The 247,782-nt window shown below is 46.5% G+C and overlaps 1 protein-coding gene across 7 annotated transcripts; it reads right to left on the bottom strand.

The window, feature by feature from the left end:
• Positions 1 to 78,684: 78,684 nt before the first annotated feature.
• On the bottom strand, positions 78,685 to 246,583 carry RXRA (retinoid X receptor alpha). Of its 7 annotated transcripts, none has more exons than XM_061603644.1 (12): positions 246,519 to 246,583; positions 234,836 to 234,867; positions 113,300 to 113,565; positions 105,296 to 105,446; positions 103,628 to 103,807; positions 99,558 to 99,614; positions 94,122 to 94,291; positions 90,619 to 90,748; positions 90,158 to 90,290; positions 89,804 to 89,895; positions 88,118 to 88,223; positions 78,685 to 83,791 (listed from the first exon to the last, which is right to left on the bottom strand). In XM_061603644.1, the coding sequence occupies exons 3-12, from the start codon at positions 113,507 to 113,509 to the stop codon at positions 83,644 to 83,646; spliced, it is 1,377 nt and encodes a 458-aa protein (XP_061459628.1). In that variant the 5' UTR covers positions 113,510 to 113,565; positions 234,836 to 234,867; positions 246,519 to 246,583; the 3' UTR covers positions 78,685 to 83,643. The 7 variants fall into 7 exon arrangements, with proteins under 7 accessions (XP_061459628.1, XP_061459627.1, XP_061459629.1 ...); XM_061603643.1 differs by lacking the exon at positions 246,519 to 246,583 and adding an exon at positions 237,105 to 237,239; XM_061603645.1 differs by lacking the exon at positions 246,519 to 246,583 and adding an exon at positions 236,751 to 236,813.
• Positions 246,584 to 247,782: the final 1,199 nt, after the last annotated feature.

Here is a 247,782-nt window from a genome sequence, read left to right as displayed (position 1 = left end):
AGAGCACAACCGTTCACAAAGGGTGCTCCTGTTTACAGCTATTTCCGCTATGTCAATCTCTGAGATGTTAGACGGCCTGCAAATAGGGTGGGTTTGCACATTGCTATGTAACTGGGACGGCTTCTCAGAAGGTCAGTGACCCTTCTGGCTTGAGTGCTCCTCTCTAGTGGAAAGATTTCACATTTTATCACAACAAGCCATACTTTGACCTGCTTGTGAAAATGACAGGAGAGCTGGCAGTGGTACATTTGTGGCCTGTAAAATGACAGGTACCCTTTGGACGTGGTGATTCACTGTATATATTTGCGATGCTTCATATTTTCTCATCTCCAGATGTGAGCCGTCTTTTTTCTTTCTTTTCTGGTCGACACAAATACCTCATTGTTTGGAAGCATGACCTTTTTGGTGCTGGGGGTGGCGGCGGCAAAGCATCAGCTTCTGCGAAGGGAAATCTCACAGATACCTTGATAGGCTCCTTCAAAATTGTGCTGGAAAATCCCTTCACTTACGGCTAGGGATGGGTGAGAAATTCAATTCAGTTTGCATTTCAAGCCAAATCTATCTCCTAAGACAATATGAGAACCAAAACACAGCCGTGCTTCCAAAGTCACATTTATCCGAATTTTGCAATGCAGTTCGCCAACCAAGCAATGTTTACAAAAATGCATCTATTAGGGGAAAGTGTGCATAAAAAACAATACCTTATTTATTTGTTTGTTTGTTTGTTTATTTATTTATTATTTTATTTATATCCCACCCTTCCTCCCAGAAGGAGTGCCCGGGCGGCACTAAAACTTTAGTGAAAATATACAATAATGCAATATATGAGGAGAAATTACTTGTAGAAAAGTGTACATTAGTCGAAACTGCATACAAAAATGTATTTGTTAGGAGAAATTCACACTAAAATGCTGAAGAATTTTTATGAGGATTAAAAAAAAAATGCCAAAATGGGGAGAAGTGAATTTAAGACTGGAAAAATGAGAAACCGAGAGAAGCGAAATGGACAAACCCATCTCTCCCGAGCCCTCTCTCAGAGAACTAAAAAGCCAACAACTGCCAGGTTTATTTGGAAGAAGCCACTGACAAGTTCGACTGATGTTTGCAGGGTGGAGATTGCTCCCAAGAAGCGGATTATAAATCCATTAAACAAAAACAAAAATAGACTCCATGTGCCAACTGGAGCCTTCTTTGGGTGCAGAACTGCTGACTGAGTGGTATTTAAAATGGTTGGCTGGAGTTGTTCCAGATCACAAATTGCTTAGCAGAGCAGAAATAGAAGAGGCGAGGCAATGAGGAGTTGGGATCCTTGGAGAGGCTAAGTGAACCTCAGAGAAAAAAGAAGCCTCTGAATGGCCACCCCATGCTATTTGCCCCAATCAGGGGTAGACTTCCCCTGAACAAGGAATGTCCATTTAACCCAAATTGCTACAATGTGCCAGTCTTCTCCTGAATTTGTCGAATCCTAAGAAGCCATCTGAACTAAGCCCGATGGTGTTCAAGGGCCAGATTTTGACAAAGGAGTTAGTGGAATGAAAAATGCCTTGCAAGTTTAGAGGTGGCAGTGTCTCTGAATGAGGATCAAGAACAGTGATCCAAGTTGTGGTGGATAGCTCGATGGAAATGGTGACCCATGATGAGCGGCAGCCGTGGAAAGCTGCAGTTCCATTCTAGGAAGCATTAGGAAAAGGGTTGAAAGTAAAACTACCAATATCATAGGGCCGTCTGTGGTGTGACTGCACTTGGAAGACCATGCGTCCAAAAGGAGATTTGTAGAGCAGGAAAAAGTTCAGCAAAGGGGGACCAAAATTGTCATGGGGCTGGAACAACGCTCCTCTGAGGAATGTTTACAAGGTTTTGAGCTTTTTAGTTTAGGAGAACAGCAAGAAAGCATGAGGGAGCTGCATAAAATCATGCATGGTGAGGAGAAAGTGGACAGAGAGGAGCTTTGCTCCCTTTCATACAACACTAGAACAGGGCAGAGGAAAGGAAGTAGTTCTTCACACAACACGTAGGTTAACTGTGGAACTCACTGCCAGAAGATGTAAGAACAGCAGCCATCTTGGCTATGGACACATTCATGGAGGATAAGGCTAGCAATGATGGCTCTGTTTTACCTCCACTATTAGAGGCTACTATCAATGGCTACTCGTCATCCTCTGAGGCCATCCAATGAAGCTGAATGTTGAAGGAAGAAGGAAGGTCGTGTTCACACAGCACATAGTTAAGCTCTGGAATTTGCTCCTACGAGATGCAGTAATGGCCACCAACTTGGATGGCTTTAAAAAGAGGATTAGACAAAAGAGTGGCTGAGCACCGCCTTCCCTGTCAGAGGTGGTAGAACCTCTGAATGCTGGTTGTTAGGAATCTCAAGTGGGGGAGAGTTGATCTTGCACTCAGGTCCTGCTTGTGGGCTTCCCATAATGGGCATCTGGTTGGCCATTGTGAGATCAGGAGGCTGGACTGGATGGGCCACTGGCCTGATCCAACTGTAGGGCTTTCCTTATGTTCTTAAGGGCTTGAAGGCAATGCAAGATTTCTTCCTGTGAAGGACAAGAACATCTGGAGATGATTTAATGCAAAAGTAACTGCCTGATCCTGAAGTGTCCAGCGTTGGTACAATCTTGTGGCTTCTCTTTGCCTCCTTTACTAGAGCTGTGTCCTGAAACAAGTCCTAGAGGCATTCTCTAGAAGTGAAGTCACCCTTCAGGATTATGACCTTGCAGCTCCTTTCTTTCCACAGAAATAATTGAAGCCTTCATTGCAAGCCTGTGTCAGAAAGGAAGAATATATATATTTTTGAAAGGGTTGTGAATTTGTTGATGCTGCAAATCACTCCCTCGTTCTCCACCTCCCACTGGCCTCCCCATGATGGACCATTCAGAAACAGACCCTTACCCCTAGGAAGGCCATAGCTCTGTGGTATCAGCCTTACATGCAGAAGGTCCCAGGTTCCGTCCCCAACAGCATTCCCTGGTAGGGCTGGGAATGTCCCTTGCCTGAAACCCTGGAAAACAGCAGCCAGTCAGTGTAGACCATTCTGAGCTAGATGGGCCATTGGTCTGACTTGGCACACAAAGCACCTTCCTATGACACAGAAAGGGTTTTCCATCTTTAAATCATTGCTGCTCAGCAACAGCAGGAAACAATGGAAGGACGGGGAACCTGTACTGCCAGGGTCTCTCTTATGCTCAGGCTTCCCAGAGGCATCAGGTTGGTCACTGTGAGAACAGGATGCTGGACTAGGTGGGCCACTGGCCTGGTCCAACAGGACTATTCTTGTGTTCTTAAAGGGCAGTCCCAAAGACCCACCAGCCACCTCAAAGTAAAGATAAGTGTGGCAAATGTGCTGCACACCAACCATGAGTATTTCACCAACATCTTTATCTCCTCTTTAATAATTAGCAAATACAATCTCTCTATTCCCCCCCCTTCCATTAATTGATGGGAAATGGTCAGGGGGGAAAGTGGGAGGCAATTTTGGCACAGACTACTTGAAACAAAACAATCCAAATAGTTGTTTGGATTCTATTTGCTCCTGTCGGAGTCTGAAGGCTGTGCTGTGATCTGGTTTCCAAGTATTTGTGTCCAACTCTGTGGGCTAAAGATGTTTTTGAAACAATGGCGAAAGAACAAGTGAGAAAGGAAGGCAATACTATTGGGATAAGATGGAAATCTCAACGTAACAATTCCTAATCTAGCCAAGAGCTTTTGGTTCTGATGCTGCTGCAAGCTTTGCCCCTCCTCCAACTCTGTAGGATTCACTAGCAGAGTCCTTTGCTCATTCAACATGCTGCAAGTGCTGCTGCCTTAAAGTCTTTGCGGGCGTGGCTTGCGAATCACCAAAAGATGAAATCAGAAGCTGTCCTAGACACCAACTGATGGTAACAAGTTAAACGTTCTTGGGACCTTTCCTAGAATTTCCCCTCTACCTGCACTGAAAGATTGGTGGAGGTTTAAGTGTTTCTTTTTAAATGAGTGTGCTCCCAAAATATTGGAGTGAAATCTGGTGGTGGTGGGGACTGCCTGTAATACAGCCTTCACCGATGAGGTGACCTTTGGATGTTTTGGACGACAACTCGAATCAGCCCCAGCCAGCACGTTCACGTAGCTGATGCCTTGTTGTGTTCCTGGTCCAGAGTGGCACAGGCCAAGGGCTGTGGGAAAGTTTTAAGTAGGGCGGCCACCAAAAGTTGCCTCTAGCCAAAACTGAGCTGGCTTCAGTGGTGAGGAAACTGACACCACAATCATGCCGTATCATCATGCATTTTATTTGAAATATGTATGAATCACCTATAATCATAGATCTCTGACTGACTTTCAACAGACTAAAACTTGCAGCTTTGAATGATGTACACATCTTGGCAAGTAATTTATCCTAATATAATGCATTTTTGTGTGTTATCTTCATGGATATATTTATTTATGTTTGCACTTTCCCCTAATACATGCATTTTGGTAATCACTGATTGGAAAACTGCATTGCAAAATTTGGATAAGTGCAAATTTCGAAGGATGGCTGTGTTTCTGGTCTCATAATAGTTTGGGAAAGTGTGAGTTTGATAAATTTGATAAAAATGTGAACTGAATACCCCTCAGCCACTTTGAAAGTAGGAACAAATGCCCAGCATCCCAAATATGAGAATTTCATCTGAGTTTTACCTCCCCTTTGGATGATTTTCTAATGCTATTTCTTTTTATCTTTAATTGGTGGAGAAAAATCTTGGAGAAGAAACGTGGGAGACATTTTCAGCCCAGCACGAGTTTTGAGCCTCTCTCCTAATGTGTTTCACGGCAGCGGTTGACCAGTACCGAGGCATCCCCAAAGCTATGTTGGCAGCTTCCCCTCGGCCAAAAGAACGATGTGAGCTTGGCAAGCAGAGCTCGCAGCAAAGCAAGGTAGTCGTGGAACAAAAACATTGCTGGTTCCAGCTCCATTGAAAACAAAAAGGGGATTGGGAGGAAGGAAAACAGTCTATCCACATCTGTCAAATATTAAAAATGGCCCAAAATCAGCTGGAAAAGTCATTTGCAGTGTCACTTCCAAGATCATCTTACAAATAGGAGAGATGAATGAACATGACAACACCGGGGGAAAGACAAGCTGGCTTGGTGGTGGCTGAAAGAGGCCCCGAAACCCATTGCAGGGATGCTGTTTTCTCTCCCGCATTTCAGAACAGACCTGCGACTGGATCAGGCCAAAGGGGGCCCATCTAGTCCAGCTGCCTGTTCTCTTAGTGGGAAGCTGGCAAGAAAGACCTGGATGCAACAGCAACTACCCCACTCGCAATTAGAACTGTGAACCAGATCCAGCAAAATCACAGATCCTGAACTGCGCCAGTTCAGCTCAACCTGAGATTCAACCAGGCTGGCTAAAGGCAGCCCCGGGTTGCCCCGGTTAGATTGGGTCCACCCAGAGTGATATAGGGGTGTCAGAAAGGGAGGGTCTGGTAACAAGGAGGAGGAGATATTCAGGCACCCTCCTTCTCTTCCCCCCTCCTGACTGCATGTTTAATCAGGTTTTAAAACCCTAAGTAAACACTGTGCAAATAGGTTTATAGCCTGGATCCAGGTCAGGTCAGCCCTGGAGCATCTGGGTCAGATTGGGGCCAATCTGAAGCACCAGATCAGGCCCCAAATTAGATCGGGGAGGGGTGTCTGTGCACAGCCTCCTGCCTGTGATTTCCAGCAACTGGTATCCAGAGACATTGTGCCTCTGTCAGTGGAGGTAGAACACAGTCATTGTGGCTAGTAGCCATTGACAGACTTACCTTCCATGGAATTTGTCTAATCCTCTTCTAAAGCCATCCAAGTTGGTGGCCATCACTACCGATCTCAGGTGCTCAGTAGCCAGAATCCCCAGCTGTCTGAGCTTCAATTAAACACAAACAAATTCAGAAATGTGACGGACAGAACATAAAGTTGGAAAAATAAGAAAATGCGAGAAGCCAAAATGGACAGATTTTGTCCAAATTACACCCTGGTGCAAACTCTTCTGCACGTATCCACTGAAAGAGGCCTGTGACCACCAAAGCATCTTCTCCTCTCTCAGCTAGAAATGAGCAAAACCCTCCTGAGAAATGTTGCTTGTCATCAACATCCTTTTAGCTCCGCTTGAAATTCCTGTTTTGCCTGGGGAAGGCTTCTCCAAATTGGCCAGGTCACGTTCAGCTTTACTGCTCAGCCAGTTGGCCATGACGGCACACAATAATTAGATCACAAGTGCTCAAACACAATCATCAAACACTCTCAGGCATCATTGGCAGATCCAAGTTGTTGCCACCTGCCTTTTTATCACTGACTACACATTTACAGAGGTAACGTGTTCTACCTCCTCTGTCGGAGGCAGTATGTCTCTGAATGCCAGTTGCTGGGAATTACAAGTGCTCTTGCACTCAGGTCTTACTTATGGGCTTCCCATTTAGGCCACTGTGAGAATAGGATGTTGGATTAGATGGGCCATTGGCCTGATCCACCTGCAGGGCTCTTATGTTTTACCTCCAGGATCTGGGGCAAGATTCCTCTGAATGCCAGTTGCTGGCAATTACACATGGGGAGAGTGGCTGTTGCACCCAGGTTCTTCCTGCAGGCTTCCCACTGTGGTTGGCCACTGTGAGAAAAGTTCTCCAACCAAGCAATGATTGCCCGCATTGAGCAGGGAGTTGGACTTGATGGCCTTATAGGCTCCTTCCAAACTCTACTATGTTATGATTCTGTTATTACAAAAATGCATATATTAGGGGAACGTGTGCACAAAAATGAATATATTGGTGAAAGTAACATACAAAAATGCATTATATTTGGAGAAACTGCTTGCACAAAAGTATTTATTAGGAGAAATTTGCACTAAAATGCTGAATAATTTTTCATGAGGATATTTTTTTAAAATTCACAAATTCCTGTAAGAATGTGGAGAACTGGAAAAATGAGAAAAGGTTAGAAAAGAAACTGACAGATCTTTCCATCCCTACTCCCAGGTAAGAAGACATGTAGAACTGCAGATTGCTTCTGACCCGGCTGACACAAGGTTGTCTTGTAAACTGCCTTTTAAAAATATTCAGACCATACAAAGAGCCCTCTGCTGCAGGCCAAAGTTCAGAGGCATTAACTTTGCCCCTGAGCTTCACAGTCCACAGCCCTGCCCAAAGCACATCCTCATTTCTGGACATGTCAGCTCTTCCACTTTGAAAATTTGGTTGTACTAGAGTAAGTCCCAAGGGAATCTGCATGCTGGAGCTTTGATGTTCCAAGATTACAGTTTTCACTCCTCCAAGAGCTTTGTAAGGCTCCCCAAGCCCTCATTTTCATGGCTTTCCAATTTTATTTAACATGCTGCCCTGGTTGGCACTGGTGGTTTGCAAATCGCAATGTGAGGAAGGCAGCACAGCCAAACCTTCTATTTAGAGGAGATTTGGTCACAAAGGCAGCAAATGTGGCTTTTTCAAGGAGAGACAAAAACGTTAAGCAAAGTGGTGGCTTGTTTGGGTGAGTCACTCCGAGAAACCGATCCAGCTTCCAAGTGGTCTAAACCATGACTAACTTTGACTTCTGTCTGTTCAGTGTTTCCAAGAAGCCACCTTTACAAAGAGGGGAGGGGGAGGGAAAGGTGAAGCAATGCTTCATTTGACTTCCTGCTGGGATTATTTCCCACTGATGAATGATCCAGACCATGACTTGTCTGTCTAGGCCAGGGAGGGTCAACCTGTGCTCCCCCCAGATGCTGTTGGGCTCCAAGCTCTCATCAGCCGCAGCCGGCATGGCCAGCGGCCCAGGATGATAGGAGCCGGGCTACATGAAGAAGTCCCTTCCTGAGACCCAAAACTGACAGACCCTTGCCTCCGCAATGGCCCATCTAGCTCAGTGTTGTCTACACTGACTGGCAGCACCTCTCCAGGATTTCAAGCAGAGGTCCTTCCCAGCTCTAGCTGAAGATGCCTGGCATTGAACCTGCCACTTCCGCATGCAAAGCAGATGTCCTACCACTGAGCTCTGACCCTTCCCAGGTGCTGCTTTGCACTCATTCAGACCATTTGCCTATCTAGCTTAGAATTCTCAACACTGACTGGCAGTGCCTGTCCAAGGTTTCATACTGGAGACATTCCCAGCTCTACCCGGATGCTCTGCCACTGAACTGGGACTCTTCCCAGTTAATAATTGTGTCACAGGGTTGACAACCCAGGAGCCTAGGCAGTGACCATACACAGAGTCAGTCTGTTGATCCAATCTAACTCAGTACTGTCTACACTGACTGGCAGTGGCTCTCTGTGGTTTTAGGCAAGGAGTCATTCCCAGAGCTACTGGGAGAAGCCAGGAATTAAATCTGGGACCTTCTGAATTTACTTGACCATTGAGCTACAACCCTTCCTCACTGAGCTTGAAGACTGCCCTCTTTTAAGACAAAGTTTGCAGATGATTTCCCACTTTATCTGATCATCCTATAAAGGAAACCGTCTTGTTGCTGTCTTGTTCCTTCCTTGTCTCTTGTGCCTTAAACCCTAATGGGATACTCCAGAAAAAGAAAAGGCCTCTCCTCCTCCTCTCTGTGAACAATCTTCATCTCATCGCACAGTAGCACTTATGATAAGGTGTGTGACTTACCCTTGGACAATTAGTGGCTTATTTGACTTAGCCACAATGATGAAAGCATGTTGCTTTATTCTATGTGGGAACAATTGCCGGGTTTTCCATTTGTCCCCTGGGAGAGCGATGAAAGACACTCTTGCAATTGTGAAGAAAAGGGGGTCCCTTTCGGCAGAGCCACAAGGCCTGTTTTGTATGCATGGTAAATATAGATCAAGCTTTTATTTTTTAGTTTTCAGATCTTGCCCTCATCATGGGGACGCCGAGGACTGAAGAGACACAGAGCTCTAAAACATTTGGATTCCAACCAGAACTGCACTGGATAATCTTCAGAAGTAGTTAATCTGATGCCCCGTGAATACATCACTGGAAAAACATCTTGCAAACATAGCCAGTCTTTGAAATTCACACTTATACAAATGTTGCAGTGCAGCTCTCCAACCAATGTTTACACAAATGCATCTGTTAGGAGGAATTGTGCATCAAAATGAATATATTAGTGAAAATAACATGCGCAAACACATTACAGTGAGAGACATTGCTTGCAAATATGTTTGCATTAGTCAAAACTGCAGACAAACATGTTTAGAAGGAGAAATTCGCACCAAAATGCTGAAGAATTTTCATGAGTTTTTTTTTAAAAAAACAACACGCAAATTGCTGCAAAAATGTAGAGAGCTGAATTTAAAGATTAGAAAATGAACAGACAGAACCAAACTTGGCAGATCCTTCTGTCTCTACTAAAAGTCTCCCTTTTCATGCCCTGGAGATCATTACCCACACAGCTATTGAATCCTATTGACTGCCAACGTCCCTGCCCACAACATTATTTTTTGTTTCAGAGCATCATAAGCCAAGTTGGGGGGAAGCATAATAGAGGTGTATAAAATTATGCACCACGTGCAAAGTGGATGGAGACCCCAATGGGTTCATCCACTCACTAATACATCCGACATTGGAAGCAGAACAGGTCCATCAGGGTTACTCGCCACTGAAGCCACCATGAATGTGTCTAATCCTCTTTTAAAGCCATCCGAGTCAGTGGCCATCACTGCCTCTTGAGGGAGCGCATTCCACAGCTTAACTCTGCACTATGTGCAGAACTCCTTCCTTTTGTCTGCCCTGAATCTTCCAACATTCAGCTACACTGGATGTCCTACAAGTGATGAGAGAGGAAGACAAGTCTCTCCACTTTCTTCAATGCCATGCCTAATTTAATACATCTCTATCACGTCAACTCTTACTCGCCTTTTCTCTAAACTAAAAAGCCCCAACGCTGCAATCTTTCCTCGTGGAGAGTGGCTCCATCTCCTTTATCGTTTTGGTTGCATGCTATACATTAAATGTAACATGTAGTTTGACCTGCAGCCAGCTTCAGTCTGAGTGCCCCACTTCTAATGGGTCATGGGCCTGAATGCTAGCTTCTCATTTTCCTAATCCAATCTGATGAAAAAATAGGCATCAGAAAGAGTCTTGGTCTTTTCTACTTTTTAAAAACACATAAACACACAAACTGTTTAAAACCTGTGGTATATTTTAGCAGATTTAATAACTGGTATCCTGGAGTTTGCCAAGCCAAAGTTACTCCTCAGACAGAAAACAGACTTCTCAGAAATGTGAGGATGCTTAATTAATCCCAGGGGAGACCAGAGTGACTTCAGCTACTGGAAATAGATTTCTTCATTATTGTAGAGCAATTTGGGGTGAGGGGGGTGGGCTAAGAAAAGGTGGAGCAAAAGACTGGAAAGTGTAAATAACGGTCTTCAATTATTTTGTGGACTATTCCACAGAGGAACATTAACCCAGCGACAAAGGTGGAGGGAAGATTAATTCTTCCACTGACTACTTCATCTTCCTATAATATTCAGAAGCATTTCACTTAAAAAAAAAACTTACCTAACTTAACCATGGAGTTTATTCGGAAATATGTCCCAATATGTCTCGAGGGACAGCAACCCAACGGAGCGAGCAGCAAGCACCCAGATGCTCAGATACTCACTTCCAGAGCAGGTCTTCTTCAGTCCCCTAACGGACATGACTTGGTAACATCCATGCATTGGTAACTTCAAGACTGGATTACTGCAGTGCACTCTATGTGGGGCTGCCCTTGGGCCTGGTCCGGAAGCTCCAACTGGATCAGGATGCAGCAGCTACACTGTTGGTGGCAGCAGTCAGCCAAAAGCATGCAGCATCTCTGCTAAAACCTCCCCACCGGCTGCTCATACTTGACTGGGCCAGATTCAAGACTCTGGTGGTGATATACAAAGCCCTGAACAACTTGGCTCCCAAATGCGTTAAGGACCACCTGAGCCCTTACATCCCAGTTCACTCACTGGGATCATCCGGAGGAGTGCTGTTAGCTGTCCCCCATGTTTACAGAAGCCAGACCGGCCTCAACCCAAAGCCGGGTGTTTAGTGTCACCGGTCCCACGCGGTGGAACACTCTTCCAGCAGAGATTCGGCAGGCATCCATGCTTTTGACTTTCAGGCATCGCTGGGAGACTTTTTGTGTGCAGACAGGTCTAAGCAGTTATTTAAAATGTCTCTGGAGCAGCCAGTCATTTTAATGATTGTTTTGTATTGCTTTTAAATGTTTTTATGTTGCTGTTCACTGCCCTATACAGAGAGGGTGGTTAAAAAAAAGCATTCGTTTCCATGGGTCTACTCTTGAGTAAAACATAGTTAGGCATAGATACCCATTATGACCAGAGATGATTTTTTTTTTTTTGCAAATGTTTTCACTTGGGGCTTACATTTTCCAAGTACGAAAACCCTTTTTGGATTCAAGACAAACAGGACTGAGACATTCCCCATGGAAACTTCAAGCTGTATCTCAGTGTTGCATCCTGTTCCCCAGAAGCTTTCTCTGGAGTTTGGGTTCCAGAAAAAATAGTGGCCAGGGAGAGACTTGGATGCTCATCAGTTGTCAACATGATTGCCAGAATAACAGAACCAGCTCCAGTAGACACATGCAGAGCAGATTGTCACAAAGCAAACCCATAAACAAACAAACAAAAAGTTTTCCTGCTGTGTGAGGGCTTGGTCCTATAAGGGGTTGATGAATAAAGGTGGCTGCCATTTTTATCTACTGGTGGCGAATGTGAAAAATGCAGGATGATCCAGAGTCAGGGAGTTGGCAGGTCCTCTTGGTTATTCAGATCCAACTCCTAAGACAGAATAGCCCATGCTGTGCTGGGCTCTGGGACGGGGGAGAATTCTGTATGGTTCATATTTTTAAGTGAATTGACCTAATTTGCACTCCATGGACTAATATAGGATTGGGGGAGAAATTCAAATCAGTTCACATCTAATCCACACTTTCCAAAACAACACAAGAACCAAAATTCAGCCGTCCTTTAAAACTGGCACTTCTCCGAATTTTGCAATGCAGTTTGCCAGCCAAGTCATGTGTCCAAAAATGCATTCGCCTCCGTAAAGTGTGCTTTACATGAGTGAAAATAACATCTAAAGGTGCATTGCATTATGGAAAATGGCTGTGCAAAAATGAATACATTAGGCAAAATTGAATACAAACATGTATTTTCGGAGAAAAGGCTGATGAATTTTCATGAGGACTTTTAAAAAATAAATAAATCTAAAACTGATGTTGAAATGTAGATAACTGAACTTAAGACTGAAAAAATGAGAAACTGAAACTGACATGTTCATCTATTAGTAGTAGTAGTAGTCATATCCAACAGTCTCCAGGCAACTTACAATAGATTTAATAACGTGCAATATGAAACAGATTTTAAAACCTACAATATATAAACTTAAAACCCAAACAAAAAGGAATAACCAAAATAGCTCACGTCAAGGCCCTGAGTAAACAAGAATGTCTTTGCCTGGAGCCTAAAGATGGATAAAGAAGGCACCAGATGTGCCTCCCTGGGGAGAGCATTCCATAGCTGGGGGCCCACCACTGAAAAGGCCCATTCCCATGTTGCCACCCTTCCAGGCTGTCATGGAGGGACACACGTCACTCTGATGATGAACCCAGGGTCCAACAGGAGGTCCTTGAGATATTGAGGCCCTGAGCCTCATAAGGCTTTATAGGCTTCAAACCAGCACTTTGAATTGAGCTTGGAAACTAATTGGTAGCCAATACATCTATGCCACATTTGGTGTTGCATGTGTGGACTGATTTATCCTGGCCAACAATCTGGCCACCAAATTCTGCACTAGCTGCAGTTTCCAGACCATCTTCAAAGACCGGAGGGTAATAATTATCCTGCAGATCCTAAGCTCAAATAATGTACCAAAATACATAAAAATATGTGTATTTAGGACAAAATACATTCAAAAATGCATACATTAAAATACACATTTAAAATCCATTTTGTAATAAAATATGTATTTAAGTACATAATTAAAATACACACATATATCTAAAGGATTTAAATACAAAATTTTGCGCAGTTCTTTTTTTAAAAAAATTCAGGAATGGGATGGAGCAGAGTTCTGAATAAAGACATGCATAACTGACATGGGCTAGAATGAGAATGACTTGTCCACTCCCTAGCTGTGCCTCATAAATTATCTTTTTTATTATTTATTTATTTTATTATACTCGTATACCGCCCCATAGCCGAAGCTCTCTGGGCGGTTTACAGTAACTAAAAACATTAAAACAAATACAATTTAAAACAGATCTTATAAAAACAATTTAAAACACAATTTAAAAATTTAAACAGTATAAAACACATGCTAAAATGCCTGGGAGAAGAGGAAAGTCTTGACCTGGCGCCGAAAAGATGACAGTGTTGGCGCCAGGCGCACCTCGTCGACAAGATCATTCCATATTTGGGTGCCACCACTGAGAAGGCCCTCTCCCTTGTTGCCATCCTCCAAGCTTCCCTTGGAGTAGGCACCCTGAGGAGGCCCTTTGATATGGAGCCTAGTGTACGGGTGGGTTCGTATCGGGAGAGGCGTTCCATCAAGTATTGCGGTCCCAAGCCGTGTAAGCCTTTATAGGTCAAAACCAGCACCTTGAATCGAGCTCGGAAACGTACAGGCAGCCAGTGCAAGCAGGCCAGAATCGGTTTTATATGTTTGGACCGTCTTTTCCCTGTTACCAATCTGGCCGCTGCATTTTGCACAAGCTGCAGTTTCTGAACCGTCTTCAAAAGCAGCCCCACGTAGAGTGCACTGCAGCAATCTAATTTGGCGGTTACCAGAGCATGGACAACTGAAGCCAGGTTATCCCTGTCCAGATAGGGACGTAGTTGGGCCACCAACCAAAGTTGGTAGAAGGCACTCCGTGCCATCGAGGCTACCTGAGCCTCAAGTGACAGAGATGGTTCTAGGAGAACCCCCAAGCTACGAACCTGCTCCTTCAGGGGGAGTGCAACCCCACCACATATAAAAGTGTTTATATGTCACTTTTCATCAAGTGACCTCAAAGCAATTTACATAATAATAAATAAATAATATCACTAGAAATCACAGAACACAATTGAAATAACTATAAAGTGATAATAAAACCGGGGGGGGGGGGGGAATCAGTACTATAATACAAAACAGACGCGCAGCTCAAAACTATCCAAAAGCTAAAGACAACAAATTAAAAAAAATAAAAATCACAGACAACATACCAAATGAGCAATAATAAATATTCAAACAACGTATTGAGAGGAAAAATATTTGTAATGTCAATAAACATAAAAATACAAATCCACACAACATTATATAAAACAGGACCAATAAGTTAACCATATGTTTCAATCATGAAAAGAAATGAAATAAATAAATAAATAAAATTTAGCAGCTTGAAACTGATCAGGGAAAGTTTTACGATTTAATCCTATGGAATGAACATAATAACATACGAAGAGCCAGGGGCCATCTAGTCCACTATCCTATTCTCAGAGTGGCGAACCAGATGACCCAGGTAGAAGCTCACAAACAGGACCTGAGTGCAAGAGCATTACTCTCCTCACTTGTAACTCCCAGCAACCGGCATTCAGAGACATACTGCCTCCAACTGCAGAGACAGAAGATAGTCATTGTGGCTAGTAGGCGTTGCATAACCCAGTCCACAAAGTTTATTGCACAGAAACACTTAGGAAGGGTTGGGACGGCAGATCACTCTTAGCAGAGTTCAACAAGACATCACTAACTATTATTTCATTCCTCTGCCTTGTTGGTGATATCAAGAATATATGCAGATGTGAATATAAGTTGCCATAAAATATCTTTGAGTAGGTCTAGTTAAAGAATCCCACAGGATGCCTGAAAACATATTTGCTTGGAAGCAAAGCAGCCTGCAGAACAGCCATGTACCTACAACAAGAAGTCCCAATAAATTTGATGACCCATGCAACACACCACATTGTGTTGGCACATTCACACATGAATGCACATCACTTGATCATCCAACGCTCGGCGGCTCACAGATGAACGTGGAAACTGACTTCATTGAGATGCTTTGTGTCTGGGGAGATATGAACGAGCTATCTGTGATGTCTGATTGTCTATTAAGTGTAAGAAGAGGGGAGAAATCAGCTCATGTTTTAATGTAAACCATGGAGCATGCAAATCACTGCTCAGTGCTGCAGAGGTTCGAAGGGTGGTGTTTGGGAGAGGGCCTTCTCTGTGGTGGCTCCTAGGTTGTGGAATTCTCTCCCAGAGAGATGTGTCTGGCACTGTCATCATATAGTTTCCATCATACGCTGAAGAGCACATCTTTCCCTGGCCTTTGATACCTGAGGTATGTGGACCCACCCTATTCCAGTGACTGTTTGTTTCAATTGTATTTAATATTGATTTTTAAATGGTTGTAAACCACATAACAACAACAACAACAAAAGCAACATACTTGTCTGAACCATCCTTACTGGTCCATTATTTGTGATAACCAGGAGAATTCATAATGGAATACTTATCTCATCCAGGTTAGAACTGTTTCCACACAAATATATTGCTACTGATTATCCTCCTAGCGGGCAATGCCAGAGTTAAAATTTATCAATTATATAAATAAAATCAGCAGTTAAAAAAATTATGAAAGAAAATTACATATTAAAATGCATGTCAGTTTTACATACCTGGGGTGGATGTGCCCAGCCGTCTGGACTTCTTGGAAGAAAGTGTTCCATGAAATTGGCCTCATCACGAAACAGCAAACAACACCCAACCCCCTCGCAGCTCTTCTCTCACTATTCCAGGGAGGCAGTGAGGCTTTGCCCTTCAAAGAGTTACTGGTCTCCTTTTCCCTAGCACATTGCATCGTCGTGGTGCGCCGCTGGAAACAGGTTGGCCTTGACTTAACGAGAGAGTGGTACCAACAAATCTGGGCAATAGCCCTTATGGGGAAACTCAGCCAACAACAAAGAAGACGACATAACCCCTCAAAGAAAGATACATTTCACACCAAACGGGACATGCTGACACCCCCTCCACCCATGACTCTCTGTGGAGAGATGTCCTTGGTTGAATAACCCTGGAATCCTATCAATCACCACTCCTCTGTGCCTCACCCTAACATTCCTTATACCTCTTGCGATTTATTTGTATGTAAACCACCTTGAGGCCACTTGCGACAAAAGCAGTATATAAATGTAATATTGTTGTTGTTATGTGCCTCCAAGTCGACTACGACTTATGGCGACCCCATGAATCAGCGACCTCCAAGAGCATCTGTCATGAACCACACTGTTCAGATCTTGTAAGTTCAGGTCTGTGCCTTCCTTTATGGAATTAATCCATCTCTTGTTTGGCCTTCCTCTTTTTCTACTTCCTTCTGTTTTTCCAAGCATTATTATCTTTTCTAATGAATCATGTCTTCTCATGATGTGTCCAAAGTATGATAAATGTAATAACAACAACAATATCTCATGTCAGTGCAAACCAGAGTTGGGGAATCTGTGGTTCTCCAGATGGTGTTGGACTACAACTCCCATCATCTGTAACAAACGTGGCCAAAGGTCAGGGCTGATGGGAGTTGTAGTTGAGTAACACCTGAAGGGTTCCCAACCCCATGTTTAGACAATATCTGAGGTAGCTGGACCAGTGGTTCCCACATGGTTACTCAAAGTAAACGCCACTGAATCCTGTTGGCTCATCTAGCTAAATATTTTCAACACCGACAATACCTCTCCAGCGTTTCAGGCAGGGAGCCTTTCCCACCTCTACCTGGAGACAGTTGAACCTGGGACATTCCACATGCAAAACAGGCCCTCTTACCACTGAGCTATGCTCTCTTCCCTCAGCTCCCCATTTTCCACCATACTGGCTGCCCAATGTGTTATTTCTCATTCATCTGGTGAGTTTCCTAGCTCCTGAGCACACAAGGTTGCAGAGCAGCTGTTAAGTCTTATCAGAATACATATTTTTGCCTTTTAATTTGGGGGGTTACATACTACAAAAAATTGTTTAATTGGCTTTGTTTGGCCTCTGCTAGCTGGCAGACCTTCTCCCTGAAGTGTGTGCTGATTCTGATCAGATGTTTAACATTTTCCACAAAAGATGCCAAGCTGAGCAACATTTCCTCCCCTCCTCTTTGGAAAGTTGCAGAGACAACCATATAACACCAGTTATGAGGAGACTCAGAAAATGCAAGAAATAAATGCACAGGAAAGGAAGCAGGCAGACAGAGGAAGGAAAAAGATGCCAAAAAACCCGGGATATGTTCTTTCTTTTTATTTTATTTTTTAAAACCTTTGTGTACATGTCCTGAAAACAACTCCTTTTGTGGGAAGGAGGTGTAGGGTTGGATCCAGTCTTAGTCCTACTCAGAGTACACCCACTGAAACTGGTGAACGCAACTATCTTGGGGTCATTAATTTTAATGGAACTACTCTGGGTAGGTCTAACATTGAACACAACCCATATAAATTAAAGTCTAAACTGTTCAAGGTGTTGGTGCTATCCCATCAGGCCCTGTACAGCTCAGGACCAGACTATTTGAGAGATTGCTTTATTTACATACCCAATAGTTTCTCCTGCAAGTTCCAAAGCGATCAGAAATCCACTGAACAGTAACTCAGAGCAGGGTGTTCAGTGTGGCTGCCTCGGTTCTGTGGAACAGCATCCCTGCCAAGATATTTTATGTATTACATTTATATCCCACCTTTCCTCCAAGGAGTTCAAGGTAGCATACATGATTCTCTTCCCTCTCCATTTTATCCTCACAACAAACCTGTGAGGTCAGTTAGGCTGAGCGGTTGTGATTGGCCCAAGGTCATCCAGCGAGCTTCATGGCTGAGTGAGGATTTGAACCCTGGTCTCCCAGGTCATAATCCAACACTCACAGGACACATTCCAACACCTCTCTGCACAGCTCAGCATCTCACCCTGGAATCTGCCACCTGAGGTGACTGCCTCACTCTGCCCAATGGTAGGGCCAGCCCTGCCTTGCTTTGCACCTGCCAAGAAGGATTCAGGAAGGAATGAGAAGCACAATGGTCCCATGTTTGTGGAGACACTTACAAAGATCCAGTGAAGTGGAATGCTGGGAGGCTCAGGCCAGACAAGAAGAAAGTCCTCCTTCACACAGCCCATAGCAGATACCAACTTATCAGGAGGTCCATTCTGCACAACATAGGAACAGGAAACTGGGAGGTCATTTAACCCAACTGTTTTCTGGCTATAAGATGCAGGATGTAAAGATCTGCCTGTTTCGGTTCTCTCAGTTCCTCATTTTTCCAGTGTTAAATCCAGTTCTCTACATTTCTACAGCAATCTGCGATTTTTTTTAACCCACCATTTTAGTGCACATTTTTCAAATAAACACATTTTCGTAGGCAGTTTTGACAAAGGGCCACATTTTTGCAAGCCAGTTCTCATCACATCATGCCTGTTTGCCTGTTATTTTCACTCATGTCTTCATTTTATGCCCACTTTCCCCTAATAGATGTATTTTTATAAATACTGTTTAGTTGGCGAACTGCATCCCAAAATTCTAATAAATGCAAATTTCAAAGGATGGCTGTGTTTGAGTTCTCATATTGATTTGGAAATTGTGACTTTGATTAATTCTGCTTGCAACGCGAACTGAATCGAAATTCTCACCCATCCCTAGCTACAGGTCACATTCCCAGTCCTAGGAGATATAAACCTCTTACCAAGACACTCACCGACAAAGGCAGGGGTGCCGCATAGTCCAAACAAAGCATGGTGAGTCTGTTTAAATCCCAAATGTGTTCCAGAGGCAAGATCAGGCAACCATCCAAGAGAGCTATCACAAGGAGTTCAGGAAAGGTGCAGCAAAGGTGCTCTAGAATTTGAAACCAGAGACCTGTGTTATTTCCAGCAACTGGAAGTCTCAAGAAGAAGACCTTATATACTCTGAGCTCCTAGATTGCACCCTAACCACAGCTTCTGGTTGTGAAGGAGCTTTGGGGATTGCTTACTCACAAGGAGATCTCCCTCAGTCAAGAGACACATGCTATGTTTTCACTCTACGGCCCAGACCTGGACCTTTTGGTGCTGGTGTTCTTGAGGGCTGGGAGGGGCAGCTCCACCTCCTCCTCTGACAACTCCAAGGGTTCTTCAGCAGGTCTCAACCCAGAAGGCCTCTCAAGGGAATCCAGGGGAACTTGCCCGCTCCTCAAAGTTCTCCATCTGGTTCATCCGCTGAGGACTCCATGTCAGGGCTAGGCATCACAACAGTCAACATGAGCCCCTGTGATTGGCTGGCAGCACAAAATCTCTTCATTGGCCAGGCTTGGTATCAACAACCAGAACCTAGGCTTAGATCAGGAGTGGCTGAGATGTGGCCCTTCAGATGTTGATGGTTCGAACTCCTGTCAACCCCAGCCAGCATGGCCAATGATCGGGGATGATGAGAGTTGGGAGTCATAGGCATGTAGAAAGCTGCCAGTCAGTGTAGACAGTACTGAGCTGGATGGACCAGTGGCCTCACTTGGTATAAGACAGCCTCGTAGGTCCTATTTCATTCAGAACTATGAGGAGTAGAATCTTACTTTATTTTTAGAGGAAGTGCTGGTGCTCAGTGGGTAGAGCACCGCTTTGCAGGCAGAAGGTCCCAGGTTCAGACCCCAGCAGCATCTCCAGGTTGGGCTGGGACAGACTCCCTGCCTGAAACCTTGGAGAGCTGCTGCCGGTCAGTGCACCCAACGCTGGGTTACATGAGTCCATGGATCTGACTCAGTATAAGGCAGCGTCCTCTGTTCCTGAAGAGAGACAATCCCAGCAATCCTCCTGCAGTCTTTTGAGGCAGAGAACAACCTTAAGATGGGACCAGCTGTGAAAAGAAAAGATGCAGTCTTTAATTCCACCTGAGTTAATGGCAGTGAACATAAAGGAGAACATGCTCGGTATGCTGGAACAGATGTTCTGTGGGCAGACATGCCAGGACAGTTCTAAAAACGGCATTGTGTAGCTCTGCACGTCTTGGGTTATTCTGATTCACTTTGACAGAATGCTCTGGTTGCAAAGTGGCGGGCGGGCCAGCGGCAGGAGAAAGTGGAGTGAAATCTCCCATGCTGAGATACTTTCTCTCTCTCTCTCTCTCTCTCCCTCCAGGTGTCAGGAGTCACTTCCCAGTTTTCACAACTAGAAGGCAGTGACTACAAGGCTCAGCATTTCCCTTCTAGGTATCAGAGGCGGAAGCGTGTGAGACGGCACCCCAGTTCTTTAGTGCCAAAGGCTGGGTGGAAAAACTAGTCCTGGTTTTGGAAAAGTTTTCCTCACCTGTGTGAAAGAGGCTTCCATTTTACAGCCACTTTTTGCAAGGCGCTTTGGAATTTCTTTAGACTTTCAGAGGGTGCATAATTGAGTTTATCATTATAAAGTGGATGTGAGAGAGATGTGTGTGTGCATGCGCGTGCATGCAAGTTTCTATCTATTAAACATTTATTCACCCCTTTGCAGACTCCCGGCCTGTCTGAGCTGCCTGGTCTTAAAAAAAGAAAAGCCCTATGGGAGAGGTTTTTAATTGAAGTGTGGATTTTTTTTTTTTTTTAAACAGCATCTAGACACACCGGAAGTAGAATCTCTGCCTTCTGCATTTGCAGGAAAGCCCAAGCAATGACCTCATGGGGTTTTCAGAAGCACGGACATCCGGGAAGGCTGCAGGGTGCAGACCACCAACAAAAAGACACTCACAAACTAAGCACAACATGAACTCTGCACCCCACCCATGAGAATTTATCTGATTCTTATCTTCCCTCTTTTCAAATGTGATTTCTTTCCTCATTGATTAATGGGATTTTTTTAAAAAAAAAATGCAGGTGAAATTTTCAGCACAGCACTATTTGCATCCCCCTTGGGGCAGAGGCCTCTGACATGCCACTCTGCAAAGTGCCCTGAACATCGAGGATCCCTGATGTGTAGCATGTCCTTGTCCTGCAACTGTCCTTCTCAATGTAAATAAACACTAAAAAACAGGCAGCTGTTTCACGCTCAGCTTCTAATTGATTGCAGATAGGTAAGTTATTAAACTAATGTTATGGACATATTAATGCATATCTGAATCCTTCTTACTCACCATTTCTCTAAATGAAAAAGCCCCAAATGTTATAATCCACTCTTTCTCCCTGATCAGACCTGGCCTAGCAGTAAATGCTTCCAGGTCAGGGAGTAGTTTGTTTTATTTGCCACCCTGGGCTCCTACTGGGGGGAAAGGTGGGATATAAACCAACCAACAAACAAATAAGATCGGGCTAAATTGGAAGAGATCTGGGCATTGTCCAAGTTGGACTGAGACAGCCCCGGATTGGGTTGGATGGCCCAGGGCTGTCAGAGGGTGGGGCCAATGGCCAGGGACATTCTGCAACATCTGGAGGGCCAAGGGTTCACCCTACCTGATCTGAGCGATTAATCGGCTCTGCACTGGTGCCCTTGCAGAAGCTGCATGCCGGCTCTCACATGGGAAAAGAAACAGGCTGGGCCACCTGCTGTCAGACGTTTCAGGTAAAAGGGCCACAAACATCCACACTTAAATGTTTCCACTAGCAAAATCAACCAGCTCTAAGATCCTAGAAGGAAGAGGGGAAAAACAGATGCATCAAAAACTCTCTCACATACCCGATGGCCTCAACTTGGCAGATCAGGCAGGGCCTGTGCCGTGTCGCTTGAATTCTCCGGGAAACCTTTCTTGTGGGCTGAAATCCCAGAGGTCACCATCCTGAGAGTTCTCTCCATTGTCAGCTTTCTAGGAAGCAGCATCTTGGCTCCCAGAGTATGTTTTGAAATCAAATCACAGTTGTGCTACAGGAGGAAGGTGAATGCCAAAACATTCAGGGGGGAGGGAAATTCTACGTTGGTTGCTGTGCTGTCAGTCCCTTCTAGCCAAACCAAAGGGTGGAAGATCACAGGTTCCCCATGTTGCTGTTGATTTAACTAAAAGCAGCCGTGAGGTGGGGGCGATTCCAATCAGCAGAGCAGTGCAAGGGGAGAACCTTTTTAACCATTTCGCCATGCACCATTCTCCTAATTTATATGATGACCCTAAAGCCATTATTTGCCTCATTGGGGTGTGCACACATGGCTACTTGATCAGGCTATCAATGGCTACTGGCTATGCTCTGCCTCCACAGTCAGAGGCTTCTGAATACCAGTTGATGGAAACCGCAGGAGGGGAGAGTGCTCTTTGCACTTGGGTCCTGCTTGGGGGCTTCCCATAGTGGGAGTCTGGTTGGCCACCGTGAGAACTGGAGGCTGGACTGGATGGGCCCCCTTGGGCCTGATCCACCAGCCAGGCTTCTCCTTATGTTCATACATTCTTAATGCTCTCCTCCAATATTACTATGTTTACAATATTTAAACATGTCACCCCACTGCTGAAAGAATTGCACTGGCTGCCCATCTGCTACTGGGCGAAGTTCAAGGTTCTAGTTTTGGTGTACAAAGCCCTACACAGCTTGGGACCAGGAAACCCGAAAGACCGTCTTACCCCTTATATACCCAGTCGATCACTGCGCTCTGCAGGTGAGGGCTTCCTGCAGATACCTTCTTATCAGGAGTTCCGTTCTGCACAACAGAGGAAATGGACCTTTAGTGTGGTGGCACCGACCCTTTGAAATTCCCTCCCCTTGAATATGAGGCAGGCACCATCTCTGTTATCTTTTAGGCTCCTGCTGAAGACCTTCCTCTTTCAACAAGCCTTTTAAGTAGAGACCTTATCCTAGCCTGCGTCTGTGTTGGAATTGCTTTTTAATGTTTTTTAAACCTTTTTTTAAAAAAAACCAATTTCTTTTAGATGTCTTCAAAGCTTTTTTAAAAAAAATGTTTTTAAATATGTTTTGTTTTGATGTATTTTAAAGTCTGTTTTTATGATGTTTTAGAGTGTTTTTAATGCTTTTATTTGCCGTCCTGGGCTCCTGCTGGGAGGAAGGGCAGGATATAAATCAAATAATAAATAAATAAATAAAATATTTGTTATTGTTAAGAGTTCATTTCTGTGCTGTTTATTTAGATGCTGTTATGTTTTATGCTCTTAAAATGGTGTAAGTCACTGGGAGACTTCTGATGTGGCAAACGGCTAATACATTGAAATAATACTTATAACAATGTTGGTTCAACCCACCCTGCACCCCTATGGGAGAAAAATAACAGTGTATGAAATTTAAATCAGGAAAACAGAATGGTTAAAAAAAAACTAGCCCCGGAACCACAGCCCTGATCTAAACTGACCCCCCCCATGATGAAATGTACATTACATTACATCATCTTGGGGACCCTTGAGGTCAAGCCATAGTCCTCATCTGAATTGGACCCCCCGCCTCCATGACTACTTTTGTAAGACGTTACATCATTTTGGGGACCTTTGTGGTCAGACCAGAGGCCTGCCCTACACTGAACCCTCCATGTCTATTTTTAGATTACATTAGATGGCCTTGGAGGGAGGGCGCAGTTGTGGGCAGAAAGGCGGTTCCTAAATATGTTTAAGTAATTAATTAGTTTAACCCATCTCCCACACTGTGTCTGTTTGGTCCCTCAATTATTTACCATACATCAATATTTTAAGACGTTTTCTTTTAGTGTGTTTTGAAGTCTTTTGTTTTTAAGATGTTTTGGGGTGTTTTTGTTTGGTGCCCTGGACTCCTTCCGGGAGGAAGGGCGGGATATAAATTTGATAAGCAAACAAACAAACAGGCTATCCTGGTGGACTTGTGCTGTGCCTGCTCCAGGCAGGGGACGGGAAAATGGGACTTGCCTTGTGCCTTCCTTTGATCTTACTCTGCCAGGGAGAAGGGCTCTGCACGATGCCAGCTGTTCAAAACCTTTCCCTTGCTGTATAAGAGACAACAGCCCTCCAGCACCGCTTCTCTTTGTTCCGTTCCACTTGGCACTGGCATCCAAGCTTTAGCTGCCCCCCTCCGCATCCCACCCGGCCTGGCCCCACCTTGCATCATCAGTCACTCCCAAAACAATTTCCTTTTCCTGCTCAGCTAGGCCAGTCCTCCAGATGTGCCCAGGACTTTGGATTTGTGTGTCTGTGTTGTTTTGTTTTACTCAGGATGTGGTGTTTGGAGGAAGATTCAGCTTCTCCCCTCCCCCCCCCAAAAAAGTCCTTAAAGAAACTCTTCCACAGAGCTGGAAATGCATTTGTCACATGTGGAATCATGGGATTCATTGTTGCAGAATTCATCTTTCAAAACAAGTGTCTAGCCCCTGCTGTTGCTGTGAGGAGATAAACATTTTGCTATGAAGTAGAGGAGCAAGGCAGCACATTAAAAGAGCAAAGCTGTTCCTTTCTCTTATGGCGTGTGGTGGGGAGGGTTCTGAGGGCCAGGTAGAAAGATCTAGAGGGCCACGTTTTGCTCCCAGGCCTGATGTTGAAAAGACACCTCTTGACCCTGGCCTTTGACCCCTGAGATGTATAAGATTCACCCGATTTTTGCTTTTGTTGTGATTGGAAGCTGTTTTAGATTGTTTTTAAGGATGTATTTTAGAGTGTTGTAACCCGCCGTGGGACCTCAGGGTGAAGGGTGGCCAACAAATTAAAACCACCCCCACCCTCATTACCTGCACTGCTGGTCCAGTCAATCTGGGGCTAAACAAATTGGTCCTGGCTCTAAAAACTGCCAAAGTGACCCCACTCCTCAACTTACTTGTCTGCAAATGGAGAGATGGGAAATTTGGAGGGTCTGAATCTGAAATCGTATCAATGTGAAATAGGGCTGTGCTAGAATTCCACCAAGTTTGGATTTGGTGCTGAACTTTCAATTAATTTGCTTATTCTCTATCATTGGAGATTGGATTTTTATGTAACTATTTTCCATGACTATATTTCGCCTCTAAAATATCGATGGAACAATAATTTTGCCCATATTCCCTTTCAAAATATCAATATTTTCCTTTCAAAATATCAATATTAATATTGATGTTTTGGGGGTGGGGAAAAATGGATTGGTAAAAGCACCAGACAAAGAACAAACTCGAATCAATACCGGCCTGCTAGGTCGACAGAATGCTTTTGAACCAGCACTGGCCAACGGATCTCATCCCTAGTGTGAAATAGGGCTGTATGGAAGCTTCATATGTATCAAGTATGTTTAAATTAAAGTTCATTAGGTTTAATACATTATTTAATTATTTTAATAAAGAGTTGAGTCTGCTTTATATTTGTATACACGGTGTTTGCAAAGCAATTCTCCAAAACAGAATCCATTTTTGTATGTTACTTTCCCGAATCTATGCATTTTTGTGTTCAGTTTACCTAAGTCTGTGCATTTTTTTACATGTTGCTGTCTGGAGAATTGCACTGCAAAACTGGGGAAGTGTAAATTTGAAAGGATGCCTGTACTTGGTTTCGCCTATTGTTTTATAAAGCGAGAATTAGGTGGCTTTGGATGCAAAAGGAATCAAATTGCCTCCCCATCAATATCTGTCTGTCGTTCCACAGGTTGAATGGCTCTGTAGTCAATCTATCCTATTGACAGGGGAGATCTTAACAGGAAGCCCCTCTTCCAAGGTCCTAGGAGCAAACACTCCTGTTCAGTCACCGAGACTTCATCTGCACCAGCATTTGTTGCAGTGCTTCATCCACTGGCGGCTGGTGCCCACTGGGACTGGAGATGGAAAGATCTGTCAATTTCTGTTCGCTCAGCTTATCATTTTTTCCAATCTAAAATTCTTCTCCTCTGCAGCAATTTGTGAATTTTTAAAAAACAAAAATCCTCATGAAAGTTCTCCAGCAAGTTAGTGCAAATTTCTCCTAATAAACATATTTATGTAGGCAGTTTTGACTCATGCCAGCCATTTCTCACCACATAATGCAATTCTGCATGTTATTTTCACCCATATATTTGTTCCCATGCACACTTTCCCCTAATATATGCTTTTCTGTAAACACTGTTTGGTTGACAAACTGCACTGCAGCATTCAAATAAGTGTGAGTTTTGAAGGACGACTGTGTTGCGGTTCTCTTACTGCCTCAGACAGCGTGCATTTGACAGATTTGCCTCAAAATGCAGACTGAATCAAAATTCTTGCCCATCCCTTATTGGGAAAGGCAGGGCAGAAAGCAGGCAGCCCAACAGTAGGCGGAGCCACAGCCAATGGCAGGCAGAGGCAAAGAGCCAATGAGAGGTAGAGCCAACTAATTCTGATTTTGTTTCCATCCTCCTCCCCCCTGCTGAGTTCTACAAGGGGCACCACTGAGGCTAAGGAGCTGGGCTAGCTGTAAGCAAGAAGACAGGCAAGTGGGGGCTGGCCGAGGGTAGAGGGAGGCTCACAGGGCAGTGCTCCACTTGCCCTAGTGGAGCAGCCCTCACCAGCTTCAGCTGAAAATAAAGACACTGATAAGCTGGAAACAATTCGGGAGAAAGCTATTAAGATGATAAAAGCTTAGAGTAATGTATGCAAATTTGATATGTCACCAAACTGGAAATGTTTCTTAATTTTAAACTCCTTGGTTTTAAAAATTATTGTTTGTAACCTATAGATCCAAACTATGTTTGTCAGTTTTTAAAATGTTTATTTTTATGGTGCAACGGCCTATGGCCATATGCAAATAAATATTGATTGATTGATAAAAGTGGATTAGAAGTACATCTGGGAAAGGCTGAAGGGAAAGGTGGTTTAGTGTGTGTTTGATGCTACTCAGAGGAAGAGAAGAAGGGAAATAATACCTATCAATAGGAAGTTACATCACAGTAAACAAGCATAGAGATGTCCCCAAATTCTGGCTAGAAGGGACATCTCCCTATTAAAACACGCAAGCTTGCTTTTCCCAACAAGTGCTGCCATTGCACTTAGGTTTTTCTTGTGGGCTTCCAAAACAAGCATCTTTTTGGCCACTGTGAAAACAGGAAGCTGGACTAGATTGGCCACTAGCCTGATCCAGCAGCCAGGCTCTTCTGATGTTCTTATAGTCTATACTCTACCTCCAATATTGCCTCTGAATACCAAGTGGGGAAACTAACGCTGTTGCGCTCTGGTCCTGCTTGTGGGCTTCCCATTGGGACATCAGTTTGGCCACTGTGAGAACAGGATGCTGGACTAGATGGGCCTCCTTTGGCCTGATCCAGCAGCCAGGCTCTTCTGATAATGATAATTTTTTGGCACAGCACTAGTTTGTACCTGTGGCAGTATATGAACCCACTGCACTCTTATGACCCAGGACTGACAGAGGAACGCCAGCATCCTGGCTATGACACATCCAACATGTATTTCTTTTTCAGATGCAGAGTACTAGTTTTTATCAGGAATGGTAGGAGTCCACAGAAAGAAGGTGACCACTGCAGAGTTTCTGGCCAGATGTTCATTTTTTAAAATTTAAATTAATTTACTTGGGTGTAGGAATCCTGAAGCCAACTTCCTGAAGAGCATCTTCGTCGTGTGGCCACATCTCATCCAGCAAGCACATTTTTGGAGTGTGAGTCACGTTTAATGGAGGATTGTTAATCAGACCACAAGCATCCTTGATTTATGTGAGCTTTCCACCAGAAGACGTTGTTTAGCAATGTGGGAAAGGGCACACATAGACTGTTAATAAGCACTTCAAGCAAAGGATCTTTCTACAAAGGGATCAGTAGCAAAGAAAAGTCATTTAACAGGCTTTTCCCAAGCTGGATTGCCTCCCGTTCTTTTTACAGTGGAGGTATTGGTGGTGGTGGAGGTGGTGTCCCATTTCGTGCTAGCTGCAAATGGCAAACATTTCGCAATTAGATGCATGTCAAAGATTCTTAAGTTCCTTCATCTTGGAGTGTTGTTATGAGTGACATGGAAAGAAGACATGCGCTGGATTTCAGGAGTTAGATTTCAGGTGAGAGGAAGAGGAGGAAGAATCTGGTTTTTAAACTGCTTCACAGTCCATAACCTCTCCTTTCTTCCTGAAAGTCCTGAGAATGAGGAGTAATGGTCAAAGAAGAAAAGGGCATTATAGAAAGATGCAAGGGAGGAAAGAAAGAGGGGCACATCTTGGAAGGAAAAATAAATAACATGTGGAGTTTTGTCTGGGGGGAAAGAATGATGTGCAGGCAGTGAAAAGCCTGGACCACAAACAGATTCCTTTCTAGAAAGGGTGATGCAAATGCCCCAGTTTAGCAGATGAAAATAAAAAATATTGTGCACTTGACATGCAAATATTTTTGCAGAGAGGAGCCTGTAAATGTCACAGATTCACAAATAAGAGACTGGCTGCTGAATCAGTCCAGCATCTGATTTCCAACAGAGGCCAAGGAGATGCCTGTGGGATACCCACAACTCTCCCAGTCCTATTTCCCAGCATCAGAGGCAGGCGTATGATTCCCATCGAGATTGTTCAGAGGCATTCTTCCTCTGATACCGGAGGTAACATACAGAATGTAAGAAGAGCCTGGCTGCTGGATCAGGCCAAAGGGGGCCCATCTAGTCCAGCCTCTGGTTCTCACAGTGGCCAGCCAGATGCCCATTATGGGAACCCCAGAAGCAGGACCTGAGCGCAAGAGCACTCTCCCCTCCTGCAGTTCCCAGCAGCTGGTATTCAGAAGCACGCTGCCTCCGACAGTGGAGGAAGGCCATTGATATGCGTGTTGCTCTGGTGATACGATCCAGTCCTGGAGCTTGTTTGTTGTGCCAAGACTCTGTCCTGAGAGGGACGGGTTGATGTTAGTGATGGATGAATCTGTCAGTTTTGGCCTCTCTCCGTTCCTCATTTTTCCAGACTTCAGGTCCTCACATAACAAATGACACTTCCCAGGATTCCTTGGGGGAAGAAGCCATGATGGTTTAAAGTCAGATATTATTGGAATAAATGTGTGGTGTGAGTGAGACCTTGTTGCAGCAGCAGCAAAGAGTGGGCGTCGGAGGAGTCTCCAGTCCCAATCTAGGCCCTGCCAGGAATTCAGTTGGGCCCCCTAAAGCAAGCTGCCGCCTCTCCAACTCAACCCCACGCCTGCAAACAGCTGCTCAATGGTGTGAACAGGGCCTCGGCCCTTGCTTAAGAAAACCCCAAAGTCAGGCTGGAAGAGGGGAAAGTCAGGAAGGGGAAAGAAGAGGAAGGAGCCACAGTGTTCAGGGAAGCATCGCTTGGCCTGGCCCCGTTCCACCGCATGACTTGGCCAGATGGAATGTACCAAAGGGCTCCCTTTCAAAAAACGTACAATGTCAATGCACAGCTCCATATGTCCTGTGTCATCGGCTGCATGATAAACGGTAGTGCAGAGGCCCCAGGAATGCGTTGGAGTAGCGCTTCCACTTGTGCATCAGGAAGGGCCGAAAATCAGCCTCTGGGTTCAGTGTGGGGCTCCAGAATAGTACGGAGAATCTGCTAACTTTCACGGGAAGCAGGCTTGGCTTGGTGCAGCCTCTGGGCTGTTTGTGCTAAAACCAGCCCCTTCCCCCCAACCCCCTAAACGCTAAGGGTGGCATTCAGTGCAAGGCCTTGACCACATCCACACCATGCATACATTCCACTATCACTCCACTTTAAACAGTCATGGCTGCTTCCCCCAAAGATTCCTGGGAAGTGTAGTTTGAGAAGGGTGCCGGGAGTTCTTAGGAGATTCCTTTTCATCTCCTGGAGCTACAATGCCCTGAGTGGTTTAACAGTCAGTCACTCTTCCCAAAGAACTCCGGGAATTGTAGCTCTGGGAGGGGAACAGGAATCTCCTGAGAACTCTAGTTTTGAGAAAAGGCAAGTAAGATGTAATATGATAGAAGTGTATGAAATTATGCAATTAAGCGGACAGAGAAAAGTCCCTCCCCCCTCTCATAACACTAGAACTTGTGGACGTCCGATGAATCCAAACGTTTGAAGATTTAGGGCAGACAAAAGAAAGTCCTTCACACAGTACAGAGTGGAACCATGGAATTGGCTCCCGCAAGAGGCACTGATAGCCACCAGCTTGGACTGAAAGAGGATTAGGCAAATTCATGAAGGAGGAGAAGGCCCTCAATGGCCACTAGCCACAATGGCTATGTCCGCCGTCAGAGGCAGCATGCATGCCAATCCATGAACTGAAATGTGAACTGTTTATAAAAGTTGCACTTCTTTGAATTTTGTGGCACAGTTCTCCAGCCCCCTCACCTAAAACAATGTACAAAGATGTGCATATTAGTGGAAAGTGTGCATAAAATGAAACAAACCAAAATGCATTATATTAGGGGAAATCACGTGCAAAAAAATGTGTAAGGAGCAAAAAATGCACACCAAAATCCTGGGAAATTTTTGCAAGGACTTAAAAAGAAAACTGTTGTGGAAATGTGGAGATGTGAACTTCAGATTGGAAAAATGAAAAAAAAATGGAGACAGACAAACTTGGACATTCCCAGAAGAAGCCAAAGGGCCTTCTTTTGCCATTACAGAATGATTTGCAGAAGCCACGTTTTAGCTGACTCACATAGCGTCTCCCCCCCCCCCCCGCTGCTCTCGCCCCCGGCTAAAACGAAGACTGGCCGAATGTGTGAGCCTTTCCTTTGAGGGAAGAGGACTGACCACAGGGTACACAAGTGGGTTCTCTCTGCCGGGCAACTTCACTGGGAAAAAATGCAGAGTCCACCAAGAACTGCTCAAGGTTTCCCTCACCCACTCCATTTACATGGTCAACTAGATCTCCACCCCCCACCCCTGGACACATGCTGGTCACTAGAATATTCCTGATGTGGCATTTTACAGCTTCTTGCTTCATCACCAACAGGGAGTCATACTTCAGATTCTAGTTCCCTATGATCTAAGCATGAATGTCTAGTGTGGGGCTCCTCGGGCATTTCAAGGGGGGGCAGGAGGAGGAAAGATATTACCCACTGTCCCAGCAATACAGACGGACACTTTTCCCGTATGGCATAGGGATGGGGGGGGCATAACCACATGATTCCAGACTATCACTTTCCCATTGTGAAGCAACCAGGGTTGCTTTGCAATCCCGCCCAAGCTTGTTGCAATACATGAGCTCAATTAAAAACCATCGTCTCAGGGCTGATAGATAATACATTTCATACTCAAGCCACATAAAACACACACACACACTTCTTTGAGGGATTCGCAGGGAGGAGACAGAAATATGAAGCATTATTGGATCCTTCTGGGTTTGGTGCTTAGTAATACCCCCCTTTTTTAATCCTACCTCTCCTCCAAAAGCCTGTAACAATTCAGGGGCCAACTAGTGCTAAAGGGAAACACACTGAGTGGTGGTAGAATTTCAATTAATATATATCTATGACTCCCTAGCATAGAATGAATGAATGAATGTTTATTGTTACAGTCATAGACCAGCCAAACCCTAGCATAGAGAACAGGCAAGTAAGAAGTGATAAGACAGAAGTGTATAAAATCATGCATAGCCTGGAGAAAATGGACAGAGAAGAGGTTTTCTTGCTCTCTTGTAACACCAGAACCTGTGGACATCCAATGAAGCTGAATGTTGGAAGATTCAGGACAGAGAAAAGGAAGGACTGCTTCATGCAGCGCAGAGTTAACCAGTGGGATTTGCTCCCATAGGAGGCAGTTGTGGCCAACGACTTGGATGGCTTTTAAAGAATAGATAGATTCATGGAGGAGGAGACTGTCAATGGCTACTGGCCACGATGGCTACGCTCTGCCTCCGTAGCCAGAGGAGGTAAGTCCTGAATACCACTTGCTGGAAACCGCAGGAGGGGAGAGTGCCCTTGCGCTCAGGTCCTGCATGCGGGTTTCCCATTGGGGCATCTGATAGTACACTGTGAGAACCAGAGGCTGGACTAGATGGGCCACTGGCCTCATCCAGCTGCCAGGCTCTTCTTATGTTCTTAACGTGCAGATTAGAATTTTCAAATGGTGAAAATATGATTTCAGCACCCAAGGCAGGATGTGAGCAATTGCTAAGTTGATTGGAGTCATGATGATTCCAGAACCCGCCTCCTCACTCAGAGCTTGGAAAAGTTATTTTTTTGAATGACAACTCCCATCAGCCCAATCCAGTGGCCATGCTGGCTGGGGCTGATGGGAGTTGTAGTTCAAAAAAAGTAACTTTTCCAAGCTCTGTCCTCACTCTACCCTCAGGAAGCTCCCCATGAATCCTGAGGACAGAGCTCTCCCACCTCCTTCCTCACACTTTGAGGAGAAGCCCCCAGTAATATCCCCATCCCTCCATAGCACCAGCACCTGAACAATCAAAGGACCTTTAAGTCAACAGCGCTGGCTCCTCCAGGAGGAAGGGCCAACGGCGTTATAGGCCTTGCCAGTCTACATAAGACTGCAGATAGGTCCAGCTCTTGGCTGAGGCAGCATCTTCCAAATCTCAGCCACCAGGACCCACTTGCTGCTGCTCAAGGACCTGACCTGTTTTGAGAGACTTGCCTGGGCCTGACTTAACTTTTTTTTATACAGCCACGAGAGTGGCTGTGTGGATTCTTCTCTCCATGGATGGAGTGCTAGTATGGATGTTTTGCATTCCGCAATGTTAAATTAAAAATACCCCCAAGCCCTCCTCCCCCCTCCCCTTCTGCCTGCTCCCCTCCCCCTCCTCCCCTCCCCCTGCATAAACCAAAATGTAGCACTTTTCCCTCCCAAAATTGACACTTATCCAAATTTTGTGATGCAGTTCTCTAACCCAAACATGTTTACAGAAATGTGTGTATTAGTAAAAGGAGTGCAAAAATGCCTTATTCTTTGCAAAAATCCCTAATTGCTTGTGAAAAAGTGTGTATATCGGCCCAAATTGAGTACAAATTTGTATATAAGGAGAAGTACACAAAATGCATATTATTTTCCAGGCAGATATATGTAAAACTGATTCAGAAATGTGTTGAACTAAGAGAAGCCAACATTGATAGATTCCTTCGTCTATTTCTGATTGACTTCTTTCAGCTTTTAGTTTCAACATCCCAACATTATTATTTTTCTTATCTGATATACACGACAGGAACTTTAAAACAGGTCTGAACATTTTCCTGCTAAATATCTGCATTCGCTTTTAAAACAACTTTCTATTTATATCTTTAAATCCTTGATTCTCATGAATCAATTAAACATGCAGATCAGCTGGAAGTGCAGAGATATTCCAATCACAGAACCAATCAATGGAGACCTCAATCTAATTGATCGGAAGAGTATTGGTATATAACAAGAGTTCATTTAGGGAGCTCCCAGCCAGCAATCATCTGAAAACAGGGGATTTAATTAAGTCCCTGGAAATCTCCATAATCAATAACAATAGTCAATGATTGCCTAAAGTTCAAAAGTTTATACATGATATAACTAGATGGGTAGATAGAACCATTAAAGAGAAATTTAAAAATCATTCCTCTGCTTATGTAGAAAAGAATTGCGAAGAAATCCTATATTTGCATTCACACCAGCAGACATCACAGCTATGCTGGCATAAAATCCACTGTGTCCATTTCTCATTCATCTTAAGGTGGGAGGGGGAGAGGAAATACAAGAAATGGAAATTTAAAAAATGGTGAACAAATGGCACACCCCCTCAATGTTCCTGGAAACTATGCCACTGCCCCCAGTTCCAGGATGTGGCCGAGCTGATGGCCCTGCACTGCCCAGACACAGAGGGAACCAACTCATGGCTGCCAGTCTGAGACATCATGTCTCCATCACCACACTGGGCAGGCCCAGAACATGCCTCACCAAGGAGGCAATTGTGTGTACTGAGGCTGAGAGGCCACTGGGGCCCTCATTGGGACAGTAAATAGAATCCCTGATTGGCCACTCTGATGGCAGTAGATAGGATCCCTGATTGGCCACTCTGGTGGGAGTTCAATAGCATGCAATGTCCAAACTTGGGAGCAGCTGCTGGTCAGAAGCTGTGGTGGTGGTTGAAAAATCAGCCTTCCACTGGGAGCATGCCCACTGAGAGTGACAAGGGGCTCCCAGGGCTGATCTGCCCATCTCGTATGGCTCTATGTTCTTGGAGCCAATGGGGAGGCCAGTCTTTAGGGACAGGTGAAGTCGAAACATCATTTGCCTTTTAAGCCAGTGGACCTGTTTTCCCCACCTGCCTGTGCTGGTGCATGTAATATAAGGAAGCAGATGGTAAAGGCACTATGTTCTTAGTTAAATAGGATTAAAAGTTTCTTTTTCTCTTCGTATAAGTCTTATGCTGTATTTTGCATATGAGATTTCAAATTCATGTTTTTAATCTCAATGTATTTGTATGTATGTGTATGATTGGTCAATGACCGTAAATAAAACTGAACTAAACTGAACTGTTTTGCCGCTGAGCTTTACAGTTGCCTAGAACAAGGAGGCTTCAAAAACACATACCAAGAGGCAATTGCACCCTGCCCTTACTGTCCTCAGAAGACCGGTAGTTTTAAAATGCACCATACGCATGTATACACAGACAGCTCTGGGGCAAGGATCCTCGTCATCCAGATAGGATCAAAGGATGCCCCTTGTTTATAGAGGCAAAAGAGAAAATGGAGGTGACTATGTACAACCTTTCGTCACCGTTCTGAACTGTTAAGTGCTCTAAGCTGTTGAGAGAGGAGGAAGCAGGAGTGGGGTGGGGGGATGGATGCTGGATCGTATGTCCCCCTGGTCATATTTACACTTCAGCAAACCGATGGTGACGCCTTCATTCAAATCGCAAACTCTGCTCTTGCGAAAGAATGAATCTTTGCTCAGCTCTGGCCTTCCCTAGAAAGCTTCTCTCTCCCCCCCCCCATCTACCTTCTCCTTGCCAGATCCAAATTCCAGGTGGAAGTAGGGGGCAGAGGTGTAGGAAGAATGTATGGAAATAATTCTTGAACGAAAGGAACCACCACAACCGAGGGAGTGCTGGGCTGTCCAGGACCAGGGATAGCAGCGTTCAAATCCCTACACAGTCAGAGAGCTCACTTGCTGGGTGACCTTGGGCCAGTCACTAATTCCCAGGGCAACCTACCTCGCAGGGTTACTGTGAGGATAAAGTGAGTGGGTGGGAGAAAGAACCTCCTTGAGTCCTTGGTGGAAGGGAGGGATAGAATGCAACTCACAAACAAACAGTCCTGGCTCTCCACTTCTTCCCTCTTCCTGCAGAGTTCAGAAATCCTCGCCGTTTCTGCGGTGCTTGAAACAGAGAAAAACTCTGGAAGGATGAACCTTCAGCAAAGGGATTAGAGTTAAGAGGATTGGGGTAAAGAGCAAAAGAGCCGTGGCTCTGTGGCCAAGCCCCTGCTTTGCACGCAGAAGGCCCCGAGTTCAATCCCCAGCAGCACCTGCAGGTAGAGCTGGAGGAGTCCTGTCTGAAATCCTCAAGAGCCACTGCTGCCAGTCAGTGTAGACAACATTGAGCTAGAGGGACCAGTGGCCTGACTGGATCTAAGGCAGCTTCCTGTGGCATGTTGGCATAAAAAAGTCTGCAAGAGATGCCTGAAAGTCAAAAGCAATCTCTTCTGGAAGAGAGGGAGGAAGGGAGGGAGGGAGGGAGGAAGGGAGAGAGAGAGAGAGAATATATAAACACTTCCTCAAGTGTTTGTGTGAAAGAGTGTACGCTTGCTGGTGTGTACAGCTCAACTATTGTGTACACAAGCACACAAGACTATGCATTTGTTACATGTAATGTGTGGACACCCCTAATGTCAGTAGCCCTGGGGAAAACTACATTCCTGAAGGGCTACTTAAGAACATAACGTAAGAAGCACCTGCTGGATCAGGCCAGTGGCCCATCTACTCCAGCATCCTGGCCTCACAGTGACTACCCATATTTCCCAATGGGAAGCCCCCAAGCAGGACCGGAGGGCACCACAGTAACTCTCCCTTGTGATTTCCAGCAACTGATATTCAGAAGCACGCTGCCTCTGACCGTGGAGGCAGAGCTAGCCACCGTGGCTAGTAGCCATTGATAGCATCCTCCATATATTTGTCTACTTGGACCTTCCTTCCAGATACCAGAGAATGAATGAGGGGCAGGTGAGATCTCCTTCTTCCCTCTAGCCAGAGAAGTGCAGGTGAAAGGGGAGAGAGCAAGGGGTCAGGGCAAGTGGGAGGGGGACGAGGGGCAAATATAGGCTTAAGCGTGAGATTGACACCAGCACTGGAGACAGAATCGGAATGCCACCATTGGGAGGAAGGGCAGGATGTAAACGGAATAAATATTAATCATTAACCAAGATTGTTTATTTAAGGCATATTTTGTACTTTAGTAGGAGAGGGCTGAAGAGGGATTCTTCTCTGGCTGGGATTTTCCTCTAAGCCACAGAAGAATTTGGCTTGTACTAGAGGAGAACATTACAAGGCTCCCGAGACTCATATTTTGGATACTGGAGGAAGGACTTCAGGAACATGTGTAATAACAAACCACATTCTGAAACTCTTTTTTCAGCTCTAGGGTGCAATTCAGCAGCACGACTGCATGTGGTGGCTTCAGGGCTGTGTCTCCAGCAGCACTGCAAGGAGTTCTGGGATTTTGGTAATGCAGTTACTTGCTTGGGAACCGGTCCCACAGTTACCCACATGAAACAACTCTATAAAATCGGCTGTTTTATGGGCACTTAAACACAGAAGTATGACAACTCTTCAGACAGAGGAAAAGCTGAAGTGAGCCCAGACTTGTTTGCAGGCACTGGTCTGGAGCCTATGAGCAATTGAGCATGCGCCCGACAGATGTAGAGAACAGTCTTAGCTAACAGGGAATCGACCAAAGGCTGCACATGCTCCGATAAAGTACCCTCTTTTGAGACTGCCTTGCTGGCTCTCCCATTGCATCAGCTGAGCCAAGCCCTGAGTGGAACCATCTGATAAAAGTTGGAAGCGTATCAAAGTTGAGCTTGGAGCAGAGTCATTTTCAGTCCCATCTGCTCTCCGACACTGCCCCCAGATCCCTGTAAAAACTTTTTGCAAAGCACTAAAAAAAGAAGATCTCCATCTTTGCAAGCTGTTGCCTCTGAAATCAGGCAGCACAGAAGGGCACGGTGTGTCTTTCAAGTTGGCTTTTGGTGAGGGTGTGGGTTACCAGAGGCCCCTTATTTATTCTGGAGGCTTGTTCCTTAGTCCAGCATGTTACCATCTCATATCATTATGTCAAAACTATTTGTAAATGACAAGATCCCTGCATATTCCCAAGCCCAATTCAAAGTGCTGATTAAGTCCTGTATGGCTGAAGATCTCTGGAGTGTCTTTTCTGATATGCTCTTAACATTTTCTAAAGTCCCTAATATGGCACACAAGTAATAAACTGAAATAATAACATTAATGATAATGTTGGTCCCCCACCCCTATGGGGAATATAGCTGCAATGTGGGGTGCATTTTCAATCAGGAAAACAGCACAGAGGAAAGATTAAAAAGAACTTGCCCCAGGACCATAGCCCTGATCTGAATGAGCACACACAGCCGTTGATGAAATTTACATTACATTATATCTTCTTGAAGACCTTTGTGGTCATATTATCGCCCTGGTCTAAACTGACCCCCCCATGACTACTCTTATATATTGCATTATATTGTCTTGGGGACCCTTGTAGGGATCATAGCATTGTATCATCTTGGAGACAGCAGTGGTCAGACCATAGCCCTGATCTAAACTGAACTCTGCATTGATGAAATTTATGTTACATTGTATCATCTTGGGGACCCTTAAGATCAGGCCATAACCCTGATCTAAAGGGGGATGTTGATCAGACATTTCCCCTGATAAAATTTACATTGCATTATATTGTTTTGAGGACTCTTGTGGTCAGACCATAGCCCTGGTCTAAACTGAGCCCCTCTCCCCCCTACTCTTAAAGTATGTTATATTGCTCCACCCCCTCTGAGGCAAGCAAACAACAACAACAACGACAATAATAAAAATGTCATCATCACCACCATGCAACCTGACCCAGTGTGTGTCAGGTGTGTTTATATATCTGAGCGTTCCAAACGGTGAGGGCAAGGGAGTCTGCACTTTAAAATCAAACCAACCCAATTTACTCCCCCTGGATTACTACATGGATCAGAGCCCAGTTACCCTTAAAAGCAACACTTGCCAAAGTGTGAAAAACAGAATTCTGCACTCAAAAAAGTGCTAAAAAGCCCACTACCAGCATGTGGCCCCTGAAAAGTTTCCCAATGAGGGAATGTGGCCCTCGGGCTGGGGAAAAAGTGTCCTCCATCTCTGGTCTACATGACCGCAGAATGGTGCTGTTTGCCATCGATGTACATCTCTGCTTTGACTCAGCAACACTCAAGGAAAGTTTATCCCCCAAAGGGATTTTCTTTTCCCTGCTCCTTAGGGGCAAATTGTTATCAGAGAGAGGCAGAAGGAATATACTGGCAACTTTGGCTTGCCTCCCCACAGAGCAAACATTGGCTTTGCTCTACCCCTGCAGAGAATGGATCCAGTTGAGAGGGGTGGGAATGGAGAGGAACCCCAGTGATAAATGAAAGAGATGCATTAGCAGAGACCTAAACATTTGATTCCATCAACAGAAGGAAAGTGAAGAGCTGGCTCAGATACGTAGGAAACTTGGGGTGGTTTATTTATATGGAAAAATCTACAGTTTCCTGAACAAGGGTTGTCTGGAGGAAAGGCATAAACTAAAATGGCTACATTGAACACCTGATTTAACTGTCTCCCTCCACACACGAACAAAGACTTGGAACAAAAATAGCAGTGATATTCCAAACTGGAACAGAGAAAGGCCACATTCACACCATACACTTAAAGCACTATCATGCCACTTTAAACAGTCCTGGCTTCCTCCAAAGAATTCTGGGAAGTGTAGTTTGACAAGGGTGCAGAGAGTAGTTAGGAGAACCCCCCCATTCCCTTTGCAGAGCTACAATTCCCCAAGTGGTTTAACAATCAATCTCTCTTTCCCAGAGAACTCTGGGAATTGTAGCTCTTTGAGGGGAATGGCGGGGGCTGTCTCCTAACAACTTTCTGCACCCTTCACAAACAAAACTTCCCAAGATTCTTTGGGGGAAGCCAGGACTGTTTCGAGTGAAATAATAGTGCTTTAAATGTACTCAAGGAGCAGTCTTCTGCCTTCCCCCCCTCCAGCAAAAATGCTCATGTTGCATACTCTTTTAATTGTCTAGTTTGCATCTGGATCTCTTTATGATGTCATAGAGTTAAAGGCAGATATGAGGAAGAAATTCCATTCAGTTTGCATTTAAAGGGGAACTTACCTAAATCACACTCTCTGAAACAACGTGTGAAGCGAAATGCAGCCATCTTTCTAGATTCAGATTCTTCTCCTCATTGTGCCATTTTGCAGTTTGCCAGGTACAAAAATGCACCTACGAGGGTAGTGAAGTCAGCACACGAATGCATATATTAGTCATATACAAAAATGCACATTATGTTAGGGGAAAATGGCGTTGCCAAAATGTGCATGATTAGGGGAAATTGCATATAAAATGGGGTACAGAAATGCAGATGAATTTCCAGGAAGACTTTTCTTATTATTATTGTAAAATTCTCAAACTACTTTTTCATGGCTTCCCACAAAGAATCCTGGGAACTATCATTTCCCCCTCAAAGTGCTAAAGCCCCACCACCCTTAACTAGTCACGGCTCCCAGGATTCTTCAGGGGAAGCCATGTGCTTTCCGTGTATGGTGTGGATGTGACCATAGAGTTGGAGGGGCCCTCATAAGGCCATCTGCTCCAGCCCCTTTGCTTGATGCAGGAAGTCAAAAGATGGTTTTGAGACCCAAACCATGCCATTTCTTTTCTCATTCATTGAGGGAGTATGATCAAGGGGGAAATGTTTGGCACGGCACTCCTTCCAGAGATAAAAAATCACCAACCTGACTTTACATTAAGAAGAAACATACTTTGCATTAAGAGCAAGGGTGCGCTGCATCTCCTTTTATTCAAAACAACTTCTTCATTGAAAAGCCTGCAGAGCACCTGCCCTGTTCTTTCAGGCAAAGAAAGGGGGGTCTTTCTTGGGTTTTTTCCAGAGCTGGGCAGCCCATCTTACCACTTTACAACATCTTACCACTTTACAACAGAGCTAGGGAACTTTTTTCCCCCAAGTTAAGGGCTGCATTTCCTTGGGACTAACCTATCAGGGACCACATGATGGTAGCTGGCAGGTCCATAGCCGATGATGGGTGGGGCCAGAGCCAAAAGTATTCTGGGTTAACTATTCCAGATTAAAGGCTGCCCTGCTTCAGTTTTTCACCATGGCTATCACACATTTCCAATCCTCCGTTTTATGAACCCTACACAATCAGGGTTTTTAAATTGTGCAGAGAACTTCCATGAGTAGAAAAGGCTCCCCACTTCAGACCTTCACCCTCATGGAGGGTTCTAGACTGACAGGGGAACATTTTTTCAGACCAAGGACAACATATTGATGTGGGCAACTTTCTGGGGGCTGCATGCCAGTGGTGGATGAGGCTAAAAGCCAAAGTGGGCAGACACGACTCTTACCTTTATACAGCAGACACACAAAATCCAGAGTTTTCTATGCACACAAACTCATCTCCAGGCAAGCAAGAGGCACTCTCACAGTTTGAGGAGCCGGGCAAAAGCACTCAAGGAGGGTGTGGAGCAGGGCCAATAAAATGTCTGGCATAGTAAAAAGGGTGTGGCCTAGAGAGAGGCCTGGAGAGAATCCCAACAGCTGGACAAAGAGGTCAGGAGGACCACATTTGGCACCAGTCCTGAGGTTCCTCTCCCCTGCCCTAGAACCGTGCAGCCTAATTAAATTGGCTATGCTACTTTGTGTTCCCTGATTGAGTAGGATTACCTGTATGAATGGTCCAGCTGAGAGAAAGAAGCCACTGCCAGAAGGGAAAAAAGTGGCTGAGCTGGCTAGGGAAAAAAAAGTCAATCTCCGCACAATTATTTTCAGGGGAAATTTTAAACCCACTCAAATTGCAATCTCCAACATCCAAAGTGAACCGTGAGAATATCTGGATACAATCACAAGGGCAAGTCATGCAAACACCAGAAGTCCGCTATGGTCACCCTGCCATTTGTCACCTAAATTTGCTTGAGAATGGAGTAGTTCACTCCTTAACAATCATCCCAGGGGCTCTTGCTTTAGAGCCAATCCACACATGCTGCATTCCCACACAACACACATTGTGCCTGAAGGGTGCCATTGCAGGCTGTTGTCATGTGATACTGATGAGGAATTTTTATTTTCAAACAATAAGCAAAACATATTCTTTTAGAAAGCTATAAACATTTATAATATTTTAATAAGTTTAGTAACCAGCCAGAATCCTTTTCTTCTAGAAACTGTCTTCCGTGAGTGTGTTGGTTTGTATGGAACAGCTAGAACTCTACAAGATAATGCTGAACACATACTGAACATCTCTGTACCCTCCAAAATGTAGGAAGGATTGCATTAACTAAAATGCTTAGCTCATTAGCTGGAGTACTCAGCTCATGGTGAAAATGTACTGGGATATGAAGTTTTAAACATTGCCAAATTGACTGGAACATAATGTAGGGTATGCAATGCATATTGCAATGACTATGCAATGACTATGTAATACTGTAATGCCTATGTAATACTGATGTGTAAACTCCTGATTCGTTAATGCTAATTTCTTTGTCCTGAAGTGTATAAAACTCCAGGCAAGCAGTACCATGCTGCAGTTCTCCACTCTCTCAGAGGGAAACTGACCAAGCGTATGCTTGTCATCCAATAAAGGCTTACCTTTTTGCTGCAAGCCTGTGTCTTCAATTCCCTCAAGAACCCACAGTCCAAGAACTACAAAATTTCCCATCAATATCGTGTTCAAGTGCTTCTCTGTGGCAAGCAGGAGTGTCACAAGTGAGCTAGCTGAAAGGAACAGGTATCTAGCCTGTAACAAATTTTGCAAAACAGAATGGAAATCTTAGCATGTCAAAAATGGTATTGTAAAACTACAAATCTGTAAGAAAACATGAACAGGTTGAATTCAATGAACAGATGCCTTGCCATCATTTTTACATTCCAAAAATGGTTGTGTGAGGTTGCCCTCAGTTTCCCTGAGTACTCGTTGGGTTCAAGGGAAGAAGTGTTTGGCCCCACTCTGCTCAGAGAATGTCACTAAGTTGATCAAAATTTGTCAAACTTCCTTCAACCTCCTTATCAATGGTTGACTTAGTGCTGTGCCAAAAATTTCTCCTGTGTCTTGCCTCCAACTTTTCTCCATCACTTAATGAGAAAATAAATTGAATTCAAAAAATGTCAAAGGGGAGAGAAAAGTTCAGTGAAACTCTGACAGATGGGGTGCAGAGTTTTTGGTTTTTTTAAATCACATTTACTTTACTTTCATGGCAGTTAAGCAGTGTTTGTGAATGCCCTTTCTTGCCTTCTTGCAAATCATCTCACTGCAGCCTCCCTATCTTCCTGCACTTCAGTGGAAGCCTAGGGGAAGATATCAGGAGGCAACTCCTCCAAATAAGGCTTTTCCAGATCAGGAAGTGTGGGCAGCTGGGGAGGCTGCAACGTGTCCTTTCATTCAGCCTACAAATCATCTCATCAGTGATCCACACTATGCAGCCTTCCCAGGTGCTTTAACTAAACCAGTGTGCCTGTGCTTTCACCAAGGTAAAACATCATGAGTTCTCTTCCACTGGGGCTTTATCAGATCAGGAAGTGCGGGCAGCCGGAGAGGCTGCAGAGGGCTGGAGAAACATTTATTGGCTAAACAGAAAAAACACCACGCTCGGCCACCTCACAATGATATGGTTAGCTCAAACCCCTGCACCCACAAAAATTCTGAAGAAATCCCAAAATTCCTTGAGAATGAGATAGGAAAAAATGAAGCCTCTTTTGTAGGGAGTTTTTTTCAAGAAACTGGAAGACAGATTTTGGCACAGCCCTATTTTGAACTGTGCAGGACGTCCCATATTTACCCTGAATTTTGATATTCACAAGAAGCTAGACCTGTGCAACCGTGTTCACCCACCCCTGGAGAAATTTCACTAATTCATTTGACCCCCTCCCAGTCCTTGCAGATGTTTTGCCTGACCAGGACTCTCACTTTGGTTATTATTATTTTTGCCTTGAATTGTGCAGCTTGGAAGGAGCAAAAAAATATTTTGGCTTTCCCCTGGGTTCTAGGTTGAATTTGTCCTCAATGGAGAAAAGTTCACATTCCTCCAGAAATCAAGCTGCCCACCCACCCACCGTCCCCTTCCTTCCAACAGGCATGCTTGCTCCACAGCTTCCCTTTTAGGAAGGAGGTCTACTTGAATGCAAGTCAGAAGAACAAACAACATCTGCTTTTTGCAGAGTTCCCATATACAGCCCATGGACATCCACATCAAATTGGGAGAGGGGCAGTGGGGGGGGGGAGAGATGGAAGTACAGTGAGGAAATGAGAAGGAAGGGGGGGAAGGGAGAGATAAACAATTTCCTACCAAGGATTGCAGCCCAGAATTGTCTTACAAGAAACACATGCTCCCTGACAGGCTATGTAATGCTGCTGTTAACATGGTCCACTTGGAGGTTGGTGACTGCGTGGAGAGAGAACTGTCGTAAAACATTCTTGACTGAACAAAAAAAAAGGCAAAAAGAAAAAGCCATAATGAATTTAACTCCATGAGAGCTGGTGGTGCACACTATCCACAGCAGATATCATAAATGGAGATCATTTTTGGGTGGTGGTGGGGAGGGTACTTCTGGAGCGGGTTAGGAAAATGGCCCTCCTCCCCTCCACCCAGACCCTTTCCCTCCCCACCCCACACCGCTGCCCCATGGCAGGCATCACATTCCCAGCTGCACACTCATTAACGCTAATCTGGGCATGCTCCGCCTTGGGGCGTGACATGGTGTGAAATGGGCCGAGGCAGGAGGAGGAGGAGGAGGATCTTGAGGTGAACGGCTGGCCCCATCCGGAGAAGGAAACTGTCAGTTCTCCCTGCTTATTAGCAGAAAGGAACTTACAGCCGGAGTTGTCAGGAGCTTGGGCACGCTAGGAGATCGCTGGGGTTACTGAGCGTTACATCACTCGGCCTCCAAGGACGGGCCTGAGTGGAAACAGATGGGGTGTGCTCACATTGCTTTAACCTTTAGTTAGCCTGCTTTCTTCACCCCTCCCCACTGGCTCCCCTCCCAGCCCTTCCCTCCCGCTACACACACACACACACACACACCATTTTCTCTCTCCCCCTCCTAGGGATGGTGCAAAGCATGAAGCTGCTTTTGGAATCCAGCCCATGCATGTTGGCATGGATGGGCGTATGCTCTCCACGCCCCCCACCCCAACCCAAAGCACCCTGAGTTGCCTCCCAAAAAGGATTCTCTGTTTCTTCTCTCAGAATCGCACCCCGCCATCGCTTGGCTGCAGAGCATCTGCCTTGCATGCAGAAGGCCCCTGGGAGGGATGGAAGGTTCTGTCTGTTTTGGTGCTCTCAGTTTCTCTCCCCCCCCCCAGTCTTAATTTCAGTTCTCCTCATTTCTGCAGGAATTTGTGAATTTTATCCAAAAATATCCTCGTGAAAATTCATCAGCATTTTAATGAGCATTTCTCCTCACGCATACATTTTTGCATACAGTTGATCAATGTGCACATTTTTGCAAGCTCTTGTCCCTAACACAGTGCATTTTGGTGTGTGTTTTTCACTAATATATTCACTTTTATGCACACCTTCTCCTCGTATATGCATTTTTGTAAATATTGCTCAATTCCGCGAATTGCATCACAAAATTCGGGTAAGTGCAAATTTTGAACGACGGTGGCTCTCATCTTGTTTTGGAAGGTCCAAATTTGATAGATTTGGCTTGAAATACAAACTGAATCGAAATTCTCACACATCCCTAGTTCCAGGTTTAATTCCCAACGACATCTCCAGGCAGGGCTGGGAGAGACTCCTGCCTCAAACCCTGGAGAGCCACTGCCAGTCAGTGTAGACAGTACTGAGCTAGAAGGGCCCCAATGATCTGTCTCAGAGTAAGTCTGAGCGGGAAAAGAGCCAGGCCGAAAGGGAGCGAGAGAGGCAAGACTGGGTGAGAGAAAGGACAACAGATTCCTGATCCAGATTTCATCCAGGGCTCCGCTCCACACCTTGATGCTATCAACGCTTGGACTCAGTCTGGGGACAAGCAAAAGAAATGTTATGACATAATATGATATGATATTGTATTCTTCTTCTTATGGAAGCCGGTTTGAGATCCCCTGGTGATGAAGTGTGGCATACAAATACACTACAGAAATAATAACTGATAACAGATTGTATTATGCAGGGTAAAGCACCTGTTTTACATGCAGAAGTTCCCGCATTTAATCCATGTCGGCATCTCCATGTAGGGCTGGGAACAGGGCCGGTGCCAGAGGGCAGCCAGATTGGGCCCTGGCCAAGGACCCCTGCAGCCCAGAGGGGCCCCTCCTTAGAACAGGAGGATGGTGCTCTCATTCTACGATCTGCAGCAGTGTTGGGTCCTGCAACCCATCTCTGCCACGGATCACAAAGAGGGAGCTCCAAGGCACACACCCACCCCAATACAGACAGTGCATGCTTCAATAAGCCCACCTGCACACCCCACCTACCCTCTCCCATCAGTGTGACTGTCGTGCATACTGTGCGTGCATGCCTGCCATCACCCAAAATGGTGCTGGGGGCTTCCCTAAGGGGCTGATGACCCCATCGCCACATTGGTTGATGGCAAGCATGCATGCTATCCACACATGTCATTCACACAACATGAGAGGTAGGTGGGGCACGTGGGCGGGCTTATTAGCCCTGCACCACCTTTATCGGGGGGGGATGTTGGGACCGGGGCAGGCTGGTGCCCAAGGGCTCAGTCACGCCTGGTGCTGGCCCTAGCTAGGAATGTCCCCTGGTGGAAACTCTGGAGAGCCACTGCCAGTCAGTGTTGACAGCACTGAGCTTGCTATGTCAGACTGATGTCATGCTTTGTGGCTGCCCCCCATCAAGGCCTGGGATCAAACAAACCTGTGGCTCCTCCCAGCCTCTGCTTTCAGTGAAGTCGTCTCTGCACTGTCCTCTGGGTGAGAGGCGTTGCCTCTCTTCCCATTTGGAAGCCATTGCCTGTGTCGCCAAAGCTCCACCCACCCCCCTCCCAGATTGAATTTATGCAGGAAACTAATCCCTCCCTCCTCCAGCCGGGACATGCTGTTCCCAGAGGCCTCATGTGTTTTTTGTTAAATGTATAATCAACATAAAGACAACCGGAGAGCTTAATTTTATCCCAAGTATTTTTTAATTTAATGTTTAATTATTTTTTAAGAAAAAAATGTTTCTTTCCTTCCATCTTAAAAGGCACTTTACACCATTTCCTAAGGAGATGCAAGAACTTGTGTTAGTCTGAAACTGTTGGGATCTATTCCTGATTCCCTGTTCCCCCTCTCTCTCTCCCTCTTACTGAAGCCTTTCATTTCCTCGTTATCCTGAAATGGAGCGTGATCACAGAATTTGAAATAGAAAACTTTGGTCTCTAATTCAGGGGAGAGAAGACTCTCCAAAGCCAGTGCTTGGAAAGTTCAGTCCAAGAAGAAATTAGTTCCAGTTCGCTCCCTCCAGAAAAGAATGAATTCTGTTCCAGTTCAACTCCAGTTCAACTCACCATTCAATCACATGGCCTACTAAAGTCTAAAATATGCTCAAGAAGAATAAGCAAACATCAAAACACACATGCAATGTAATGTGAACAATTATTTAGTTTCCCCAACAATTAGGACTGTTAAGCTTAAACAGCAGTATCACATTTTAGAGATGAATATAAATGGTTAATGCAATAGCCACAAACACAGATTAAAGCATATAAATAATATGAAGCATATTATTATTATTATTATTATTATTATTATTATTATAACTAGATTAATATCCTGCTCTTCCTCCCAGTAGGAGCCCAAGGTGGCAAACAAAAGCACTAAAAACACTCTAAAATCTCATAAAAACAGACTTTAAAATATATTACAACAAAAATCTTTAAAAACATCTTTTTTTAAAAAAAGCTTTAAAAACATGTTAAAAAGCTATTTCAACACAGACGCAGACTATATATATATGGATTCATCCCTGCTCGCTTTGCTCACCAACCCCACCTATCCCCCTACCTACCTCCAACCAGGTTCCCTCACTGAAGCCCTCCCTCTTTATACCTGCCTGCCTTCCTCTGTCTCCCAGCAGCACTCAGAAGTCTGTTGTCACACTGTAGTCCATAGCACTACCTGTTGGCAGCCAAGAAAATTGTTGTGTGATGACATCCTTAGGCAAATATATTATAAGAGAGAAAGTGTGTGGGTGTGTATTCGCACCACACTCTTTAGCCATAAAGACTCCCAGGTTAATCAATTAAAACAAGACAGTCGTTGCCTGCAGGCTTCCAATCTACAAAGACATAACACACAAGGGAAAAGAGATAGGGAGTGAAGAGGGGGGCAAGCAAACTCAGGCAACCTGATGGAACATGCAATTCCGGATTGAATTTAAAAATTGTCCAAAGTTCCACTGCAAAGGGATTTAATTCAGGTTTGTTTCACCCAGAAATGATAGGAATTCAGAGGGTTTTTAAAAATCAATTCAGTGAATTAGTTGATTAGTTGAGGCCCTGAAGCCAAATGCAACCTCCTGGCCTGGCTGGATGTCCCCTTGAACTCTGAGCATGCCTCTTGCTTGCCGGGATGGAGGATAGAGAGAAGGTGTGGGTAGGTCAAGCCTACTGTACAGAGGTAAATTTTACATTTGTTGCTCTGCCCAGTTTTGCATGTGGCCCCGGGGAGGTTGCCCCGAAGCGAATGTGGCCCCCAGGCTGAAAATGTTCATCACCACCGCTGACCTGCGGAGTAGCAGAGGGCGAGCCATGGATTTGTTCTCTTTAAAATGTTAAGAACACTGAGGGGGAAATCCCTCTTGTGCTTTAAATAAAAATAAATGGGAAAAGTGTCAGATACAGTATTGAGGAAAACCACATAGGCACTTCCGATTATGTAGATACAGATACATCACACACACACACACACACACACACACACACACTTTTATGTAGCTCATCTTTGGGCTGGGTGGAAGGAGGATCCAGGAAACAATGAGAAGGAATGGTTTCTCCACGTTGTTGGGTACGAGGGCTTTGTCACCAGGTCTGTAAAAAACAGCTACATTTGTGGGATATGATTTAAGCTGTGAATACTTGGGGCTGTGCTACTTTCCTTGGACTTCCCAAACATTCTTTCCTGCAGCAGCTAAGGTCTCGACATCCTCTCGGTGAGGATGACTACCCTGTCTGAGAATGATCCTCGGAGAAATAGGCTGATGTGAATGGCAAAGAGGTAGGAAACTCTGTCAGCAGCCCCTATATCTGGAGGTGGAGATTCCTTCCACTACTACTGGATCAAGGCCACAAGAAGAGACATTCTGACCATGTGTCAAACATGCTGCTTGCATTTACAAAAAGACCCTAACCTCTTCATTTCCTGCTGGAGGCTTCGCACCTTCTGGAAATAAAACGTCATTCGGTCCCAGAGGAGGCTGTTCTGTTGGGGAGACTAAGGAAGAGCCCCATGAGTCTGTCCTCAGCCTGACCCCATCTGCCTGTCTTCTTACTTATCATTCTAGAGGAAAAATTTATTATTATTATTATTATTATTATTATTATTATTATTAACCTCATACCCAATAGCCTCTAGGTGACTTACAAAAGATTTTAAAACATACAATATAAAACAGATTTTAGAACATACAATATGAAAACTGAACACCCCCCTCCCCACAAAAACCACTAAGACATCAAACATCAAAGGCCAAAGGCCTGAGTGCAAAGGAAGATCTTTGCCTGACTCCAAAAGATGGATAAAGAAGGTGCCAGGTGTGCCTCCCCGTGGAGAGTATTCCACAGCCAGCGGGGCCACCACTGAAAAGGCCTATTATTGTGTTGCCTGACAGCTTACTCCTCAGCAGCCAGTTTTGCCCTTGCAGAACGCAGCTGGGAGGAGGGGAGGGGAGGCAAAATTCGAGTTAGCTGGCTCTGCCTGTCGTCAGCTCTGGCTGTACCTACTATTGGCCTTCCTGCCTCCCGCACTACCATTCCCAATGGGCACCAGCACCCCTGCTCAGTCCTGCCCTCTGGTTCAAGGAAGGAATATCCAGAGGACCCTCAGACCTTAAGGACCAGGACCAGCCTGAACATTAGTCAGAGCAAGGCAGCTGCCTCACATGACAGATGTTGAGCAGGCGGCATCAAGGTGATGCCGGATGCATGGCTACTTCCAAAGACAGGTGATCAGGGGGGGTAGATACACCCCCGCGATCAGGAAAGAATTCTCCACCTGCAATGGGGCCACCATTTCCACATCCCCAGTCCAAATTAATGCTGTTTTGTTTTAATGTATTTTAAGATCTGTTTTTATGATGGGAGGAAAGGCGGGATACAAATTAAATCAATACATAAATAAATAATAAATTACCTGGAGTTCTCAGGGATTGAACCTGGGACCTTCTGCATGCAAAGCAAGTACTCTACCACTGAGCTATCGACCTTCCCCACATTCGCCTCTGGCCCTTTCCACCACTGCCATGTGGCCCCCAGAAGGCTGCTCAGGAAGGAATGTGGCCCTCGGGCTGAAAATGACTCCCTACCACTGTTGAACAGCCTACATCTATTGATGGAGTGGTGGGTCTCCCAACACCCTCCCCCGAGATCCTTTTAACTGGAGACAACACTAATTGCACATCTTGCCTTTTCAACACAAAAGGAAGCCCTTCTGTCACTGAGCTGCTGCATCACCCTTTGCAGGAACAAAGAATGTGCGGGATAACATCGAAGGGAACAGTCCACACTAGCTAAAGGTCAACCTGACTTATGAGCCACTCAGTTCCTTGGGAAGTTGTTGGGAGTTGATTAGTCGACGCTCAACTTTCCCCTCTATCTCTCTCTCCCACTCTGGCTCAGCTACAGAAGTCGGATTGAGGGTGAAGGAGAGGAGAAGGCAGGAAAGCCATCTAGCTCCTCCTGCGAGCATGAGGGATGCCATAGCTGCTTCCTCAAGGCCTGCCGGTAAGAGAAACATAGTGAAGAGGGCCCAATGGCTCTAGAGCTGAAATGAAATGTCACAGAAATGTCAAAAATTCTCAGGAAACATCTACCCGCAGATTTCAAAGCCTCCCTCTAAGCCTTGAGTAAGGATGTGTTTCTCTCAAGTTTCTCATTTTTTCCAAGTTCAGTACTCCACATTTCCACATCAGTTATTTTTATACATTAGGTGGTATAGAAACAGTATAAACTAAATCAGTTTAATTTTTTTTAAAAAAAAAATAGTCCTCATGAAAATTCATCAGCATTTCGGTGTGAATTCCTCCTGATATACATATTTTGTATGCCATTTTGTCTAATATACACATTTTTATGAAACAGTTTTCCTAGTGTAATGCATTTTCCCACCAAAACAATTTCCCTTAATATGACACATTCTCATGTACATTTTACCATAGTATATGCAGTTTGGTAAACTTTGCTTGGCTGAAGATCTGCAGTGTAAAAATCAGAGAAGTGCGACTTTCAAAGGATGGCTGCGCTCTGCTGTGCGTTTCAGAAAGCACAAATTGGGTAGGTTCGCCTCAAAATGCGAACTGAATAGAACTGCTCCCCCATTCCTAGCCTTGTCAAGGTGAAGCTCAACTTTCGTGATTGGGGTGCCATCTCCGTTTCTAGAACTTGGGACCTTTGCTTTGTCACCTGCCTGAAAGGAAGGGGGTGAGCAAATCTAATTCCCCCCTCTCTATTTCCTTCCCGTTCCTCTGTTGACTCCCCTGTCTTGATCTCAGACATGCTCCCTCCTTGTCAAGCTTTCGCCGAGCCTTAAAGACCTGGCTATTCAGGCAGGCCTACAAGATTGGGACAGATTAATTGTATGTTATATGAACTGAAGGATGGTCTTTTAGCTTAAATTTGGTTGTGTTGATATATATATGTATTGTTTTTACTTTTGTTGTTCGTCGCTTAGAGTGTCCCTAACCCCGACAGATAGGCGACTGAAAAATAAAATTTATTATTATTATCATTATTATTATTATTGATGTCTACATTGAGAACTTGCCCTCTTGTAATGAGTCTTGTATACAGACGGCACATAATGAGGGCAATAAAGCAAATAAATAAATATCTATTGATGCTGTTAGTCAAAAGCAAGGAACCTGTGGCTCTTCCGGTGGTGTTGGGGCCGATGGCAGTCAGAGTCATAGAATCACAGAATCGTAGAGTTGGAAGGGGCCTATAAGGCCATCAAGTCCGACCCCCTGTGCAATGCAGGAATCTAACTTCAAGCATACACAACAGGTGGCTGTCCAGCTGCCTCTTGAAGGCCTTCAGTGGTGGAGAGCCCACCACCTCCCTAGGGCATTGGTTCCATTGTCGTACCGCTCTAACAGTTAGGAAGTTCTTCCAGATGTTCAGCCAAAATCTGTCTTCTTTCAACTTGAGCCCATTGTTCTGTGTCCTGAACTCTGGGACAATCGAGATCCTTCCTGTAAGTGACCAATCAAAGGCCCTCCCATGTAGGAACACAGGACACTGCCTTGCACCGAGTCAGACCATTGGTCCATCTAGCTCAGAATTGAACCTGGCACCTTTTGTATGCAAAGCAGATGTTTCGTTGCTGAGGTGTGGCCCTTCCCCTCAAAAGAAAGTCCTAGTCATCGCAGTTCAGAATAGAGGGCTGCGTTAAATAGAAATCTTCTGCCAAGTCAAGACCATCGGTCTGTCTAGGTCAGTACTGCTGACACTGACTGACAGTGGCTCCCCCAGACTTTCAGGCAGAGGTCCCTCCCAGCCCTGCCTGGAGACGCCACTGGGGATTGAACCCGGGACCTTCTGCATGCAAGGCAAACGCGCCACCACTGAGCTACTGCCCTTCCCCAAATTACAGTAATGCTGGGTTGCTCTCCCTCATGCTCTACCTATGCAGCATCAGACCATTGGTCTATCCACCCACCTCTAATTCGCAACGGCTCTGCAGGGCTCCAAGCCTTTCTCCTCACGTGTTACCCAGTCATTTTAACTGGCCATGCCAGGGGCTTCTGCATGCTCTGCCCTGGCCTTTGCCCCCTTCCTCACACCTTTCCAGAGGGTCCTCCAGTTCCACCAATTTGGGCTCAAAACTCCAACTCGAAAGCCAGACTTATGTGCTGCCTCCTCCCCAAGTCTGCTTTCTCTCTGCTGGTTTTTATTCTCTTTTAATTTTCATTCCCTTACATGGTGAAATGTGGGCAAGGATTCTGCTGATCTAGACGAAGGAAGACCACAACTGGTTTTCTAAAAGCCTAGCTAGTTATCCTTAACCGCACATTTGCTACCAGCGCACTGGAAAAATCAGCTCAAATGGCAACTTTTCCTGCCAGTTGAGATTGTTTTGTTTTGTTAAAAAGAAAAAAAAAGCTATGGAGAATATTCCTCGGATCCCAATAAGAAGCAAAAAAGAAATAATAACGCTCCCCCCCCCCAGAATGTCTTAAATTCAGAAGCTACTGCTGGCTGCGTCGTGAAGTGACCTCAGCAGGCACCCGCGGCCTTCACGAAACGACAGCTGGACTCTTCTCTCCTTAAACGGTGCAGTTCTTCCATTTCTGTACTCTTTTTTTTTTGGCAAATGAGTCATAAAAGTCTTCTGGCAGCCACGATCATGTTTATCTAATTGGGATCAGGTTAGGGCCACAGCGGAGAGAAGAGAATGGAAATTCCGTGTCAGATAGCACTGTTCTGTCCTGCTGTTAATGCACTACGCTTGGGAAAGCTCTGTGAGGAGCTGTGAAGCACCAGCCAGCAACTCCCCTTCCTCCAGAACCTAGAGACAGCTCCAGATTTGTCCAGAGCTCTTGTTGCCTGCCACAGGAATCTTTGCTGTTCTTCTGAACGTTCTGCATTTCACTTCCCCCAAGGAATGCACCAGAGTCCCAACCCAGCCCCTCATTACGGCAAGCCCCCCACTCCCAGTTCTTACTCTGTCCACATGCCCCCTTCCTTCATTCCTCTCCAAGACCAAGATCTCCACCCGTGGCTTTGAAAACATCAGAAGAGCCTTCTGAATCAAGCCAGTGGCCCATCTAGTCCAGCATCCTGTTCTCACAGTGGCCAACCAGATGCCCTAAAGGGAAGCCCAGAAGCAAGACCTGAGCCCGAGATAGCTCTCCCCTCCTGTGGCTTCCGGCAACTGGTATTCAGTCAGGCCATTGGTCCATTTAGCTCAGTATTGCCTACACTGACTGGCAGTGGCTCTCCAGGGTTTCAGTAGGGAGTCTTTTCCCAGTCCAAACACGAGACCTTCTGCATGCAAATGAGATGCTACGGCCATTCCCCATTTTCCAATCCCACCAGTATTCTGAGAAGAGTTAAATTGGGAGCTGCCTGCACTTTGAGGCATTTCTTCTTCTTGAATATGCAGTCAGTCACTTCCATCTTGACCTGTTCAGTCTCAGCTCTGCTTGACACACATCTGGCTGGCCCTCCTCCTTAAAGGGAAAAGGGGGGGCAGCAGAATGCATCCGTAGAAACTCAACTCACAGATGGTCTGAAAGGCAGCTGTGGCTTCACAGGCCTCCTGATCTCTGGGACCAGCCGGAGCAGCCAGTGACTCTTGCCAGGTTTTTGCAGTGCCTTTCTGCAACCCTGGGAAGCGGTCCAAAGGCTCCTCCCTCCAAGCAACGTGGCAGCCAATCCGATGAGATCATCTGCAGAATGTATATAAAGTTTCTAAAGTTTGTCTTGCAAGCCCCATCAGCATATTGCGCAACGTGCGAGGCCTGGATTACAAAACAAAGAAACAGAAGGTCTCCAAGATCTCATTTTCTCCTTGACTGCTGTTCATGTTCATGGTGGGTTGTTTTATTTTTTTAATCTATACACAATTCTGTAAATCATCATTTTTTATTTAGAAGACACACAGCCCTCCCCAAAGTGTCTTCCTAGCAGAGGTGCAGTCATCTGCATCTCTGGGGTCTTAGACCCCTTACTTTTTGGGGAGCTAGGTCCCAGCAAGGTCCCTATGTCTCCAGTGCCTTATGGGCAAATCAGCTTGAAAGTGGAATGTGTTGGCCACTAAGAAGAGTCTTCTAAAACAGTATTCAAGCCTACCCAGATTATTCTATAATTTTAGAAGGGTACATGATTTTAGAAGGAGGCATGACTGTGATTATTATGTAGGGACCCTGCACTTCTGAATTTGCCACTATGCCACTGCCTCATGTCAGTTATGGATGTGGAAGAAATCTGATTCAGTATCAGAGGCATAGTCGTCCAGGGTCTCAGGAGATCTTAGTCCCCTACTGTTTTGGGAGCAGGGTCCCAGCTGGGTCCCTATGTCTCCAGCATCCTACAAGACAATCGGCATGAAAAGGCAGTGTGTTAGCCACTGAGAAGCGTCTTCCAACATACTTCCTTGTCCTTTTCCTGCCGAATGGAGCCAATCAGACTGAAAGGAGGTAAATCAACCATTGAGAAGACTCTTCAGGATGACTGGAGGAGGGCTAAAGTTGTCCCTATCTTCAAAAAGGGCAAAAAGGAGGAACCAGGGAACTACAGACCAATTAGACTGACATCAATCCCTGGGAATATTCTGGAGCAGATTATAAAGTGGTCAATCTGTGAACAGGTTGAAAACAATGCAGTAATTACTAGAAGCCAACATGGATTTATCAAGAACAAATCCTGCCAGACTAATTTTATCTCATTTTTTGCTTGGGTAATCTCCCTTGTAGACTGTGGGAATGTTGTGGGCATAATATATCTCAACTTCAGCAAAGCTTTTGACAAAGTGTCCCATGATATTCTGATTAGCAAGCTAGCTAAATGTGGGCTGGATGGAACAACTATGAGGTGGATCCACAGTTGGCTACAGAATTGTACTAAAAGAGTGCTTATCAATGGTTCCTTCTCAAACTGGGGGGAGGTAACAAGTGGCGTACTGCAGGGTTCAGCCCTGAGCCCAGTGCTCTTCAACATTTTTATTAATGACTTGGATGAGGGGGTGCAGGGAATGCTTATCATATTTGCAGATGATACAAAGTTAGGAGGGATGGCTAATACCTTGGAAGAGAAAAACAAAATTTATTGGGATCTTGATAGGCTGGAGCATTGGGCTGAAAACAACAGAATGAAATTTAACAGAGATAAATGCAACGTTCTACACCTAGGAAAAAATAAACCAAATGCAGTTATAAGATGGGCAATACTTGGTTCAGCAATACTACATGCAAGAAGAATCCTGGGATTGTTGTTGATCACAAGCTGAATATGAGCCAACAGTAAGATGTGGCTGCAAAAAAGGCAAATACTATTTTAGGCTGCATTAACAGAAGTATAGTTTTCCAATCACATGAAGTACTAGTTCCCTTCCATTCGGCACTGGATAGGCCTCCTCTTGAGTACCGCATCAGTTCTGGACATTGCACTTTAAGAAGGATGCAGACAAGCAGTAACAGGTTCAGAGGAGGGCAACGAGGATGATCAGGGGACTGGAAACAAAGCCCTCTGAGGAGAGACTGAAAGAACTGAGCATGTTTAGCCTTGAGAAGAGAAGACTGAGGGGAGATACAAGAGCACTGTTCAAGTACTTGAAAGACTGCCACACAGAGGAGGGCCGGGATCTCTTCTCGATCATTCCACAGTGCAGGACATGGAATAATGGGCTCAAGTTACAGGAAGCCAGATTTTAACTGAACATTCACACTTCTTGAAACAATGTGTGAATTGAAACACAGCTCTCATTGGAAATGTGCATGTCTCCAACGTTTGTGATGCAGTTCTCTAACTAAAAGCGTGCAAAAAAATTATGTGCGTGGACGGCCGACGCTGTTTTCAATATGAGATTAATAATGAAGTCATACGGAATTGCATCCTTGGAGCATCTGAGTCTAATTCGGAGCATGACATTTTTCACTTCTGTGCTCCACACAGTTTGCTCACAGCAGCCTACAGATATTGCGTTGAGCAGGCAGGGCTCAAGAGGGATCTCCCTAGACCTGCTTTCCATCCTGCCTGAGTGCTTTTGCCTGACTGGAGTCCAGAGACTGAACCCGTGGCCTTCTGCACTCGAAGCAAATGCTCTGCCACCAAGTTACAGCCCTTTCCCAGAGCAGTCTCTGCTAAACGGTGAAAAGTTTTATTTAGAAATGGAACCCTGCCGTTGCTAACAAGTATCCTCTTGCAAAGGTAGCATTTCAGTCTGTTAAAAGCCCGGAATGCAAAGAAAGGAATCAAGGGGGACACCTCCACACAAGTGTGTGCAGTGAAGATGGATTGTTCCAGTCTGCCTTGATACATCTGGAAAATCTCTTAAGTCAGGTTAAGCGGAAGCAGGACAGTCAAGCCTCATATTTCCTCTCCTCAGATTCATGGATCTGGAGGGCAAAGGGGGCCGTGATGGGCATCACTTGAGCTGATCTTCATTGCAGGCAGCCAATCAATCAGCAGTTTCAAGGCAAGAGTCAGCCCTTGCGAACACTAAAGATTGTGCCTAACTTTGTAAGATTTTAAATATATATATACATATATATATATATATACACACATATATATATCTCCAGGGATTTAAGCATGACTGGAAATTATGTCATATGCAGGAGGAAACAATCTGAGGACAGCCTTGAGGTTTGGGGTCAGGAATCCAGTCACCAGCAGATCCTCCTGAGTCTGAATCCTGTGAAATGTCAGGCATAAAAGTAGCCTGTGCTAAACCATCTATCTATTTATTTATTAAATGTATATCCCGCCCCTCCTCCTAGAAGCAGCCCAGGGTGGCAAACAAAAACATCTTAAAAAGCAATTCCAGCACAGACACAGACTGGGATAAGGTCTCTACTTAAAAGGCTTGTTGAAAGAGGAAGGTCTTCAGTAGGCACTGAGAAGGTAACAGAGATGGCAGCCCATCGTATGACTGTGCAAGGTTCCTGAATTAATTTAGGGCTCAGGTTTAGGGTGACTCAGCCCTGAATCATCCCGGGCCAGTTCAGGACCGCTCTAAAGCACCGGATCAGGCCCCACATAGGATTGGAGGGCCTGTGCACAGCCCTGCATTGTAAGGTCAACCTCATTTTGCTCAGTTCTGCCCAGAACACTATAGAAATTGAAGTCAGTGAAGGATGCTTTGGTATCAAGTTTGGAGCTGTTACAACCACAGTTCAGCCTCGTTTTGTCCCATCACACTCAAAGAATCTGTACCTGTTAATGCTCAGATGAGACCTCCCCCATACTGCAATTCTCTCTGCATTTTCCGAGAGGGTTTACTCATTGTTTCTGTCCCATGGGGCATCCTCAATAAATTGTTGAAGTCTCTGTAATTCTTCCCTTATGTTTTTTCGAGGATGGGGGGACATCTGTAAATAGGAATAAATGCCTGAATTTGGCTTTGAAGAAGCTTTAATGAGTAGGAAAAACCCAGTCTCTAGACATCCCCTTTTAATGCTCATGGAATACTAATCTCGCCAGGAAAGAGCAGTTCTGCGAAGTGGCAAAGCGATGAGTCTCCATCTGCAGAAGAAATCTAGGTCAGCTCTTGTAGTTTTGGGGGACTTGGGGTCTCAAGAGGTCAAGAGGTCAAGGAGCATTGAGAATGCCAGTCTGTGCTGGCCGTAGACTCACTGGTGAGCTGTGGCCAGTCATGGTAGGCAATACTCGTCTAGATTGACCAATGGCCTGGCTCGATATTAGGCAGCCTCCTATGTCCCTCTAACCCTGGGGTCTGCTTTACCTCCTCTTGGTAAATTGTTGGGTGTATTTATAACAGTCCAGATGAGGAGCACCAAATAATGATGATGATGATGATACAACGGAGCAGACAATCAGCTGACAAAAGCTTATTGTGACACTCGGGAGTCCAGCAGTGACTAGGCCATTGAAGCAGAGGCTACTCCACCCTTCCCCAACCTGTTGCCCTCTGGATGTTGTTGGAATGCAACTCCTATCAGCCCCAGAGAGCATGGCCAATGATCAGGGATGATGGGAGTTGTAGTCCAAAACACATGGAGGGCACTAGATTGTGGAAGCCTGGGCTACAGGGCCAGTGGCTGAGGAGTCAGACTGGGCATTTGGCTCTGAGCCTGATGCTGGTGATCAGGGGCCCACTGAACCTAAGGGTGGGGGGCAGGATCCCGCTGAATCACATCCTACACCACCAATAGAACTGGACCTAGGATCCTCACAGGCAGTGTGGAACTCAGTGCCTCTCACAGAACCTCGCCAGTCCAGTGGCGCAAGGATCGCACCAAGTGGGAGATCACACCATGCAAGATGAGTATCCATCTGCAGGCCCAATGGCTGGCCCTTGAAGAGACTCAAGTTCTCCAAAAGGTGGTGGTGAAGAGGAGAGGCAGACTGGAGGCAGAGGCTCAAAAGGCCAAACCTGCTTCCAGCCCTTCCCAGAGCAAGTTGCTCACTTGGAACTCTCCGTGGTGCTGAAGGGCCTCACCTGCCTTGCTCCCTGGCTTGCCTTGTCCCATGGGCTCCTCTGTGGAACCATGAGAGGACCAAGCCCTCATCAGCCATTCTGATGAGTTCAGGATTGTCATCACGTAAGGAACAGTAGAGGTCCATTCTGTCTGATGTAAAGCCATTCCCTGCTTGCCATCGCTCAGTGAGTCGGAGGGCGTAGTTCTGAAGCAAGAGGAACCGCTCTGCGCACGGAGCCTCCTTGCACAATTTGAAACCCAGACTATTAATTTATTTATCAAAGCATTTCTACACCGCCCTTTCATAAAATATCAAGGTGGTATACAGAAATAGGGAAGCTTTTTTTTTTTTACCCATTAAAAGCAATACAGAACAATCATTGAAAGGATTGTCTCCTTGGGAAATTTTGAAACTGTTGTAAAGACCTGTCAGCATGAAAAGGTCTTCAAGAGATGCTTGAAAGCCGAAAGTGAGAAGGGGGCCTGCTGAACCTCTGCTGGAAGAGCGTTCCATAGCAATGGACCAGCAATGCTAAATGCCCAATGTCTGATTGAGGCCAGTTGGGCCTTTGTAACTGGGCCACTGGTATTGAAACCCAGGAAACTGCCTTGTACAGAGTCAGACCAGTGGTCCATCTCACTCAGTGTTGCCTACACTGACTGGCAGTGGTTCTCCAGGGTTTCAGATAGGGGACATTCCCAGCCCTATCAGGGCTTGCTGGGGTTTGAACCTGGGCCTTCTGTGTGCAAAGCAGATGCTCTGTAGCTGAGCTACCTTCCCCAGGGGCTCCTCTGGCTTGGTAGGTTGTGAAATCTTGCAGAGGCCTCCACGAAAGGTGGAGCCTGCCCTCTTCAGAGCTTTGACTTTCAAATGCAGGAGAGGAGCTGACCCTCATCACATAAGGAAACCCAACATCTGAAGAGAGCTCAAGGGTTTCCTTGGATGACGTGGTCAGCCGCCCCTCCATAAATGGCCACCTGCACTTCTGCTAATACAGGCTGGTCTTCTACACACGCTCTCCAATAGAATGTAAGGAAAAAAAGTATTAAAAATGGAAAGAAATGTCTCTAATACAGGACAGAGCGTGCATGAATGTTGCCACTCTTCCAATCAGGAAAGGCTGCAACATTTGGAGAGGGTTAGTTTAGAGAAAAGGCGAGTAAGAGGATACATGGTAGAAGTGTATAAAATGATGCACCGTGTGGAGAAAGTGGATACAGACTTTTTTTTCTGTTTCATATCTCTAGAATTTGTGGACATCATATGAAACTGAATGTTGGAGGATTCAGAAGAGGCAAGAGAAAAGGCCTCTTCTTTGCACAGCGCATAGCTGAACGATGGGATTTGCTCCCGCAAGAGACAGTGATAGCCTTCAACTTGGACGGCTTTCAGGCTATCGATGGCCACTAGCCAGAAGGGCAATGTTCTACCTCCAATGTAAGAGGCAGCAACCCTCTGAATGCCCTTGCTGGGGATCACATTGTGCTCAGGTCCTGTTTGCAGGCTTCGCATTGGGGTATGTGGTTGGCCCTTGTGAGAACAGGCTGCTAGACTAGGTGGGCCATCCAGTAAGGCTCTTTGGATATTCTTACTCTCTAAAATCTTTATGGGCATTTTGTTGAGTGCTCTTGGGTCCAGCCATGAGAATGCTCACACCCACATCCTTGGAAAGCAAGAGATACCAGATGCTTCCTGATGCAGTCACTTTGTTTGCGATGCTTGCATTGCCATTGTTCTGGTGTTTGGGTGCCGCTCCATCTCCACTTTGCCACCTCCGTGCTTTTTGAGAAGTGGTGCACTTTCCCCATGAAATGAGGAAAGCCAGCCCCAAGGCTCTTGGTAAAATGCTGCCCGCTGTGGCACCACTCAGGCAGCTGTGCTATACGATGGCCAGGCTTCTGCATCTCATCCAAGAAAACCCTAAAAGCATTTTTACAAACTGAGTTTTATACTCTGCCGCCAACCATGACCTCAGCTCGACTTCCTAGACTGCTAGTGAGTTGCGGCGAAGCGGGTTTTATCTGGCTTTTTTAATCTCAAGCAGCAGTCACCTACAATCCAATGCAATCGTTCTGGCTCCAAAGCATCCCAGATTCTGTATTTAAAAAATGAATTACAATATTAAAAGCACAAATTAACCTGGAAGGCTTCCTGTACAAAGTCCCAGTGAACACAAGAACAGCCCTGCTGCAGGGAGCCAAAGGGGTGTAGCCATCTAAGTTATACTCAGAGTAGACCCATTAAAATTAATGGACCTAAGTTAGTTAGATAATGTCAATGGTGCATCCACAGAGGACAGCATCCACAGAGGACAGCAAGATATCTCTAGGAAGGCAACACACAGAACATGAAGGCAATAATATTTTCTCATTCTTGCTGCCCAGCAGCTAGTATTCAATGGTATAGTGCCTCTGAATCTGGAGGTTCCATTTATTGCCACTGATAGGTCTGTCCTCCATGAATTTGTCTAATAGGCATGTTGGACGGCAATGAAGGAGATGAGAAAAGGACCACAGCTCATTGGCAGAGCACCTGCTTGGCATGGAGAAGGTCCCCGGGTTTGATCCCCAATGGCATCTCCATGTAGGACTGCGAATGTCCTCTGTCTGGAAGCCAGTCAGTGTAGATCAGTTGCCTCCAGCCTTTTTAATACCAGGACCCACCTTCAGCCCAAACTTGCATTTGGGGGCCCATTTGGGGGGCTATTTCCTTCACTTAATAATAATAATAATAATTTTATTTATTGGTCGCCTATCTGTCCAGGTCAATGGACATTCTAGGCGACTTACAATAAAAAACAATACATCATATACAATATACAAAATAAAACACAGTCATAGTCAATTTAAAATCAGTTTCCAATTAAAACATCATAAAACTAACCCTCCCCAATCCCATAGGCCTGCCTGAATAGCCAGGTTTTTAAGGCTCGGCAAAAACCTGTCAGGGAGGGAGTATGTCGAAGATCAAGAGGAAGGGAGTTCCAGAGGGTGGGGGCCACAATCGAGAAAGCCCTCTCTCTGGTCCGCACCAGCCTAGCTATTTTAACCGGTGGGACCAAGAGAAGGTCTTGTGAGGCTGATCTTGTCAGGCGGCATAATTGGTGACTCTGGAGGCGCTCCTTCAGATAAAACTGGGCCGAAACCGTTTAGGGTTTTAAAGGTCAATACCAACACCTTGAATTGGGCCCAGTAGACAACTGGTAGCCAGTGAAGATCCATTAACACTGGAGTGATGTGATCATGGCGACAGCTGTGCTTGATCAAGCGCGGCGCCGCATTCTGTACCAGCTGTAACTTCCGGACCGTTTTCAAGGGTAACCCCACGTAGAGCACATTACAGTAGTCCAAGCGAGAGGAGACCAGGGCATGTATCGCTTGTGGGAGCAGATGAACAGGAAGGTAGGGACGCAGCCTTTGTATCAGACGTAATTGATACCAAGCTGCCCGACTCACTGCTGACACCTGAGCCTCCATGGACAGCTGGGAGTCAAGAATGACCCCAAGGCTGCGGACCTGGTCTTTCAGGGGTAATCTCACCCCATTAAGCATCAGGTCTGTAATACCCAATACTCCCTTTGTCTCCCACAAGCAACACCTCAGTCTTGTCAGGATTCAGCTTCAGCCTGTTCTCTCCCATCCATCCACTTACGGATTCCAGGCACTTGGACATGGTATCTACAGCCAACTCTGGTGAGGACTTAAATGAGAGATAGAGCTGAGTGTCATCCGCATATTGGTGACACTTCAGCCCAAAACTCCTGATGATGGCCCCCAGCGGTTTCACATAGATGTTAAACAGCATGGGAGAGAGGATAGAGCCCTGTGGTACTCCACAATTAAGAGACCAAGGGTCTGAAACCTCATCTCCCAAAGCTACCCTCTGGTGCCTATTTGAGAGATAGGAATGGAACCACTGTAAAACAGTGCCCCCCATTCCCAATCCCTCAAGGCGATCCAAAAGGATACTGTGGTCAATGGTATCGAAAGCCGCTGAGAGATCTAGGAGGACGAGGAAGGTATACTCCCCCCTATCCAGCGCCCTCCTCATATCATCCACCAGAGCGACCAAGGCTGTTTCAGTTCCATGCCCAGTCCTGAAACCCGATTGGAATGGATCTAAATAATCCGTTTCCTCCAAGTGTGTCTGTAACTGTTTGGCCACCACTCGCTCAATCACCTTGCCCAAGAATGGTAAGTTAGATACTGGGCGGAAGTTATTCAGTTCTCGGGGATCCAAGGAGGGTTTTTTTAAGATGGGCTTTATCACTGCTTCCTTGAGGGCTAATGGCATTGCATCCTCTTTCAAGGATGCATTTACCATTGCCTTGATCCCTTCGCTCAGTCTCTCCTTGCAGCTCATAACAAGCCACGAAGGGCAAGGATCAAACAGACAGGTGGTTGGCTTCACGGTACCGAGCACCTTGTCCACTTCCTCAGAGAGAAGAGGCTGAAAACGATCCCACCGGACCAGAATGCAACTGGCCGACCCTGGCCCACTACCTGTATCCACGGCGAGCGGAATCGTGCTGTTCAGGCGCTCGACTTTATCAGCAAAGTGTTTAGCAAAATTATCACTTCCATTAAAGCCCAAGGAAATACACTGTGAACTTAACTCCTCCCCTTGGAGCTTTTTCAGATCAGAGGCAGCTGGGGAGGCTGCAAGGAGATGGAGAAATGTTTACTGAAAAGCAAACTACACACAGCACACACACAACAAAACTCTAAAGAAATTCTTAAAGTGCCCTGAGAAGAGCAGAAAAACAGATGTCTTGCACAGAAAGAAAAATGGAGGAGAATCCTAGAGCGGAACAAGTGAGGCTCCTTGACTCCTCTAAAGCTTCCTGGCTGATCCTGCAATATTCTGAGCATCTAGGAGAGCTCCTTTTGCCAGGCAGGGCTTGCTTTCGCCCTCCTCTCTCACCCCCTTTCCCTCACCTTAACAGGGGTGGAGGCTGCCACTCCGCCAAGCAAACTAAGCACCTGGAGCAGAGGAACATGCCTTCCGCCAAGGCAGACTGTTGGTCCATCCAGATCAGCCTTGTCTACATGGACAGGCAGCAAGCACCCAAGGCCTCAGACAAGGAATCTTGCCCCTCTCGACCTGGAGAGGTTGGGGAACTGCACCTGGGCCTTTTGCTATGCAGAGCAGGTTCTCTGCCCCTGAGCTATAGCCCTGCCCCTAAACCAGAGACAGGAGGAATTGAACCCAGGGCCTCCTATAAAGCAGGTGCTCAGCCAGAGAGTACCATCTGGGGAACTGTCCCAAAGGCGAAGCTGGCCAGAATGGAGGTAAAGTCAGTGTACTGCAGGGCAGAATTATTATTATTAGTAGTAGTAGTAGTATTTAGATGCCCGGCTTTCTTCCATTCAAACTAGAAGGACTAGCACCCCTGCTAAATGCATTTTAACAGTGTAGACATCCCAGGCTTGAGGTCCTCCGCCTATTGCTGTGGTTTCCTTCGATGCAAAACAAAGGCACGCCAAGAAGCCTTGCAGCTACACCCAGCACACCCTGCTTCAGGCAAGTCTGAAAAAATGCGGGTGGGGGGTAGGGAAGGTTCACGATGGCTGGAGGGAGATGAGTCCCTGGATGACCTCATCACGGCCACATCTGGAAGTGTTTAGCAACTCTGGAGCTGGGATTACATAGGCTGCATCTCGGCAGCCCCTGAAGCCGCACACACAAAAAGGCCCTTTTCCTTCCAGGCCTGTGCTCTTGTTTCTTAGGGACTGGTGTCTCAGGAGTCAGCTGGAAGAGAGAGGGGAGAGGAGGGCCTGAGCCACTGAGCCAAGGGGGTGATTCCAAATTTTGCTAGGAGATGGAATGCTCCTGTTGCTGTGCATTGGGGGCATGTTCACCTGCCTCGCCCAACTTCGCCAAAAGCAATGACCAAAGTTTAAGAACCCAAGAAGCGCCCTTCAGCAGTTGGATCAGGCCAAAGGGCCCCCCATCTAGCCTAGCATCCTGTTCTCACGGGGGGCAACCAGATGCCCTTAAGGGCAGAAGCCCACAGGCAGGACAGTACCAGCCCTCCTCACTTGTGAATCCCAGCATCTGATATTCAGAGGCACAGCGCTTCCGACAGTGGAAGGAGAACATAGCCACTGTGGCTAGTAGCCACTGGGAGCCTTCTCCTCCTCCAAGAACGTGTCTAATCTCCTTTTAAAGCCATCCAAGTTGGTGGCCCTCACGGCCTCCTGTGGGAGCGAATCCCAGCATTTGACTCTGCGCTGAGTGAAGGACTTCCTTTTGTCTGCCCTGAATCTTCAACTTCATTGGCTTCATTGTCCCTGAGTTCTAGTGTTACGAGAGAGGGAGAAAAACGTCTCTCTGTCCACTTTCTCCAGGCCATGCATCATTTATTTTTATGCACCCCTGTCATTTTGTACACCTCCTGTACACTAAAAAGCCCCAAATGCCCTGACCTTTCCTCATAGGGGAGTTCTTTCATTGAGTTCCCCTTCCCTCCCCGAGCAAAACATCTGAGGGATTTCTGGAGGCAGCCCAATGCATTTCAGGAAGAGGCGAGAAGCATCTGGGGGTGTGCCTGGATGTGTTCATAGGCTACTGGGTTTTGCACAGAGTGAAATCAGAGGTTCTCCTGTGGCAAAACATCCCGTCATTTAATGAAGTTGTTTCGCTTCAGCCACAAGCAGTTTCTTGGTGCCAGGCAAGCAACTGCCCCAATATGCAGCTTGAGAGTTACAGATCCAACAGCCCTGCCTTCAAATCAGGCACAGGGGCTGCCCAAACAGACTTGCTATGCTGCCACCTAGTGAGCAGCAGAGTAACAACAGCAGAGCTGCAACTGCCAGAAAAACAGCGGCTCAGTTTCTTCCACCATTATCCTTGTCGCCCCAGTCCTGCTTTTCCTTTGTGGCTTGGCTTACATGCATGATTTAGACTGTAAGCTCCTCAAGGGCAGGGGCCTACTTCATCTTTTGCCTGTGCTGCTCTGCAACGCACCACATGCAACATTTGCCTCCTGTCTTCATTCAGACGGTTAGTTTTGACAGCAATAAACATCTGCTTTGCATGCAGAAGAAACCAGGTTCAATCCCCAATGGCATCTCCGGGTAAGATCGTGGGGTGACTGCTGAGGAGCCACTGCCAGTCAGTGTAGGCAATACTGAGCTGCATGGACCGATGGATTGACGGTGTAAGGCAGCTTCCTATTTAATTCAGTGCTTTCTTCAGAAGCATGAGGACTAGAACCTTACTTATTTTTTTAGGGGAGGGCCCTAGCTCTGTGGTATTGCATCTGCTTTGCCAGCAGATGGTCCCAGGTTCAATTCTCAGTATCTCCACATGGGGTGGGAACACCCCCTGCTTGAAACCCTGGACAGCTGCTGCCAATCAGTGTAGACAATATTGAGCTGGATGGCCCAGTGATCTGACTCAGCATGAAGCATCTACCTAAAGCCATATGACTAATCATCATAATGAATGCCTTTCATCCCTGGGTTCAATTGTGGCAAAGAAAAGATGTTAACAAGAAAATCTTCCCCTGCCACCCACACCCCCTTCCCCCTCCTGGTAAGAGTCCAGCAAAGGTGTGTGGGGAATACCCTGATCTCCTCTTCTGCAGGCCTGACATCATTGCCCGAGGCAATGCCCATACACTCAGGAGGAATCCCCTTCTAGACAGAGGCCAGGATTTTCAAGTTCTCCTTTGAAATACCTCTTTCTCACAGGCTGCTGCCTGCGGCATTCTCCGGACCCTTTCTTCCTGCATATAGCAATTTTGTTCCATGGGTTAGGTATAATTTTGCAGCGATTATATCTGCCAAGAAGCAAGCTGCCCTTCTCCAACCTCCTGTGCAACCTCCTAAAACCACAGGAGGGATTGATAGCAGACTAACAATAAAGCAGTCTATCAAAGACCTGGGGGGAAAGGTAAGTCTTTACCTGGAGCTGAAAAGCGAAGGTGCCAGGAGGATTTCACTATGGAGAGCATATGGACAGCATTCCGCATTCAGCCACAACTGAAAAGACCCTGTTATGATGAGGTTTTTTTAACAGATGACAGAGAGCAGTCCCATGATCTAAGAACATAGAGAGCCCTGAAGCTGGATCTGGCTAAAGAGGGCCCATCTAACCCAGCCTCCTGTTCCCACAGTGACCGACCAGATGCTCATTATGGGAAGCCCCCAAACAGGACCTGAGCACAACAGCAACTCTTCAGCTGTTGTTCCTCACCACCTGGCATTCAGAGGTAGGCTTCCCCTGGGCATGGAGGTTCTGCTGTCACAATAGGCCTCCATAAGAAGAGGCCTGTTGGATCAAGCCAAAGGGGCCCCATCTTGTCCAGCCTCCTGTTCTCCCAGTGGCCAACCAGGTGCCCCAAAGGGAAGCCAGAGAGCTGTAGCACCCCTCCTCACTTGCACTCCCTAGCCAGTTGCGTTCAGAGTAGGGATGGAGGGAAAAAATGGTTTCATTCACATTTAAAGGCAAATCTAACCAATTCACACATTCTGAAACAATATGAGTACCAAAAAACAGCCATCCTTCGAAAGTCAAACTTCTCCGAATTTTGCAGCACAGTTCTCCATCCAAGTAATGCCTACATTGGGGTAAAGCATGCATAAAAATGAGTATAGTAGTGAAAAATAATATACAAAATGCATTATACTAGGGAAAAACTGCTTTGCAAAAATGTGTACATTGCTGTACAAACCTATGTATTTTAGGAGAAAGTCGGTGACGATGATGGTGGTGATTATTGTTGTCCAAAGGTCTCCAAGTGACTTGCAACATTGTTAAAAACACACCATAACATCACACCGTAACAACAACAATCCTTGTAACAGCCGCTGGAAGCTTTGGCAGCACACTAATAGCAAAGAGTATCATCTTAGTCTATCAAAAGCCTGGAAAAAAAGGTAAGTCATTACCTGGTGCTGATATCAACGAAGGCGCCAGACAGACTTCACTGGGGAGCCCATTTCACAGATGGGGAGATGGGGATCCACTGATGAGTGCTGATGAATGTTCTGGAGGACTTTGAAAGACAGCCACCCAGGTTCATCTAATTCAGCATCCTATTTCCAGGATGCCCAGGCAGATGATCCCGTCATGGAAGTAGTCCACAGCCACCATGGCTAGTAGCCATTGAGAGCCTTATACCCTATGAAATAGCTTTATCCTCCATGACCTCTGCTTGCAAAGCATGTGTGGTCTGTCGTAGCTGCGGCCTTTGCCAAACTGTGCCCATATCCTACAAGGCTCTTGTGTTGATATACAAAGCCCTGAAAAACTTGGACTCAGGATACCTTAAGGACCGCCTGAGCCCTTATAACCTGGCCCAATCACTGAGATCATCTGGAAGAGCACTGTTAGTTGCCCCCATGTTACAGAGACCCAATTCACCTCAACCAGTAGTCGGGCATTTAGTCTCACTGGTGCCATGCTGTGGAACACTCTTCCGGCAGAAATGCTGCAGGCACCTTCCTCGCATTTGACTTTTGGGCATCTCTTGATGACTTCTTTATGCCAACAGGGCTATGCAGCCGTCGTTTTCAATGAATGTTTTGCATTGCTTTTAAATATGTTTATGTCATGGTACACCATCCTGATGTTTTACAAGAGGACGGTATAAAAGTATTAAAGACTTTTATAAATGAAGCATATAAGTAAAAAAAAAATTAAGCATTTACATAATTTTACATGCCTAATTAAGTTGCATGGTTTGGAGATATCTCTTCTTCATCCACATCAGGTTACAAACGGTTCCAAAACAATGACCACAACAGAGCAAACAGAAATGAATAAACTGATTTTCTTGGGAGCAAAGAACTGGCTAGCACACACTGAAGCTCATGCCATATAAAATCCCGCTAAGTACCTCTCATTTGTCACAGAGAAGACAAAAGCACCCGTTTCCTTGGTCCAATAATCACTTTCCTGATTAATAAAAATAAGTACTAGCACTCCCTTCCCCGTGCTTATAAGTCGTTCCGCAAGATTTACTCCTAGTGCTGGTCATAATTCCCACGCACCTCCAAATGCCATCTGTCATTCCACACACATACCAGCCTCCCAAAATGCGCTTTTTACGACTCCTTATAACAGAAGGGAAAATGACACCATTTATTTCAGCGTGTGCCAAAATGAGCAAAAACAATGGCGGCTCTGTAATGGGCCTCTTATCGCCTTAACGGGAGGACGGAGGGTTGTGTTATGAAGACAGTCCGCTTGCCTTTCAAGCTGCAGCCTCCACAATATGCCGCTTTATTTCAAGATGTTTCAGTGACTAAGATGCTCCCCAGAAGTCTCAATTTTCATGTCATATTCTCTCCAAGTGCTTTCTGAATCAGCAAATCTTGGGCAAATTTTTATCAAAGCAATATGTGGAAACAGCTGTGTCCCTCCAGATGCTGTGAGACAGTGTGGTGTAGTGGTTAGAGTGTCAGACTAAGACCTGCGAGACCAGGGTTCCAATCCCCACATGGGCATGAAGTTCACTAGGTGTCCTTGGGCCCGTCACAGCCTCTCAGCCTAACCTACCGCACCGGGTTGCAGTGAGGATAAAATTGGGAGTTGGAGAACCATGTACACCACCTTGAGCTCTTAGAGGAAAGGTGGCATGTAAACATCATAATAAATAAATGTCATTGCTGTTGTTATTATTATTGAGTTGTCTCCAATGCTACTCAGAATAGACCCACTGAAATTAATGAACACTTATTTCGGGCCTGGGCTCATCACTTAGTGGTAGAGCATCTGCTATGAATGCAGAAGGTCCCTAGTTCCATCCCCAGCGGCATCTTCAGGTAGGGCAGGGAACATCCCCTACCTGAAACTCTGGACAGCAGCTGCCAGTCAGTGTGGGCAATACTGAGTTAGATGGAGCAATGGTCTGATTTGGCATTAGGGCGCTTCCTACGTTTTGCAACATGACTAACTTAGGTCAGTTCATTCCAATGGGTCTACTGCTCTGAGTAAAACTAAGTTAGCTACAACCCTAGAAAAGTACTCAATTTTAAAGCAGCGGAATAGTTTATCCAGTCCTAAACCCTTGATGATGGAGATCCAAGCCTGAGCTCTGGACTCGCCAAGTGAAAGTTGCAGGCTGACCCAATAGGGATGATCAGTGTGCTCGTGGATGTGCCAAGTGGCTTCTGGCCACGCAACATGTTCTGAAGAGTTTCCCACCCACCCCCTCCTCAGCTGTGGAACATTCAATGGAAGCGATGAACGCTGCAATGATATGGGAACCACTTGGAGAGCTAGATATTGAGGATGAAATGTACAACAGCTGTTCCCTGTGCATTGGCCTTTTTTGGAAAAAAAGATTTTTAATTGTAATTTTTTTAAAGAAAGGGGAAAAACATTAAAAAGAAATTAAGAAAGTGGGGAGGAAGAAGAAAAATAGAAAACCACCGTGGCCTGTACCTGCTGAGGCCTCGCCATCTATGAATTTGTCTAATCAACCCTCTTTCAAAGCCCTCCAAGTTGGTGGCCATCTCTGCCTCCAGTGGGAGCGAATTCGACAGTTTGACTCTGTGCTACGTGAAGCAGTCCTTTCCTTTGCCTGTCCTGAATCTTCCAACATTCAGCCTCACTGGATGTCTCTCGCATGCAGTACAGAATGCTGCCTCCTAGCTCAGGGCTGGGGGGGGGGCGAAAACACATAAGCACAGCCTTGCTGGATCAGGCCAAAGAGGCCCCATCTGGCCCAGTATATACTGTTCCCACAGTGGCCAGCCAGATGCCCCAACTGGAAAGCCAAGAAGCAGGACCTGAGTGCAAGTGCTCTCTCCTCTCCTGCGGTTTCCAGCAACTGGTATTCAGAAGCATGCCACCTCCGACTATGGAGACTGAGCACAGCCATTGTGGGTACTAACCACCAAGAGCCTTATCCCTTCTGTGTATTTGTCTAACCCTCCTTTAAAGCCATCACTGCCTCCCTGTGGGAGCGAATTCCGCAGCATAACTCTGCGCTGCGTGAAGCAGTCCTTCCCTTTGCCTGTCCTGAATCTTCCAACATTCAGCTTCATGGGATGTCCACGAGTTCTAGTCTTATGAGGGAGGGAGAAAAACTTTTCTCTTACTATTTTCTCCATGCCGTGCATCATGTTATACACCTCTATTGTAATGTGCCATTAAACATTACATCTATCATGCTGCTCTTACTTGCCTTTTCTCAAAACTAAGAAGACCCAGATGCTGCAACCTCTCCCCATGGGCAGGGGGGGATGTAACGATAATCAATTCTCGTGGCACCCTAACAGCTCTCTCCTGGATTCCTTCTGAGCTCTGAAAACACTGATCTAGCATCCAGGGAGCTGGAACCAATGACCTTGGGAGATGGTGGGCTCTCCAACCCTGGAGGCGTTCAAGAGGCAGCTGGACAGCTGCTTATCAGGGATGCTTACATCGGGATTCCTGCACTGAGTAGGGGGTTGGACTCAATGGCCTTATGGGCCCCTTCCAACTACGCTATTCTAGGATTCTATGACATTTGTACAAAATAATAATAATTCATAATAATAATTCATAATAATAAATGTTTTTTAATTGTCTTAGTAAGAAAGAAAAGTGAAGGCCTAGAGGTTGCAAGGCAAACCAAGACAGCAAAGACACATCTGGGTTCCCCCTCCCCGCTTGATTCACATGTGCCAAAAAGCAGCTTTTTAATATCTCCCCCCCCAACAGCCAATTGGCCTTTCATTCTTTTCCACTGACATCATCCAACACTACTGAAATCTACAGCTAACTGGTAAACCCTCAAAGACATAACTGCAGTTGTTTTAGGAAAGCAGGGATCATATAGCCCTCCTCCTCTCCACCCCCTTCAATCCCCTCTTTAAAAAAAGGGGGGGGAAATCCCCTTCTCATTCCGGCTTGCTTTCCAGATGTTTCCTGAGACGGCCATCGCCATGGGGACAAGGCGGGGGAGAAGGGGGAACTCTGAGGCCATGTATGTTGGAAAGAATGGCATGGCATGCCAGTGCGTGCGTGCATGCACGGGTGTGTGTGTTTTAGGGATGGGAAGAAATTTGATTCAATTTGCATTCAAAGCCGAATCTATCAAAACTGCACTTCCCGAAACAACCCATGAGAACCAAAACACATGTGTTCTCCGGAATCCGCAAATATTCAAATTTTGCAGTGCAGCTCACTAACCAATTTTTACAAAAATGCATACATTAGGGAAAAGCTTGCCTAAGCATGAATATGTGAGCAAAAATAACATACAAGAAGTGCATTAGATGATGAGAAATGGCTTGCAAAAGATGTGCACAGGAGTCAAAACTGCCTATAAAATGTGTTTATTAGGAGAAAATTGCACTAAAATACTGGAGAATTTTCATGAGGATTTTTTTTTTAAAAAAAGGCAAGTTGCTGCAGAAATGTGGAGAACTGAATTTAAGACTGAGAAGCTGAGAGACCCAAAATGGACAGATCTTTCCGTCCCCACCGGGGCCCCACACTGGAGGCCCATGCTGCTGCTGGTGGAGTTGTGCACAGCCCTAGAAACCGAAATCGACAGATCGGTCAATCCCTAGTTCTGAGCTTGCCTTCTTCCACTCAGGAAGCACATCCACATCAGGAACTCACAGACAGGGGAACAGGTACATCTGAGTGTCTTCTCCTTATACGTTAAAAGGAGGCTTGCACCCCCAGATCCCCCCTCCCTCAATCTTCATTCGGGAAAAAAGTATACTTCAGCGATCAGAGGAAGACTGGGAATGCTGTCAAGGCGCCTGATGCATCTGCCAGCTGTTCACCTGCGTCTCTTTGTGTGCATTTCACATTTAAAACATCTAAATTGTCAATATGGGTGTGTGGGTGGGTGCGCACACGCGCACAAAGGATTTGGGGCAGGAGTAGGGGAACATCACATTCTATTTAACTTGCTTTTAAAAAATCATAGGAAGATGGGGAGATGGTGGATAAAGAACGTCTTGGATACCGTTTGCATTGGAAAATTTCTTGATCATCACTGGAGTTGGAATGAACGCAAACATTCCAGTGGGTAAAGCATGCACAAGTCTTGGAGAAGAAAGCCATTTGGGGTGGGGGCAGAGGGGAGGGGCCTGGAGAGCCTTTCATCCCAGCAGCCATTGCTAAGGAGAGGCACCAGTGCAATTCACGGAAAGTGGTCTCCAGGTGGGTTTTGTGGTGCAATGGCTCCATCTACTGGCTGGGTGGAATATCACTCTAAAGGGTCTGCATTTCAAATGCCCCACTCTGTCATACACTTTTGCCGATGAACTATTTAATACAAGACATTTACTAAAGCAGTTTACAAATGCGCTATGTACAGATATCAAAACAGGATTGTCTCCAGTGTTAGTCCAACTTGGAGTAGGCCCACTGAAATTAATGGACATGACTGACTAAGATTTATTAATATCAGTGGATCTACTCTGTGTAAAATTCAGTTGGAGACATCCCAATGAAACTAAGAAACCACAGTGGAATGCAACATGATATAAAACAAAACTATAAAGCAATGCAATAAAAATAATAAAATAACCCCCACAAAAAAACCCAACTAACAGATCATTCTGCCTAAACACGATCCACACAATATCTACTGCTACTGGTTCAATTTCCTTTTCACTCTACACCAGGGGTTCCCAAAGTGTGGCCCACGGACCACCAGTGCTCCACTAACTTCATCCAGGCAGTTCGAGGCACGTCTATGGATTTGTGGTTGAAGACGGGCGATGCCACATCCATCACATCCAATAGTCATACTGATTTCAATTGTATTTTAACCTCTTCCTTTTATTGCCTCTCTTGTGGTACCGTTTGAATTCTATGGAATGCAATGCAATAAAATAAAATGTATATGAAATAAAAGGAGCCATGAAAACACAATGAATATCGTCCAGCATCCAGCACAGCAGATCACAAAATTGCTAAAACAGGCAGAACAATCGCTAGGTGGTCCACCAAGGCCATCAGGAATTTTCAAGTGGTCCTTGGGGGGGGGGAGGTATGGGAATCACTGCTCTAAACTTTCCTGGGGAACAACACAAGCGACAGAAAACACTGCACTACTATATGCATCTATTAAAGGATGCGGGTTTGTTTGCTTTTTAACATATTGAAAGGATCTGTATTGTCTTAAGCAACCCACAGAATAATTATAACCCAATCTTTGGGGAGGGGTGCGTGTGTGTATCTCTCCCCTATCCTGAGGGTCTGGTGACCCCCCCCCAAAAAACCCCAATCCCTTGCAATATTTCAAAGGAGGCTGGGCCATACTCCGCAAACTGACACAGTTTCAGAAATACTGACCCCCCCAAGCAATTGTTCTGTGGCTTTGCACATCTAAGTGGACCCTTTCTCTTCCTTTGTTCACTCTGTGTGTGTGTGTGAGAGAGAGAGAGAGATTTTCAAAGCAGCTGCGCACGTTTCCTTGTTTATCCTGGGAAATCAGAGGGCAAACAGCCACAGCTGTGGGTCTGAAGGGCTGCCGAAGCAAGCAGGGGGCGTATGGGCGGGGGCCGCACAGAAAGAAGGTCCTACCCACTTTCCTGTGGGCTTGCTCCAGCTGAAGGGGGCCTCAGTGCCCCCTGCTCCTCCTGGCCCTTCATGGTCTTCGAGCGGGACGGTCTCACTGCACCCCCCCATTTGTCAGAATTGCTCAGCAGTTGAATCCTCGATTTACTTAGTTGTGGACATGAATGTTTTGAACAGATCTTCCCTCACTCTTCCCCCAGCCCCCCAGGTTTTATTTACCCAACTATGGTAGGAGCTGCGGCAGATGGCTGGCTGAGAGCGCAAGGTCTCAGGCAAGGGGAGGGGCAGGCATATCTGGACATTTCACTTTCTCTTTCTTTATCTCATTCGTCCAGTCTTAAGGGCAGCTTCCCAAATTCCAGTTTGCAAATTATATATATATATGTAAAAGTCCTCATGGAAATCCAACTGCATTTTAGTGCAAATTCCTCCTCATAAACACATATTTGCAGGCAACACATTTTTGCAAAGCATTCTTCACAATGTGTTTTTGCATGTTATTTCCTCTGATACATGCATTTTTATACACATTTTACTCAGATGCATTTATGTACTCATTTCTTGGCTGGAGAACTACACAGCAAAATCTCAACAGATGGCTGTGTGTTCTGGTTTTCGTGGGTTTTCTGGAAGGTGCAAATTAGGCAGGGTTCACCTTTAAATGCAAACGGAATCCAATTTCTCTCCCATCCCAGTGTAAGGGTGTCTTCAGGAGGGCCGGGGGCCAAGCGGGCAGACCACCCACCACTGAGCCATAATGTTCTGATTCCCAGCTTTCATTGTTATAAAAGAGGCTGGAGTACTGTAATGCGCTCTGTGTGGGGCTACCCTTGAGGTTGGTGTGGAAGCTGCAGCTGGCGCAAAATGCAGCGGCGAGACTCCTCACTGAGGCAGGGTATCGCTAGCATGTCACCCCAGTGCTGAAAGAATTGCACTGGCTGCACATTTGCTACCCGGCCAAGTTCAAGGTTCTGGTTTTGGTGTATAAAGCCCTATACAGCTTGGGACCAGGATACCTGAAAGATCGTCTCACCCCTTATATACCAAGGCAATCATTGTGCTCTGCAGGTGAGGGCCTCCTGCAGATACCATCTCATCAGGAGGTCCATTCTGCACAACATAGGAAACAGACCTTTAGTGTAGTGACACCGACCCTTTGGAACTCCCTCCCCTTAAATATTAAACAGGTGCCATCTCTATTATATATTTGGCGCCTACTGAAGACCTTCCTCTTTCAACAAGCCTTTTAAGTAGAGACTGTATCCAAGTCTCCGTCGGAATGGTTTTTAAGATGTCTTTTAAATACGCTTTTTAAAAGATCTTTCAAAGAAGTTTTGTTTTTTAAGATTTTTAAAAAATATATATTTTTAGTGTTTTATCGCTTCTTGTTTGCCTCTCTGGGCATGTTCTGGGAGTCAGTTTCTAGCATTTGTAGAACCTGAGATACGAGGCAAAAGGTGCAGGCACTACTCTCCACATTCCTTTTGTGAGATACTAGCGTACTATGTATTTATGTGGAGCATTTATGGGGATGGATGAGCGGGCAGGAGTGCTTCTGCTGAGCACCTTCACATTCTGTAAGCTTCTCTCTGGCTTCTTCTCGCTGCTCCCCCCCTAGGAAAGCCAGGGATTGAACCCGTGACCTTTTGCATGCAAAGCATATGCTCTACCACTGAGCTGCGGCACTTCCCATATCCTGGCTTCTCATCCTCTTCCTTTACATAAACTTCTCTTCCTTTACATAAACTTCTCTTCCTCCACAAGCACTTATTTTGACTCCAAAAGTATCTAAATGGACAAACCTGTGCCAAAGCCCTTGATAAGTCACTGCCTTCTTCTGTAGCTGCAGCACTCAAAACCTGCCACCGGATGGCAGCACAAGATTGCCCTTAGGAAGTTTGCGGGCTGCCTGCTTGTGTTTGAGAGTCCAAGCACCAAATTCCTCCCCCCCCCGTCGTTAAAAGCATTGTGGGAGATTCCCTAGCTCAGAACTGGTGGGGATTTTTTGTTAAACCCCCCCCCCCAGGATCCCTATCTGGATTTACCTCTCTCCTCTAACAATTTCTAATGGGGCGGGGGGAACCAGTGCACAACTTCAGGTGATGTGTTTAGAATTGTGCATCATTTGATCTGCATTCTGAGAGAGGCCTCAAACTGAACACCAGCTTCCATGCCAAAATCTCAGCCTTCCGGGGAACATCGCATTGAGGCGTCTCATTACAGCTTGCCTTGCAAACAGGCAAAGAGGTAGAACAGAACTTGACTGGGCTGGGAAAGGTCATCCTGAAATTTCGGGACACCAGCATCCCTTCCAACACTTTGCCCTGCAAGCTAGATCTGTTGTTCTAATAGTTATTTTCTGCCCCTTCGCCCCGTTGGACCACTTGGAAATTGCTGAGGGTCTCGGTGAACCGCCTGAATTAATTTTCTGCCTGTTGGAGCCATTATGCGAGATGCTGGATGATTTCAATTGCTGCTTTTTGTTTCTTATATTTTGTGTTTCATCTCCATAGATTTCAAACTGCAGTACAGTAAAATGCAATGTAAGAAACAATGCAATCACGATGCAATGACAACTCTATGCGAGCATTTAGCGTGATGGGCGTGCCACCTCCCGTCTGCAGCCACAAACCCACAGACACACTGCCAACCACCTGAACAAAGCTCAGGGAACTGTAGTTGGTTAAGGGTGCTGGGAACTGTTGCTGTGTGAGGTCAGTGCCCTTAACAAATGACAGTTCCCAGGATTATAATAGTGCTTTAAACGTACGGTGTGGATGTGGCCTAAGTTAATCATTCTTTTGTTTTCCCTCTGCTGGCCTTGGATGGGCTCACCTGGCAACTCCTGAATGGAGTTTGGAATACTGTATTGTATTTTATTCCTTGCTGTGAACCGCCCAGAGAGCCATTGGCTAAGGGCGGTATAGAAATGGAATGAAATAAATAAAATAAATAAATAAGGGCAACTTATGCCAGCGTGACATGATTCAAAAGAAAAGACAATAATGCTGGGAAAAACAGACGGGGGTAGAAAAATGAAGACCAAACAAGAGATGGATTGATTCCATAAAGGAAGCCACAGACCTGAACTTACAAGATCTGAACAGGTTGGTTCACGATAGATGCTCTTGGAGGTCACTGATTCATAGGGTCGCCATAAGTCGTAGTCGACTTGCAGGCACATAACGACAAAATGCCAGCTTAAGTTAAGCAAGTTTAAGTGCCGCCGGTTCCCTGTATTTAGGACAGCTCTGCCTATCCAACATCAACCAAAACCTGCATCCAACCCATAATTCCTCCAAAATTTTAATAGCTTAAGAACAGTGTTGGGGGAGGGACACAAAAGATGTTTTCACCACAGCACTACATCCCACAGACTCCTTCCAAGAGTCTCTATAAATGCTAAGCGTTTTATTATCAAAGTCACATGTTGATTGTTCGTGCCTAGTTGTGGCGTTTTTTGGGGGAAAAAACTATTCATGCAAAATGTCCACTTGGGCTGTGTATAGGCCACTCACCCAGAAGTGGTCTCCTGGCAATTCCTTTCACCAAATATCAGAAAGAAGCATCATCTCTGCTCCAGTTTGCAAAACACAGCATAAGTCCTGGTCACAGCATCCACACACACTACATGTTGCCATGTTCTTACTTGGAAAGCACAAAAACTTGAGACCATAAAAAGAGATGACATTAAAAGACTCTCCCAGCATCAGCATGGCAACAGAACAAAGAGACGGTTCCAGGATTGTGCTGCTGTCATTGGAGATGGAGGAGAAATTCAACTCAGCTCACATTTCTCAAATTCACACTTTCCAAAACAATATGAGAAACACAGCCATGCCTTGAAATTTGCACATATCCAAATTTTGCAATGCATTTTCCAAGAAAGTAATATTTTTAAAAATGCATATATTGGGGGAAAGTGTACACAAAATAAATATATTAGTGAAAATGACATATAAAAATGCATTATATTGGGGAAACTGCTTGCAAAAATGTGTACATTATTTCAAAACCATAGAAAAATGTATTAATTAGGAGAAATTTGCACTAAAATGCATAAGAATTTTCATGAGGCTTTTTTTTAAAAAAATGCAAATTAATGCCAAAATATGGAGAACCAAATTTAGGATTAGAAAAATGAGAAACTGAGAGAACCAAAATGGGCGGATCCTTCCATCTCGATACCATACATGGTGAGCTACTACAGGAAGGCACTGGATTTCCCCCCACAGTACGGCTCAAATTTCACTCGGTCAAGTTTTCTGCTCCAGCCATGAAGCGTTTCCCTGGACCTCCATCACACTAGGTCAGGGCTTTACCAATCAGGTTGCCAACTCAAGCCAGCAATTTACCAGACCAACCTGGAAGCCCTTGTTCTGTACAATAAGCAGGGTCTAAAGGCTGGTAAACTTCAGATGCTTCCTTTACCTTCCAAATTCCTCCAGGGCAGGATCAACTCCCTGGCCTTGCCAGAGAAGCAACTCTGCATCCATTCAAAGAAAGACCCTTCTATCTTTTGGTGTCCCCACAACTTCCACAAAAGGCAAAATGGGAGACGTTGGGGCAGAGCTGGCACTGAAATCCAGCACAGTTGGGCATCTGCCAAGGGCCCACACCCTAGCAAAAGGCCCACTGAGAAGGAGGGAATCAACCAAGTGGTAGAAATGATAGTGAAGAGGAGAAGTGGCTGGTAATAATGGTTCAAAGAAGCAAGATTCACTGCAGAACTGGCTCACAGAGGAGTGCGTCTTGCTAAAGAATCTTGAATCCAGCACTGAAGTGGGGCAGGGGAGAGATTTCATCTCATCCTATTCAAATGCCATGTCCCCAAAAAGGAAGGCCACATACCACTTTGACTCATGTGGGTTGCCTAAATGGTCCTTTGAGTTGTTACAAAAGCCCCATTTCTAGACTTCATCTTTGAATATAACTGAAATGTGATTGGAGGTGCAACAAGGCCAAAAGGCAAACCAGGTTACACAGCAAAGAGACCAAAGAATTTCCATCACAGAATAAAGAGAAATAGAACCATAGTATATTTTAAAATGCTCATATATTTTCTTTTACTTTTTTTTAAAACAATTCTAATACATTTGTTCAAAATACTGGCATTTCCAGCAGATTCCCCCCCCCATTTATTTTATTTTTTAGTGAACAATAATATGTGGTAGTGATTTCACAGTAGAATAGACCTGGAGGACAATGCTGCTAGGAAGGTGTGTGTGTGTGTGTGTGTGTGTGTGTGTGCGTGGAAAGGTTGGAGGGGATGCAACAAAAGACCATATTTAGTTCCCCCCCCAAGAACAGCAGGGTGGAGATGAGTAGAGAATAATTTTAAAAATCCACTTGTTCAAAAGAAAAGTATTTCTGAATTTTTTAAATAAAGCCTTTTCAAGACAATATGAACCTTGCCCTATCCTCCACCTAGGGGTGTGTTTATGGCTGAACAAATTAAAGAGAGATTTAGAACAAATTCTAGAAATGCAAGAAACACACACACATACCATCCCCCCAAAGAACCCCCCCCCCAAATAATCTGAGAATATGCAAGGGATAAAATTACATTTGTACAAAAATAGATATTTAACTTTATTGACGCTTATATTTTGCTTTCCTTCTCTCACACTCGTTGTTTAATTTTTTTTATTCTTTTTTCCTGTAATCCTTTCTTTTAAAAAAATGTTTAAGATGTGCCCTCCATAGTGAAGGCATCCATTTTCCTAAGTGATGGGAACTGCTTAAGCTGTTGTTCAATCCACCGGCCGCTTCTCCCCTCCCCCCAATGCCCTCCCCCCCAAGCATCTTAAAATAGATGCAACATATTCTTTCCTCCTTTTGGGGGGTTACAAAGATCCAGTATTAATGATCACCAACGTGCACGGTGAGGATGGGAGGGAGATGGGGGGGTGGACGGGAGGCTCCAACGTAAACAGTTTGCTTTCATAAAGCAAAAATTTTAAAAATGAAGAAAATACAAGAAAATTTCATTAAAAAAACTGAAAACACAAAGGTAACACTAAAAGTGGATATAATATATGTATATGTGAATGAGGATATTTATACAGTGTATATATCTACACTACATACATGTATACACACACATATGTATCAACTTAAAAAAATGAACCATGCAATCTCATTCCAGACAGGGATGTCGCCAGCCCGTCGACCCATCCTGGAGAAATGGGGCATCTTTGGGTGCATTGACCAAACAGCAGGAGGGAAGAACAGGCCCCATTGTGGCATGTCACTATGCTGGAATAAGGTCGGTTTAAAGTCAGGCAGCATCAGAACTGCAAAGTGAAAGATTTCAGCCAATGGACGAACAGAACGGCTTTATTAAGTACAGCCTTATCCCATCACGGCACTGAGCGCTTTTGTCAGGAGAATGCACATATCCTAGAAGAATTTCCTTTTCATAGGCTCTATACTGTCTCCGGCCAGACCTGAAACTCCAGAAGGCATTGGGACAGGATGGTGCTTACCAAAACCGCTCCCTCCATCTTTTGGAATCCATCTCTTTGCACCCACGTAAAAAGACTGGCCTCAGCTGGGGAGAGGCTTGAGCTCCTTTAAAGATTTATGCCTCTGTACAAGTGAACTTTGTCTCCCTGCCGCCAGTTTGGCAGATATGAGCTCATTCCTTGCAAGGGTAGCAACTAATAACATCTGATTAATTTTTTAAGTGGCTCTTTAATGGAGGGATTTTTTTTCCTTTAAAAAACCCCAAGCATGACCTCATTGACGGGTATCTCTGAGTCCGTACAGGAGACTCAAAATGCAGTCAAATTCTCCCGAAACGTAACCCTACCTTGGCAGGATGATTTAGATGGACAAGGTAGCCGGGGGGGGGGAGGTGCTCACGTTACATTCAACAAGTGTACCACCTGCATACACAAATGGCCAAACAGTGGACTCGTACAGCTATTCCCATGCAACGTTCAATGAGGGTGCAGTCTGCGTACACAACATCTGAGCTGCACAAACCATCCAAGTGTACACAGCTCACAAACGAACAGTGGTACATGGGGAGACACAGCTTGTACCTGTATTCGGGGTAAAATGTGAACAGGCCTAACGTTGGTTGCTTTAATGTTGCCGCGGTCAGGGGTGCAACGTCCACAGACGTTTGGACAACACCTTTGTGTTGCACGTCAGGGAAGGGATTTTTGAGTGCTAGGATTGCAAATGCACAGACTTGCCCAGTGTCGTCACACACAAGCAGCCTTGGCACAGATTGCCTGATGGATCAGAAACTGTTCTGTCTGCACACCACTGCTTTTAAACCGGAAGCTGTGCGTCTCCACCCGACATTCTGGGTGGCAGAACATCATCCACCAGTACATCGAACTAGAACTGGATGGTCAAAGATGAACCCAATATTATCCAGCAAAGGCCAAACTAGATGGGATGGAAAGACTTCAGCTGTCTCTCAGACAATATCCTGAGCCACACTAAAAAACTGACATGTGCATTGGAGGCAGAGGGTTGTATCCAGTGCAAGTTGTACTCAGAGTAAACACTGAGTAAACACAGAGTATGATGTTTTATAGATGTTTTTAGAGTTTTGTTGCTTGTTGCCCTTCTGGGTGGGATATAAATAATAATATTAAATAATTTATTTTCAGTGGGTATACTCTGGGTAGAAGTCAGTTGAATACGACTCTTAGAATATCAAATAAAGAGTTCCCCCTTTTTTATTTTGCTCTCAGTTTGGAACATTAGATTCTTCAAAATTGACCCTGTGATGCAAATCAGAGGGGCAAGTTTTCGAGGGCATGCTTTGGCTTGCAGGATGAGCTCAGTGAGCAGACGAGCAAGGGAGCCAGCCACCAAGGCCACTCACAAGCTGAGACAATGACATTACATCCAAAGGGACTCATTTCACCTTGTTACTATCCCCTGGAATGAGTGTTTTGTTGGCAAAGGACCCTCTCCAACTTTCCAGTGTAAAAAGTTGTCGGGATAATATTTTGAGTGCTGCATAAGATGGCAACCAAAGCGAGCCAGGTTCTTCCCCTAGCTTTGCATTTGGCAACCCAACACTTTGTGTGTGGGTGGAAATTCTAGGGAAAAGCACATTCCTTCTGGGAAACCGGGTGAAAAGGGTGTGTGGGAAAATGGGTAAAAAGGGTGCAAAGGCAGACACGGAGAGCCAGGAAAGAGGAGTGCAGCAAAAAAAAAAAAAAAGGAAGAACAACCAAACTTCAGCGATCTCAGAAGGCATCTATTTCGAGGGCCAGCTGCAACCCATGGCTGGGCCTGCTGAGGGGAGCCGCATATTTATAGAGCATGCAAGGAGTCCATATATAAAAAACTAAGCAAATAAGCATTCCGAGAAACCTCCTGGGTTGGAGCCATCCCCAGTCACCTCACTCTTGGCCTGGCCCCAGCCTGCTCAGAACAGCCACTTTCTTCTACAAGACTGCTGGAGATGACGCTGCCGCCTCCTGTTCCCCGAGACACATGTTCAAGCGAGCGTTCGAACCCCACAGGATTACAAATGTGCATCCGTAGCCAACCGAGTCCCACTCAGATCAGACCCACTGAAGTCAGTCATGCCTGTTAATTTCAATGGTCTCCTTGGAGTAGGTCTAACACCAGATACAGCCTTTGTTCCTCTTTTTTGTTTTTTAAAAAATAGCCATTCAAGGTTTACTGTTGACTGGCCGGCCGGCTGGCCTGCCGGGACCTGTTGGATCTTCTGAGACGTTGCTGCGCTATCGCCCTGCCATTCATGGCAAAGGGACTGGGCTGGTTAAAGAAACACACACTCTGCCAATGTTAATGGAGAAGGCTGTTTAAAAAAGGAAAGGATAACTGGAGTCTTTGCTTGGGATGCCCCACTGAAGACCAGTGACGAATGGTGCAAGCGAAGGCCTGGTGGATTTGCAACCTTGACCGTCACGGCTTTAAAGCAGCCTTTGGGTGTTTCAGTTGGTTTTGCGGTTTGAGTAGCTCACTCTGATGCCAAGAGAAAGTCATCTTTGGGACAAAAGCAAGTAACATCACTCCTCCATCCTCAGAAGGGAGGCCCTGCACTGTACGGGCCTTACCCCCCGCAATCCCTTCCACATCATTTACAGATGGCTCTAGAACAGGGGTGGGCAGAAGGTAGGTCAGTCAGGATCTATCGGTAGAAAAGTGGATTTGAAATCTTAAGGACTAGAAGCTTGCTCTTTTAAAAAAAAAAATAGCCACCTCATTTGCAGTAGATCTGCAAAAGGTTTCTGATTCCCAACTGTATTACAACAGCAGCTAAAGAACTTGTGATCCGGTGCTGAGCACGAGAGTAGAAACAGCCTCTTCCTTAATTCGTAGTGCATGCCCGCCCACCTGAGTTGGCTCTTGGGGTGCAAAGTAGATCCTGTAAGCCTGAAATCTGCCCACCAATGCTCTAGAAGACAGTCAGTTAGAAGCTGAACCCCATTCCCTTTTCAGATGTTAGAGTTGAAATGGAAAATAAATATTTTTTTCCCTTCCCAGACTGGTGGCAGAGAAAGCCACAAACCCTCCCATTCTCCAAAAAGTCCAACTGTCTGCAACAAAGTTAAGTAAATTAAATTCACCCTCCTGCCTGCCCTGACAACTGTGTGTGTGTGTGTGTGTGTGTGCATGTGCACACACATGGGGGGACAACCCAAGCCACATAAATGGGGCAGATGAGTGGGGCTCAGATTACAGGTTGCTTTGAAAAGAGACGGAGGAGGATGCCCTTTGCACATTTAACGCCAGCCGCCTCTACACCTGTGAAAGGAAAAGGAAAAGCCATCTGCCAGGTCCTCAAGATGCACGGAGACCGCGAAAGCGGTGACAGGGCGGAGCCAGTTTAGAGAGCACAGCAGGCCATGTCTCTTGCGCCAGGAAGCGGGGGGGACGGCAGCGGCAACAGAAAGGGGGCGTAGTGGTGGTGTCAGCGGCGTCGGCGGCATCAGTGTTGGGAAGCCTGCTGAGGCAGAAGGAAAAGGGGGTGACTCTCGCCAGAGGCCGCCGTCTTAAGTCATTTGGTGGGGGGCCTCCAGCATCTCCATCAAGAAGGTGTCGATTGGTGTGTCCCCTATTAGCTTGAAGAAGAAAAGGTGCTCCAAGCATTTCAGGCCGATGGACCGGAGGGCGGGGAGGCGCAGCAAGAGCTTGGCGAACCTGAAACGGAAGAAAAGAAAGAAAACGCGGCAATTAACTCCAGAGGAAGAGGCCCTGCTGGATCACGGAAGCAGAGCTGCAAGGGCCGGCAGCACGGACAGGCAGTGGCTCTCCAGGCAGAGAGGGCTGTCTTTCCTTCCCAGCTTGACCTACAGAGGCTGTCGGAGATTGATGTATTGATCATTTATTACCTGCCCTGAACCCAAAGGTCTCAGGGCGGGTGACAATCATGTTGAAATATGGCACTAAAATCCACTTAAAAACAGCCTAAAATCCCAAAAGAGGGTGGGTCCTAAAAACACACGTCTCAGGTGTCAAAGGTAAAGAGAGGTGCGTCTTCAGCATTTGCCTAAAATGGTGGAGTGAAGTTGCCCAATGCACCTTGGTGGGAGGGAATTCCACAGCTTAGGGGCCCTTCTGCATGCAAAGCAAATGTTCCAGCACTGAGCGACGCCCCTTCCCCTAAAGATCAAGGAAGATCCTAAATCCTCATAGTTTGGGGAGGGGAGAAGGCCGAATTAAATAGCAACATCGGAAGCTGCTTGGTAAGAGTCAGGCCGTTGGCACAGAATTGTTGGCACTGGCAGGCCGCGGCTCTCCAGGGTTTCAGGCGGGGGAAATTCCCAGCCCTCCTTGAAGATGTTGCGGGATTGAACCTGGGCCCTTCTGCATGCAAAGCAGGTGCTCTTCCACTGAGCTACGGCCCTTTCCCCAAACTTTGCTGAGTGGCCTTGGCTCAGTCACTATTTTTCAGGCTAACCTACCATATTTTGAAGAGAGCAGAGGGGGAGAGAGAAAACTATGCATGTTACTTTCTGCTCGCTGGAGGAAAAGGCCACCTCTGCCTGCCGCCTCAGCAAAACGGAGTCACCCTTGAATACAGTGCTAGGAAAACGTTCCTGCTGCTTCAGAGCTCTTTTCTCAGAGCCATCGCAGTCCTTTTTCTCGTTTGCCCGCAGGGTAGCTTAATTCTGTTGGATGCCACGGCAAACCCACTGACATCATCACATCAGATGGAGTGAGGTGACCTCATTTTCCCCCTCAAAACAAACCAGCCCTGAAGGTCATCACGGCCAACTGGACTAGTGCTGTGCTGAAAAATTCACCTTTTGAAAATGATAAAAGGGGAGATAACATTTTGGTGAACTTCTTTTGGGATTTTGATGTGCTTACCTTAGTTTTGAGGTGTGTCTCTCTGTTTGTGTTTCTTTTCTTTCATTCTGCCGATCATCTCACCAGTGGTCTGCCATCTGCAGCCTTTCCGGCTTCCCACACTTCATTTAAATCCCAAGGGAAAGACACTGTGATACAACTCTGTCCATGAAACTTTTTCAGATCAGGAAGCTCGGGCAGCCGGGGAGGCTGCAGAGTGCTGGTGAAATGTTTACTGGAAAGAAAAACACGTGTGCGTGCCACCCTTGATCACCTTGCAATGATAAGGTGAGCTCCAGTTCCCCAAGCTGAACAAAATCCTGAAAAAATTCTCAGGTGCTGTCCTGCCCAGAGCTGAAGGATTCAGACTGAGGCATGGTGATGTCTTTCTCTCTTTTTATTAAAGTTATGGTTACATCCAAAGCAGTGAGCTTCATTCACCTGTCTACTCTGACTCACTACTTTGACTAACTATCCTAACTAAGCAGTCTCTGCAGCGTTTGGGAAAAGATGCCTCAGCACTTGTGCCTCAGAAGGCACCGACTTAAGCAGGGAAGGTTTTCGCGCACAAGCGGCACCTCTGCCTGAGTTTCACCTTTTGAAAGTCTCTCTTCTCGCACCTCCTTGTGCACGGTGGGGTGGGGGGCGAGTCTCAGACGGCACATCGGATGGGGGGCTTCGCCAGGTGACAGCGCGGGCTCTGGAAGCTGAACGCTGATTGGCTGGGAAGCATTTGAAGTGTCCGGCAGGGATTCTTGTGCAGCCGTGGATGGCGCAATCGGGGAGTCGCTTCCCAACTGCTCTGGCATTGGACTCGCAGGAGGAGCAGGAACTGCATCCGTGGAAGCACTGGGCATGGGAGTTTGGGGTCTGCCAGAACCCCTCAACTCCTCTCCTTTCCTCCTGCTTCCCAAGGAACCTCATCCTCATCTGACTCCACTCCCCGATCTAGCTCCCCCTCAGTCTGGGGCACAACCGGTGCCCTGAGAACAAGGTAGAAAACTGGAAGCCTCTTTTGCAGAGGAAGGACACTTCTGGAGAAATTGGGAGGAGCGCTGTTGGCACAGCACTAAATTGTAGTAAAGGGCAGCCCAGGCCGAGGACTGTGAGAATGAAGTGTGAGATGGTGATGACGCCAAAAAAGGGCAGCTTCAAAACGGGACAAAAAGGTGTGCCGCAAATCCCGGGTGCGTTTCCAACACTGACAAGCAGAGAACACAAAACAGAAGCAGCAGCTTTGCCTCATTCTCACGCTTCAAAGCTCCACCCCATTCTTTAAGAAATGCTCCTTTCACCAACCGCAGAGGGGCTGCGTCAGATATTTGAGCATCTCTCCCTCCACTTCTCTGCTGTCTTCATTCACACACCGCCGCTCCTTTGTATGAATTTAACACACAACACCCATGCACACTCCATGAATATTTAAGGACAACATCATTTCCTTTCATTGCCACGGCATGCAAATTTGGGACCGCAAACCTTGCAGTGTAAGTGAGAAGCCTGGCAGGAAACTAACTAACGGGGGAGGGGAAGGAAGGCTGATTCCTTGCTTGCCAATTTTTTTAAATTTATTTTTTTGCTTCAGATGCTGAGTTGGCAAGTACATCAGGATGCAAGCCAGGGAAATACAAATCAAACCCTGCCACTCTCGTCCTCCTCCTCTCACCACCCCCCTCCCAGAAAAAAAAAAATCCAAAGAGTTTCACTTTTAAACTAAACCAGATGTGTAGAAGCACATTAACTGCGAAAGTTAACTTTTAAAAAATTTAATTGTGAAAGGGGGCCCTCGCAGCTTAGTGGCAGAGCATCTGTTTCCTGGATCCAACCCCCAATGGCACCCCCAAGTAAGGCTGGGAAAGATTCCCTGCCTGCAACCGAGGAACTGCAGCCAGTCAGTGTAGACAATACTGAGATAAACAGATCAAGGGTCTGATTCGGTATAAGGTCACTTCTGATGCTCCTAATGAACCAGCTCGAAAGGACAATTTAGCAGGAGGGGAAGCTGGCTGGCCAGAGGAGGGTTTCAGTTCAGAAGAGAACGGCACTTCGGGGCATGGGTCCACTGCCCTGCCAGAGGGACGGCAAGTTGAGAGAGCGGCAAACTTGGGACCGCTATTGCTTGGAACCTTTTCCCTTTTCTGGGAGGGGGTTATTCAGGACGCAAAGGTGGACCGGCTCCTGTCTGGCTATTCCCCCAGGAGGAAAATAATCACGGGATTCTGCTCCTGGTTAAAATGAACTGGCAGCTGGGAAACTCTCCGTCTTTCCAGGTTTGCCAAAGTGAATCCAGCTCCCTACAGACAAAAGTAATCTACTTCTCAACAGATCGCCAACATTTTTCTTCTATAGAGACAAAAGGGGAAGTCCCCACCAAAAATATAATACGCCGGGCGCCTTCTATCTTTTCGGCGCCAGGTAAAAACCTACCTCTTCGCCCAGGCATTTTAAATGCATTTTAAGCTTAAACTTTGTAATTGAAATTCTTATTTTAATCTTTTAATCTTGTGCTTAATATGTTTTATAACTGTATAATGAAATTCACGCTTGCTCGTATTTTAAACGTATTTTATTCTGCTGTACACCGCCCTGAGAGCTCAATGCTATAGGGCGGTATAAAAATGTAATAAAATAAAATAAATAAATAAATAATATTCAGAAAGAAATTAGGGTGTTCCCCCCCCACACACACACACATCAAGTGTATCAAAGGCCTTGAATTAGCACGGACAAAGAATTAGCTGTACAAAATATATATATATTGGAATTGGGCACATGCAAATGCACACTGGAGATTCCTGGCCTATAATAGTGTTTTGTTAATTTTCATTCAAGCAGCTGCTACTGACATTTTAACCTTCAAACTGAATTGGGGGGGTTATCCCCTGCTCCCGAAAGCCAAATGCATCTATAAGATTAGTGAACTTTCTCTGCACATCCCTTGGCTGATCCTGGATTTTTGCTGAAGTGGGATATTGGGATGAATTCGGGGAGTGGCTCCCTCAGGCAAGATATCTGAGGAACTGAGAGCTCTTGTACCCCAATCACATTTTGCACACATTAGAAGAAGATCACTTAAATGACATAAAGAGTGAGAACGCGGGTTTCCAAAACAACAACAACAACAACTCCATGGTGCCTTCTTTGTGGCCACTTGCCATGAATGCAAAGACTCACCTCCCAGGCTGGTCGGGGTATTTGTGTTTACAGTAGGCCTCAAGTGACGCATACACTTTCTCACGAAGAGCCTCGACTTCAGCAGGATTAGAAAGCCCTTTTGAGTCTGAAATGGAATGGAAGAAAGGCCTTTAAAGCTGGGTAAGGCCTTCCTGAGGACTAGAGGCATGCAGGTTTTAAGGAAGGAGAGGGCATTTTAAAGCAGGAAAACAACATTCCTGGGGACTAGAGGCATGCAGATATTAGAGAAGGAGAGGACATCATGAATGGTCTTCAATGCTAGTCCTACTTAGAGTAGACTCATTGAAGTTAAATAGACCTGGCTAACTTAGGTTCAATAGCTACAGTGGGTCAGCTCTGAGTAGGACTTAGTTAAATACAACAGTTTCTTTCTCATTTTAATCAACAGGGCTAACCCAGGCTTAGGGCTAACCCAGGTCTTAACAGGCTTTGGAAAGTAGTTATGTCATCAATTTCAGGGGCAGCTTCATAAGTGGACACTTGAGGAGAAGAAAATCCTGAACACACTTGAGAGGATTAAGTTATACATAAAGGCACAGTTCCCACAGCATCGCTCCACTCTGAGGACTTCATAACCCAGCAAATCCAATTGCTCTGAATATATTCAGATTTCGGGGCCTGTTCCTTTGACTGCAGGTGTTCTCCCCTTCAAAGTGGCTGCCCCATTGAACAGTGCCCAATGCAGATGAGGCTTAAGATGGCCAGAGGAGCAGCACATTCAAGGCTGCATCCCAAAGATGGCCCTAGCACTGAAAGTTTTGCCTTGGAAGGCCAATGTTTCTTGAGAGGGCCTGCTCTGAATTGGTGTCCCTCTGCGGACGGATGGGGGACTCAACTGCCCAAGGCTATGGGCTGATTGCCATGACAACAGCAGCAGCCAAGGAGGACCAAGCAAGCAATGGAAACCATCAGGAGGGAACCACATGAGCATTCGTAGCCATGGATGTCAGTTCCCTCTGGAACCCTCCCCAGAGTTCGGAGGAGACACTTCTGCTGCCAGATTATGGTGGCTGGTCCACAGTCTCCCCAGGGGCTCAAGAGAGAGAGAGAGCCCTGAGGAGAGATCTCCACAGCTGGAAACCCCTGATTACCTTGAAGGAGCCTGTGTCTGCTGAAGAAGCCACTAGCAGTGGCACTCAGGGGTGCAGCTCCCAGTCAGGTACTGCCTCACTGTGCTGTAGAACTGAGCCAATTGCTCCAGGAGGAAATTTCCTAGGGCAACTTGGATGTTTGGCCCATCTCCAGGAGCACTGTCTGTGGTCCTGAAGGCACACTTTGGCATCTCTCCAAGGTGCTGACTTTTGCCTTGCTTGTGGAACCTCAGCTGCAGGAGCACTCTCCATGGTCCTGAACTCGCACCTTGATCTCCTTCCAAGGTGCTGACCCTTGCCTTGCCTCTGGAACCATGAATTATTGACCTCCCTTTGCTTGGACCATCACCTCTTCATGGGGATGTGTAATCCCATGAATCATGGCACCTGGGCCCAAGGTATCCCTCCTTCCCTGCCCCCATGAGCCAGTCTTTTCACCTAGATCTGCTTCAGAAGCCCTCCCCTGGGGTCAAGGAGGATGGCCACCTGTTCTGCGGGGTCCATGGGAACAAGGCATCCATCAAAACCTCCATTTCCAAAAAGTCCCCTATAGTGTAAGAACCACCGAACCTACCAGGGTTAAAGAGGACAATGGCTCGGAGGCAGCCCAGTTCTGTCTTGTCCATCTGCATGTCTCTCATTTTTGATACAAGTTCTGTCAATACTCTGCAAAAAACAAAGATACTGTAGCATTGAGGACTCCTGAGCACGTGTTTACATATTTGCTACTCTGCCTTTCAGCTTCCATTGCAAGCCAAGGCTCATTTGCCAGCCAGCCCTTCTTTGGACTGGCCTCTTCGGATTCTCTCTTGCAATTCTTGTTTTGACACATTTGCTTTTTCAGCTTCCAGTGGCATCTCTGAAACCTTTATTTCCCTCCAAGCAAGGCCCTGCCTTCCCCCCAATCTCTGAACTGTTTCCTCCCCACCTGTCAAAGATGGCGCCCACTCCCGCACTGTGGGCACTGTTCCGATGGACGTGGAGGCCTGTGGCAAGAAGGATCCCGTCTTTCACAGCTATGGACCGGTGGGAGAAGGAGGCAATGAGCAACTCGTTCCAACCTGGAACAAAAAAACAGGAAGAGGGCTGTGAAGTCTACCAGAACGTGGCATGATGCTACCAGCCAGACCCTTGTCTCAGGGATGCACAAAGATGAGGGTTCTAGATTTATGCCTAGTCAGAGCCTTCTGTGTCAAACTTTACCCTCAACTAAGCGAGTCCTGTTATTGACAGCAGATGACTGGCTAGGGAAACCTATAAAACGATATCCTACCCACGTCACTTCAGCTCTCATCTGTGATTTTTGGAAAGTGCAGATGTAATGGATTCGCCTTCAAATGCAAACTGAATCGAATTTCTGTCCCATCCCTAGTGGTGCTTCATACTCACCAGCCCGGAGAAGGATGACTTGGTCGTCCAGCGGCAATTCTGAAAAATGAGGGATCCTCTTTGCCCACTCAACCAACGTGAACAGCTGTTTGTCTGCCGCTTGGCAGATGTTGGTGACCGGGTCATTGGGCTGCAAAGAGCAGAGAAGCCACAGGGGTCAGAAAGGAGGCCACATTGAGGAAGGGGCCACTGAACACCAGCTGCTGGGAATCACTAGTGGGCTTGTGGGCTTCCCATAACAGGCATCTGGTTGGCTACCATGAGAACAGGATGTCGGCTAGGGGAACAGCCACAGCTCAGCGGCAGAGCGCCTGCCTTGCATGCAGAAGGTCTCACACTCAGTTCCCAATGGCATCTCCAGGTAGGGCTGGAGAAAAACCCTGCCTGAAACTCTGGAGAGCTGCTGCCAGCCAGTGTGGACAATACTAAGCTAGATGGACCAATGGTCTGGCTCAATGTAAGGCAGCTTTCTGTGACTAATCCAGCAGCCAAGCTCTTCTCAAGTATTACCTCCACTGTCACAAGTAGTATGCCTTGGAAAACCCATTGCTGGGAATCACCAGTCTTGCATCTGTGTCAGAATTGCTTTTTAAGATATTTTTAAAGTTTTGTTTCAATATGTTTTGAAATATATTTTATTTTAAAGTCTTCAGATGTTCTAGAGTGCTTTTAGTCTCGTTGTTTGCCGCCCCGGGCTCCTTCTGGGAGGAAGGGCAGGGGTATAGGTTTAGGATGTTTTTAACTGTTTTAATTATGTGTTTTAACATTGCTGTAACTCACCCTGGGACCTCTGGGTGAAGGGCGGGTAATAAATTCTCCAAAAAAATTAAAAAATAAATACATAAGTGGGGAGAGGTGCTGCTGTTGCACTCGGGTCCTGCCTGAGGGCTTCCCATTGGGAGATCTGGTTGGCCGCTGTGAGGACAGGAGGTTGGACTAGATGGGCCCCCTGGGGCCTGATCCAGCAGCCTTGTCTTCTGTGTTCTTATCCAGCAAGACAGTCCTTGTGTTCTATAACCAATCTGTCTCGACAGATCCCTGCCTTTTCTCTGCCATGAGTCCCAATTTTGCAGCTCTGTAACCCTTTTTGCAAGAACACGCAATGAGCTCTGCTGCATCTGATAAAGGTGATCTAGCTAGCCCAATGTCATCCTTCCAACCATGGTCAGATTACGTGCTTGCTGGGTTTCTCCAAGTGAAAGAAACAGAAACATCTTTAAAAAAAAAAAAAGGCAGGTATTTGCAGGATTGGAAAAGCACTCCCTTGCTCAATGGCACATTCCTCCTGCAAGGTGGCGCTGCCGTTCACCCATTAGCAGCCCCCATAATTCACTAAACCACAACGATGGCAAGCACAGACAGAAGTAGTGTGCTCTCCTCTTTGAAATACCTCAAAGTCCCCAAAATGCAGCAGCCTGCCTCTGTAGCAAGGCAGTCTGACAAACAGAGATGTGAAGACCCCCAATCTCCCCCTCAGGGGAGCACTGGGGTCTTTCCTATCCCCCACCCAAAAAAACTGGAAAAGACTGGGAGGAAACTGTTCCCTCCCCCTGAATTTTTCTAGTTTTTTTTCACCAGGCCTTCACATTTCTAGCCCCCAACAGCCCAAATCCATGCATCAAAGGATGTGCTCACGAGCAAATTGCAAACTGGGAACAGAGGTACCTAACCCAGGAGACTGGGTTCGGAGGGAGGAGGAGGGAGTTAAAAGTCTGCCCTGCCCCCCAAGTGGAGATGGCACAGACAGATGGGAAAGACACCCCCGGCAATTGAGCGCTCTGGAAAAGGAGCTGCGAGCCACATCCAGAAGGCATGCAGGGACCCAGATGCCTCCCTGCAAGTGCCGCCTCCCATTACAGGCATCTCCTTTTAGCGGCCAGGATCCCGTCCGGGGCTATGTATAACCTCAAAGAATCCAACGCCTGGGATCGCCAGCCGAGGGGAGCAGGGAGGCATGCAAGTAAAGACATCTAAAGACACACATGCACGATTTCGGCCTGAGGCTGAAAAGCCACTTTCTCATTTTTCCATCATGGGATCCCTGGGAAGGGAGAAGACATGCCCCCCTCCTCAATTTGATCATCCACAGACAGCCATTGATCTGCAGTGGGAGTCACTAACAGCATGTTCCAGGGAGCCTCTTGCCTCTATTGAGATGCAGCGTGCATCTCTCTTCAGGGCCATGTGCGCTGAATTATGCAGGAAGCCATATTCAATTTGCACAGACAGGCTGGAGGAGAGAGAGCAGGGCAGAAGCAGCCATTTATTTTGGATCCATTTCCTCCTCTTCCCCCCCCCCACCTCACCACAACCCTCATTACGCCCCCGCTGGAGTATTTTTTTAAAATCTTGATTGCTGTCGTATCCCAGGTGCTTCCCCCAGTCCCCTTTCGTGGCAACATGAGCGGAAGGCTGTTTATTTTAACGTGGAGGCCATCTGGAGGTGTGGGAGCCCAGCTCCGGCCCACTGGTCCTGCAGCCCACAGGGGTTGTGGAGATGCTGTCAGCAGGGACTGGTGGTGCCCTTTGGGGCTGGTAGGGCAGAAGGCAGGGTGCCCAACGGTAGGCGGAGCAGAGTCAGTGAGAGGCGGAGCCGAGTCAGTGAGAGGCAGAGCCAACTCATTCTAGTTTTGTCCCCCCTCCTCCCTGGTGAGTTCTACAAGGGGCAACACTGAGACTTTAGAAGGAGGGAGCCGCTGGGCAAGGCTACTCCCTGGATTGATTGTAAGTTAGAAGGCAGGCAAGGGGGGGCTGGCTGGGGTCAGTGGTGCAATGGCCCATTTACCCTTGGCCAGAGATGCCCAAACTGTGGTCCGTGAGCTTCATTCAGGCATGTCTATGAGTTTGTGGTTAAAGATGAGAGATGGCACATCCGTCGCGTTAAAAGCCCCTACCGATTTTTAACTGTGTTTTTATTGCTTTTTAAAAATTCCGTATATTGTCTGTTACTGTACTGCAGTCTGAATTCTATGGCGTTCACATTTGCAATGCAGTAAAATACAATGCAGAAGAAATAACAGGAATCAAAACACAATTTTTATTAGAGAAGCGTACGGTGTCTAGCACAGAACATTCCAGTTGCTGCAACTGGAAGGAAACTCATTAAGTGACCTTCACCATTCTTCAAGTGGTCCACGGGGGGAAAATGTTTGGGAACCCCATTCCTTAATGGACCAGCTTCCGTTGGGTGCCATCTCCCTGCGTGTGGGGTCGTGACGATAATGACCAGAAGCCAGAGAGACGCCACGGGACGGTATCAATGGCCTTTTCCCCTTTTCCAAGAACCTGGTACCCAAGAGGTAGACTAAACCACCATAGCTTCCCCCCAACGTATCCTGAGAATACTTGTTCAGGGTGCTGAGAGTTGTTTCAGTTTTACCATCATGCTCAACAGATCCAAGCAGAGTCATTCTCTATTTAATGTGACTAAGTGTGTGTGTGTGTCTTTTTAAAAGTCCTCTTGACTTTTAGGAAGGAACGGGCCATGGAGGGGTTTCCCTTACCGAGTTGGGAGTCATGCCCATATTAGCTTCGATGTACGTCTCCGTCTTGGGCTCCACGGCAAGTTCAGCTTCTAGAATCTTCTCCACAGGCATGTCCTCGTTGGCGTTGCTGGTCGACTCGACCTCATTCTCGTTGCGGTCTTTTCCTCTCTGCCTCTCCTCCTGAACAGCTGGGAAGGTTGACGGAGAAGACAAAATAAAAACACGGGAGAAAGGGATCAGTCTGTGGCGCTCAGCAATGAGAACATTTGCTGGAGTGGAAACCGGAAGGTTCTCCCAGTTGGTAGGCCTAAAGCTCTAAAGCACTGTTCTTCAGCCTTGGGTCCCCAGACGTTGTTGGACTACAACTCCCATCAAACCCCAGCCAGCTGGGCCAATGGCCAAAGATGATGGGAGTGCAGTCCAGCAATATCTGGTGACATTTTGCTCCAAATCAAAACTAGAGGGACCTTTCTGTCTTTTTTAAAAAAACATCTGGAGAGCCCAAGGCTGTTATAGATGGCCTGCGTTCAAACTCACCCTTCTGGTCCCTGCTTCTGCATTTTGGGGTGAGCAGTGGGGGTCACAAGAGAGGCACACATCACCTGGGCAAGGGCATCAGAGGTCACATGTAGTGTATAATGTTAAATTATGCCATATTCTCCTTTCAGCGTGGAATCACGAGGCATGCTTTTAAGGTGGGGGATGAAATGCTTGTCACTGTACTCAAGAGGCTTAGAGAGGGCAGCAGGGCAGCCAGACTCTCACTGGCCCTGTGCCTGCAGCCTAAGACAGCGCAGCATGTTCACCCAATGAATCCTGCTGAGAGGGAGCGGTGGGTGGGCAACATCGGGGAGGGAAGACACCTCCCAGATTTTATCAATGGCTCCCACAAAAGGGTCAGTCTAGGATTAACTCCTCCCAAACTGCAAACTTTCCTTGGGCACTGCAGTGGTGGGTTACCGCACTGGTACAAAAATGGATTCCGGCTTTCAAATTATACCTTCCCTTCTACTAGAAATGCAGCCCAGGAAGCCAAAATTCTTTGCCTTCACTCCTCCCTCCCATCGACCCACCCTTCGCACGTTGGGCACAAGAACATCAGAAGCTGCCATCAACCAAGTCAGACCATTGGTCCATGTGGCTCAGTATAGTCTGCACTGACTGGCAACAACTCTCCAGGATTTCAGATGGGGGGCATTCTCAGCTGCTGGGTGTTGAACCTGGGACCTCCTGCGTGGAGACCTTGTGCTCTCCCCCTGAGTTATAGCCCTTCCCTTAAAAGCAAATAAAGATTTTAGTCCACACAGTTCTGAACAAAGGAAGCACATAGGAAGGTGCCTTATACGGAGTCAGACCAACACGTCTATCTAGCTTAGTAATCTACACTGACTGGCAGGAGCTCTTTAGGGCTTCAGGCACCTGTCTTTTCCCAGCCGACCTGGAGATGTTGGAGCCTGAGCCTGGGACCTTCTGTGTGGAAAACAGGTGCTCTACCACTGAGCTTCAGCACTTCCACTAAAAGTAAAGTAAGATTCTAGTCCTCAGTTCTGAATAACAGATTGAATTAAATTGGAAGCTGCCTTATGGTAGTTCAACTGTCCTCAGAAGTTCGAGGAGTGGGGTGGGCCGGGAGAGGGCATTTTGTGTGGTGGCTCCTAAGTTGTGGAACTGAACTCCTGTACAGTTTTTGGCAAATGCTAAAGATGCAACTCTTTATCCTGGCCTTCCACACCTGAGATGTGTACTATTAGGACCCACCCTATTTTTGTGGCTGTTGTTGCGACGTTTGCAATTCTAAGTTGTTTTTAAATTATGCATTTTAAACTGTTGTAACCCACCCCGGGACCTCAGGGTAATCAGTTAAAATAACAGCAACTGTAACCGTGTTTTAGGATGCTTACAGCTGTTTCAGAATGCTTTTCTTTTTCTTGCTATGAAATTGTTTTGTTGATATGTTTGCTGCCCTGGGGTCCTCCGGGAGGAAAGCTGAGATATAAATTCAGTAAATAAATAGATCTCTCCGCCAAGCTAGATCATGGCTCCATCAGGTCCTGTAATAACTACACTGACTGGTGGTGGGCGAGGTCAACAGGTCAGAAGAGGCACAGAGACACCCTACGTGGACCTGCCCAGTCAGTGCATCATTAACCGAAGTGGTACACCTTACAAGGGTGCCGAGGAGGATTGACTCTGCGCTGGTGCCCACCTTGCAGAATGATCTCCTTGTGGAAGACAATCAAAAAACGCACCTGTTCGCCCAGATGTACTTCCCAGGCCATCAAGGCCAGCACCCAGTGTTAGTAAGGTAGGAAACTGCCTTTTGCCCAGACCCAACCATCTCTCTATATATATCTTGATTGTTACGGTCGGCGACCAGCATAAACCATCTATCTCTATATTGCCTACTCTGCCTGGCAGCAGCTCTCTAGGGTGCCAGATAGGGTATCATCCCAGCCCTATCTGGGGATTGAACCCAAGACTCTCAGCTTGCAAAGCAGATGCTCTGCCACCGAGCTATGGATGCGCCCAATGGACATAGGAACATCCTTATACTGAGACAGGGCCCTCGTCCCTTGAGCTCAGTGTTGCTGACACTGACTGGCAGCAGCTCTCAAGGGATCTAGACAGGGTTCTCTCTGCGCCCTATCTGGAGGTGCTGAAGATTAACCCTGGGGTCTTCTGTATGCCAAGCAGGGGCTCTGCCCCTTCCTGGCCTCTGGGATGGATACTTTAACTTTGTTTCACTGACCTGGTTTTAGCTGAGGCCTGCTGTTTTATTTGTTTGTAAACCACCTCGGAGTTTCCTTCCAAAATCCAGAAATGGGACATAAATAAAAGCTGAGCACTGGATGGCAGCAGCTCTTGAGGATCTCGAGCAGAAGCCGTTCCTGTCACCTGCTACTGAACCTTTCAAAGTGGAGATGGCCCTTGAGGATTGAACCGGGCACCTTCTGCATGCAAAAGCAGATGCTCTGCCACTGAACTATGCCCTTTCCCCTGAAAACAAAGTAAGATTCTAGTCCTCATACTTCTGCATAAAGGGCTGGATCAAACAGGAATGTCAGAAGCTGCCTTATGCTGAGGGAGACCATTGATCCACCTCGCTCAGTACTGTCTGCACTGGCTGGCATCAGCTCTCCAGGTTTTCAGACAGGGCGTCTTTTCCAGCCCAACCTCGAGATGCTGGGGACTGAGCCTGGACCTTCTGCCTGCAAAAGTCATTCCACTGCGAAAAGCCTCTCCTGTCCCAGTTCTCTCCTCCGAGAAGCCATGACCAGCAAAGGACTACAAAACACACACAAGATGCAAAAGAGACAATTATGCCAAGATCCCAAGCGGCTGGCCCTCATTAATCCCAGCTGCGATTCTTTGCATGTGACTCCACTCGTGGAAGAAGGCCAGGTTAATTTGGATCTCCAAAATCCCCAGAAGAGATCTGGGTAAGGGGGATTTTGGAAGCCTTCCTGTTCTCATCATTAAGATCACCATGGTGCAGCAGTTTGGAACTGTAGGCTTGGGGGCCAAATGTGGCCCTCCAGGCTTCTCTATCTGGCCCTAGGGACTGTCCCTGAGGCACATCCTTCACTGTCCCTGCTTTGCACCCTCCTGGAGTGCTTCCGCCTGGCTAGAATGTGTCCATCTCCAATAATGGCTCTCGCTTACCTGGATGGAGAATAGAGAAGGGTCTGTTTGTCTAAATTAGCCTCCTGTCCAAAGGTAACGTTTACATGCACCACTCTGCCCACTTTTCATCTGGCCCCTCCCACTAGTGGCACGTGGCCCCCAAAAGGTTGCCCAGAAAAGAATGTGGCCCTGAGGCTCAAAAAAGTTGCCCATTCTGGGAATGAAGGATAATCTTCAGGGAAAAAAACAAGGGATGAACCATACCACATACTAAAGAACTCAGGATACACACAAATCGGCATCTCCTCAAATAAATAATCCAACTAATTTAGCCTGACAAGTTTGCAGAAGACCTCCTCCATCACTAGCTTTAGACCGCAGGCCAAACTAGGCAATACATTTGAATTCCATGCTAGAGATCATTAGGAAAGGGATTTGAAATAATATAACTGCTGACATCATAATGCCATTATACAAATCTATGGCGCGGCCGTGTTTGGAAGCGTGTGCACAGTCCTGGTCGCCTCACCTCAAAAAGGATATCGTAGAGCTCTGAAAAGGGCAACAAAACCGATCACGGGACGTGGAGCAAACTCCCCTATGAGGAAAGGCTGCAGCATTTGGGGCTTTTTAGTTTCGCGAAAAGGTGAGCCAGAGGAGACATGAGATAAGTGTACAAAATTGTGCATGGCATGGAGAGAGAGGACGGAGAGAAATTTTTCTCCCTCTCTCATAACACTAGAACTCGGGGACATCCAACAAAGCTGAATGTTGGATGATTCAGGACAGGTGAAAGAAAGGACTTCCTCAAGCAGCGCAGAGTTAAACTATGGAATTTGCTCCCTCAAGATATAACAAAAGGTCATCAACTTGGAAAGCTTTGAAAGGCAAATTCATGGAGACCCAGGCAAATTATTTATTTATTTATTTATTGTTAATGCACCACATATACAGTGATGTCATGCTGGTAAGAGAGAACAAATGCCTCAACAAACGTCTGCTTAGTCCCTCCTCCCTCCCTATACATTTTCCTGTCATATTGCATATTTTTAGATTCTAAGCCTGGGGGCAGGGCCTGACTTGCTTGTGGTGATCTGTAAGTCAGTTTAGGATCTTTTATTTGGGGATAGACAGCTGGTATAGCACAGTGGGGAGGACAGCCTGGCTGGGAGTCCAGAGTCTGTGAGTTCAAATCCCCGCTTGTGTCTCCTGGGTGTCAAGGGCCAGCTAAAGATCACCCCCACAGTGCCCTGCCACCTGTGCAGCCGTGGGCAAGCTGCATAGTCCCAAACAGCCCAGTTGCCCCCCAGCCGGCAGTTGCGGACAAGGAAGGGGCTGGCTTGTGCAGCTATGGCAAGCTGAACAGGCCCTGGCCAGCTGGGGAGGACTAGCCTCAGAGGAAGGCAATGGTAAACCCCTTTGAATGCCGCTTACCATGAAATCCCTATGCACAGGGTCACCATACGTCAGGATTGACTTGAAGGCAGTCCATTTCCATATTGGATGCATATTTTAGTGTACTGTAGTTTTTTTATACAGTATCTGATTTTAATGTCTTTGCTATTGTTTGCTACGCAAGTCTCATTTGATTACAAAAATGCAACTCATAATGATAATAAAAATGTCCTAGGAAAAAGCACTGAACTGGTGATGCAGCTTGCTAGGTCCAGTGAGAAAGATCTCCTGGATTCTAGAAGATCCTCTAGGAATCTACGCTGGGCCAGAATCTCTATCCCCACTTTAACCCTGGGCTGTCATTACACCTCCAGATATATAAACATAATCTTGCTGTTTGTAACAGCTGGTCTAGAAATATTGAAATGGGAATACCTTGTTCTTCCTGCCTTCCAGGGTGTCTTGTGGGCCGGGATGGATGGTGCTCCATCCCTGTAATAGAGTAAACATTTGGAAATGAAACATTGTTATGGTAAATGTTCCTGCTGCTGTGGCTCAACATGATGATAATTCAAATTATTATTCTGAATTTTTTTGAAGGCGCCATCAACATACGTGGCACCTACACCTATTCCAAGACAACGGGTTCAGGGCCTGGCGATTTTTATCTGGCTTACAAAGAATCAGGTATACCTCCTCCCCTCCCCTCCACCTGAGATGCTGGACCTGCTGCTTCTGAGATAAGCTTGCCATGGGCAGTCCAGGGCTTCCCTCTGGGTGTGCATGTGCAATTCGTTTGATAAGGGCCAGCATGCAAGCAACAGTAGAAAGCTTAGGAATGGGTCACTGGCACTGCTTCCTTCCAAGAGCTGACCAAGTCATTCCAGGATAAATGCAGAAGGGGTTGCTATAAACTGTGCAACTGATCTGTAAAAATCCTAGTTAGTCGGGAAGATTTCAGAGCTGTGGGGTAGAGCAATTCCAGTCCCATTGGGACGAATTTGCCCGTCGTACTCTACAATTTGGTGTGAGTCATTTACGGTGCGATCCTATGTGTCTCCTCAGAAGTAAGCCCCACTGAGTTCAGCAGGACTTACTCCCAGGTAAGTAAGTATATGATTGCACCTTAATACGGAATTGGACACAGAATTGATCTCACTGAGAATCCTAGATTTCATTTTACTTTTCAAGGACAACAATTAAAAGGCAATTTTTTAGTTATCAAGGCTGCAAAGATCTGTAAGGCTTTAATTAAGTATATGGCTGTAAGTAAGTACATGACTGCAGCCTTAACTGGGCACAGAATTTACCTTCCTGAGGATCCTAGATTTTGTTTTACTTAAAAAAAAAAAAAAAGAGCAAGTTTCTATTCATCAAGATCAGTTTCGAGAGTCCTAATGATACTCTTGTAAAAGAAGCTGAAGAGGCAGCTGAATAAGGCTTCTGGTCACTGATGTAGGGGTGATCTTTGAAGAAAAAGGAGTTCCTTGTGACAGCTCCCAAAGCCACACGCTCAAAGAAAGTTCAAAAATATGTATGTGTTTTTAACCTATTTTTAAAAAAAGGTGTTTTGAAAGCTTTTTAAAAAAGATATTTTTAAAGATGTTTTGCTTTAATTTTAAAGTATTTTAAAGTCTGTTTTTATGTTTTAAAGTATTTTTGGTGCTTTTGTTTGCTGCCCTGGGCTCCTGCTGGGAGGAAGGGTGGGATATAAATCAAATAATAAATAAATAAAGAGCCATGCCCCCAAGGACAGTGCTACAGCCCCAATAGTGCAGTCACCTCTCTTGATTCGTTACAGATTCAACAATAGTACAATGACCAATTTCTTAGGATCAGCTGACTGCCATAGAATAATGATCCTAACCCGTAAGATCAGACACTGTTTTTATCAGTATGGATTCCCTGGATCTCTGATTTCACTCTCTTTTTTAAATGCTTTTATAGGCTTTTCTGCCACTGTTCTACTGGTCTCGTGTTGCTTTTGTTGTAATGACATCATTTGCTCTTTTTGGTTTGTATACAGCTTAGAGATCTTTTAAACATTAAGGGTTTTATAAATGTTTGAAAAAAATAAATGAATAGTCAGCCACGCTGGACTATGGCTAGGGAGAGACCAGGGTTCCCATCCCTGGTCTGCTGTGAAGTTTACTGGGTAACCTTGGGCCAGGCATGGTCTGAGCCTAACAAGACTGCATCCAGAAAGCAGAAATTGACAGTGGCGCACGCAGAGAAAACAGCTGCAAAAAGCGAGCCAAGTCCTAAGTCAAAATTCCATATTTCTGCATGTTGGTCAAGAAATTCCTCATTTAGAAGAAACCCCATAAAGCTCCTGCCTGATTTGCAGGCACACTGAGAGACGTTCCTGGGGCAGTTTTGGAATCCATGGCAGAATCCTGCTTTGCATGAAGCAGGCCCCAGGTCCAGTCCTCAGCATCTCCAGTTAGGGCTGCCTCAAACCCCGAAGAGCCACTGCCAGTCAGCGTAGGCAATATTTAGCTAGATGGACCAGTGGCCTGACTAGGTATAAGGCATCACGTCCTAGGCTTTTGTTTAAATCAGCCCTGTATTCAGAACCATGAGGACTATGATCTTAATTGTAGGGAAGCATCTGCTTTGCATACAGAAGGTCCCAGGTCCAACTCCTGGAGGCGTTTCCAGGTAGAGCTAGGAGAGAGTCTCTGAAAATCCTGGAGAGCTGCAGTCAGTGCAGTTAATGGTGAGCTTGATGGACCAATGGTCTGGCTGACAAGGCAGCTTCCTATGTTCTTCTTGGCCATTGTGGGAACAGGCTGTTGGACTAGGCATGTCTTTAGTCTGATCCACGCAAGGCCCTGCTCAAGTCCACTCTTTCCTGCAGTTGACTCGCCTCCCAGAGCCGTCATCATTCTTTTTTTTCCCCAGACCCCTCCACACTTCCTTCCAAATGCCCTTTCGTCAATCACCTTCCCAAGAGAAAAGCCATGTTTGACATTTCAAGCAACACCCCTCGTGCAAGTCCTCAAATCGCCCCACAAATCAAGCATGAGAATTTTGCCCAGAACTCGCCAGGTCTGTCTCTCTGCCCAGCTTAATGAATTCTCTGGGCTAGACCGAGAAGGATGCTCAGGAAGGCTGGCCCCTTGAAGGCAGTGGCATAGCACAGGAAGTACGGGGAAGGGAGGAAGGGAGAGATCTATTTAGCTAAGGCAGGCAGCCGGTGAGGTGAAGAGGACAGCAGAGTTCAAATTTCTGCTCAGCTGTCCCATTTCTACTCTGTCCTCCATCCAAGGTCTGAAGCCGCATCTATACTATATATTTAATGCAGTATCATACCACTTTAAACCATCCTGGCTTCTCCCAAGGAATCCTGGGAACTGTAGTTTGTTCAGGGTGCTGAGAGTTGTTAGGAGACCCCCATTCCTCTCCCAGAGTGACATTTCCCAGAGTAGTTTAACAGAGTTGTCACTCTGTGAGGGGAATAGGGGGACTCCTGACAACTCTCAACACTCTTACAAACAATTCCCAGGATGCTTTGGGGGAAGCCATGACTATTTAAAGTAGCACAATCCCGCTTTTAACATATAGTGTGGATGTGGCCTAAGATGTACTGTGTCATCTGATCATTGCAAACAACCTTGTGCAGTAGGCCAAGCCGCCAACAGAAAGTGAGACATAGCCAAGTGAAAGAACCTCCCCACATGGAGCAAACTCATTCAGGAAAGGAGTGTTCTAAACTCTTTTTACTTATATGCTATCTTTTTAAAGATTATTAGATGGGAGGACATTAAACAAATTCACACACACACACACACACACACACACACCAACCTATGCACGTGTAAGAACATTGAGAGCCTTCCTGCCCACCTCATCAAGCATGTTGAGCACAACAGCAGCTCTCTCCATCTGCGATTCGCAGCTACTGACATTCAGAGGCATACTGCCTCCAACAGTGGAAGGAGAACATTGCCATTGTGGCCAACAGCCATTGATGGTGTTAACTTCAGTGCACTTGTGCAAACGCACCTTATAAGAAAGGAAGAAGAGTCCTGTTGGGTCAGGCGGTGGCCCATCTAGTCCAGCATCCTGTTCTCTCCATGACCAACAAGGCACCCGTTATGGGAAGCCCAAAAGCAGGACCTGAGTGCAACTGCAACTTTCTCCCCACTTGTGATTCGTTAGAACTGGTATTCAGAGGTGCATTGTCTTAGATAGCGGAGACAGAACACAGCCATCATGGCTAGCAGCCATTCATAACCTTCTCCTCCTCCTCCATGAATTTTAGGCCATCCAAGCTGGTGAACATTAGTACGTCTTATGGGAGTAAAATCCACAATTTAACTATGCACTGCATGAAGGAGTCCTTTCTTTTGTCTGTCCTGAATCTCCCCACCATTCAGCTTCATGGGGTGGGCCCTATTGAGTTCTAGAAGGGTTCTGCAACAGCTCAGCCCAGACTTCTGCCACCCCGTTTTGCACGTTGCACGGATCTAACAATCCGCCACCCCGCTTTCTCACCTTACCTTCCCTCTTCATCCCCATCGCGAGACACTTTTGATACCGGCAATACTGACACCGGTTCCGCTGGCGCTTGTCAATTAAGCAGTCCTTATTGTCCCGGCAGGTATAGGTCAAGTCCTTCCGCACTGTCCTCTTGAAGAAGCCTTTGCAACCCTCACAACTGTACACACCGTAATGTTTACCTGGGGGGGGGCAGAAAGAAAGAGCATCAACAGGATGATAATGCGCCTAGAAGAGGTCACCATTATGGTGCCTGTGAGCATCATGGTGCCCTTGAAGTCGTCCCCTGGCACTCAGGAAGCTTCTGAGCTTTTCTCAGCTCACTGCCTGTTCTTGGTCATGAGGTGTTGTGGGCACTTAAAAAGGACAAAGAGCTGAATGAGGAAGTTGGAAGAGTGATGCTCTTTTCCACTTCCTGTTTCAGCTCTATGGGCTTTTCAAGGCTTAGCTGTATAAATTTCAGAGATATAACTGGTCATACGAAGGAGGGAGACTGGAAGGGTAGCATTTCTATTTTATCCATGTGTGGTGTATGAAAGAGAGAGATTTTTAAATCCCAGATTAAGTACATATTAATTCCAAATTAAGTACAAATTGGATCCGCTGTCCACTGTCGTTTAAAATCCTAAACTACTAGTCAAAAGATTAATGCTTTGTATCCAACTATGATTTATGCAGAGTAGAGCCACTGAAATTAACAGACCAGCATCACGTCCAAATTGATATCTTTAACATTTTATTTTTATTTTTTTGAAAACTGCTTAGAGTTTTTATCACAATCAAGCAGTATGTACATTTTGTTAAATTAAAAAAAAACATATCGATGAATTTCAATGGGTCTGCACTGGGTAAAACTTAGTGAAACATGCTCATCCGTTTCAGTGGATCTACTCTGAGGCTGTTTTCAGAGATGGGCCTCACTGCGTTAGTTTAATGGATTTAAATGGCAGTCCCGATTGCTAAAATTCCTTCCACACTGCAGTACCTGTTGCATTACGGAACAGTAGCTTTTTCTGCCAATATACCAGCATTTCACACAAATGTCTTTCACATGGCTGCAACGAACAGTGTCTTCTTTTCATCCCTCACCCATTATATGCATGCACACTGTAGATCTCCACTGTGTAGGAGCTCTAAGATCTCATCCCGGTGCTGTGCAACCCCTCTCTCTTTTGCATCTGACTTTTTAAAATTTTTAGTTGTGTAGACACAGGGGTGTGTGTGGGAAATGCCGCTGCTACCGGCGCCTATGCCAGAATACCAGTATAATTTTCATCAGGCAAAAAACCCCACGCATGCCTAAAGTATGGGAACACACTGCATGCTGGGATGCCTGTCATGTCAGCAGCTGCAGCTAGCAAAAAACTCGCTTGATTTTCCGGGTTCCCAAGCTTGCAAACGGATTATTTCTGGTATTATTTACTGCAAACATTAGCACTAAACTTGCACTCAATTCCACTAGAATTTCACTTGACTGTACGTCATGTGAAAGATCAAATATAATGGTCAAATTACCAGGTAAGAAATCGTCAGAATAACTGAATAAAGTGCAGTGTGAAAACAGCCTGAGTGGGACTAATACTGGATGGAAGCCAAGCCCTTAAACATCTCTCATTGCTGACTCATTTAACCTGCCTATCTCCAAGGATGTTTGGCAACATTCGTGTTACCTGAAGATCTGTCCCCACAGATAGCACATATGTGCTTGGTGAAGGAGGCCATGGCGGTTGACGGGTGCACTGGCACTTTAAGAACTCCATTGATCCCCAAGGGGGGTTTAATATCCTCTGGGCTGCTGATGGGGTTCATTGGAGAATTGAGCTGAAAGGCAAAAGAAAATATCAACCATCAAGGGCGAGAACACATAAAGAAACGTACCCAGGCTATGCACTTCAGCGCAACTGAGTGCAGTTCAACTGATTGTCAGCACAAAATGCACAGTGCATGCATACACAGTGTTATTTATTTTATTAAATTTTTATCACGCCCTTCTTCCCAATGGAGCCCAGGGCAGCAGAGAAGAAGTGGTAAAGCACTAAAAACATTTTTTTAAAAATAATTCCAATACAAATGCAGATGCAACACATTACAAGCATGGCTTGCAACAAGCCTTTTATTTAGATACCCTATCCCAGTCCACATCTGCATTGAAATTGTTTTCAAAGACGTTTTTAATGCTTTTTCATCTGCTTGTTGCCCTAGGCTCCCTTTGGGAGGAAGGGTGGGATATAAAATTAATAAATAATAAAATGATGACACTAATTTCAATGGGTTTAACTCTGAGCAGAACTTATCTGGGTACAACCCAGCATAACACAGATTTGTTTGCAAAGGGAGGGGGGTTCACTGTTTCGCAAGAAGAGAAGCCATCTGTAGGAAATTCCAACATAAAGATTTATTAACAACAAAAGATACATAACACAGAACACAAACTGGCTCTAATGACTCCCAGCTCCTTCCAGTCAGTTCCATATTAGGAAGTCCAAGTTCCCTCCAAAATGCGGAGTAAACGTATTGATTTGTGGTGATGGAATTAATGCTCTTAAGCCATCATATCACTCCTCTGGAAGCAAGCGCTGCAGCATTCTCATAGCAGTAGAGATCTGCTGGAGTCTTCTAACATCAGGTAGACTCTGGGCCACCTGTACTTTGTAACGTGCATGTTTCAGCAAAAGGGAGGGGGGGAGATAGGGCCCTGCCACAATTTAAATACTATATGTGAAAAAGTCCTCATGAAAATTCATCAGTGAATTTCTCCTAATATGCATGTTTTTGTATGCAATTTTGCCTAATATACACATCTTTGCACAGCGATTTCCTGTACTATAACACATTTCTGTCTCCGTTCTCTAATATAGGCGTTTCCATGGCACACTTTACCCAAGAATATGCATTTTTGGACACGCTGCTTGGCTGGAAAACTGCATTGCAAAATTCAGGGAAGTGTGAATATGTCTGTCTTTCAGTGGGTGTGTCGTTTCAGAGACAGCAAGTTGTGTAGCTTCGCTTTTCAATGAGAACGGAATTGGACTTCTACCGAATTTGGTACCTATATCTATTGGATTTCTGTCTGTATTTGCACTGAGTGGGTTCACACTTTGGGCTTCAAGAGGAGACGTGTCCCTTTGACACTGCGTTGGCAACTGGCCCAGCCAAACTGGGCTTTCCCCTTTCTAAATATCTGAGCTCACCACTTTCTGTCTACCCTGCCTTCCCTCTCCCCCCCCCCCACCTACTCCTGTCTCCACTTGAGGACTGCACATGTCGCAAGGCGGCTGCCTCACTTCCTCTTTATTTTGGCAAGGAACATGTGGGCGTTTCTTGCGGGGGAAGGGATCACTAGTTTAGAGACAGCAGAGAAGGTGATGGGAAGGCAAGAGGCACAAAAAAGTTATCCACATGAAAAATAATTCATTCAGAATATTCTTGCATGCCTTTCCCCCTTCAATTTATTTTTATTTTATTTACTACACTTCTACTTTGCCTTTCCCCCAAGGACTTCTTTCCCCTCCATCTTATCCTCACAACAAGCTTGTAAGGTAGAATAGCACTGCACATTCTGTAATATTTAAAGCAATATTATACCACTTTCAACAGTTGTGGCTTTCCCCCAAGAATCCAGGGAACTGTAGTTTGTTCAGGGTGCTAAGAGCTGTTGGAGACTCCTATTCCCCTCCCAGGGCTACAATTCCCAGAGTTCCCTGGGAAGAAGGATTGATTGTTAAACCACAGTGCTGCAACGATCACTTTGGATTTTTTGACCTGAATATTGTTGCTTCAACATTTGAGCGCTCAACTAGCTTTTTCCACCTGCCCACCAACACCTCTCCACCCACTCTGTATTCCCCAAAGGCAGCAAAGTCTATTCTCTCCAGGAGTCAGCAGAAACCTCAAACTGTGGCCAACTCAGCTCCCCATGAATGGGAACCCCCCGAGGTTCCTCTTTCAGTGGCCGGCCCGAAAACCACAGCGCCTCTTGCGTCTTCCCCTCTCCCTGCCCTGGCGCCAACAGGTATTTCCTCTTCCGTGCTCAGTCTGATGCATAACTAAGTCCACAGCAGCAGTAGAGGAGAAATTGTTCAGTCTGCTTTGTGCAACGGGCCAACCAGGTCCAACGTTATTATTTATTTATTTATAAAATTTATATCCCACTGTTTCTCTTAGAAGGAGCCACTGGCAGCAAACAAAAACACTCTTAAAACATCTTACGAACAAATACTTCAAAAGATATTTAAACAAAGTATCTTTAAAAACATTAAAAACATCTTTAAAAACACATTTTTTAAAAAAAGCTTTAAAAAAATCTAAAAAGACGTGCTTCCTTTTTTAAAAAAAACAACACATTTTTGTGTGCACACTTTTTTAAAAAACAGAAGCCACATCATAAAATCAGGAGGTGCATGTAACCCAACAGATAGCGTGGCCTGAGGATCAGAACACAGGTAGTAGTCAGATTGCTTACTCTTCATAGGAACAGAGGAAGGAGCCTTATTTTTATTTTTTATTTGATTTATATCCCGCCCTTCCTCCCAGCTGGATCAGATCCCTGGTCCAACTCGCTCAGTATTGTCTACACTGATTGGCAGCATCTCTTCAGGGTTCAGGCAGGGAGTCCCTCCCAGTACTAACTGGAGGCTGAACATGGGACCATCTGCATGCACCAAGCTATGACCCTCAGATTTGCAACGCAGTTTCCATTCAGGGGGAGAGTGTGCACCAAAACCCCCATAATTGTTATGTTTTCAGTGTCTACAAAATGCATAGTTTCTTTGGGGAGTGCACTAAAAAAAATGTGTATTACCGGAAGAGTGTCCACCAACTCGGTAAAATTTACATGAAACTTTTTAATGCATGATTTTGGAAAGTCCACAAAAGAAATGAGATGAAACAAATCTATGACTGAGAGCCAGTAGAACACAGCAAACTGCAAAGTAAGATAAAATGAGCACACAGCACTCAGCTGGCAGAACCCGGCTTTCCTTGGCACAGAATACTATGGACGAAGACCTCCACCTTTTCAAAAAGAGAATGATAATTGCTTACAGCCCTGGTCATATTCGCAAGTTCCTCAAGCCAAACTAGAGAAAAATGCCACCGTGGAGCCCCAAACACTCCAGGGGCGGTTTCGCCTTGGCTTGCCATCCTGACATCCTTCCACGGTGTCCTTCTGCTCTTCAGCGTCAACAAAGGACAACCCGATCGCAAGTGACACCTGCCACCTGACGCTCAGTGCCCCCTCTGCTTGGCGGCTGGGGGCACACGCTGCATTAACACCGGGGCTTTGTGGGGGCCAAGCAGGGATTCTGGAGGGGCAGCAGGGCAGAGAGAGGCAGAGGAAGAAGTAAAGGGAAAGGTCATCATCCTTGGAGAAATGGCGCCCACCTCCTCTCTCTCTCTCTCTCTCTCTCTGCCCCCTGCACAGCCCCATCTTCTGTTTTGTGCAGTCTCAGGTATGCTCCCTCTGGCTGTGGCCGGGAAACACAGGAAGCTGCCTTATACTGAGTTATGACAAACATCAAGTAAGATCCTAGTCCTTATTGTTCTGAAGAATGGGTTGAATTAGGAACACAGGAAAATAGAAAGGGACTGCCTTCAAGCCGATCCCGTCTCATGGCAACCCTGTGAATAGGGGTTTCATGGTAAGCGGTATTCAGAGGGGGTTTACCATTGCCTCCCTCTGAGGCTGAGAGGCAGTGACTGGCCCAAGGTCACCCAGTGAACTTCATGGCTGTGTGGAGATTCGAACTCTGGTCTCCCAGGTCATAGTCCAACACTCTAACCAATAAGCCAAATAGGAAGTGTGCCTTATATTGAGTTATGACAAACATCAAGATTCTAGTCCTCGTAGTTCTGAAGAATGGGCTGAATTAAAATAGGAACACAGGAAGGCTGCCTTACACTAAGCCAATCTATTGGTCCTTCTACATCAGCACTGTTTGCACTGACTGGCATCAGCTCTCAGATGTGTATGCACACGACAGGGGTAGAACACGGGACCTTCTGCATGCAAAGCAGATGCTCTGCTACTGAGCTATGGCCCCTTCCCTTAAAAAAATAATGTAAGGTTCGAGTCCTCATAGTTTCGAAGAATGTTCTGAATTAAACAGGAAAAGAAAAAGCTGTCTCATATGGAGTTGAACCACTAGCTCACCTAGCTCAGGAGTGACTGGCAATTGCTCTTAGATTGGAGGGAGGGTTTTGTTCCCCTTTCCCAGCCCTGCCTGGGGACGCTGACGGGGATTTGAACCTGGGACCTTCTGCATGCCAACAAACGAAGTGCCAGAGCAGCAGCTGAAGGCAGAGAGGCTGGGAGGGAAGAGGCAGACTGCAGAAGAGTCATTAGAGCGTGAGCGGCTCAAGCACCTCCTCTGGGGACGCCACTTAGGCCGGGAGCAAACAAGGGCCGGCTGCAACCGGAGGGACTCTGCATCGGCTGACAAGCTCCTCTCTCTCTCTTGCCCGCCCCCACCCCGCTCTGCTCTCTTTCTCTCTCTCCCTCCCTCTTTTCCTCTCCTTCCCCCACCCCCCAATTCTCCTGTTTGTTTCCGGTCCTTTGCATCGCGTGACCGCCTCTGAAAATAGCCACAGCAGCAAGGCAGCTTCCCCTCCGGGAGATGCAAAGCTGAAGTCAGGAAGATCGGCACAAGGGAAGCAGCCTGATATTGAATTGCAGTATCTTGTTGCTGTTGTTGTTATGTGCCTTCAAGTTGATCATGACTTATGGCGACCCTATGAATCAGCAACCTCCCAATGGCATCTCCAGGTAGGGCTAGGAATATCCACCACCTGAAACCCTGGAACGCTGCTGTCAGTCAGTGTGAACAATACTGAGCTTGTTGTTGTTGTTGTTATGTGCCTTCAAGTCGATTTCAACTTATGGCTACCCTGTGAATCAGCGACCTCCAAGAGCATCTGTCATGAACCACTTGTTCAGACCTTGTAAGTTCAGGTCTGTGGCTTCCTTTATGGAATCAATCCAACTCTGGTTTGGCCTTCCTCTTTTTCTACTCCCTTCTGTTTTTCCCAGCATTGTTGTCTTTTCTAGTGAATCATGGCTTCTCATGATATGTCCAAAGTATCAAAATCTCAGTTTCATCGTTTTAAGCACGGTCAACACTGACTGGCAGCAGTTCTCCGGGGTGTCTGTCGGAACGCCTCTCCCGATATGAACCGGCCCGTACACTACGGTCTCCTACGAAGGCCCTCCTCCGGGTTCCGACTCATAGGGAAGCCCGGAGAGTGGTGACAAGATCTAGGGCCTTCTCAGTGGTGGCCCCCGAACTATGGAATGGTCTCCCCGAGGAGGTGCGCCTGGCGCCGACACTATCATCTTTTCGGCGCCAGGTTAAAACCTTTCTCTTCTCTGAGGCATTTTAATTCCTGTTAATTCTAAATTATTATATTTTGATTTTAGACTGTACAGTTTTGTGTACAGTTTTGTGTTATTTTTATTGTATTTTTAATGTTCACCGCCCAGAGAGCTGTTGCTAGTCGGGCGGTATATAAGCTTAATTAAATAAAATAAAATAAAATAAATAAATAAATGTCAGGCAGGAGGCTGTTTTCTGGTTTTGCCCTAGACCTACCAGATGCTGCAGATTGAATCTGGGAAAACGAATGCTCTTCCACTCTACCCCTAAAAATAAAGTAAGGTTCTAGTTCTCACAGTTCCGAAGAAAGGTCTGAATTAAGTAGGATCCAAGGAAGCAGCTCCAAACCAGACCACTGGTATATCTAGCTCAGTACTGTCTACACTGGCTGGCAGTAGCTGTCTAGAATTTCAGGCAGGAGTCTTTCCCCTGCGCTCCCTGGAGATGCTGAACCTGGGAAGTTCTGCATGCAAAGCAGGTGCTCTGCCCGAGCTGTGGCCCTTCAAAGACAACACACTGCAGAGGCCTGGGCATGCCCAGGAGTCCCCGGGGGCTACACACTGCAAGATCCACATGGAGCAATATGCAGGGTACCTTTCGGTGGAGCTTGCCCCGCCTCTTGCGAGATGAGCTGCCCAAGGCCCAGTTCGAAAGTCAGGCAGTTACTCCGGGAAAACATAGATCCTCCAGTTCCAGGACGGAGCCCTGATCAGCCCTGGCTCAGGTTAGACGTCCTTGCCGCCACCTCCTCCCCTGAAGAGAGCGCCGTCTGCTGTCATCATATATCAGGCTCATAAGGCGGCAAAATAGGTTTCGGCAGGGGTACAGCTCCCGGAGAGAAGCCGGAATGAATAAAGCAGCACGACCGGCAGGTGGTGGGCAGCGTCTTGCTCTGCCTCTCGCCGTGCTGCTCCATCCTCATCCCCACCTCTTCCCAGGCTGGATGTGGGGCTACAGAGCCAAACAGCCAGGCAGCCAAGCCAAGCCAGCCAGCAACAGGTGTCAGGCTCAGTCAGTTTTTCCTATTTTTATCCAAAGGGCTTATCTCCTTGTGGTGGGAGGGCTTTTGCCAAACTTAATCTTCCATCAACCACCCCCCTCCCGCCGCCGTCACATGCCTCTCGAAAAGGAAGACAGATCGCCGAGGTGCAGGAGGAGATTAAAAGACAAAACAAATTGCCCCGCTCGAAAAAGGAAATGCATTGCAATGTCCGGCCAGGAAAAGCTACCCCAAGCCCTCTCCGTTGCCCTCCCCGCCCGAGCACAGCAGGGCTCCAAAGCCAATGTGGAAACGAATCCTAAAGTGAGGTGCTACCCCAGAAGAGGCTCAGAGGCCCATCTAGACCAGCCTCCTGTTCTCCCAGTGGCCACCCAGATGCCCCAAATGGGAAGAAGCCCGCAAGCAGGATCTGAGCCCAACAGCAACTCTCCTCACCTGTGATTCCCAGCACCCGGCACTCAGAGGCATGTCACCTCTGACAGTACTTAGCCATTGTGGCTCGTAGCCCTTGATAGCCTTATTCTCTTCCATGAGTTTGTCCAATCTCCTTTTAAAGGAAATTCCTCTGTGCTGTGGGCATTTAGGAACGTAGGAAAGTGCCTTCTGATGAGTCAGGCCATCCATCCATCTCACTCAGTGTTGCTGACACTGACGGACAGCAGCTTTCTAGGGTTCCAGATAAGGGAGCTCCCTTAGTCCTATCTGGAGGCACTGGGGATTGAACCTGGAACCTTTTACATGCAAAGCAGGTGCTCTATCACTGAGCTGTGCCCATACTTCCCTTTGCCTGTCCTGAATCTTCTCTCTCTCTCCCATGCACACATTAAAATGTCTCAAATGCTTCAGCCTTGGCTTGCAGAGTTGTCAGTTCAACTCTGGAATTTGCTTCAAGAAGAGGCAGTGGCTGCCACCAACTTGGACGGCTTTAAAAGAGGGTTAGACAAATCAATGGAGGAAAAGGCTATCAGTGGCTACTAGCCAGGATGGCTATGCTCTGTCTCCATGGTCAGAGGCAGCAGGCTTCCAAATACCATTTGCTGGAAACTGTGAGAGGGGTTACTGTTGCGCTCAGGTCCTGCTTGCGGGCTTCCCATTGGAGCATCTGTGAGGACAGGATGCTGGACTAGATGGGCCCCCTTTGGCCTGATCCAGCAGGCGCTTCTTATGCTTAGCTGAAGGACAGTCATTGTGAGGGCCCACAGAAATTGTTGAACATCAACACGCTGGCCGGGGCTGATGGGAATTGTAGTCCAGAAACACCTGTAGGGCACCTGTTTAGAAAGCACCCCTGCCAGGCTACTCACCTGTGGGCTGCTGGTTCCAAATCCAAGGCCAGGGGGGGACGGCCCAGACATTGGGTGAGCCCCTATTGGGGAGCTGATGACCGAGAAAGGCGGCCCCATGCCATTGATAGGGGAGCTCAGCGTGCTGATGGGTGAGTGGAGCTGGTTCGGCGACCCCAAGGAGCCACCAATGCCGGGACCCATAGATGGATGGAGAGAAGGTGTGGTCATGGGACCCCGGCTCGTCGGAGAACTTAAGGAGTTGGTATTGACTTGTGCAGAAAAATCTGTAAAGTGAAAGAAAGAAAGAAAGAAAGAAAGAAAGGCACTGTGAGTTGAAAAACAGGCCAACATTATTATTATTATTATTATTATTATTATTATTATTATTATATCCTTGATTCACACATCCATAGCTCAGCCATGTGCCATTTGAAAAAGTTGTTCCTTTTGTCTGCCTGACTCTGCCAACATTCAATTTCACCGGATGAGCCCATTGGGTTCTAGTATTACGGGAAGGGTTGGGGCCCCTCCCTTACAGGGAAAGGTGATCGGGGGGGGGCATTCACACATTGTATTCAATGAGTGTACGATCCATGTATACACAACACGTGAGAGGGACACTCACAGAGTTGTTCACAAGTAACGTTCGACAAGTGTGCAGTCTGTGTACCTGTGTATGCAACAGCTGAGTGGTACAAATCAAGAAGTGGACACTCTTCCACACCAACACTTGCACACGTGTTGGCCTGTTCTCATGAGGCTCCTAAGACTTGCCAACACCACCAAGAACAAGAGCAACCACCAAAACAGCATCCGGAGCCAGTCCAAAGTCAGGGTCCAAACCGAGCGCCGACAACAAAGGTTCCGGTAAACAGTCCAAGGTCAAGATCCAGGCAGTCCACGGGCAAAGCAGGAGGATGAGACTTGAAGTCAACAAAAGACCAGCAAACTAGGCAGGTACATGGCTGGTGCAGAGGCCTTGTCCCAGCAGCTCCTGCACACTAGCGCTGGGTTTTTTGACCTGGAGCTGCTGAACCACACCCCAAGCCTCAGCTGCCTCCTGTCAACCCCCTTCGGCCAGGCCTTTACTCCCGAGGAGACCTCACTGGTACTCAGGCACTTCTCGCGATGAGCCAGGTCTCCATCTGGCATGTGAGGCGAGACCCATCCCCCAGGCTCGGGACCCATTCAGCCTCGATGCCAGAGGCCAAACTCACCCTGGGCACAGAGGGCCTTGCAGGACCCTCAGCCCCAGATGGAGCCTGACCAGGGCTGGGTCCAAGACCAGAGCCTCCGGGTCTTCCTCTGATGAGGACTCCCCCACTGGGACCTGACAGGCGCAGAGACACCTTGCACCTGTGTTCTGTTTAGCATGTGAACAAGCCTAATGTGTGAGGCTTTTTTAATTTAGAGCAAAGCTAATCGGTTATATGCACGTATCAGGGGTTAAAAAAAATTAATTGAGTGGATCAAGCAATTAGATGTTTTTCTCCCTCATGATATGCTGGTCATCCAATGGAAATAGATTAGCTGGAAATTTCGAACAGACAAAAGAATTCCTGTAATTGAGAGATGGAAGTTGCCGCCAGATGAGGGGGTGACAGGCACTGCCTGAGGCAGCTTAAAAGCGGGAATAAATATAAATAAATAAATAAGGAATGCCAAGTCTATCAATGGCTACAAGTCACGATAACTGGATGGAACCTCTAGATTCAGGGGCAGTATATACCACTGAATGCCAACTGCTGAGTAAGGCTATTGCCTTCATGCCCCCTTGTGGGCTTCTGAGAGGCATCTTGTTGCAAAAGTCACTGGGGCCGTTATTTACAATGTGGAACACTGGGAAGGTTTCTAGTCCTTATGGCTGTGAGTATGTGCCTAAAAGCATGTGGACAATGCCTGCTGACATCTCAGGAGCTGGGTGGCTGAATCACAGTTTCTGTGGCTTTGTCCCACCAGATGAAATTATGCAGAGAAGGAAAGGAGCAGTGAACTCACCTTTCCTTGGGGCAGAATCTGAATTTTCCAGGAGCAGTAATATTTTATATTGTTTTTAAAAAAATTAGTGCAGAAAATTTATTAGGAGTTTCAGTTGAAATCTATTGTCACTTTCCATCAAAAGAAGACAGAGCAATTCAGGAAGGTCAGAAACTAAAACGTTCCAGTCACTAAGGCAGAAAATTTCACCAACGCCCTCTAATGAATATGGGACACAATCCTGCACATGCCACCTTCAACAAATGAGAGACCCCACAATCAAACGCACCGGTGCAGCCCCTGCAAGCATGACTCTCCCAAACACTTTTAAAAGCAATTCTGAGCTGTGAGTTACTGGTTTTCAAACCAGAGACATCCATTAGCAAAGCATAATTCTCCCGGTAAATTGCAGCTATTTTCTTCCACATTAGATGATCTTTATGCATTTCTAAACCTTGTAAATTTCCATTATGATTTAAAAAATATGAACTGAATCCATTCAAAATGTGCTAAGCAGGTACAGCAGGAGATATTCACACACACACCACACGCAACTGACAAAAAAAGAAGGGAATTTCTTGCATTCTTCTAACTCAGTAATTCCCAATCTGTGTACTAGGAGGGAACTGCTGGCGTGCTGCAAGGAAAAAAATTAAACAAGCTGCCTGCCACATCTCTGTATGATATACTGCTCTGGTTTTTTGCCTTTTCCAATCAGCCTCTGCGAGGAGAGGGGTCATTCTGCTGGGTTTCTGAATGAGACATAAATGGATCATTTATATGCTCTTCATAAAGAGACTAGAACCACCATTCCCTCAGGGAAAGCTGCCAGTCGAGTCTCTGCATGAGTCTCAGTTCTATGCTTGCCTCATTCGAGTTGTGCCAAGTACAGGAACTCATGCAGAGGCATTTCTGTGGGAGGGCAACCGTTTCAGAAAGATGTCCTTTTACCTTCTGAAAAGGTCAGTATTTCCTCAGCAGTTGGAGTGAACTGTGTGCTGAAATCCAGTTTCTCAAAACTTTGCTTCCCTCGTGAAAGAGGCTTCTGATTTTCTGCTGCATTCTCAAGCACTTGAGGATTTCTATACAATGTCGGTTTTCAGCTTGCCTTATCATTGTGGGGGTGACCTTGGGTAGTACGTGCGCTTTAGTTTCCAGCAAACATTTGTTCAGCACTCTGCAGCCTTCTTGGCTGCCTGAGCTTCCCGATCTGAAAAAGCCCCACAAGAGGAGTTACATCTGCAATGTCTTCCCCTGGGCTTGGACTGAAGTGCGGGAAGCCGGGAAGCCTTCAGAGTGCAAATCAATGCTGAGATGATTTGTGGAATGAAAGAAAAGACACTCCCAGACACCCTTCAGCCACCTTGACAATAAGGTAAGCACAGCCAAAAAAGCCCCCCAAAACCACCCATGCAATTTTCACCAATTTTTTTTCTTCCCCTTGACAATTTTGCAAGTTATTTTGTCATTTATTGATGGAGAAAAGTCAGAACAAAAAAAGTGAGAAATTTTCAGGACAACTCTAATGTATTATTATTATTATTATTATTATTATTATTATTATTATTATGGGCTCCTGCTGGGAGGAAGGGTGGGATACAAATTAAATAATAAATAAAAATAAATTATTATTATTGTTATTGTTATTATTGACAACACTCATTTTAATTCAGAAAAATAATGTGCCAAAAAATTGGGAATTGCTTGTGCACAACCACACGCAGAACGTCAGCACTAATGAGCTGGCACTAAGCGAATGTCAGAGATGTTGAAAAGCATCTGGCTCAAATGAGAGTTTGTCTTTATTGCCATGTACACAGTTTCTTCTGCCCTCCCCAAATCAGTAGACTTCCCTGGGCATCAACTTTAAAAGAAGACGTTCTCCTAAAGCTCAAGAGCACATTTGCACATATCATAAAATGGGCATGGTCTTATTGTCACGACATGCCTAACTCTGCAGATACTTAAAGGATCAGTGTTTCAAACACCAGCACCCGGCAGACTTTGGATGCAGTTCCAAAGTCAGCCAGACACGGCTGAGTTGTGCAAAGCAGTTACACGTGGCACAAAAGCACTAGTGTCAGGTACAAACTCCACGTACACATCGAAAAAGCATTTCGGCGAACGCCTCTCATTGCGTGATGTTAAATGGAGGACTGAAAGCTTTAGAGAGAATAAGTTTAGAGTCAAATATACTTTCTAGCCAGTATACAGTCTGCACTCCAAAAACAGGCACCAAATATCCAGCAACAGCAATGCCATTCACCTCTTGCTGTTGCAAAAATGCCCCTCCTGACTTGAGCCAGTGAATTTCAACAACTAACGTGGCTTCTTCTTTTTTTTTCCTGGCAGAAATTACACCACTGCCTGATCATCTCAGATCCAAAACAAGTTTGTCACTTCACAGGGAGAGCCCGGCTAGATCAGGCCATTCAGTCCAGAAGTCTGTTCTCACAGTGGCCAACCCAATGCCACAATGCGAAGCCTGCAAGCAAGACCTGAGCACAAGAGCTCTCTTCTTACTTGTGATTTCCAGCAATATAGAACATAAAGGTAGCATCTAGAATATAAGTACACAAGAAGAACCTGAATACTGCATCATATCAATACCTGAAATAAATAATCAGACCAAAGGCCCATCTAGCCCACTGTCCTGTTCTAACACTGGCCAACCCAATGCCTCTGACCTGAGGACCTGAGCTCAGCAGTCACTTGAGACTCCTAGCAACTGGCATTCCCAGGGATTGCTGGGAATTGTAGCTCTGGGAAGTGAATAGGGGGCCTCCGAACAGCTCTCATCACCCTTAGCAAACTACAATTCCCAGAATTATTTGGGGGGAAGCCATGACTGTTTAAAAGTGGCATAAGAGTGCTTAAAATGTATGGCGCGGATGGAGCCAGAGAAACAGCAGTTTCAGCTGTTGCATCAAACAGCCTCTGAGGCTTCAGTGGTGGCTAGATTATGGTTCAACTCCCAGAATGCACTTTAAATGGATCACGCCTGGTCTATCATTTTTCTCCGGGATGGCTCTGCCACACTGAGACGCCAATGTCACCCCAACCTCAAGGGCCGACCTGAGCTAAACCGAGAAGGAGAAGCAGCCCCAGGCAAGCCGACAGGTTGTCCGGGATCCTTACGGCCTTTTAATTGCATTCAACTGCACTTTAATAGGCTCCAAGCAAATGGGAAATGATGTAATTGCCATGTGGAGTGGGGCAGGGAGGGGGGTGAGCTTTGACTGAAGAGAAAAGTGAGTTGGATGTGTGGGTTTTTTTAAAAAAAAAACAGGGAAAAAATACAAGATCTCTGTCCAGACAGAATGAAGAGAGACTCATTCTTGGTGCCAGTTATCACGTCAAATTAAAAGCATCCTGAAGACACATCAAAATGTGCAAGGGCGAAACGGAAGAAGATTGCCACATTCTCTTGGTATTCTGAGTTGTACCCAACCAAGGTCTGCTTGGAGTAGACCCACTGAAACTGATAGACCTAAGGCGGCCATGTCTATCAAAGGGATCTACTCTGAGCAGGGCTGACGCTGGGTCCAACCATCAGAGACTGCACCGCAGAAGGGGAGGATACACTATTGGGTACAAAATTCAGCACTCTGAGAATCTCACCTTTTATCCAGGTTTTGCAATGCAGTTCTCCAACCAAGCAATGTTTACAAAGACACATCCTGTCAGGGGAAATTGCTTGCAAAAATGTGTACATTAGTCAAAACCGTGTTTATTATTGTGTAAAATGCGGAAGAATTTTTGTGAGGATTTTTAAAATCCCCACGACAAATCGCTGCAGAAATGTGGAGATCTGAGTTATAAACACTGGGGGAAATGAGAAACGGAGAGGGCGGAGATGGGCAGGCCTTCCTGTCCCGCGTCTGCCACAGAGCTGAAGCCCCTTCCTCCAAAGAGCTGGCAAGCTCAGCTGTCAAAAGGAGGAGGGGAGGGGAAAACAGGCAGGAATAGAGATGGAAGAAGACACAGAACCACCTGGGATTGCCACCCGTAAAAAGGAAAAAAAAGCCACGCTGCATGAGAGCAAGCCCCACGCCTGATGTGAGAGCACAAAGTTATTTGTGGGAGCTGCCTGCCTTTGCTCATTCGTGGAGCGAGCAGCACTCCTTTGTGCTGCCCTCTCAAGACAAGCGGCTGCAACTGGCACAGAGGAAAGCTTTCCCCCCTCCCCAAAGAGCGAGTCGGCTTCACCCGCCTGAGATCTGCACTCTGCGGTTGGAGATCTGGGGGGGGAGGGGGGAGGCCCAGCCTGAGAACTGCCTGTCTACGTGCCACAGGAAGAGGCATGATAAGAGAAAGAAGGCGTGTGGTTGCCAAATGGCCTGGAGCTGAGCTTGGATCCCTCTGCGTGTAGGGCAGCATGGGGGGGGGGTCCTTTTAAAGAGGCAGGACTGGATTTCCCTCCTTGTGGTCATGTTACCACGAGCTGGTTGCATCCAGGACTGCCCGGTGCTGTGCTTAGCTCTGCTGGGGGACTCTGGAGGTCCGTAGCTTTGTGGCAGAACATAGACGTTGCATGCAGAAGGTCCCTGGTTCAGTCTTCGGCACTGTCACATCGGGCTGGGAAAGACCCTCCCTCCTTTAAAACTCTGAAGAGTTATATGGAAGTATGAGGACTAGGGCCTTATTTTATTTGTAGGGGAAAGGGGCCATAGCACAGTGGCAGAGCACGTGCTTAGGTCCCCGGCTCAATCCCCAGCTCCAGGGGTGTAGTTGTCCAGGGTCTTGGAGGGGGTGTCTTAGACCCCTTGCCTTTTTAGGAGCAGGGTCCCAGCAGAGTCCCTATGTCTCCAGCATCCTGCAAGCCAATCACCATGAAAGGGGAGTCTGTTGGCCATTGAGAAGAGTCTTATAACATACTTCCTTGTCCTTTCCTGTGGATTGTAGCCAAGCAGAGTGAAATGAGAGGAGCCAACCACTGAGAGGACTCTTCTTAGTAGCTAACACTCTCCCCTTTCATGCTGATTGGCTCCTAGGGATTGTCTGTTGTTGTGGGGAAAGGCATTAGCATGGATCTCATTTGCAACTCAGCAGGAAAAAAGGGGGAGGGGTGGCTGCGACTAACACAAAAAAACCCTGCACTCCTGAACTCGCCACTACGCTACTGCCTGGCAACTCTGGGAAGGACTGGGAAAGACCCTCTTCTGACACCCTGAAATTCAGTTTAGACAACACTGAGCTAAATAGGCCAGTGGCATGACTCGCTGCATGGCCGCTTCCTATGCCCCTATTTCATTCAGCCTTTTAGTCAGAACTGCAAGGACTAGAACTTTGCTTTATTTTTACGGGAAGGGCTGTAGCTCAAGTGCATGCAGAAGGTCCCAGGTTCAATCCCCAAGGGCATCTCCACGTACGGCTGGGAAACAGGGTTCCTTCCTGATTCCCTCGAGAGCCGCTGCCGGTCAGAGTAGAGAGTGGTGCGCTGGCTTACCCAATGAAAGCAGCTTCCTACGCTCCCAGTGAGAAATATGTGCAATAAATACAGAGGAAGACCAACACCCAAACCGTTCCGCAGCTTCCGCTTGGGCTGCCTTGACCTGAGTATCATTGTGTCGGCGTCTCAGTGCCAAACTATCTTTTCCCACCACCTGTCTGCCCAGCCTGTATTCCCCAAACACAGGATCTTGGGGGTCCTCCAAATATTGTTGACCTCCAGCTCCCGTCACCCCCAGCCACCACAGCCGACGGTCAGGGGTGATGGGAGCTGTAGTCCAGCAAGTGCTCGATCATCATCTTCTCATGCGTGCGCTGCTGAAGGGGAGGCGCTGCGGTTCAGCGGCAGAGCATCTGCCTTTCACGCAGAAGGTCCCAAGCTCAGCCCCCAAGGGCATCTCCAGGTACGGCTGGGGACAAGAGCCCTGCTTGAAATCCCGGAGAGCCACTGGCGCTCAGATTATGTCCTTTTTATTGAAGGAATGACGGGCAGGATGCTGGGTCAGATTCTTGCCAACGTCTCCACCTCAGAAGCGGAATGCAGGACCTACATGTGGGCAGATGCATTTCCTTATCTTAGCTACCAAAGGGGCCATTTTTCCTCTTTCACAATCAGAAAGAGGTCTGCATTTGCAAATCCTGCAAGACGTCTGGCTAACCAGTAGTTTTAGGACTTTCCCTAAAAACCTGGACCATTTGACATTTTGAATTCATGGTCTGATTTTTACTTGATTAATTTTTGGATGTATGACGTTTTAATGCTTTTGAATTCTACTGCAATTATTAATGTATTTCGGTTTGCTTTGTTATGACCTGCGGTTACAACATTCAATTAACTTACTCATACTGCCAGTCAGTGTAGCCAATACTGAGCTAGGTGGCCCCAATGGCCTGACTCAGTATAAGGCAGCATCTTACGTTCCTGTGAAGGTACAGAAATCAAGTACAAACATCAGACTTGGAAATCATACCAAGGAGGCTAAACAGTCCCTCCCCTTTGCCCACCCCTTTCAACGCAAGAAAAGTTGTGGATTTTCCACTCCCCCAAAAAGGTTTGCACCTTTCATCGCTCCCTCTCACCCCACACCCCATCTTGCATCTTAAAACAAATACTTTGCAGAAAGGAAGCAGTTTTGGAAACGTTTCAAGGCCTGGTCAGACTGTGCCCCTCCCCCCAAGGAAATGAGGAATGGCTTGTTTCAAGAGTCCATCGTTGGGTAAACTGGCTCAGCGCCTAATTGGGAATGAGCAAAGTTCTTTAACCAACGAGCCGTGCATGGTGGTCTCGACGCAACGTCCGGCGGGGTGCAGCATTCCAGGGCACTCAACACAGCCTCTGGATAAAAGAGGAGTGGGACGCCAGAGAGGGGAAAGCCAACACACACACACACATATTCTAGGGTCACATTCCCTGACCCCGATTTCCCTTAACTCTCAGCGTGACACAGCCCCAAATTAACTCTTTCCTTGCAGCAGAAATCCTGATCAGTCCTTGAGCCCTGCTGTGAAATGCACCCATTCCCCATGCCTTCTGGTTTAGCTGCAGCAGGGCTGCACAAATTGCAACGACTGCGCACTGCCCTGCCAAAAGGGTTTTGCAACTGATGTCAGATGGACGCAGAAGGGAGGGGATGGAGAGGACTGGGCTAAACACATGGGTCAAGGGAGGTGCAGACCCTTCAGTGAAAATGGAAATGGACTGCCTTCAAGTCGATCCTGACTTACAGCGACCCTACGAACAGACCCAGTGGGCTTCATGGCTGTGTGGGGATTCGAACCCTGGTCTCCCAGGTCCTAGTCCAACACTGAAAATATTGCCTCCTCATTTCTTCGTCTTCCACCTATCAGGGAGCCTGGACCATTCGCCTCAGGGGGGAGGCAGACCTGCATAACAGCTGGCTTTTCTAATCCCAAGGGAAAGAAATCAGGTAATACTCTTCTTCCCGGGAAGCCTTAGGTGCACTTTGATACCTGCACAGCCCCATAATTAATTAATTGATCGATTGATTGATTGATAAAAGAGTCTTGGGTGACACCCACACCACACATTTAAAGCACTCTCATCCAGCAGAGGGTGGTCCATCAGGGTGAGTGGGGCAGCCCCCACCTGCCTGTCTTCTTGCTTACAACCAGTCCAGGGGGTGGCGGCACTGTCTGTCAGCGCGCTCCTCCTCCTCCCCCGTCTCAGTGCTGCCCTTGCAGAACTCAGCAGGGAAGAGGAGGAGGAGGAGGAGGACGGGCGCAAAACCAGCATGAGTTGGCTCTGCCTGCCATCGGCTCTGGCTCCGCCTACTGTTGGGCGCACTGCCTCCTGTCCCACCAGCCCCAGTGAGACCAGTCCTAGCAACTTGCAACCAGGTATTGCTGAGACAGGAGGCTTCAGTACTTTTGACAGTGACAGCTGCTCCCCCTTACCTCCAGCTACAACAGAAGGGACACCGGCTGATCAGGAGTCTGTCCCTCCCCTCCGCTCCAACACCCCTTCTCCCAAGTCACTGCCACCCTAGAGGAGAAGGATCCTGATGAAGTGCCGCTGCCCCCATCGCCCTAGACACACAGGCAACTAATGGTTGGCCCCCACGTTTCCACCTCGGAGGACAGCTCACATGCGCGGCGCATGCCTGTTCTGTGACGCCTTCCTCACGCAAGGAGAAAGAGCCCACCCGAACCTACTTAACGGTTGTAAGGTGGGTGTGTCTAACTGCTGCGGCAACATCTTAGCTTTCACTAGTAATGCCCAATTATGCTGTGTAGCGATGCAGAATTGTGTGTAACCCGAAAGTTGATCTATGAAGCATTCTAGACTGAAGCTTCTTATCAAACAATGGAGAAAAACACACCAGCAGGTCTGAGACTGATTCCTTGGCCAGGACACCAACCTCCTTGTTTGGTTTGCCACAGGAATGGGGAATCTGCAGCCCTCCAGATGTGGTTGGACTCCAATGTTCATCACCTCCTGACCATTGGCCATGCTGGCTGCTAGGAGTCAAAGCTGGAGCAAGCACAGGTCATGTGACTCACAGGTAAAGCCCCCCCCCAAGAGCCAATGGGTGTGGTGATTGGATTTAGGACTGGGGATGCAAATCCCAGTGGAGACACCACAGAGAAGTCCCAGTTTACAAACGCATCCTTCCTCCTGCCCACGCTTGTTACCCTTTCATAGTTCCCAACACTACTGGAATACAGGGAGCCATTTTCCAAGTGAGAGTTCACCAGAATAGGCACCCAACCAGCTGTCTGCACCATGTGGCATGGCAGGAGATTTCACACTATTTGGATGGCAGACATAATTTTTTCAAAAAACAAAAACACATTCAGTCTATGGCTGTGTAATTACAACCAATCCAGCCCTCTCCACAGGGATCTCGGAGAAAGATTTCTATCAGGTCTGCATCACTGAGTCACTGTGTTCAGTGACTGCAGTGAGATGTGCAATTTACTGTCCAATTTTGGTTAAATACATGACCCACATGACACAACACTTTTTGCCGTAGCAACCTGGGGAGGGAGAGCTATCAGTGCTAACGATAGGAACGTAAGAAGAGCCCCACAGCCGGATCAGGCCAGTGGCTCATCTAGTCCAGCATCTTGTTCTCACAGCGGCCAACCAGATGCCCCAACAGGAAGGACGCAAGCAAGACCAGAGCGCAACAGCAACTCTCTTCCCTGGCATTCTGAGGCATCCTCAGTCTGAAGAACACAGCCATCATGGCTAGTAAATCCACTGCTGTTCCTTGTCGAAGCAATCCTTCAAGTTCCTTCGGATAAACCTGGCATGCTCTGCTTTAAGGGCTGTATCCAAAGCTAGTCTGCCACAGAGCAGACACACTGAAAATAATGGACCATTTCAATGGGTCTACTCTGGGTAGGTGGATATAAGCCAAAGTCTGCCTGACATTTGTCTTTTTAAATTTGGGGGGAAATACCATAAAAATATAAAATAAATATAAAATAATATAAAATATATAAATATAAAAAATTAAATATAAATATAAAAGGCATCACATTTAAAAAAAGAAAAGGGGGGGACAAACCTCAGACACCCAAATTGTTTGAGGGTAGAAAAAAGGACCTTCAAGACAATCTTCCTGGCAACAGAGCAACTCAAGCCATGGATCACAACTGCTAATGCTATTAGGAGGTATTAAGGCATTTTTCAACTGTTCCCCAGAAGAGCGGGCGCAGAGAGGTGTGTGTGTGGGGAAACAGAGCTCTAATTCTATGCTGGATGAGGTTTGAATCGCCTTCAATGGGAGCGGAAACAAGACTTTGGGGATGGATTTCTCGGAGGTGTCTCCTTTCCCCGCTGCCTAAAGACTCCCCTCCCCTCTTCTCCAATTTAGGGCCAAAGGCAGCCAAGGGACAGCCGGCTCAGAGAGACAGGGCCAGGCAGACCAAGACAGGGACACATCAAGGGCGAAAAATCTGATTGACACCCACTTCTGCTCCTAACATGGGTAAGATTAGGGTTGGGGGAGAAATTCAATTCCATCTGCATTTCAAGGTGAACCTATCAAATTCGCACTTCCCGGCACTGAAACTGAAACTGAAACGCAGCCATCCTTCAAAATTCGCACTTGTTCGAATTTTGCAATGCAACGCAGTTCGCCAACCAATGTGTAACAAAAATGCATCTGTTAGGGGAAAGTGTGCCTAAAAATCAATGTGTTAAGCAGCCTTTCCCAACCAGTGGGCCACCAGATGTTGTTGGACCACAATTCCCATCTTTCCTGACCATTGGCAATGCTGGCTGACGGGAGTTGTGGTCCAACAACATCTGGTGGCCCACTAGTTGGGAAAGGCTGTGTTAGGGGGAAAATAACATGCAAAAATGCATTACATGATGAGAAATGGCTTGCCAAAATGTGTACATAATAAAATGTGTTTATTAGTAGAAACTTGCACTAAAACACTGGAAAATTTTCATGATGACTTTAAAAAGAAATTGCAAATTGCTGCAAAAATGTGGAGAACTGAATTTGAGATAGTAAAAATGAGAAACAGAGAGGACTGAATGGGCAGATCTTTCTACCTCTACTTACAAGTCACACTGCGCCTTTTAAAGCCACGGCAGCAGAGGCGGGGGGGGGGGGGGAGAGCAAATGACTGGGAGAATATTAATTTGCTGGGGTCATGTGATCCACAGCTGCTGCTGCTGCTGCAGGCTGGGTGTGCGAGAGAGATTTATATGATTCGTAAGCTCCTGAGCGCAGGGAGTCTGACTTCTCCCCTTCACTCGTTCTCCCACAGAGCTGATCCACCTTGGGAAGTGAGAAAAGGCATCATCCATCAGGAGTGTGTGTTGTGATTTCCTGTGCCAAAGTCACCAAAGCTGCAACTGGACACACACAGAGACCAAAAAAAAAAAAAGTCTGCAGAACTTTAAAGAACACTTACTGGAATCCCCAAACCGCAATTCATGAATAAAGAGCTGCAGCCTCCATCCCAAACCATCTGTTCTCTTCAACTGCCCCCCACACCCCAAAGCCAAAAATAAGCCACAAGACACAAGTGTGCCCCCCCACGCCCAGTGCAAGTCCAACCCCTTTTGGCTCTCCCAGAGGGAGGTTCAGAAGTTCACTTCCTTCGCGTCTTTACCCATTCTCTGTGGGGCGAGGGGGGTGGAAAAAGGAATACATTGACCCCACCGCTTCAAACCAACAGCCAAGGGCAGACAGGGGTGCAGTGGGGTGGAACAGAGACATTCCAATTTTTGATTCTGAACGCATTTGGAGAATCCCTACTGGCAGGGCTGGCCTTAAATGGCGGCATGCCCTCTGGATCAAAGCAAACAAACAGAAAACAAAAAGACAGCATAAAGGGTCCACCAGTGCAGAATTCAGCTGCATGATGCAATTGCCCCTTTTGTCCTAAAAGCAAGGTTCTAGTCCTGGTCATGATGGAGAAGTGCACAGGAATGTAGCGTTGGCGAAACATTTTGGTGCTAGCTGGCGAGGGGCAGGGGTATCACAGAATCATAGAATAGTAGAGTTGGAAAGGGCCTCTAAGGCCATCAAGTCCAGCCCCCTGCTCAATGCAGGAATCCAAATCAAAGCATTCCCGACAGATGGCTGTCCAGCTGCCTCTTGAATGCCTCCAGTGTCGGAGAGCCCACTACCTCTCTAGGTAATTGGCTCCATTGTCGTATGGCTCTAACAGTTAGGACGTTTTTCCTGATGTCCAGTCGAAATCTGGCTTCCTGAAACTTGAGCCCATTATTCCGTGTCCTGCACTCTGGGACGATCGAGAAGAGGGTAGGTGAACAACATGCTCATCGACCCATCCTCATCTTATTTACAACAGTGGTTCCCAAAATTCTTTTCCCCACAGACCACTTGAAAATTGCCAATGGTCTTGGCCAGTAGTCTAGTGGCAAATTCAGGTCCCTTTGAGACAGTCCCTGCCACACCCCCTCTCACTCATCTCCCTGGCTCCATGTGTCATCTCCGAGTCTACACTCCACTACAACAGACACCCTAGGAGTCAATCAGCATGCAAGAGGAGGCTGTGTGTTAGCTACTGGGAAGAGTCTTCTCAGTGGCTATCTGACCTCCTTTCACTCTGATTGGCTCCAACCAGCATGAAAGGACATGGATCCTTCTCAGCAACACCTTAGCTAGCAATACAATGCCTTCTTCCAACGTGGCTCTTTGACAGAGATTCCAACACTAAATCAAAGGAAACTGCCATATGTCGAATCAAACCATTGCTCCTTCTAGCTCAGCCTTGTCTGCACCGGCTGACAGCAGCCCTCTGGGGTTTCAAGCAGGGAGCCTTTCCCAGTCCTGCCTGGGGACTAAATCTGGGAACTCCTGCATGCAAAGCAGGTGCTTTCCCTCTGAGCTACATCCCTTCCCCTAAACATAAAGAAAGCTTCTAGTCCTCATAGTTCTGAAGAATGGGCTGAATTTGTACTGACTGGCAGCAGCTCCCCAGATTTGCAGACCAGAGTCTTTTCCCAGCCATACCTGGAGATGCCACTGGGGATTGAATGTGGACCTTTTGCATGCAAAGCAGATCTCCTACGACTGAGCTACGGCACCACCCTCTAAAAATAAAGCAAGATTCTAGTCCTCATAGTTCCAAGCAAATGGCTGAACTAAACAGGAACAGAGGAAGCTGCCTTATACTGAGTCAGGCCCTTGGTCCACCTAGCTCAGTACTGTCTACACTGACTGGCAGCAGCTCTCCAGGGTTTCAGGCAGGAGTCTCTCCCAGCCCTACCTGGGGATTGAGCCTGGGACCTTCTGCATGCAAAGCAGGCGCTCTGCCACCGAGCTACGGCCTGTCCCAATCCTAGAATGAAATATGCAACTTATATAACAGCGATACGCGGATTTGACCTCGTTTGGGGAGATCGAAGCACCCCAAATCGAACTTTGCATCCTCAGAGCAGCCAGCCGCCTCTTCTCCTTGCAGACCGGCAGCAGCGGATCCCCTCTCGGCAACTGCTTTCCACCAAAGGCAACTGCTACAGTGCTGGGAAAGCCCTGTCTGTGCTTCCGTGTAGTCTTTCTCCTTCCAAGCATTAAAAAAAAAAGCAGAAAAGGAAAATGTAACGGCGCGGGACGCAACATTTGGCCAGGTCCTGAAAAGCACTTTGCGTCACTTCTCGAACTCCGTTTCCCCGGAAAGCTGTTTAACTCAGAAGAGCTGTTCTTCATAAAGCCAGCACAGAAGGGCCCTTTCATGGGGCTTGCTGGTGGAGTGTGATTTGTACCGCTCCAGAGATGCTCTCGTGCACAAATCCAGGCTGAACAGCCAGTTGATGCTCTAAGTAGGGGGGCATGCTGAATATCAGAGATGGCAGTCACCTCTATTATAGATTTTACTATTGTTTATAGACCAATTTTCACCATCGATGGTCACAAAAAAAATAAAATAAACCAATGCCACCATCAAATAACATGGTGCTCAAAATCAATTTAAAAACCACCGGTTAAAAATAATAGAACCGGTGGAACACAACTTGCATTTTAGAGTTGTGCCGGAGATAAGCAGGTAGTCATGTATCTGATGGGGCTCTGTATTTACAGGTGTTGTGGAGTTTATGGCTGGGTTGATATTTATGGAGTTTATTGCTAGGTTGATCATCTGATGTTGTAGCTTACCATGGTGATATCCAATGCTAATCTGACTCAGAGTAGACCCATTTCTGCACTGATAAGAAATCATTATTCTAGTGTGGCAGTACCTATGCTTTGGAACTCCCTGCCTCTTGAAATTAGCCAGGCACCTCCGCTGTACTCTTATTGGCGCCTGCGTAAAACATTTTTGTTTAGGAAAGCCTTTCCAAACACACAGATATTGATGTGTTTTCAGCTCTTTTTAGTCTATTGCTATTCTGTTTTAAAATGTTTTTAACCATTTTTATTGACATTTTAATTTTTTTTGTGTGTAAACTGCTTAGACGTTTTCTACAATCAAGTGGTATATACATTTTGCTAAATAAATAAATAAAGTTAATAGACACTACTAACTTAAATTTTGTTAATTTCAGAGGGTCTACCCTGAGCAGGACTTAGTTGGATACAACTCTAAGTATTTAATTGTTCACAATTATTGTGAATTGTATTTATATAACTGTTTAAGTTGCATGGGTATTATGTTACACATCGACAAATATTATTATTTATTTATTATTTAGTTTGTATCTCGCCCTTCTTCCCAGCAGGAGCCCAGGGCAGCAAACAAAAGCACTAAAAACACATTAAAATGTCATAAAAACAGACATTAAAATACATTAAAACAAAACAACTATATTTTTTTAAAAGCTTTGTAGACTTTTTAAAAATAAGATTAAAAGCAGATTGGTTTTTTTTAAAAAAAGTTTAAAAGCATATTAAAAAGCAATTCCAACACAGAAGCAGACTGTAGATCTTCTCCTAAAAATAAAATATGATTCTAGCCCTCATAGTTTTGAATAAAGGGTTTTTATTAAATAGCAACAGAGGAAGCAGCCTTATACCAAGCCAGGCCACTAATCCATCTAGCTCAGTGCTGTTTACACTGACTGGCAGCAGCTCTCCAGAGTTTCACGAAAGCAGCTTTTCCCAACCCTACCTGGGGATACCAGCGATTGGACCTGGGACCTTCTGCATGCAAAGCAAGTGCTTAAACACTGAACTATAGCCCTTCTTCAAAACATACCATAAGTTTCTAGTCATACTTCTGAAGAATGGGCTGAATAAAACAGGAATCTAGGAAGTGGCCTTCTACCGAGTCAGACCACTGGTCCATTGACATAGTGTTGTCTACACAGACTGGCAGTCTATGGCTCTCTAGGGTTTCAGGCAGGAGTCTTTTCCGTGAAGCCTTCTGCAGGCAAGACAGGTGCTCAGCATGGATGGAGAAAGCAACATCAGGGGTCTCTCTCTCTCTCTCTGTCTCCATGCGCTCAATTGCATGGAGAGAAATGTCTGGACAGGGCTGGACTCTCAGCCCATTTCCAGGCCGCTAATGAATGGGATCTTGCCCCCCACCCTCTCTTTTTGCCAGAAGCGGCCATTGAATCTGCTTCAAATTACCCAAAGAATGCCAGATCCTCAAGCAGATCACGTGGAGAGTCTCAGCTGCACTGTAATTCTAACTCATTCCTGGAATGCCGCAGGCAAAGCTGGAATGTGTCCGCCTAAGCAGGAAAGTGGACGAAGAGAAGCCAGTGGGAAAGGGGGCTACTGGGGGGTGGTGGACGGTGGCCACATCGAGGGCTAGAACAGCAAAACTGCAAGAACCTCTTGGAAAACTCCAAAGCCACCACCATCATGGTGCACTCCCAGAGTTGCAACAGCGCAACTCCCATCAGCGCTCCTGACAGCTGGCTGGGGAAGACGGGAGTTAGGAATCCAACCATGTCTAGAGGGCACCACTTGGGGAAAGCAGGTCTAAAGATTGCCTCGCCCCTTACAAACCCAGCAGGTCAATGTGCCCTGCAAGTGAGGGCCTCCTACAGATACCACCTTATCAGGAGGTCCATTCCGCACTAGATCGGAAACGGACCTTTAGTGTGGCGGCACCTACCCTGTGGAATTCCCTACCCTTAAATATTAGACAGGCACCATCTCTGTTATCTTTTCAGTACCTATTGAGGACCTTCCTTTTTCAACAAGCCTTTTAAGTAGAGACTTTATCCCAGTCTGATAATTGTGTTGGAATTGCTTTTTAAGTTGTTTTTAAAGATGTCTTGTTTTAATATGTTTTTAAAGATGTCTTGTTTCCATACATCAAAATCTGTTTTTAAGATGTTTTAGAGTGATTTTAGTGTTTTATTATATTTGTGAAAATAACATACAAAAATGCACAACAACAACAACGCAAATCACTCCAGTGCTTAATAGCTTGCACTGGCTGTCCATATGTCACTGGGTCAGAGTCAAGGTTCTTGTATTAATTTACAAGGCCCTTAACAATTTGGGCCCAGGACATCTTAAGGACAGTCTGATCAACTGCATCCTGGCCCGATCACTGAGATCTTTGGGGGAGTCTCTGTTGGCGGCCCCCCATGGCTCAGATGCATGGCTTGTAACAACTAAAAGCCGTGCTTTTAGCGTGGTGGGCCCAAGCCTGTGGAACTCCCTCCCAACTGGTTTGCACCAACATCTTGGCACCCCACACTGGAGAAATATGTACAGTCTATATCCCCACAAGGCCTCCACTGCAGTGACAGGATGGTTGTGACGCTGCCCGGCTAACACACTGGAGACCTCAGCGCATGCACAGCAGCCTGGTCTCTCTCTGCAAGCCCAGCATAGATTCCAAAATCCACTCTGGAGATCCCACCGAATGGATACATCTCCCTCCTTCCATCGCTCCCAATACATTTCGGAGCAAAGCCTTCTGGCTTCATGCATCCCTGCAACACAGATGTACTGTCTTCCTCACAACAACCCTGAGGAGTAGGCCAATATTGCATTCCTTTATTGGGCACTGGAGGGTTAGGATTGAGGCCAAGCTCACCTGACGCCACCCAAAGGATCCACCTAGCAAACTGAAAGTTGGAGAAGGGGCTTCTTGGCTCAAGGTTCACTCCCTCAACCGCTCTGTCTCCCTCTGGTGTTTGTTTTCTCCGTATATACGACCAGGAAATCCCAGAATTTGAATCAAACCTCTACCACGAGCTGATCTTAGATAAGCTGCTCTTTCCCAGCCTCAAGCCCGCCCATAGGAGCTTGTTCAAAGCAGCACTGGCCTACTTTATAAGGCTGCTGTGTAGGGATTGCAGAGATAATGTACATGAAGGACTTTGAACCCCATAAAGCACAGTATAAATGTGCATTGTTCTACATAGGGCAGGTGTGGAGAGGAATGGGATCCGTTGGCCATTGTTGGTTCAAAACATTCCATCTACAGGCTGGCATCAATTCAAGCTAGCTGCTGTTTTTCCCAACCCATTTTCCCCCCTCGCAAAAAAAACGGATATTAGTATCGATATTTTGAAAGGAAATATCAATAAAATTATCATTCTTAACACCGATATTTTAGAGGCGGATTTTAAAAGATCTATTTTTGAAAATAGCCACCAAAAATCACTACATAAAAATCCGATACGCAACGATAGAGAATAAGCTATTTATTTACTTATTTGTATCCCACCCTTCCTGCCAGTAAGAGCCCAGGACAGCAAAGAAAAGAAAGAAAAACACTCTAAAACATCATAAAAACAGACTTAGAAATATATTACAACAAAACATCCTTAACAACAAAAATAAAAGCTTAAAAAACATCTTAAAAAGCAATTCCAACACAGACGCAGACTGGGATAAGGTCTCTATTTAAAAGGCTTAATGGAAATTTTGGTACCGAATCCAAATTGGGCAGAATTCTAGCACATCCTTAGTGTGAGGCATCTCTGGCCCTCCAGATGTTACAAAATTACAACTCCCGTCAGCTCCCATGAGCATGGCCAATGTCCAGGGCTGATGGAAACTGTTGTTCCGCAACATCCCAAGGGCCAAAAGTGCCCCACACCTAATGTAGGGCTTGATTTGAGTTTGGGTTTTGCCCTACAGCCTGGTTTTGATAGTAATGTTTGGCCTTGTGATACATTAAACGGTAATAATAAAGTGTGCATTTTTTTCCTTTAGTACCTGCCAAAAATGAATGGACCCTATTAGTGCGGTAATTGGAATTTGCCGAGCATAAATAATGATGCTTTATTAATCCCTGCCAATAATTAATGCATTAGGCACCAGCTGGGGAACAGGAAAGGATCTTAACAGTCTTTCGTCTGATTAACGGAAGGTTGCACATATTAATGACAAGCCAACACCCGTAAACCTGACTCGAGTGAGTCCTTGGGAACTGCACACTTTACCTTCTCTGCACTGCAGGGTAAAGCATGCGCTTCTACTCCTGTGTTAAGTCTATTCACCAAAATACGGAGCTGGATAGTTATACCGGCTGGTTGCCTCCCCTCCCTCCCAGGAAGAGCACTGTGACAAGGGGGAAGGATCAGACTGGCCCAAGCCATCAGCCAAAGGAGGATGCACCCCTCTCCTCCCTGCCGCAAAGGACATTCTGCCCTGCCTCCGGGGGTTTGCGCCACTTCTGTCTAAGCCCAGCCAGCTTCCCACCCCCGCAAATCCATTTCAGCTCTGACATTTATGTTGCTGAACCTGTTTGCCTGGTGTCTACATTCACACACAACTCTTCTAGCCCACAGGGATGGCAAGTTTTAACAGCGGCACCAATGAGCAAAGCATGCACCGTTGTGCCCTCTCTTCTGATGGTCCTGCAGGGATGGATCCATCACGACTTGGCTAATAAATGGAGGGATCACTCACAGGATTCTCTGCCCCCTGACCTTTCTTCACCTCTCTCTACCTACTAGGTGTGGGGCTTGCTCAGCGTTTGTGTGGCCAGCCCCTGAAATGTGCAGCTTAGAGCCATTCTCATCCAGTGTGTGTGTGTGTTTGTGGACGTGAGTTAATTAAGCATAGTATTTTGTTGTAGTAATATTTTATGGTTGTTATTCTAACAACATTCTCATGTTTCTGCTGTTATTCTAGTAACAATAACATTAGAATTTTGCTCTTGTTCATGACATTGTTACGACGACGACACTACTGCAAAACTCAGAGCCAGGAATAGTCCTTAGGAGACGAAAATAATGGAAAGCACGAGAGATGGGGCCCTGAGCATGCCTGTGAGTATTTCTCATCTCCGCCCTTCCTATCTGGCAAGTGCTAATTTGCGATGCATTCAAGCAGCCTTCCTTGTAACCATTTGCCTGCTCACCATAGGTGAATAGGAATTTCACCCAGGCAAGTGAGGAGGCTTCCAGGACACAGGTGGAACACTCAGTAGCTTACAGTAGCTTAAAAATCCTGCTGGATTTTTATCCTACGTGTGAAGGGGGGGAGGTTTCTCCTGTCCACCCAGCATAGACATCTAATGCCCACCCCACTCAGTCCCAGACTGATAATTTGATGAGCAGGAAGGGGAGAATACAAAACCCTCCTTAACTGATCTCCATGTATCAACTGGGGGGGGGCTGCAACTGTGTATTTGTGAGAGTGTGGGATGGCCCAACTAACTTTGGGCACACCCACCACAAGCTTGAGGCCCCCAGAGGGCGAATGTGGCCCTTGGGCCAAAAAAGTTTTTGACATATCCTTGCTTTAAACGTAAGCACAAGGAATTTGTGCTCGTTGCAGAGATTCCAGAGAGTCACATGGGATTTGGCTGACATGTTGAGTCAAACCATTGTTTCCAGTTCTGGCTTGGAAGCCGAGCATAGGCCACAGTTTGCTGGGTTGGATTTAAAAACGGTGGCTTGTGCAAAGCAGGTAATGAGCAAGCGAATCAGAGCATGTGACGGGAGAGGGGGAGTGTTTGAAAGGGGGGCTGTTCGAAGCGAGCTGTTGTCTAAGTGACGGAAGGGTAGGGTTACCAACTGTACTCTTTTAAGAGTACATGTACTCTTTTTGAGATGGTGCAACAGCATACTCTTACTTTTCACTTATCAAAGCCAAATGTACTCTTTTTGAAATGACAAAATGATGGTAACCCTACGGAAGAGGGGAAACTTTTTGGCAGCTGCTGCCTAGATAAGAAAGTATGCTTGCTTCTTGTGGAGTTTGATTCTTTTTGACAGTGGCAAAGGAAAGGGAAGAGAATGCATAAAACTTTATGATAAAAGATAAGAGTCCTTGACGTAATCAATGGGGGACAAGCAACATCTTGCAAGTGAATAAGTGAGAAAATCAGCACAACCCACCATCCCCAGATCCAAAACCTTCCGTTAGGTCAATGACCAGTACATGCATTCAGACATTGTGGCCTTATATGGGCTTTTTGCTTAACCAATCCAATGGCCTCTCCTACCATTTCTTGTCCCCAGGCTTATGCAGGCAGTTGAGACGATATCTTTCTACAGCAGTCAGTTAATGATTTATTATTATTATTATTATTATTATTATTATTATTATTATTATTATTATTATTATTATTACAATATACTGCCCTTCCTTCCAGAAGGAGCCAGGAAGGCTCACAACCACGGCATTATCACAGTTCAAGAATCAAAGCCAGTCAGAGCGGGTGGCCTGCTGAGGGGGTAAATCATGAGTAGAGACGGGTGGAGAAATTCAATTCAGTTCACACTTAAAGCCACAATTCAGTTCACATTTATCAAATTCACATTTTCTAAGACAGCACGAGCACCAAAACACTGCCGCCCTTCAAAAGTTGCACTTATCCGAATGTTTACAAAAATGCATATATCAGAGGATAGTGTGCATAAAAATGAATTACATTAGTGAAAACAACATGATGTTGTATAATATAATAATAAGTATAAGAACAATGATATAATTCTGCTAATATAACGCAAAAGTGCATTATATTAGCAGAAATTGCTTGCAAAACGTGTGCATTAGTCAGACAAAAATGTTTTTTTTAGGAGAAATTTGCACTGAAATGCAACAGACTATAATTAAGAGCCCCTGACAATAAAACCAGACAGTCGCTGCAGTGGGCCCAGTGGAGCAGGGCAGGAACGAGAGAAAGAGCTTAGAGACTCTGGCCAAGGACCCCCCCCCCAGATAACAGGTCCTCTCTTCCTAACCCACTCGCTCAATCAGATCAATTCCAGCTGTATTTAAATCAAGTGGATGCCCCAGCAGGTGTCCAGGCAGCATTTCCTGGGTCCAATGCCAGCTCCTGTTCACAGACAGCAGCTGCCAGCCAACTCCGAAGGGATGACGGGGCATGGAAGGGCAAATAGACAGCAGAGATGGGCAAAGCAGGCTGTCACTCTCTTCCGTCACCAACAACGGGAGGTCTTCACGCCAAAAAAAAAAAGACAACCTGTGGGTTGAATGTCAGGAAATTGTTGCGTCAGCAGAACCGTTTCCACTCATGCAACCCAACTGCCTCTCCTTCTCGTCCCCTTCATGCACCCCCTCCCCAAATTCCCCTATCCTCCAGAACAGATTTGATGTGTGTGCGTAAGCATGCAGAGAACAGAGAGAAGTTCCATTCTGCAAGCAGAAATCATTCTGCAAGCAGAATGGCTCTGGTGGATTCAACCCTGTATAACCCTCACATTCTCTCTCTCTCCCCTCCCCCAGCCCATTCTCTCCAGCTCCCCCCAGTCTGCAACTGCCATACTTTATGCCCGAGGCAAAGCAGTCTGAGGTCACTTCTTCACATAAGTTCCATGTAAAGAGAGAACAACTCCTCAGAATGTATTGGCTTGCAAGGAGAGATGAAAGTACTAGCGTGGTTAAGAGTGTCAGACTTAGGGCCTGGGAAACCAGGGTTCAAATCCCAACTTGGCCATGAAACTCATTGGGTGACCTCAGGCTCATCACTGTTTCTCAGCCTAACCTACCTTGCAGGGTTGTTCAAAAGACAAAATAGAGGGGAAGTACTCAGCCTTGAGCTTTCTGGAGGAAAGACAAGACATAAATGTAGTAACTAATATATTTTTTCATGTGGGGGTGATGACCATTAGAGCAGCGGTCCCCCCCTTTCCCCCCCAAGGACCACTTGAAAATTGCTGAGGGTCTCGGCAGACCACTTAATGATTTTTCTGCTCATTGTAGCAATTGTAATGCGCTGTGCTAAGATGCTGAATGATTTTTAATTGCATTTTTACAAACATGCCACAGACTATTTGAACGAAGCTCGCACACTACTGGTGGTCCACAGACCACCTTTTGGAAACCCCTGGCTTAGAGCTCAAGAAGAAGAAGGATTAGTCAGTTTCATGGAGGGAAGGCATTCCACTGATACCACTTGATACCAGGTATTAAGACCGGCAATAGGGGGTAGCTGGTCCTTCTTGTGCTTTCCTTCTGAACTTCTCAGGCTGCTCCTTGTCTAATGCCCTGCCGAAATCTTACCCTCCAGCTTCTCAAAAACGTTTTCTCCCTCGGTGAAAGGACCTCTGCCAGTCAGTGTTAACAGTACTGAGTTAGAGGGCCAACGGCCTGACTAAGCATGAAGCAGCTTCCTGCAGACCCAACAGTTTCTAGTGTTATTATGAGGGTGCAAAATAACAGCAGCTTGGTCTGGCCAACCACGTAGGGGGGTGCGGTACGCTCCTTTGTGTATTGCCATCTTGGCTGGCAGCCTGCCAAAAGGATCCTCCCAAAGGAGGTCACTTTGCTTAGCTTCTCCACCTCTGGCAACCGTCTGCAGGGGTGTCTGGGAGAGCCACTTGCTAATGCAAGAGAGTAGCTTGCTAGTGCTGTGAGCTAGAGAGCCGGCGCCGCAGCCCACCTTGCAAGGGAAGTGCTCTGTGCAGAGCGAAGAGCCTGACTGTGATGGCAGAAGGTTGTTCCTGTGCCTGTTCGCAGGTGTCAAAAACCTCTCTCTCTCTCTCCCCCCCCCCCAGTGACGGGTGGATAAAGAACGGCATTCAAAGGCAGCTCTCGTCTGTGCCAAAGTGCCTAACTAACCAGATGAGCCACTGAGGATCCAATATCTCCAATCTGCTGTCTGACCGGATTTGTCTCAAAAGGAATTAGACACAACCTCATAATGCACTCACTCGCACACACATACCCCCCCCTCTTTCTAGAATGTCCTGTGTGTAAACACACATTTCAGGCCAAGACTTTGAGCTGGGATAAATCCCAGCCGATAAGAGAGTCCAATAGCGCTAATCTTGCAACGGTGCAAAAATAACACGTTATCTCATCAAGGCTGTCATATGGCAATCACCAGCAAGGGGGGGGGGGAGAATCACTTGGTAGAGAAGAAAGATCCGCCTGTCGGCTAGGCCGCAAAGCAGGCTACATTGGGTCACTCACTTGGAACAGCAGGGTCAGCGGGACAAACCATTTTGCCTTTGCAAAGCAAGAGCTTAACGTGAAATAAAGAGAGGCCTTCGTTACAAAAAGTGACCGCGGTGCTGGAGAACTTCAGGAGAGCGAAAAAAGGCAAAGCGCTTGCTAACCCTTGAAAACGCTGTGGTTCCTAAACATTTCCCCCCGCGTATGTCTGATTCTTTTTGAGAGCTAGAGTAGCTCTCAATGAGCCAGAAGGAGCGCTGGACTGGGACCTTGGGAGACCAGGCTTCAAATACCCACTCAGCCATGGAACTCAACTGTTGTCCTCGGGCCAGTCACGGTCTCTCAGCCTTGCTACCTCACAGGATTGGTGTGAAGATGAAATGGAGAGGGGGAGAGCCACGTATGAGCTCCTTGGAGGAAAAGTGAGATACAAATGTAACAAATAAATATACAAATGGACCACTTAAAAACTGATGATGATCCTGGGGGATCGCTTCATGATTTTTCCACCTGCTGCAGCAATTGCTAGATGCTGTAGGAGTTTTAACTGCATTTTTACAGGCGTGAATGAAGTGGTCCACGGACCACACTTTGGGACCCCTGGCTGTAGTAGGATAAAAACGACACTGTGATTTGAAAAGCACAGAGCATCAGCCAAGACTTTGACAGGGGGAGGATTAGCTGCCTCTCTGCCCCTGAAAGGATTGCAGGCGTTTGTGAAAAGCTGGGATGTTTGGAAGGAAATGTCTAGCATTTGTTCAGAGCTATGCCAGTCCTCAGTAGGAATACAGAAAGCCACCTTAGACCGTGTCAGGTCAAGGGGTCCACCTAGCTCAGTATTGTCAATATGCACTGATAGCAGCAATGCAGACTGGAGTCTTTCCCAATCCTACCTGGAGACTGACGGATTGACTGAATTTATATCCCACCCTTCTTCCCAGAAGGAGCCCAGAGCAGCAAGCAAAGACACTACAAGCACTCTAAAACATCTTAAAAACAAAAGACTTTAAAACACATTAAAACAAAACATCTTAAAAAACAATTCCAACACAGATGCAGATGGGATAAGACTGAGATTCCGTCAGAGGCTGAGCCAAGGACCTTCTGCGTGAAACGCAGGTGCTCTACCAGGGAGCTACGCCCTTTCCCTAAAAATATAGTAAGATTCTAGTCATCACAGTCCTGAATGAAGAGCTGAATTAAAGAGAACATAGGTTCGTCTACCTCAGCATCACTGACACTGACTGGCAGAGACTCAAGAGTAGGCCTACTGATATTAATGGGCAAGACTAACTTATGTACATTAATTCCAGTGGGTCTACTCTGAGTAAAATTTAGTTGGCAACAACCGATTAATAATAAACAACGGTAAATACATTTGTGATTTTGTGACCTTTTTGCTTTTTAACTTGGTTTGGCACTTTTTAAGAAAAGAATGTAAATCAAAGAGACTGTTATTCATGTGCGCCACGTCTACGGGCCATCCAAAAGTTTGCTGCAGCGAACCTTTGGCTTCAAATTTGGGAGTGGGGTGGGCCAAAAAGGCACAGTGAATCTGCTATCTTAGGTTTCAGCTGGCTGGAGTCAGGGCTGCCGGAGAGCACCTTGCAACTCGATCACTTTCAGCAACTCCCTGAGCTGCGATATCTCCAGATCTTTTACAGATAAATACTTGGCCTCATTATCTTGCCATTAAACTTACATGCTGGGTAAAAGACAGGTAGAGAGCTCTCGTTCGCTCTTACTAATCTAAACCGGATGCCGGGGATTCTATTATTAATGCAATGGGTGCCACCTTCTCTCTTCTGCCCCCTCCAATTAAACACACTTTTCTCACTTGTGCCACCAACTTCGGAGGGCCCAGCTGCATCGCTCTGTCTGTTTTTCTCATGACTCTTTCCACTCAACTGGTCGTTCCCCCCCCCCCAGGCACACCAAAAATTGAAATGGTGCGTGTACTTGTCCTTCTCATGTACTCAGTGAGGGAGGAAGAAAATATGTGTGCCAGGAAGAAAAAGGGGGCCCATCCAGTCCATCATCCTGTCCTCACAGTGGCCAACCTGATGCCCCAGTGGGAAGTCCACAAGCAGGACCTGGGCGCAACAGCAACTCTCCAGATGTTGCACCTCACCAGTTGGTATTCAAAGGTAGACTGTCCCTGGGCATGGAGGTTCTGCTATGACAAGAGACTTACATAAGAAGAGCCTGGTGGCTGGATCAGGTCAGTTCCACATCCTGTTCTCACAGTGGCCAAACAGATGCCCATTATGGGAAGCCCACAAGCAGGACCTGAGCGCAAGAGCAACTCTCCCCACTCATGATTTCCAGCAACTGCTAACAAGGGCTTACTGCCTTCAACAGTGGGCATTACACATAAATTCACTGTGGCTTAAACATTGGTATCCCCACCCGCTCCATGTCTCTCCTCAAGGGATAGGGCAGAACGCATTGCCCAAAAGGGAGAGATACGGAGTCTGTGGCCCTCCAGGTGTTGAATTCCAACTCCCATCATCCCTGAACCCTGGCCGTGCTGGGTGATGGGAGTTGGAGTCCAACATCTGGAACTGGAAGGCCTCAGGTTGAAGCTGTGGTAAAGTTACAGAATGGTTTGCTTCCTTTTCCAGAGGTCTGCCCTAGTCCAGAGGCGGAGAACCTGTGGCTCTCCAGATATTGCTGGACTACACCTCCCATCATCCGTGGCTGGCTGGCTGCTGGAAACTGGAGTCCAATTACATCTAGAGAGCCACAGGGGTTCCTCATCCCAGCCCACTGGAATTTGGAAATCCACCACTTCCTTTTATTTATTTATAAATCTATCTGTATATTGCTGTTTTGTTGAAAACATGAAAGTATTTTACAAGTAAAAAAAAAAAAAAACACCATACAATAAAAACATTAAAAATACAATAAAAAACAAAGGTCAACTATTGCAAAAAGGCATCTTCTTAATTGCCTGGCAAAACAGAAAGGTTTTCAGCAGGTGTTTAAACATTAAACCAGAAGGCATTACAAGCCAAATTTTGAAATTCGCACTTTCCAAGACAATCTGAGAACCGAAACATAGCCGTGCTTCCAAAGTCACACTTATCCAAATTTTGCAGTGTAGTTCGCCAAACAAGCAATGTTTACAAAAATGCATATATTAGGGGAAAGTGTGCATAAAAATGATTATGTAAGGGGAAATAACATACTAACATGCATTATATGATGAGAAATGGCTTGCAAAAATGTATACAAAACAGCCTACAAAAAAGTGTTTATTAGGATAAATTCATACTAAAATGCAGAATTTTCATATTTTTTATTTTTTAAAAATTGCAAATTGCTGCAAAAATGTGGAGAACTGGATCTGAGATTGGAACAACGAGAAGCAGAGAGAAGCAACATGGACGGATCTTCCCCCCCCCCGGCGCCAAAACACGAAAGGCGGCATCATCCTGAAACGGGATGCGTGTACATCAATGCCCCTATACAAGCAACAGCAGAAAGGCAAGAGAAAGGCCGTTGTCCACTCTGCCCACTTGTGACTTGCTTCCTGCTCTCGGTGTACAGAGCTGGACGGGGCTGATGGGGACGGAGGAGGACAAAAGGACTTCTGTAGGGGTTTTTGTCAGCGCACCAAGAGCCTCAGCCAAGGAGACACTGAGTCATCGGCATTGAAAAAAAGGAAGACTTGAGTCATTAGTAGGACTGGACTGTGCTTTTATTTCTCTCTCTCCCCCTGCCTCCAATTTGGCAGGAACGTTAAATGCCTGCACCTTCTCTCTACCCTCCGAGGATGGGCTTATTCATACATTATGCCCTGGCTGGCCAACAACTGTGTGCACACCACGCTCATGGCTGCTCCCGCCTCCTTCACAATCCGCACGTTTAACAGGGCAATACATAAGCAGAGCCCAGCTGGATATGGCCAAAGGGGGCCCATCCAGTCCAACATCCTGTTTTCATGGTGGACAACCAGATGCCCCAACAGGAAGCCTACAAGCAAGGCCTGAACACTACAGCAACTCTCCAGTATTCAGAGGTAGACTTCCCCTGGGTATGGAGGTACTGCTATCACAACAAACCGTCATAAGACATGCCCTGCTGGTTCACCCCAAAGGGGGCCCATCTAGTCCAGCATCCTGTCCTTGCAGTGGCCAGCCAGATACTCCAATGAGATGCCTGCAAAAAAGACAAGAAGGCAACAGCAACTCTCCCCACTTGTGATCTCTAGCTACCGGTACTCATATTGCCTTTGACAAGGGAGTCCCCCATCTAGGCCAGCCTCCTGTCCTCATAGTGGCCAACCAGATGTCCCAATGGGAAGCCTGCAAGGAGGACCAGAGGGCAACAGCAATGCGACACCAACTCTCTCCATCTGTGATCCCCAGGAAATGGCATTCAGTAGCACACTGCCTCCGACAAGAGAAGAAGGTACCCACCACTGCCTTCCACATAATTTGGGGCTGCCACAACATACTTCCTCCCCCTCGCCCTTATAGTGTGGAGGATCAATGACCCCCCACATTATTTTGTTCTGCGTTTCTCTTCACGAGCCGGGGTGTGTGCATGACAACAATGTCACAATACAGGGTGGGCCAAAGGTAGCCAGCATGGTGCCTTCCAGATGCCGTTGGACCTCACGTCTTATCAGTCCCCCAGCCAGCATGGCCAATCATGATGATAGGGTCTGTAGTCCAGTAACATCTGGAGGGCAACATGTAGCTATTAAATTAGCAAAACAGCCATCATCAAAATAGGTAAACAAGCGTCTTCTCCTGTACCATCCACCTTGGATCCTATGATCGGCAGGTGAGGCTTTGCTGGTGATGCTGCCACCAAACGTAGCCTGGTTGGCACTGACCCTTGACAGGGCCTTTTCAATGGTGGCTACCCATTTGTGGAATGCCCTCCCCAGTGAGGTGTGTCTGTCTCCATCACTATTGACTTTCAGGAGAAATCTGAAAACATTCCTATTCACCCAGGCATTGGATGGCTGAGAAGACTATTCCGGGCAACCTGGTGGTCACTGGATGGATGAACAGTTTTATCCGTAACTGTTTTTAGAGTTTTTTCAATCTGTAATTGTTTTTAGATCGCTTTCATGTGTGTGAGCGCGCATGCACGCACACACACACACGCACACTGCTGTTGCTGTTAAAAATGTTGTGTTTGCTGCCCTGAGTTCCTTCGGGAGGAAGGGTGAGATATAAATTCAAGAAATTATCATTATTTCATTAATAATGAGTGAGACAGGGTAGCCAAGAGTTAGCCCCCAGAGTTGGGCTCCCATCAGTCTCCCTACCAGCAGGCACAACGTACAGGGATGATGGCAGTTGGAGTTCAGTACCATTTGGAGGGTACGGCATTGGGGAAGACTGTTTTATACAGAGCCTTGCACCTCCCCAAAACTAGCCAAGTAACATGCCCATATTTCCCCCCACTTGCTTAATGCCACATGCAATTATGTAGGTCTGAGGAAATCCGACTGGAACAATCCACTGCATTTTTAATGCTGCGTGCCAAATCTGGAGTGGAGGGACAGGGGTTGGGGGGAGTGTTGACATTTGGGAGTTGCAAAATAAATGTGCATTTCCACAGACTTCCACTCCTCAGGTTCTCATTTCAACACCACCAGCCCCAGATGTCCCTGAAGCCTGTTAGTCCCTCCTTCACAACCATAGCTGGACTTATTCCACTTACAAAAAAAAACACACACACTGTCCACTGGGGTCATCTGGTGGTTGGGAAGGCAATCCAGAAGCAACATCGTAGGCTGTGGAAGCTGACCAGAGAGCCCATGGCAGCCTTCCGCCAGCCACTGCTGGGGTCTTCGGCTGGACCACTTGGAGGGCTATCAAATTAACTTTTCCAGCGTAACTAATGAAACCAAACATACCGTCAGGGAAAAGATGTCACCTGTCACAAATGGTAAAAGAAACTTCCCCAGCCAGATCCAATAATCCCTCGGTGGGTTTTATTACCCTGACATTGTGATCTCCTCTACCTCCAACCCATGCTATCAAGTTCATGGCACACTTGCCCTCTCTCTCCCCCTCCCACGACACACACACACACTTATACTATTGATGGCATCCAAGCAACCCATAACACAAGCCTGTACGTTCAGGGAGGGTGCTTAAGGCCTCAGAACTGTAGCACTGTACTGCATGAGCAATGAGCCCATGGGCTTCCAAATTTCCTCATTTTATTTGCCTTGTGTACTAAACTGCCCTTCATCAGTTGGGATCCCGGGGTAGTTTGCAGTCCAAACGTCACTACAGTGAAACACAACAATTCCCCTACACAAATGTAAAAATCAATATTAAGATATGACCCCAATACCAATGGCTCACACCGGCATCAATTCACGGCTGATCTCATCGAGATGAGCCGCTTCCAAAAGGTCCGGGTGGAGAGGTACATCTTTAAGTAGCCCTGAAACCCAAATCATGAAGGCGCAGGTTGTACCTCTGAAGGAAAGGAATTCTGCAGACAGGGCCATCACAGAGGAGGCCTGTCTCACATCACCTTGTAATGGGCGCATCCAATAGCAGGACATCCAAAGCTGGACTCCAAGTCCCATCACTCTGGACCATTGGAGGCGTTGACCGAGGGGACACCTTGGTAAAATCTGCTCTAATCGATTGAATGTATCATTATGTATTGGGGAACAATCCCATGGACACCCTGGCTTTTTGACACGCGAAATAAATATATATAGGACCCTCTCCAGTTGCAAGTGTAATTTGTTTCAAACTGTTTTAATAATGTTCCGCGTCATAGCAACGTGGAAAGATGTCTTATTCTCAATGAGATCCTTGGTCCATCGAAGCCCAGTATTGTCCACACTGACTGGCAGCAGCTCTCCACGGTTTCAGGCAAGGAGTCTCTCCCAGCCATACCTGGAGATGCCTTGGGGGACTGAACCTGGGGAGGGGAGGGGGAAAAAATCTCCCTCCGTTTTTCTCCCCAACATGTCCTTGCCGCACCCTGAATGCGGGGATTGGATTGGATTTGCATGGAACACCTTGCATTTTGATTCTCAATCTGTTGCTGCTGCCCTGGCCCTTGGGATGGGGTTAGGTGGTCTTGGTTCTGCGCTCGAGGGAATAGACACATCAGATCGACGCCTCTCGCCCCGTCCAAGACCAGCACGCCCCATCCTGCCCCGCGGAGCAGAGTCCAGCCATTCCCGTGAGTTTGTTTGCTCCCCTTGACAAGCACAGGAAGTCCAGAGTTCACGCTCCTGGCGGCCTTTTGTGCAGGACGTCCAACAATCTGGCATTTCCTCCCACCCGTCTGCCTGGAAGGTGAGGGAACTCTGCCGCTTCTGTCTGCAACTTTGTCCCCAGCAAAAAACAAAGAAAATTTTAAGAATGTGCCACCGATGCAATGTTTTTGGACAACTCCTTCCAAGAGATTCATGAAGGGAGGAGGGTGCTGCCTCCCTCCCAGATGATCAGGCCCTTTCCTGTGAATGTTTAGCTTTCTTTAGAAAGAGGAAAAAGCAGCACATTCCTTGTGAAGGAAAGGGGGGGGTGGAATCATGCAGTCACTGGCTGCATACACACCATGCCTTTAAAGCACACGACTTCTCCCAGAGCATCCTGGGAACTGTAGCTTGTTGTGGGCGCTGGGAACTGTAGCTCTGTGAGGGGTAAGCGGCAAGTTGCCAAGATGCGTTGGGGGAAGTCACGCACTTTAAATGTGCTTCAAAGGTATGGTGTCTATGCCGCTGCTATCATGTGTTGACTGCTCATAGCCAATCAATGACACATCGACACTGCCCAGGCAGAGAGTGCCCTAGAGTCATCTTGCAGCCCGACACAGAAAATCCAAGCCACCTAAGCAAAGGAGAGGCCGCTGGATCAGGCCAGGGGCCCATCTAGTCCAGCATCCTGTCCTCACCATTTCAGATGAAAGCCAGCCACACTTTCACAGCTCTACCTAGAGATGCTGGGGATTGAAAATGGGACCTTTTACATGCACTCTGTGACTGAGTTATGGCCCTTTCCCTAAAAATAAAGTAAGGTTCTAGTCCTTATAGTTCCTAATAAAGAGTTGAATTAAAGAGACAGAAGAACCTGCTTTATACTGCGTCAGACCTTGGTCCATCTAGCTCAGTACTATCTACACTGACTGGCAGCAGCTCTCCAGAATTTCAAGCAGAGGTCTTTTCCCCAGCCCTAGCTGGAGATGCCATCAGGGACCTTCTGCGTGCAAAGCAGGTGTTCTGCCACTGAGCTGGGGCCCTTCTCTCATGCACTTTACTAACTAGACAACGTTGCCGATTCCATCTTTGGCCCTTTGCCTTACCCCACCTCGGCTGCCCTACAAAAACTAACCAGGGAGCCTTTGTTAAGAGAAGCATCCACTGATCGACAAAGAAGGCGAGGCTCTAAATCCTTTGCCACGGGAGGCCAGAGTGACGGTGGCTTCGGCCAGAGTGCTGAAGATAGTCCAGGCTCCAAGGCCCACAACAAAAGCCGTCACATTTGTGTGCGCAAGAACAGCCAGATCAATACCGGCTGTCCCTCTGGGAGCCGTTCCCTTTCATTAACTGATGGTGCTGTGGGGACCCAGCCTGCCCAAAAGCAAAGACTTGGGAGAAATGTTTAAGAATTGAGCATCTGAATGAGCCACCCCGGAGGCCCCCAGGGGCTGAAGGTAAGGGAAAGCAATGTAATGAGTCAATCTCGCAGGTGAAGGAGTGAGCCATCAGCAACCATGCCCCCCTCCTCCCCTCAACATCCCCATTGACTCAAGAGCATCCCTAGCTCATCTCCCCCATAGGGTGGGATGGGGCGCCAAGGAGGAGGAATGCCAGCCATCTTTGCACAGGCGGCCAGCACCCGGAGGTAATGTTTTCCAGATGTGGAAGAAAGAAGCGGAGCTCTGCTCCCTGCTGAGGAAGGTGGGAATGGTTTGGAGATAATGTGAAATTCCTGAATGGGATCCAGCCGCTGGCTCAGCCTGGGAAGGCCCGCGGAACACACAGAGCGCGGAAGGCCAGGACTCTGCTTATTCCGCAGGATGTCAGCCATCTTCCCCCAACAGGGGATACCAACAAGCACGTACCCAAGGGGCAACTTCCCAAAGTCTCCCACGGTCGGAGGCCGTAGCATGCTCAAATGCCCTCATTCCCTTAGCGCAAGGATTTACACTTGAGCAACGGGACTTCTCCGCCTCTAATCCCCCCCCCGCTCCGTGTGTGTCCAGCCCCCTCTCCAAATCTGCTCTGGATGGTTGGAGGAAAACCCAGAACAGATTTAGAGGGAGGAGAAGTGCCATTTCACAAACGGAAATCCCTGTGCTAACAGAACAAGGGACTTAGCGCTACTTTGGATACTTTTAGTGCTACTTTGGATACGAGCCTATACGCTGTTATTTTTTAAATACAAAATGTTTGCCTACACAGAACGCCCCTGCACTGCTTCAGGAGATGGCTCAGGCCCGCACCGTGAAAGGTTCCTTGCAAGAAAGCAAACTGCCCTTCAGGGCTATGTTGCACCTCGCAGGACACGTCCACATCAGAAAGGCAAACCACCTTCACACTGGCTTAGAGGGCATGGCTTCCGAGCAAGGAATCCGAGGAGCTGCAAGTTTGCAAAGGGTCCCCTGAGCGATAACAGTAAAGGGTAAGCAACAACCCTCCACACAGTTATGAAGGCAAATGGTTATGGGGGAACAAATGGTCACAATTAGGAAGCATTTCCCTACCTCCTACGGCTGCCTTTTGAGGATTTGGCTCTGCTAGGGACAGCACGAAATTACTTCCGATGCCACACACAGCTTTCTAAACACACACACCGTATCTGCTCAGCTGATGCCAGCACGTATCCTGTAAATGAACTCAGAAAGGGACAAGCGGATATTGGACTATAGGAAGTTGCTTTCTGCCGAGTCAGACCACAGGCCCATCTACCTGGAGATGTTCTTGGAGACTGAACTACGGCCCTTTCCCCCAAAGCATGAATGAATGAGTGTGTCAGTCCTATGGGGCAAGAACCTGACTGCAAAGCCAAGATCTGAGTAGGGAGTCTTTCCAGTAAGCGCTGAAGGTTGTTAAGGGCAAGTGGCGTGGATTCAGGAGACCAGGCACAAGGAAACAACCATGTTCTGAAAACAGGAAGGAGAGCCAAGAATTCTCTACCCTTTTCTCCCCAGCCATGAGGACTAGAAGCCCAAGTGGGATAGAGATGGCCAGCTCTAGGCTCCTGGAGACAGCTAGGACAAGACAGACCAGTCTTGCACCGGAAGCCCACTGACCAGACACTTGCTCAATTCCTGCTTCTATCCAGCACATACTGCAAAATCCATTGTCTAAAGCCAAGCCCTACAATACAATCACTTCTGTTCAGACTTGTTGGACAGCAGCTGCATTCAGACAGCAGCTTATTCCATTTCCCCAACATTTCCTTACCTGATAACTTCTGCATTTTATTTGATCTTTCACACAACACAAAACGCCACTGCTGGAAATATAGCAAAATAAAGTGGAAGTTTTGTGCTTATTTCCATCTTAACTGCTTCCAGAAAAAAAATCTGTTTGCAACCCCATTAGCCCCCAAAAATGCAGGAGTAAAGTAATGAAATTTGGGGCACCATAACAACAGTTCTTTCCCACTGTATTCGGGGGGGGGATCATGGGAGAACAAAAGTGTGCATGTGTGGAAAGGGCGGAGGGAGGAGCAACATGTCCAGTGACGTTCCGAGGTGTGTCGCACCACGGCCACTGATGAGACATGGCGGCATGTGGATTAAAAAACACACAGTTCCACAAGGCAACAGGCACTGCAGTGTGAAAGGAATGTTAGAAATCGGACAGAAGTGCTGACATAATAATCAGTAAAAGTAGTGCAATAAACCCCATGTCTGAATGCAGCCAGAGATTGGCAACTGGGGAAAAAAATGCATCAGGCATTCTTCAAACTGCAGTACCCACCAACATTGTGGCAAGCAGGGGGAGAAACTAATAAGGTCAGAATGGTAGCCAGGAACAATTTACTAAAGGAAGAGAGAGTGTCAGAAACACCACACGAAGTGGCTTACAGTTCCCAGCTGAAACCACGGCAACGTATCAGCCATGATCTACAACCCACCCTAGACAATGACCCGCTGTCCGCACAGGCCTTAGGCAGCTAACCTAAACAAACAGTCCCACCCCAATCAAAAGCACCTGCTCGCTAGTCGGGATGTTGGAGAATTGCCGATGTTCGCTAATTCGTCTCATGTCCGGAACGGAAATCAATCCAGCAAATACGATTGGTATCTGCTGCTGTTGCTGCTTTCAGTCCACAAACGATACACCACTGATTACTAAGACCCCTTGTTCACATTGTGTTTCTTTTGTAAATTACATAAGCTGCATAATTTCACCCCAGCTGACAGACGAATCACGTTGTATTTAGCGGAAGGTGAATTGCGTCGGAACAGAAACAGCGCTGCACGCAACAAATACAAGGCAAAACAGGGAATGATGCCTTCCAACATCACCAGCAACAACAGGTCACGTAACAGTGATACAGACAAAGGGACAGGATAGATGCCCTGTCCTACCTCCCCGCTTTACTCTGGCATCACATCCTCCTCGAGGAGCAAGTTCTCAAGGTGAAGGAGTCAGTAAAGAGACTTTGTCTTTTCATCCACCAAACTAGGCCAGTCAGGCTCCATCCTGATGCACAAAACACAACCAGCCAACATGCTCTCGCTTGGTACTGCTAAGCTCCACCCCATTCCACTAGGCTCCACCCCTTTGTTCCCAGGGCCCGCCTTTACATCTCAGCATCTTGGGAAAGGGGATTGGCTCTCAAAGGGCGGTTCTAGGTTACACTTTCAATTCCTCACATCTCAACGGTGGGAATCAAGAAGGCTTCCCTCTGCTCCTCCCCTCCGCTTGCCCTGTGTGCATCAGAGGGCATAGCCCAGAATGCTCTGCAACACCCCTGGGTTTCTGTGGCAGACGTTGAGTAACTGCTCCTTCGTAAAGGATGCAGCAAAACGGATTTCTCAGGGTTGGAATCCGGTTTTCTAGCAAAACTGAAAGGCTTGTCTTTAAAAATGCCAGTGAATCCCCCCCACCCAGCAAAATCATGCAAGGCAATAGCCCCTTTTTTGCATTTCCTTCTTGAGATCTGCAACAGTCACCAGTCTCTGCGCTGTCTCTCCCCCCCCCATTACCACCACTCCCCAACCACAAATTCTGTGCCCGCATCACGATCCAGATAAATGATCTCATCACCGTTCCCACAGCAACGACGCTGTGGCAGGCCCAAATTAGCCGAAGGAGGCCTATCAGTCCTGCGGCTTTTCCGTCCTATTGAAAACGAGAGATGGAGAAAGGCTGGTGAAAGGCCGGAGGCCATGGGGTGCTCAGGATACAGACTCCTGGTCTTCCTGCACCAAAGCTATGGGTTCAATGCAGCAAAGCTATGCCTAACAGTCCATGGAAAAGCAAGATCAGAACCTTGGGAGGGTCTGTCGCTCAGCGGCAGACCACCTGTTCTGCACACAAAAGGTCTCGGGTTCAATCCCTAGTGTCTCCAGGTAGGGCTGGAGAAAGAGTCTCTGCCTGAAATCCTACAGAGCCTCCCTATTTAATCGAGCTTTTTCTTCAGAACGATGACTAGAATCTTGCTTGCTTTTTAGGGGAAGGGCGATAGCTCGATGGCAGAGTATCTGCTTTGCATGCCGAAGGTCTCGTGTTCGGTCCCTGATGGCATCTCCAGGTAGAGCTGGGAATGTTCCCTACCTGAAACCCTGGAGAGCCTCTGCCAGTCAGTGTAGACAATACTGAGCTACAAGGACCAATAGTCTTAGTTCAGCATTAGGTAACTTCCTATGTCCATGTGCTTCCTATCGTTGACTATGCCCAGCTATTTTCTTTATTTTTTTTTAAAAAATGATATATTTATTTGTTTTCATTATTTCTTCAAAATACTTCTAGACTACCTTAGGATCCTCAGAGGGGAACCGTGCAAGAGTATTTACTCTGTGAGTACGCAAACACACATTTCCTTTCCTGAGGAAAATTCAGAGGCAGTTTCCATACAAAAGCAAAGATTTTTTTTAAAAAAAAACATAATTTGAAAAATGCAACTACATTTTACCTTGGAACATCGGCCTGCGTGTTGTCCGTTCCCATGGTTACCCTTCCTTCACATCGCGGTTACCAACGTTGCTGAAGTTGGCTTCTCAACGCTCAGATGTGGGGCCAACCCAAGACATTTTGTTGCTTGAGGCAAAAGACAAGGTGGTGCCCCCACTCCCCATTCCATCAGTGGTGGCTGGTGCCCACTGAGACTGGTAAGGTGGAGGGCAGGGACCCCAAAACAGCAGCCATATAGTCATTACATAAAAACATCCAAAGCGCCTGCTGGATCAGGCCAAAGGGGGCCCACGTAGTCCAGTCTCCTGGTCTCAGAGCAGCCAACCAGATGCCCATTATGGGAGGCCCACAAGCAGGGCATTAGCGCAAGAGCACTCTCTCCTCCTGCGGCTTCCAGCAACTGATATTCAGAAGCATCTGACTATGGTGGCAGAGTGTAGCCGTCACAGCTATAGTAGCCTCATGCTCCATGAAACTGTCTACTCTGCTTTCAAAGCTGTCCAAGATGGAGGCCACAACTGCCTCCTGTTCGAACTAACTCTGCGCTGTGTAAAGGAGGACTTTCTTTTGCCCGTCCTGAATCTTGCAACAACCAGCTTCATTGGATGTCCACGAATTCTAGCCTGATGAGAGAGGGAGAAAAGCTTCTCTCTGCCCACTTTCACACAAAGGCTTGTATGTCTGCAGACACACCTTGTACCGTTTACAGTATAATATGCGAACAAGCCTTCTGGGTTGCAAATAAGGCTTTTTGTGATGTGCATTTTTCTGTGGGGACTGGCGCTTTATGTTTTGACTTCCTGCTAAATTTTGATGGGTTTTTTTTTTAACAACTTTGCATATTTTTAAACTTGATTGTAAGTTGCTTAGATACTGGCCTGTGTTAGGCAAATAACAAAAAAAGCAAATTGATGTGGACATGGTGAGAACTGAACTGAAGACTGGCCTCCTGCTGGGAGGAAGGGCAGGATATAACAACAAGACAAAAACCAAAATGGATGGATTCGGCCAGCCCTAGTCAGCATCTCCATATCTCAAAGCCAGCCAGGCAGCCAAAGGCTCCACTCTAGGCCACAACAGGGTGATTTTTTTTTTTTTTTTTTAGAAGTGAGAAAGTCACCTTTTCTCCTGGAAGGTTGGAAAAGGCTAGTGTGCAAGGAAAAGGGGGGGGGGACATGTCTGCCTCAGGTCATTCAGTGCCGTGATTTGTGGCGTTAATATTTCCAGGCACAATTGTGCAGGGGCATGGCGTGAGGAAGCATCGCTTCCTGATGGACCCCTTGCTGGGGAATGGTTTGCCGACGGCACCACAATATGCCTGATGGATTTGAGGGTGCTGGAGAAGCAAAGAAATGAGCAAGGAGGAAAAAGTTGTTTGTTTCACAGCCTTGCACTTGAACCTTAATGTCGGTTTTGGAAGGAAGGAAGGAAGGAAGGAAGGAAGGAAGGAAGGAAGGAAGGAAGGAAGGAAGGAAGGAAGGAAGGAAGGAAGGAAGGAAAAGAAGACAAATGAATACAGATAATGAAAACAGTTTCTGAGCTTTGATAAATTAGACGGGATAAGATAGGATAGAAAGATAGATTAGATACATGAAGAATAAATGTGGTGATGACGACACGAATAATGAGAGGCATCCCTATTTTAAACAGTGGGCCACCCAGATGTCTCAATGGAAAGACCCCAATCAACATCAACGCAACAGGGCTGTTCGCCACTCGAGATCCCCAGAAAGTAGTACTCAGAGGCATATTGCTCGGACAGCAGGCGGGATAAAGTAAAAGACAAGAATGTAAGAAGAGTCCTGCTCCTGAGCTATGATCCTTCCCATCCGTCTGTTCCGAAAATCAGAGCCCACCTCCACCCGCGAAGGGAGCGTGCCTGCAAGCCTACTGCAACACTGCGCCATGTTGGGTGGCTCTGGGGTCTGTTGCGACTGCCCTATTAGCAGCCAGGACTCCTTGCTCGCTGCTTGCAGACAGCCCCCCTCCTCCCCAGGGAAGGGGGAAAGGGGAGGAGGGGAAGCCCATACAGAGGAGACATCCTAATTAGCACGTTAATCACATTTGTGTGCTGTGAGAAAAAGCAGATGGGGATTGGGGGCGGGGGGCGGAAACCCCAGCTGATGGGCAGAGCATCTAACACAGCACAACAGCTGGGTGGCCAAGTCAGCTCCAAAACACACTGTAAGTCCATGACAGTGTGGAGTAGCAGTTACAGTGCCAGACTAGGAGCGGGGAGACCTGGGTTCAAATCCCCACTCCAGCCATGAAGCCCACTGGGGGACCTTGGGCCAGCCACCTAACCAACCTCGCAGAGTCGCTAGGAGGATAAAAGAGGGGCATGTATCAAAGAGTCAGTGTGGTGCAGTGATTGGAATGTTGGACCCGGGTTCAAATCCTCCCTCAGTCAGGAAGCTGACTGGAGGACCTTGGGCCAGTCACCATCTCTCAGCCTAACCTACAGGAGGGAAAATAACCAGGTGTTGAGCTTCTTGCAGGAAAGGCTGGATGTAAATGTAACCACAACAGACGGAGCTCTCTCAACAGCCACAACTGCAGAGTTAAGAGTCTGGCAACCCCAAATGCCCCATCTAGTCCAGCCTCCTGTTCTCACAGTGGCCAACCAGATGCCGCAGCAAGCAGGCCCTGAGCGCAACAGCAACCCTCCCCACTGGCGATTCCTGCCACTGGTATTCAGAGACGTATTGCCTTCGACAGCAAAGGGAGAATGCACAATCGAAGGACCTCAGAAGAGCCCGGCTGCTGGATCAGGCCAAGGAGGCCCATCTAGTTCAGCCTCTTGTGCTCACAGCAGCCGAACAGATGCCCCAGCAGGAAGACCACAAGCAGGATCTGGGTGCAACTGCAGTGCTCTCGCTGCTGCTGATTTTGACACTGAAGGTACAGCATAGCCATCATGGCTGGAAGCCACTGAGAGCTTTATAATCAACGGGTGTGTGTGGAAAGTTCCACACTGCACAACCCACCAGTTTCTCCCCTAATTTTCTGCTCGTGTGAACCCCCTTGTTCATTAGCAGAGCCTCCCTTTCCTTTTCCCCTGCCAGATCAGGCCAAAGCGGACCTGTCTAGTCCAGCATCCGGCTCTCACGGTGGCCACCCAGGTACCCAAAAGCAAGGCCTGAGCTCAAGAGCATCCTGCAATTCCCAGCAACTGATATTCAGAGGCAGACCAACTCCAACAGCGGGGGCAGAGCACAGCCATCCTGGCTAGTAGCCTTCGATAGCCTTATTCTCCTTGAATTTAGTCTTTTGTACAGAGCCTGCATGTACGGTGCTATCAACGGTTGCAACTTTTTGTGCCTTTACCTTCGAGTTCAGTCCGAGAAGCGACAAAAGCATACATGCTCATAAAACAGGCACCGCAGGCATCAGCTTTACTTGCAAAACGGGTCAGGGGTCTCTGGCAACAGGAGCCCTTAAAGGGGGCTGCCATATAACGGTAGCTCCAAATCCGACGGACGGTGGGCACGATGTGCCCTTTTCGACAGGCTTTCCGGAGCACCGTTCTTGCCGCTAAGTCCTAGTTAGGAGATCAGGTTACTGCAGGATACGTCGACATAATTACTTCAGCTCGAGTAATTGTATCTCCGGCTTAGTTGCCAAGCTAGCGGCTTCTTCCACTCGGCACTCACTCGGAGCCTTGTGTAGAGCCCAGATTAGGCCTTGGCTGCTCCTGACGGGGGTTTCAAGCCCCGCTCGCTTCACAGACAGGATTTCCAATGAAGCCGAATAGTGGGAGATTCGAGGAAGATAAGAGGAAGGGCATCTTCACACAGCATGTCATAAAAATTATGGAATTCTCTGCCACTAGAAGATGGAACCCAGAAAGCCACCTTATATTGAGTCTTCAGACCACTGGTCCATCTAGTTCAATCTACACCGACTGACAGCAACCCTACCTGGAGAGGCCTTGGATTGACGCAAGGGCCTTCTGCATGCAAAGCAGATGCTCTGCCACCAATTTTAGCAGCACTAAAAGGGAATTAGATCAATTCACATGGATGATAAGGCTAGCAATGGCTACTAGACATGATGCTTATGTTTTAACTCCATTATCCGAGGTGGTGACACCAGTTGCTGGAAACCGCAGGAGGAGAGAGCCGCTCTTGTACTCAGGTCCTGCTTGTCAGCTTCCCTTTGGTGCATCCAGTTGGCCACTGTGAGAAGAGGAAGGGACTAGATGGGCCTTTGGACTGACCCACCCGCAGGGCTCTTCTGATGCTCAACAAAAGAATGTATGGAGCTGCTTTGTGCCAAGTCAAACAATTGGGTCCAACTAGCTCCACAGTGTCTACTCTGGCTGGCAGACTCTCCAGGAAAAACGTGAAACAGAGAGAAAATGAAATGTACAGATCTGGCCATCTCTACATAAAAAGCTATTTTTTAAATAAGCACCTCCCACCCCGATCGCAGTAATTAAGAATGTCTGTTGTACAGCACCTAAGAAGCCGAAAGACTGTCGCCTCTGCCCTGAACTCAGACCCTTTTGAAACATGACACAGGGAAGAAATGTCCAATGCCCTGATGCTTCCTTTTCATGGGAACTCTTCATTGGTACATACAGGGCAGCACCCTAGGGATCCTGACCCTAGTGGGTGCTCTGCGCCTCTAGGCCAATGGCGGATGCACTGCACCCGAGATCCCAGTTGAAATGTAATCCTAGGCATTGCACAGATACATTTTTCAAGGAGGCTGGCATCACTATTTGAAAGTGGGCTCCACTCACGAGGCCTTAGGCAGGCCCACTTTCTCTCAGCCTCAGTTCTCCATCTGCAGGACAGGGGATAGTTAAGACTGGCCTACCTTCCAGGGTTCTCCAAATGATTAAAACAAGACAATGTGTAAAAGGTCTTTTACGTGATGTGAATTCATATAAGGAAGGAAAGAACAAATATTAAGAACCTAGGACGCTGCCTTATACTGAGTCTGACCATTAGTCCATCTAGCACAGTACTGTCTACACTGACTGGCAGTAGCTCTCCAGGATTGCAGGCAGGGAGTCTTCCCCAGCCCTCTCTGGGGATGCTGGTGACTGAACCTAGAAACTCCTACATGCAAAGAATGTGTCCTAAAATTTGTACATTTGTTTTTATTGTTTTTAATTGCTGTAAACCGCCCAGAGAGCTTTGGCTATGGGGTGGTATAGAAAAGAAAGAAAGAAAGAAAGAAAGAAAGAAAGAAAGAAAGAAAGAAAGAAAGAAAGAAAGAAAGAAAGAAAGAAAGAAAGAAAGAAAGAAAGAAAGAAAGAAAGAAAGAAAGAGCTCTGCCACTGAGCTTCCAGAAACTGGACCATTAACATGAAATCTTCACGATGAAAGGTCACAAACCCATGAGTGAACTTTTGCGTCTTACAGAACTCTTCCTCAAGCTCAATGCAAAATAAATAAATGTAGTCTGGGATGGGGTGGGAAGAAAAAGCAGATTGCTTAGCGGACGGCATTTGCAACATGTTATCGTCTCAGGACAGTAATTTGACAATCCCCTTGCAGACTAATTGGATTAGTTTGTGCTAACGCTAATAGGCTGCACCCAGGTATAGCTCACGTGTGCACACACAACCACTGCACGATAGGGAGTAATCTAGATCCGGGAGGCAGAAGGGAGATTCGTAGGGTCAGAGGAAAAAATTCAATTCAGTTTCCATTTAAAGCCAAATCTATCAAATCCGCACTTTCTGAAACAGAACGAGAACCGAAACACAGCTATCCTTCGAAATTTGCACTGATCCAACTTTTGGGATGTAGTTCTCCAAGCAAACAATGTTTTCAAATATGCATATATTAGGGGGAAAGTGAGCAGAAAAATGAATATGCAAGTGAAAAGAGCATACAAAATGCACTATATTAGGAGGACATGCTTGCACAGATATGTACATTAGCCAAGCCTGGATAGAAAATATGTTTATTAAGAGAAATTTGCACTATTGCTTTTTATTAGATTGTGATTAAGAAATAAGCTGATTTTGTTTAATCTACTGTTTTTAAAAATAAGCCTTTTTCTTTTTGTAATTGTTTTTCTATTGAAGGCTAGGGGAGATTTTGTTTAGTCTATTATGTTATTGTTTTGCTTGTATTTCTTGTTTTATATACAATGTTTATACTAAATGCAGAGCTTGGAAACGTTACCTTTTTGAACTACAACTCCCATCTGCCCCACCCAGCATGGCCACTAGATTCGGCTGATAGGAGTTGTAGTTCAAAAAAGTAACTTTTCCAAGCTCTGACTAAATGCTGATACAAAAGAGGACGTTTTGTTCAGTTAATTGTATTTTATAAATTGTGGGTTTTTTGTATCTGCCATTTTAAGATGCTTTGATTTATGTCGTATGCCGCTTAGAGTTATATTTAAATATAAGCAGCATATAAATGGTCCAAATAAATAAAATAAATGAAATGCTGAAGAATTTTCATGACAATTTTTTGTTTTAAAAAATTGCAAATTGCTGTAGAAACCTGAAGAACTGAATTTAAGACTGGAAAAATGAAGTCCGAGGAGAATCCAAACTGAGAGATCCATGCATCCCTAGGGGAGAGTAATTTAGATCAGGGAACATCTTTTCCAATCAAATTAGCAGTCCCGGCTCATTGTAGTTGCATGTGTCTGTGCCTGTGTCAGAAACTGACATTTGCATTATCTTTGTTTTGGAAAAACTCTTGTTATCTGTGGATATTTGCACACTTTTAAATTATATTCCTGTGATGTGGAGTCTAGCAGGCAGACACCTAAAGTGGATCCGGCAAGCCTTGATGGTTGCAAACAAACTTGAGATTTCTCTGGGCACCTTCTTGGAGGAAGGGCGGGACATAAACTTAATAAATAAATTAATAATACGATAAATAAAACTTGTATCCCAAGGTCAGAAAGATTAAACGCCTTCCAGTTCAATGTATAGCTTATAACTATCAATCTCATTTTGAAACCTGTTTGGCCATATCAGCTGCCTATATTAAGTTATCCTTCTAAGTCAGGATTGTTGGAATATTTTTACTGTTAATATGAGCTGATAACGTTTCTCTCTTTCGTTATATTTGCAGTGTTTTTTTAAAAAAGGGGGGATAAATAAAGATAAAGGCAAGAGAATCTGAACACAGATTTCTCATGGAGTCCTAAATCTACCCACTGGAATCGCAGGGAGATCCTTGCATTTGAAAGCCACCCAAACACGCTCACACCCCCAACCAACTGCATGTCATTCCCATCTCATTTTGACTGTTAAAAATTCATTAATGTGAACAGATTGGTATTATGGCACTGCCTTAATTAAAGAGGGCTACGGAACAGCATTTCAAACAGCAGTGTCATTTTTCTAATTGACACAGCTGCATTATAAAAAGGGGGGAAATATACTTAAACAGAACTTGAAACCAAACTGGCTACTCCCCCCAGCCACATCCCTCCTCAACAGCAGGGTTCATTTGGGTTTAAATGTTTAATACGCTCGTGTAATATTGATGGCCAAGGATTAAAAAAAGAGATCATGTTTCTCAAGTTGGATAGTTCCGCGGTACTTACCTGAACCTACAAGCACAGACACACTCATGCATGCGCCTGTACAGAGATAGGCATGTGCACCTTCACACCAGGAAAAGGAAAGGGCCATAGCTCAGTGGCAGAGCAGCTGTTTGGCATGCAGAAGGTCCCAGTTTCAATCCCTGGTGTCTCCAGGTTGGGCTGGGAATGTCCCCTGTCTGAAACCCTGGAGAGCTGCTGGGGCCCTGAACAGCCTGGGCTTCCACTCGCCCTGCTGCACAATACAGGGAATCAGACCTTTCGTGTGGTGGCACCTTCAGAATCCCTCTCATTAAATATTAGACAGGAGGCATCTCTGATGTTTTTTCAGCGCCTATAGAAAACCTTCCTCTTGCAACAAGCCTTTTAAATAGAGATTCTTCCCAAGCTGTGTCTGTATTGGAATTGTGTTTAGATGTTTTACTTTATCACTTGTGTGATCATCATCATCATCATTGACAGTTCTCCCAATGGAGGGCTGTAGAAAGTGGGGTCCCTCAAGGATCGGTATTGGGACCTGTACTTTTCAACTTGTTCATTAATGACCTAGAATTAGGAGTGAGCAGTGAAGTGGCCAAGTTTGCTGACGACACTAAATTGTTCAGGGTTGTTAAAACAAAAAGGGATTGCGAAGAGCTCCAAAAAGACCTCTCCAAACTGAGTGAATGGGCGGAAAAATGGCAAATGCAATTCAATATAAACAAGTGTAAAATTATGCATATTGGAGCAAAAAATCTTAATTTCACATATACGCTCATGGGGTCTGAACTGGCGGTGACCGACCAGGAGAGAGACCTCGGGGTTGTGGTGGACAGCACGATGAAAATGTCGACCCAGTGTGCGGCAGCTGTGAAAAAGGCAAATTCCATGCTAACAATAATTAGGAAAGGTATTGAAAATAAAACAGCCGATATCATAATGCCGTTGTATAAATCTATGGCGCGGCCGCATTTGTTATACTGTGTACAGTTCTGGTCGCCTCATCTCAGAAAGGATATTATAGAGTTGGAAAAGGTTCAGAAGAGGGCAACCAGAATTATCAAGGGGATGGAGCGACTCCCTTACGAGGAAAGGTTGCAGCATTTGGGGCTTTTTAGTTTAGAGAAAAGGCGGGTCAGAGGAGACATGATAGAAGTGTATAAAATTATGCATGGCACTGAGAAAGTGGATAGAGAAAAGTTCTTCTCCCTCTCTCATAATACTAGAACTCGTGGACATTCAAAGAAGCTGAATGTTGGAAGATTCAGGACAGACAAAAGGAAGTACTTCTTTACTCAGCGCATAGTTAAACTATGGAATTTGCTCCCACAAGATGCAGTAATGGCCACCAGCTTGGATGGCTTTAAAAGATTAGACAAATTCATGGAGGACAGGGCTATCAATGGCTACTAGCCGTGATGGCTGTGCTCTGCCACCCTAGTCAGAGGCAGCATGCTTCTGAAAACCAGTTGCCGGAAGCCTCAGGAGGGGAGAGTGTTCTTGCACTTGGGTCCTGCTTACGGGCTTCCCCCAGGCACCTGGTTGGCCACTGTGAGAACAGGATGCTGGACTAGATGGGCCACTGGCCTGATCCAGCAGGCTCTTCTTATGTTCTTATGTTCTTATCATCTAAAATTTAGAACGCTATTTTTCCCCCCATAAAATTGATAAACTACTTGATTGTGAAAAACCTCCCAGCAGCTTACAATGGGGTGCCACCACTGAAAAAGTCCTGTCTCCATCCACAGCCCTGCAGGTCATCCCTGCCAACAGGATAATAAGGAGGCCTCAATTCACCCTGATGTGCCGACCGGATCAACGTGGGTTGAATCAAACCTGTACTCATTGCATTTGCAACATTTCGCTTTTCCTAAGCCCTACATCTTTTCGAACATACATTGCCACCAATAACGCACATTGCCATGGTCTTTCTTAAAGTTAGTAGACAAATGTACTCCAAGGGCCAGTTATAACGTCTTCCTTTCCCACCCCCCATTTGTCTTTCAACAAGTGACTTCCCCAAAAAGAGTTCATTTCTTTTTTAAATCCCCCAATGCTGTTCTGGTTCCATGTATAACTTTGAGAGGAGGCGCCTTTGTGCTTTGTTTTTTGGGGGGCAGATAATCCGCTCCTACACAGGGCATGGCAATTTTTGCTAAGGGTTGCTCAATCGGTTATTAATCTCATGCCTTTGTTAGAGGCACAAAATGAAGGGAAGCCGTAAAATTAGAGTGTAATGTGATATCTGCTAAACCGGGGCCTTGCAATTTCACGAGTTATGACTTGCCTCTAGAAGGTTGTTTTCTGCTCTGAGCCTTCGGGGAACAGAGAGGTCAATGTGAAACCTGAACTTTTTGAATTATCAGGAACAGTTTCTTGATGGGAGAAAGAGCTACAACGATAAGCCTCCGCCTAGAGGACAGACAGAACACAGGAAGCTGCCTTATGTGGAGTTCGGCCATCGGTCTATCTAGCTCAGTATTGTCAGCACTGAGTGGCAGTGGCTCTCCAGGGTTTTAGGCAGGGGACACTCTCAGTCCTAACTGGAGATACTACGGGAGGCTGAACCTGGGACCTTCTGCATGCACCATCACTGAGCTATTGCCCTTCTCCTCAAAGCCTCGCTGTTCTGAATAAAGGGCTTAATTAAACAGGAAGGGGCCTTCTCTCAAACCAGACCACTGGTCCACATCGCTCAGTACTGTCTGAACAGACTGACAGTGGCTCTCTGGGGTTTGAGACATGATTCTCTCCTCGTCCTACCTGGAGGGTGCCGAGGGTCGAACCCAGAACCTTCTACATGCACAGCAGATGCACAACCCTTGAGCCACAATCCTTCCCCAAAAGTCCTAACGCAGCAAAGGGTCCCTTGCCCGCCCACCCCTGACACAGCGGTGCCGGAGAGGGAGCTTTGACAGGTGCCGCTTCTCATGTCATATCAGCACAGAGGTGAGAAAAAAGCTTCTGCAGAGACCAGAAAAAGAAAAAAGGAAAAGGAAAGAAGGAAACCTGGAAGCAGAAGGTGTGACAGCTCAGCTGCCCCTGTCTGCACGCAACCTCTTCTCCTCCTTTGGCCGTTCCTCACCAAGCTAGGCTCAAGTCCTCCTACACTCATCCCTGCCCTCGCCGGGATGACTCCACCCCTTGTTTTCTATCTATCCCTCCTGTCGCGAGAACCAGAGGCACCCCAGGCTGGCCGGCAGAGGATCTGGGCGGCCGCTTAATCAGAGCACTGCGCTGCACTCCCCTCCTCCAGGCTGCAATTTCTTCCTGATAAAATAGGACAGGGGGAGGATTCCAGGCCATCTGGCCAGAGCACTGGGCTTTGGCTTCCTCCCAATCCAGGCATTCTTGTTGGAAGTGGGGTGGGAGGGTGAGAAAAGAAGGAGAAATTAAAAAGGGGAAAGAGGAAATGGAGGGGAAAGTGCTCAGAGGGAAGTGGGGGCAGGGGGCATGGTTTGAACATCCAAAGAAGCCCCACAGTGCCAAGGAGTTGAGCCTCTCACATAAATACTGCAAAGTTCCTCATGAAAGGACAAAGAGTGAAGCCTGGCCAAAGTCAAAACAGCCATGGAGAAGATGTAAACAAGGAGAATGCCGACGGTCCCAGACGTAGGCTGAGGACAAGCCTGCGCACTTGGACGAGATCTTGAGAATAGTGCACCTTTTTCCCCCTCCAGCCATGTGGAATCGGTCGTGGAACTGCCACTGTCTACGTTGTGAGCAAGCCAAGAACGGGGGATACAAATGGCAACGACAGAAGCGCAGCCAGTGGGAGGCTGGACCAGGAGGGCGAAGGGGGCACTGCCCCGCCAACCCTCAGCCTGCCTTTAGCCAGGCCGCGCCCGCCCGCCTTCTACCTTCCCAGCCTGTTCAGGGGGTGGTGGTGGGGCTGGACAACTTCCTCAGCCTCGACACCCTGTGGAACTAGGCAGGGAAGAGGATGGGGGAAATTAGGATTAGTCGGCCCCGACTGCCATTGCTCCACCTACTGTTGGGCTCCAGCCTTCTGCCCCACCAGTCCGAACGGGTGCTAGTCTCCACTGGAGGCAGCACCCAGTCTCCAAATGGTGGCCTGAAGGCCAAAGGGAGCCAAAGAACATAAGAACCTCCCTGTTGGGACCCAGCCAAGGTGAGCGGGCAGATGACTCCGGGAAGCACCCAAGTGCCATCCTGAGTGGCGTTTCAGCACCAGGCAAAGTTTTATTTTTCATTCCCACAGCTTGTTTAATCTTCTGCAAACTGCTTTCATGCGTCTCACTGTTTGCTTCTAATTCTGCAGACTGCTTTTATATTGCTCTTTTCACAGGTATGTTGTGGGCTTCTTCTCTGAGTTTGTTTTATTGGAACGTTAAAACTTTCTGTAAGCTACCTTGGAAACCTGTTAAAGAGCAAGCTATAAATTAAATGAAAGGGGGCAGCGCCATTCCCTTCTTGTCCCCCCGAAACAGGCACTCTGAACTCCTGATACGGTTGACCATTTTTTTACCAGTTCCTGCTCCTATGCTTACAACAGAAGTGTCACACTGCACACATTAGCATGAAAAACTGGTTTTTGAACATCAAGTTGCCATTAAAGGGCACAAGAGCTGGCCAGGCTGGTTTTTTTCTGGTCAGTTGGCAACCCTAACCATCTAGTCTCCAAAATATTGCTACACACACACACCAAACATTTGCCAAGAAATTATATACGAATGAATTCCCTCTTCACACACCCCTCAATACAAGATGAAAGTTCTTTTTTTGGAGTGCATCAAAATATCTGTTAATTGAACTGGACACTATTATTATTATTATTATTATTATTATTATTATTATTATTATTATTATTATTATTATATCCCTTACTTCCTCCCAGTAGTAGCCCAGGGCAGCAAACAGAAGCACTAAAAACACTCTAAAACATCATAAAAACAAACTTTAAAATATATTAAAACAAAACATCTTTAAAAACATTTTTAAAAAAAGCTTTTAAAACATCTTAAAAAGCGATTCCAACACAGATGCAGACTGGGATACGGTCTCTACTTAAAAGGCTTGTTGAAAGAGGAAGGTCTTCAGTAGGCACGGAAAAGATAACAGAGATGGTGCCTGTCTAATATTTAAGGGGAGGGAATTCCAAAAGGTCAGTGCCACTACACTGAAGGTCTGTGTTTTGTATACCACTATTTCATTTAAAAATCTCAAAGCGGTTTACAAGAAGTAAAAAAAAACCTGCCCTGTACAGTAAAAATCATTACAAATGCAGGACAACAGAGGTCAACCGGGTTCCTAGTCAGGTTAATGAAATAACTCTAGCCCTCCCAGCTATAGATATGCAGACTGGTTCTTGGTGCCAAGCAAGCATCCCTGCTCTTGCACTCCCGATTGCTTCAGTCTCAAATCTACACTCTGGCCTACGCATCTCCCAGGCAAGCTCCACCCAGGATTTGCTCAGACGTAAGCAAGGATACCCAGTTGGCAAAGCACAGTCAGTTCACAACCTTGAAAGGCTTTGGCTCCTGTCATCTCCATTGCATACAAGATTATGCTCTCCTTGCTGCGCCCACGACAAACTCTCTAAATCCAGCATCAACTGATTCACGGTCTAAGCAGAACACAGGCTGATGCAGCGATGGAAATGTATCTGATAAGGACGAGCCAAGCTTCGAAAGCTTGCAAATTCCGCTTGACAAAACAACTCTTCCTCCTCTGGCCAGAAAGCTCAAGATGCCTAACACAAGAACCTGGAAATCTGGGTTATGTGTGGCTAGGGTGTTGGACTATGACTTGGGAGACCCAGGTTCAAATCTCCACTCAGTTGTGAAGCTTACTGGGTGACCTTGGGGGCCAATCACTGCCTCTCAGCCTAACCTACCTCACAGGATTGCTGTGAGAATAAAATCAGGAGGGGAGAACCATCTTTGTACGCCAGCTTGCGCTCTTTGGAGAAAAGGTGGGATATGAATGCAATAAGTAACTAAACAAATATCTCTTCTTAAGCCCCAGGGCCGCATTTCCTCCTAGGAAACTTTTCAGGGGCCAGATGTCAGCGGAAGGCAAGTGCAGAGACAAAAGTGGGCGGGGCAAAGCATGTAAATGTTATCTTTGCACAGTAGGCGAGTTCCTGCACAAGCCCCCCTCTATCCTGGCAAGGAAGGATCATCGGCAGAGACTGAGCAGATATCCCAGTCAGCCAGCACCAGTCAAACGGTGCGTGAATTGGAACCACTCAGGGTATGGCCTGGGGAGAGTGTCAAGGGCCAGAAGGAAAAGCCTAAAGGCCCCCCAAGAGGTGAGGTTTCCCATACCCCCCCCAGATTAAAGCAACTGTGCCACTTTGTGCATTGCCGGTTGGGGTTTTGCAAACCTCTCCCTTCGAATGAAACTTGGAAAGGCACAGAGGCCTGGTCCACCCTCTTCGCAGCTGGAAACACGGATGGAGTTGCTCCAGTTCTGGTTAGGGGTGGGCAGGGAGGGCGCAGAAATACGAGAAGTGGGCGAGAGCTACGCATACACACAGAGTCAGCTCTGGCTTGCCAGCATCTGCCCACTGCCCTGTCCAAGGGCTACTTTGCTGCCCGGAGAACATCTCAAGCCCCCTTTTCTATTTTTTCCATTTGTGCGGCTGGTGCGACAGCCCCCCTCCCTTCTCCCCACAGTTCCTTTTCTCTGGGGGCTGATCCAGATTCCGTAACGAATGAGAAGCACCCGGTGCTGGCGGTTCCAGCCTTAATTATTTTCCACACTTTTCCCTCTTCATCATACATTATGCATCAATAAGAGATTAGGTGGGGGAGAGACTGAGAGAGCATGTCACACACGAAACCAGGACAATTGATTTCTGTTTCCATGGCTAAACACACACAGACACCCCGTCAGCCACGGGGGTGGGGGGGGAATCCAAACCCATCACAAGATGGCCAGTTCCCACTCTTTCACCCCCATATTTCGAAGCCAAACAGAACAGAACACCTGCTTTGCATGCAGAAGGTCCCACGTTCAGACCCCAGCAACATCAACAGGTAGGGCTGGGAATGTCCCCTGCCTGAAACCTTGGAGAGATCCTGCCAGTCGGTGTTGACAATACTGAGCTGGATGGACTAAAAGCCTGACTCAGTACAACACACCTTCTACTGTTCTTATTTAATTCAGCCTTTTTTTCAGAACAATGAGGACTAGAATCTTAAACGTATTTTTAGGGAAAGGGCCACAGCTCACTGGCAGAGGATCTGCTTTGCACGCAGAAGGTCCCAGGTTTAATCCTCGACAGCACCACCAAGTAGAGCTGGGAATGTGCCCTGCCTAAAACCCTGGAGAGCTGCTGCCAATCTGTGCAGACAACACTGAGCTAGATGAATCAATCCTATGTCCCTAACATTTTTTTCTGGTAGCCATTGGCAGCCTTGAAAATGAAATGGACTGCCTTCAAGCCGATTCTGACTTATGGCGACCCTATGAATAGGGTTTTTGTGGTAAGTGGTATTCAGAGGGGGTTTACCATTGCCTTCCTCTGAGGCTGAGAGGCAGTGACTGGCCCAAGGTCACCCAGGGAGCTTCATGGCTGTGTGGGGATTCGAACCCTGATCTTCCAGGTCGTAGTCCAACACTCTAACCACTACACCATACTGGCTTATCCTCCATAAATTTGTCCAGGCCAGCAGTTATGAACCTCTGGCCTTCCAGAAGTTACTGGATACCATCTCCCATCACATCTCCCATATGTACGTCGCCTAGAGTGGCCGTTGTCGCGGCCAGATAGGCAACTTAAAAAATAAAATTTATTATTTATTATTATTATTATCCCTGATCATCAGCCATGCTGCCTGAGGCTGATAGGAACTGGAGTCCACCACCATCTAGAGGGCCACAGGTTCCCCACCTGTGGTCAAAAGCCCTTTCAAATGACCTTCACCACAGCTAGTGGCACCAAATGCCACAGTTTAAGGCCACATTCACACCAGAAATTTCTTCCACTATTATTCCATTTTAAACTGTCATGGCTTCCCTCAAAGAATCCTGGAAAGTGTAGTTTGTGAAGCGTGCTGAGAATTGTCAGGGGACCCCTAATCTCATCACAGAACTGCAGTTTGCCAGAGAGGTTTAACAGCCATTTCTTCTTCCCAGAAAACTCTGAGAATTGTAGCTCTGTGAGGGAAACTGCTTTCATCACCCTTCACAAACTACACTTCCCAGGATTCGTTGAGGGAAGCCATGACTGTTTAAAGTGGAACAATAGTGGAATAAACATCTGGGGTGAATGTGGACTAACTGTGCTCTGTGTGAAGAAGCATCTCCTTTTGTCTGCCCAGAGTCTTGCAAAGTTGAGCTTCAGAACCTGGGGCCAGCCAGCGTGGCTGAACGGTGGAAGCTCCAGGGCAGACCAAAGGAAAGGTAGGAATTGGGGGTGATCTACTGGAGCACAGAGCCTCACAGACTTGTGGAGGCTACTCAGGCCTAATATAATAATAATAACAATAATAATAGTATCCCGTCCTTTCCCTCAAAGGGAGTCAGGGGACCAAACAAATGATAAAGCACTAAAGATGTCCTTAAAAACAAAATATCTTTAAATAACCAATCCCAGTACAGATGCAGACCGGGATACGGTCTCTACTTAAAAGTCTTGTTGAAAGAGGAAGGTCTTCAGTAGGCGCCAAAAAGATAACAGAGACGGCACCCAATATTTATGGGGAGGGAACTCCAAATTTTAGAACCCTGATGGGGTTGGGTGTTGTGCAAAGACAAACTTAATGCAAGCAGGCCAACATTGTTGACACGTTTGGAAATTCTAAAGTCACAGAGGCATAGATTTTTGTTGCCAGGTCCCCGGGAGATGTGCGGAAGCCATTCCAAGCTCTTGAGAGCAGTGATTTTCAAACCGCCTTCAGGAAAATGTTTATTCTATTGATTCATCTGCCAAGGAACCCCTGGACATCTTTGACAGAGCCCCTTGTATGTTGTTCTAGAGCAGTTTCCCAAACTATGGTCCGTAAGCGTCAGCTAGGTGGTCCTCAGCAAGTCCATATCAATCAGTCATATTCATTTTTATTGCTTGTTTTATTTCTTATATTGTATTTTGCTGTATTACAATTTCAATTGTATGGAATGCAAATTGGAATACTACAAAATACAATGTAAGAAATTAAAAAGCAATAAACATACAATTAAAAAATCACACAGCGTCTAGGAGAGCGCATTACAATTCCTACAACAGGCAGAAAAATCGCTAAGTGGTTCACCAAGACCCTCAGCAATTTTCAAGTGGGGGAAAAAGCCATTTTCAACTGGTCCATGGGGTGGGGGGAGTTTGGGAGGCACTGGTCTACAGTGTACTTTAGGGATGGAGCGATACGCCAATTTCAAGTCCTCGTCAGTTCCGCCTGCATTCTTTCATCAATGGTATCTACATGCCTGTATTTATATGTGTGTATACTTTGTATACAATTGCAATGGCTGGTGTCTTTAAATTTAGTTTGTCAATTTTATTTCCTTAGTTGTGTTTATATGTGTCTGCAAACAAATTGCAGTGGCTGATGACAAATCTCTGCCTACTGGTGTTCATTCTTAAGTCCGTCTCGTATCTGTTTCCACATTAATCTGTGATTTAAAAGCAAAATAAAACACCACACTAAAATGTGTATAAAAATGTGCATTTAAATATGTACTTAAATGGTATTTTAAAACTTATTTATTATGCATTCTACCACAAAATACACATTTAAATATATACCTTATCTGAATGTATGCATTTCTAAATGTATTTTTTATCCTAAAAGCTGTATTTCAAATGGCTTTTGCTATTGCAACATGAGTATTTACATCACGAAATTCAGGGAAGAACAAAATCCAAAGGATAATTATGTTCCAATGTTCATATTGGTCCGGGAAGGTACAGATCAGGCCAGTTTGCATCAGAAGGCACAGAAATCAAATTCCTCAGGCACTGCTGACAGATCTTCATTTCACGGAAGATAGCAACCAGGCCTTTGAGGACTCCCCAATTCCTTGACTAGGAACTTGAGAGCCACGCATGCATGCGCACACATCAAGATTCAGGACAGACAAAAGGAAGGACTTCTTCACACAGAACAGAGTTAAACTGTGGAATTCACTCCCACAAGAGGCAGTGATGGCTTGGATGGCTTTAAGAAGAGGATTAGACAAATTCATGGAGGAGAAGACTATCATTGGCTACTAGCCATTATGGCTATGTACTACCTCCATGGTCAGAGGTGGTATGCATCCAAATACCACTTGCTGGAAACAGCAGGAGAGGAGAGTGCTCTTGCACTCAGGTCCTGCTTGCAGGCTTCCCACAATGGGCATTGTGAGAACTGGTTGCTGGACTAGATGAGCCCCCTTGAGCCTGACGCAGGAGCTCTGCTTATGTTCACTTTGGCCAATACCCAGAAGCTGTGCATTGCAGGGCAAGCTAAGTGGCGGAATCCTCCAATGACAGACTCCCTGATGAAGCCACAGAATGATGACGACTAGAATCTTACAATATTTTTAGGAAACGGGCCGTAGCTCAGCAGTGGAGCACCTGCTTTGCAGGCAGAAGGTCCCAAGGTCGATCCCTGGCTTGTCTAGGTAGAGTTAGGCAGACCCTCTCCTGAAGCCCTGGACAGCCGCTGCCAGCCAACGTGGACAGACCTGACCTAGATGGGCCAACGGTCTGACTTGGTATAAGGCGGTGTCCTACAAAGCATACACCAATAACATAAACACAACTATCTTTGCAATTCCAGCATCACTTTGGAGGGACCCAGTTCTCTCCAAGAATGGGACCGGGATGGTGCACCCCGCTTTCCACGGATTACTCCAAGAATCCAGCCTCTGATTGCTGGATCGGCACCAAGGCAACCTAGCAACAAGGACAATAAATATTGACACGGTGTCCAGAGCCTCAGGGTTTTTTGGCACGGATTGTCCACCCAGGCCATTTTCTCTTAATCATGAAGAGCATTTAAAGATCACAGAGGAGAAGAAAATCCCCCCATTGCTGGACACCTTCTGGACACCTCTCACTGCCCGTTCACCTGTCTGCACGCCGTCCAAAGCGCAGACAGGCTCCCTGCTCCCTGCAGTTACATAGCCCTAGGAAAATGGGGGGGAGGATAAACAGCAGAAACCCAAACCGGTTGAAAATTAAAATTATGGCTGGCTCGTTGGATCCACTTGAAAGCAACCTGGTGTCCTGAAAAGAGGCTCCACTGTTCCGTAAGGAAAGACACGGGAGTGGACAGCATCATTTAAAAAAAATAAATCCACTTAGGAACATAGGCAACTGTCTTATACTGAGTGAGACCATCGGGCAATCTAGCTCAGTATTGTCTACTCTGACTGGCAGCAGCTCTTCAGGGTTTCAGACAGGGAGTCTCTCCCAGTCCTACCTGGAGATGGCACAAAGGCAATCTTTCTGCACGCAAAGCACTGAGCTACAGCCTTCCCCCCTAAAAATAAAGATACCAGTCCTCATGGTTCTGCATTAAAGGTTGATTTAAATCATAGCATAGGAAGCCGCCTAATCCCATGTCAGAGTATTGGCACATCTAGCTCAGAACTATCTGCACTGATTGGCAGCAACTCTCCAGGGTTTCGGACAGGGCTGCCTCCCAATCCTTCCTGGAGATGCTGCAGATTGAACTTGGGACCTTCTACATGCAAGGCAGATTCTCTACCGAGTTATGGCCTCTCCATTCCTTCTCTGTGGCTACATACACACCACACATTTAAAGCTCCCTCTCCCTCTCCCTCTCCCCCTCTCCCTCTCCCCCTCTCCCCCTCTCCCTCCCTCCCCCTCTCCCTCCCTCCCTCTCCCCCCCCCTCTCTCTCTCTCTCACACACACACACACACAAAGTGTAGGGAAGTGTAACTTGCTAAGGGTGCTGGGAATTGTTGTTACGTGGTGGGCAAACTACAGTTACCAGGATTCTTTGGGGGAGTGAATATGCTTTCACTGTGCTTTAAATGTATGGAGTGCCCACAGCCTATACTGAACTCTCACACCCAATAGGCCACTGTTTCCTGACTGGAAATGGACCTTCCTTCCCCCTGACTTGACTGCATCCCTGGATGCACGGCATTCCAAATGAAGTCAGTGCTTCTGAGGACTTGTTTTATTTTTAATGCCCCATCTCAGAGGTGCCCACATTACTGGATTGTTGTTGCCGTTAACCTCAGAATTAGTTGGGAGGAAGTTTTGGGTCAGAAACGAAATGTTTTTTAGAACAGGAGTGGAAAACCCTTTTTTTCCTGGCCCAAAGGCCAGAGTCTCCTGTGAGCAATGCCCCAGGGGCCGCAAGAGATGCGTCTCTAACCTTTGTACAATAGACTGTATTCCAGCCAGCAAAAAACCAGAGGTTTCTGCCTTCATCCTTGCTCCACCCAGGAAAGCAAGAGGCATTAATCACAGTTCAAGGAAGCACGCCAGCCGAGGTGGCAGCACTTGGACAGAGTATGGAGAAGAACGGCGAGGGGTGTTGCCTGGGGAAAGACCTGAGGACCAGATATTATTAATTATTATTATTTATTAATTGGATTTATATCCCGCCCTTCCTCCCAAAGGGGTCCAGGGTGGCAAACATAAACAAAACAATTTAACAACAACAAAACCCTACTAAAAGCACTTAAAAACATTCCAAAACACCATTACAATTAAAACATTCTAAAACACAATTAATATTCTAAAACGTGGCTTAAAAACATTCTTTCACCAGTGATTTCCAGGTTGCTAGGACCAGTCTCCTTCAGCCATCAGGCGCCTGGCTAAACAGGAATGTTTCCAACTTCCTCCTGAGTGTCCATAATGTTGGAGACAGATACACCTCACTGGGGAGGGCGTTCCACAAACAGGGACCCACCCCTGAAAAGGCCCTGTCACAGGTCAGCGCCAACCAGGGGACACTTGGCAGCAGTGGCAGCAACAAGGCCTCGCCCGCCCATCATAGTGTCCAAGGTGGTTGATCCTGGGGAAAGCGCTCTTTTAGATATCTGGGTCCCAAGTCATTTAGGCCGAGAGTGGCCTACAGAGCCGTATCCAGCTCCCAGGGTTCAGGCCACACACACCCACTTCAGAAGTTGCTTGTGAACGGCTTTTAACCTCAGAGGTGCCCACACATTTCCCCAAGCAGAGTTGCCATGTCTGAAATCAGTCTTAGCAGCAGCAGCACCCAGGAAGGACTTTGGGGCAGAGAACTGGGGTCTCACTCAGCGGGAGGGCTCCAGAAACATAGCATGGCATGTCAAATAAGACACGCGCCCAAGTGGTCTGGCTAGAATAAGAACATAAGAAGAACCGGTTGGAAGCAGCCCCCTAGACCAGCATCCTGTTCTCACAGTGGCCAGCCAGATGCCTTCTTCTAGGAAGCCCACAAGCAGGTCCTGAGCGCAAGGTTCATATCAGGAGAGGCGTTCTGACAGATATCATGGTCCCGCGCCGTATAAGGCTTTATAGGTCAATACCAACACTTTGAATCTGGCCCAGAAGCATATTGGGAGCCAGTGCAGGCGAGCCAGAACAGGTGTTATATGCTCGGACCGCTTGGTTCTTGTTAGCAATCTGGCCGCCGCATTTTGCACTAGCTGTAGCTTCCGAATTGTCTTCAATGGTAGTGCTACGTAGAGCACGTTGCAGTAGTCCAAACACGAGGTTACCAGAGCATGTACAACTGATGTGAGGTCCTCGTTACTCAAATAGGGACGTAGCTGGGCTACCAACCGAAGTTGGTAGAACGCATTCCGTGCCACTGAGGCTACATGAGCCTCAAGTGAGAGGGAAGAGTCTAAGAGGACTCCCAAACTACGGACCTGCTCCTTTAGGGGGACAGGGTATGTATCCACCATCCGATCAGAGAAACCATCTACCAGCAGCATCTCAGTCTTGTCAGGATTGAGCCTCAGTTTGTTAGTTCTCATCCAGTCCATTGTCGCAGCCAGGCAATGGTTCAGCACATCGACAGCCTCACCTGAGGATGATGAAAAGGAGAAGTAGAGCTGCGTGTCATCAGCGTACTGATGACAACGCACTCCAAAACTCCTGATGACCGCACCCAACGGCTTCATATGGATGTTAAAAAGCATGGGAGACAAAACCGACCCCTGCGGGACCCCACATTGCAGAACCCACGGTGTCGAGCAATGTTCCCCAAGCACTACCTTCTGGAGACGGCCCGCCAAGTAGGAGCAGAGCCACTGCCAAGCAGTACCTCCAACTCCCAGCTCCGCGAGCCTCTCCAGAAGGATACCATGGTCGATGGTCTCAAAAGCTGCTGAGAGATCAAGGAGAATCAACAAACACTCCCTCTGTCTCTCTCCCGACATAGGTCATCAAACAGGGCAACCAAGGCCATCTCAGTGCCAAAACCAGGCCTAAAACCCGATTGAAATGGATCTAGATAATCGGTTTCATCCAATAACGCCTGAAGCTGGCCAGCAACCACTCGTTCCAAGATCTTGCCCAGGAATGGAACATTCGCCACTGGTCTGTAGCTGCTGAAATTTTCTGGGTCCAAGGAAGGTTTTTTCAGGAGTGGTCTCACCGCCGCCTCTTTCAGACAGCCAGGGACCACTCCCTCTCGTAAAGAGGCATTTATCACTTCCTTGGCCCAGCCAACTGTTCCATCCCTGCTAGTTTTTATTTGCCAAGAGGGGCAAGGATCGAGTACCGAGGTGGTTGCACGTACCTGTCCAAGCACCTTGTCCACGTCCTCGAGCTGAACCAACTGAAACTCATCCAATAAAACATGACAAGACTGTGCTCCGGACACCTCATTAGGATCAACTGCTATAAAATAGGAGTCTAAGTCCCGGCGGATGCATGAGATCTTATGCTGGAAGTGCTCAGCAAACTCATTACAGCGGGCCACCGATGTATCTACAGTGTCCTGTAGGCCTGGATGGAGTAGCCCTCGGACAACTCTAAAAAGCTCCGCTGGGCGGGAGAGGGATGACTTAATAGTGGCGGCGAAATGTTGTTTTTTCGCCACCCTCACCGCTGCTACATACAGCTTGGTAGAAGCACAAACCAGCGCATAATTGCATTCGTCGGGAGTTCGTCTCCATCTCCGCTCAAGCCGCCTCCTGTCTTGTTTCATCGCTCTCAACTCTGGAGTATACCAAGGAGCTGTATGAGCTCTACATAGGAGAGGGCGCGCAGGAGCGATCGTGTCAACAGCCCGGGTCATCTCTGTATTCCACAGATCGACCAGGGCTTCAACAGGAGCGCCAGTCCTCTCAGCCGGAAAATCCCCCAGAGCCCTTTGAAAACCTTCAGGATTCATTAGTCTCCGGGGGCGGACCAATTTAATAGGTCCCCCACCCTTGCAGAGGGGAAAGGCCACTGAGAGTCTAAACTTCAACAAGCAGTGATCTGTCCATGACAACGGGAGAGATGTAAGACTCCCCACATCCAGATCACTATCCCCATGTCCAGTAGCAAAGATAAGGTCGAGAGTATGTCCCGATATATGTGTTGGACCACTAACATATTGAGACAGCCCCATGGTTGTCATGGCAGCCATGAAGTCCTGAGCTGCCCCGGACAGAGTAGCCTCAGCATGGATGTTGACATCCCCCAGTACTAATAGTCTGGGGGATCTCAACAATACCTCCGAGACCACTTCCGTCAGCTCAGTTAGGGAAGCCATTGGGCAGCAAGGTGGGCAGTACACCAAAAGGATTCCCAGCCTGTCCCTCTGGCCCAGCACAAGGTGCAAACACTTCAGACCGGTAACTGCATGGACATGGTGCTTGGTGAGTGAGATGGAACTCTTACAGACCACAGCAACCCCACCTCCCACAGATCTACCATGATGCTGGACCAGGTACCCCGGTGGGCAGAGCTGGGAGAGACTAACTCCTCCCTGCTCACCCACCCAGGTCTCGGTTATGCATGCCAGATCGGCTGACTCGTCCACAATCAAATCGTGGATGAGAGAGGTTTTATTATGTACCGATCTGGCATTTAAGAGCAGCAACTGGAGATCTGAGAGTTGGCTGAGAGGACAACCAACGACCCTGCGGGTATGGGAAGGACCGGAACAAGGCACAGCCACTACATGTCTGGGCCGCGTTCCCCTTACCTGGCATGTCCTTCTCATAACGCCATACCTCCCTCTGCCCGTCACTACAGCAATTGGGGGCCCCTCAAGTCTCCCCACTTGATGGAAAAACCTCTTCCCCAGGCACATAATAAACTATAGGTACAAAAAAACTTATATACACAAACATACACACTCACTCACAACACACACTTGCCCCTGGCCCTGCCCACCGCTGATATGCGGCCCTTGGAATGTGACCCGGGAGGGAATGAGGCCTCTTGGGCTGGTCTAAAGAGAGGCAGGAGAGAGGTGTAGAACAACTAGATCCAGATTCTCAAAAGTTACCTAATTCTCCCCCAGCTAAGATACTTGAGGTTTGCAGTGTCATTATTACCACAGAAGAGATGCAGTGGTTTGAGGAAGAGCCTGAACTACGAATGTCGCTTCAGCACTTCCCAGGGATTCCTGTCTCCACGCTGCGATCGTGTGACAAGGAAGTTGACATATGTAGGGCACAGCGCCCTGCCCACCCACCACCCACCCCCAGTTTTGCTCAACTCCCCCCCATGTGATGAGATTCAGCACCCACATGTTAGAGGCAGACAGAGCTTGGGGGGTTAAAAACAAACAAAAACCAAGAAATTGGGAACAAAAAACAACATTTCTCCCTCCCTTTAAAAAAAAACAAAAAAACCACCCTCCTACTTCCTTGCAATCTGTTATTATACAGCCCCGAGAGTGGCTGCATACTACAGCCAGCATGGATTTTTCACATTCCGCAATGGTAAATTGAAAATACCCCCATGCCATTCTGATGCTTCCCATAAACTCATTTCAAAACAAAACCTTACAAGATTTATGGTCCTGAACTCAGAAACGCTTGCTTAACAACCCTCTAGATAGCCAATGTGGTGTAGTGGTTAAGGTGCTGGACTAGGACCTGGGAGACCAGGGTTCGAATCCCCACACCGCCATGAAGCTCCCTGGGTGACCTTGGGCCAGGCACTGCCTCTCAGCCTCAGAAGAAGGCAATGGTAAACCCCCTCTGAATACCACTTACCACAAAAACCCTATTCATAGGGTCGCCATAAGTCAGAATCGACTTGAAGGCAGGACATACATACATAACAACCCTCTAAGTTTTCATGGCGATACACAAAACAGTCAGAGAGAACCGAGAGTTCAAAGCGTAAAAAGAGAGAAGAAAAAAACCCAGACCCCTGTTGGACTTTTTTCTGTCCGAGTTCTCATAATTTGTTGAAATTAATTAAAAATCAGCCATGTTCACAGATAATCCTATTACTGACCTTGCCGCATACTCTGACCTTCATCTTCTGCAGTTTAAAAGTTTAAAAGATGCCTGGCTGATTTTTGATTATTATTTTATTTATTTATTTTATTGTTTCAATTTATATACCGCCCTTAGCGAAATAGCTCTCAGGGCGGTGAACAAACAAAATAAAATACAATATATCATAATAAAAATACAAAAACATATACAAACAAACCACGAAAAGCACAGCAAAAACAAAATAAATACTACAAAAATTAAAATACAGATTAAAAGATTAAAATGGTTAAGAAAATTAAAATGCCTGGGAGCATAAAAAGGTCTTTACCTGGCGCCGAAAAGATGGAAGTGTAGGCGCCAGGCGTACCTCTTCGGGGAGGCTGTTCCACAACTCAGGGGCCACCACAGAAAAGGCCCTAGATCTCGTAACCACCCTCCGGGCTTCCCGATGGGTTGGTACCCGGAGGAGGGCCTTAGATTCTGAACGAAGTGAACGGGTAGGTTCGTATCGAGAGAGGCATACCACAAAGTATTGAGGTCCCACGCCGTGTAAGGCTTTATAGGTCAAAACCAGCACCTTGAATCTCGCCCGGAAGCAAATAGGAAGCCAGTGCAGACGCGCCAGGACAGGTGTTATATGCAAAGACCGACTGATCCTCGTCAATAATCTGGCAGCTGCGTTCTGCACCAGCTGAAGCTTCCGAACTGTCTTCAAGGGCAGCCCTACGTAGAGCGCATTACAGTAATCCAATCTTGAAGTTACCAGAGCGTGGACAATGGAGGCGAGGTCTCCATTTAGCATTGGAGTCAATGATAAGTCTGGGCATGCTCAGTAAGAAGCAACTGCCATAGCTGGAAAGACCCTGTCCCTCGTCACCAGTACAAAGGTGGAAGAAGATTTGGGGATTTTCCAAAATGTGGGTATACACTTCTACTCACCCACCCAAAAATATAGGCACAAACACCATAGTGTACACATAGTGTTTGTGAGTATACACACATGTGTGCATGCAAGAGCTTGCTGGATTCCATCCTCGGTGTGCCAACTTGTGTTGCTGCCTTGAAATTATCCATTTTACCAATGGGCAGATCCTAAACCAACTTATTTAGATGTCCCACTGATTCCATAGGGGCTTAAAGTTTAAAAGAGAACGAGGAGTGCTGAGCACTGCAAGTCTTGTGCAAGACCACCCAGCGAGAGCTCAGTTGGAATGCGAAGCCAGGACTCCTTTGTCCCAAAATCCCACAGTAACTGCAGGGCCACAGTTACACATGAGATGCTCTCTTTCCACCACAAAAGGCAACGAAGTCAGCCTTGCCAAAGGAAATTCTTTCCCCCTCCCCCATGCTGCTGTGTTGAAAAAAACCAAACCAAACCAAAACATAAAAGCCCTTTCTTTTATCAAGAGTATGTTTTGACTGAAAATTGTCAGCCAACTCTGATAAGAATGAAGGGATCCTGCAGGCCTGTCTTAAACGCTGAGAATGACTTCAACCAACATCCTTCTGGGAACATGTCAGCACCTTCGCCAGGAAAGCGCTGGACAAAAGGGGCGGAGATGGAAGATGTGGAAGCACTGACAAGCTCAGAGGAGGCTCACAAGATGTTCCTGGGGCCGGGCCGGACTTTATGTTTGGTTTGATCCAGCAAGACGCGGACAATCTCAGGATGCTCAAAGTTCTCACTTTGTCTATATCAGGGGTGGGGAACCATCGGGCCAAGGGCCGAATGCAGCCTTCCGGCCTCTGTCTGGCCCTCAGGAGCCTCCCAGACTATGGCCCTAGCACAGGCTGCATCAGTTGTCCTCACTCGATGCCCCTCACTGGCCATACTCTGTGCCCTCCAGGAATGCTTGTGCCTGGCTGGAATGCGCCCTTGAAGTGCAATAATGCCTCTTGGCTGTCTCAACGGAGAGAAACGCCTCTAGGCACCTCTGACTTCTGTGTGGTTGGAACACAGCCCGCTGTGCACAGGGGGAGTGGCATCCCTGTGGCTCCACCCACGCCCACCTCAGCTCAGTGGCACAGCACCTGCTCTGCATGCAAAAGGTCCCCGGTTCAATCCCAAATGGCATCTCCAGAGAGGGCTGTCTGAGCTGCTGCCAGTCAGTGTGGACAATACAGAGCAAGATGGACCAACAGCCTGACCCGATATAAGGCAGCTCCCTCCCTCAGAAGTGGACAGAGAAAGGTTCTTCTCCCTCTCGCATAACGCCAGAACTCGCAGACATCCCATGAAGCTGAATGTTGGAAGATTCAGGAGAGACAAAAGGAAGGAGTTCTTCCCACAGCGCAGAGTTAAAGTATGGAACTCACTCCCACAGGAGCCAGCAACTTGGATGGCTTTGAAAGAGGATTAGCCAGATTTATCGAGGATAAGGCTATCAATGGCTACTTGCTACCATAGCTGTGCTCTGCCTCCACATTCAGGGGCCCCATGCCTCTGAATACCAGTTGTTGGGAGTCACAAGTGGGGAGACTCTCTTGTGCTCTGGTCCTGCTTTGGGGGATTCCCGTTGGGGCGTCTGGTTGGCCACTCTGAGAACAGGATGCTGGACTAGATGGGCCCCCTTCGGCCTGAGCCAGCAGCCAGGCTCTTCTGACGTTCTCACAGGGCTGCGATGAGCCCAAACAAAAGCACCAGCGCTGTGGCAATGGCAACGTCCTCCACCATTAAATGGGGGCGGTTCTCATCAGTGTATGGAACTGAACACTGAACACACTCTTCAGTGCACGGAAATGGAGAAACAGAAGCCCTGAAGGTCACAGGCCTAAGTGATGTGTGAATAAATAATGCCAATTAATTAGTGCTTGCCCTCAGAGCACTTTGCCAATGAACCAATTAGTCCCTCGCAAGATTAAGTAAACTGAGGACACCAACTCCACATTGGGAGGACAGCAGCAGAGTGCTTTCACTCACTCTTGAAGCTGCTAGGTGCATGTCAGCGCTATAATGGAGGGGGAGAAACTAAAGCTCCCAACACGGTCCAATTCCTAGGGGAGTCATGCCCAAATCGTGAGCAAAAGTTGTCCCCTATGCTGTGGGGAAATGAAAGCATTCATCCAACCATTAAGAACTCTTGTGTGTCTACAGCACATCATGCAAAGGAGAGGCTGCCCGTTGCACCTCTGCATAATTCCCTCCACCGATCATGCCCATTTCCAATCAGCCTCAAATGCTGATTGTGGTGCTCAGGTCCTGCTTTTGGGATTTCCAAAACGGCCACCTGACTGGCCACTGTGAGAAGAGGGCCACATCCACACCATACATTTATTCCACCATTACTCCACTTTTAACAGCCATGGGAAGCGTAGTTTGTGAAGGATGCTAAGAGTAATTAGGAGTCTACAGTTCCCAGAGTGGTTTATAACAATCAGTCCATCTTCCCAGAGGACTCTGGGTTAGACCGGTGGCTATTTTCCAGCCACATCAAAAGTCAGAGGTTTTAATACACACAAAACCACTCAAGGAGCGGGTGGACCAGGGCTGGTGAGCAATGGGGCCTGAGGAGAAGGGGGGCTTGGAGGGCACCTTGAACAGCTCCTTGAAAGTTCGGACTAAAACCTGGAGCGGATTCCACTGCCACACTGACATGGAGCTACCAGCTGCCGTGGCCCTGATGTATACAGAAAGGATTTCTGTCTTGTTAGGGACAGAGGGAGACAGACGTCCCAGCAACAGACCCAGATTTGGCACCCAAACCAAAGTTTCCATTGAGTTCATCCCAAAAGAGGGCAAAAAAACACAAAAAACCCAAGAGGGAGACTTCAGTGGCCACCCCAAGAGGCTGCTCTACACAACGCAGGAGTCCCAGATTCCTCTGGGACGTTGCAAGGGATCCCGCGATCCACCTCTCCCATTGGAAGCTGCCCGCGTCAGACTCCTGGGTCTGTCTAGCTCAGCGCTCTCCACGCTGACTTGGCAGCGGATCTCCAGGATTGCAAACAGGGGACACTCAGAGCACTGCCTGCAGAGGTCACTGGGGATTGAACCTGGGGCCTTCTACATGCAAGGCAGGTGCTCTGCCGCTCTCTTCCCAGAGCGGGCTACTTCCTCAAGGTCTTAAGCAATCATCCAGGATGCTGCTGCATATTATGAAACTGATGATTTATTAAATTTATATCCCGCCCTTCTTCCCAAAGAAGCCCAGAGCAAGCTGCTCCTGCACAGAGGCACGACTCTTTGGCTGTCCTTCTCAGGATCCTCCCTGCCTAGGAATTCAAGGAGGATTCTTGGCTAATCCACACACAAATGAAAAAGATTTTATTTTCGGGTTCTCTCTCACTCTCTCTTCTCCCCACTCAGCAGATTTAAACTTCTTCAAAACACTAATATGTTTTTATTACAAGCTTTTTCTGGGGGAGTTATGGGGGCAGGGGGAGAGAAAATATCCTACCAAAGTGATGCAACATCACACACACACACACACACACACCAGATATGAAGTAATCCCACTGCACGTTTTTTTATTAGAGGGGCGAGAAAGAGAACAAAAGTGATCAGCTGGGCCTGAGTGGTCCTTTCTAACACACACCAGGGCTGTGGAGTCGGAGTCGGAAGCAATTTTGGGTGGAGTCGGTAGAAATGTACCGACTCCGGCTTCAAAATAAATTTTGATTGACAAATTTTTAAAAATATAAATTCAAACTGTCAAAGAAGCTTCCCGTGAAGTCAGCTGTAGTTGAGCATTTCACCATAACTCAAGTTGGAAAACATTTTGTGTGTCAGTGTATGACACAGGACCCAGATGAAGATAAATGCTGTGATGCCAAGATCAGCGCATATTCAGGCAGCGATAAAAATGCTCCTAGGAGAGCTTCCAATTTAAAAAGACATTTACAGCCCTTTCCAGGGCTGTGGAGTTGGAAGCAATTTTGGGTGGAGTCGGACAGTAGAAAAATAGAGGAGTCGGAGTCGAAGGTTTGGTGTACCGACTCCACAGCCCTGACACACACACACCTCCCGAGTGGAGTTACAGCAAACGGGGATAGTGGTGGAGATGGAACAGAGAGTTAAGATTCCTACCCAGATATGGAGCTCACTGGAGGGAGGGCAGTGCTGCGGGCAAAACTGCCTTCTCACCGCCTAACTCCCAACTTGTGGAGTTGTTGTGAAGTCGACAAGATACCACACACACACTAGTACATCATTTGAGGCTTTGCAGAAGAAGAGCACGGTGAAACAGGATCAATAAAACACTGTGCTCCAAACAAGCCCAGATCATGTGAAGTCGGTGCACACATGTGCAACACAATTCTACGTCTCTGCATTCAAAGACCATCTCTATCCTTTTTTAAAAAAAACAGGCCCAGGAAACACAAATGAACGTTATATCAGCCTTGAACACTCATAATAAACCTTGCCATGCATGTTTACAACATACAGTAATTCTTTGTCTGAAGGTCAAACAGGAACTCTTCCCCCCGCACCCATTTTAAAGGGCAGAAGGAAAGGAATGAAGCAATACCTCTCAAGGCAGAAGCTACACAAAGCCTCCTGAATGCTGCGATTGGCTAGCTAAGACATTATTCTAGAAAAGACGCCTTTGCTGTTTTTGGGATCTTTGTTGTTTGGGTCCTCCTCCGCTTTCATATCTCCCCTCCCCGCCACACCATCTTTGCAGCCCCTCTCCAAGTGACACACGTCAGCCGGTTGGAAAGATTTATCTGTTTGCAGACAGCCTGTTCCTCGTTAGCGCTTCAGCACCTTGGAATGCCACAGTGCAACTTCCCAGGCAGACGACTCGGCTGTGAACTGTAACAGGTACCAAACAGCTTGTTTGGCAACCAAGCTGGAAGGCACTGGAGGTGTGGCCAATGATAGCAACACAACATGCAGCAAGGACGCCCAGTGCCACTTCAATAGAGAACCCTAGAGCCAAATGCTGGCAGAGTGGTTAGAGTGCCAGGCTAGGGCGTGGGACAGCAGGGTTCAAATCCCCCACTCGGGCACATGGAGTTCATTGGGTGACCTTGGGCACAAGTTGCTACATCACTCCGCCTGTCCCCTGCCCGAAATCCTGGAGAACTGCTGCCAGTCAGTGTGTATAACACAGGCTAGTCAGACCAAGGGCCTGCATAAGGCAGCTTCCTAAGGGCAAGTCTGCTGGTGGGGAGTCGGGCACAGCGGACTTCTCTTGTCCAACAGCCTGGCTGTGCTCCTGACATTTCATCCAACACCGGTCATGCCTTCTCAAGCATACCGCCAAGGCCATGAGGACTAGAAACATAAAAGGAATTTGAAAGTTCTCAAAAGAACACATGCTTGCAAACAGAAGTATTAAATCAGCAGATGGCTGGTAACAAACACCTTCCTAAGATGTATGGAATACTTTTGACAAACTGGGGCAAGAGTCAGAAAGATCACCCTTTCCCCATTGAAGACCTGCAAAGATATTTTTAGCCCCTGCTCAGATAGATGGCTTAGCTCTGTAGAAATCCTGGGTGTCTTGGGGATTCCCTGACCCCGGCCACCCAATTCCCAGTTCTGCACCCAAACAACGCCACCAGCCCCACGAGCACAATTGCATCCGCCTGCCTTTAGGAATCAGCTATTTCTCAGGCAGCTTGGCAAGTCTGGGGTTGTTCCCGCTCGTTATTTATAGGCCATTTAAAATACTTTCCACCCTGCCAGCCCCCCCCTTCCACCACCCCCGATCTTAATTCACGCTACTGGTATGAAAGAGCACCCAGTTCATTACAGGCTCCTCAATATATAATTTAGCTCACGGTGTCAGTCTTGGCACCCGTGGAGATCCCAATTTGGAGCAAAACCGCTAATCTCTCTCGCATGCACACGCATTTGTGACCCTCTCGCCCTGCGCAGGGATTCTCAAATTGTGCAATAGGCTCCTCGCTAACTCAGTAAGAGTAACAACAATCCCCCCCCACGGTCTGTGCGTATGTTGCAATTCTGCAGGAATGCAGAATATAGTATTACATGAAGAATTCAGCTAAACAGGAATCTGAACTTCCATTTTTAAAAAAGCACGTTCTAGACACATTCATAGGCATCTGTCTGGCCACTGTGAGAACAGGATGTTGGACTAGATGGGTCTTTGGTCCGATCCAGCAAGGCTCTCCTTGTGGAGCTCTATTGTGACAGCAGAACCTCCATGCCCAGGGGATGTCTACCTCAGAACACGAGAGAGTGCTATTACTCGTAGGGCCTGTGTGGGCCCTTATTATGTTTTTATGAGCTGCAGCGGTCACTGAAATCCAGCCAAAACTGCTGGGAATCTTTTGCAGAGGATGGCTTGCCTTCTGAGTCTCACTCTGTCCAATGGCAGAGCTGACGTTATATCCCCTTGTCAATCATCCCTGAGAGTATCTTACAAGAAAGTAAGAGCCCCGCTGGATCAGGTCAAAGGGGGCCCATATAGTCCAGCCTCTGGTTCTCACAGTGGCCAACCAGATGCCCGTTACGGGAAGCCCACAAGCAGGATCTGCAAGGACAGCAGCAACTCTCCCCTCTGGCAGTTTCCAGCAACAGGTGTGCCGATCTTCTCTTGAAACAGGAACACACAGGCTGCTATACCACCAAGCAATTTGCCACTAATGTCCTCAATGGCAAAGAATTTACAGCTTCCCCCGAGACCAAATCAATCAACAAGGTTCCCGCTCTCTGCCCAGGTGACATGCACCTTCAGGAATCTCCGTTTTCGTCTTGCTAATTACAGGTATCATATCACTGCCTTTCTTCTGCAAGAGCTATGAGCTAATTTTCTGATCCCTTGTGGGGTGGCGGTGAAAAGAGACACACAGAAGGATTTCAAAAAGGTTGTCAGTTGATTTTGCACACAGGAAAAAAGAGAAGCATCATGCCTTTAGCCCAAAGAGTGTCAGGAAAAATGGCATCACAATTAAAGGATTAGCTCCACTATCATCATCATCATCATCATTATTTCTACTAAATGTCTGTTTTATTCACTTTTATCTGCTTTTATGTGTTTTCTTTATTTCTATCTTACTGGTTTTAGGTTGTGTTTTTGTTTTAATGATATATTATTTGTTTTTAGATTGTACGCTAGAGGTCAGAGGTTCCCCCCGACCTTTCGCTGTTTGGATCATGCAACTCTGCAACTGTGGGCTGCTTCCAAACGGAAGCCCTTTTTTCTTTTTTCTTTGCTCCTGCGGTGGTTGGGTTTTTAAGTACTTCATTAGCTCCGCTATAATGAGGTCTCTGCACTGTACGGATGGTCATTATCCCTTTCAGAGAGAGCCGATAATGGTTAATGAGCGGATAAGTCTCTACAATGTATGGGAAGGATTGCGAAGTTCAGAGAAAGGAAAATATAAACAGGGGGTTATCTTCCCTGCAAGAGGAGAACAGAAGGGCCTGTTTCATTCCTTCCTGCGACCGAGCATTTAATCCAGAGGCGTTGAACCTGCTGCCGCAGGCTGGATGAGGGCCACCAAAGCTGTTCCGAGCGGCCCCCTAGCCCCTAAACTTCCTGCCCATCAGGGAGTCGGGACAGGAGAGGTTCTTCTCCATGATGGGGAGGACAGAGAGGTTTAAACCTCTCCCCCAACCCCAAGGGTAATACCCCTTCAGATGAGGAAACAATGTAATCTCAGCCGTGGGATTCAGCCTCCTAAGATTCTCCACTTTTGTGCTGTTGTGAATTGTTGCAAATTGAAAGAAAAAACACATTTCTAGTCTGTATGGATATGCTTGATGGCCGGCAGGGCCAGTTGGAAATCCCAGGAGCCAAAGGGATTGTAGCTCTTACACTTATAAATGCTCCATGCCAAGTCAGACCAAGTGGTACGCTAGAGGGCCGCTGGGCACATAAGACGCTGCCTTCTATTGAGTCAGGCCACTGGTCCACCCAACTCAGTACTGTCTACACTGATGGGCAGTGGCTTCCCAGGGAGTCTCTCCCAGCCCTATCTAGAGTTGCCACTGGAGACTAATCATAGAATCATAAAATAGTAGAGTTGGAAGGGGCCTACAAGGCCATCGAGTCCAACCCCCTGCTCAATCCTTGGACCTTCTGCATGCAAAGCAAATGCTCTAACCCTGAACTACGCCCCTTCCCCTAAAAATAAAGTAAGATTCTAGTCCTCATCATTCTGAATAAAGAGCTGAATTAACTAGGGTCATAGGTCGATCTAGCTCCCAGGGTTTCATTGACACCGGCTGGTGTAAAGACTCTTCAGGGCTTCAGACCAGTGTTTCTCCCAGCCCTGCCTGGAGACGCTGTTGGGGATTGCACCTGGAGCCTTCTGCATGCAAAGCAGGTGCTCTGCCACTCAGCTATGGCCCATCCCTGTAGGTGATACATGGCCAGTGGCGCAGATGAAGCTTTTGCATCCTGGCCCCATCCGGAAAACAGATGCTGTCCCACTAGCCTAGAGACTGTGGTCTACACACCCTCCAGTATCTCAGAAAAGAAGGCTAATTTTTACGTCCAATTAAACAGAAACTTTCTGATGGAGGCCTGGCAAGGAAGCAGTATGAGTAATCCTCAGAGAAGTGGGTGAGAGCCATGGGTTTCTGCGGAACTGGCAGGCTCCTCGAAAACTTACCGGCTTCCTCAAAGAGATCACTGATGATGGCAGAGGCTTTTCTCTGAAAGAGAGTGTGCCTATCCGCCCTCTGACATCTCCACCACAGTGGCACACTGGCTATGAATCACATACAGGCCAAGCACAGAAGAGTGCATGTTCGGTGCTCATGAAGCATGTGCGTGCCCTGAGGGGCCCCAGAACCCCCTTGCAGACCAGTTGATGCGGCAAGGAAATGGGTGAATAAAACATTTTTAAAACTCCAAGAGGGAGGAAATAAATCCTTTTTTGAAAACACACACAAACACCAAGTTTGTTTGTAATCAGCAGACTTGTCTGTGCAATTAAAAAACAGAACAAAACTGGGCTCCTGTCCAAAGCAGACAAATCAAACAGAGGACAGAAAAACAATAATCTAAACCGAACAATTCACTCAAGAACAAACTTTCCAGATTAGAATTTTGCAAGACAAAAATAAAGGGCTTGCATCTACAGCTGGGGGGTGATTGCCTGAACATTATTTTAAAACTCATGGGATTAACATTGTTCTGACAATCCAAAAACAGTGGATAATATGGCACTTGAGAGATGGGCATTAGCTTAAAAACACAACAAAAAGTATCTGCCCCAAGGAGCTCACAATATACATTTAAACAACAGGGAGAGAGAACAACAGAAAGGGAGAACAGTCTTTGGAAGAGTTTCAGCTCTGGAACCTCTTACCACTAAACCTATATTCTTACTACCACAGGTGGCAGTGATGGCCACCAACTTGGATGGTTTAAAAACAGGATTAGACAAATTCTTGAAGGAAGAAAAGGCTATCAGTGGCTACTAGGCATGATGGCTATGCTCTGCCTCCAGCGCTGGAGGCAGTATATCTGTGAATACCAGTCGCTGAGACTTGCAGGAGGGGAGAGTGATGCCGTTGCACTCGGGTCCTGCTCTTGGACTTCCCACTGGGGCATCTGGTTGGCCAGTGAGAGAACAGGAAGCTCTCCCCTCCACACCTTATTTATGAATTATTATTTCTTTACATCCTCGTGAAAATTTCTCCTAACCATTCCTCCTCCCCCACACGTCTTTGCATGTCATTTTGACTAATATGCACATTTTTGCAAGCAATGTTCCCTAATGAATTTTTGGTACGCAATTTGCACAAACATACACGGCTTTTATGGACATTTCTCCTTCACACACACATTTTTGTACACATGATTTGGTTGGAGAACTGCTTCGCAAAATTTGGAGACGTGCAAATTTTGAAGGATGGCTGTTTTTCAGTTCGCACACTGGTTCAAGGGGTGAGAATTTGGTTGTTTCGTATTAAAAGAAAAAACAAATTTCTCCTCCACCTCTAACTGGGGTTAAGCCACCCCTAGTATAAGGGTGTCCACTTCCAACCAACAGAATGCTTGCAGCCTTGCTCCTATACTCTGAGAACAGAAACAGGCTACGAAACCTCGCTTGTTCCAAAGGCAGGCGGAAAGATCATAAATAGTAAACCAATAAACTCTCTCTCTCTCAGAGCATACCAATAAAGAGCACAGCTCTGCAAATGGAAACAGCTGGGGAATCTTATGGTCCTCGCTCTGTAGGACAGGACATAGTTATGTTAATATATAGGCCCATTAAGTTGGTACTTACTGTCCAAAGACCGGGCTCTAAATTTCTCGGCTCAAATGGACCTCCAGCAGTTCAACAGGAGAAATCCCCATTTAACAGCCAGGCCTAACAAGATACAAGCTCATTCTCAAGCAGGCCCCCTTCCTTGGATTTGGTATATGGAGACAGTGGCCATTTATCTGCAAACAATAGGAAGTGTCTGGGTACGTCAGTGAGTGACCGCCGGCTGAGCTATCTCAAGCTTATAGTACTTTAGAAAGTTTAGGAAGTGAAAGGGCAACAGCCAGCATGGTGTGGTGGTTAGCGTCTTGGACAAGGCCGTGGGAGACCAGGGTTCAAATCCCCAGTCAGCCATGAAGCTTACTTGGGCCAGTCAAAGTATCTTAGCCTAACCTACCTCACAGGGTTGTTGTGAGGATAAGATGGAGAGGGAAGAGACTCATGCATCCCATCTTGAGCTCCTTGGAGGAAAGGCGGGTTACAAATGTAACAATAAATACATAACTTTTGGTTCTACAGAGAGGTCAGGCAAAAGGAGCCACATAGGCAACATGCCGCACTAAGGCTCCCCACCCCCACACCACCGTCAATGTCTTGCTGACAGTTGAGGCCCTTACTTTTTGTTTTGAAGATGTAAGACACTAGTCCTCATGCCTAAAGAAGAACGTCTGGAAAGTCTCAAGGCTTGACGCCAAGTTTTCTTACAAAACCCCAAACTTTTTCTTTTTATCTCCTGAATCCAGAACGCTGAAAAGAGATAGAAACTTTGTCTTTTTCTGAGAATTAATCTGGCAGTGCTGGTTGCTCCCCCACCCCTGCAAAAAAGAAAGTATTTGGGCTTTATCTCCATGCTTCGTGTCAAGCCCCACCAGAGCCCATCACTATCTCCAAACCCCAGCCCCCCATCTGTAAAAACAAGCAACCTACCTTGTAGGGTTGACGCACGCTCAACATTTGGCACGTTTGCCCACAAAGAGCAACAAGAACGTACGAGACCCTTTCGACGCAGTGTGCGTCACAACTCAAGCAAAAGAGCTTTTGCCCCAAGGCACATAAGTGAGCAGTCTGACTGTACAGAGAAAACAAAAAGGGGGGCAAATTCCAACGGAGCTAAGCTTTGAGTGGAATACTGAATAATGAGAGACATCAGCACTTTTCGCCTGACAAGCCCACCACATTACCCTAGACTAGAGACGGCCAAATCTGTCAGTTTTGGTTTCTTAATTCCCCTACCTAAAGTTCAGCTGTCCACAGCACTTTGCATAAAAAGTGCATAAAAAGCCCTCACGAAAATTCATTAGCAGTTTAGTGCTAATTTCTCCTAATATACACACTTTTGTAAAGCAACTTTCTTTAATATAATGCATTTTTTGCATGCTACATTATGCCTTTCTATGCCCCCTAGCATATGCCTTTCTGTACACGTTACTGGGCTGGGGAACTTCAGAGACATGCGGAATTTTGAAGGACGGCTGCATTTTGGTTCTTGCATTGTTGCAGAAACTGCAAATTAGGCGGCTTGTCTTTAAAAGCAAACTGAATCAAAAGTTCTCCCATCCTACCCTAGACATAGATACACTGAGATCTGTAGCAGCGAAGGTACTCTGGATGAGACGCACACGTGCAAGTGCAAGGGGAACGTGTGTATTCCAACACCACCGGCACGCAGACCCCAAGATGCTGCCGAAAAAGAAGCGAGGCCCTTGGGCTGAAAATATTCCCTGTGTTGCAATCCTACACAAAGGGATTGCTCCCACATGTATACACAATATCACAGTGACTGCCAGGAATGGAAGGATCTGTTCCTTTCAGCTGTCTCCATGTCTCATTTTTCCATTCTTAAATTCAGTTCTCCGCATTTCTGCAGGAATTTGCAAAAAAATAAATTAAAAAATCCTCATGAAAATGCATCAGCCGCTTAGTGCTAATTTCTTCTAATCAACACATTTTTGCAGGCAGTTTTGACTTTATGTACACTTTTTTTTTTGCAAGCAGTTAATGCATTTTTCACAGATGTATTCATGATCTGAACAGGGTGGTTCATGACAGATGTTCTTGGAGGTCACCGATTCATAGGGTCGCCATAAGTCGTAATCGAGTTGAAGGCACATAACAACAACAGCTCATTTTTATGCATGCTTCCCCCTAATATATGCATTTTTGTAAACACTGGTTGGTTGGAAAACTGCATTACAAAATTCGAATACATGTGAATTTTGAAGGATGGCTGCATTTCAGTTCGTATAATGTTTCGGAAGGTGCAGATGTGATAGATTTGGCTTGAAATGCAAACCGAATCGAAATTCTCTCCCCCCCCCCCATCCGTACCGGCTGCCCCATCAGATTCCACTCTGCAGCGCTGGCACCACGGACAAAGAAGAGCCCTCAAGGACGCCCACTGCAGCCTTACTTTTCTGCCTCGCCCTCCCTGCCATGCCAAGCCAGCACCACCTGATCCCAATATTCAGCAGAAGAGGAAATGAAATTGCAATGGGTTCACACTGGAAATGTTTGACTGAGCAGCGAGAGGGGCAGAACCAAGGAAAACAAGGAAAAGAACAGGTGTCAACAGCTCCAGGCATCTTGCCCACATGGCAAACCTCAGCAAAGTTACCTTTTCAAGAGGCGCAGAAAAAGGGGGAGAGAAAAGAAATAAAATGCAGAGCCTTGGCCCGCCTCCAAAAGTGTCTCTAGCAGAGAAAGGAAGATGCCGTTCCCCCTTCCCACCGCCGACGCCTTGGCTTCCCCCCAGTTTTTTTCCATTCCTCTTTCTCTACCCCATTTCATGCTGATTCTGCTACAGAGATAGACAATTGCTTTATAACTCTCGGGGACAATTTGTCCGTCTGCGAGCCAAAGACGAACACACACAAGCAAATGCATGCTGAGCTCAGCACCCGCTGGAAAAGCCAAAACCCAAAAACTGTTGTTAAATCATTGTGTCTTCCTTTTCAGCAGAGGCAAAGAGTTTCATATACGCACACAGACCCAATTTGATAATCTAGGGGGAAGGAGGGAAGGCCTTTTTAAAATAAACTTCTCCCCCTTTTCAGCCCAGCCAAAGTGTTTGCAAATCAGGCAGAAATATTTCCCTAGTTCACTGCCTACAGCATGCAGCCTGACTCACTTACTAGAGCCACCGGCATTTTTAACTAAACTGTTCCTTCAAATCAGGCATGCGCCCCCAGCACTGGTGCCCTCCTGATCTTGGCTGCTCTATAATGAAGAACCTTTACTATGACAAAAAGTTGCAGCATTTGGGGCTTTTTATTTTAGAGAAAAGGCAAGTCAGAAGCAACATGATAGAAGTGTATAAAATGATGCATGGCACTGGAGACGGGATAGAGAAAAGTTTTTTCTCCCTCTCTCATAACACTAGAACTCGAGGACATCCAACGAAGCTAAATGCTGGAGGATTCAGGACAGACAAAAGAAAGGACTTCTTCTGCAGCGCAGAGTTAAGGTATGGAATTCGCTCCCCCAAGAGGCAGCGATGACCACCGACTTGGATGGCTTTAAAAGAGGATTAGACACATTCATGGAGGATCAAGCCATCAGTGGCTACTAGCCCCAATGGCTGTGCTCTGCCACCCTAGTCAGAGGCAATATGCTTCTGAAAACCAGTTGCCAGAAGCCACAGGAGGGGAGGGCGCTCTTGCACTCGAGTCCTGCTTGCGGGCTTCCCTTTGGGGCATCTGGCTGGCCACTGCGAGAACTGGATGCTGGACTAGATGGACCACTGGGTCAGATCCAGAAGGGTTCTTCCTACGTTCTTTATAATCAGGATAGTATGGGCATACGGTGCCAGGATAATGTGGGAACACGAGGGGGTGGAGCAAACACAGACAGAAGAGGTTTCGCTTGTTCTTTAACAGCAAGCTTCTAGCCCTTAGGAATGCAAAGACACACTTGAAAGTGAGTGAGTGAGAACAGCACAGTGCAGATTTTATTTCCTTTACGTGCGCGAGCCAATCCTGCACTGGCTAGCTCAGCCCCTTGGCATGCCCTATGCCCATATGTTGGGCTTCATGTCTGCATAAGGGTCTAAGCGCTTACCACATCATCTGCAGGAGCGAGGGGGCTGGACAGATTGCACCGCTGAAACCTTTGCACATTTATACACATCACCCCTTCTGGAAACACGGAGGTCCAACTCACGGATGTCAGGGACGTCAATTACAATCCCCCCATCTCCACACATGGAGACACAGCTTTATTGCACATTGACATTAGAAGCCATAACGGTGGTTGAACATGATTTTTAAAAGAGGCAGAAGGTCTCCGCACCGTGAGATAGCCTCTGCTCTGCGCCCAAAAGCTGGTGGCTAACACATAAGCCATGATCAGGTAACAGGAAGATAAACATCTCCTGGTCGGGCTGGTTTGGTTGCCAATTTGCTGCAGATGGCTAAGGTGCGCATGTATAGCCAACGAAAGCCCTGCTATCTTGGTGCAGCCATTGACAAAGAAGATTCAGCCCGGAGTAGAAATGAGGCCTGTCCTCTTCTTCTTCTGCAGCCCTGAGGCTCTCAATAGACCCTCTAGAGGAGACATGCGGTCACCTGGTTGAGATTCTGGAAGCTGCACAAGGCTAGGGTTGCTTTTTTGACACTGAAGCCAGTTTTTAGTTTGTATTTTTACTTCTTTGATGGAGAAAGTGCCAGATATAAGGGTGGGCAAATCTGTCAATTGCGGTTCCTCTCAGTTTCTCATTTTTCCAATCTTAAACTCAGTTCTTCACTGTTCCGCCATAGCTTGAGGTGCGTGTGTAAAGTCCTCATAAAAAATGTGTCAGCATTTTAGTGTACCTTACTCCCAATAAGCACTTTTTTTAAAAAAGGCAACTTTTCCTCGCATGCACCATGCCAGAATCAGGGCATAATGTGTGGGAAACAATTCAAAAATGAAATAATATTTTTTGCAAGCAACGTTCCCTAACACAATGCATTCTTGTCTGTAACTTTCCCCAACATATATATCTCCATGCATGCTTTCCCTTAATATATTTGACTGGAGAATTGCATCACAAACTCTAGGGAAGGGAAATTTCAAAAAATAGCTGCACTTCAATATGCCTATCATTTCAAGAAGAGCAAATTAGGTGGGCTTACATTAAAATGCCAACAGATTTGTCACCCATCCCTAGCCCAGGAAAACAGAAAAAAATTCCAATATAAGAATATGGGGGGGGGGAACTGTGGACTACCATCATCATCTCTGGAATTGACATGCAAGGCTGGCTCCAATCTAGCCCTGCCTTGAACCCGGATCAATTCTCGTCCTCTTCCAAGTCTTCCAGGGATGTGTTGCCTGACTTTCGTACCCAAACAGAAGTCTGGCTTCTTGGATAAACACACATGCAGATGCCTTGAAGTCTGCCGGGGGTTTATTTTTCAATTTCCTTCAACCCCACCCCCAAATCTGTAAAAGCTTCTGAAAAGGCAGCGCTGTTGGAGAGAAAGAAGCACCATTTAAAAAGCAGAAAAAGCCACTATAACAGCTGAGAAAGCCATTACTTGTTTTATTGGCCCCGGAGACCCCTTTGACCTCGGTGGCAGCCGCCAAGGCAGGAGGGTCGCTGTGGTTCACAGGAGGTCCAAATTCAATACTCCTCCAGACAAGGGCAGAAAGGAAACCTGACCTCTAAAGCCAGAGGAAAGGAAACCCAACAAGGCAAACTCTCCTCACCTGCCCCAAAGTGAAGAAGTGGGTTGATCTTGAAGCCACCCACGCCCACTTCTGTTAAAAAAACCAAGTGAGCTTTTTCACTGGCCGTCAGCTGGAGAAGGCCAACAACATCACTTGACCTGTTTTGCATCCTGAAAGGACACCAACTTTTATTGTATTAGGGCAGTGATGGGGGGGGGGGAGGAATCGATGCTGTTGGACTCCAACTCCCAGAGGACACCAGAACCTAGGAAGCTTCCTTATAACGAGTCAGACTATTGGTCCATCAAGTTCAATATTGTCTACATTGACTGGCAGCAGCTCTCCGAGGCTTTGGACAGGGCTCCCTCCCAGCCCCACCAGGAGATACCAGGGACTGGGATGCAAAGCAGATGTTTCACCACCGAGTTAGTTGGTCACTCCTCATGGGTCATCTAGAGGGCCACAGATGTTCGCCATCTCTGGTCTGTACAGATGAAAATCAAATAAATCTTTCTGATCACGTTGAAGGCACCTGTTGGTCTCTTGGAGGGCCACTTGTTCTAAGGCAAGCCCTTTGGATCCTCAGTCAGCAAGGGACACCTTTCGATACCCGCTCAAAAAAGCAACAGAACATTCTCCAGCAGAGAGTGGAAGAGTTTTTACAAATGAGGTTTTTTTAAAAAGAAATAGAAAAGTAGTTTTGATATGCTGGCATTTTGCTATTTTGTTCAATTGATCATTTTAAATTGGTTATACTGTATAATAATGCAGACATATTTGTTACATTGATAAAGTTAGTCTTATATTGTATAATGTGATCTTGATCATTTTGTCCAGGCTTTCACTAACTAACGACAGGAGAATTCTGTCCATTCTGGTTTTTCTCAGCTTCTCATTTTTCCAGTTTTATACTCTCCACATTTCTGCAGCAATTTATAGGGTTTTTTCCCCAAGTCCTCATGAAAATTCAGCAGCAGCGAATTCCCCCTAACATACACATCTTTGTATGCAGTTCTGCCTAATATATACATTTTTGCAAAGCAATGCTCCCTAATATAATGCATTTTTGCATGTTATATTCACTAATATATGCATTTTTACACAGACTCTACCCTGCTCTGTGTGTTTTTGTAGATGTTACTTGGCTGGAAAACTGCACTGCAGAATTCAGAGAAGTGTGAATTTTGAAGGATGGCTGCGTTTCGACTTGCTTATCATTTCAGAAAGTGCAAATTAAGTAGATTCACTTTTAAACGCAAACTAAATTGAATATCTGCCCTGTCCTTATCCCTGACCTATACAATCAGACCTTTATTCCCTATATTCCTGTTTTCTTTTTAAAAATGGTTTTATACTACTGTTTCAACAGCTTTTATATTGCAGTTTTAATGACATTGTGCTTATGTTGTACACCACTTAAGAGATTTTTTAAATTATATATATTTTAAGAAGTTTATAAATGCTTTAAATAACAAATTTAGACAAGATTATTGCTGGACTGGATGCTCTAAGGTTGTGAACTGCTTTCAGATTGCTTTTTAAATAGAAAGCGGCCAAGAAATACTCTTAAATATAAAATAAGGATGATCCCAGTCATTTTAAACAATTGCATTTCATGTTGCGTTTAAATGTTTTTACATTGTTGTACACTGCCCTGATGTTTTGCAAGTGGCAGTATATAAATACTCTTACAAATAAATATCAGTCCCAAAAGGCACTTGGCGTCAGTGACTTGTTTTTTGTCAGGGTTGTTTGTTTGTGAAACATGCTGTGAAAACTTCAGAGCAGTGGACCCTTCTTCTCCCAAGCAGGCTTTGATTTAAAGCATTTTTTAAAAAAGAGACAGAGAGAGAGGAAACACACACAGAAAAATTAAAACAGCCGAATCCAATAGCTGTCCATGCTATTCAGCAACAACAGAGCAAAGATCTCCATCTCCTTGTCAATATGTCGATTGGGATTTTTTTCTCTTCTCTCCCCCCTCCCCCTTGTCTGAAGAGCTGGCATCAAACTGCCTTCCATCAATCTCTGCAAATGGATACCTAAAGTCCTGGACTTTCTCATGACAAAAAATGACTAAAAAATAAAAAGGTTAAGCTGAGATCCCAGCCAGGGATGCACAACTTTGTGACCAGTTCACCGACGTTTACTATCACAAGCATTTGGAATCCCACCTAACGTCTGCAATAGTCAAGCTTCTAGTTCTCATGCTTGCAAACACAGGATTGAAACCTCGATGTCGTGGCTTGTAGCCAACGAAGAGTAACCCCACTGAAATGGATGAGCCTACATTAGTCCCATCCATCCATTTCACTCAGACTTCTCCAAGTAGGATTAACATTGAATTAAAAAGATTTTTTTTAAATGGGCTATTTTAACGGTGTCTCTTTTATCGCTTGTTGTTTGCCGCCCTGGGCTCCTTTGGGAGGAAGGGCAGGATACAAATGTTAGAATTAAATAATAATCTTAATCCAGTAATAGCTGCAAAGGCAAAGTGTGAATGGGACAAACAAGGGTGTTGAAGACAAGCGTTGTCACGCCCTCGACAGAGAGCTGGAATTCTCTGCGCTTCATGGACTTTTTGTGACAAACCTGGCGTTGTTTCTGTGTCCAGTGTGAAGTGGGCCTGAAATGGACTTCCTATTTGGGTCCAGCAGTGTAGTGGCAGATTCACAAATGCAGGGTCCCTTCATGATAATCACAGGCACAACTCCTTTTCCACTATTCCTCGCCTCCCTCGCCCTCTCCAAGCCAACACTCCATCACAACAGACTTCCCTAGGAGCCAATCAGCATGAAAGGGAAAGTCTGTGCATTAGCTACTGAGAAGAGTCTTCTCAGCAGTTAACCTCTTTTCCCTCTGATTGGCTCCAATCAGCATGAAAGGGCAAGGACTTTTCTCAGTGGCTGACATACACCCCTTTCATAATGACTGGCTCACACGTAGAGATCTGGCTGGGACCCTCCTCCCCAAAAAGTAAGGGGGCTCCGATCCCCCCCCCCGATGACACTGAACAACTACACCTCTGCCTAGGTCCATGAGTGACATTGAGGCCTGAGGGGAGGTGACTTTCCCCTCCCCCAAATGGAGACAGCTATAAGACTAAGGTCAATGAGATTCTACATAAAGACTGCGGCCCACAAGTCTGGCTGGAGATGCACTCAGGGTAAATGTTTTTGCTGGGGGGGACGACAAATCCTCAGTCCCTCTTGAACAGGTGTGGGGAGGTGTAGGCCCTCCAGGCTTTGCTGAACTGCACCTCTCATGGTCCTTGGCCATGCTTCCTGGGGCTGATGGGATGTGCAGTTCAGCAACATCAGGAGGGCCAAAGGTCCCCCCGCACCTGTTCTGGAATGCTAGGATGTGAGCATGTGTGTGTTCTTGGCGTGCGGAGAGGAGGCGGCTAACTTGAAATTGCATGTGCAAAGATACAAAAAGTGGCTTCTGCAATACTGGGTAGGTGGCACTATCTGGTTTTGGGGAACACAGCAAACATGAAGAAACGAGTTTAACCTGCACGGTGGTTTACATATAAAAGGAGATTGAATCCTTTTTTTTTCTCTTGGCAATCACCACTTTTTGAGAAAGTCAGCCCAGAGCAATTCTCCCATAGGAAAATAATATCACTTCATTGTGAAAATACTGCTCTAACTCAGAAATGGGGAGGGAGCCAGAGGGAATCAGGCCTTTGCCTGCTCCCAAGCACAATAAAACTTTGGTCTCTCTCATTCAAATCCAGCTTCTGGAGTAACATGGACCGTTCGTTCTCTTCATTTGCGATGCCCAGAGGCCACATCCCTTCTTAGGCAACTTTTGAACACAGGCTAGTGGTGGGCGGAGCAAAAGTGGGTGGAGCCATGAGCCAAAAGTGGGCGGACCAACAAATGCAATTCTTGCCATTATGTGGCAGGCCACGCAAAGTTACCACACACACACCCCTCTCCATCCATGCGAGGAAGAGGCATTATCTCAACCCAAGGACACAGTCCAGCAAAGCAAAAAACACTCGGGGGATGGTAAAGCAGGAGTGGCATGGGGGGAGGCATGATGCGGGGAGAGTCTCAAACACCAGATCATGAGGCTCTGCGGTGCAGTGGTTAAAGTGACAGACCAGGACCTGAGAGTCCCTGGTTCAAACCCCCACTCGGCCATGAAGCTCATCGGGCGTCCTTGGGCCAGTCACTGCCTCTCACCCTAGCCTAAGGACATAAGAACAGCCTAGAGGGCTTCTGGGAGGCTAAGCCAGACTGGGAGACGGAGACAAAAACAGCTGTGGCTTTTACCTTTGCACAACGGGGTTCAAAATTCAGCATGTGTGCACGTTCATACACACACACACGGACCTCCCCATTCTCCAGCCATCCAGATCACCAAAGGCATCATCACAATTCAAGGGCACGTCCCATCAGGCAAAAGCAATTGAGGAGGACACACAGCAGGGCCAGGAATGGGTGTGGCCTAGGAAGAGGGTCCCAAGGGCCAGAAAAAACATGCCAAAGGGCCACATTCGGCCCCCAGGCCTGCAAGTCACCATCCTTGCCTTCAAGACTGACAAAAGTTATCGCAGCATAAGCTTTTATAGACTCAGGCCAACTTTTGTCACATTTTAAACATTGGGGGGGATGATAAAAGAGAATATTATAACCTCCATTCGATCAGGGATACATGAACTGTCTACAGTCCCTGAAGGAATTAGTGGGGTGATGGTGATGGTAAAAAAGGGCCCCCTACCCCCAACGTCAACAGAAAGGTGGCCTGTCCTTAAAACAACAACCCTGCCTATCATGACAGGCATTTTGCTATGAACTATGTCAGAGTGCAACCTCATTCGGTCACATGCTAGCGTGACCAAGAAACAGAACCCAGTGAGGCTACATAGATGGGGCAAGGCTTGGGATCACCACTTATCTCCGCTTCATAAAACGCTTTCTAAAAAAGGAAGAGCTGCTTTAGGGGGAGGCAGAGAGGGAGGGAAACTCAGACCCCACTGCGCCTCCACTGGAGTCAGCAGAGCTCTTATGACAACCTTACAAGGGCCGATCGTGATTTCTTCTTAATAATATTTGCCATTTTTTAATTCATTCATCTCCCTCAATGTGCAGTACAGAGTTTTATAAGTAACAACTACCAAAAAAAGGGCTCTGTTGCAAGGAGTTTGCGGTGTAAAAATTGATGGAGGAGAGGGGTCAGAGGGAAGGCTGGCTAGAAGGAGGGGTGGAGAGAAACAGGCACAGTTCTGGGTTTGGGGAATGTCAACGAAGACAGGAAGCTGCCTTATACCGAGTAAGATCACTGGGCCATCTGACTTAATACTGTCTACACTGACTAGCAGGAACTCTCCAGACAGGGCATCATTCACAGCCCTACCTAGAGATGCCCAGAAATGAACCTGGGACCTTCTGCATTTAAGGTGTTCTACCTCTAAGCCACATCTCTTCCTTTAAAAATAACACAACATTCTAGCCCTCATCATTCTAATTAAAGGGATGGATTAAATAGGAACCTAGGAAGCTGCCTTATAGAGAGTCAGACCCTTGGTTCATCCAGCTTGGTTTTGTCTACACTGACTGGCAGCTGCTCTCTAGGATTTCAGGCAGGAAATCTCTCACAGCCCTACCTGGAGATGTCATTGGGGATTGAACAGCGGAGCGTCCGCATGCAAAAGAAAGTGAGTCCCAAGGAGGCCCTGGAAGAAGAGTGTGATATCTGCCCCGTTCAGACACTTATTCATTATGTATGAAGCAGGCTGGTGTCTTGCTTCTTCATCTTACAATCTCATGTCAAGTTGCAAAGCAATTAAAAGCAAATCAAACAGAGGACCAAAGAAACAGGGCTGATAAAAGCATACTGCAAATAAACAAAAGCCAGATTTTGACTGAACCTCAGGAAAAACTTCCGGTTAGAAAGATATGACGACAGAACCAATGACCTAGGAAGGTGGTGGGCTCTCCAATGCTGGAGGCATCCAAGAGGCAGCTGGGCAGGCACTTCTTGGGTATGCTTTAATTTGGATTCTTGCATTGAACAGGGGGTTGGACTAGATGGCCTTAAACACCCTTTCCAATTCTACTATTCTGTGATTCTATGACCTACCATTTCTATTATTATTATTATTTATATGTTGAGCAAGTTTAGCCTTGAGAAGACTGAGGGGAGATACAACAGCACTCTTAAAGGACTTGAAAGGTTGACACACAGAGGACGGCCAGGATTTCTTCTCGATCATCCCAGAGTGCAGGATGCAGAATAACAGGCTCAAGTTGCAGGAAGCCAGATTTCAGCTGAACATCAGGAAAAACATCCTAACTGTTAGAGCGGTACGACAATGGTACCCATGACCTAGGGAGGTCGTGAGCTCTCCAGCACTGGAGGCCTCGAAGAGGCAGCTGGGCAGTCACCTGTCAGGGATGATTTAAGTCCGATTCCTGCATTGAGCAGAGGGTTGGACTTGATGGCCTTTTAGGGATCATCCAACTCTACTATTTTATGATTCTAATGATCGAATCTTCTGGCGCCAAACCCAACTCCTTCCAACAGGATTGGGGGGGGATGACCTATGGCCTTGGGATGTTTCTGGACTCTTGACTCCCATCGCCATCCCTGACCATTGGCTATGCTGGCTGGTGGTACTGATGGAGATGAAGTCCGGCAACATCTGGAGAGCCAGAGGTGTTCCACACTGCTTGCTTGGGATTCAGTGCCCAAAAGGCAACAACAACAGAAACCAACACTAGCAACTCAAAAAAGTCCAGGGAAACAGGGAACCTGGTGCCACAATTACAGAGTCAGAGACAGGCACACTTCCTTTTTTTTTTTGCAAGGAGGAGGGAGGGTACCGCCACAGAGAAGACCTTTTCTCATATCACCATCGATGTGCCTAGTGGTTCAAGAGTAGGACTAGGACCTGGCAGACCAGGATTCAAGCCCCATCAAGCTCACTGGGCCTGTCACTATACTGCACTCAGCCTAACCTACCTCACAGGGTTGTAGCGAGGGTAAACCCGGGTGGCGAAGGAGAGCCAATGTGCACCACCTTGAGCTCCTTGGAGAGAATAAATAAATAAGTAACACCAAGGGCCCTGAAAAGACCCTCTCCCTCTGATCGAGGAACCCAGGCAGGCTGATACATGGAGAGGGGGCATTCCTCCTAGCTCAGCTGGGTCATTCATTTGGGACAAAAGTTTCTGCTCTGGTTTTTTTTTTTTTTCATTTTTTAGCTGTGGCTCCGAGACAGGGGCAAGGAAGACACACACCCTCCCTCCCCAGAGAGCTATCTAGGTGCAGTACCCCAGGAGCTGAACCACTGAAAAAGGCCACGGTTGTGCCTGCTTCTCAGAACTTTCTATCAAGCTGAACCGCAAGCCTCAGCCAAGCCAAGAAAGAAAGAAAGGAAGACAGACAGAAAACAAAAATGCAGGCGGTGGCATAGATCACTAACAAGCCAGCACATGACTCAAAAGTGCTTGAAATGTAGTCATAAGAAAAGCAGGATGGGGGGGAAAAGAGAGGGACAGAATTTGCAGGTGGAAATTAATTCAAGAGAAAAGGGAAGGGGGCAAGGAGGGGCCTGGGGTGTGGGGGGTGAGGGAATCCCTCAGATAATTCCCACAAGGCTTGGCTTACAGATCAAGGCTCTGGTCCACCGCAGGCTGTGTCTCATCATGAGAGACCCCCTCTACATAACCCTGGCAAATACAATGCGCTTCTGCTAGACTGAGGTTTTTGGGAAAGGGGGGGGAGAAAGATGCCTCCAGAGGAGATTTTTTTAAAAAAAGGAAAAAAGAAACAAGGGTTATAGAGGAGGGAGGAAATAAATAGGAAAGGGGTCTCTCGGGGAGTGGGAGGGCTACCCTCTAACCAGACAGAAGCTGAAGCTCAGAGTGAGCCCTCCCCTCCGCCGCCCTCCAAGCAGTGAGCCAGGAGAAAAGGACTCTCCCCTGAAAGGAGGGCTGCTTGACCATGTTAAGACATCCTCCCCCCCTTATATATTTCTTGCTGAAAAGCGCACAGTCGCCACCACCTAAAGCTGCCTCTGACACTCAGTTCAGCTCATGAACTTAAACAGTCAGAACACCAGTTTGGGAAGTAACTGGATCCCTTGAAGAAAAAAGAGGAAAAACCCTTTCCCGCACACCGCGGAGTTTTGCAAGAGTCTAGAGTAGGCCTTTCGTTTCTTTTCCCTTCTGAAAGCCTCGTCCCGGATCGCTCCCTCTCCCCACCCCACCCCACCCCACCCACCCCTCCCCTCTCCCCGTTCGGTCCATTGCCAACTTCCAAAGGCGAAAGGAAACGGAGAGGAGGAGGGGAGAGCGAGAGAGAGGCAGCCAGACCCGACCCCAGGAACAGACTCCTCCTTGCCCTCCCCAATCACTCCCCTTCTCTCCTTAACAGGAGTTTCAAAATCTGCATCGGCTTCCTTAGATTTCCGAGCCGCTCCTCTGCAAACTTGCAAATACACTCAAAAGGAATCAGGGCTTTTTAAAAATAAAATAAAATACATTTTTAAAAAAACCCAGCACAACCGCAACCGCCACGGTCCGCTGTGACCTGCCCAGATTTGTCAAAAGCAACGAAAGCGACAAGAGAGTCCTTGTGAAATTGACAAGGCCCCTCTTCTGCCTGGAATCGAAGGGGCTTTCGCTCCCGAGGACCCTCCCCAGGAAGAGAGAACTCGGGCCCTCTCTGCGATCAGAAGATCGGCTATGCCATGAAGACACTTGATCCCCCTCCCCGCTCACCCTCGCCTGCCCCATTTCTCAGACCGCTCCTCTTCTGGATCTCCTTTTATTTTTTTAAAAAAGCACTCCTTCCCTCCACAACCGTCAGTATACATACACACATACACATATATAGACATAGATCCCAGCATTGATTTGTGTTTTGGAAGCCGCCCCTCGCGCTTTTTCCTCATCACCCCCCCTTCCTTAAAAAGACCGAGCGAACATTTCCCAAGACAAACTCACCCAGCGGGAGGAAATGTTTGGTGTCCATGTCTGCTGTTTAACTCATGCCCAGGCGATTTTGTGATGATGATCTGTGGGGGGGGAGAGGAAGGGGGAGATAGGGGGAGATGGGGGGAGGAAAAAACCCGCCCTGGGCAATATGTTTAAAAGGGGGGAATCAAAGCCGGAAGAAGGGGGGAAGAGAGATGTGGGGGGGAGAGGTTTAACTGAAAAATAAAAATTCCTCCCTTGTATTATTTGTGGTTGGCTGTTTGTAGAGATATTAGTTTGGGGGGGGCGTCCTCCCCCTCCTGGCAGGAAAAAAAATACGAATAAGAAGCCGATATCTCTCTACGACTGGATGGAAAACGCCCCCCGAGAGTCGCAGCGAAGCCGAGTAAATCCAATCCCGCGGGGGTCTGCGCAAGGCCGAGGCGAAAGGAGTTGTTGCAAACTCACCCAACAATGTAACTAAAGTACTTGTGTGTGCGTGTGCGTTTCTCTCTGCGTGTGTGTGCGTGTGCGCGCGCGCCACTCTCTCTCTCTCTCTCTCTCTCTCTTCCACCGCCCGAGCTGAAATTGCAAAAGGGCCCCTGCCAAGGGGGACGTGGACGGACGGACGGACAACAGCGACGGTGACGCGGCCTTGGACTTTTAAGGCAGGGGAGAGGATTCATGGGATGTGGGGAGCACACTCATAGGGACTTAGGAAGCTGCCTTCAGCCCAGTCAGAACACTGGTTCAGCTAGCTCCGTGTTGTCAACACTGATTGGCAGCAGTGCTCCAGGGTTTCAGCCCTGCCTGGAGATGCTGCTGGGGATCGAACCTGGGACCTTCCACATGCAAAGCGGGTGCTCCACCCCTGGGCCTTCCACTAAAAAAAAAGCAAGGTTCTAGTCCTCATAGTTCCGGATTGAATAGAAACACAGCAAGCGGCTTTCTGCTGAGCCAGACCGTTGGTCTTAGTTCAGTGTTGTCTGCACTGACTGGCAGCAGCAGCTCTCCAGGATTTCAGGCAATGGTTTCTGCCAGCTCTGCCTGGAGATGCTGGGGATGGAACCTGAGACTGTCTGCATGCAAAGCAGGCATTCTACCCACTGAGCGTGCTGATTTGATAGTCACATCTTTTTGCAGGCAGATGGGCCAGGGGGTGAGTAAGTAGGTGGCAAGGGGGAGCATAAGGGAGCCCCAGGGTTATATCAGATTTATGAAACCATTATTGAAGCCCTGAAGGAGGTGACCAGTGAACTTCTGAAGCCTGCTCACTGACTTTATAACGTTTTCGCTCATCCTTATAAGAAGGTTAGCAGGGGTGTAGTCATCCAGGGTCACGGGGGGAGCGTAGTCCCCTTAGTTTTGGGGAAACAGGGTTCCAGCAGGGTCCCCATTAGGGTTGTCAGGTTCAGGGCCTGAGAATGATCCTGTATCCTTAGGAGAAGAGAAAGTCAGCCAAGTGCCGGTGCTTCCCCAGGGGGAAAGGAGAATTCCACCTTGTGGTTTTGCCCATTACAGTGTTGCAAGAACACCTGCACTTGGCTGACTTTCTCTTCTCCTAAAGATACAGGATCAGTCTCAGGCCCTGAGCCTGGCAACCCTAGTCTGCTCTGCATACGGATGGAACAATGTGTCTGTTTTGGTTCTCTCAGTTTTCCAGTCTTAAATTCAGTTCTCCACATTTCTGCAGCAATTTGCAATTAAAAAAAAAAATCCTCATGAAAATTCTCCAGCATGTTAGTGTGAATTTCTCCTAATAAACACAGTTCTGGAAGCAGTTTTGACTCATGCAGTCCTCCCCTGGACACAATTTCTAGTCATGGAATGCATTTTTATATCTTATTTTCTCTCATATATTCATTTTTGTGCACACCTTCCTCTGACACATGCATTTTTGTAAACAGTGTTTGGTAGGCAAACTGCACTGCAAAATTCGAATAAGCGCAGATTTTGAAGGATGGCTATGTTTCCGTTTTCATATTGTTTCAGAAAATACAGATTTGACAGATTTGGCTTGAAATGCAAACTGGATCGAATTTCTCACCCAACCCTACATAGGACTAGCACTGGATACAACCCAAGGACTTTTAAAGCTGCAATCCCAACTTTTGTTTTTCAGGGGGGTAACACAATGAAGGTTACTTCCAAGTAACTGCAAAGGATGAAGTTGTGTGTGGCCCCATTGATTTGAAAGGGAGGCTTGGTGTCTGTTGTGCAACCCAGTGAGAAATCCAGTACCAGTGACGCAGTGTGGTGGGAAGGGGTCAACCCTCCCACAGCCATAAAGCTCACTGGGTGACCTTGAGCCAGTCCCTGCCTCTCAGCCTAACGTACCTTACAGGGTTGTTGTGAGGATAAAATACTTATGCTATTGATTTAAATTATTTATAACCCACTCTTCATTGTCTGCACAACCCCATAGCAAGGAACAACACTGAAATGCAATAAAACAGTGCTTTGTTTAAGCTAGCAATATACTATATCAGCCTTCTAAGGGGCAACACTTTAGCCAAATGCTTGAAGGAGAGAATTAATTCAGAAATTTGATGACTAGGTTAGTTAATTTAACTGGGTCTACTCTAAGTAAAACTTTACTGGATGTTGTTGCTGGGCCTGCCTTGCCAAAGCACCCGGTTCATGGTCCATGTGCTGCTGTCTTCCTAGTAACAAACGAAAATGAATTTTCCCCGCAATTGCTGGTAAGATGTTAAAGTCGCTGTTATAAAAATTCACACATTTCCTGACTCACACAGCAGAAAGGTTGGTGACTCACAATTCCTCAGATAACCTTTCTTATGCTCCACCACTATATTAAAAAAACAAACAGGGTTAGCAGTGGTCCTCCTGGTGTCAACACACACACACACACCACTGAACTGAAATCACCTTTTCCTTGTTTCTATGCTACAGACTGGTTCCTCCAAACAACCTCTTGAGGATTTTGCTATGGTGAGGACGCTGATGTCCTAGCTTCCCTCCCACAGAATTAGATTTGTTCGCATTTGCTGTATTTTCTACACACAGCCCTCTTCAGTGAGTTCAGGATGGCACGCAGTATTAGTATTAAATGGATTTATTACCCGCCCTTCACAATAAGGTCCTAGGGGAGGTTGCAACAATTCAAAATTCAACATTAAAAAGTTTAAAGCAGTTTTCCATCAAAAAAGAAATTTTCCCATCAAATAAATATACGGTTTGTATTCCACTAAGTCCTGCTCAGAGTCGGCAAACTGCAATTAATGAACCTAAGCTAGTCATGTCTATTGTCCAGTGGGTCTACTTTGAGTAGGACTGACACTGAATACCACAGGTGCAGCTCAAGTGCCAAAGGTGTCAGAATAAAGAGGTCTGCCCTCCCCCATTTAATCCTTGCAAGAACCCTGCAAGGTAGATTTGGTTGAGAGAGAAAGAATGAATAGCCCAAGGTCACACAGTGAGCCTTACGGCAAGAGTGTCTCCCGGTGCTAATCTGATGCTCCTAACTGTTACATTTCACAAAACCTGGGTTTGCTTATAACAAGCCCTGTTCTGGCAAAGTTGTCTCCTTTACAATTTAATTAAGATGAGCCGTGCAGAACCTCAGTTGCAAGGCCTTGCTGCTTTACTAAAGTAGGCCTTGCTGGATGTGAGCGGCAACATAAGGTCAGCTCCAAGAGGCTTTGCATGGCTGTCGCTGTTTGCCAGTAAGCTAAGCAGGAACTGCCTACATAGACATGTACGTGGCAGCAGAACAGTCTTAAATCTGGATTTAGCTTTAAAACATTGCCAGGTGAATCATGGCTTTGTTTGGGGGTTGTTGTTTTTGTTTTGCTTTTAGCATATGTCGAAGAACATAATTTGAATCTGAAAATATCTTGTCTGGCTGTGCTCAAAAATCCTGCGTAGTTTGGCACTTTCTTGGCTAGGTCGAAATACTGGGGTCAAATGTTGGGGTCAAGGGGCAGGCGTTTCCAGATGAGGATGCAGGGATTCAGTCTCCTGTTGAATTTTCTAAACTTGGTGCACACTCCTGTGTGTGCGGACACAAACACACAGTTACCAGAGCAACTCTTGCAAGACATCCCCAACTGTTGTCACATTAATTGAATGTCAATGAGCCTTATGTGGGGGACTTTCCAGGTGAAGACTTGTGTCCTGTGGGTCTTATGTCCCGTCCTGCTTCCCCCAAAGGCATGCAACGCTGTCTCACTGTGACTTGTGGCTAGGCTGCCTGCCCTCTCATTTCCCCCTCTCGTTTGCTAAAAACTACCTGCTCAAACGGGTCATCTGAGGACATCGACAGTTGTGCAGACCGTGAAAGTTTTTTCAAGCAGACGGTCAAAGCATTTTGCAAACGTAAATTGACCTTGGCCTCCCCATAACAGGCTCCCTGGAAGCAGCTCTCTCACCGTCTGCGATGGAGACAGTAGGCACAGGACACACAGCAAGAGTAAAGAAGGCTTTCTCAAGGCCAACCCAATGAAGAATGAAAACCGGAAATTAGGGTTCATTGATTCACCTCAGCCCACTTCACTGTAGAGCATCATTTCCGAAAGTATTTAGGAACATAGGAAAGTGCCTTACACTGAGTCAGACCATTGGTCCATTTAGCTCAATACTGTCTACACTGACTGGCAGCAGCTCTCCAGGATATTAGATGGGAGACATTCCCAGCCTTACCTGGAGATGCAATTCGGGATTGGAGCCGGGACCTTCTGCATGCCAAGCAGATGCACTACCCACTGAGCTACAGCCCTTTTCCAACCCAGGTCTCCTGTTGGCGTGTTTTTTTAAATGGGATCATTTTATGGCATATTTAATTAAGGATGTTTATATTTTTAATGTTTTAATAGAATGGTTTTATTGTGTCTTTCAATTATGGATGTTTATATTTTAATGCTGTGTTGTTAGTTTTTACACTTGTTTAGAAGCCTAATGAGAATAGGTTTGACAAAGGGCATCACCCGGTTCAAGAAATCTTAGCCGTTTAATCACACCAGTTTTAATCAACCAAGTAACCAATTAATCGGCATAGATGTGCATATCAATGCACAACATGCATATTTTGTTGCTAGCAGTTGTCGCTGACACTATCTTAGAAAATATGTTCCCCCTTTCTTGTACAGGAAGGAGAGTCTTTTAATGCCATCTGCCATCTTTACTTTTTACTCGTATTAAACGTAAAATAAGCATGAAATATTCTGCTAAAATCAGGGACATCCTTTGAGTTGATCAAAATGGTGGTTTTTAAAGGAACCTCAGGAAGCTGCCTTATACTTAGTCAGGCCATTGGTCCATCTAGCTCAGTACTGTCTACACTGACCGGCAGCAGCTCTCCAGGGTTTCAGACAGGAGTCTCTCCCAGCCCTACCTGGAGACGCCACTGGGGATTGAACCTGGGAACTTCTGTGTGCAGAGCAGATGCTCTACCACTGGGCTACGTTACTACCCCTAAAAAATAAAGTTAAATTATAGTCCTCATTGTTCTGAATCAAGGGCTGAATTAAACAGGAACGTAAACAAGCTGCCTAGCTGGCACTGGCTAAGAAAATGGAAACGATGGCCCTGTAAACCTCTCTGCACCCTGGTGTGTACGTATACATGAGGCAGCGTATTAATATGGAAGAAGAGTCAGGCAGATGCTGTCGCTCCCTTTCCCAGTGATGTCAGACCAAGGCCCCCTTAAAGATAGCAGGAAAAGATTCATAACATTGAGATGACAGACCCGACAGCAACAGGAATCCCCCATTGGAGGCCGAAGGGAGCCATAGAAGAAAATGTGATTTAAATATTATATATGGGGAGAAGGCAGCTTTAACGATATGACTGCTGTTATCGACAGCCCCCATAAGTGCACAAAGCTCTTTTTGCACTGATGAGAACAAATAAGCAAGTGGCTTGCCTGACGGCCTTCCAGGCAAAGCACAGGGGGGGGAAAGGAATGTCTAAATCTTGCTTTCCACTTTCCGGCCCTCTGTCTAGGACTGCAACCTACTTTTGCAATGTTCAGTTTTCACCTGGGAGCTTGACCTTTGCAGGAACAGAATTGTTCGCTAAACACTCCAGTTCCTTGGGTGAAAAGTTGCTTGGAAATGTGTGTTATTTCTTACAGTAGGGAAGGGCTGCAGCTCAGTGGCAGAGTGTCTGCTCTGCATGCAGAAGGTCCTGGGTTCAATCTCTTCCATCTCCAGATAGTGCTGGGAAAAGACTCCCTGCCTGAAACCCTGGAAAGCGGCTTTCAGTCAGTGTAGACCATTCTGAGCTAGATGATCAATGGTCTTCCTATTAAATTCAGCTCTTTGTTCAGAACAGTAAGGACTAGAATCTTCCTTTTGTTTAGGGGAAGGTCCACAGGTCAGTTGGTAGAGCACAAGCTTTGCATGTAGAATATTATTATTATTATTATTATTATTATTATTATTATTATTATTATTATTATTATTAATAATAATAATAATAATAATAATAATAATATTAATATCCCATCCTTTTTCCAAACTGGAACTCAAGGCGGCTTCCAGATAAAAATAAGTACATATCATTAAGAACCTATAAAAATATAAAACATATAAACATATAAAATCAGCATTAAAACAGGATTAAACTCTTAAGATGTTAAAACCAATTAGATATACACTTAAAATACTGCAACCCAGTTTAGGAGCATACAACAACGTACAGCATCCTCTTCAGTCACTACCCTTAAAGCCTTCAGTTCCAAAGGCCTGCCAGAAGAAAAAAGTCTTTAGCTGTCGGCGGAAGGACTGCACAGAGGTGGCCATTCTTGCCTCCCTAGGTGGGGAGGTGCCAGGTCTAATCCCCAATGGCATCTCCAGGTAGGGCAAGGAATATCCACCACCTGAAACCCTGGAAAGCTGCTGCCTGTAGTGTGAACAGTACTGAGCTTGTTGTTGTTATGTGCCTTCAAGTCAACCACGATTTATGGCCTCCAAGAGCATCTGTCATGAACCACCTGTTCAGACCTTGTAAGTTCAGGTCTGTGGCTTCCTTGATGGAATCAATCCATCTCCTGTTTGGCCTTCCTCTTTTTCTACCCCCTTCTGTTTTTGCAAGCATTATTAACTTTTCTAGTCTTCTCAGTATGTGTCCAAAGTATGTAAACCTCAGTTTCATCATTTTAGCTTCTAGTGACAGGTCTGGTTTAATCTGATGCCCAATTATTTGTCTTTTTCGCAGCCCATGGTATGCGCAAAACTCTCCTCCAACACCACATTTCAAATGAGTTGATTTTTCTTATCCGCTTTTTTCACTGTCCAACTTTCACATCCATACATAGAGATCGGGAATACCGTGGCCTGAATGATCCCAATACTGAGCTAGACAATCCACTTGACTGACTCAACACAAAGTGCCTCCCGATGCTTTGTAAAAATATTTTACATAATCATTATGTTGGAAGGGATTAAAGGACCTGGTTGTGGGGGCAGATGGGGAGCCCAGAAAGGCAGAGCACCTTCCCATGGAACCCTTGCCTAGGAAGAGTTTGCTGAAGATTACCTTTTCAGCAAGGAGTGATGCCAATAATATGGTTGCCAATTACCTACCAGGCTAAGTTCAAGGTTCTGATTCTAGTATATATAAAACCCCTGCACAGCTTGGGACCAGGACGCCTGAAAAATGGCCCCACCCTTGAATACGCAATTGAAAATTGCACTCTGCCAATGATAGCCTCCTGCAGAGACCATGTCATCAGGAGGACCCTTCCTCACAATATTGGAATCGGGCCTTTAACATGGTGGCACTGACCCTCTGGAACGACCTCCCGCTACATAGGCAGGCACTGCGTCTTTCTGGTGCCTGCCAAAGAACTTCCTCTGTCAACAAGCCTTTTAAGTAGAGCTCTTTCCCAGTCTCCATCTGAGTTAGAATTGTTTTTATGCTTTGTTGTATTGAGTGTGCATGTGCCACCCTGACCTTCTTTGGGAGAACGGGCAGGATATACATTTAATTATTTATTGTTTACTTATATGGTTTGGGACCGGGACAGGAAGCCTGCAGCCTTCCAGATGTTTCAGCACAACCGATGGGCACTGGGAGATGGAGTCCCACAATGGCTACTAGCCACAATGGCTATGTTCTGCCTCCACAGGAGTTATCGAGGCTGTATGCTTCTGAACACCAGTTGCCAGAAACTGCAGGAAGGGAGAGTTGCTGTTGCTCTCAGGTCCTGCTTTTGGGCTTCCAACACGTCTCCAGTTGGCCGCTGCAGGATGCCAGACTAGATGGGCGACTGGCCTCATCCAGCTCTTCTTATGGAGGCTCCCCAGATTTAGGAGATCCACTAGGACAGCATAGAAAGACGATGAACAGCAAAGAAGGCACTCGCAGATAAAAGGAAGGACATCTTCACGCAGCACCTAGCTAAACAACGAAATTCACTAGCACGGAGATGTAGTGGTGATAGCCGCCAACTTGGACAGCTTTGGAAGGGGATTAGATAAACTCATGAAGGACAACAAGGTGGCCTGCTCCAGGGGGTGCCCTCGGGGGCTGGGATCTCAGTCCAAAGAGAGTAAAGCCTTTAACCAACTCAAGAGAGCAGGGTTCAAAGTGCAGCATGGCCTCAACCAAGCAAGGTGAAGCACAGAAAATCAGTCTAGGTCCAAAACATGTTCCAGAGCCTAGGTCACAAAACAGGTCAAGGCCAATATCGCAGGGAGTTCAGCGAGGTGAGGGGCCTCAAATCAGCACCAATGGGCCAGACAGCGGTGTCATTTCCAGCAACTGGAAAGCTAGAGGAGGGACACCTTATACGGTATACTCCTGGGCCACACCTTGACCACAGCTGCGGGCAGTAAAGGCCTATCAGGGATTGCTTACTCCCAAGTAGACCAATGACTCTGAGTCTGTAGATGATGCATGCAGCATCACCACTCTTTGTCCTGGACCCGAAACCTTTGGTGCCAGTGCTCTCAAGGACTGCAGGGCACTTCAGCCTTCTGCTCTGACAGTTCCAGGGGTTCTTTATCAGGTATCAGCCCTCCAAGGGGATCCTCAACATTGGATTCAGATGGCTCATGTCTGCTCCTCAAGATCCTTGACCAGTGGGTGGGCGTCTGGTGCATCTGTGCCTGGCACCAGGTCAGGGCTAGCATGACACAAGGCTGTCAATGGCTGCTCGCTGTGACAACCATGCCTCTGAATACAAGTTGCTGGAGACTGTGAGAGAGGCACATGGCTGTTGTGCTGAGGTCCTGCTTGCAGGCTCCTTACGGGCATTTGGTAGGTATGTTTACTTGGACGGAAGTCCCTTGGATTCAGTGGGACTCCTCGCTCCCATGTAGCTACGCACAGGAACTGGGCTTCTTGCCAGCTACCTGCTCTTCTTAGGAGGGGAGACAACAGGAGAACAAGCCACCACTTTGCACGCGCACACTATCCATCCAGCTCCCAGACACTCTAGATATCTCTAGGAAGACGCCCTTTGCTCTGGTGGGCTAACATTGGCAGCAAAGAACAAGAACAGTTTCTTTGCAAAGAGACAGGCTGAAGCCTAGAGTGGAGGTTGAGCTGGGGAATTCAGAGACTGCTCCCAACACCCTGAGTTATTAGTGCTATTTTCACTAATCTGTGCATTTTTATGCATACTTTACCTTAGCCCATGCATTTTTGCATGCTTTACTTGGATGGAGAACCACACTGCAAAACTGGAAGGAGTGAATACTGGAGGGTGGCTGCATTTCATTTTGTGGGCTGTTTTGGAAAGTGCAAATTCTGTAAGTTTGCCTTGAAATGTGACCTGGATCTAATTCCTCCCCCCTCCCTCCCTACCCACCCACCCCCTGTGTTTCTTCACCCCACTTTCCCTCCCTGCATCTCTTTTGTAATGTTGATCTTGGATTGCCTTGCAAAACCTACACTGGAAACTCTCTCGCAATGCATGCCTCTCATTAAAGTGCAGCCTCAGCAGGCCAGGCATCTGAAAGTGTGTCCTTTGCGAAACAAGGCAGGGAACTGGGATTTGGGAGCAGGGGGAGGGGGAGACCCAATCCACACTCTGAGAGAGCCAAATGCAGGTCCACCACATTCCTGTTCGATGTGGCTCGCAGCAGAGGCTTCGGGTGGGTTGGCTGTTCCAGGCAGGGGTCTCCCAGAATGACAGAATGATCCAGAGACATACATTTAGGTCCTAGAAGCAACTGACAATGGAAAGGCTATGGCTTTTTTTTTTTTAAAAGGAAGAGACATATTCATTGGCTGCACCATACATTGAAAGCAGTGTTGGTCCACTTTAAACAGTCACGGCTTCTTTCCCCCACCCCAAAGAATCCTGGGAAGAGCAATTTGTGAAGGGCGCTGAGAGTTGTCTGGAGATCCTTCTTCCCCTCACAGAGCGACATCTCCCAGCGTTCTCTGGGAAGAGGGGTTGACAGTTAAACTACTCCGGGCATTGTAGCTCTGTGATGAGAAAAGGAGTCCCTTAACAACTCCCCGCACCCTTCACAAACTACGCTTCCCAGGATTCTTTGGGGAAAGCAGCCATGACTGTTTAAAGTGGAATAAATGTATGGTGCGAGCGCTCTCCTCTGCTGCCGTTTCCAGCAACTGGTATTCAGAGACACTGGAAGCACAGCACAGCCATTGTGGCTAGTAGCCATGGATAGCCTTGCCTTCCCCCATTAATCTGTCTAATCCTCTTTTAAAGCCATCCCAGCTGGCGGCCATCACTGCCCCAGAGCTCAGGGATGCGCTGCATGAAGAAGCCCTTGCTTTTGTCGCTCCTGGACTTTCCAACATGCAGCTGCATTGGATGCCCCTGTGTTCTCCGGCAGGTGGGGGTAGAAAGAGCCTATAACGGCAGCCCTCAGAGCAAGAGGGGGCCCAGCGCATCAGTCCCCCTCTCTGCTCCTCTCCCTCCATCTTTTGACGGGTCTTTCTTCTCGACAAAGTCATAGCAGCGGCACAACTTAACGCAGCTCCGTGATCACGGGAATCACTTTGGTTGCGTCTGGGAAATTCGAGGCCTTTGTTCCATCTGCCAAAAACCTGGCTCCTGGCCAGTGGTGACGCGTGCGAGCCCTGCGTCCATGGGCCTGAACTGGGGCAGTTCCCAGAGATGGGAATTCCTGACATCGTCCAATGGGGGTTATGGAGTGGATTTGGGGCAACTTTCAGCCTGCGGTAGAGCTGGGACTTCCCTCGCCGGATCATCACCTTGCAGTGGTGAGTGGGCTTGCGTGTTCCAATGAACCCTGTGAGTGATGCCGTCGGGAGTCGTGTACTCTCAGCAGAGTCACCCATGGCGGTCAGATCAAGGGAGAGGAACCAGACAAAGAACGATCCAAGAAAGTCCTCAACGGCAGAACAGGCAGAGGATAACAATGTGTATGTTACAACGGCTGTGAAGGAGGATGAAGGCTGCAGCAGATAAAGGACTTCCAATCGTCGTGGTACCCATGCCATTGGATCAAAGCCTTTTTCTGTCAAGACTGTGTGTTGATCGTGGTGCACCGATCTCCCCACATAAAACAAATTCACGCACAGACGTCTTCCATAACAAAAGTCCCATGGCGATTGGCAAATGGCGACGGGGGCAGGACTGTGAAATCCAGAGCCCCTAGTCATGGTCTGGTATATCGGCGGTGGATACAGATTCAGACGGATCCATTGTTAAAGACTATATTTTGGAAGACAATCTTACTCGATCACGAGTGATTGCCAAGAAGAAAGAGAGCTGGGGCTGAATCCCAGGGCCCCACAGCTCAGGAAAAGAGGAGCTGCCTTGTACTGAGTCAGAAGCTTGGTCCCTCTAGCTCAGTACTGTCTACACTGACTGGCAGCAGCACTCCAGGGTTCCAGGCAGGGAGTCTCTCCCAGCCCTACCTGGAGATGCTGTTGGGGACTGAACCTTCTGCACGCAAAGCATGCGCTCTGCCGCTGAGTGATGCCCCACCCCCTTCCTCAGGGAAGGGGCGGGAATGACCAGCCAGAGAGTGGCAGATGATGGGGGCAAACAGGCCTTGTGTTGGGACTTGGGCCAGTGGACATGTTGGGGGGGGGACCCACTGGTTCCCACAGAATCATATATATATATTGCTTTTGTTGTGGCAGTACTCACTGACACAGAGTACCTTTACCTCTATTTTCGCATATATATAAAAATGTGTATATTAAAAGAAAAGTGCACTAAAATACTGAAAAAGAATTATAAGGACTTGAGGCAAACTCAGCTTAACATTGGAAAACAAGAAACTGAAATGGATGGAGCTGTCCATTCCCTGGTCAGTGGCGAGAAATAGTGGGAGGTGTAATCCAGCAGAATGGGCACGGCCCCAGATTGGCTACCCTCGGTGAAGACTCCGCCCCGCCAACCTCAGACTGCCCTCGGCCAGCCCACAAGCACCTGAGGCCAGCTCCCTGCTGAAGCTAAGCAGGGTCAGGTCTGGTCAGTGCCTGGATGGGAGACTGCCTGGGAACCATACGGAAGCCGCCTTGGGTGTCAATCATGAAAATAAAGGCGGGGCATAAATGTAATAAACAAGCAAGCAAGCAAACCAGTCTGGGGGAAGCCATGCCTGGCACCTGCCTCTTCCTGCTGTCTCAGCATTGCGCCCTGAAGAACTGGACGGAGGAAGAGGAGGATGGGGAGAAAGTTTGAATTACTTGGCTCCGCCGGTCACTGACTTTGGCTCCACCTGTTGTTGCCCTCTTGCCTTCCGCCCTACCAGTCCGACACAGGGGGTGGGTGCCGCCTTAATCCCCCCCATGCCACCCTGCACACTTAATTCTTACCGCCCCCTTTTGTCATTAGTTTCATTTCAGTGATGAATTTTTAAAATGGCTTATACATTATAGAGGCCGTCTTCTCTCATTCACCTGTGCATCCACGGTGCTGCTGCTGCACATCGACAGAGGCAGGGTTGCACTCAGTTACACCAGGCTGCACCGGGAGATGTAATGTGGAAGGGGAAGAGCCTGAAAGGCTGGGAGGAATTTATACGGTCCTGGTTTAGGGTCAGGGTGGTGTGTGTGTGAAGTCACCATCAATGCTATAACAGTGCTGTCATTGGCCACCACTGACTTCCCTGAATGTCTAGACAAAAAACAGGAGATGGGTACCTCTTCTAGCACAACCCAAAAGCATTTGCATTTCACCTCCATTCCTTGTTTGCTGATAGGGTTAGAAGGATCTGCCCATTTTGGTCGCCCCCCCCTCTCTCTTTTCATCTTAAAATCTCTCCTGATAAACACATTTTTGTAGGCGGTTTTGACTAACATACACCCTTTTGCAAGGAATGTCTCCTAACATTATGTATTTTTGCATGTTGTTTTCACCAAGATATTCCTTTTTATGCACGCTTTCCCCTCATATATGCTTTTTTGTAAACATTGGTTGGTTGGTGAACTGCATCGCAAAATTCAGATTTAGAAGGATGGATGAATTTCAGTTCTCACCTTCCTTTGGAAAGTGCACATTTGATAGATTCAGCTTTAAATGCACATTGAAATGAATCCCCCACCCGCACATCCCCATTTGCTGATGGCCAGATTTGAAGTGATCCACAAAAATCTAATCACAGCCTGGCTGGAATGTGGCCTTCAGCTGTGCTTGCCTTGATAGAGTTGCAGGCTAAGAGCTTTTGAATGTTTTTATATATGCAATTGTTTCAGTGGCTTTTATGTATGTTAACTGTTGTCAATCCCTTAAGGATGTCTCTTGGGATCCAAGTCATAAATGAAATAAATAACAGCAATTATAATAATGATTTTATGCATATGCTGTTATTGTTTTAAAACTGTTTTTATATTTATAACTGTGTTTTTACTTTTTGCATATATGGAATCCTTTAAACTGTTTTTTTGTATACATTTTCATACCGTAAATTGCTTTGAGATGCCTCAGGGAAAGCAATTCACAAATGAAATAAACAAACATCACCATCAGTCAATCACATTATAATATGACACACCCCTTTACCCTGGCCTTTGACACCTGAGATTTATATTCTTTTTAGGACCCACCCTATTAAGGTTATGATTTTAAGTTGTTTTTAAGGAGGTATTTTAAACTGTTTTAACCTGCCAAGCTTTAACTTTCAGAGTGAAAGGCGGGTAACAAATTAAAATAATAATAAAATAATAATGATAAAATTAAACTACTACATAATATTCTGCAGGTCCACCCTCTAAGGGAGGTTCAGAGGGTGCTGACAAAGGGACAGGGCCTTTCCAGTTGTGGCTCCCCGTCTGTGGAATACACTCCCCAGCGAGGTCTGCCCGGTGCCTTCATTGACATCATTTCAGCGCCAAGTAAACACTTATCTTTTTCCCAGCCTGAGATGATGTTGTTTATTATTAGTGTGCTGCCAAAGCTTCCTGGAGCTGCATTAAGGTTGCAGCTGTTGTTTTACTGCTTTGCTTTTATAGTATGAGATATTTGTTTTTGTTTTTAACATGGTCGTAAGTTGCTTGGAGACCTTCGGGTAATAACTCAAGATCTGCAACTCAAGATCTGGCATCTCCTTTGGGATAATTGTATGTGATGATGATGCAGCCACAGACTCAGGCTATAATTTAATCTGCCCAGTGACAGCACTGTTATAGCATTGATGGTGACATCACACACACACCACCCTGACCCTAAACCAGGACCGTATAAATTCCTCCCAGCCTTTCAGGCTCTTCCCCTTCCACATTACATCTCCCGGTGCAGCCTGGTGTAACTGAGTGCAACCCTGCCTCTGTCGATGTGCAGCAGCAGCACCGTGGATGCACAGGTGAATGAGAGAAGACAGCCTCTATAATGTATAAGCCATTTTAAAAATTCATCACTGAAATGAAACTAATGAGAAAGGGGGCGGTAAGAATTAAGCGTGCAGGGTGGTATGGGGGGGATTAAAGGGAAACTAACTCTGTTGCGAAGGGACAATCTGTCCCTGGTGGAAGATGCACAGCAATTCATGCACGGTTATCCTCCACAGTTGGATGGTGGGCCTGTCCAAATCCCCCCTTGGCAGGGACACCGCAAGTGCCTCCCTCTTTAATTTCCCCTCCCTCCCCCATTTCTCTTCCTTACTGCCCCTGCCACATTATGGACTGAAGTCAATGGCATTACAGAAGTATGCATGGGTCAAAGCCAGGTCAGCATGTTGGCGGGGAGTGGAGCCCCCAAACCAGGCTCCCCTTCTCTCCTAGCTTGTCAGGGAGCCTCTGCCTTCCCTGGGATCTAGGGGGGTGGCCCTACTCTTTGGAGAAGGAACTGTTGGGCGAATTTGCTTGTGGGATGCAGATTCCAAAGGGGTGGAGGCACCATGTGACCAACTCCTTCACCCCCTCCATCCATTGCTGCATTACTGAGTTAAAAAAAAAAGTTGTGCACAATAAAATTAAGGGGAAAATGAACTCCAGTCCCAAGTGAGTGTGTTGTTTTGATGCTTAGTTGTGGCTGCCCAAATTTCAAAGCTCTCACAACTGCTTGACGTAATGGTCATAGTGGTCAGGTGCACATCTCAAGGACAGTGGAGGTCATCTTCTAGAAACCCAATAAAGAAGATTGTTAGGTTTGTAGGGGGGATTATCCCTTGAAACAAAGAATGAGAATTAACGGAGTTGTATTCAGTGCGAGTCCTACTTAGAGTACACTCCATGAGCTGAAGTTAGCCATGCCCATGGATTTCAACGGGTCTCCTCCAAGCAGGGTGGACACTGGCTGCAACTCAAGATCTGGCGTCTCCTTTGGGACAAATCTGGGTTGCAGATCACGTCAAACAAAAGATTGTGTCTTCCCAGGACTGGTGATCATCTACAAGCCATCCACATTTGGGATAATCCTTCATCGGTCCCCTCTAATGGGCTGACAGGCCGCCCGGGATGGCTAAGCTTCTCATCTCATTGGCTTGGAGGGCCATCCATCTTGCTCTAACCCTATTTTTTCCCCTCCTTCTTTGAAAAAAGTGAGAAAGGGAATTGGGGGAGGACAGAAAAATGAGCAACCCCCTTCTTCTCCCACGGGCTTTTGTTTGCTTGTGATGCCTGTGAAAGACGCAGAGAGAAAAATTAAATCAAAGCGGAGCTTCTCTGTCTCTCACTACGCCACCCCCCCAGTCTCCACCCTCTCCTCTATTCTCCCTATCTCAGTGTTGCCATGAGACCGAAATGACCCCCCTCGTTCTCAATAGGGCAACCTCTCTGGGAAGGAAAAGCTCATTAGGGTGATGAGTTGCATCTGTTCCCTGCTTTCCACGCCACTCACCAGCCTATAATTCCTCCCCCTGGCCCTTACAGCCTCCCCACCCCCATAAGCAAATTATTCCAAAAATTCCATAGGTACAATATTGCTCCTGAGAGTCAGTCATTTTTGCCCAGTTGTTTTTGCCACCAAATCCTAAGGATGGAAGAACCTATCGATTTCAGCTCTCTCTCTTTCTCATTTTTCCAAGCTTACATTCAATTCTCTGCGTTTCTGCCGCAATTTGCAAATTATTCTCTAAAAACATCCTCACGAAACTTCATCAGCATTTCCCCTAATAGACACATTTTGCTGTGCAATTTTCCCTAAGGTACATATTTTCACAAAACATATTTTCCAGAAGATAACACATTTTTTGTTTGTGACTTTTGCTAATATATGCATTTTTATTTACCCTAGAATGTCCATTTTTGTACACATGACTTGGCTAGAGATTGCTAAATTTGAAGAAGTGCAAATTTTGAAGGACAGCTATGGTCTCTCTTTCTGCTCTGGCAGCACTAAAGATCCAAGAAAAAAATTACTTCCGATAATGCAGTAAATTGTCACGGGGAGCCCCTGAGCTAATATTCCTTTCATCAATTATTTGAGCTTTGTTACCGATTCTTTACAATTTTAACTTTACAAGCAGTTAAATTTTAATGGATTTCAAATAATGCGGTGTAATTTTAAGGTTAGTTTTATAAGTATATTAATCCTTTTGCCTTTGTGTAGCATACATGCTTTAAAAAGTTTTATGGTGATAATTTTAGCCTTTAATTTTATTCTGTATTTGCAATGGTCGATGGCTCAAGCAATAAAGTTGACTGACTGAGTGAAGGATGGCTGTCCTATCGTTTGCATTTGGCAAGCGTGAATTAGGTAGATTCACTTTCAAATGCAAACTGCATCCAATTTCTCTCCCTTGCCTACTGAGCCTCATGTTACACTCAAGGTAGGCTACAGTGACTCTGCCCTGTGGCAGTTCATTGTTTATCCTCAGGAATTCCCTTTAGCGTCTGTCAAGGACAGCAGGCGTAGGCACCATTTCAGATCCAACTGGATCTTGATGCCCTTCCAAGGCTGGGTGTGCAGTACACCCATTAGGAATCTGCATGGTTCAAAGCCAGGACTGAGTCAAAACTACTAACAATTTTTTTTGCAAACTTATTTTTTATATCACCAAAAATGCTCTTTCCTGTCTGTCAATTTTTTAACACACCTAGCAGAAATGTTTGCTTGTTTCTTTTAATTGCGCTCAGCCCCAGTTGTCCTCAGCTGTCCTCCATGGCATCACTGTGGAGGTGCACTGAATTCTGTCATTCCACTTTTTAAAAAAGTAAATCTGATGTTTGTTGTTGTGCCTTTAAATCGATTTCAATTTATGGCGACCCTATGAATCAGCAACCTCCAACAGTATCTGTCGTGAACACCCTGTTCAGATCTTGTAAGTTCAGGTCTGTGGCTTCCTTTATGGAATTGATCCATCTCTTCTTTGGTCTTCCTCTTTTTCTACTCCCTTCTGTTTTCCCCAGCATTATGAAGTATGATAAGCTGAGTTTCATCATTTTAGCTTCTAGTGATAGTTCTGGTTTAATTTGTTCTAACACCCCATTGTTTGTCTTTTTTGTGGCCCATGGTATGCGCAAAGCTCTCCTCCAACACCACATTTCAAATGAGTTGATTTTTCTCTTATTTGCTTTTTTCACCATCCAACTCTCACATCCATACAAAGCGATCAGGAATGCCATGGTGTGAATGATCCTGACTTCAGTGTTCAGTGATACAGCTCCAGACCATCTTGGATGAGACCGATTATCTGGAACCATTTCAGTCGGGTTTCAGGCCTGGTTTTGGCACGGAAACAGCCTTGGTTGCCCTGTATGATGACCTTTGTTGGGAGAGAGACAGGGGGAGTGTAACTCAGCGGCTTTCGATACCATCAACCATGGTATCCTTCTTGGACGACTGGCTGAGTTGGGAGTGGGAGGGACTGCATGGCGGTGGTTCCACTCCTACTTGGCGGGTTGGCTCCAGAAGATGGTGCTTGGGGAACATTGCTCGGCCCCATGGATTCTCCAGTATGGGGTTCCACAGGGGTCAGTTCTGTTCAACATCTACATGAAACCGTTGGGTGCGGTCATCCGGAGTTCTGGAGTGCGTTGCCATCAGTACGCTGATGACACGCAGCTCTATTTCTCCTTCTCATCCTCTTCAGGTGAGGCTGTGACAATGGACTGGATGAGGGCTAATAAACTGAGACTCAATCCAAACAAGACTGAGATGCTGCTAGTGGGTGGTTCATCTGACAGGATGGTGGCTGTCCAACCTGTCCTGGATGGGGTCACACTCCCCCTGAAAGAGCAAGTTCGTAGCTTGGGAGTTCTCCTAGAACCATCTCTGTCACTTGAGGCTCAGGTAGCCTTGGTGGCACGGAATGCCTTCTACCAACTTCGGTTAGTGGCCCAGCTATGCCCCTATCTGGACAGGGATAACCGGGCTTCAGTTGTCCATGCTCTGGTAACCTACAAGTTAGATTACTGCAATGCGCTCTACGTGGGGTTGCCTTTGAAGATGGTTTGGAAACTGCAGCTTGTGCAAAATGCAGCAGCCAGATTGGTAACAGGGACCAGACGGTCCAAACATATAAAACCAATTCTAGCCCACTTTCATTGGCTGCCTGTAAGTTTCCGAGCCCGATTCAAGGTGCTGGTTTTAACCTATAAAGCCTTACATGGTTTGGGACAATACCTGATGGAACGTCTCTCCTGACACGAACCCACCCGTACACTATGTTCAACATCAAAGGTCCTCCTCTGGGTGCCTACTTGGAGGGAAGCTGGGAGTCTGGTAACAAGGGAGAGGGCCTTCTCAGTGGTGGCCCCCAAATTATGGAATGATCTCCCTGATGTGGTGCGCCTGACACCAACACTGTTATCTTTTCAGCGACAGGTCAAGACTTTCCTCTTCTCCCAGGCATTTTTTAACAGCATTTGAATAGCACGTTTTTAACTTGCCTATTGGTGTTTATGGGTTTTGTTTTGGTATGGTTTTAAATTTGTATGCTTATTTTTAATGTTTTTACTTGTTGTAAACCACCCAGAGAGCTTTGGCTATGAGGCGGTATATAAATGCAATAAATAAATAAATAAATAATACATCTTTGCATTTGAGGACCTTTTCTAGTTCTCTCCTAGCTGCCCTCCCCACTCCTAGCCTTCTTCTGATTTCTTGCCTATTGTCTCCATTTTGGTTAATGACTGCGCCAAGGTATTGATAATCCTTGACAAGTTCAATGTCCTCGTTTCATTTTCTATGACAGTGCAGTTTATTAATATTTAAGTAAATATTTTTATTTATTAAATTTATATCCCTCCTTTCCTCCAAAAGGAGTCCAGAGCAGCAATTTATATATATACATATCCTCTGATTTGTGACGTGATGCCTGATTGGGTACGATCTACCATGTAGCTAACTCAGGAAGGAGACAGAAACCACTAGGCAAAACAATGGTGCCAAAGCAGATTTTTTTTAAAGGCAAATATTCACAAAATCAAACTTGGTTTATTGGGAAAATTCTGTCCCCATCAAAACTGCTGGCTTTAATCTGAATATCAAAAGCAGTGCACATCAGAGGCAGTGCTATTCCAAAACAAATTTATGGTCAAATTTTTGGGTGGTATCCAATAGTCCTACTCAGAGTAGACCCATTAGACATAATAGGCATGACTAAGGTGCATTTATTTCAGTGATCTACTCTGAGTAGAGCTTAGTTGGATGCAAGCCATTCAACCCAACACAGCAAAAAGGTCTCCCCATCCTCTGCCATTATCACCCAACACAGCCCCTGATGTGGGATTGCAATGCCTTTGTAGCACCCTTTTTACCCTTCCTTCACACACACACTAGGAACATTCAACAGGAATTTCAGAAAGGAATATGTCCCATACTCTCCTTTTCAATCAGACAGTGCCAGGTTGGCAAAAGTTGCTTTTGCATGCACAGAGGATAATTACTTTGAATAATTATCATGGCATGCACAGTATGTTGAGTACCATCTGATGGAATTAATGTATCAAAGGCTCACAGTCATTATTCCAAAATCCTTAATAAGGCCTGCGGTCCTGAGAATTCTGAACAACAACAACAACAAAAACTATTTCCACGGGCGTTAAAACTGGATTTTAAAAAAAGTCTATGGCAACTAGATTTTTTGTATTGCAAGATGGGAGTTTTGAAAGGGGAGGGGAAACTCTTAAAAACCTATTTCCATCTTTAAATAGAAACTAGAGCCGTACCCTTGATCAGTAAAAGAGATCTCTTCTTTACAGCTGGGGATGGCGGGGGGGGGGGAATCAGTTGATCTGGCCATATTTGGCTGTGCAGGGAACAGTTCTGACTTCAAGGGAAATTTTGTTAGATTGGAAAAAGACTATACAAAGGAGGCTACCCTGATACTCAGGACTGCCCGATTTCAAGCAGATTTCCTGCAGCTATGGCCTTTCTTCTCTGTGATGTTTAGTGGTGTTGTGTACTAAGAGTAGGGATGCAAGAGCAATTCTATTCAGTTCACATTTACAGCCAAATTTATCAAATTTGCACTTTCCAAACTAATATGAGAACCGAAACACTGCCACCCTTTGAAATTTTGCAATGCACTTCTCCAGACAAACAATGTTTACAAAAATGGATATACTAGGGAAACATTTGCACAAAATGAATATATTGGTGAAAATAACAAACTAGAATGCATTGTATTAGGATACCCTGCTTGCAAAAAATGTGTACATTAGTCAAAAGTGCATACAAAAATGCATTTACTAGGAGAAATACACACTAATATGCTGAAGAATTTTCTTGAGGATTTTTTAAAATGTTGCTTTTGTCTCCACTTTGTGTGCTTCCCAGAGGTACCCAGAAGGCAGCTGTTGAAATCAGAATGAGGAATTAGATGGCCTTGTTGTGGCCTCATCAAATATATACCTATCAGTGCGGACTTTCTCAAAACAGAGTCACTAAAGGCAGTTCCGATCACCCAGCTGTTTCCTTGGACTTGTTTCTCTATGGCTCCCTTAATCAGCAGCCCTTTGCATAGTGAGATCCCCTCTTCATGTTGCTGTTGAATCTGGCTTCTTTTTTTCTTTTCAGTCACAAATGTCATTCACAACAAAGCAAGAGGATGTATAATCCTCTCTCTGCGCAGCCCACCTTCAAAGCAGAAAACGAAAGGCGCACTCATGGAGGCTCAGTGCACGCAGCCATGTCTCATGGTGTGATAAATAAGTTGATCAATTCAGGACTGTATCTGCCCACACAGAGAGGCAGCCTGTTGTGCCCTTGCCTGAGTTGCTGCTCTGGCCTTGCCTCCTTCCAAACAGCTTCTGCTGGGGGTTGGGTCATTCCATGGCAACTGCATGCTGTTTGAGACAGCAGAATTCCCTGCCATAAGAGGCCGATGCACACTGAGTCTCTGCATGAGTCACTGCTCAGACCTCCCTCCTTTCTGTTAGCCTCAACTTGGATGGGGTAAGAGAAGGAATTTTGCCACACATCTTCATCAGTTGTGGTTGCAGCACTCAACCAGTCCTGATGCAACCAGTTTCTTGGCCTCAGAGGAGGCTGCCCACTGCATCTCAGGAGGCATGCACAGAACACTGACTCATACAGAGACACAACAAGGAGCAGTATCCTATTTTGAGGGTGGTTACTTCTTATTCTTTCCCAGTTTTAATAGTAAAGCTTTTGTGGTCCTAACAGCACAGTTAATCCCAAATTAAATTGGTGGTGGTAGTGGAGAGAGGGAGCCTGCCTTAGCTTTTGAAGTCTGGGAAATGCCAGCATCACAATATCTATCTAGCCATGGCAATTGGACTGAGGCTGCATACCACTCTGTTTGCAGAGATCAGGAGTGCAACCTGATGACAAGCCGCTGAGGCTGCATGCCTTCGGATGTCAGGCAAAGTTCACGGCAGCCCATGTGAAAGGAGTTAAAATTTAACAGAGAGGTTGCAAAAACCAGGGCCTGAAATTGAATCCATAGCCAGGGATGGTGAAACCACCACATCACAGGCAGCCCAGTTGCTGCTTTTGGAAGAGATCTTTGGGGGAGGGGGTCTTCTTGTTCTCTGCTACATGGGATCGTTCCACCTCGCCAGCAGGAGCCTTTGTTAACACTCACCATATGCTCAGAGGCACATGTTATCAAATTGTGCCAAGCTACACAGGAAGTGGATTGCACTGTGAAAAACCAACCCAAACTGTGTTTGCATTTTGACAAATTTGTAGGGCAGTACAATATCTCAGGGAGGAGGTCAGATCTCCTGCTCCCTTGGTGCATTCAGTATAGCTGCCGAAGTTCTCTGCTTGATGTAGGAAAGCAAAGTAAATATAAGATGACATTTAAAGATTTAACACAAATAAATGACACATGAGAGCAGGCAGCAGAACTCTGCTGGACCAGACCAAACATCCTTCCCACAGTGGCCAATCAGATGCATCCAGGCAGCTCACAAGGAGGACAGGAAGGCAATAGCCCCTACCCAGCCCTTCCATTGCCTGTGGGCAACTGGTATTCATATACCCCTGAATATGGAAGTTTCATTTATATATTAAAACAGTGGTCGCTGCGGTTAAGGAGCCAAAAATGAAGCTGAATGCTGGAAGATTCAAGGCAGACAAAAGGAAAGACTTCTTGATGCAGCACATAGATAAATGGTGGGATTTGCAGCCACAGGATGCAGCGATGGCCACCAGCTTGGATGGCTTGAAAAGGGATTTAGACAAACTCACAGGAAATAAGGTTATTCTCTATACAGTTACTTGGAAGTAGAGCTCTGTCGATTTCAGTTCCCTTGGTTTCTCATTTCTCCAGTCTTGAACTTAATTCTCCACATTTCTGTAGCACTTTCTGATTTCTTTTTTAAAAGACCCTAATTTTAATGCAAATTTCTCCTAATTAACATTTTTGTATGCAGTTTTGACTAAGGTACCCATTCTTGCATGTGATTTCTCCTAATATAATGCATTTTGTATGTTATTTTCAGTAATATATTCATTTTCTCCTAATATGTGACCCACATCGTAAAAATTCAGATAAGTGCGAATTTCAAAGGATGGATGTGTTTCAGTTTTCATATTATTTCAGAAAGTACGAATTTGATAGATTTAGCTTGAAATGGAATTGAATCTAATTTCTTCCATGTCCCTACCTGGGAGTTAGCACCATAACCTTATATATGAGCAGTCCCTCAGATTTTCAATGTTTGGAACCAACAGTCACAAAAATCACAAACGCCAACAAGTTACCAGACCAAGTTCAAGGTTCTGGTTTTGGTGTACAAAGCCCTACGCAGCTCGGGACCAGGATACCTGAAAAACCGTCTTATCCCTTATATACCCAGTTGATCACTGCGCTCTGCAAGTGAGGGCCTCCTGCAGATACCATCTTATCAGGAGGTCCATTGCACACAACATAGCGAACAGACCTTTAGTGTAGTGACACCGACCCTTTGGAATTCCCTCCCCTTAAATATTAGACAGGCGCCATCTCTATTATCTTTTCAGCACCTACTGAAGACCTTCCTCTTTCAACAAGCCTTTTAAGTAGGCACCTTATCCCAGTTTGAGTCCATTTTGGAATGGCTTTTTTAGATGTTTTTAAAGCTTTTTTAAAAAAGATGTTTTTAAAGATGCTTTGTTTTAATATGTTTTAAAGTCTTTTGTTTTTAAGACGTTTTAGAGTTTTGTTAGTGTTTTTGTTGGATGCACTGGGCTCCTTCTAGGAGGAAGGGCAGGATATAAATTTAATAAATAAAATAAATAAGACAGTCCACAATCAGAGCTGCAAATATAGTTGATGGCTCCAAGTCAATGGGGCAGTGGAATCCGCTCCAGGTTTTAGCCAATTTTCAAGGAGCCATCCATAGTGCTGAAGCTCCTTTAAAGTAAACCTGGAATGGATTCCACTGCCCCACTGACATGGAGCCAGCCATCACCACTATCTGTCTGTCTGTCTGTCTACAGACCTGAACGTACAAGATCTGAACAGGGCGGTTCATGACAGATGCTGTTGGAGGTCGCTGATTCATAGGGTCGCCATAAGTCGTGGTCGCCTTGAAGGCACATAACATCTATCTATCTATCTATCTATCTATCTATCTATCTATCTATCTATCTATCTATCTATCTATCTATCTATCTATCTATCTATCTATCTATCTATCTATCTATCTATCTATCTATCTATCTATCTATCTATCTATCTAGAATTATTAAGGATAACAGAGTTGCTTTGGATGGTCCTTAAATAGCCATTGTTTTGTTTTACGGTTAGAGAACTGCATAGCAAAATTTTGCCAATTTTTAGGGGCAGTTGAGTTTCATTCTGTGTATTGGGTCAAAAAGTGCAAATCTGGTAGGTTTACATGGTAATTTCTGCATGGCCTCTCATGTGCCAGCTCTCCAAAACAAGCTGGGCACTTAATATTCTGGAAAGTAAACACTTCAGATCCTTCATTTCCTGTCGTCGTCCTCCCCCCAAGCTGAGGAGAGATACTTGGAGAGATTTTCCATGGAGACAGATTCACCTCCTTCAGATATTTTTCACTCTCCTGCCGAATGCAGGGGAGAGGAAGTGAAGAGGCTGGCTGCTTCCAGATGCCTCAAGCCTTGCCGACACCTTGCCAAATGTACCAGCGTGATCTTGGAAGAGGATGCCTGAGAGACCCTTCCGGAAGTGGCTGTTGCAACGGGAGGAGATTAGGGTCGAGACCAACCCAGCCAGAGGGCATCACCACAGCCAGGAGGAACAGAACCACTGTTTGCCAGCCACAAAACCTCTGATGCAACAACTCGTTCCTGGAAAACAGCCTGAATTCCCAGCCGAAACAATATTCATTTCATTGATCCTGCAGTTTAGATCCTGCCTTTCTGTGCAGATGTCCATGAAACGCGGGACACTTGCTTGCACCAGGTGCAACCATCTGGCCCAGTTGTGTTCAGAATAACTGGCAGCAGCTCTCCAGGGCAGGGAGTCTGCACGCTTCAATGTACACGTTTTTGCACACATAGCTTGGCCCGAGAACGGCATGACAAAATCTGGAGAAGTGTGCATTTTGAAGGATGGCTGCGTTTCGGTGCTCGTCTTGTTTCAGAAAGTGTGTGTTAGGTAGGCTTGCCTCAAAAGGCAACCTGAATTGAGTTTCTCCCCCGTCTTTAGGAGGCTGCCAGCAAGCCAGCCACATGAGTCCAATGCCAGCTTCCCCCTCCGTGCCCTCTGAACTCCTCTTGCTTCCCTGTCTGTGGCTTGCGGACTGCACAGGCACCACCGCAGGGGAGGCCACTCACGTGAGCGGCTGCTGGAGTTCCAAGGTTTAAATTGCAAAACTTCCCTCCCCTGCAGCCCTTGGGTGGCGGGGGTGTGGGGGAGAGGAGAGGCTCATCAAAGCCAGGAGGTGTGACCAAGAACTATAATCCTAGTTAAAGGACTTCATTTTTTTTGTTTTTGAAGGCACAAGACTAGAGAGCTTTCTCAAGAGATGTTGTATCTCATGAGAAGGGGGTAAAAAGGCTGGCACCCCTGCTTCAAAACATGATGTGCAGAATCTCTCCACTCATCGTTTTTTGAAAAATAAAACCAAACCCAAGTTTCTAGCCCTCACCTTTATGGAGAAACGGGTTGGGCTAGTTTCTGCTGGCTGTGACGCTCCCAAAATCTGTTGATTAGAAGGTTATCCTGGTCCCCTTGCTCCAGGTTCATCATGTTTCCTTACCTCACTGCCGACCATGAGAGAGGGCCCATGAATTATTTCCCAAATTAAGACGCAGCAACAGTGTTTACTCTGTGGCCACTCACTCCAAAGAGTCAAATGCGGATGGGGGGGCTGCAGTCTTTGCAATTTCCATCACCGCTATTTGCTCTGCTGAAGAGGCAAGCCTCGTATCCCAGTTTGAGGCTCAGAGTATGTCTTTTCGCCAGTTGGGATAGGCAAACTGTTTTTGTGCTGTAAACTTTCAGGTATGTAGAAGCAGCTGCAAAGCATGGAATGGGGGCTTGGTGGGGGGAAGAGATATATGAATGGTGTGCTTCACAACTGAACAAATACACGTGGGCATCTAAACCGGGGAGGGGGGGACTCTGTAAGAACGCTGTCCAGGGTCTGAAATTTCCTAGCTATCACTGGTAACAAGGGGCACCAGTCCACACCAGAGGAAAGGTGTAGCACTCTGCTTTATACCCCTTCCAGCAAGGGTGGGGAACCTAAGGCCAGTGGGCCAAATGCAGACCTCCAGCGCCTCTCTGTGTGGCCCTTTGTACTGTCGCCAGGCCACACCCCTTCCCCAGTCACATCCTCCTCCAGCGCTTTTCGCCTAGCTGGATGCGTCCTTGCAGTCTAATCATGCTGTTTGCTTGCCTGTTGGGACCAGCCCATGGGACAAAGGTAAAAATTCAAACCTGTTGCTCTGCCCACTTTTGCCTCCGGCCCCGCCCACCCCTGGCACATGGCCCCTGAAAGGTTTCCCAGAAGGGAATGCGGCCCTCGAGCAGGAAAACCCGCTCGCCCTTACACTACAAGAAAACAGGTTCTCTTTTTTTCAAGGGTCCAACGGAGGCCTTTGGTCCCTGCTTTTTGCACAGCCAAATCTGATTCTCTTCGAGCCAGAAAGGGACGCTCCATAAGATGTGTGTGCGTGCATTATGCGTGTCTCATTGAGACAATTCCATGAAAAGAAAGGGGAACATCTCCAGTTGCAAAGAGTTTTGTAGAGTTGCACAGCTATCCTCCAGCGTCTCTCAGCATCTCCCCCCCGCCATGTTTCCTACACCTTGAACCTAAACACCACCTACTATTCTAAGCACTGACTGTCAAGCTGAGTTGCAGCTCCTGACAGTGAAATGCTTTGGGAGGCCTTGCATGCAAAAAGAGAGATCACAATCTTGCACCAGTGACATTCAGATTGCCTGATAGAGAGCACCCAAACCAGCCACGCACGCAAAACGTCAAGCAAACCTCCGGCCAAGACCTCAGAGCAGGAATCCTCAGATGCAAGTCCTGCTACAACATCAGCCTGCAGAGGGGACAGATCTACTCCCTGTGTGAATTTGCTGGCAGTGGAACTCGCATCTCGTCCCCCGAAGCTACCGAACCCTTTAACAGCCCAGATGCAGCCTTCAGGGGGTAGGGTTTGCATATTGATGACCTAGCTGCAGCGGTGTAGTCATCCAGGGTCTTGGGGGGGGGTCTAAGATCCCTTATCTTTTAGGGAGCAGGGTCAAAGCAGGGTCCCTATGTTTCCAGCATCCTAGGAGCCAATCAGCATGAAAGGGGAGTGTACAGTAATAGCCACTGAGAAGAGCCTTCTAGCATGCTTCCTTGTTCCTTTCCTGCTGATTGGAACCAATCAGAATGAAGAGGGGGAAGGCAGTCACTGAGAAGACTCCTCTCAGTAGCTAACACTCTCCCCTTTCATGCTGATTGGCTCCTGCAGATGCCTGTTGCTTTGGAAGAAGGCATTAAAAAGGATCTCATTCTCAACCCAGCAGCAAAAAAGGGGGGGGAGGGGTGTGGCTGTGACTAAAATGAAGAGACCCTGCACTTCTGAATTTGCCACTATGTTACTGCCCAGCTGAGACTACAAAGCTCTGTCAGTTGCTCCCAGGCGCTGCCAAAACAAGGTGTATTTTCTGCTTCAGCCACAGGGCACCACTGCCGGCCTCGCCTTGCCATCTGATTCCCAGAACCCCCGGCTTCCCGAACAACCCCTTGCTTGGGCCATCATCTTCCCTTAGTGGTGGACATCCTCACAGATCCAGGATGTCCTTCTGTTCCCCACTACTGCCTCACCTCTGCAACTACGCTCAAGGTCACATGAGGGGAAAATGGGGCCACCCTGAAATCAAGCACTACAGACGCAACTTCATATCTCCGTACAAACAAAGGCACGACTGAGCCAAAGCACCTCCTATTTCTCGAGCCAGAGTGAAGGTGGCAAAGGATCACATGCAGCTAGGTTCTCTGAATGTCAGTTCTCTCGGTTTCTCATGTTCCCAATCTGAAATTCAGTTCTCCACATTTCTGCAGCAATTCGTGACTTCTCCAGCCTTCTAGTGTGAATTTCGTCTAATAAACACATTTTTGTAAGCAGTTTCGACTCATACATATTTTTGCAAGCCATTTCTCAGCATTTCACGCATTGCGCATGTTTTGCATATTTTCACTCATATAATCATTTCTATACACATCTTCCCCTAGTATATGCATTTTTGTAAACATTGGTTGGCTAACTGCATTGCAAAATTCGAATACGTGTGAATTTGGAAGGATGGGCTGTGTTTCAATTCTCACAAAGCTTCGGGAAGTGCAAATTTGATCGATTCAGTTTGAAATACAAACTGAATCAAAATTCTCACCCATCCCTAGAGAAGACGCATCAAAATTAATGGACCTCAGTCATGTCCATTATTTTCAGCACGTCTCCTCCGAGTAGAATTAGCACTGGATGCAAGCCACAGCTTTACCTGGGCTCTACTGCTTCATGGTGTAAAAAGGTTACAACATACTTGAATTGCTGCCTTTTCTTTAAAGGAAGAACTCGCTCCAAGTCCAAGACGAGCACCTGAAAGAATATCTGACTTGCCTTTACTCCCCACCAGTTATTTGCCCACAAGTATGTATGCACAGAGACTCTCCCCCAGACCCGTATTAGGAAACATTCAAATACTTGATTCCTGAAGTAGCCCAGCAAAGGTTTTCTGCCAAAGGTGTGAACTCTATGCTCCTGTTCGCCACCCACCCTTTCGTAGGAGTAAGGGAGAAATTCTATCCAGTTCTCACTTAGAAGCGAATCTGTCAAACTTGAACTTTCCGAAATAATATGAGGACGGAAACAACAGCCACTCTTTGAAATCTGAAGTTGTACAAAATTTGTAGTGCAGTTCCCCAGTCAGGTACTGCATGCAAAAGAGCATATATCTTGCACAAAGAGTGCATAAAAATGTGTTTACGAGCAAAAACAACATATAACATGCAATACAGTATAACAAGGAAACCCGTTTTACAAAAATGTGCGCATTGGACAAAATTGCATACAAAAATGTGTACATGAGGAGAAAACCGCACAAAAACGCTGATGAATTTTCATGAGGACATTTAAAAAAATAAACAAATCCCAAACTGATGTGGAAATGTGGAAAACAGAATTTACAACTAGAAAAACGAGAAACCAAAAATGACAGATGCACCACCCCTACTCTAACGTTGATTTCTTTTTTGCATGCTGACCCCAATCAGCTGGATGCGGCTGTTTCCTCTCCTCAATCTCTATGTGGCACATGCGGTCCTCCGCTTGCCCTTTTCATTCCAGATTATTATTGTTCCAAATAGACACCACATCTGCCCTCAGAGGAAACCTGAGCAGAGGATCTATACCCTCACCTCCCTCCAGAAACAGGTGGGAACAGGTTAGGTAAATAATAATAATAATAAACTTTAATTTATAAGCCGCCTATCTGGCCGATGGTGAATGCCAAGTTTGTTTGGCCATGATGTAATCCAAGGGTGGGGCTTCTGAAATGCATAGTGGCTGGAGCTGGGGAGAGACACTCCCACTTGCAGGTGAAGCGGCAGGACAGGTACGGCTGGGAAGAGTCGATAAAAATCTCTTCCCTAAAAGGGAAATCGTAGAGCAGGAAAAGATGCAAGGAAAGGACAAGCAAAATGATTCAGGAGTTGAAGCAACTTCCAGAGGATTAAGAGGAGACACAATAGAGATTTATAAAATGATGCACGATTTGGAAAGAGCAAAGAGCAAGATCTCCTCTCTCTCTCTCTCTCTCTCATATAGTACTAGATTAAACTGCTTGGCGGCAGTCTTAGGACAGACAAAGGAAGTTATTTTATTTTTCATTTTATTTTATTTAAAAGCATCTTGGGAGGCTGGAGGGCAACTGTGATTACCGGCGGCAGCAGCAATAGCAACAATCCTTTAGCAATTTCTTATGTGTTTGTAAAGGTTTGCGTTATGTGTTTTTATCTCTTGCATGCAGGAAACTGACCTGTGACTAGTGCAAAAAGTATATAAATCATCTAAATACATTTGAAAACTGCTTAATATTTAAAAATCTGTAAGTCATACACGAACATACAACCCCCCCGCAAAAAAATCATTTAAAAAGACCATACACAGCATAAAACCCACAGTGAAACAGTCCAATAAAAACAGATGAAACCAGGAACTGGGAAATAACGGGGCAATCTCACGGGCCAGAGAAAGTTTGGACAAAAAGACAGGCCTTTACAAGGCACCGGAAGCAACTTCACGTCTGCTGCTTCAGATGGCATTGCAGAGTAGAAGGGCAAATGGTATGCATGCAACTGCAAAACGCACAGAAAGCTTTTCTGCTCATTTTCAAGGAACGCACGCATGTCTATCTCTCTGCTGAGACATCCCCCCCCCATTTGATCATCTTACAGCAAAGCGTCATGGATGATACTGCAATTGCACCCTTGGCGCACCATCAAAGTCCCCTTCCCACTCAACTCTTGCTGACCAGCCAATAGACAGGAGGGGATCCAAGAAGGGCAAGATGAAATGCAGCTGCCAGTTACGTCCGGCGAACAGGCCAGGGTTTCCCCACCCTTGAGTGGCCCTAAAAATGCTTCTGGGAAGTCCGCAAGCATAACATGAACCCCATAGGCCTGCCCTGCTGTTGCTTCCCCCAGAGACAGTATTCAAACGTAGACTTCCTCTAGATCAGGAGGCTCCATTAAGCTATCATGGGAAAGAACCATTCACCTTGGAGGTCTCTCCTTCAAAAGGCTTCCATTCAGTCATGCAATCCTCCCTCCCAAGCTGCTACAGACCTCTGGCTTCAGTGAAACACAGCCTGGCTAGGTGGCTACAAGGACCCGCTTGTCTGACATTTCCCTTCTGCAGAAAATTGCACACGCATCCTGACATTCTCTCCCCCACCCCAAGAGCCAGCAGCTTCAGGGAGACATCTGCATTGTTGAGGAAAAAAGAGAGAGAAACCAGCCAGATATTGTCAGATTCTGCCATCCTATTGTTGAGCGACTGCAGAAACAATGTGGAAAACTTGGTAGGAAGAGAATCCCAGAGGCCAGCCTAAACAAACCCACACACAAACCTATGTTCAGGACTTGGGTTTCTAATTCCCAAGTACTCCAAGAATTCTTCCATCTGTCTTCGCAGGAGGAAAAGGTGCCTCTGAGCATGTGCAAAGCATCCTCCTCTACCGGCATTGAGAGGCGAGGAGGGAAGAGGGAACCATCTGTACATCGTCTAGATGGTGAGAGGACACTGTCCTTAACCCAGGCCCTTCTGAGGCTCCTTGGAGTGCCACAAAAACAGCACCTGTTACTGGATCACTTTCTTTTTCCTTTATATTGAAATCTAGATTCTTTCTTTCGTAATATAAGATGATCACTGCTGGATCAGGCCAGTGGCCCATCTAGTCCAGCCTCTGTCATAAAAAAAAGTCTGTTTTTATGATGTTTTAGAGTGTTTTTAGAGTTTTTGTTTGCCACCCTGAGCTCCTTCTGGGAGGAAAGGTGGGACACAAATTAAATAAATAAATGAATAAACTACTCAAAGAAGAGCTTTCTATTGTCTATGTTTGCTAAATTGTTGATTTTTGTCCTATTTTCATTGGGTTTGTGTGTGTGAACTGACCCCCAGAGCTTTGTATTTTGATCTTTTGAATGTTGGTTGTCAGCTCATTGTGGAAAGGCAGCATATATCAATAAATCAATCATCCCTGCTTATTGCAAAAACAAACCCCCCCCAAAACTCCAGAGTGATCTACCATCAACTGTTGCCTAGGAAGGATTCCAGAAGAGAGAAAGTGAGGTACTGAAGGCACCCTCAAGGCCTGTCTCAGATGGACTCTGGCCTCCTCACCACCAACCCCCACTGGATGATCAACCATCACTTGGGAAGGATCCTGATGTGTTTTTGATATGTTAATGTTTGTCTGGCATTTTGAAAATATGTAATTGAACATTACTTGTACTAAGCCACCTTGGCAGGATTTAGATCCTGAAGGGTGAGATAGGAATAATTGTAATAAAAGGTCTCTGCAATTTTCCAGACATCCCACTTGCTGGAGTTGGTGGGGAAAATAAATGAATGGAGAATGTAAATGCAAACCAGAACTCAGCTGTTCATAATGCAGACGTCCAGCTCAGAGCAGACCAGTGAAATCCATGAACCTACTTTAGCCTTGTCTATTAACTTCAGTGGGTCCAAGCCTTGTTTATACGGGATGGAAAATTCTGTCACGTTCAGTTCTCTCCATTCCTCTCTCTAAAATCCAGTTCTGCACATTTCCACAACAGTTTGTATTTCCTCACAAACATTTTTCAGCATTTTAGTATAAAATTATCTTAACACACTTTCGTCTGGAGTTCTGACTAACGTACACACATCTGCAAGCAATTTATCATCATATAACACATTTTTGTATGATATTTTCACTTCTGTATTCATTTGTATGCATGCTTCCCCCTAACATAGGCATTTTTGTGAATATTGCTTGCTTGGAGAACTACATCACAAAAATTCAGATAAGAACGAATTTCAAAGGATGGCCATGTTTTGGTTCCCATATTGTTTCAGAAAGTGTGGATTTGACTGAGTTGCCTTGAAATGAGAACTGAAATCAAATTGTCCAATCCCACATCCTTAAGGTCTGTTAACTTCCATGGGTCTAAGTTAGCCATGTCTATTCACTACAGTGGATCTACTCTGAGTAGGACTACTATCGAACGCCCCCCGGGTCTTTGCAGAGAGAATGCAGAACCCAGACAGCCAACAGAGTGCGCATGTGAACTAAAGGTCCAAGCTGGGGGTGGTACTGATGGAGCGGGGTGGCTGGGTGGGGGTAAGTTAAGCCACTGCCCTCCCACCTCTCTCTTCTGCCCACTTACAGGTCTAATGCCACATCTGCTGGTTGACTCTCGGTAACAAAGCCTTCCTGAAAGGCAGGTGATCTCAGGCAAGCAAAACAGAATCAAGATATCCCAGTGTGACATTAAAGTGGAGATAAGGTTAAATACCTCTTGGGCTGCCAGATGGTGCTCATTCTTATCTACAAAAAGAAAAAACACAGAAAAGAGAGGATTTAAAGGGAATCTTAACAGGCTGGTTTTGAAGTCAATTTTCCTACAGATACATTCTCCGTCTTCTTTTTGGTGGGGGAGGGTGCATTTATGAGGCTACACCTGGGATTAACTAAACAGAGGGGAGTTCCCCATTCACTGCTAAACATTAAGGCACCAGCGGCAGGAACATCTGTCTGAGATATGTAACCCCCAAATCCAGGCTCACAAATACTCAGCTGCCATTACATTTTCTGAATTAAAATAAGAGGCATGCTTGAAACGTACACTCAGCAAGGCTGAGGATCTTGGCAGCTAAGGCTGTCCACAGCTATGAGCCATTAGGGATGGAAAGATCTGGCCATTTTCATTCTCTCCATTTGTCATTTTTCCAATCTTCCCCACATTTCTGCAGCAATTTACACTTTTTAAAAAATCCTCATGAAAATTCTCCAGCATTCCAGTGTGAATTTCTCCTAATAAACACATTTATATAGGCAGTTCTGACTCAGGCACACATTTTTGCAAGCAATTCCTCATCATGTGAATACATGTTTGTGTGTTATTTTCACTCATGTATTCATTTTTGTGCACACCTTCCCCTAACATGCATTTTTGACAACGTTGTTTGGCTGGCAAACCGCATTGCAAACTTTGAACGGCTGTGTTCCAGTTTTCATATTGTTTTGGAAAGTGTGGATTCCACAGATTCCACTAGAAATGCAAACTGATTCTCGCCCATCCCTGATGGCCCTGTTCTGCCTCCACTATCAGAAGCGGTACACCTCTGAATTCCAGTTGCTGGGAATCACAAACGGGGAGCGCACTGTTGTGCTCAGGTCTTGCTTCTGAGCTTCCCATAATGGGCACCTGGTTGGCCACTGCAGGAACAGGATGCTGGACTAGATGGGTCCCCTCTGGCCTGACCCAATAGGACTCTTTGTAGATTCTGAACAGCAAGAGAGCCCACTCCATGGCTATTCTCTTTCCTTCTCTTTGCCCAGCTCAGGGATGGGACTTGCTTTCTATCCCAACAAAGATAACGCTTCTCGGATTTCCCCCCATGCTTTAGGTTATGGGGACCTGACGAAATTTCCACAGGATGAGAAGGAGCCAAACAGTTTGGAGGGTAGCCCATTCTGGCTCCCTGTTCCATACAGCCAACCCTAAGAACTCTTCAGGTTTTGTGTGTCTGTGTGTATAGCATTTTACAAGCCAAAAATATCTGGCAGAGCAGCCAAGTTTGGCTCAGTGGGTCACGAGTTGTGCAGGCCCAGCCTAGACCCCTCAGAGCAAAGTCTGGGCTGGATCCTGTCTTCCCCCACAAGGCCAATCTGCACATTCCAGAGGGCTGCAGGCTAAGTGCTCAGTTTAATTACAACACCCTTGTTGCCCATCATTCTCTCCGCCTGCCACCTCTGCGCACCTGGCCTCCTGCGCTCTCCAGCAAATTGTTTTGTACAAGCTGGGGCAATGCCAGGGGCACCTAAACTCCCTGGGGCCACCATCTCCCCCTCCCAAACCTGCCCTGTCAAATAAAACTTGGAAAACACACACGGAGGTGCAGCTGCAATCAGGGATCGGTGCCAACACTGCCTGCTTGTTAATTACAGCAACATGTTGCCTCACGCCGGAGCCTCCACAAAGATGCTGCCAGAGCTTGACAACTATTTTGTGCTTGGCAGAAAAGGGAAGTTCCCACACGCTCCAGCGGGGCGGTAGACGTTGACAGAGCCGAATGAAGAAAAGTGCCCCGCTCCATTGTGCTGGGGGACCTGGGGCAAACTAGTCAACACTAGTATTTGCTTTTGGGATAGGGTTGGGCACATCTGTCAATTTCGTAGCCCACAGGGGCTCTGGCAAAGATTCTCACCTTGCATAGAATATGTGCATCTGTCTGTTGCATGGTTTTAAGGAGCCAGTTTCCACCACAGGGGCAAGGAACCTTTTTGGCTCCTCAGGCCAGATGGTGATGAGGATCAGCCTTGCAGGCCAAATCTGAAAAGTGGGCAGGGGGACCTGCTTATCACTTGCATGACGTCATTATGACATTAGATGATTCACAGGTGGGCAGGGCCGCCCACCTGATAATTATATGATGCCATTAACCAACCACCTGTCAAAATCCCTTATGCTCTGCGTTCAAGGTTCTGGTTTTGGTGTACAGAGCCCTACACAGCTTGGGACCAGGAAACCCCAAAGACTGGAAAGCACTAGCCAAACATACCAAGGTCAAGAAGAGAGCATCAGTCTAGGTCCAAATGTGATCCCGGTCAAGGTCAGGCTACAGGGTCAATATTGCAGAGAGTTCAAGCAAGGCACAGCTCAGAAAGGCAGACCAACTAGAGCCAAATACCTGTGTTGTTTCCAGCAATGAGGAGGCTCCTTAAAGAGACCTTTCTTATATACTCTGGCCTCCTAGACCACACCCTAAGCACAGCTGCTGCCAGTGAAGGAGTTTCAGGGATTGCTTACTCATGAGGATAGCCCTTACACATGAGCCATGTGACAAAACTGAGGCCTGTAGATGCGTTACTTTGGGGTGCCATATAGAGATGGGTGAGAAATTCAATTCAGTTTGCATTTCAAGCTGAATGTAGCAGACTAGTACTTTCCAAAAGAGTAAGAGAACTGAAACTGGGCCATCCTTCAGAATTTGCACTTACTTGAATTTTGCAATGCAGTTTGCCAACCAAACAATGTTAACAAAAAATGCATCTGTTGGGGAACGTGTGCATAAAAATGAATATAGGCATGAAAATAACATACAGGCATGCATTCTATGATGAGTAATTGTTTGCAAAAATGTGTTCATTAGTCAAAACCACCTGAAGGTCCCAGGCTATGGTCTGAAGGCACATGAGGCCAGCTCCCTGCTGAAGCTAAGCAGGTCTAGGTCTGGTTAGTGCCTGGATGGGAGACCACCTGGGAACCACATGTATGCCGCCTTCGGTTCCATGGTGAAAGGAAGGGGGGTATAAATGTAACAAATAAATAAAAATGTGTTTATGGGGAGAAATTCGCTCTAAAATGCTGGAGAATTTTCATGAGGATTTTTTAAAAAAACAAATGGCAAATTGCTGCAGAAATGTGGAGAAACTGGACTGAAGATTGGGAAAAGGAGGAGCTGAGAGATCTTTCCACCCCTACAGCCATAGAACTTGGACCTTTCGGCACCAGCATTTTGGAAGACGGATGGCTGGATCCGCTTCCTCCTCTGACAGCTGCAAGGCTTCTAGCCCTGCCCGCCACTAACAGGTGGCCCTCAGAAAGGAACATCCTCTTCAGACTGACAAAGACTCCCAACCTCAGTATAAAGCATTGTCCTTCATAAAATAGCCGTTGATGTAAGTAAAGGAGAGAGTATACTATTGATTTCAAAGGGTCTGCTTCCAAGTAAGTATTGTAGCTTGGGCTGCTCGCTCTTGAAATGTGTAACAGGAAAAGGCAAAGCCCAAAGAGATACAGCCCAATGGATTTTGGGGGAGGCAGAAAAAGAGGTACACGCAAAAGCTGTTGCTTATGGAGGTAGAACATAGCCATAGTGGCTAATAGCCTTACCCAACATAAATTTGAATGATAATCCTGTTTTAAAGCCATCTATAAGAAGAGCCCTTCTGCTGGGCCAGGGCAGTGGCCCATCTAGTCCGCCCTCCTGTCCTCACAGTGGCCAGCCAGATGGCCCAAATAGGAAGCCCACAAGCAGGACCTGAGCACATCAGCAACTCTCCCCACTTGTGATCCCCAACAATCCAGCCTCTGACCACAGAGGCAGAGCATAGCCATTGTGGCTAGTAGCCACTGGCAGCCTCCATTCTCCTCCTTGACTTTGTCTAACCCTCTTTGAAAGCCGTCCAAGTTGGTGGGCTCCATTGCCTCTTGTGGAAGCCAATCCCATCATTTAGTTCTGCACAGAAGACCGTTGCGTCCAGGGCCTCAAATTACCTCACTGCACCATGCTAAGTACCTCCCTTTATTTCTAGGGGCATGCAGGGGGCGTCTCTTCTGCCCACCTATTCAGGTATCTCTCTGTCCATATTTGGAAGCCACAGGCTTCACACGGAAGTCCAAGGGTGGCTGAAGGAAACCTGCCTCCTCCACCACCGCCCCAATAAATGCAGATAAGTCAACCCCAGGTGATTTGGAAAGTCTGCAAACACACAGTCTGCAGCCCTTCAGAGTTCCCAAGGTTAGGCCCTTTCTTGAAACAGAAGTTTCAGCCAGGCTCTCAAATTAAGGAAAAGGGAGAGGGAGGAAAGTCAGGCTCTTTGAGCCATTATCATCCCTCTTAGCATCACTTACATGGACCACTAAGAACATTCAAGGCTCCCAGAGACAATTAAGCTCAAGGGAAGCCATAAATCTCAATAAAGATCAGGGGAAGTTTTCTCCACCGCTTAAAACAACAGATATAATTTCATTGGTTGCTGAGCTCAAAGCTCCCAGAGGGAGACCAGATAAAAAGCCACTTATTCAAAAGCCTCCTCCCGCCCACCCCAGCACACGCACCCCCCTGCTCCACCAGACCTTTTCAAGTCTCGGGCTACTGCGGGGTCAGGTTTTGCTGCAAGGGGGAATCGCGCCCCCGCCTCCCCTTGCCTGTCCAAGGAGGTGAACCGTGACCAACAGGAAGCCTTTTTGCAGGCTTATTGCGCCCGTGGTGTCAGGGTGGCATTCAGTTTCGGGGGCTATCATTCGAGGCGCTTGACAAATGCCGGGTGCGCTCATTTGGCCCTGACTGAGGGCAAGGTGTCTCTGACTGTTTTTACACTTATTTATTTGTTATTACAGCTTGTGTATACCTGCTTGCCTGGCAGTATTTCTCAGTTTGGGGCAGTTTTTTTTAAAAAAAAACTACATCAATTGTTATTAGCAACTAAGTCTTTGGGGCTCAAAGATTAGTCAACTGCAGAGCCAGGCAGGAGACATGTTTTGGCTTTTAGCCTGGCCCCCAGGGGCACCAGACTCCACCCCAGGTTTTCTTATGGTTTTGCCTGCCCTACCCACATACAAAATCAGCCTGCTTCTCCCCCCACCCAGCATTTGGTTCATCCTGGCTTCAGCCATCTGGAAATCAAAACCTGGCTGGCCTAGACGCTGGAACAGGCAGAATCTATGCACTGGCAACGCCACTCATACGAATGCAACAATTGCACAGGCACTGGTGTTCAGAGGTAGATTGCCTCTGACAGCGTAGGTTGAACTTAGCCACAAATAGACATTGTAGGGGATATACAGTGTGACATAAGAGCACAAGTACCGAAGAAGAGCTCTGCTGGGTCAGGCCAAAGGAGGCCCACCTAGTCCAGCATCCTGTTCTGACAGTGGCCACCCAGATATCCCTATGGGAAGCCCAAAAGCAGGACCTGAGCAACTCTCCCCACTTATGATCCTCAGCATATGGCATACATAAGTCTGAAAATAACAGGGACTAGCCTTTTGAGAGAAAGAAAGTTCTAGGGACGGGAGGAGGGCACTGCTTTCTCCTTGACAATTTCAACATTCTCTCTCTGTCTCTCTTGGAAGCATTAAACTCTGGGAAATATCTGAGTGCTGCTTTTGATTTAAGTTCTTGCATGCCTCTGTGCTATCGATCACAATGTGTTTTATGGTGAATAAGCACCGGATGTAGAAATGCCCGGAGTGCCTTGCCTGGTGCACAAATAGTTCTGCTGCTGTTGCGGCTTCTTTTCTTTATGTTCCGTACTAATCCAGACAATGGAAATTATGGGAGTATGACAGGGCAAAATGTGAACTCCAGTGAGAAGGCAAGGAAGGTCTTAACTTGGGAAGAGATGGGTAAAAGATGGAAATTGAACCCTAAACTGCTGCTGGCTTTGTGCAGAGCTTTTCTGGGGTTCCAGCTTTTAGTAGGGATTAGTCATTTTCTGGCTTTTTCTCTGTGGTCCTGAGGACCAGAAACACACATTCCAAAAAGCACCTGTGGAATGGTAAACTGGATGTGGACCGCATCTGTCTTGGTGGTGATTGGAATGAACTATTTGGGTATCACAAAGTTCCTTGAATTAGTTCAAGATTCCCTCACCTACACCCAAAAGTAGTTCCTATAATTGCCGGGTGAATAGAACGTGCGTTAAGTTCATTATGGGGCAGAACTTCGAAAGATTTCTAGGTCATCTTCAAGTTCACGTTCTTACTTAAGAAATTTTTTGTTACTTAAGAGTTTTTTTGTTATGCTTACAGTCTTTAAAGATCGTAATTGTCAGGAAAAATAAATTAAACCATGCACGTCCCACCATGTGTGAGTTTTGATGTTTTTGTATTCTTCTTAAGTATATTTCATACTTCAGCACAGCAGATTATGACTTTTGCCGAGGATCATTTGAATGAACTTGAAATGAACTGTGAACTGAACTCATTCATTTTGCAAAGGGATGAACATGAACTGGAATTAGTTCTTTTTTGGACGTGTTGAACTAGAAAAAGTTCCTTTTTAAAAGGGACTTTCCAAGCTGTGATCTTGGGTGAACTGAAATTCTGCATGAGAGGTTTGGGTTTACAATTTCAGGTGCAATTGCTATCATACATCACACCCCACTGTGACCATTCTCCTTTCATTGACAAGAAAATAAATTGCATTAGAAAATTATCAAAGTGGAGAGAGAAATTTGGTGACATTCTCACGGGTGGGGTGCAAGACTTTTGTCTTGCATACCACATCTTACTTCCAAGGTAGACAAATGGTGTCTGTGAGTGTTTTTCCCTTCATTCTTCAAATCATCTCAACAATGGTCTGCACTTTGCAGTTTCTCCAGCTTCCCACACTTCGCTTCAAGCCCTGGGGAAGACGTCACATGAAAGAACTCCTCCAACGGGGTCTTTTTAAGATCAGGAAGCTCAGGTGGCCAGGGAGGCTGCTCCGTGCTGGCTAAATCTTTACTGGAAAGAAGCATGCGCAAATACCATCCTTCGATTGATCTGTGCCAAAAAGACCCAACAATTTCCTCTTCCATCTCTACCCTCCCTGTTTTTTAATAAAAGATACTGAGGTTCTGAGACAGCCACTAGCCAAGGCCTATGCCAACTTTTACAAGATATATGTATAAGATATCACTGGAGAAGCTTGATTGCTTCAGCTCTCCCATTTTTATTTTTGTATGTTTCAATGGCAACCTACAAATTAACACTAGAAAGTGTTATGATGGGCTGTTAAACCTAGGCAACTGACTGGTTGAGCTGGACTTGGAAATTATGCCATTTGAAGGGTCGACTGCCAGGTTTTTATTTCCCCCTTTTACTGATTGTGCTTAATTCCGTTTTATTTTTAAATGTTTGCTGTGTAACAGATAGCAATATCTGGAGGACACCCTCTTGGCTGACTACATTTCCCATCATCCTTCATCACTGGCCATGCTGGGTGGGGCTGAAGGGACTCGGAATCTGGAAGGCACCACACCTGTTATAGAATGCACCCCCCATTGTTACTGTTTTATTCTCTGACGACTTGCAGCTTTTGTTGCATGAAGGGGCCTAGCTCAGTGTTAAAGCACTTGCTGTGCATGCATAAGGCCTGGGGTTCCTTCCCTGGCATCTCTAGGTACAGCTGGAAATGTACGCGATTTGGAATCCTGCAGAGCCTCTGCCAGCCAGTGTAGACAGTACTAAGCTAGATGGACCAAGGGTCTGATTTGGTGTAAGAAAGCTTCCTATGTTCCTGATTTATTTTATATTGCAATGACCCATGGTTTCCGGCAATAAATCTGAATGAATAAAAGCCCCACTCCCCCAAAAAACCAAATATAATCAATCACAGCATGCTGGCCTTTAGCTATGGTCAATATTTGACTCCTTCAGCAAATTCTTTAAGAACAGCAGAAAAGGCTGCTGGATCAGACCAACAGCCCATCTAGTCCAGCATCCGGCCGTCACAGCGGCCAACCAGATGCCCCAATGGGAAGCCCCAAAGCAGGACCTGAGTGCAAGAGCGCTCTCCCCTCCTGCGCTGACCAGTTGTTGGTATTCAGAAGCACGCTGCCTCCGACAGTGGAGGCATAGCATAGCCATTGTGGCTAGCAGCCTTTGGAAGTGTAATACGGATCCTGAACATAAAATATTGCGGAAATATTTGGAGATGCTGAAATATTGCGGAAATATTTGGAGACGCTGAAGTGTTTCCTTTCTAGAGAAGAAGCTGGAAAATAATATTTTCCCCCATCGGCAAATTTACTCCAGTTCTACCTCCCCCCCTTGCAAGGCATTGCAAGACACTGCATGCTTGGGGAAAAGCCCGCTCCTCCCCATCTGTTCCTCCCCCAATGGGAGATTATGAATTGCCCGGCAACACAAGGGTGAAATCAAGCAATCTGTACAAATCATATTACGAAGGCAGCCAGGCTGAGGGTTTAAGAGGTGAGGAAGTCAAAAGGTGAAGCCGGTGTCCTCCAGATGACTCTGCCTGGGCTGGCAGAGAGACTTTGTAAAGGTCTTTAGCATGGTAGTGTTTTTTCCCCCCTGACATGCTTCTTGTTCACCTGTGGCTTCCGCAGGGAGGAAAGATGGAGTAAAGGCAAAACTCGGAGTAAGATCAGTGTTTACCGTTGCACAGCCAAGATCTTCCCCTATGACTTCCAGCGAAATTTATTACTGATGAGTACCTACATTCCGTTTGTTTTATCAGTTCATTCCCAAAAGAGCGTCTGATGGAATCCTCCAAGAGGGCTGCTTATACAGGGTGAGAACTAAATCAAAATCCACAAAGGCTCTAGAGCACCCAACTTCACTGTCATCTGTAGAGGAGTTGCCTGTTGTGTTTCTGCCTGAGTTGCTGTTCTTGCCTCTTAGTAGCACTAATGAAGCACACAGGTAAGCAGGGATCGGTTCCTCTGGAAGGGGTCTTTGTGGTCCTTAAAGGGCAGCTTTGAATTTTTATAATCGGGTCTTTATAATCCAAAAAAAATGTTGAAGTAGGAGAGGGAAGACTGCCTCCAGTGTTAATTCAAAAATGAGTTTATCATCCTCAGCTCTCCAGAGAAGAACAGAAATACCTTCGTTCAAAAATATTTGCTGAATTCCTTCGTGTCTGTCTTACCTTTAAAAGAGGGTCCATTTCACGTCTTTTGTGTCGAGTTGCAGGGGTAGGACAGAGCAGGGTCTCATGTAAAGCCCTTGCAGGGTTTTTGGGTTAGGCATGGGGGAGGAATTTGATTTGGTTCGCATTTAAAGCCGAATTTATCAAATTCGCATTTTCTGAAACAATGTAAGAACCAAAAACAGCCATCCTTCAAAATCCACACCCATCTGAATTTTGCAATGCGGTTCTCCAACCAAACAATGTTTACAAACATGCATGTGTTAGGGGGGAAATGTGCATAAAATGAATATATGAGTGAAAATAACATACAGAAATTCATTATATTAGGAGAAATTGCTTGCAAAAATGTGTACATTAGTCAAAACTGCATACAAAAATGTGATGAGTTTGAGAAATTCACACTAAAATGCTGAAGAATTTTCATGAGGATTTTTTTTCAAAAAAAATCACAAGTTGCTGCAGATCTGTGGAGAACTGAATGTGCGATTCGAAAAATGAGAAACTGAGATAACCAAAATCGACAGATCTTTGGCACATAACAACTGGGGTGAAGAAACTATGAATGGGGAATGCACAGAATTTTGTGCCGCTTGTGACATTTTGCCACCAGCCAGTCCAAGTCTGCTGAGTTCATTTTGACAGCTGCTCATCCAGATCCCAGAGTCCCTACACGTTCTCCCAATGGGCAAGGTGTATAGATGATGATGATGATAATAATCTTTAAAGGTGACTTTACCATTGAAGGCAACTGAGCCAAGTTCCTGACAGGGATTGTTTTGTGGCTGGGTTGTAAATTCTCTTTTATGGCCCTTTCAGCCTAATTGGTAATGGAGATTTACAGCATGAAGGAGGAGGAGGGGCCTGCGCTCTCCATCTAATGAGGACTATTTTTAGCCTTGGTCGTTCCAGCGCCTGGTCTTTGGGCCTTGACGTTAACCCACTGTTGTGAATTGCTCATTGCTAACGGGTACCGTTCTCTCATGCGGACTCACAGAAGGCCCACTCTAGACAAACTCCACCGTTCTGAATTTCACGGGGGACTCCAGAACCTCAGAAAAAGTTCCCCGTCTCCAGCAGAGTCTGCCTTGCAACCGGGGAGGGATTCTGGGGTTGTTGTAGTCTAGCAACAACTGGAGGATGCCATGTTGGCTGAGCCTGGAGTCTTTCTAACGTTCTGTTAGCGTGGTTACTGGAAGGGAGTAAGAGGCAACCTGAGAGAGGTGCATACAATTTGGCATGGTGTGGATAAAGTGGACAGAGAGAGGCTTTTCTCCCTCTCTCATTACACAACAACTCGTGGACATCCAATGAAGGCTGAACGTTGGAAGGTTCAGGACAGACAGAAGAAAATAAGTCTTTACACAGCACAGAGTTAAACTCTGGAATTCACTCCCACGGGAGGCAGACAAGGCCACCAACGTGGATGGCTCTGAAAGATTAGAGGAGGAGAAGGCTATGGATGGCTATGAACCCTGATGGCCATGTTCTACCCTCCACTGTCGGAGGCAGTATGCTTCTGAACTGGCAGTTGGTGGAAGCCACAGGAGGGGAGAGTGCTGTCGCGCTCTGGTCCTGTTTGTGGACTTCTCACTGGGGCAACTGGTTGGCCACTGTGAGAAGAGAAGGCTGGAGCAGATGGGCCATTTTGGCCTGATCCAGCAGGCTCTGCTTATGTCCTTATGAGAGGCTCAAATTCAGGGATAGCCAATGTGGCGGCTTCCAAATGTTCCTGGACTCCAGTTCCCATCAGTCTCAGCTAGCAGAGCCAATGGACAGGGCTGATTAGGGGAGTTGCAATCCAATAACATCTGCAAGAGGGCACCAGGTTGGCTGTCCCTAGCCTAGTGCTTGTCAGTTATCCCAGGGCTCTTGCACTCATTGATCAGAACACAAGAAGGTGGGGGCAGGTTCACTTCTTATGGATCAGCTGGGTATGATCTGGCTGGCACTCTTTCTCTGAGATCCCTACATGCAAAAAGGGCGAGAGGGTTATTCAGAAGTAAGCACCATTGAGTTCAATGCAGCGTCTCTCAGGTACAGGATAGCAGCCTATTTTTTTTAAAGGACAATTCAGAGAGGGGCTTAGAATCTCCCTGCTGGGCCCAAACTCCCCACTGACACCAGAGGCCTGGTCTTATTGAAACTGTTCTCCACCCCTCAAAATTAATCAGACGATTCTGCTGACAGGAATCTCCGAATGTGCCTGGCAATTTTGCTTTTGAAGAAATTTGATGGCAATAAAGTCCCAAGCCTCAGTGAGTATTAGCTCTAACTGTTGCTGGCATTTTACTAAGGACGGTTCTTATTCCCTGGCCCATCTCACTAGCCACTTGCTGTCCATCTCCCCCCACACACACACATTTCCTTGAATGTCGTCTGTCATGTTTGTGTCCAAATTAAAATTAAAGGATATCAAGACTTCAGAAAGCGACTGCAGCAAAGTTAACTATTAAGCTGGCCCCAGACTGGCAAACTCCACAGCACCCACGCTGATCATAGGTCAGGGAGTGAGCCTTGACTTTTAGCAATCATGAGGAAAAAAGCATTGCCGCCAACCCTTGCTAGAGAAAATTAGACGCACTTGTTTACCTCTGTGAAATCCTTAATGTGCCGTGTTTTGCAACACTTTGAAGGAGAGTTCGGTGAGCCATTTATGCCACTTTCAGTTGAGAAGAGTCAGGAGCTGCGAGGAGGGGAGTGGTGGGTGGGACATTCGTGACAGGCCAGAATCCTCCTGCGGATCCCTGCTGGAAGAGGCAAAAGGGGGGTCATTAGTCCAGCATCCTGTCCCTCCAGTGGCCAGACCAGATGCCCCAATGGAAAGACCCCAGACAGGACCTACAACTCTCCTAGAGTGGTTTAGCAATCAGTCCCTGTTCCCAGGGAACTCTGGGAACTGTAGCTCTGTGAGGGGAAGAGGAGTCTCCTAATAAACCTCAGCACTTTCACAAACAAGACTTCCCAGGTTTCTTCGGGGGAAGTCATGACTGTTTAAAGTGGTATCATGGTACTTTAAATATTGCCACCCTGGGCTCCTGCTGGAAAGAAGGGTAGGATATAAATCAAATAATTAATAAATAAAAAAATACAAGTTGTAGATGTGTCCTAAGGGAGGACTTTGCACTAGCACTGCCCCTTTTTTTTTTTACCATTCTCCATCAATTGATGTGAAAAGAAATTGCATTGAAAACTATCAAAGGGAGATAACATTTCAGTGAAATTCTCATGGGTAAGGAAGGGGTTTTTTTTGTCGTGCTTAACTGACTTTTGAGGTGGCCAAGGGGAGTCTGTGAGTGCCCTTTCTTTTGTTCTACAAATCACCTGTCTGTGAGCTGTCTGTGCTCGGCAACCTCCCCAACTCCCCACACTTCATTTAAAGCCCAGGGGAAGACATTGTGAGGGTAACTCCTCTCATGGGGCTTTTCCAGATCAGGAAACTCAGGCAGCTGGGGAAGCTGCAGAGTGCTGGAGAAACATTTAATGGAAAGGGGGAAAACACGCATATGCCACCCTTGGCCACCTTGCAATGATAACATACGCTCAAACCCCTCAAAACCCCAGAAAAAAACCCCTAAAGAAATTCTCAAATGCCCCAACACAGTGAGCAAGGAAAAATTGAAGCATTTTTTGCAGGCAAAGAGTAAAGTTTTGAGAAATTGGAGAAAAGCTTCTGGCACAACAGCACAACCCACAATATCCTGGAAGTGGGCCCTGTACATGCTGCAACCCTGGTCAGCCCGAGGAAGGGGGGATTGGTTTTAGCAGATTAGCAAAGCTCTCTCCGTGCAACTTCAGTTCAAGTAGCCCTTTCAACCCACAGTGTTCAAAAGAAGGTTCCTTTGTGTTCTGCTGG

Source organism: Rhineura floridana, chromosome 20 (assembly GCF_030035675.1).
Source record: "Rhineura floridana isolate rRhiFlo1 chromosome 20, rRhiFlo1.hap2, whole genome shotgun sequence".
Classification (NCBI taxonomy): Eukaryota; Metazoa; Chordata; class Lepidosauria; order Squamata; family Rhineuridae; genus Rhineura; species Rhineura floridana.
The sequence above is the reverse complement of the archived record's forward strand: the minus strand, read 5'-3'. Positions and strand labels throughout refer to the sequence as shown.

Coding starts and splice junctions, on each gene's coding strand:
- RXRA (XM_061603641.1), bottom strand. CDS start 201,647: ATGGACACCAAACATTTCCTCCCGCTGG. Junction 94,292..99,557: donor TGGAAGGCAGGAAGAACAAG/GTATTCCCATTT, acceptor CAACCTTCCCAG/CTGTTCAGGAGGAGAGGCAG. Junction 89,896..90,157: donor GTGGGCGCCATCTTTGACAG/GTGGGGAGGAAA, acceptor TGTTTTTTGCAG/AGTATTGACAGAACTTGTAT.